General features: G+C 44.1%; 5 protein-coding genes and 1 long non-coding RNA gene across 10 annotated transcripts; 3 read left to right on the forward strand and 3 right to left on the reverse strand.

Moving 5' to 3' along the window:
- Positions 1-1,945: 1,945 nt before the first annotated feature.
- Positions 1,946-3,079, reverse strand: SPZ1 (spermatogenic leucine zipper 1). Its single transcript, XM_014856992.3, has one exon. It carries the CDS (start codon positions 3,074-3,076, stop codon positions 1,946-1,948), a length of 1,131 nt encoding a protein of 376 aa, XP_014712478.3. The 5' UTR covers positions 3,077-3,079.
- A 1,273-nt stretch (positions 3,080-4,352) lies between these two features.
- On the reverse strand, positions 4,353-5,676 carry LOC106841152 (dnaJ homolog subfamily B member 6-like; the record flags this gene model as incomplete). Its single annotated transcript, XM_070518184.1, is given in 2 exon segments — positions 4,353-5,007; positions 5,010-5,676. Coding segments are annotated over 2 exon segments (741 nt in total), but the record flags the coding sequence as incomplete, so codon positions are not given.
- A 31,409-nt stretch (positions 5,677-37,085) lies between these two features.
- SERINC5 (serine incorporator 5) lies at positions 37,086-125,530 on the forward strand. Of its 2 annotated transcripts, XM_014857013.3 has the most exons (12): positions 37,086-37,296; positions 77,758-77,925; positions 95,890-96,068; positions 96,545-96,627; positions 98,247-98,340; positions 103,789-104,000; positions 105,892-105,987; positions 108,417-108,543; positions 114,595-114,661; positions 117,910-117,949; positions 118,882-119,026; positions 120,730-125,530. In XM_014857013.3, exons 1-12 carry the CDS (start codon positions 37,270-37,272, stop codon positions 120,875-120,877), a joined length of 1,386 nt encoding a protein of 461 aa, XP_014712499.1. In that variant the 5' UTR covers positions 37,086-37,269; the 3' UTR covers positions 120,878-125,530. The 2 variants fall into 2 exon arrangements, with proteins under 2 accessions (XP_014712499.1, XP_070373979.1); XM_070517878.1 differs by lacking the exons at positions 37,086-37,296; positions 77,758-77,925 and adding an exon at positions 86,902-87,078.
- Positions 125,531-145,199: 19,669 nt separating this feature from the next.
- LOC123289039 (uncharacterized) lies at positions 145,200-159,075 on the forward strand. Its single transcript, XR_006532763.2, has 3 exons — positions 145,200-145,709; positions 156,792-156,913; positions 157,815-159,075. It is a non-coding gene; the product is annotated as an uncharacterized lncRNA (long non-coding RNA).
- THBS4 (thrombospondin 4) lies at positions 158,968-201,747 on the reverse strand. The gene is made up of 22 exons (XM_014856983.3): positions 201,454-201,747; positions 195,830-196,033; positions 184,624-184,871; positions 182,317-182,425; positions 181,854-181,936; positions 181,253-181,304; positions 180,840-181,042; positions 179,086-179,223; positions 176,495-176,563; positions 174,214-174,366; positions 170,841-170,945; positions 170,135-170,242; positions 169,666-169,825; positions 168,280-168,398; positions 167,371-167,423; positions 164,664-164,857; positions 163,522-163,700; positions 162,804-162,852; positions 162,507-162,703; positions 161,745-161,917; positions 159,681-159,820; positions 158,968-159,183 (listed from the first exon to the last, which is right to left on the reverse strand). The coding sequence occupies exons 1-22, from the start codon at positions 201,698-201,700 to the stop codon at positions 159,122-159,124; spliced, it is 3,045 nt and encodes a 1,014-aa protein (XP_014712469.3). The 5' UTR covers positions 201,701-201,747; the 3' UTR covers positions 158,968-159,121.
- A 47,333-nt stretch (positions 201,748-249,080) lies between these two features.
- MTX3 (metaxin 3) lies at positions 249,081-261,434 on the forward strand. Of its 4 annotated transcripts, none has more exons than XR_006532764.2 (10): positions 249,081-249,201; positions 249,690-249,759; positions 250,146-250,222; positions 251,414-251,506; positions 252,027-252,209; positions 252,356-252,432; positions 253,141-253,298; positions 253,680-253,776; positions 254,549-254,637; positions 257,631-257,679. XR_006532764.2 is itself a non-coding variant. In XM_044777930.2 (10 exons), the coding sequence occupies exons 1-9, from the start codon at positions 249,121-249,123 to the stop codon at positions 254,609-254,611; spliced, it is 849 nt and encodes a 282-aa protein (XP_044633865.1). In that variant the 5' UTR covers positions 249,081-249,120; the 3' UTR covers positions 254,612-254,637; positions 257,631-257,767. The 4 variants fall into 4 exon arrangements, 3 of the variants coding, with proteins under 3 accessions (XP_044633865.1, XP_044633864.1, XP_044633866.1); XM_044777930.2 differs by having other exon boundaries at positions 253,680-253,726; positions 257,631-257,767; XM_044777929.2 differs by lacking the exon at positions 253,680-253,776 and having other exon boundaries at positions 257,631-261,428.
- Positions 261,435-288,358: the final 26,924 nt, after the last annotated feature.

The following is a 288,358-nucleotide window of genomic DNA, read 5'->3' on the forward strand; positions in this document are numbered from 1 at the left end:
TTCAACTGTGTCTGTAGTTGCTCAATGATGCATCTTTATAATGACTGCTTTAAAACCCTAGTCAGATAATTCCAACATCTGTCCTCCCATTGTTGGCATCTGTTAATTGTCTTTTCTCATTTAAGTTGAGATTTTCCTCATTCTTGGAATGAAGAGTGACTTTTCTGTATGTCCTAGACATTTTGGGCATTATGTTATGAGACCCTGGATCTTATTTAAATCTTCTGTTTTAGCAGGTTTCTTCTGATGTTGTGACAGTGGGGGAAGGGTGTAGAAATCTAGGCTATCCATGTGGACTCCACTGAGGGAAGGGGTCGGGGGGAGCACCTTGTTACCATTGGGTGGGGGTGGAACTCCAGGGTCCCCACTTTGCCTTCTCTGCACCACCCCAGAAGATGAGGGGAGGAGTGCTTTGTTACCTCCAGGCAAGGGCTAAAGTCTAGTCTCTCCACTAAGTATTTGCTGATGGGGGCAAGGGTGGAGGCATGGCTTTTTCCATGCGGTTTGACTAGAGTAGGGCACGGGTTTTTTGGTTTTAGTTTTGGTGAGGAAGATTGGCCCTGAGCTAGCATCTGTTGCCAATATTCCTCTTTTTTTTCTCTCCAAAGCCCTCAATAAGTAGTTGTATATCCTAGTTGTAGGTCATTCTAGTTCTTCTATGGGATGATGCCACACCATAGCTTGATGAGTTACGTGTAGGTCCATGCCCAGGATCCGAACCAGTGAACCCCAGGCCGCCAAAGCAGAGCACGTGAAGTTAACCCCTCAGCCATGGGGCTGGGCCCCCAGAGCAGGGCAGTTTTTGTCAAAGGTTTCTGTCTTGCCAGACTGTCCTTTTCCTCATCCTTTGGCAAGAGAAAGCTGGCTTTATGGTGCGGGGGGGGGGGGGGGTATTTTCTGTCTAAACGCATTGGCATTTCTGGATTGTGGGCTCCTCTAAGACTTAGTCCAGGATACATGAGACAAAAAGAAAACCCAGGGAACTCAGGATCATGTTATTCCTTATGTCTCAGGGTCCGAGGCCAATCTGTCTCCTTCTCTCCATCTGTCAGAGTCTTCTCATGCTCATTTTATACATAATGTCCAGGGTTTTTAGCTTACTTAATGGGAGGAATAGGGAGAAATGCATCTGCTCCATCTTTTCTGGAACCAGAAGTTCAGCTGCCCTAACAGAGGTATTGCTTTTTGCCCGGGGTAACTCTAGTGCCCCCACCTGGGGGCATGGGAGGAATTTTTCCAGCACAGAACAAAATCTAGATACTCATCTGTTCTTCTAAACAAGCCAAGGTGTCCTTCCCCCAGGGCCTCTGCTTCCGGGTATACCCACCAGTCCCTAGCAGAGGAGCAGGGAGGAGCATCAGCAAAAGTAGATCCAGGGGATGGAGAGACTTACGAGAAGCGAAAAACTGTTTGCGAGCAGTTTACCAGCATTTCTTTTTTTACTCCAGCGCTCCCCACACTTCAGTGGATAATGGGAAAAGGAAACATGAATTTAAAAAGCAAGCTTTAAAAGTTCACAACTGAAGTTTTATATACTTTTTTCCCCAGAACTTCCCCCCCCCCGAGGTCATCTTTAAATAAAGAAAAAAAAAAAACCTTTCCATCGTTTGATCTGGTTTTTATTTAGATCTTTACTTAATTGGACCTGTAACTTCCTACTTTTGGTTAAAGCATCATAGGATCCCTATCTAATAACTACAAAAGCAAGCATATTGTAAAGATGAAAAATTATGAACTTGATGTTGACACCAATGGTCATTAAAAGCCAAACTTACATAACTACTGAGGGAACGAACAAGGTTGGTGTCAATCTTCTTGTTCTATAGCTGTTTCTCAGTTGAATCAACAGATCTATCGTAGGTTTGATGATTGATCATGCCTGGAATTGGATGTATTATAGTTTTCGGTTTTTAAGAATTGCCTTTTCTTCTACTTTTGATATTTTCTATCTTAGGCTGCTGCCTGGCCTCCTTTTTCCCATAAGAGCTTTTCTTGCAATACGAATATTGAGCCAGTTATTACGAGCTTTTTTATTACGACAAACATCCAGGCTTCTATAGAATTGGTTTCTTTTCTGAAATGCACCCTCCATTGCTTGTATTTTCTGCTTATACATTTCTACCTTCTGGGCTTCTGGTAGCTTCGGTTCTTTCTCCTCCTGTTCACTGTTGATCTGAATTGGCTTCTCTTGCCCAGCTCGCTCTTTCTGACGATGGAGTTCCTTGAGAAGCTCTACTCTCTGCTGTAAGATCTGGCATTCATTCTCCAGCAAAGCTGCAATCAAACGCAATGAATACGTGTCATGCTTCAGTTTCTTCACTTGTTCCTCCAGCTTGTGCTTAGCTGACGCCTCGTTATTTGGTTGCGTTTGGAAATGGATTCTATTATTTGCAAGAGTTTCTCTTATGTCTTCCTGAGATTTCTGGTACAATTTTATTAGTTCACTAAGCTCACTATGTTGCACACTCCAGTGTTCTGCTTCCTGGAGTAACTGCTCCATGTTGTTCCTAAGTTTGATATTTTTTTCTTGAACATGAGGGAATTCATGCTTTGCCTTTTCCTTACTTAGCTGAGTTTCATTCAGGGCTCTTTCTTCTTCTGAACGATTTACCAAATCCCTTGCAAAACCTTGTACTGTATCCTTGGAGTTCTGGTTTTCCAATATCATCTCCTGTTTCTTTGCATTCTGTTCTTTCTCTAGGTCCAAACTACCAAGCAGGTTTTTCAATAGCACTTTGTTCATTTTATCGAGTCCTCTGATTTTTTCTGTAAGCTCTGCCACATCCTCAGAAATATTGGTTTCCTCAAAAGATTCTTTTGCTTCTGTGATCTTCTCTTCACAACTTGTCATATTTTTAACAATATCCTTAATTTCTTTTAGGAGATTTTCAAACTTCTTTGCAGTCTCTTGTTCAGTTGCTTGATGGACCTCACCGTTTAGGGAAGGGAGAGAACCCCAGGAGAGAGGGGGAAGTGATCCGATTTTGAATAAGGCAACAATAATCCTGGGCTCCAGAGACTCTTGAGTGACACCAGCAGTAGGCTTAAGAGTTTTGGAGACGGTGGGCACTTCCATCTCTGCTGAGTTAGTAGGGCTGGTGATCAGGGCACGAGGAAAGCAGAAAACCTTAGAGATTACGGGAAGGGAAGGTGGCGGTCCTAGGTGCAAATGGCTGGAGGATGTGAAACTAAGAGGAAGTCAGAGATCAGAGTTAAGGACTGAAGCTAGAAAGGTGATGTTTAGGTGGAAGGTGACATTTCAGATAGCCTGGGGGAGAGGGGGAGGGAAGAGGGACCAGGAGCTAGGGCTCCATCTCTCCTCTTCCAGGCTTCTGGTATTTATTCTCAGACCCTAGCAACCAGGTCCTTATTCTGTCACGGCACCATTGTGGCCTATCCCCAGCTTCTGTCTCCTTTGTGTCACAATAGAAGCCTCTTAAAGTCCTGCCCAGTGACTCCTGCAACAAAATCAACCTTGAGCTACTTCTACTGCTCACGCCAGAAGGCTCTCTCTTCCTTCCCAGTCCTTCCCCTCCTTACTTGCCTGGGTCTTTATTCATGTCATTCTAACTGTGGTCAGTGACAGTCCTTCCTCATCCCCACCGCCCACGACCCAACCTCCACTGCAGTGTTTTTCCACCCTGTGAGTGCGTGGCTGAGGGACACGCTCCCTGGTGAGGTTCCCCTTTCTTTCACAGCACCTGGAGACTCTACCGTTCCATTCTAAGAGGGATGCTACTGTCTAAGGAAGTTATCCTTACAAAATAGAACCCCAAAGTGCTGCATCTTTTTGTGATTTTAGAGAAATAATGTCAGGAATCACTCTATTCAAAAATATTCTGCTGCAGTCAGAAGAGAATATCTGAATGGTTCTCTAAAAACGCAGTTACAAATTGGGACTTTTCTTGGGTTCAAATACAGGCATCTTTTAAGCCAGGCTGAGTAAGCTTGCTCCCCAATCATTTACATCAAATGATGTAAAACTGTCATCACTACTTTTCACAAGAACTTGTTAAAAGTGGCATAATTTATCTAAAGCATTTGAAACAGCTAAATCTTATAGTGGGTTGTAGAAAACTCACTCAAATTTAAAATCTAGTGTGTCTTCGTCTTTTTCTCCTTAGCAATCAGGACCTCAAGAATATTGAGTTCAACCAAAGAAAACATTCCTTAAGTGAGACTTTCTCTTGGCCTTCAAAATCTTGCTAGCAGGCACTTTACTAACTGGAAGTTTGCTTCCAATCTTAAAGGAAAACTCATACCCTAGTAGGTTTTTTTTTTTTTTTTTTTTTTGCCGGAAAGAATGCACCAAACACATTCGCATTTCTTTTCTTTTTTTTTTTAAGTAAAGGACAAAGATCCAATTTACCAGCTTTACTTTTTTAAACCTAAGCTTAACATTACATATTTAAACAATTGTCGAAACTTACTAAGTTGCCAGCATTCATGCACAACTAGAAAACATCCTCAATTTATATTAAACCAGAAATGTATTACCATTAATGCATTAATATCTTTCACTACTAAATACTGAAAAAAAAATGAAATTATTTTTGTGGAAGATTCATTCTGGCAATGTTAACTTCACAGCAGGCTGACATTATTCGGCTCACGTTTCAAACACAATGGAAAAGCAGGTCCGCGCTGCTGTTAGTGTACGAAAGAGTCACGGCCACCTTGGATTACGTTTAATAAAAAAGCAAAGTGCATACAGAAATTTACAACAATTTTAAAGACAAAAAAAAAAAATGGTCCTATTATTTGGTCCCAACAATAAACTCAAAAGTCTATGACAAATAGGGCTCCTACGAGCTGTGCATGAATACTTTAGACTAGGTACAGTTATACTGAAAGTCGAGTTCGTTTGAAATCTTCAAAAAAAATGTTCCTGTTAATCCTCAAATGGTGCTTGTTATGTTAACATTTCTGTTTGTTACATGCATGCGTTGAACTGCTTGTTATCCAAGCGCAGCAGCTGCTCCTTACCATTTATCGTTAGAGACTTTGGCCATCTTCTTCAACTTCTACTCTGTCTTGACCATTCTCGACAATTCTCTTTGTAGTGATTTTTCTGCCATTAACGATTTTAGTAGAAGTTGATATAGATTTGAAGTTGCCCATCCCACTACCACCAAATGCCGTGGAAGAGAACGAAGTGAGGCCCCCACGACCCAGTGAACCGAAGGAAGTAAATCCTGCATCAAAAGAAGGGAATCCTCCTCCAAAAGATGGAAATCCACTGAAGGCAGAGAAAAACGACCCTGTGCCTCGGTTTCTGCTTCCGCAGGGGCCCCTTCGACTACCAAAAAAGTCTTCAAATGGGTCTTCAAAGAAGTTGAATGAAAACGGGTCCCTTCCACCAAAAAATTCCCTGAAGACGTCATCTGGGTTACAGAATGTGAAGCTAAGCTCAAACGGACTGTCAAAGCGACTTCCACCTCCACCTCCACCGTTTAATCCTTCTTTGCCGTACTTGTCATAGATGTCCCGTTTTTCAGCATCTGATAACACCTCAGACGCCTCAGCTACTTGTTTAAATTTTCTCTCTGCTTCTTCTTTATTCTCAGGATTTTTATCTGGATGCCACTTCAGTGCCAGTTTCCGATATGCCTTTTTAATATCCTCGGCTGAGGCATGTGTCTGCACGCCTAGAACTTCACAGCACTCCACCGTGTTTTAACAGGCTGTTGGAACAAGTCCGAGGACGCGGGGCCGGCGGCGGGACGGCGCGGCGGGAAAGGGCCCGGTCTCCCTCGGCTCCGGCGCGGCGCCGCTGGTGACGGTGACAGTGGCTCCTCGCGCTTTCCTTTCTCCCCTAGTAGGTTTTTTTTTTTTTAGAGAAAAGAAATTTATATACTTTTCTTTCACAGCTACCAGTTCACTTGACTTTAATTTCCCTGAGCCTCATGCTCATCTTCCAGTCAGCTGGGCTCAGAGCCATCGCCTCATGACCGTCCACAGATACAGCAGAGTTGGTCCTTTTTTTTTTGACATGAAGAAGGAGCGCTTTTTCTAATTCACACAGTGATACCATGGAGGCTAGCAATTGTCCTCATGCTTTGATTCCATCTCATAAGGTCCTGTTGATTCGAGGCATCAGTGAGGAAAATTTTTCAATCTCCAGGCCAGGGAAATTTTTTTTTCTGATTTGGTCATTTATTTCTAGTTTATTGCATTGTAATCAGAAAATATAATATTTCTACTTTTTGAAATTGATATTTTCTCTTTGGCCTAGTAAATTATCGGTGTTTATGTATGTTTCACCAATACTTGAAAAGAAAATGTATTTTATATTTTTTTCTTATGCTTGCGGCTTTTAGATGCTTTTGGACGTAAATATGATATTACTTTTGTCTTTGATTGTTATGGAAACTGGTTTGAAGTTAGCTTGGTCAAGATATAAAGAGAACTCTTTTCCTTTCATCAAAAGGGAATTTAAATATTTCCTTCCTGCATACAAATATAATGAATTTCACATAACATTTCTGTTAATTTTACTGAAATCTGAGTTTACTGCGGGTGCTGAAAGAATCCCAGAGTGGTCCTCTCTCCTTTATGACCCACATTCCCAGTGGATAACTAGGGAAGTCAGGCACATTTGGATTGTCTTCTGATTGCTATCTACTAAGTTTCCCATTGCTTAATGACTTTAAAAAAAGAAAAGCAAAAAGCTGTTTCTAAAATTATTAGAGAGAAAAATTGTATACAATTTTCTCTCTTTAAAACCAGTTAGCCTTAACAAAAATATAAATCATATCAAAGGGCACATGATGTCATTATGTCATTTTTGCGATGTTAACCTTGGTCACTTTATTAGGAGATATCTGCTGGATTTATCTGCCGTAAAGCTACTATCTTTTTTTGTAATTAATAAAGATCTTGGGGGAGATATTTTGAGACTATGAAGTTATCCTGTTTCTCCTCAAACTTTTGCTGTACAGTCGACTTTTTAGTATAAGGAGTGGATCTTGCCTGCAACAGTTACTCAGTAGGGATTAAATGATGGTTTTCTATTTCTCTTATTCCTTTTATATTTATTGACTGGAATTATTTTGTAAAGAAGAGCTGTTTTCCTGTATTTACCTATTCATTCATTCATTCAACTATGCATTTATATAAGTAAGAACTCACAGATGTTTGTTTTATTTTGGGGGTTATAATTGAATACCATCACTTATTTTCTTGCTCAAATATATATGAATAATTTTAACATGATAGAAGTTTTTTGGTATAATGAAGTATATTTTTATTTTGTGTAATTGTTCTATAGTTTTGTTTTGTTTTAACCAAAGCATAATAGCTGATTGATGATGACTATTCAAGGGTTAGAGCATATCCACAAGGGATTCTGAAATGCAGGGTGTGATTTTAGACATAATGACCCATGTGGTTGATTTTATATGTAGTACTGCACTTGTATGTAGCCAGTTTAGAGGAGAAATTGTTTGAAAATGTGAAATTTTATTCAAACAAGCAAAATACCGATGCAGCGGGATGCGTCTATGAACGTTTTTCCTCAGCATGTCCTCTTCCCTTTGACCACCAGGTGGTGCTGGGTGCTATTAAAATTACTCACAAACTTTTTTTTTTTTTTATATATAGAACTTTAGAATGAGTGGAACCATGGAGATATTCTGTTAAAATTACTAATAACGCTTTTTTTTTAAAATACAGAACTCCAGAATGAGTGGAACCATGGAGATACTCACATCTACAGTTTTATTTTTTTCAGAGTTTGAGGGGGAAGATTCGAAGTGACTTGCCCAGAATTACAGCTGGTTACGACGAGAGCTGGAATCAGAGCCCCAGCCTTCTGCCTTAGCTTGTTAAAGGCTCTGCGGATCAGGAGGCTGTGGAAGGATCTCTAACATCCGCTCAGTGTTATACAGGAAAGGGTCACGTGGAACAGCAGATTTTCAAAGTTGCTGAGACTGGTTTGTTTCGCAAGGACCTTGGCAGACAAACATATAACGCAAATGGCATTTCCATGACAAAAATGTTCAGACTGGAAACGCTATATAGCAAATGATTCCATTCACAAGACAACCAGAGAAGGTAAAACTGCAGGGACAGAAAGCAGATCAGAGTTTCCCAAGGATTAGAAGAAGAAGGGGTTAACTAGGGAGAGCATAGGGTTCTTTCTTTCTGGCGAGGAAGATTGACCCTGAGCTCACATCCGTTGCCAAACTTCCTCTATTTTGTACGTGGGACGCCACTACGGCATGGCTCAATGAGTGGTGTGTAGGTCGGCACCCAGGATCCAAACCCGCAGACTTAACCACTATGTCACCTGGCTGGCAGCATCATGGGGTATTCTTTAGAGTGATGGAATTAAGCTGTATGGTACCAAAGTGATAGATCCATGACTATGCGTTTGTCAAAACCCATAGAACCCACTTCACAAAGAATTAAGCTGTATGGTACCAAAGTGATAGATCTATGACTATGTGTTTGTCAAAACCCATAGAACCCACTTCACAAAGAGTAAAACATACTGTATGAAAAAATTTAAAAATCAGCCAGGAGGTCAGAGGACACAAGGCATGGAAAGCAGACTGTGACAGTGCCTAATGACTTGCCTCCAAAGAGTTGAGCGTGGAAAGGGGGAATAAAAGTAACTTTTCAGTGGAGAAACCCGGCAAACACCATCTGGGCCCGTTCACATGATCAGCGCTGGGTCATGTCAATGGGATGTACCCTGATGGGGTGAGAATGGGACTGCATCTCTGTTGTCTTCCTCCTCAAAACCCATTACCCCTAGTCTAACCACGAGAAAAAGCATTAGACAAAAACAAATTGAGAGGCATTCTACAAAATACCTGACAAGTACTCCTCAAAACTGTCACATCATCAAAAGCAAGGAAAGTTGGAGAAACAGTCACAGAGCAGAAGACACTGAGGAGACATAATGACTAAAAGTCCTGTGGGATCCTGGATACAACCCTGGAAGAAAAGAAGACGGACGTTGGGGAAAACTGGTGAGATCTGAATGAAGTGGGGTTTGGTCAATAGTCATGCGCCACTGCTGGCTTCTCGGTTGTGACAAGTGTACATAGCAGTGTAGGATGTAAACAACAGGAGAAACTGGATGCGGGGTATACAGGAACTCTCTGAACAAGCTTTGCAACTTTTCTTTAAATCTAAAACTTTATTCTAGAATAAAAAGTTTATTTCAAAAAGTCAAATTCTTTATTTGGCAACACTGAGATACTTGGTAGAGTGTGATTTCAATTAATTGGGAAAGTGAAATTTTTGTGTTACCTAAGAAATTTATGTCTTCATCTCAGCCCTGTGTAATTGAAAAGTAGAGAGTAGATGTCAAAAGGACACAAGAACTAGCTGAAGGAGCTCTCGCTGTCAAATATGGGATGTTGAACCTCAAAATAAATAAAGGTGGGGGCAGGCCCGGTGGCTGAGTGGTTAAGTTCGCGCGCTCAGCTTCAACAGGCCAGGGTCTCACCAGTTCGGATCCTGGATGCGGACATGGCACCACTCATCAGGCCATGTTGAGGTGGCATGCCACATGCCACATCTAGAAGGACCCACAACAGCAAGAACAAAAAAATACAACTATATACTGGGGGGATTGGGGGTGAAAAAGCAGAAAAAAAAGAAGATTGGCAACAGTTGTTAGCTCTGGCGCCAATCTTAAAATCAATCAATAAATAATGATATTAATAGACATTACCAATAGATTAAAATCAGAATCCATGAGTCCATACTAACATCAAGAGATAGATGATGGATAAACGAGGGAGAAGAGAAAACCCTTCTTTACAATAGAATGCCAACTAGTAAACGCAAAAGCAATGATGGGGTCAGAAAATCCCCAGTGGGCAACCACTAGAGTAATCCTTGTTGTAATCACAGATCGTCAATTTATGCTAAAACTAGGGGGTGAAAATTTGATGAGCAACAAGATATTTACATAATCTCAAAGCATCTTTCCAAAGATACTTATTAATAAGCAACAGGAAAAATAATAACTTTATGGTGGGGAAGCCAGGCAGCCACCACCTTAACCAAGTGATTGAAGTCACCGTCACCAGTAGTGGGACAAAGAAAATTTTCTGTGCCTCCAGGATGCACTGAGAAAGACACACCACTTCTGTAATATTCATGACCAAACATGCATAGCTTGAACCTAAACATCAGAAAACAGCAGAAAAACAAAAATGGAGGGACATTCTAGAAAATAGCTAGGCTATGCTCTTCAAAAAACTCAAGATCTTGGAAGCAAAGCAAGATTGAGGATCTGTTTAAAGGGGAATTAAAGAGATATCACAACTAAATGCGATGTGTGATTCTGGACGGGATCCCGAACTGGAAAAGAAAACTGCCTTTAAAAGACATCATTGGGACAACTAAATTCGAATACAGTCTGTCGATTGGAGCCCAGGCATCCCCAGTGGATTTCCATGTATAGCCAAGTTTGAGAACCAGTAGAATCCCTCGTCTGTTTTTCTTTTAATGAATAGATTTATTTATTTTTAATTTATTTGTACATTTTTAAATAAAAATTGTATATATTTAAGGTGTACAACATGGTGATTTGATATACATATACAAAGTGAAATGGTTGCTACAGTCAAACTAATCAACAAATCATCTTCTCACATGTTTTGTGTGTGTGATGAGTACGCCAGAAATCTACTCTTTCAGCATATTTTCAGTGTTCAATACACTATTATTAAGTTTAGACATCATGCCTGTACATCAGATCTCTGGACTTACTGGTTTTCAGTCAGAACTCACTACTTGCTCCATTAGACCAAGCAGTTTCCAACTCCTGCAGACAGTGTCTGAGGATCCCTAGGATACTCTGAAGACAGACAGATTATCAAGATGACATGCTATAAACCTAACACTGACACGCTTTATGGCAATTAATAAGACCAATGATCATGTAACTACATTTAAAGAACTGCAGAAGACTTGAATGATGTAAATAATTAATCTTCCTTCACTATGATGTTTCTTCATCAATTCTGCCTTGTTTCTTTTTTGAGGTATGCTTTTTTGGTAAGGAAGATTGGCCCTGAGCTAACATCTGTTGCCAATCCACTTTTTTTTTTTTCTCCCCAAAGGCCCCCAGTCCACAGCTGTATGGCCTTCTAGTTCTTCTATGTGGGGTGCAGCCGCAGAATGGCTTGATGAGCAGTGTGTAGGTCTGTGCCCAAGATCTGAAATGGCAAACCACAGGCCATCGAAGCGGAGCACATGAACTTGACCATTACTCCACTGGGCCAGTCTCCTGCCTTGTTTCTTAATTTCTAAAGACGAGCTTCTATCTCTAAAGCAAAAAGGGCAAACAATGATGCAGGTCGCTTGTCTCTGGGTGTCAGATTTCAGGTCTCTGGCCTGTTGGGATTGGCATCCCCTCCCTCCTGTCTTGCTTTTCTCCCCTGGGCCCAAGACGCTGGGCCTTTTCACCTCCTGAGAGACCACGCCTTTTCCTGGCTACAGGGCACTGTTTACATATGCTGAAATCTCTCAAAAACAAAAAGAACAGTGCATCCTCACTGGTCCTCCAGCTAGCTAAGGCCCCACCTCTTTGCTCTTTCCAACTGAATGGCTGAATGCTTCATCTGTTTCCTTACTCCCACTCACTCTTCAAACCACTAGAATCTGATTTCTTGCCCCAGCTCTTCAAGAAGTTCCTCAAAGACCTCCTCGCTGAGAAATCCAAAAAGGACAAGTTTACGTTTTTATTGATTAGTGCCCTCAGCTGCATTTTACACTCCTGGCCCTTCTAGACATCCAGATCCAGAATGAAGTGTGAAGTCAGCCTGCCTGAGTTCAAATCCCGGCTCGGCCGTGTACTAGCCCTGCAACCTTGCCCAGTTACCTAACCTCACAGAGCCTCAGTTTCCTCAACTGTTACTTGGGGATTGTGATGATATGTACCCACGAGGCAGGATGTTGTAAGCACAAGCACAGCATCTGGCACTCAGTAAGTGTTCAATGAATTGTGGCTTTTTTTCTTCCATGGCATCAACTTCTCTGATTTTCTGCCTCACTCTTGCCCCTCACTCAGTCCTTTCTATGTGCATGACTTTCTAGATTCCCAGGAATATGCCTCAGCTTTTTAACGCCCCCCCGTTGAACATCTCATTCCCCAGTGTTTCCCTTTAAGGTTTTTGGTCAGCCTTTCATTGGCCACCTCAGGCAGTTGCAGTGTTAAGCAATTGCTGCTAATAGTTCTGATGAATGCCTTGGGGATAGGGCTGTTCTGACACCTGGAGCCCTTAGTGGGTAAACAGAGACAAATCTCGGGCTGGCCCAGTGGCACAGCGGTTAAGTTCATGTGCTCTACTTTGGTGGTCCAGGGTTCACAGGTTCCCATCCTGGGTGCATACCCACACATCACTCATCAAGCCATACTGTGGCGGCATCCTACATACAAAATGGAGGAAGATGGGCACAGATGTTAGCTCAGGGACAATCTTCCTCAAGCAAAAAAAAAAAAAAAAAAAGTAGAGACAAGTCTTGAAAATGGAGCTTTTCAGGAAGCTTCCAGATAGGTCAAATAGTGACGACTCTCTGGGGTGGGGCTTTTTGGGGCACTTCAAACCTATTCTGCCCCCTCTGGTGGCTGCTAGATTGCTGGTTTTCATGGCTACTCAAGCTCTGAGGCTACCGCAGAGCTGGGGACAGGGGGATGGGAGGAGGGCAAATTAAAACACCACAAAGCTCACTGCTCTTACTGAGATCCAGTCATTTTTCTTGAATAAACGCTGTTTGTGTTCTTGCAAACATTTGGTTAATTTCCAGAGTTCTAAAAAGTTGATTTTGACAATTTTTTGCCAGTGATCTTGTTGCTTGCATGGAGGAGTTGGTTTTCAGACTTCCTTGTTCTACATCCTTAATCCAAAACCCCTCACCATCTTCTCCCCTAGCCCCAAACTGCCCTTCCTGCTCGGTTTCTTGTCTCCTTAAATGGTACCCACAGAGTTTCATTAAGCAGAAATCTGGAAATCATCTTTGACTCCTCTCTCTCTTCCTCTCCCTCCCTTCCTGGATCCAATCAAACACCAAATCCCAAGGATTCCACTTCCTAAACCTCTCTCAAGCCCATCTCTTTGTTCTCAGCCCCACTCTCATTGCCAAGCTCCCATGACCATCCTCTCGGCCTTTCATCCCTGCCTCTGCTGGGTTTCCTCCCCCATATCCTCCATACACTGCAGCCATAGGGACCATTTAAAATTGCAGAAGAGTGGAGGACGAGAGTACAGGCTTAGGACTCAAGTTGACGTGGCATCCTAGGTCAACTTTGCTATTTACTAGATCTGGGTCCTTAAGTAAATTACTTTTCCCCTCTGTGCCTCAGTTTCCTCATCTGTAAAACTGAAATAACATTAGTTCTTAGCTCATAGGATATTTACGAGGATCGAGTGAGAAAATCCTAGTAAAGGATATATTACATTACATTGCCTGAAGTGTAGTAAGGGCTCAAAATATCTTAGTGATGTATCATTAGACTAAAGTTCCAACTCTTTAACATGACTTACAGTGTACAATAGCACCTGGCAGGGGTTTACCCTTCCAACATCTTCTCTCTTCACTTCCCCACCTACCCTATCTTGAAGCCATTAGAAATCTCGTTTCCTCCTATATACGAGAACATAGGATGTTCATTCTCAGTCCTCAACTCTCAGCTCTCAACCTTCAAACATGTTGTTCTCTCTGCCTGAAACACCTGCTGTTTCTCCAGCAAACCAAACATGCTCCCGGCTTGGGGCCTCTGCACTGGCTATTCCCTCTGCCTGCGAGGATCTTTCCTAGATCTTGACATCGCTCACTCCCTCTCTCCACTCGCGTCTCTGCCCAGATGTTATCCCCTTAGTGCAGCCTTCCCTGACCACCATGGGTGAAGTGGCGTTCCCATGACTATCCCTTCACCCTGCCTGGGATTAGATCATCAGTTTCTTTATTGACTTACCTGTTTTCTCTGTTAGAATGTAAGCTCTACAAAGGCGAGAATTTCGTCTTGTTCCTTGTTGTATCTCTAACACTCATAAAATCTCTGACTCATGAAAGACACTGAATAAATGCTGGTGGAGTTAATGAATAAGTGTGATATCTTGGTAAGCTTTCCTGGTAAGAGTTACCGATGAAGCTATACCAAGATGCAGATCAGAATTAGATACTATTTTAGATACCTGAAATGACCTCCTAGGGCCATGTGCAGGACCACTGACAGACGCAGTTTCACTTTAACACCTCTGTTCCAGTGAGATAAGAGTAAGAGATTCTGCTTGGATGCAATATCAATAACAGTAGAGGCTTTCACTGGTTTCAAAGGTGGACCAGAGGACCAATCTTGGACTAGCAAATCTCTCTTTGATTTTTCTTATCATTATAGTCTTCCTGGGGTTGATTGGACCTTCCCTGGGTTTTGAAAAATTATTATCTTTTGATACACACATACTAATATCAGCCTTGGCCTAACAGCTGCACCTTCTCACTAGAGCTCGTTCTGTAGTCTGTGCAACCAGCCAGCTGTCGTGACTTTTCTTGTCATGAAGAGAAATCTAGGTTTCATAAGGTCTTTGTTTTCTGTACTTCACCCGCTGCTTCTTGCATTTTCTGCTTGTAAAATTTTACCTACTCTGTAGCTGATATTTCTGCTCTTTCTCTTCCCATTCTTATTCTTGCTGAAACAGCATCTTTGGAAGAACGCTGCCTTTCTGCCCAAGAGTTTATTAAGGATATCAGCTTTCTGAGGCAAAGTTTTGTATTCATTTTCCAGTACAGCTTTGGCTGAAAGCAGTGAGCAAGCTTCAACGTCTGTGTTTTCCAGCCCTTGCCGAGCTAGCATCTCAGCACGCAGCTTGGATTGGACATGCCTTTATCTTTTTCAGCCATCGTTAACAAAGGTTCTTTTCGTGAGCCATCTATCATGTGTTTTTAAACTTCCCAGTCTGGTCACCTGCCAGCTATTTCAGCTGCGCAATGCCATTACTCAAAACTTGAATTTCATTTTCTTTGTGAGCAAGAGCACTCCCTATGTTTTTTGGAAATTTCTGGCGCTTTTTGATGAGCTCTCTGAGCTCGTTTCGATCTTCTGCTCCCTCTTGCAACTGTCCAAGTCGCTTAAGTCCAGAGTATTGTTTTTAACCCTTTGGAATTCAGGTTTTGTCCCTCTATTTAGATTAACTTCATTAAAGGCTCTTTTCACCTCTGAAACTTTGCAAAAGACCTTGTAAAAACTGGTACTATTTCCACTGAGTTCCTGTGTTCTGATTTTTTTTTTTTTTTAAGATTAGTACCTGAGTTAACAAGTGTTGCCAATCTTTTTTTTTTTTTTCCACTTTTTCTCCCAAATCTCCTCAGTACATAGTTATATATTTCAGTTGTGGGTCCTTCTAGTTGTGGCATGTGGGACGCCACCTCATCATGGCCTGATGAGCGGTGCCACGTCCACACGCAGGATCCAAACTGGTGAAATCCTGGGCCGCTGAAGGGGAATGCATGAACTCAGCCACTTGGCCACAGGGCTGGCCCCTGTGTTCTAATATTTTATACTGGGTTTTTACATTCCTGTTCTTGGGGCCTAAAATAACAAGTGGATTTACCACTGGCATTTGATTTCTTCCTTCAGGCTCTGCGATTGCATCTTTAAGCCCACTTCCTCAAAGAGATTCTTATTCTTATTTGTATCTTGGGTTCCTCAAAAATCTTCTTTGTAGCTTTGATGATCTGCTGATAATCTAACAACTCTCTAAGAATTTCTTTTATTCCCTAAGAGGTTTTTAAATTTCTGCACAGCGTGCTGCCAGTCACTTCCTATCTTTTTCTCTTTATGGATAGAAGCATTCTCCCTGAGGAAAATGTCACAGTAATTACTTCCTAGTAAGGGAGTTATGCTTAGAGAGTCCCAAGGCACCTATGGAAAATCAGGCTATGGAGACTGCAGCGGGGGATGGTGCCGTGGCAGAGAGGAGAGAAGGCCGAGGCCAGCAGGCGCCAGAGACAGGAAGGAGCCTGGGCCCGGAACAGGTGGGGATGCACCAGGTGAAGCTGATTCCTCGCAGAACCGGCTAAGAAGAAATGTCCAGGAGAAGGAGAGCTCAGGATCCACTGGTCCTTCCTGCAAGACAATGTCTGGCCCTGGCACCCAGATCTCAATTCCAGAATCAAGGGGGACTAGGCCACCCCAGATCTTATTCCAGCTCTGCTAAAGTCAGACCCTCTCACAGCAGTACAGGTAGCCCAGCAGCACCTGTGCAGGAATGAGAACCAGACACTCCTTCCGGGATGCTTTCCTGCCATCTGCCCCAGGATGGTTGTAATAAATGCACAAATTCACAAGGGGTATGATGTGACTGGTGTCCCCTAAGTCATGCCATCCACAAGCTGCACGGTCAGATATGGTGGCCTTTCCCTCCCGCCCTCTGCAGAATGACCTCGTTCCCCAGAGCGGCCTCGGGTTTCTCTAACTCCCTACTCTAGAATGATCCTAAAAAGAGGCACTGCCTTCCTTCTGGGAATGTCTTCAGTTCCTTTAATCCCATCAGCCTTTGCTCTTCCTCCAGCCCCTCCCATACTCCTGCTTGAGATGGAAGGTAAGTCCCCAAGGTTGTGAGTATCCAAAGAAACCCCCCAAAATTTAAAGGAGATGGTTAACCAGAATAAGAAATTGAGACGAATTTGTTTTTGCTCATGAGAAGAAAATACAAAGCGCATGGGACTGGGCATCGCGAGGCCTGAGCCCCAGTGCCACATGTGCCATTAGCTCAGCCCGGGGATCTTAGGCACTTTACTCCAGGCTTCAGAGATGGCACTGTAAGCTAAGTGGGTTGAGCCAGTTGATCATGAGGACTGCATCCTCGTTCAGCACTCTATGGCTGTCCAGCGGTCAGGGGTTAGTGACCAGAATGAGGGAACAGGGAGGAACCTGGAAACAGGTTCGCTTCTCTTCTGGGATGACAGGACTTGGGAGAAATTGCTTACCTGGGAGGAATGAACCATGTCATAGTCCCTAGACCGAGACGAGCAGCCGGACACTTTCCTGGGGTTTCTTTCATATAAAAATCAAGGCCACTTCTAGCTTCTAAGTTTGCAGATTTTGACCACAGCATGAATGAGTGTTGAAGGTCTTATGTAGAGTCCATTTATCGGTTAAGGAAGTTTCCTTCTATTTGTAGTCTGTCAAGAATGAGTGTTGACTGTTATCAAATGTGTTTTCTACATCAGTTGAAAGGATTATGTGGCTTTCTCCTTAAATCTTTAATCTGGTGAATTACACTGATAGATTTTCAAATATTAAGCCATCTCTGAATTATTTTGGAATCATTCTTTTTAAATATACTATTGGACTTGGATTTGCTTGTGTTTTACTTAGGACATTTCCATCTGTGTCTGTAAACAATGTTTTAAGCGCAAAAGAGAGCTTATTAGCTTATTTAACTAAAAATTCCAGTGGTAATTCCATTTATGTTAATAAGTGGGAATGATTTTTACTTTTCTCTTTTTGTGCTGACCTTGTCTGGTTTGGATGTCAGGGTGACAAAAGTCTCGTAAAATGAGTTGTGTAACTTTCCTTCTTTTCTATTCTCTGAAATCTTTTGTATAAGATGAAGACTAGCTGTCCTTTGAAGTTTTCTTAAACAAACCTCTAAAAATATCAGAGAGAACTTCCCCTTGGGCAGGATGGTGTCTGGAGACCCTGCATGAACTTCCTCGTAAAACAAGACATGCTGGAGTACATTTTTAAAATTTTTTAAATTTTTAATTTTTTTGGTGAGGAAGATTGTCCCTGAGCTAAAATCTGTGCCAGTCTTCCTCTACTTTGTATGTGGGTTGCCACCACAGCATAGCTGATGAGGGTAGGTCTGCACGTGGATCTGAACCCAGGAACCCTGGGCAGCCAAAGCGGAGCACGTGAACTTAACTACTAAGCCATGGGACTGGCCTCTGGAGTAAATTTTTAATAAATTATGTAACTGTATTGCTCAGCTGGCAAAAAAAAAAAAAAAAAAAATCAAAACCGAAAAAGAAAAGAAGGTAGAAATTCAGAGGAAGCAAGAAGTCAGATTCTTCCATCAGGCATCTCCAAATCCTCGTAAACTTGAATTTCAGTTTTGACGGTTAAGTCTCATATGGGAGGAGAGGTGACACAAGCCATTTCAGAGTCTAATAGAAGACCTCTTTATCAAGCCGAGTCTGCAAAATGCTAAGGCCTTTGTATAAGGGTAAAGTAGAAAATAAATGCACGACACTGAAAGGAACAGTAGGAAACTTGCTTATCTTGACCTTGCTGAGCGGAGGGAGGGGAAATAACTTTCTTGAGAATTTAAAATCAATTTCCATTTGGGCACAAGGCTGCCTGGAGGAAAGGTTGTATTTCCCAGTCTTCTTTGCAACTACATGTGGTCGTGTGGCAATATGTTCTGGCCAGTGGAATGTAGGTGGAAGTGATGTTTGTATTTCATTCCGAATTTTTCCATGTAGGTTCATAAGTGAGATTGAATTTTAATGTTCTTTTCTCGTGCTGACCTTGTCTGGTGTGAGAGTTCTTAGAAGGGGAGAAAGGTACCTGGGGAGATGACTCACGGTTGCCCTGGTGCAAGAGTGAGTGAGACGTGGAAGAGGTGTCGCAGAAACAGAATCTTCACGCAAGCAACAGGGATTCTGATTCTCCAAAGGCTCCAGCCCTGGGATCTTCTAAGTTTCAGCCAAGAGAGTGGCCTTGAGAAAGAAAGCCGCAATTAACCATGGAATGTGGAGGGAGATGAAGCAAGTTATTTTTGTCTTCATTCCAAACTAATTGGGAACATTCTGTGGGCTGGAAATGGGAGTTTGGGGTTGAATTACTCAGAAAGGAGGAAAAAATTGTGAGTGAGTCTATGTGTGTGTTTATGAGAGAGGTCCAATACAATTTAAAGATTTCTTGAATGATCTCTTTTCCTGGATGTGCCTGTCAGAGCTCTTATTTCAAATACTAGGCCTGAATTAAACCTAAATCCAGTCTTCCACATCCCTCAGTTCCCCTCCTCCCCTGCCCCGTCCTGCCTCCCCGTGCTCCTCGGAGGAGGCTCACATCCTCTGTGGATCAGTGTCTTGCCCTCGAGCAGGCCGGGCCTCCGCCATCCCACTGCAGGGCCCCAGGCTCAAGGCCAGAGGCTCAAGGCCACAGCTGTAGTGGGTTGCGGAGTCCCCTTGTCTGGAATGTAACTCCTGACTTAAGCCCTTTAGCTCAGTCTCAGCAAAACACACAAGATGCTGTTGTAAACCATTATGATCTCAAGAAAATTACTTGAACAAAAATATGCTGTCAAAACAAAACAAAATGCAAAAGACAAAAGCTTTGTAAAGCCCTTCCAACCCCACTGAAGGCCATGGCTCCAGACACACACTCATTTTCCCATCGCTAGGTTGAATCCTGTGAACAATGTTCTAGATTTTGCTAGTGTACGCCGCATAAAGTTTTAAAAATTATGTACTTCCTCACATATTTCTAGTTTGATAGCTAAAATTTCTCATCAAATTTCATTCTTTTAAATGTATCCAATGGACTCTAAATACTATAGTGATTTTGGTATGAACTGCCATTTGTTTAAAATATACACAAACTCTTCCTTAACAATGAGAAATTTATATCAGTCCTCTTCTCCTTGAACTCACATTTCTGACCCACTTTCCCCCCAGAATTTTATTCTAAGGTAACATGTATTTATGCTTGAAAAGTTTTTTATATCACTTCTCATAATTCTTTGTAACAAAAATGTGTATGTAAGTTGAAATTTTCATTTTGTTTAATTTCCTGTGACCACAAGGCTCTAAGTTTTACAAATTACATTTATTAGTAATGTAAAATTGAAATGTTATACTTATTAAAAGAGCTGTAAAAAAATTATTGAGGGCCCGGCCCAGTGGCGCAGCGGTTAAGTGTACACATTCTGCTTCGGCAGCCCAGGGTTCACTGGTTCGGATCCTGGGTGCAGACATGGCACCGCTTGGCAAGCCATGCTGTGGCAGGCGTCCCACATATAAAGTAGAGGAAGATGGGCACAGATGTTAGCTCAGGGCCAGTCTTCCTCAGCAAAAAGAGGAGGATTGGCAGCAGATGTTAGCTCAGGGCTAATCTTCCTCAAAAAAAAAAAAAAATTATTGACATAGTTTTTTTAACCTTGTGAAATAAATAATTTTACACCGTCTTTCCACCAGCTTGGCTCATATGAATCACCCCTCTGCACAGAGTCAGTATCCTTTCTTCCCATACAACATGTCTCAGGGCATCAAAAGCATTGGTGATGCAGCATTTCTTAAAAAACTGCTCCACTCTGGTCTCAGGGGATTTCTTCTAAGTCGCTGACATCTAGTCTTCAAGTTTTGCGCCTTGCACTGTCTTGTTTTGACCAGAAGGTGTCAGGCAAAGACAACCTTGGCAAGACTGTCACCGGTCAATACAGATGGTGACCTGTATCAGCCTTCAGAAATATTAACACACGGGGTGGAGACGGCAAAGCGCCTCTTAGGATCTAAGGCAGAGTCTTGCAAAGCGGGAGGCAGGAAAGGAGGACTACGTGAAGCTGGCACAGAGGACAGATGGACGTTAGGGATCTGGAAATAGACTCCTGAAAGCTCTCTGTACCTTGTGTACACCTCGGATGATGCACCCAGATTGAAGGCCATGCCCCAGAGGAGCAGTCCTCAAACTCAGGACCCTTTTGCACTCTTAAAGATTGTGGAGGACACCAAAAAACATTTTTTTGAGGTCATCACTCATGTGACCTCCACCAGGAGGAAGAAATGAAGCCTGGCCTGTACTGTGAAAGCCCCGGTGTGTCCCCCTCAGTCACACCCTTCTCTCTCCACCCCAGAGATGAGCACATCCATTGCCTGTCGTCACAGTTTTATTACCATGTATGTGTCTCCAACTGGTTTAGTTTTGCTTATTTTTGAACCTTATACTAATGGCATCATATTGTATGTATTATTATGGACTTCTCCTAGTTGTGGCCATTTTGTGAGATCCATCCATTTTAATATATCTAACTGTTTAATATATCTAGCTGACAACAACATATTTTCATGTAAAATAACTATATTATAAAAACAATTACTGTTTTACCTTTTTAAAAGACTTTTTAACATTTGCTTAATAGAAGACAGCTAGATTCTCATATCTGCTTCTACTTTCAATATGCTGTGATCTATGCTGTTTTGGCTGATGGATGTGAAGAAAATTTGGATCATATAGATACATATTTGGAAAAGGGAGGGCCCCCCAGAAGCCACGAGGGCTCTCAGGGACTCCCAGGGGCCCTCAGACCACATTTTAAGAACTGCTGACCTAGAAAAATATTTGTTCATGTGCTCCAGAAAATACATACAGATCTTATGAGCATGGATTTTTACAGCAGCATTGTTTTTGATAACCAAACACCGGAAATAAGACATACCCGATAAGAATAGAATAAAGAAACAAATTGTAGTCTATTCATACAATGGAATACACATTAGTGAAAACAGCTAGATATATTAAAATGGATGGATCTCACAAAATGGCCACGACTAGGAGAAGTCTATAATAATACATACAATATGATGCCATTAGTATAAGGTTCAAAAATAAGCAAAACTAAACCAGTTGGAGACACATACATGGTAATAAAACTGTGACGACAGGCAATGGATGTGCTCATCTCTGGGGTGGAGAGAGAAGGGTGTGACTGAGTGGGACACACCGGGGCTTTCACAGTACAGGCCAGCCTTCATTTCTTCCTCCTGGTGGAGGTCACATGAGTGATGACCTCATAATTATTCTTCTAAATTGTACGTGTATGCTTACATACTCATTCTGTAGCTATTTTGTATTTCACAATTAAAAATTAAAAATATATTGTATGCAATTACAATTAAAAAAATAATCCAAGAATATGTTTAACAAAAATTGTGCAAAGTCTATGTGGAGAAAATAATTTTAATGAAAGGTAATAAGAAAGACTCAGATAAATGGAAAAATATATACAGTACCCTTGGATAGGAACAGTCATTCTTGTAAAGATGTCAATTCTTCACAAGCTACAGATTCAATGAAATTTTGATAAAAATTCCAACAGGCTTTTCGTGAAACTTTGCAGGGTGGTTCTCAAATTTACATGGAAGTGAAAAAGGGCCAAGAAGAGTTAAGATGCCACTGCAGAAGGTGGTGGGACTCAATCTACCGGGTAGCAAGACTTATTGGAAAGTTACAGAATTTAAAACAGTATATATAGATGCAAAGAGAGACAAACAGATGAAGGGAACGTAATAGAGAGCCCAGGAAACAGATGCAAGATTCATGACTTAGAGAATGTTGCAAATGAATGGGGAAAGAATACTCACCAACAACCAAATATCTGCAAAAGAAATAAAGAAGGGGCTGGCCTGGTGGCGCAGCGGTTACATGCGCACCTTCCGCTTTGGTGGCCCGGGGTTTGAGGTTCAGATCCTGGGTGCGGACATGGCACCACTTGGCAAGCCATGCTGTGGCAGGAGTCCTACATATAAAGTAGAGGAAGATGGGCATGGATGTTAGCTCAGGGCTAATCTTCCTCAAAAAAAAAAAAAAGAAAGAAAGAAAACAATCCCACTCACAATAGCATCAAAAACAATAAAGGGGCTGACCCCATGGCTGAGCAGTTAAGTTGACGCGCTCTGCTTCCTCGGCCCAGGGTTTCACCAGTTTGGATCCTGGGCGTGGACATGGCACTGCTCATCAGGCCATGCTGAGGCAGCACCCCACATGCCACAACTAGAAGGACCCACAACTAAAAATACACAACTATGTACCGGGGGACTTTGGGAGAAAAAGGAAAAAATAAAATCTTTAAAAACAAAACAAAAAACAATAAAAACACTTAGTAATAAATTTAATCAAAGAGGCAAAAAATTTGTACACTGAAACCTATAAGCCTTTGATGATAGAAATTGAAGAAGACACAAATAAATGGATCAGAAGAATTAACGTTGGGGCCGGCCCTGTGGCCGAGTGGTTAAGTTCGTGCGCTCAATTTGGCGGCCTGGGGTTTTGCCACTTCGGATCCTGGGCGCGGACATGGCACTGCTAATCAAGCCATTCTGAGGTGGCATCCCACATGCCACAACAAGAAGGACCCACAACTAAAAATGTGCAACTATGTACCAGAGGGCTTTGGAGAGAAAAAGAAAAAATGAAATCTTTAAAAAAGAAGAATCAATGTTGTTAAATGTCCGTACTACCTAAAGCCATCTGTATATTCAATGTAATCCCTACAAAAATTCCAATGACATTTTTCACAGAAATAGAGCAAACAATCTTAAAATTTGTATGGAGCCTTAAAAGCCCCTGAATAGCCAAAGCAACCTTGAGAAAGAAGAACAAAGCTGGAGACATCACACTTACTGATTTCAAACTATATCATAAAGGTGTAGTAATCAAGACAGTATGGTATTGGAACAAAAACAGACACATAGATCAATGGAATAGGACAGAGGACCCAGAAATAAACCCATGCATATGTGGTTGATTAATCTATGACAAAGGGGGCAAGAATATACAATGGGGAAAAGACTGCCTGTTCAACAAATGGTGCTGGGAAAACTGGATAATCACATGCAGAAGAATGAAATTGGGCCCCTATCTTACATCACTCACAAAAAATAACTCAAAATGGATTAAAGACTTAAACATCAGACCTGAAACTGTAAAACTTCTAAAAGAAAACAGAGGGACAAAGCTCCTTGATATTGGTCTTGGCAACGATTTTTGTATATGACACCAAAAGCACAAGCAACAAAAGCAAAAATAAATAAGTGGAACTACATCAAACTAAAAAGCTTCTACATAGCAAAAGAAACAACTAACAAAATGAAAAGACAGCCTACAGAATGGGAGAAAATATTTGCAAATCATCTATCTGATGAGGGGTTAATGTCTGAAATTTATAAGGAACTCATACAACTCAATAGCAAGAAAACTGCAAACTATCTGATTAAAAAATGGGCAGAGGACTTGAAAAGACATTTTTCCAAAGAAGACATACACATGGCCAACAGGCAAATATAAAGATGTTCCACATCACTAATTATCAGGGAAATGCAAATCAAAATGACACTAAGATACCACCATATGCCTGTTAAAATGGCTATAATCACTAAGACTAAAAATAACAAATGTTGGAGAGGGTGTGGAGAAAAGGGAACCCTCATACACTGCTGGTGGGAATGCAAACTGGTGGAGACGCTAAGGAAAACAGTATGGAGATGCCTCAAAAAACTAAAAATAGAACTACCATATGACCCGGCTATCCCACTACTGGGTATCTACCCAAACAGCTTGAAATCAGCAATCCAAAGGAGCATATACACCCCTATGTTCATTGCAGCACTGTTCACAATACCCAAGACATGGAAACAACCCAAGTGCCCATTGACTGACAATTGGATAAAGAAGATGTGGTGTATATATATACAATGGAATACTATTCAGCCAAACAAAAAGGCAAAATCATCCCATTTGCAACAACATGGATGGACCTGGAGGGAATTATGCTAAGCGAAATAAGCCAGACTGAGACAGACAAACACCAGATGATTTCACTCATATGTGGAATATAAACAAACACATGGGCAAAGAAAACAGTTCAGTGGTTACCAGAGGAAGGGAGTGGGGAGGTGGGCACAGGGGGTGAAGGGGAGCACTTATGTGGTGACAGACAAGAAACAATGTACAATTGATGTAAACTGTCATGAACTGAATAACTGCCGGCTGTAAGGTGAATACATTATGGGGACCTAATGTACAGCATGGCGATTATAGTTAATACTGTATTATATAGAGTAGATTTTTTTTTTTTTTAAGATTTTAGTTTTCCTTTTTCTCCCCAAAGCCCCCTGGTACATAGTTGTGGGTCCTTTTAGTTGTGGCATGTGGGATGCCGCCTCAGCATGGCCTGATGAGTGGTGCCATGTCCTAACCTGCGTGCAAAACCCTGGGCCGTAGAAGCAGAGCATGCAAACTTAACCACTCGGCCACGGGGCAGCCCCAGAGTAGATCTTAAATGTTCTCATCACACACACACAAAAAAAGGTAATTACGTGAGGTGATAGAAGTGTTAACTAACCCTATTGTGGTAATCATTTTGCAATGTATGCATGTATCAAATCATCACATTGTACACCTTAAACTTACACAATGTTATAGTTCAATTATATCTCAATAAAGCTGGGGGGTGGCTGGCCTGGTGGCATAGTGGTTAAGTGCACATGTTCTGCTTTGGTGGCCTGGGGTTCGCTGGTTCGAATCCTGGGTGCGGACATGGCACCGCTTAGCAAGCCACGCTGTGGTAGGTGTCCCACATATAAAATAGAGGAAGATAGGCATGGATGTTAGCTCAGGGCCAGTCTTCCTCAGCAAAAACAGGAAGATTGGCAGATGTTAGCTCAGGGCTAGTCTTCCTCAAAAAAAAAAAAGAAAGCTGGGTGGAAAAGAAGGAAGAATAGAGTAGTTAATGAAGACTTCAGGGACAACTGGTTGGCTATATTAGGGGAAAATTATATGCCTACCTAGAACCATACACAAAAGTAGATTACAAGGCCTGCCCGGTGGTGTAGCTGTTAAGTTTGTACACTTTACTTTGGCAGCCTGGGGTTCACCATTTGGATTCCAGGCGTGGACCTATGCATTGCTTATCAAGCCATGCTGTGGCAGGCATCCCACATATAAAATGGAGGAAGATAGGCACAGATGTTAGCTCAGGGCCAATCTTCCTCAGCAAAAAAAAGGATGATTGGCAGCAGATGTTAGTTGAGGACTAATCTTCCTCCAAAAAAAGGGAAAAAAAAAGCTAAAAAAAAATAAATAAATTACAGAGGATGGGTTAAAGACTCAAAGCAACACTATAAAACAAAAAATATATGGACTGGCCCAGTGGCACAGTGGTTAAGTGCACACATTCCACTTTGGTGGCCCAGGCTTTGCTGGTTCAGATCCCGGGTGCAGATGTCGTACCACTTGGCAAGCCATGCTGTGGCAGGCATCCTATATATAAAGTAGAGGAGGATGGGCACGGATGTTAGTGTAGGGCCAGTCTTCCTCAGCAAAAGCAGGAGGATTGGCAGCAGTTAGCTCAGGGCTAATCTTCCTCAAAAAAAAAAAAAAAAATATGTACAAGGAGAATATCTTTACAATCTCACGTAGGGAAGAGTTTCTTAAATAAGGCAAAAGAATTGATAAATTCAACTACACTAAAATGAAGAATTCTGTTGATCAAAAAACACCACAAAGATAGTAGCCACACACCAGGAGAAGACACACGTAACTGACCAAATCTTCATGATGGGAATAGCAGTAGAAATACAGTGATGATGATAACATAATAGCAAATGTTTGTATAAAACTCACTGTATGTCAGGAACCATTTTAAGCACTTTCCAATCTTTTTTAATACTTGTCATTGTGCTTTCAGTTTTTAAAATCTGGTGGATGTAAAATGGTGTCTTGTGATTTTCATTTTCTGATTACTAAGTCATTTTTTCTTAAGTTTATGGACCATTCCTGTTTCCTCTTCTGCCTTTTCCCCCAAATTTTAAAAAAAGTACATTTTCCTTGACTTATCATCTTCTTAGAAGTTCCTTAAATACTGAAGGGCAGTTTAGGAGAGCTGTTCCATGCGCAGATTCAAGTAGGCGGCCTGGGTTCAGATCCTAGCTTTCCCCACTTACTGCTTGCAGCCAAAGTTGGGCAAGTTGCTTAACTTCTCTGAGCTTCAACTTCTTCATCTACAAAAAAGGGGATATAATAATAGCATCTAGCTCTAACTCATAAGCTCTAGAGATACCACAACCTTCATCCTGCTGGTGGGACTAAAGGTTGGGCAACCACTATGGGAAGAGTTGCCATTACCTAGTAAAGTGCAAACCGCACCACCTAGCAATCCTACCCTCCCCTGAACATGTGCACTGAGACAAAGGGACAGAACGTGCTATCAGGGTCTGGGACCTCACCCAGTTAGAAATCGGACGTTCCTCGGGCTTTGTGATGTCCCCTCTCAAACCAGTGGTTGTCCCTCCCTGCTCTCTCTTTTGTTAATAAAGTCACCCCTGCATATGGCTGAAAATTCAACCCTCAAAGAAGAGTTTGATATTGAAAAGCAGCTTCCTCTCCCTGATTACTCCGCACCGCTGGTCTGCTCCTCAGGGACCTACTGGAATCTCAAACTGTTCCTGTTTTTAGAACTTTGGGTGGTTAAGCTAGCTTGTTTTATGGATACTGGCAGAAAATGAGACTCCTGGGTCAGAGACAAAGGACTTTATTACTCACAGCACAGCAAGCTGCAGGAGTACCACATTCATAAAAGTTCTCCTTGTCATCCAAGGAAGGGACAATGGAGGGGCCCAGCTGGATGCTGCAAACGTCACGGGTTTGCATCACAGCTGAGGAATGCTGAGCTTGGGGAATCCACCTCTTTTTACAAATGCTTTGTCCTGGAAGGAAACATTATTCCACCTCTTCAGGGTTGCTGGCTGTAAGTGCAACCCTGAGAAATGGTCCAAGCAAGGAGCAGTCAGGGCCTGTATTCTGGGCATTCCCAGCAGACGTGTCTGGGGACGCTCTGGGCTCATGGTAGATGGCCTCTCCCAGCACAGACACAGCAGCGTTCTTCACAATAGCAAGACCTGGAAACGACTTGAATGCCCGTCAGCAGTAGAATGGATAAATCAGCTGCAATTAATTCTCACAAGGGGAGATTATACAGCAGTAAAAATCAATGAACTATAACTATGTACGTAAACAGCTTAATTTAAAAAACATAATTTTGAGCCAAAGAAATTACTTACAGGATATATGTATATAATCAGATTTAATTTACAGAACATTCAAAACTGAATACGGAGTTGGTAAAACAATAAAGAAAAGCAAAGGAATGATTAAGACAAAACTGGGGACACATGTTCCCTTTGAAGGGCGAAGAAAGGCATGCACAGGTGTTCCCTTTATTCTTTAAACTGCTGCCGATACGCTTTCAGTAAATGAGCGTTATATTTTACAGTTAAACAATTGTAGGCAGGTGGTCCCAAAGCATACGCTCCTGGGGACTGTTTCAGGGTGGGAACGGTGGGTGGGTTTTCATCCCAGCTCTCTAGTTCTCTGCCTTTGGTCCTTGGCACCCACAATGGATGGCGTTCGCTCCTGGGGCCCCTCCCACGGTGTACCAGGGCGGTACGAAATTTAGGCTCCCCTCCTTTCTCATCCACCCAACAAAACACTTGGGAATACAACTGATGGACAGATAACCTACAACTGCTCAAACTAGTTTTTTAAAGCAAAACACTATGAAATATTGGTATAGTAACTATTAAATGATGAAGCATTGCCATATGTATCAGCACTGATTGTGTGTGTGGTCCCACGTGTGAGGTCAATCTCCTCTTAAAGGAGTTCCCAGACAGAGTCGACCTTGGGATTTGGAAAATCTCACGTTCCTTGGGCCTTTGTGATGGGCCCTCTGAAGCCAGTAGCTGTCCTTCTCTTTTTTAAATAAAGTCACCCCTGCGTATGTCTTAAAATTCAACCATGAAAGAAGAGTTTGATCATGAAAAGCAGCTTCCTCTCCCCCACTCCTCCTCACCATGGCTCCTCAGGGACTTCTTGTGTTTTAATTGACAAGTAGGATTTGTGCATGTTTAAGATGTGCATCTTGGTGTTTTGATATACGTCTACATTGTGAAATGATCACTACAATCAAGCCAATTAACATGTCCATCACCTCACATAGTTATCATTTCCTTTCCTTTTCGCGGTGAGAACACCAGATTTACTCTCAGCAATACAGTCTTTTATGCGACATCTAAAGCACAAGCAACAAAAGCAAAAATAAACGGGTGGGACTACATCAAACTAAAAAGCTTCTGCACAGCAAAAAAAAAAAAAAGAAGAAAGAGAAAGATCAACAGAATGAAAAAGCAACTTATGGCATGGGAGAAAATGTTTGCAAACCACACATCTGGTAAGGGGTTAATATCTAAAATATATAATGAACTCGTACAACTCAGCAGCAAAAAATGCAGTAATTAAATTTAAAAATAGGCAAAGGACCTGAGTAGACATTTTTGCAAAGAAGACATAGAAATGACTAACAGGCACATGAAAAGGTGCTGAACATCACTAATCATCAGGGAAACACAAATCAAAACAACAATGAAGGGCCAGCCGGGTGGCGCTTCTGTTGAGTGCGCACGTTCCACTTCGGCAGCCCAGGGTTCGCCGGTTCGAATCCCCAGTACAGACATGGCACGGCTTGGCAAGCCATGCTGTGGTAGGCGTCCCACATATAAAGTAGAGGAAGATGGGCCTGGATGTTAGCTGAGGGTCAGTCTTCCTCAGCAAAAAGAGGAGGATTGGCAGCAGTTAGCTCAGGCCTAATCTTCCTCAAAAAAAAAAAAAAAAAAAAGACTACAATGAGATATCATCACCTCACATCTGTTAGAATGGCTATTACCAAGAAGATAGGAGATAATAAGTGCTGGTGAGGATGTGGAGAAAGGAGAGCACTTGCGCACTGTTGGTGGGAATGTAAATCGGTATAAGGTTTTCCTAAGGAGACGTTTCAGTAGAGCCTTTTCTCTGCTAAATGGCCAGTCTTGTGCTTTCCCCCTTCTTTCCTTGTCTTTACCCCTTTGCCCTCAAGTCTATAATGTGGCTTTAACTATGTGTTTTCCACTATTTGGTCCCATGTCCCAGCAAAAAGATTTGGTGCCTGGTCCCTGCCTCAGTGGCTCAAGTCAGATACCCCCATTTTGGATTTCATTCTTTGAGTGGGTCAGAAAGGAATATGCCTAAGGCTCCATCTGCTTCTTCAGAAAATGTGTTCAGGTTGTAAAAATAGAAGCCCATTGCTTATCAATAAAGCAAAAGAATGGGAGTGTTTAATCTTGCTTTGAACTTGTAGAATCGGGATGGGGAAAAAAACACAAAAAGAAAATATCCAAAATTGTTGATTGATTGCTTGATGTCAGTTCAATAAATGCATACTTTTTTTTTTTTTAAAGCAGCTGTTCCTAAAGTTCTCATTTGAGTTTCAGATCATTGACTTCCTTCGTTGGGTGTATTCCTCTTCCTTATGCATTTAAGAGAGAAACAGAAATAAAACGGTCTTGAACATTTTCTTACTATCTTCTCAGCCACTTAAAATTCTCTTACTGTTGAATTTAAAATGTTCTTTTGTACCCGAAATCCTATGATGAATAAATAAGCTGGATTGTCTTTCTGTGAAACCTCAGGAAGTTCCTTCTGCTTTTCCATTCTTCACACAACACTGTAAGCATCTCTCAAGTGAAACCCTCACTGAAAGCCTTTTATTGATTTTCTTGAAACTATATGGTTTCACAGGTAGTTAGCTGGCTGTGGTTCTTTTAAAACAAATCGCCTCCAAACAGCATTCACTTTAAAGGATGCATCATAAGACGCGAATTTAAAAGAAACCAACGGGAGTAGTTTCCTCAAATACACATTAAAAAGGTAAGACGACACAAAGTGCTCTGATTTGAAGAACAGGGCTCCCGTCTTGTACTTCCCAGCAGGAAATTAATTAGAAGGGCCAGACCAGGAACACTGAGCAGGGCGCCTGCTCTTTCTTTTGTCTTTTCTTTCCCCTTCTCAACTTCAAGCCTTTCTGAAGGTGTTTACTTGAAATCAGGATATGGAAAGCTTTTTGGATTGAGTTTTAAAACCAAAGAAGTCAGAATAATTTTCCTTGGTATGCTGTTTTCAGAAATCCTTTCTAAAGTTCATAATAAAGTGGGGTAGTGGCTATAATGATTACTTGCCTGATTTACCCAAATATTTATTTCTAAGACAAGAAAATGAAGACTTTCAAAAATCTACTCAGACTATTACATATTTTAATTAAGTTAAAGAGGCAAATCTTCCCTAAACATTCCCACGGAGTTTTTGTAACAGGAAGGTGAACTCAAAATCCGAGCGGACCCGACACAACTCAGAGATGGGACTGGAGGGAAATATACATATATATTCTCTCCGTATATTAAGACTAGGCTCCTAATCCAAGAGGAGTTTTAAAAAATTAATTTGTTCCCAGAGGGTTGAGCAATGCTGAAAAAGTTGAACAACTCCCTACCGTCTTCATTAATTTGGACTTGGGGTTCCCTGGGGTGTTATAAATTGAGTATTCTCCTTTGTATTATCTATACTCAAAGGACTGGCCAAGCAAATCAATAATGTGAAATGGATTAAAGGGAGAATCTTTAAAATACTGAGGCAGAACTCTTAAGGCACCATTCGAGTGCTGAAGAATCACGAGCTTTCCTTACTTACAAAATTACTGATGATAATTACAAAAGATTTCTCCGGTTCCCGAAAGCATCGACCCTAAAAACCTTGAGCAGACCACAAATGTTAGCTTATTTGCAGTCATTACCTGAATTTGGAAAAATAAAAGTACATTTCTTTAAAAATTACTGTCAATAGAAATCAGTGGAATTACATTCAATTTTCTTTCTGCCTTTGGATAAAGGGAGAAAAAGAAAATTATTTTAAGGAGGAGTTATTCCTTCTGTCCAAAGTAAGTGGGAGGCTGAGGAGCAGGAGCAGGGCCACCAGTAGCCATGCAAGCAGCAGCTCCAGCGGCCTGGAGGGACAAGCCAAGCCAGAGGGCTCAGGAGAGTGGAGCACTAATCTTGTTTTCTAGAACTTTTAAGACAAAGAAAAGTGGAAAGGGTGGTAGTGTTAGCTGCACATTGGGTTCTTATTGTCCCCCAAGACAGAAATCAAGAGAGACAGCAAACGGGAGTAGAGAAGTAGAAATTTATTGGCTTGTGCACAAGGGAGGCACAAGGGAGCCAGTGCAAAAAGGAAAGGGGCAGGTGACTGGCTCGTTGGGGAGCGGGATTGTGGTGCTTTTATTAGGCAAATGTTGGGGAGGAGGGCCTTGTCCTGGCATGTATGGGTGGAGCTGTGCTTGCGCCTGCGCTGTCAGCCTGTGCTGTCACGTAGCATGCTACTACAGGGGACACGTATCATTAGCATGCTAGCTCTCCGCCCCTGGGTGTGATTTTTGGTAAGCTAATGGGGCGAGGGTCACTGTCAGTGGACTCCTCGGTGCTAGGGCCCATGGGAAAGCCCAGGAGAGTCCAGAGGCTGTGGAATGTGGGTCCTGGTGGCCTCTATCTGATTCTCCTAGCTTGCTGATGGGTTAGGGACCTTATCTTGTTAGGCCAGGGGCCTTGCAGATGGCCCTGTCTCCTTAGGCTGGTTCCTGTCTCAGCAGCTGAGTCAAAGAGAGGTTTCTACGTGTTGTTTAATTTTGGAGAAATTTGAGCATGTTTGTAGCTTGAGAATGATTCAATAGAAAGCAAGGACTGAAAATGCCTGGAAGAGAGAAAATCGAGGAGACAGGAGGTAATGGAATTAAAGGCAGGATGAGGGCACAACAAAAGGATTCATGTTGTAGGGGAGGAAGACAATTCCTCTGCCCTCTAGGTCCTTCTGGCTGGCCTAAGAATTAAATTGACAGGAGACAGAATAACAGGAGAAAATCAAACAAAGCTTTATAACATGTATACATGGGAGAAACCCAGGAAAACTGGGTAACTCAGCCGGAATGGCTGAGGCTGCCACCTTAAATACTGTCTTCAGCTAAAGACAAAGGAGGATGGGGGGTGGAGGAGGATAGTGGTTTGGGGCTTCAAAGGGGAGGAAGGCAATTCACATGGAAATGGAAAAGCAAATGTTTGGTAGATAGACCTTTGATAAGAATGGGCTTAGCCAGGATCTTCCCCGGTCTACGGAAACCCAGAGTTATCTATGGCGATGGCTTGTCCTAGGGACAGGCCCTTTATCTTAAATTTCTTTTAGGCAGTTGCGGGGGAGGTCAAAGTTCCTTTCAGAGTCTTTTTTCTTAAAAATAATAATCAAGCCAAAGAGACACATTCTGGGGTGGCCAATTCTGACCCCCCCACAGTGTTAAAAAGGAAGATTAGTAATTTTTATTTTAGGTTGGACAGCTCAAGGAAAGTCAGTATAGGGTTAAAGGCAGGGGTTTGGAGTCTCAAAGCTGCTGATGGGCTCACCAAAACAAGGGAGTAAACAAAGAAAGAGGAGCCCGGAAAGCCAGATATCCAACAGAAGAGAGTAGCCAGGGGAGGCCAGGATGGCCGTGGAGCAGGGGCAGCCTGGAGGGAGCCAGATCCCAGCAGTTTGGAGAGTTCTAGGAGAAAGAGAGGGCTCTCGGAAGAAATGAAATTGATAGATTATCTGACATGGTTGATTACCTGGGAAAAAAGAATTATGACAGATGAGAGAGAGAAAGGAGAAAAATCAAGATTAGGTACATAGAAAATCATGCAAGTAAAACATAACACCAAATACTTAATACGTGCTAGGTGCTGTTCTTAGTGCTTTAACGTACATTCATTTATGAATCCTCCTCATCTTCTAGAGGAAGAAACTGACGGGCAGAGAGATGAAGGCACCTCCTGAAAATCACAGAGCTAATAAGTGACCATGCAAAGATCTGATCCCACGTCTAGGTCCAGTGTCCCCACCCCTAAACACGGGAATATCCCCGCTCTTCAGGAGAGGTGGATGGGACCGAAAAACAAAAGGTCGACAAGAAAGAAATGCTATCATTATACACTATGCAGCTATGCAATCAATAATTTTTACTAGCCATAATCTCATAAACGTTGACTTTTAATTCTTTGAAAACTGTGATATAAATTAGATTGGCAAGATAGCAAATGAAAGTGCTCAGTGGGTTAAACTTTCAGCCCACATAGAACACAAAAGATAATACACAATAAGTACAGGCAACAGATCAGGAAATAACAGCATAAGAATATTATTTGAAAATATGGAGGTAAATAGGAAAAACTGATAAAATAATTGGAAGTTATTTGGAAAAAAAACACCAAAAACATTGTGGATATATTAATTTAATAGAAATAAAGGAGAGTAAATAAATAAATAATAAATAAAGGAAATTACCAGGAGTGGAATGGGGGAACTACAAGGTTCTGATTATTTATTTATTTAATTTTTAAAAAAATTTATTTTTTTTGAGGAAGATTAGCCCTGAGCTAACTGCTGCCAATCCTCCTGTTTTTGCTGAGGAAGACTGGCCCTGAGCTAACATTCATGCCCATCTTCCTCCATTTTGTTTGTGGGACGCCTGCCACAGCATGGCTTTGCCAAGCGGTGCCTTGTCCACACCCAGGATCCGAACCGGCGAACCCCAGGCCACCGGAAGTGGAACGTGCGAACTTAACCGCTGCGCCACCAGGACGGCCCAGTTCTGATTATTTTTTGCCTGAGGCCCCAAATTTATAGGTATTCTAAATGAATACTTTCTTGTTAACTTGTAACGGAAATTAATTAAACCTCCACTACTAGATTGAGGTCCCTAGAGACTTTGTAAGCTAAGATTAGGGAAATTTTTTCTTTTATATTTAAAAACCAACAGAACACATCATTAGGATTTTTCAAAGTTGATACAGTTTTAGGGAATTAGAATAACTAATTTTATTTGCTTCTAAGCCATTCTTGAACTGGAAATTAAATTTGTAATGAAGTTTTCTAAATTCATTAACGGTAAAAAAAAAGTGATCCTCTATGATTATGCTTTTTTCTTTCATGTATATCACTGTTGTTTTCAGTTCAGTGAGCAGTGTTTCTAACTCAATGTTTTCTCCTTCCTAAAAAGGAAAAGCCAAAAAAACTTCAAATTCAGGAGGGGAAAAAAAGCAAATTATAAGCTAGTTATTTATAATATGTCATATGTATACATACGTAATTATACTGTATAAAAGGAGCTCATTCAGTTAATTTAAGAAAATTTTTGTGGGGGAAATATTTCACAAGGTCTGCCAAGAGCTACAGTCTTAAGAAAACAGGTCTGTTACTGCTTATTCCTGAAAAATCTGTATCAAAAGAGATGGACTGGAAAACTGCCTACTCGGTAGGGACACGGTACACAACTGTCTTCTTGAAAAAGTCTGTAGAGTACTTAAAATAAAATTAAGGTGCCACTGTTTTATGTTATGTCTGCTGGCATTACCTCTGTTCTTGTTAACTGACCACAGATGCAAAGGATGCTACCAACCAGACCCTGAATAGTAACTGCAAAGCCCTCCAACCAGGAGGGTGGTACCCTTCCAGACCTGGCCACAGTCCTTTGAGATCTTCCAGCAGGGAGCGGGGAATCAGCCTGCATAGATTATTTTTTCAACATCATTTAAACTAGTTTATTAATACCAGTCAGGGCTACTATTTAGTCAGTGCTTACGAAGGCTGGGCCCTGTGCTGCAAGATGTGTAGGGGTGAGTTTATCAATCCTTGGAGAATGTACTGTTAGCCCTGTTTTGCTGATGATAAAACTGAGGCTCAGAGGCCGCCCAGCCAGCTCCTGGTGGAGTTAAAACTTGCCACTTCCTGGCTCCAAGAGCTCAGGCTTCCACTAGGGTTTTCATGTACCTTGGGGCAGAGTCTATAAATTCCAAGGTTAGTAAGACTTGTGTTCTCTTTCTCTGCAAGGTCAACAGTGATATAGTCACAGAACCCTCCCACATTGGCATCGATTTGGCAAAAAGAGCACAGGACTCAGGAGGCGTGGAACCTACAACCTGCTCTGCTTCTCACCCAGTGGTCCCTGGTGATGCTTCTTACCTTCCTGAGCCCTAGTCCCTAAGAGGCGACCAGCCCTGGAGTCCCAGCCCGCTCAAAAGAAGGTCAATTTCACACCTTTTCTTTTCTGGGAAGCTGCCCGGCCGTGGGCAGAAACTCCAGGTGCCCAACTAGTCCCCCTAGGCGAGAAGATGGGCCATGGCGAAGGCCTCCGCCAACAAGGACGCTCACTAGAAAGCTCACTACAGACCCTCTGCCTCTGATGGATCACAGGCCACAACCGAGCAGGTTCCTGGGTGGATCCGATACTGTTTATGCTGTTTTTAAAAACATTTCTTAGCCAACTTCTCATTACTTTCCATGGCTCTGAGTAGGGCCTGCTCCATTATTTCTCTCTCTCTAAACACCGCATCTGAGATTGTGGGAGATTCTGTGCAGCTCATATCCCGAGGACTGGTTCCCACGCGACTCTAGTCTCCAGCTCCTAAACTGCCTTTGCCAAAGGCTCTGTCTAGAAGCGAGTCCAGTTAAACAGACTGCATCCTGCCGGAGGGGTCAGACACGTGGATTCCAATCCCAGTTCTGCTTCTTCAGCTTTGCTGTGAGGCTTTGGGCAAGTTAAAGCAACCTGTCTGGGCTTCAGTTGCCTCACTTCGAAAGCGGTTACAGTAATGTCTGTTTTAAAGAGGAAAGGGCTTGGCGCAAACTTCGCACTAACACAAATTCCCTTACTCTTCTTGGGGAGGCGGCTGTGATGAGACACGGAGAGGGAGAAAAACCAGGGGCGTCCTCTCTGCCTTCTGCATAGAACCAGCAGTTATCCGGGACCATCTTTGTAGTGAGCCGGGAGGGGGGCGGGAAGCAGGGATGCAAACTGAGTCCCTGGGCCGGGATGTGCTCTCTGGCGGGCGGGGACGAGAGGCCGGAATATCCAGGGAAGCGCAGAAAGGGCTCTCCCCGGTCTCCCGAAGAGTCGTGGGAACGTCAGGGCAGGACCGCCCAGCGCCCAGAGTCGGGGAAGCTTGGGCACAGGTGACTTTCTCAGAATTTGGTAAGTTTTCTTGGCAGATGAGGAAGGTACAGGGATTTCGGCAACGGGGGTCCCGTGGATGTCCCAGGTGGCGCGCAGCCGCGGTCCCGCCGCGCCGGCTCGGGGCGGGACACTCGGGACTCCCTCACTGAAGGCTCCAAGCTCTCCTGGGATGGGCAACCAGCTCTTCCGCGGGAGCCGCGGGCCAGCGGGCGGGGGACCGAGCGGCACCGGGCCGGCGCAGGAGCCCGGGCGCACCCGCCGGTGGGCGGACTTGGGAGCACGGCGCCGCACCGGGAAGTGATCGCCGCCACCAGCCGCCTGACGCCAGCGGAAGTGCGAGCCCGCGGCGAGCCTGCTCGGCGGCCGGGCGCCCGGGAAGGGGCGGGCGTGGGGCGGGGCTGCGGCGGCCGCGGCCCCAGGGGGCGGGAGGGGCGGGGCCTCGGCGGCGGGGCGGGGCTTGGCGGCGCCTGTTTGTACCCTGGCCGCGGGGCCTCGGGCTCAGCTGGGGCTGCTCCGCGTCCAGGCGTGAGCCGGAGAGCGAGACGTGCTCGAGGCCTGGGGAAGCCAGGCGGGCCGGAGGGGAGCCGGGAGCGAGGGAGCGCGGCCGGGGTCGTCGGCCGCCGCGATGTCAGCGCGGTGCTGTGCGGGCCAGGTGAGCAGGGCTGGGCGCCGCGCGGGGGCGGCGGATCGGGGACCGGGCCCGGGGCGCAGGCACCCGGGGCTACCCTGGGTGCGCGCCCCAGCTCCTCAGCCCCAAGTAGGGCGGTGGTGGGTCGCTCGGGCTGACCTCGCGCTGCCCTGGTCAGTGCCTCGGGCCTGAGCGTGGCTCTCAACCGTCGGGGAAGCCCTGTGCGGGAAGGGGACACGGGGAAGCCCGAGAGGAGACCCCGAGGTCTTCCCCTCCGGCCTTAGGGACTTAGCCTTGGGTGGGGCGGGCGGGGCTGGGCGGAGGATCCCGACTGCTTCTGAAGCGTGTCGCCGCCCCCCAGGGCGCGAGTGTGGTGCTGAGCTCCGTAGCGCACCCGGCTCTGCCTTCCTGATGAACCTAGGGAAAGGCGTGGGTTTGGGCGACGTCTCCTTTCCCGTGCCCCGAACAAAACTCGGGTCATGTGGCCCAAACAGGTTGCGCATGGCGTTAGCTCTTGTCTTCGAGAGAACGTCTCAAAGCCTGGTTTCCAAACTCCGGTGTTCAGGTCTGGGTGCAGGGAGGACTCAGCCCTGTCTGGACCCAGACACGGTTGCCTCGGCTGCCTCGTAGAGCGCGAGCCTTCCCGTTCCTCCTTCCAGCTGAACTTGCCAAAACCTGTTTTGCACCTCTCGCCTATTAAACTCATGATATCTTAACACACATATGTCCACTTGGGATAGGCGTCTCCTCCCGGTTAGTAGTGCATCAGGGCCGAATTAGGAGGTTTTAACCCTTTAATGCTAATTTCACTCTTTCCTGTAGAGTTAGAAAAAACTAAGTAGGTAAAGTTTTCCGGACTCGAGCTCCCCCCTCCTTATCCATATTGATTATCAACATTTCTTAGAGAGTTTTAATGGTGTGTTTTCTCAAATGAATCTTTGACTCCGCGGGGCATTCAGGTGCGGGATTGTTCTTGCTTCTTAATACATGCAGCCCTGCGACAATCGGGGGCCAGCCCATGAGTGATGCCGGGTTAAGCGTGGGTTTCTGTAACCGGCCGATTATACTGGCAGATGATCGGTCCTCTTTCGAGTAGCCACGTGGAGTCATTGTTTGGTTTTTGAGGTCGAATAGGTACTTGGCATGCATTCAGTCTGGCTTTCTCAGAGATGAGGAAATTGAGGTTTCTGACTTGAAGTGTAATGACTTGCCGTGTTGGACAAGAGGAGAGGATGCTTACCGCCTTACCAGGGCTTCTGAGACCTAGGAACTTTCTGAATCTCAAGAAAACTTTGCAAATCTTTCGTTGTTGTTTATTTCCAATCTGATGCAACACTTTTCATTATGTGGTAGTTACCCTACAGGTATTTAGGGGCATCTGTCTTCCCCTAGTCCCTTGAAAGCCGCCTGAGGCTTTCTGTGACTCCAAGCAGTTAATTTAGAGCTCTGAAAATTATTACCAGGACTCAAGTGGGTACGGGAAAAGAGGTTTTGGCATGGCTGATATTTTGGCAGTATTTAATCACTTGTTTCTAAAATCCCCCTCTCAGGACTTTGGAAAGAACCCAGTCCTGACCGTTCTTCACGGGAAGGTTGACTTCTGCTTTCTTGGGCCTGCTGGAGGCATCTCTGCAGTGGGTCTCGCACAGCTGGGGGTGATGACACTAAGATTTCCTATGCCTGGGGCTGTGAAGTTTACATTTGAAAAGACAGCACCAGCAGAAGCTATCTAAGTCTACAAATCTTTGTTTTTTTTTTTTGAGGAAGATTAGCCCTGAGCTAACATCCGCCACCAATCCTCCTCTTTTTGCTGAGGAAGACTGGCCCTGAGCTAACATCCAGGCCCATCTTCCTATATTCTATATATGGGACACCTGTCACAGCATGGCTTGATAAGCTGTGCGTAGGTCTGCACCCGGGATCCGAAACGGCGAACCCTGGGCTGCCGAAGCAGAACCTGCGAACTTAACCACTGCACCACCGGGCCGGCCCCCCGAATCTTTTTTTTAATTTGAGCACCTATAAACTGTTTTTACTCACAGTACTTCTGACATTAAATGTATGTAGGGTTTTTTACCCCACACCAACCAATTCCTCAGCTCTCTGGACATCAGCCGGGCATACAACAATTCACTTCACTTCTGACATCTATCTGGAGTTGGTATGCCACAGGTCAAAGGCTTAGTGCCACAAGACTCCCCCCACCCCACGCCCCATTTCAGACTCCAATCACAAGTCTCCATGGCCTCCCCTATGGGGGACAAAGACCAAATATATATTTCTGATCATATCACAATATCACAGCTCCTACTATGTGCCAGGAGCTGGAGCTATGGCAGTGAGCCAGACAGACATCATCTCTGCCTTCAGTGGTGGGTCCAGTTGGGGCTGGGGTGGGGGACATTCCATAAGCGTGTCAATAATGACACAGTAAGTACTGGTACTGTAACGAGACTGAGTGGCAGAGTGGCTTTGGGTAGGGTTGCTGGGGAAGCCTGTCTGAGAAGACGCCCCTGGAATTGAGACTGATCAGCAAGAAGAGGCACCCGTATCGAGGTCTGGGTAAGGAGCCTTCCAGGGTGTTCAAAGAACAGAAGGGAGTCCAGGGTGGCTGGAGTGTCACATATGAGGTCGAGAGGCAGCCAGGCCCAGATGTGGGTGGAGACTGTCAACCACTGTTGGGAGTTTGGGTTTTATGCCTGATACAGTGAGAGCTGTGGTTTAACTTCTACTTGGAAGATCTCTCTTGGTGCTGTGGAGGCTCAGCTGTATGAAGGACTAGAGTGGGGGTAGGGAGAGCAGTCAGAGCTGTCCATTCAGAGAGGAGTCCGTTCAGAGAGGCAGTTAAGCCTCCTCTTGTGTGCAGGCAGTGTTCTAGGCTTCAACAGTGAGCAAAAATCCGTCCCTTTGGAGCTTGAGTCCTGGCCATGTGCTGTTGCTGTGGTCCCAGGAGAGAGGAGTAGTGCTTACCGTGGACAGTGCTGGCTTCTGGGCATTCTGTAGAGGCGGAGCAGGACTTGTGCGTGGGGGAGAAGTGGGGTGCGGGAATGGGAGAGATTCTGTTCTTGGCCTGAGCAGCTGGAGAGCTGGTGGTGCCTTGTACTGAGGTGAGGGAGGAGCACATTTGGCGAGGAAAACCCATAGTTTTCTTTTGGCTTTCTTACTTTTCAGACGCCTGTTATAAATTAAATGGAGATGGCAAGTCACCAGTTGGATGTTTAAGTCAGAAGTTGGAGGTTGGAGATAGGAATTTTGAGCACTTTAACTGAGGACAACTGGGAGCCGTGTGTAACGCGGAAGAGAGCCTGTGCTTTGGGCTCAGGTCTGGGTTTCAGCTGGGGAGTCTGCACAGCAAGGGCTGGTGTACTGCACACGTTACTGACCCTCCATCAACCTCAGTCTTCCTCAGCTGTAGGATGGGTGTGACAGTTCCTCCTCCGGTTATTATGAGGATTACATGTGATAATAGAAATGAAGCCTCTAGTCCAGGGTTTGGCACTGAGAAGGAGAAATCTTAGTTTGTTAGTGGCATTACCCATCTGCCTCTGGACGGTCTCCAGGTCATCTTATTTTATTTTTGCATCGACTCGGATATACACTTAGATTTTGCTTAGGCTGTTGGGTAATGGATGCTGATGGAAGCGGAGATTACGGAAGAGTGGCCATTCAATGCCTTCTGGGTACCCCCGCACTGTGGTAGGCCCCTGGGGACTGGGTGAGGAGCAGAGAGCTTCCTTGCTCTCCTGGAACTTAAGGGCTAGTTGGGGGTGGGAGTGTGGAGGAAGATAGCCACAGAAAATGACAGTACATGCTGTCAGAGGTGAAATGAGATGAGCAGTAGAAAAATCTGGACAGCCCTTTCCAGGCAGTTTGAGGATAAGGCTGTTCGGGGAAGTGTAAGTGTTAATGATGATAATAACAGTACTCAAGTTTATTTCATGCCTTCAGTGTCTGTTTTTACCTATGTTATATCTTCATTCATTCTTCACAAGTTGGGCTGGGTAATGTTCTAAATGGCCTCCTTTTGCAGGTGAGGCGACTAAGTACCAAGAAATAAATGAACTGGACTGATGTTACATGGTGGAGCCAGCCTTGAACACTGGTCCACCTGACTCGAGTTGGGGCTCTTAACTGTGAGATTCCTATTCCTTGTTGTTCGTATTACCATATGAATAAATACTGAGTAACTGTTGCTCATTATTGTTGCTCATAATGGACTTAAGGCAGTTTTGAATACACCGCTGTTAGGCTGTCTCGGTAGACATTGGTGGTTGCCAGTAGTTATGGGTGGGTGACGTGTGGCTTCTTCCTCGTAACGTGGTCCAGGTTATGAAGAAAGCAGGCTCTGCCACACACACAGACGTTTATTGGCAGCTGGGCGCAGAGCAGTTGTGCAGCCTGATCTGAGGCTTCACGGAGTTCCAGCTCTCGGACCTCCTTGGCGCACCGACGTGCAGTTTGCGTGCTCAGCTGAGGCAGATGCGACAGCATTGCAGTAGGCAGCACTTGACCAAGACTGTCGAACCAGCAGGACCGTGTGGATGGATCCAGCCCGGTGCCGTTCTCAGGTGAAGAGTCCCTCTCCTTATAGCCAGTTCCTGTCAGGGCATCAATGCCCAGGCTGAGGTGTTTCCAGCAAGATCATGTTACTTGATCGCTGAGATTTTCCTCACTGAAAGCCCATTTCTAATGTCACTTATGTTAATTAACAAAGCCACGAATGCCACCAGGGACTGTCCATTATCAGAGATACCTAAAGCCGGACCTTAGTTAAAGTAGTGAGAGCGGGTTTCATTCAGTAACCACTGACACTAGGGGAAGGAGCCTAGCTCTGTTCTCATTTACATGGAGGTGACTGGGAGCTTTAAAGGGAGAATGAGGGTGTAGGGAGCAGGAGCCAGTGGGGGCCCCAGTAGTCAGAGGAATAAAAGGTCACAACTAGGGTTAGGCCAGCTGTGCGTGCTAGCTTCTGTCCTTCCACACAGACTGGGAGACGGGTCCTGTCGATCCTTTTTTAAAAGATTTTATTTTTCCTTTTTCTTCCCAAAGCCCCCACGGTACACAGTTGTATATTTTTTTTTCAGTTATGGGTCTTTCTAGTTGTGGCATGTGGGATGCTGCCTCAGCATGGCCTGATGAGCAGTGCCATGTCTGTGCCCAGGACCTGAACCGGTGAAACCCTGGGCCACCAAAGCAGAGTGTGTGAACTTAACCACTCAGCCACGAACCGGCTCCCCCTGTCCTTCCTGATGACCGCATTTCAGAGGAATGGCATTTGGGTCCTTGAGAGAGACGCTCCAGAGTTGTAGGAAATAGCGAAACACCTCAGAGGACAGTGGAAGGAGTCACTGTCGTAAGCCCTTTTTAGTAAATACTCTGGGAAAGGGAGGCTGGGGCCCATCTGAGGTGTTGGCTAGAACAAACAGTAAATTTCTTTGACAGACCAGAGCTTTTCCAGACAAGAACTCACAAGGCAAGAGGCGGCTGGGTCATCCCAGGGATGCGGGCTTGGGCTGCTGGAAGCCGTGCTGAAGTTTGGTCGTGCAGGGCTTTGGGCGGGTTTGCCATGTGCCGAGAGTTCCTGTGGTTCTCACCCTTCTGCTGGGTAAGGAAACGTGCAGTCATCTGCGTGAGAGGGAACCGAAGCCCACGGAGGAGACTTAGAGTGTGCCCTCCGATGACATGCCGGCTGGAATGGGGCTTCCTCATCAGGGCATCCGGCCACCTCTAGGTTGTAGCTTAAAGCAGAAACACACACACAGTCCATGAAGACTTCTTTAAAAAGTCACTTACACACATAATTGTAATGATTTCCCTGAAATGTCCTTCCTTCTCCATGAAACCCAAATCTCTGCTTTTGAGGCCGAGCTCAAGAAGCATTTCCTCAGTAATGATCTTCCCCTTGTTCTGAGTGTTCTCTCAGAACTCCCACTTAGCCTGCCCACCCCCTAGCACTGGGTCATCTGACGCACAGGCATTGACTCCTGGTCCCTGTGTGGATGTGCTTCCTCTCTCCTAGACGAGCACGTGCTACCACCTGGCTGAACCCGCTGTTGAGTGCTTTTGGTTACAAAACTCTTCCCCACAGCTCTTTGTTTATAGTGATTGGAAATGTTAGGTGTTCGTATCACGTGTTGCTTCCACCCTTGGAAGGGATCCAGGCACAAAAGTTCACTCTTTCCATGACTGATGCTTTTTAAACAATTTGGGGTATTTATGAAACATGAGGGAAAAATCATACGTTGCCACCCAGAGAGAACTGCATTTTGATATTTTATAAACCAGTCTTTCACATTTACTATTTATGATTTTACTTTGCAAAATTGGGATTATGTTGTAGGTGCTATATTTGACCCCACTATTTTTGCTGAATTGTGGGGTGACCAAGAAAGTTTTTAACATGCACCAGTCACCTCTCTGCAGCCGTGATTGTTTTCTGGGCTTACATTCGGGTGTGGGTCGTCATTTCTCCAGAGGTGTTACATCAAGTTGAATGCATGAAAGTCAGTTAATAGGCTTCTCTGTTAATAGGTTTTTGTGTTTCACTTCCCCAAAGGCTAAAAATGAAGAAAATCCCTAATTATGCCCCCTTCAGATGCCATCGTCAACAATATATTTCAGTCATTTTCAGCATTTTCTTTAACTTTGATCTTTTTCTTTACATTTGCTTGTACAGACACCAGCTGTCTCAGTGGTGTCCTAGTGCCTGTTTTCCTGCTGTGCGGAGGTGCTCATCTCGGTTTCAGTGACATTAAGTTTGAATCCTGTGCTGCTTAGCACTAGTATCGGCTCTTTTATTTTTCTATTCGTTTTTATAAAACACAGGCAGAATGCAGGAAAATGCCCACATAATTGCTCTTCCACGCAATTGCTCTCCCATGCCGACAGAGCTGATGCTTTGCTCATGTTGACCTGTCGGCTGCTGTGCTCATTGGGGAGCTGATACAGGAAGAGCGTTTTGGAGATGTGTTTGTGTAGGTAGCCAGGTTCAGGTTGTTGGAAAGCTGAGTCTGTCACTTACCTTGAGCAGTAAAGAGTGTGAAGGTTGCCATGTTAGGTGGAGAGTTAGGATGAAGGTTGCTGTTTCAGGTTGGTTTTCTTGGGCTGCTTTATAGCTGATCTGGGCGAGCTGACAAATAGCTTTGGGCTGAGGCAGGTCTGGGTGGGATGACCTTGCTGGGAGGGCTGAGGAGGGCCGACCTGTAGGGAGTGGAAGGCAGCCTCTGACTCATCTCTGTGCTGTTGAGATAAAAGCTAACACCCCCATCCCCACTGCTTGTTTCCGCCAGTTCTCTGTATAAATATCACTCTAGATTTCCCACAGAGATTGAATATCTGGGAGTGAGTCAACTCTGAGGCTTGAACATTACTTTTCAGTTTCCCAGGTATTTTAATGTAAATCACCCTTTAGAAGCCTCAGAGAGGGGAGAGCCGAAATGATGGCATCGGCTGATGGCATCGGCTGCTTGCATTTCAGAGCAGTACTGGCCAATTCATCCATGATAGTTTGACGTTAAAAAGGGAGTCCTCATAGAAGATGGTATGTCTGCAGAACTAGCCATTAGACGCAATTCCACTTTGTCCTTTGACTGAGCTGTTTTCAGTATTTATAATTCTAATTGTAAATAAGGATCCTGTGTTCTCTTAGTGTCCTGAGCAGCATTATTAGTGAATTTTCCTTACATGTTGCTGTCGTCAGTTGAATTTAGGGTTGGATGCTGAAAGCAATATCTGTCTAGTTACTAATCTAAACCACCCTGATGGTCCCTGACGATCAGGTTTTCTAAGTAGTCCAAAGTGAATCTTTGCATGCCTGATTAAAATGTATTTTAAAACATTTCCAGTGGGGGTATCCTCTTATTGTGTATTAATTACTTTAATATGTATTAATGATATCTTAATCATTAATGTGTATTAATGGTATTTTAAAAGATTTTTAGCTTGTGTATTAATGATATTTTAAAAGATTTTAGGACATAATCTGGGAGTCAGTGTAGCGTGTGTGTAGGACATTCAAATAGTGGATTGGTTTGATTACATAAAACATCTGTCTGAATGTTAAAGGAAACAGGATTTTACTTTAGGCTTTTCTTCTGTAGTTTGCCTTTTGAGATTAGAGTTGAGCTGATGTGTAAGGAAAACAGCTGTTATGGAAAAACTTAGTTAGAGTGAATTTTGAAACAACTTGTGGGTTTGAAGTAAGTTTATAATATATAGTGATTAGACAGCATTTTTCACTCTCATGAAAACTGTGTAGTCAAAACAAAAGTAGGAAAAACACATGCATACAACCCCTTAAATCTTATTTATGTGAAGATAACCAGGAGACATGGAAAATCAGGCTTCTGTTTGTTTAAGTATCATTTTTATAAACTGGCCAACTGCACTTTGAAACAAAGCCTTCGAGGTCTTTATGGGATTTATTTTCCAATTTTTTGTTCTCCTTTTGTATCTCAGTAGTTTAACGGAGGACTGAGTCTCCTAATGCTCTGATCCTTAGTGTGTGGCTCACCAAAACTGGGGAAGAATTCAGCCTTTTGTTCTTGACTCCATCCATGCTGTTGAACTCCTCCAGTGGCGTTCTCAGAAACAATGGCAGTATTTTGTAACCATAGTAATGAAACTGTTCTCTGTAATAGGATTCGGTAGCAAAATGAATTTTCTTTGGCTTTGGTAGTATTACTGCTAAGGACCCTAGGACATTGTTGATTTATTTCATTTGATGTTTAAAAAAAAAGCTAACCACCCCTGAAGCAATATGTCAAGTGATAAATATTCATTGGGTACCTAGCATGATATAATTCAGAGCGAGTAACTAGGCTGACTTTCATGCTTGGGAATGACTAGTGACTTGATGCTGGATTTCCTTGTGTATAAATAAGATTTCTCCTCAGGCAGAACTTCTTGCAGACCCAGATTGAGGTTTGTGTACCTCAGCTTTGGACCTTTCATGCCTGGGAAAGGGAAGGGAGCAGGAAGTCCCTTGGGGGAGACACTCCCCTGGGAGGAGACGAGCCCACCCAGGGAGCATGTGGAGAGCTGGGTCCCCGGGAAGGGGCTCTGGGGCTTCCGTGCAGCCAGCCCTGCAGCCGCACACGCAGTCGTGTCTGTGTGTTCTGAACACTTTTCCTAGAGGAGGGTCCTTACCGTTTCTCAGTTTCTCAGAGGGATCTTCTGACCTCCAGAAACCAGATGTAGAATGGGAAGGGAAAGGCCAACAATAGAGACATCTCTGCTGAAAAGGCAGACACTCCCTGTAGCAGACAAGGAAAGAAAGAAAATTAAGTGAGGGTACCGGCTCCCTGGAGGGGAAAGAGCCTGGGGGTGAGGGGTGGAGGGTAGGGGGCAGTTTTTGGCTTTGTCACAGGACACCAAGAAGTTAGTAAGAGGGAGATGGGGAATCCTGGGGGGGGGGTTTTTGCAATGTTCATTGCAGCATTATTTACAATAGCCAAGACGTGGAAGCAACCTAAGTGCCCATCAACAGACGAATGGGTAAAGAAGATGTGGTACATATATACAATGGAATACTACTCAGCCGTAAAAAAGAACAAAATCATTCCATTTGCAATAACATGGATGGACCTTGAGGGAATTATGTTAAGTGAAATAAGCGAGATAGAGAAGGACAATCTCTGTGTGACTCCACTCATATGAGGAACTTAAAAATGCAGACAAAGAGAACAGATTAGTGGCTACTGGGGAAAAGATCGGGTGGGGGGTGGGCACAAAGGGTGAAGGGGTGCACTTACAACACGACTGACAAACAATAATGTGCAACTGAAGATTCACAAGATTGTAACCTATCATTAACTCAATAAAAATTCAATTAAAAAAAAGAATCCTGGGGGCGGGGGGTTTGGCAGCCTTGCTTTCTAGGAGCAGAAGCTACAGTGCTGTGGGTTGGGGAGTGCTGGGGAGCTTAGGAACTGAAGCCAGGGAGGGTCGGTTATTATCTTTTAAGACCTGTAGCAATGGACGGGGAGACCAGTAGCTAGTGGGAGATGTGGGTTTCAGTGGAGTGTGGTTTGGTGCTGATTTGAACGGATCGCCGAGGTGGAGGAGGAGCAGGGGACAGCCTGAGCACTTTCGGGGCTGGCTCTTGATGGGTGGTGGAGAAGAGGCTTGGACACCTCCTGTCTCCAGATTGCAGGATGCTGAGTGAAGTTCATTTCCTCCATGTACTGCTGTAATCTGCCAAAATTTAGTCTGGAGGTAGCCTCTATCTCCTTGATTTTCCTCTTCTTCCTCCTTCAACCCTGCCCCCTCTTTTCTGTTTAAGTTGGTTGAATCTAATCCATGGCATTTTATTCTCCTTTGGAAAATTTTGGAGAGGCAAGTCTAGTTCTGGAGAGATCAAGGTTTTGCTATTTGGGTGTTGATTTTTGAGGCAGGTTGTGAAATTGGAAACTTCTGGAAGAGGCTTTAAAAGGCATCCCTTTTAATTCCCCTTCTGAAGCTTAGCTGTCTTTTTTAAATGCCTCTCCTAAGTGTACGTCTGGTGTGTTTGAACCTCTCCAGTGCTGGGGAGCTCACTGCTGTTCCCAGTTCTTAAGTTTTTCTGAGCCTAGGTTTCTTTGTTCATCAAATGGGGGAAATTTGTGTCTTGTCTCCCTTATATGATTGTTGAAAGGGATCAAAACAAGACGATATTAAGACTCCTCGTTATCTGTAAAGTGGTAATGCAGGCGTGTCAGGGTTCACTGCAGGAAACTGAGACCACTCTAGGTATTTTCAGCAGAAGATGTAATGTAGGGAATTGGCTGTTGACGAAATAAAAGAACTAGAGGAACAAGAATCCGGGGGGCACCCTTGAGCTCTTGGATGTAAGAACACACCACTGCAGCAGGAACCTGGGAGTCTGGAAGCCGCAGCTGCCGCCACTGTGACTGCCTCTAGACACCCACGCAGCTGGTGGCTTAACCTAGGAGCCCTGAGTGTGGGGGTTGCATCTGCCTGTCCTGTCCCGGAACCTTGCCTGGCAGCTGACAGGACAGCAGGCGGTTGGCCCCCACCTTGTTTTCACCTTCCAAATGTTGTGAGTGTTGTTGCTACTTGTCAGGACCCTAACAGCAAAGAGTCTGGGAAATGTTTCACTTTCCAGATTCTTCTCTCTGGGAAGACCCATAGAAGAAGGTGGCAATGGAGGCTGCAGGAGACGGCCGTCCATGTGGAGCACAAGCTATGAGGAGTCAGTGTGATAAACTCCACTCTCGTGAGCACCATACTTCCTGCCCATTGTCGCTTGATCGAGGGGGAATGATAACCTCAGAAGTAAGGCCAGTGTTGATGGGGTTGTCTTAGAGGCAGGAAGATGGAAATGTGTGTTGTGTAACTGATTTTCCTCCCTCTGGTCCCTTCACTGCGTGATCCTTTTTCCACACCACCAGCAGATCGTTCCTTCTAGTGAAGTCTGGTTCTAATTGTGTCATCTCCTGCCTGATTTTTCAACACTGATTGGGGTTAATGTAGTAGATTTTCTAAATGCAAGTCCTCTGTAAGAATCTGTTATGGGTTTGTTCCAAGATAACATATTGTAACTGGCAGTTTACTTCATACATGTGCTCTCAGTCATTCCTGATATTAGTAATTTGTGTCCCCCTCACCTTTTTTCTTTTTGGTGAGGAAGATTGGCCCTGAGCTAACACCTGTGGCAGTCTTCCTCTATTTTGTATGTGGGATGCCGCCACAGCATGGCTTGATGAGTGGTGGGGAGGTCCCTGCCTGAGATCCTAACCCGCGAACCCTGGGCTGATGAATTGGAGTGCGAGAACTTAACAACTATGCCACTGGGCCAGCCTCCCATCCCCCCTTTTTAATGACTCTAGCTAGGAGTTTATCTATTTCATTAATCTTGTGACAAAAACAAACTTTTTCATTGTCAGTTGTTTGTTTTCTATTTCATTGATTTCTGCTTTTTATTTCCCTCCTTTTACTGTGACTTTAATCTGCCCTTTTATTGATTTTTAAGGCAGAAGCTTAGACCATTATTTTAAATCTTTCTTTTCTCTAAAATAAGTAAGTAAAGTCATATTTTACATCCCACACATTTTGGTATGTTGTATTTTCATTATCATTTAGTTCAAAATATTTTCTAATTTTCCTTGTAATTTTTTTCTTTCACCTGTGGGTTATTTAGAAGTGTGTTTTTATTTTCCAAATATTTGGGGATTTTCCAGACATATTTTTGCTATTGATTTCTAATTTACTTTTGTGGTGATCATAGAACATATTCTGTATATATTCATTTCTTTTAAACCTATTGTTTTGCGGCCCAGAAATGGTAGATCTTGGTGAATGTTTCATGTGCTCTTGAAAATAACGTATATTCGACAATTATTCGTATAGTTTTCAAGTTGTTTGCTGATGTTGCTCAAATCTTCTCCATCTTTACTGATTTTTGGTGGGGGTGGGGGGGTTCTAATTCTATCAATTACTGGGAAAAGAGCATTAAAGTTTCCAATTATGATTGTGTTTTTGTCTCTTCCTCTCATTAGTTCTGCCAACTTTTGTCAATATATTTTGAAGCTCCATTAGGTGTACACACATTTAAGATTGTTGTATCTCTTTAATGAATTGATCCTTTTATGAAATGATCCTTTTATATCTCTAGTAATGCTCCTATATTTATGATAGAAAACTTGGGAAATACAGAAAAGTATAAAGCAAATAAATATCTTTTGTAATCCCAGAGAACAAACTCTGTTAGTATTCTGTTTTATTTTATTCTAGTATTAAAATAAATAAGACCATTCTCTATGTAGTTTTATATCCTAACTCATTTTACATAACGTTGTGAATATTTTCTCATATCATAAGAATTCTTAAAGCAAACATTTTAATGGCTGTATTACATTTAATTGATCATATCAACTTATTTATTTATTTTTTGAGAAAGATTAGCCTTGAGCTAACATCTGCCACCAATCCTCTTCTTTTTGCTGAGGAAGAGTGGCCCTGAGCTAACATCCGTGCCCGTCTTCCTCTACTTTATATGTGGGACACCTGCCACAGCATAGCTTGCCAAGTGGTGCCATGTCCGCACCCGCTATCTGAACTGGTGAACCCCGGGATGCCAAAGCAGAATGTGAGAACTTAACCACTGCGCCACCGGGTTGCCCCCTGTATTTCTTTTTTTTAAAAAAATTACTGTAAATAACTCATGTAATCTTTCTCTATACCCATGCCTCTTACTTTAGGCTACAGTCTGAAGAAAATAGTCCTGCTATAATGCAACATGAATATGCATTCCTAAAAATCAGTATGCAGAATTGCACAATAAAAAACCACAGGCCTTATAGGAAAAATGGGGTTAGGAGCACAGCATTCCAGAACTTTGTCAGTGAAACATTAAAAAAAAAAAAAGAACCCAGAAAAAAATGATGTTATAATTTTACAAATGTTAAGTAGTTGAGAAATATATAAATATTATGAAAAATTTGTCACTTGACCTTGAAAAAGACCAGAAATTTGTTTGTGGAAGTGGGTGTTGGAAGAGTGGCGGTTGGCGAGTTGTTGTGAAGTGGTGCAAGAAGGGTCGTCTGGAATTGGATGGGATGTTGTGACACTGGACGTGCTTTGGAGCGACTCCTGATGCGTTGAGTGGAGGTCTGTGCATTCGTGGGCGCGGCTCAGTTCTGCTGGGCGCCGTGTTCTGCCTTCAGTTAGTGTTTCTCACAGACAAAAAATGCACGTTCTGTTAGCTCAGATTGTTCCCCAACATGGCAGAGGAGGAAAACGTTTTCCTTGACTCTTCGAGGGTCTCTGGCTGGGACTAAAAATTAAATGGACGAAGACAGATTAACAGGAGAACAGCGTACACATTTATTTAATGTAAGTTTTACGTGACTTGGGAGACCCCATAAGGAATGAAGACCCAAAGCCACAGCAAAACCACCTTGCTTGTATAGTAGGTTGAACAAAGAGAGCCAATGGTGGAAAAGCCACTGAACTCTGTGGGGAGGCGAAAGGAAGATAAGTGATTTGAACGAGGTCTGTTTGTATAGAATTCTCTTGGTCTCAGCTTCTTTCCTTGATAAGAACGTCTTCCTCCTGGTACAGGGAGTTCACTTTTCATGTGGGAGTTTTCTCTCCTGCTTTCAGGAAGAAAAAAGAAAGTCACAGTGCCCTTTTTGCACCTGCGGTTTCTCAAGTGCCTTTAATTCAAAATAATCAATATGCCAAAGCAGCATATTTTGGGGTGAGATGCTCCGAACTCCTTCGATATCAGTCCTCTTAGGACAAATTTGCATGTTCAGAGCAAGTACGCGTAGCAGAACCGACTATGGGGTGATGAGCTCAGCAGCCCTGGGCGTTGCAGACCTCCTTCAGAAAGGCTGACCAGTTCACGCTCCTGTTAGCTGTGTGAGGGCGGAGCTGGCCCCCCGCCTCCCGTTGGACCAGCTCCCAGAAAGTTAGTGCTGGAAGTGGCTGGAAGGGTCTTCTGCTCCTCCTGCCCAATTGTGCTCAGATTTCTAGTCCTATAATAAGCAAACAACTCCAGAGACAGGAACTTCCTCCCTTCCGAACCAGCGCTGCTTCATTTTAGGGAGCTCTGGTTCAGTTCCTCTTCCTGAGGCTGAAAGGACTTGCTCGCCTGGATCTTGGGGCAGGCTGCAGTCGTTTTGTATAGTAGAAGAGGCAGCGTCGAAGGCAGGAATGGACGACGGCTCATGGGCCATAGAGGACCACAGTTGGGCTGATGCTGCGGCTCCTGGTTATGGGACTCCCTGGTGTCCACCCAAACCATAAATGGCACCTTGGGACATGCCGACAAAGGGGAATTGTGCCTCTGGGTAGGAGAAATTTCGGTTAGAAGCCAAACTATTGGAACTTTGAGCACACTCAAATAGATTTTAAGGACAATGGTCAGGCAGTTTGAGGTTAGAACTGTCTTGGGCAGTCGTTGGTTGGCAGCAAGCTAGAGACGGTCTCACTGCTGACCAGGAGGTTTCTGAGGAGAGTGATGCTTGGCACTCCTGGTCGTGCGTTACCATTCTCAGATGGCATATGGACTGTGAGAATCTGGGAAGTCACACTGGTGTTTTGGAGCTAGGAGGATCCTTAAGGGAGTGCATGTCCCCCCTCTCAGGTTACTGAGGAGGAGATAGGCCCCCAGAGGTCAGGGCTTCTTTCCAGTCCAAAGGGCTGATCAGCGCTCAGCAGGGGCTGCCACCTGCCCTCCTGGCCTGTGCCATGCTCCACTGCCCAGGACGCAGTTGACACTTGGTAAATGAAGAGAGAGTGAATGGGTGGATATTGGGCTTTTTCTGAAGACGTCTACTGTCTTTGCAGAGCGGTTCAGCAAAGAGCTCGTGGCTACAGATTTTAAACATAATCTTATGGTTGAAATCTCACACTGGTTTTTTTTACGCTGTATTTTGCTGTAATAAAATCAGTTTAAACCTTTTGTCTCCTCTCTTCTGTCAAACTCCCAAGCAGTTGTTTAAATATTTTTCCAGAAAGATCCGTTCTGTCTGTGGATCATAGGATTTAACAGAAAGCAGTTTTAAGAGTATGCTTTCTTACCAAGTAGGGTAGGTAGTATGTGAAAGTTGCAGGTTGCTGAGTAAGGGCTATTAGGCCATTTAGAAAGAGCTGGTTAACCAATGAGCTGCTCTATGCAAATCGTTATGCCCGGCAGCAGCTTCTGGCTGCAGGCTTTGAAAAGCGTGAAGCAGCAGATTATTTCCTTATGATGGGGGAAGGGGAGGGGAGGGGTAAGCGTTGTCAGGGGATTGCATTTTCTTGGAAGCACAAGGTCCGGCAGAGCTGAGTCTCTGGCTTCTTTTTCCTGCTGTGATGTGGCAGAAAGAAAGCAGGGCTCCGAGCGCTGGAGAACAAGGCTGATGCTCCTTCCCCAGGCCCCTCCTGATGGAGCGCCTGAGGGTATTCCCAGATTATTAGGGAGGCGCCCCCTCTCTTCCACTCAGCAGTGCCCTTCCAGCCCCCCTTCCTGGTGTTTGTAAGACTTTGAGAGTGAAAACAATTAGGTACTGTAAACAAAGTCCAGAGCTCCTGATCAAAAAAGCATGTATTCTATAAGGCTGCTATGAGAAGAGATAAAGAGAAAACCATAACCTCGTTAAGTGAACTGTGGCATTTGGGAGGAGTGATTTCAACTAGTGTGTCCCAGCGGCGGGGCTGTTGGTGTTTTGAGTGGGGCAGTCCTTTCTCTTGAGGGAGCCTGTGCAGAGCTGATCTGTAGCAGGCATGATAACCCCCAGGTGTCAGTAGCTGTCATCAGTCTCTGTGAAAACGCTGCGCCCACCTTTATGACCAGCGACCCACAAGGCCCCAGGGAGATGGGATGACACTGCTCAGATCAGACCCAGGGTCTGGTTTGGGCTTTTCATACAGCTTAGAACTCCTGCGGAACGGACTGAATCCCACTTCCAGTGATGCACAGCTTTAGAGATGAAAAAGGACACAACAAGCAAGGTAGATGACGCTACCGCAGCACCTGGACGTGTATAACATCCATTCACAACCTGACGTGGACATGGCAGTTTCGGATGTAGTTTGCTTCAGTGTCGCTCAGAAGTATCATGTTAAGATTTAGCATTTAAGCAAAGCTAGTTAAATAATGTTATGTGATTAATAGGAAGAGGAAAAGCCTGCTTTGAAGAGAGAGAATTCACTTAGACGTGTTTGTGGTGTGCGTGTTCAGGCTTCTCGGTTGCTCGTCCAGAGGCAGGATAGTTGAGCAGTTAAGAGCTGATTCTGGTGACACACAGCCTGAGTCCAGATGTGGTCTCTGCCCCTTACCAGTGCTGTGTCCTTGATCTGTCCTTTGGTCCGCTCATCTGCAAAATGGGGTGATCACTAAGGTCTTCATAGGGTTTTGCCTGTGGAACAGTAGCTGGCCCAGAGGATGTGTTCATAAATATTCCTTGTTAAGGGGATGCCTGGCAGTACACAGATCGCAAGTTGTGACTAAGCTTCTTTTGGGGTTTGATCCATGCCCTTTATTTACATCAGAATGAACTGTGTATAGCTCTAATATTTAACCATATTAAAGTGGGCTAAAAGTGGGCCCGTAGGAAGTATTATTAAGAGAAAAGATGAATGAACTTTTTAAATAATAATCTTGGAATGGCTTTTCTGATCTTGACAGAAGATACATGAGCCAAATTGATGAATTTGACTATATAAAAATTAGAAACTTGTCCATAGCAAAATATAAACAAAGTCAAAGCACAGATGACACACATTGATTCATAGGACAGAGATCTGTTTTCCTTAATTTACAAAAAGTGTTCCTGTAAGTCAAGAGAAAAGACACAGAATAGAAAAATGGACAAAGTTCAGGGGTAGATAGTTTAGGAAAAAATGCAAAGTACTCAGTCTTACTCATAGTTAAAAAAATAGAATTCAAAATGAAGATATTTTCCATTAATCAGATTGGCAAAGTTTAGAAGAATAGTACCCAGAGTGGACGAGGTGATAGAAAGACCTGCTTTGTGGGTTCATGTTCATTTGTCTTTGGAAGAATATTTAAATTAGCATGATCTCTTTGAATCATAATTAAATAATGTCCATGTTCTTGGATCTAGCAGTTCTCCTGTTTTTTTTGTATTAGAAGTAAACTCAGAAAAAAATAAAAAAAAAGTCACTAGCCTTTCATACAATGGAATACTGTGTTGCCATTAAAAAGAATGAGGTTAAATATGTGTATGCAGAGAGGGAACAGTGTCCAAGATACAGTGTTAACTAGGGGTTAAAGAACGGTATGTGTATGACGAGCTCACATGGTTTTCAAAAGGAAGAGGCACATATGTACTTAAGTATGTAGATGCTTGTACACATATAAAGATTTCTGAGACTTTTTAAGATATACTAGAAACTGTCAACAGTGGTTACTGCAGCGGAGTGAGAACAGGAGTGAGAACAGGAGCTCGACCGTAGGGGATAATGTTGGGGGCATTTGTTTTTCACTTGACACCTTGCTATGCTGTTTGAATTTATCATGAGCGTGTTTTGGTCACTTCCTTTAAAGTCTGCAAGCCTGTTTTGGCAAGCTTTAGGTTTTAGCAAACCTACATGTGTGAATTCAACACGTTGTATAATTGCATTTTCTGCATATTTGTTTGGATATCAAGGAGATGGTGGTGGGGGCTGTGTGTGTGTGACGTATTTAGGAAGTGAATTTAGAGACAACACATTTAACCTATTTTTGCATTAAGACAGGAAGCTGAGATTATCACCTTGCGCAGCTGGCATGGCTATGTGGTGTAATTTATTTTTATCTGTGTTATCCACAATTTACATAACGTAAAAGTAGATTTTTCTTAACCAAAGTGTACTGAGGTGAACAGAACTAGAAAAAAAAAGAGTATGCCACTCATAAGAGTGGGTGCCAAGATTCTAGTTAAACTGTCAAGTCCGTCTTTGTCAGAGTGCCCAGCTGGCTGTGGATTATTAGGAGGTATTGAAAGGGCTGCTTTGGTGCCAGACAAGAAAATTGTTAGAGGAGTGGAAGGCCCAGTACTAAGATTCAGCCATTTCCAATGTGCAGTCTCTGAAGAAAACTACACGGTGAAAGATCCATGAAATAATTTATGTGAACTTTTTACAAAGCGTTTTACAGCCCACCGATAATTTAAGAAATACATAAAACAATTTCAGCTCCTAAGTGCTGGGAATTTGCCCTTGGGGACACTTTATTCCTGTTTAAATTAGCAGGTGTTCAGAAAAAACCTCGTAGTTTTATTTTTATTCTTAAAGTAGGGTTGGAGAAATGCCCAAGCTTTTACTTCTCTGTTGAGCAGAAATGTCCAACCTTTTAAAATTATTTCAGGTTTTCTTTCAGATACTTCCTTATTTATCTAAAAAGGACTATATTAGGTTATTTTTTTAATTAAAGAAATTCTTTGTAAAAATTTAAAAAATAGTTTCATTGAGATAAAGTTTACAAACCGTACAGCTCGGCTGTTTCAAGTGTACACTTCAGTAGTTTTTATATAGTCACAGAATTTTGCCCTGTCACTGCAACCTAATTTTAGGACATTTTTGTTGCCTCTGTGGCCATTAGCAGTCATTTCCAAATTTCCCCCCAGACTTCCTCAGAAGTTCCTGGCAACTGCTAATCTACTTGCTGACTCTGGGTTTGCCTGTTCTGGACATTTCGTATGAATGTGGTCTGTCATGACTGCCGTCTCGCACTTAGCATCTCTTCAGGTTCATCCGTGTTGTAGCGTGCGTCAGTACCTCATTCCCTTTTACGGACTGTGTACCACATTTTATTCATCTGTTTATCAGCTGATCGTTGTTCGGGTTGTTTCCGGTTTTTGACTGTTTTAAATAATGCAGTTATCAATATTTGTGTACGAGTTTTTTTGTGGACATGTCTTCATTTCTCTTGGATACGTATATATCAAGGTGTGGAATTGCTGGATCATACGGTAGCTATGTTTAACCTTTGGAGGAACTGCTGAATCATTTTGCAAAGAGGCTCCTGCATCTTATGTTCCCACCAGCGGTGTGTGAAGCTTCTAATTTCTCCACATCCTCACCAACACTTATTATTGTCTCTTTTTTTTTTATTATAGCCATACTGGTGGATGTGAAGTGGTGTCTCATTTTTTTTTTTTTATAAGATTGGCACCTGAGCTAACGTATGTTGCCAATCTTCTTTTTTTCTTCTTCTTCTCGCCTTAGCCCCCCAGTACATAGTTGTATATTCTAGTTGTAGGTCCTTCTGACTGTGCTATGTGGGACGCCAGCTGAGCATGGCTTGATGAGCGGTGCTAGGTCCGTGCCCAGGATCTGAACTGGTGAAACCCCGGGCTGCTGAAGCAGAGTGTGCGAACTTCATTCTTTTGCATTTGAATATCCAGTTCCAGCACCATTTGTTGAAAATATTGTTCTTTCTCCATTGGGTTATCTTGGCCCACTTGTCAAAAGTTAATTGGCCATAAATGTTAGGGTTTATTTCTGGGCTCTCAATTCTATTAATTTTTTTAATTGACTCTGCGTTGGAGGAATTATTCATCTGGGATTTTGACACACTGGGACTGCCAGTCAGTGGGCTGGAGATTGCAGTTTGGGGACTGGTGACATCATTCTGAGACATTGACTCATCTTTGTGTGATCATGAGATTAAATATTTACAGAGCCTTAATTGTAAGTTACACAGGACTGTAGTAGACGTTGTTAGAGGCATGAGAGATGATTTTGTTTATACAAATCACAAAAAATAAATACTGTGCAGCAGAAACTGGAGCCATCCATATATCACAGTTAAACTGTGCTCCTGAGTAGTGGAATTGTCGAGACTAAAGTACACTTCCTTGTCATAGGGAGCAGTAGCTGGTTCTTTATTTAATATTTTCATTTATTAAGCAATACCTTAATTGGAAAATGAATTCTGATTTGGTTTTCCAAAACAATTATTTTTTAAAAAAGTGCTATTCCCTTTTTCCTTTTCTGCATTCAGTTTGGCAAGGCGGTTAAGAATGCTGGCTTTGAAGTCGCAACTGGATTTGGGCCTTATCCTCACCCCTAATGAGCTGTGACCTTGGGCAGCTTATTTCCCTGAGCCCAAGTTTCTCGTTGCCACAGTGGGGATAATAATAAAAGTAACTGCCTCTCACGTTGGGAGAAATTGTCCATGTGTAATGGAGTCCATCACAGCACTTGGAAGTGAACACTGCATAATGGAACTGTTGCCTTTGTTGTTGTTATTTGTTTAGATAGTTACAAAACTCCCCTCCAACGCCCTTTGGAAATAGTTGGCAAACAGAAACACAGCGGGAATAGCTCTTTGGTCAGACATGAGGTTCAGCTCTTTGGTCAGACGTGAGGTTCAGGTGATGGGACTGAGGATGCTAAAGCTTGCAGGTTCCTGGAGCAGGTTGAGCCCTTGGGTTCCTTGTCCCCTGGGAATTTCCTTGGGCAGTGGGAAGAGAACTGGCAGCCATGGAAGTCTCCCTAAGCATCAGCTCCAGGTTGAGTTTGAGGAAATGAGATACTAGCCGCTTTGGAGCAACTTAGTTTCAGATCCCAGCCTTGTAAACCTCTCAGCTTCCTTTTTGAGGGCACTAAGAATAATATTAGTAGCTAACGTTGTTGTTCTAAGTGCTTTGAATGCAATTCCCATCCTAATAATCCTGTGATATAGGAACTACTCTTTTTTTTTTTATTGAGTTAATGATAGGTTACAGTCTTGTGAAATTTCAGTTGTACATTAATGTTTGTCATTCGTGTTGTAGGTGCACCACTTCACCCTTTGTGCCCACCCCCCACCCCACCTTTCCCCTGGTATCCACTAAAGTGTTCTCTTAGTCCACATTTTTAAATTCCTCATATGAGTGGAGTCATACACAGATTATCCTTCTCTAGCTGGCTTATTTCACTTAACATAATTCCCTCAAGGTCCATCCATGTTATTGCAAATGGAATGATTTTGTTCTGTTTTGCAGCTGAGTAGTATTCCATTGTATATATGTACCACATCTTCTTTATCCATTCATCTGTTGATGGGCACTTAGGTTGCTTCCATGTCTTGTCTATTGTAAATAATGCTGCAACGAACACTGCGGTACATAGGACTTTTGGGACTGCTGACTTCAAGCTCTTTGGATAGATACCCAGTAGTGGAATGGCTGGATCGTATGGTAGTTCTATTTTTAAGTTTTTGAGGAATCTCCGTACTGTTTTCCATAGTGGCTGCACCAGTTTGCATTCCCACCAGCAGTGTGTGAGGGTTCTATAGGAACTACTCTTGTCTCTGTTGTGTACGTGAGGCGACTGAGTAGCAGAGTAGCTAAGTAACCTTGACTGAATACGATGAGCATTTAATACCAGCTCTTGTTGAACACTTATTATCTGCAGGCACATGGGCCAAGCTCTTTACATGGCTGATCTCAAGTGATCCTTGCAGATGTCCATCATCGTAACTTCGATACACGGGAACCGGTCTGTGTGTTTGCATTGCTCCACAGGCCGGGAGGTTCCCATCTATGTTATGGAGCAAGTTTCTGTTATTTACTTTACCCATTCCTCATGTTCACTGAACCCATGAATATTTAATGTCCGTGAGTTCAAATTCTGGTTTTATATTGATCGCTTGTCACTTACTCGACAACTTCCAAGGTTGGTTGCAAAACTATTTTGTTTTATTCAGTTTCTGGAAATAATGATCCCAAGATGTTAAATTAGCAAAAAATTTGGTTTATATATATGTAATGTATTAGGTGATATTTTGAGGGAAAGGGAATTTTCTGAACTTATCTCTAAATTTGCTTTAAGCCTCAGTCTAGTTTTTGTTTTCTGTCTTTTGCCTGTGTGTCTTGTAACAGTTAACTTTCAGGACTTAGGAAGAATCTTTGTATGTGTCTTAGAAAGAGTGGGAGGTATTCTAGTGTTAGCAATGGGAAAAATGTGAATTGTGGGACATTTTAGAACTGGACATTTTGTACAGAATCGTAGTGAACGAGAATGTAGGCAACTTTAAAATTGTTTACTTACTATGATAGTTGAAAGGAGGCGGCTAATGATGAGATGTGGACTGGGTCAGGTTTTGTGCTTGCTACCGGTGCCAAACTTGGTTTTTGCTCTGTTTTATGTTCAGTGTCTGTATATTTAACTGGAATCCAAAATAATTGCTCGAATCTTAGAAATCATCTCTCTCGGGTAGAACATCGTTTTATTCTGAGTGTATGTCAGCATCTCTTCATGGCCCCTGCACTCTAGACACGGCACGTGGAAGTTCGGGGAAGAGGTTTAGGACCTGGCTGATGAGTTGTCATCTCAGGACCCTGTGAAAGTTACTGCGCTTCTGTCCACCTCACTTTTCTCATTTGTGAAAAAATGGAATCGACGTTCTCATTTCCTTTTTCTCTCTTCTCTTCCTGTGTCTTTTGTCTGCTTCTTTGTTTGTCTTTCCATCACTTTTTCAAAGTCAGCATAGCTTATACAGTTTTTTCTGATTTTAAGAGTAGTACGTTTTCACATAACAAAATTAAGTAATACTTTCTCATTTGTGAAAAAATGGCAAAAATACGAATGAAAAAATGGTAAGTGAGTATTTATCTCATGGAGTTGTAAGGATGAACTGAATCTATGTCAAGAACTTAGGACTCCCCCTGGCATCTAGAAAATATACAATACAATTTTACATTATTCAAAATTTATTATTACTGATACTACTGGAACTTATCAGAATGAAGAATGCCTTTCAGAATGATACTGGGATGCCTAAGGCCTTGGCTGTTTCCTCCCAGGAGGCCTTTGCTCGGTGCTGGGTGAGGACAGGTGAGGAAGATTCAGGTCCAGTGGGCTCTTCTGACTGCCTCAGGCCTTACCTGCGTTTACTTGCTTTGGGGTCTCTTGGTCTTTGTTTCTATATGGGAGCAGGTGGAGGAGGCTTCAGAAAAACACTGTACTCCAGGTCTTCTGGAGATGCGGGGATAAAACCAGTCTTTGGAACCCTGATGGGCTTTGCAGTCAGTAGCTCCGGTTTCCTAATCTGCACAATGGGAATTGTGACACTTACATCACAGGGCTCTTTTGAAGATTAAATGAAAGAATGTCTTGAAAACAGCAGAGTGTATGTAGTGCCTTGCTACAGGGAAAGTGTTTAAGACATGTTAGGTAACTATTATTTATAATAAGTACTAGGTAGAAGGATCTCCTGGGTTGCTTAAGACACTCCCGCCTTTAATTTTTGGTGTTTTGCTGACAACACAGCATGTAATTCTCTGCCTTTTTGAATTATGGAACTTGCTGCAAAGTTTGACACTGAGGTAGAGCTGGGGCTCTGGGGCTTTGCTCTGTCTCTGGAGTTTTGCTTGCTTTTCTTGGGTGCACATCCACGCGTGCACATGTACACATGCAAGCGCATATTACACACTTATGTGGAATAAGTGTGTGCTTTCACGGCTGTATGAAGGTTGCAGAGCTGCTGTCTCTGTCTATTCTGGTGTCTCCAGTCTCCTCGCTCTGTCTGCACCATCCAGGTTTTGCTGCTCGTTACTCTCTTCCTTGCAGGGTGCTATGTTAGAGGGACCGGGAATGAGTTCCAAAAGTAATGTAACTTATCCAGGTTTCACATTCATCCCTGTGTTGGGAGTACTGCTACTCTCCCTGCCTACCAGGGAGGGTGGTTATCAGGAGAGAATGAGAGGAATTTAGTGAAGGCGTGATCACAGTGGTAAACTGATAATTCAACATTGTAAAGTAGTGGAAAGAAATGGACTTTGGCACCCGACTGAGGCAGAAATCCCAGTTCTTCAAGTTACTAGGTGTGTCTGTTATTTGATCTGCTTTCTCAGCTATAATAGAGGTTGATGATAACAACATGAGTTATGATGAACGTTAAATTCTGTAATGTATATAACGAATCTAGTAAAGTATATGTTGCACATTTGTACATACTTGTCAGTAGCTGTTGCTTCTGTGACTGTCGGTTCTGCTGCCTATTTTACCTTATTTCTCTACGTTTCCCCAGTTTCTCCCTTGCTTTCTTTGGGAAGACTGGACATTGGCTAAAATGCCTGACCATCAAGCCTCCTTACTTTCTGGTTGGTGAGTGGGAATTTGTGTCATCAAAGGTTAAATCTTCGGGTTTCCATTTATTCCTGACAGTTCCTTTTTTTGTTTTGTTCTTGCTCTGGAATTCTTCATTTCAAGTTATTCTGGATGCCTAAGGGTACCAGAAAGTTAGTTTGTAAGATGAGTTTTAATTTGATTAGAACATTGACTCTTGAACTTGTTGTCAGGATTGGGTACTCTTTGTAAATCATGGTGTTCTTTACTGAGTACCGTGAGAAAGTTAGTGACAGGCACTAGATCCGTTTCCATAGCAGAATATGGTTATTATATACGTTCTATAAAATCCCAAACGTATTTGTTCATAACAAAGCAAGCAAAATACCTTCTGATTCTTAGTTTCCTATGAATATCTGTGATGTGTTCTTTCTGTTTGCCACCTGCCCATGCATAATTGGGAGTAGGCGGTAAAGGCTTAAGGAACATGTGTGAGATTAAAAAATGAAAATTGAGAAAAATGAAGCCATTTTTTGGGTGTGTTTTACAATGTAGGTTTTATTATTATTCAGGTATGGTGAAGCCAACAGATCAAGAGACAACTGCCACTGAAAAGATAGTTTGCTACTCACAGTTCCCAAGAAGAAGGGGTACCCATGCCGTACAGGGCCACTTGGGGAAGCACAGGGGCTGGCAGGAGACAGAAGGAGTGAGGGGAAAGCATGGGTGAAGCTTTTATTATGGCTTCCTTGGGAAAGGCAAGGCAGGGCAGCAAAAGCAGTCTTAGGATTAGCCAGATGGAATAATTTCAGAAGACCCCGGGTATAGGAGTGATCTCTATTTGTCTGGTACCCAGCCCTGGGATGGTTAGAGCAGAGAAATATTACTTCCTGGAGTGTAAGAGCCAGACGGAAGAGGTGGTCCAGAATATGGGCCCCCGGATTGATTGGTTTGCATACAAAAGGCATATTCATCTCTAGGAATTAGCTAGCCCTGGGAGGGGCAGTCCTTCCTGGATCAGCAAGGCCCCAAGCTGCCAGAGCATCAAAAAAATAACTATATTATAGTTTGTTCTTGCAAATTAGGAGAAAACTACCATAATTTAATTTCAGTGATGGGTCCCTTGATCCAGCATGTGGCACAGGAGCAGTAAAAGGAGCAGGGTGTAAGGACTCCTGGGTTGCAGCAGATGAGGTCACAGTTTTGGGTCTGGAGATGAGGTCACGGTTTTGGGTCTGGAGATGAGGTCACAGTTTTGGGTCTGGTCCCATGTGGCCCAGTTTTGCTGTTACAGAGTAAATGTCTGTTTAGGGACCACCATATCGTGAGTTCTCAATTCTCCTTGTAGACACTGAACTTGCTGGTGTTGATGAAAGGTAATGGCTGGAGATAGTGCATCAGCAAAGCTTTGTCCCGTCACTGAGAAATCGTCTTGAGACGGTGGCCCATCCACGGTTGCTTGGTGAGGTGCTTCTTCTTCAAGGAGGACCATACAATAGAAGGTTGCCCCCGTCAAAGCAGTGTCTTAGGGTGAGCCCCAGAGAGTGAGGTTGGGACCATTTTTATTAAAGTTATCCTTGAAACCCATTTTATGATATTTCTTTTCTTCTGATTTGGCCAGGGTTGCTGTCTCGACACTTAAAGTACCCAAGTAAAATGAATTTTATAAATAAAATAGACAGCAAGTCATAGCATATGTGGAAGACAGCAGATTAACTGGGCTTTTTATTTGTTTTGCATCAGAAGATTTCTCTTCTTTGATTCTTCGTGTATTCAAATTTTGTGTAATTTTCTCTTAATTAATTAATTATTTTTTTGCTGAGGAAGATTGGCCCTGAGCTCACATCCCTGCCAGTCTTACTCCACTTTATTTGTGGGACCCTGCCACAGCTTGACTTGATGAGCAGTATGTAGGTTTGTACCTGGGATCCAAACCTGTGAACCCCAGGCTGCTAAATAGGAGTGTGTGAACTTAACCACTACACCACGGGGCTGGCCCCAATTTTCTCTTAATTTAAAAGACATATTGTGATGAAAAAAAATAATAATAAAAAAGACTTATGAAATTCATGCTAATGTTGAAAACCTGGAAAAGCCAGGACACGGTAAAGAAAACAAAGATCCTCTAACGTCACAACTCTGATTAGTATTTTAGTGTATTTACTTTATCTTTTCCGGAGGATGTGTCCATTTGCATTTTTCCCTGTTATTTAAGGGCATCTTGTTCAGGGACTGCCTGCTAGTCTGCATGATTCCTTTATCTTGTTATATTGAAGTGGTGTTTGATCTCACTGGAAACTGGCTTTCGTTGTTTGCCATCAGCGAAGAGCCCTTCTGACTGAAGAGATAGGGAGACCTGCTGTCAGGCGTGTGGAATGTCGTCTTTAGACACGGAACGGTGTGAACACGCCTGTGCCTGCCATTGGGCGTGTCAGGATACTCAGAACCAGAGGCCCTGCCACTGCAGAAAGCAAGCTCTCACCAGAGTTCTCACCTGAGCGGGGTAGGACTTTGGGGAGCTTCTTAAAATGCAGGTTCCAATTCACAATCCGGTCTGGGGTGGGACCTGACAGGCGCCCAGTGACGCCTGGGCTGCTCGCCCGTGAGCCACACCTGGAGCACCGCTGAGTGCTCTCTGCTTTTGCTGTGAGGCAGTCTCTGCTTTTGTTCTGCTCTGGGCTGGGCTGTGTGGGGCCTTCCCCCACTTCCTTTTTCCATCCCTTCATCCAGGCTGCTCAGGACTCCAGCTCTTCTGTTGTCCTGTGTTCACGCCCACATTCCCACCAAACCTGCTCTTCTGCTCACTCCAGCAAGCACTTCAGTTTCCCAGGACTCCCCTTCCCACCACCGCTACCACGTCAGGGTCCAGATAGATATTTTAGTTACTTCCTACTTTATTGCCTGTCCTCCCCTCTCCCTTCCCACTCCCCATCTTCCTGTCTGGGAGCTCAGGTCTAGTGCTGGCTGATTCCTTACTTTCCATGGGGGCTGGGGCTCCCACTTCACAGGTGCTAACTGTCAGCCCTGCCCTGACCCCATCCACGCACCCCCCTGTGGGGGTCCCTCAGCACCACGGCTTTGGCTCTCCCCGGGGTGGCGGCGGGGAGAGGGGGTGGGGGGGGGGGAGGAAGGGCGAGACAGATCCAGAGTCTTTAAAGGAGGCCTCTCCTCAGTCCAGCATCCTCTCCACTAGCTGACTTGAGAAATGCTAGGTTTGACTGAACAAATAGTGATTAAGGTCCATTTCCTGAACTGCCTACCCTCAGGCCTGTTTACCTTGCAGCCCAATAACAGCTCATTTCGTGGGTGTGTCAGCCCAGCTCTGTGCTCCCTTCTGTTTGGTTTTGATGCTGGGGTACAGTTGTTCACAGTCTGGGGCCAATGGAAGAGCTTGATCTTAATGGTTTTAAAAAGCAGAAGGAATACCACTCCTAACGTGAGGAAATGACTTATTTCATTAAAAAGAAGTCCCCAGGGAAACCTCCCTTTAGACTCACCTGCCCTGCTTGGCCACGCAGCCAGTGCCCTGGTGAATAAAAAATAAGGTGAAGGTTGGAGAGGAGGGCTCCTGTATAAGAATAGTTTCATTTCTGTTGGTATTTTTGATAGAAAAAATATGACTCATGGGCTCCTACATTTGGCCCTGGTTCCTTTTGCAAATGTGTTTGAGAGTATTGACAGGAAGCCTCTCAAGTTGCGTGTGTGGGGTAGTTCTCTGCCAGTTGGTGCCCTGGAGGCAGCCTGTGCCTGAGTAACAGCATCCTCGCAGTGCTGCCCAGGTGTTGTTGTGGCTGGCCTCGTCCTGAGGTCCTGGCTCAGAAGAGGGTGGGGATGCTGATAAAATCTACTGGGCAACTGGACAGCACTTCCCTTGAAAAAGGCAATTAACTGCAGCTCTTTGCTGGGGTGGGGGTGGGGCGCATATCTATTGTTTTCCTTCCTCTTCAGGCTGGAAGTGGGGGAAGGAGATGAGTTTTGAGGATGAAAGGAGAAGAGAGCTGGGAAAGGCTTCCTGAAGTTTTGAGGAGCTGATGAATGGTGAGAATGACTGTGAGAAGGTGTTTTCTCAGCTGCAGGAAAACAGCGCAGCTGTTACCTCAGCTCCCAGAGAAAGCTGTTAAACCAAGCTTTCATGTGGCCACCAGGCTTTCATCCAGAAAGAGGGAGTGAGTGAGAGGGGTGAGGGTGACCCTGTGGGAGGGACAGGAGTCCTGCGGTGCCCTGGGAGAAATAGGGGTCTAAGCAAGTGTGGGCCTTTCCCTCGCTCCCCGCTTCCCTGCTCCTGCCCCTAGCGCTGGTGCGTCCAGGTACAGCCTTGCCTTGCTGTCTGACATTTCTGTGTCCAGCTTATCTAATCATTTGTGTGAAAACAAGTTTGAAATGTCCCCTTTGCTTGGGCATTTTGTGAACCCTAAAGAATAGGATTCTGTGAGATCCTGACGGCTCACGATCTCTCAGAGTGTGGTGGGCAGGTTGTTCCTTGCTCAGTGCCGCTGGAGCCTGAGGAACCTTAAAAGAGAGGTGTCTTGTCACAGGCAGTGGGGCAGAGGGTCTTGTGAGTCGTGGTCCCTTTCTGTGGCTTGGGGAGTGGCCAGTAGTTGACCCTGCACGTGGGTTGTGTGTGGGCTGGGGGGAGAGCTTTTCTGCATCTGCTTCTCAGAATGGGGGTGGGAGGTACATCTGGGGGTCAGGCATTTACCAGCCGTCGCCTGGAGCTGTCCAGGAGCATTCCACTTGTGGCCATCCCTGGGTTAACTCATCATGTGGCCCGCCTTTCACTTTAACTGTCGTGATGGAAACCTTTCAAAACATGCTGGATACTTAGACGCTTACTGCCTTCTTACCAGGGTCAACAGAGCATCATTTAAGCCTATTTACGAAGGCGTCATTTAGTTGTTTTGAATGTCTGATAGTTTGTCCTGCTATAGCTACAGAAGTGTCGGGTCCAGAGTCCTTGATTCGCTCGTCCCTCTTCCAGAGCATGGAGTTGTTTGAACCGGTGTGTGTTTTGTTGGTTCACTGATACCCATCACTAGATTTGTCTTTGAGCCAAATCACCTACCCTTTCTGGGCTTCAGATTTCGCATCAGGAACATGAGAGGACTGAACTGGACCAGAGGCTTTCAACCTAGGTGCTGTGACTGTCCCAGTTTGGGTAGAATTTTTGAGATGCTGAGCTTGATGTAAGTCCACTAGAATGTAAGCTTCATGAAGGCGGGACTGTACTACCAGCTCCTAGAACAGCGCCTGGTTGCTAGTAAGCATTCAATAAATATTTGTTGTATGAATACATAAGTGTATTTGTAGTATTGTAGCATATCCATGTATTTTATACGTTGGAGTTGCACATAGAATTTTGTTTGATGGGGAGAAGGGTGCACTGTTAACCCCTAAAACTGCTGGCCCAGCTGAGCTCCTGAGTTCATCCCCACTTGAACTGTGTACGAGTGAAACGAGCTCATTTCTGGTCCCTATCCCAGAGCACACTTGGATCTAGTTGGCTCTGTGGGCTCCGTCACCAGCCTGTGAAGCATTCTGTGGCTTGGCAGGGTTTGGGGATTGGGCTGGCGTACAAGCACCTCTTGGAAACGGCTTGGCAGATTTCTCCATTGTGGCGTAATCTCCATGACACAGTCAGGCAAACTTGGAGGTTTGTCTTTCATTAACGGCTTGTTGATGAAGCTATTGTAAAGTAGAACCAGCAGGATTTTCCCCTTCTTATTTTGATGAGAAGATTTAACTTTGAAAAATGGTTTAAATCTAATGAGCACTTTTCTTCCCATTATTCTACACATTTCCATTTTGAATGTCAAGGTTTCATTTTCTGACACCTTTTTTTCTAGAACTTGCTTAACTCAGCCCTGTTCTGCTGCAGGTGTTTGTGGCTTCAGTAGGTACGAATGAGTGTTCCAATCACCTTGTTTGTTCCTTAGTGGAAACAAAGGTACAAAGACAGCTTTAACTCTCTGGCACATGGCAAGTGCTTTGACACACATGGAAACATGGAACAGCTTTCCCCCCAAGTTGTTAGGATGCTCTCCTGGGTCAGAGCTCAGGAGTTTTATTTCTAAAAGTATTTTCCTCAACACATGCATTTATCATCCGCGTTAGAGCAGAAAATGAAAACATCCTTATAAATCAGTTATTATTTGATCCTCCTCCTCCCAGCTTTTCCTCTTTCTCTGTTGACCTCTGATGGACTGAGGGGTATTTGCATCTCTGTGGAGGAGGGAGATGACGAGAGCAGCTGCCTTTTTCCGAGTGCCCTGTGCTAAGAACTTTTCCTGAATTGTCTCATTTAATCCTCCTAACAACTCTGTGAAGTAGGTATTTTTATTCCCATTTTACAGATGAGGTAATTGAGTCCCAAGGAGGTAAAGCATTGGTCGAAGGCCACATAACCAGGCAGTGTTTGAGCTGGGCTGTGAGCTGGGACAGCCTGACTCCATAGCTCTTGTTCTTAGCCCCTGAATCAGTGGTTCTCAACAGAAGGGGGAGGGCCACTGTCTGAGACATTTCTAATTGTCACCTCTTGTGAGGGAGAGGAGGGCATTGCTTCTGGCATCTAGTGAGTAGAGGCCAGGGATGCTGCTAAAGCTCCTGCAGTGCACAGGACGCCCCCATGGCAAAGAATTATGTGGCCCCAAATGTCATGATGCTGAGTTTAACAAACCCTGCTGTCGATGATCTGCTCCCAGGAATATTTGTTTTCTGTTGAATGGTCAGAGAGAGAGTGGAGTCACTTGACCTTTTAACCTTAAGCCTTATAGATTCTCTCCTCCAACCTACTAAAATTTATCATGTGGTATTTTTTAGGAGGTACCTAAGTGGAGGGTGGTATGATGAGGTGATTCAAAGAATCCACCTGCTGTCTGAGAACAGAGAACTTGATCGCATTCTTTTAGTGCCGACAGTAACCCTAACCCCGTGAGAAAGAGACTCCCACAAGGAGAATAGGTTGGTCCAGGGCCCGTTGTGACCCAGAAGCCGATGGCTGGCTTCCTGTCTGTTCACAGCCCATCCTTAGCCATTTCAGATTCGGTCCTAATGGCCATGGGTGCTAAGTGACCCTTGATGGTGCTTTTCTTGGAGATGCTGTTGATGAAACTCGCACATTCTAGTGTAGTAAAACCTGTGTGAGGAGCTCCTTTCTGACACCCCCGAATCCTCTTGCTGTGGTTGTGGGAATGGTTGTGAAGACCTTGGAGCTTTAAGAGATTCTCTGAACTCAGGAGGGAGAAACTTAAGAAACTGAGATGAAGGAAATACACGAGGTAATTTCTGGGCTGGACAAATGTGTATATAGCATCTTGTTCCACTCCTTGAACTTTTAGGTAGCTGTTTAATTTTTCTCATTTCATTTTTATTTGCTTCAAATTCTACCAAGTAGAGGCTTATTTATATCAATTAAACTCTAAAAAGTATTGTTACTGGACCAAATGTGGGTCCCCTCTTGGGAGTTAAATAAAACTGCACCAGAAGTAGTTGTTTCACAAAGTTGAATTTTTACTTGTGGCATACAGCAAAGAAAAATGGAGACCATAGGGACTAATTTCACAAAGCCATGGCCCCACCCCTCCAGCACAGGGAGGTGGGTGTCTTTATTTGGGGGTAGGAATGAATATTGAAAGAGGAAGTTTCATCACGGTGAGTAGAGGTGGGCAGAAGCTTGCATATGCGTGGTTGGAGATCAGGCTTCTGCATATATCACGTGATGTAAAAATGGCTGCTTCGCCCCTCCTACAGGAGGGAATTTGCAATGTTAATGAGGGCAGGTTACTTTCGTACAGCTCTCTGCCTATCTGTCCTGGTGCCAGTCTTGTGGTTGCTGTCTTGCCCGGTCTGGGCCCGTCTGGTCCCATTCAGAGCACCTGGGTCCAGGGCAGTTGTCGCTTAGAGCTTCTTCCTGGAAGGTACCTGAAAGACGCATAAGCTCAAGGCCCCAGGGTGTTAGATAAAGGAACACCTGCGTCTTTCAAGGAGACAAGAGAGTTAGAGTTTAGGTAGGACACGAGAAGTGGGTTAGGGTCCATGTCTGGTGACAGTATTACAAGAATTAAGGAATTTTTATTTTTTTAATGTGGTAAAAACCAGCAAATTTGCCATCTTAACCATTTTTAAAGGTACAGTACAGTGGGAATTTTCTAGTTTTATGCCTCAATTACAGAGATAGTTCACTCTGCCTGTTTTCTACCAATAACATAGCTGAAGTAGATTTCATTTACTCAGTTGGCTGATTCATTTAACAAATATTTGAGTGTTTACCACCTACGGAATAGAGCAGGAATGTTGTTTTGTTTTCTTCCAAAATAGAAACTTGTAATATTTTGCTAATTATAAGATATGTGCTTATTGAAAAGAGTTCAGAAAATACAGAAAAGCGTAGTCTTACACAGTCCTACAACTCTGTTAACTGCTGTTGACATATTGGTATTTATCCTTCTAGACTGTTTTTTGTTGTTATTGCTGATCTATATCTTGTCATATTTTCACTCCAAGTGCTATCATACTCTATCCTATTGTCCTATTAACTATTTTCAGTTAGTACAGTCTGGACATCTTTCCATGGCAGTAAGTTTTTCTGGATAATCTGTGTAATCATTTCACTGGGTGCATTGTATTCAAGAGTATGGATGTATCATAATTTCAGTGATCAGTACTCTTTCATTAAACATCCGGGTTTCCCTTCTTTCTTCTAAACAACACTTAGATGGCTATTCTTTTGTATATCTTTGTATTCCTGCTTGGTGAGGATAGAAACAAGGTCCCTTGTTTATTGCTGCGTTCCCAGGAATTGCCACTGCGTATAATAGGTGTGTAGCATAATAAATATCACTTGAGTGAGTGAATGGCCTGGTTATTTCCATGGGATTAGGAATAGAGTTTTCTTATATGGGTTAGGTCCTGGAGGGGAGGGGAAGAGCTTGGTGGTTGGGGTGGTTGAACTGGTGGGGGCAGAGCTCTAATAGAGGTCATCCAGGTCCGTTGAGGCCAGAGGGTGCCTGGCCAGAGAGGAAGGGTCACAGAAAGGGAGAGGCTTCTTCGGACCTTTGTGGAATGCTTACTGAACACCCAAGGGCAGCGGAGAAAAGCTGCTTTCTCTCTTGCTTGCTCCTTGCCACGCAGTCGTTTCCCTTCTGTAGGAAACCTCAAAGTTTCAGGCCAATTTCAGGCCAGTGCTATCTGTCCTGTTCACCCTCATTATTCCAGCAGTAAGTCGAGCAGAATGGCAAAGAGTCTACCAGATTTAAATCCTGGCTCTACCACTTAGTGGCTTTCTGACCTTGAGTCCCCCAGCCTCTCTGAGCCTCAGTCACGGCTCTGGAAGTAGGGGTGATATAATAGCTAATAATAATAGTTGTGCCTTGCAGAGAGGACAGTGTAAGAGATTACTAAGTGTTAACTCTTCTTAGCTAGTATTATTATGGATTAAGTAAGCTTTTTAATAGGTTGCTCTGTGTGCTTTTGTATGGGAGAAATCCACTGTAAGCCCCGAACAAACCCACTTTCTAGTGCATGCACACTCTGTGTTGAGTTTTCTGAAACACAATCGTGTGAATTGGGACTGCCTGCAGCTACACTGTTTGTGCAGTAAGATATTCCTTTATTGAGCAGAAGAACTGCGTGTTCTCCTTCTAGCTTTCAAGTCACATCATTCCCTTGCCTGCTACCAAGAAAGGGTAGCATCTGGCACCATGGTGGCAAGAGTTCCTATTTACCCCCACCACTGACTCCCTGTTGCAGTGGAGAAAAAGGTCTGTATAAGCTCAGTGGGAAGCTGTTTCTGAGCTTGGAGCGAGGAGAATGAGCGGCAAAATGTTGGTTGTGGGGTCCAGAATTTAAATGAATATTGCTATCAAAGTGGAGTCCATTGTTCACTACCTTTCTGCTGACCACAGGTGATTCATAGGTAATCCTAACCTCAAAGGAGAAGGAAGGCAAGTGGGCCATGACATTGCATGAGCGGTATTGTATGTTCCAGAAAGACGTGGAAATCTAAATAAAGTGTAGAGAGCATTGTCTACTTTAATAAAAAATTTTGAACCCAATTTAATCTCTTTAATGTTTTTCTTCTGTTTCCTTGATATCATAATCCTCGAGCCTGCCCAGGAACACCTGGGTTCTGCTTCTCACAGCTTCAACAACTTCAGTTTTTGAGGAACTTCCTAGCTGCTGCCCGTTCTCTGCGCCATTTATTAAGGGACAGTATTATAATTATTGTGGTTTACAAAAAAACCTCTCATGTCTTCCCTCAGTTCTGCTAGGTCTCCTGTATTTGCACATCAGGGAAAAGGCCTGGATGAAGGGCGGTGTCAGATTGGAATATTTCCTTTCCTTTTGCAGTTTGGACTTAATTATTCGCCCTGAAGCCAACTTGGCTCTCCAGAGCTCTGGAGGAATAAGTCTTTCTGATGGGTGTTTCCACATTGCTCAGGGATGGACACTCCCAAAAACTAAAGCACCGAAACTAAAGAATGGGACCCACGTTTGGGATGATTCTTGTGACAGAAGTGTCCCATGCACTTCTTTGCCTTCCCCAGTGCCCCGAATGGAACGTGATTCTTTGCGATGCCCGGGCGGACGTCCTGAGTGTGAGTTATCGCACTGCCGTGGGGGCACACCACGTGGAGCGGGGACCACGGAGCAGAGCGATGTTCGTGTTCCTGCGGGGTGCTCGGAGAGCTTCCACTGCCTCCCTTTTAGTTCTCTGTCTGATCGGTTTCTCTCTCTTCTGTCTGGCTTTGGGGGTAACTCAGTGTGCCTGCCTGTCGCAGTTCGTTTTCAACATCTAAGGACTTAGGAAGGTGGGGATGTCAGATCACCTCTTGCAGAGACGACAAGAATGTGGCATGGATGCCACTACGTTGATCGTGCCTTTTCCCTGTGAGACAGTCAGCTTTAGGACGTGCTCCCACACAGCTTTCCCGGCTGCCCCTGCCCTGGATAGGAATGAGTTGAATGGGAGGAGAAACCTAGTTACCTCCCACCCATCATCTACCCTTAGGCTCCTTCAGATTCCGAGGGAGGAAAATCGAGACGGGAGCCGCAGAGAGTTGGCACCCAGGCCTTCTGGTTCTCGGACCTGTGCTCTTGCCATCACTGTCCCTCCTTGTCAGCGTGGGTGCAAGCAAGCCTGGAGGAACTGTGAAAGGCGGGCTTAAGGGACGGAGAGAGGGGCTCTTATGAGTAAGATACATGGTGTGTGTGTGTGCACGCCAATGCTGTGACGCATAGTTGGCTTTCTTCCTAATTCTTTACTATTTCTTATCGGTGGTGTTGCCAGCTGGGAATTTTGGATAATAAAAGAATTATGCTTTTTAATTTAACAAAAGAACAACCTGGAAATTACTACCAGTCCTAGCTCATGTTTCTGTGATCATGTCTTTACATGGGGGAGCGTCAGTCTTTAGAAGAGCTGTCTGTGCTGAGGGAGGACCGGGCGGGACACTGGTGTTTATTGTGGGGGTGTGTGTGTGTGTGTGCGGTCCTTAGCTAGGTGAAGGACAGTGATGCCATCGGGGAGCCCCAGCTCCAGCTAGCGGCTGCCTGGCTGACCCTTTCCTTTAGACTCCGCCCTGGAAGGACAGAGCACCTTCTATTTAGAAAAGCCTTTGCTATTCATGCTGTTGCTTTTTCAAAAGAGGTTAGATGGCGGGCGTGCAGGGCTCTTTGGAATTTTTCCTTTTCCGTATGTTTGGGGCAGAGGAAGGTTGTTCAGAAAGAAAAAAAATCATGTAAGTCAATGCCATATTTGTAAATGCTTTTATATCAATATCTTCAAGCTCATTTTCTCAAATAGTCAGTTTTCTTTTCTTTTTTCTTAATCGTAAGAGTCATGCATGCACATGGTAAAAACCCCAACAGGAGAGCAGAACAGTGAGAAGGAGGTGTCTGCTTTTTGTCTCCACATCTAGGCCCACACTGCAAGGAATCAGTGTTACTGGTCTTTGTGTCTGCACACATACACACCACAGACGGAGATGCCAGATAGAAAATATCAGGGCATACACGGTGTTAGTTTGCTGGGGCTGTCATAACAAAGTACCACAGACCAGTGGCTTAAACAAAGAAATTCAATTTCTCATGGTTCTGGAGACTGGAAGTCTGGGATCGAGGAAGTCTGGGATCGAGGAGTCAGAAGGATTGGTCTCTTTTGAGGCCTCTCTCCTTGGCTTGTTGATGGCCATCTTCTCTGTGTCTTCACATGGTCTTCTTTATCTGCATGTCCATGTCCTGATCTCTTCTTACAAGGACATCAGTCATACTGGATTAGGGCCCAACCCAATGGCCTTCTTTAACTTTAATACCTCTTTAAGGCCCCTATTTCCAAATATAGTCACATTCTAAGATTAGAGAGTTTTCAGGGGGTTAGGACTTCAACATATGAATTTTTGTTGGGCGGGTGTAGGGGAGCACAAATCAGCCCATAACGCCGACTTATTTTTTTTTAAATATATCCTCTTATATGGGTAGTCCATAATTCATTTATTCAGTCCACATGTAGCTGGAGAATAAGACTGTTTCCATGATTTTAACAAACAACCTTATGCCTAAATCTCTGCCCTTGTACAAGTGTACCTGCAGGGTAAACTTCTAGAAGAATTGCAAGCACTGTCATCCAAAGAGAGAGTCTTGGGTTCCTCTTGAATATGTCTTAATTTCTTATTATTATAAGGAAAAGGAGAGCATGCGGTATCTACAAATTAAAGCCTTAACTGCTCCGTGATACAATGCTGGTGTGAGAAATTCAGACTGTAGCACGTAGCTTGTGCACTTGGCCCTGTGGGGTGGGATTGCCAGCCCTTTTGTTTGAGGAGTGTTGCAATTATGATTTTACCGTATATTATTCACTCAACATCTGTTTATTGAGCCACTGATGGGCACTCTTTTGTTCATATGTTGCGTTGTTGTTTCTAAGACTTTATTTTTTAGCACAGTTTGAGGTTCACAGCAACATTGAGAGGGAGGTCCAGAGATTTCTCATATACCCGCTGTCCGTACACATGCACAGCCTCGCTCATTATCCACAACCCCAGCAGAGCAATACATTTGTTACAATTGATGAGCCTGCATTGACACATCATTATCATCCAAAGTCCAAGGTTTGTATTAGAGTTCACTCTTGGTGATGTACATCTTACATTTATTTGTTTTGTATTGCCTGATTTATTCAGTAAAAGGTCTAGGGCCCTTGGAGCCAAAGGTAACAAGATGCAGGCACTTCTCGGCAAGCTTGTGACAGCCCTGGCAGTTAGGCTGACCAGGAGTTGATTTTTTCAGTTTTGAAGGTGAAGATCTGGGGAGTGACATGCTCAGAGTAGTAAAGCCATAAATGGCAGGGCCTTATGTAAACCCATTTTATTCTAAGTTATGCTTTTCCAGAAGGAAGTGGCAAGTCAGCAGGACTGTGAGATTTTCCTGGATGCTAGCATCACATTTCTTTGGATGCTGTTTTGAATTTCCACTTGGTGTGTATGTCAGTGTTTGCTTTAAGTTAGTGCACTTGTACCCTTGGTTATTGGCAGTTTGCTTTGAGAAGTACCTTTGAGGCTAGTGGAGAATGGCTATTGGATTCTAATATTAGACTTGTGTTTTTATATGTGCAAACATCTACACACACACACACACACACACACACGCGCGTATATTTTTTAATGCCATAGCAGTATGTAGAGTTAAAGTGAACAATAAGGAAAGTTTAAAAAATCAGATCCATACAATGATACATGACTGTAATGATAGAAGAGGATTAAACCAGTATGATTTTCTTTTCACATTTTCCATAATCACATCCCTCTGTCACTATTTGTCTGTCTGTAAATGACCAATTAGGCTCACATTGTGTGTGTGTCTGTTCATTTTCCCCTCCACGGAGATAGTAAGTTTAAATGTTGATTCTGCTGTGGGAAAGTTCTATCATGGGAAGCATCAACTGCTCCTAAAATATTTCTTTTTCCAAATAGGATAAATATTTTGTTTATCACAGTTAAATTTGGAATGCAGTTAGACTGGTTATCTAAGACTATAGAGCTTAAAGAGTTAGCAACTAATGAAGGTGGAGGCAGTTGGGAAAGACTTTGGGAGGCAGAGGAGGAGGGAGACAGGGCCTGGAGAAAAGCCAGCTCAGCCAGTGCAGGGGTGAGGGGGCGGGCGGGCGGGGACACGAGCACGCTGTAAAGGAATGTGGCCTGTAAGAACACCACACATGCACAGTGTTAGGACCCACTGGTGTGATCTGTTAGCCCAGCCCAATAGAACAGCTTATCTTCCAAAGCAGTGGCCTAGTCTGGGGAGGCAAGAAGAGTCTTTTGAGGAAAATGGCTTAGAAAACTGAATGTAAGATGGAAAGAGTACATTAGCAAAAATTTTAAGTAATGAGCTAGTACAGAACGTCAAAGGGCTCAAACAGCGGCAGTTTCATGAAGTAGATGAAATAACTTGGAAAATATGTATGTTTTGAAGATCTGTCGTAGCACCATTGTGATTACGACCTGCTGTCTTATACCTGTATACCCATCATCTCGTCTCCTCGTAGCTGATGTTTATAGCGTGGCCTTCTAATTGGTGCTTGTTTTGAAGCCATGCAAAGTCCTGAACTTCCTTCCAAATCATTATCAAGAGATTGAATTTCTAGGTTAGGTTTTATGTAGAGTTAATACATGTAGATTTTGTTGTTATTTGCAGTTTATGGCGATCTCTTTTGTAGAATTCTCTATTTGCTAAGCAGAATTCCTTCCCTAACACCAGGTGGGTCTGATTAGGTTGTCCAAGAGACCACAGCATAAGTATTGTTATATAGTAAAGTATTACTTTCATAAATGAGGAGTCTGAGTCTTAAAAGGGTAAATAACTTGCCCATGCTTCATAGCTGGTAGTTGACAGAGCCAGGCCCCAAACCCAGGCAGACTGTCTTTGAGCCTGAGCTTTTAACAGCGCTGTGTTCTAGTGCCCCATGCTCTCCTAAAGATCTAGTTTCCTTTTAGGGCAGTGAAAACACTCCGTGTGATATTGTGGTGATGGATATATGTCTTTGTATGTTTGTCCAAACCCATTGAATATGCAGCAGCAAATATGAACCCTTAGGTAAACCACAGACTTTAATGTGCCAATAAAAGGATAAAACCATGGATTATGATGTGTCAGTGTAGGTTCATCCTTGGTAAAAAAAAAAATACCATTCTTGATAATGGAGGAGGCTATGCATGTGTAGGAGTAGAGGGTATATGGGAAATTTCTGTGCCTTCTTCTCAATTTTGTTGTGAGATCTAAAACTACTGTGAAAAAAGTAACGTCTTTAAAAACAATTAACACCAGACCCCAAACTGAAAACTTAATCCCTATTTTATTTAATATCCCCAAAGTATGTCCAGTTGCATTGACCAATAAAGCCTAGTCTTGCCGCACTCGTTAGCCTAAGAGTTTACCATGAGGACCTGGCGCTCTGGTCAGCGGTGCGTTTGCAGGAGGCACCTCTTCCCCCTGAGCTTCAGGTTACACACGCCGTGATGTCCTGTGAAAGTGGACAGATGCGAGCCTACCTAGCCTTGCCCATCCCACACGTCCCCACGTGTTCACACAGTGCATTGTTAGGCTCAGGGAGTTTGATATATCTCTTTCTTGGGCCCAACTTCTTGTTTTTTGTGTTTTCCCCACCTCATTTTGTCCTTTTTTAAATTCTCGGCTTCTTTTCTTCTCTTGCTCTTTGCCGATCCCAGAAATCTTTATCTAAGAGTAATGATTATAGTGCTTCAGGCGAACTGTGCCTTTTCTGCTTAATTACTGGGCATCTCCCAAGCGGTGATGCTAATCATTAGAGACGATATCAGGCCAGTTCTGGTGAAAGCTTTATTCACACACTAAACTCTTCGTGCATGTTCAATGGGCAGGTTGCCTTGGAAAAATGGTAGCTTTGAAAGGTCACCTGCAACGGAGGTCTGGGATTAATAGGTTTGTAAAGTCGTGGCTTTAAGAGGATGTTCTGTGTTCCTTTTCTAGCTGGCCTGCTGCTGCGGGCCTGCTGGCTGTGCCCTGTGCTGCGGCTGCTGCCCCAAGTTCCGACAGTCCCGGAGCACCCGCTTCATGTATGCGCTCTACTTCATTCTCGTCGCCCTCCTCTGCTGCGTCATGATGTCCAAAACCATGCCTAAGGAGATGAAGGAGCACGTAAGTGGGCCTCTTTTCAACTCTTCCCATTTCTGATGGTTCAGGAGGGGGTGTGGTGGGGAACAGTCACTTTAGAGGATGGGGTCTGCACACCGCAGTGTGGTTTTGGGTGCACTCGCTCTTTCTCAACCGTCCTGATGCCTCTACAGCGCTTTCCTGCCAAGCAGGCGAACCATTCAATGTCTTGATCTTGAGTAGTGGTACAAATGTGGGCTGGTACTTTTGGTGGAGGATGCTTCTATCAGGGGGTTGTGTGTTTTGTCTTCTCCCTGTTTATGGCTCTTCCTGATTAGATGTGAACAGGTAGTCTTGTCTTGTAGACTTTTGTACTTCTCCCTTGTCATAAGGGTGGCTGCCAGTATCTCAAATAGCAGCTGTTATAAGCACTTAATTTGGCCAATATGGGAAGTACGATAAGGCTTAGGTAATCCCACAGACAGTTAGGAGTGGGCTATGGGGCGATTTTTACTTTTCTGGACATGTCACTTGTAGGGTGGGTGTCTCTACGGTTGAGGGATACACTTTCAGCCATTTCTTGGACAAGGGATGCAGAAGGAGGCCTGGTTTGTGATGCTGATGGAGACACATATAGGGCCCTTTTCTGGAATTTCCCCCTTTTCCCCATAGTAGGCCTCTTGATCAGCCAGATTACAGGGCGGGGGGGAGGGGTGTTGGAGTTTTCGAGGGCGCACAATAAATGGCACCATCCTTTCCTTCCCGGGTTCTGAACAAACTGGCAATAAAGACTACAGCGTCAGCAGGCAGGTGCCAAACATCCCGTTTATCCCTCCTAAAGCTGATGAGACGAGGTAGCTTGTGTCTGCAGGGAAGTGGGCTTCCTCCTGCTGAACCCCAACATGAGCCAGACCTACCCACTTGGGGACCCTCCCCGGGCACCAGTCTCGCTGAGCTGGGCCGCTCTCTGCAGGGGCACAGTTTGTCGGGAAGAGCAGCAGGCGTGCTGCCTGAGGGCCACTCTTGTCGGAGGGGAAAGGAGAGAGGAGAGCCCAGCTATCTAAACCCCACATGCCGTACAGATTGGCCGCTGACCGCTGAGCACTGCGGAGTGAGGAGTGGGAGGGAGGCCAGGGCAGCTCTCCGATGGACCCCTGACAGAGGGGATGACATGGCCAGGAGCAGCTCCCCAGGAAGCGTTCGTTCTCCCTGACCTTAGGCTAAAACTGCAGACTATTTCATACACACTCAAGGGGTTCAAAACAACCATTTTCTTAAAAGCACTTGATACATTCCCATCCATTAGTTGGAGGAGGCCCCTGGAAGTTTTCTGTTGGGTAATGCGTTTATAATTGTGGTTGTACGGTCTGGAATGTGGCGGAACTACTCTTAGACTTTTGAAATTTAGATTCTCCTCTGATTGCTTTAAACGCCAGCTCTCTACTCAGTAGGGCACTGCAGCTATGGGGCATTCGGACTTGGGAGAAATCAAGCTTCTAAACCTGAAGACAAGGTCCAAAGTCTTCCGTGGCATGAAACAAGGTAGAAATTCACAAGTGCCGTGTGGGAGTATGCATGCAGTGCTGTAGAGGTTTGGAGGCAGGGGGCCAAGGTGCGAGGCTGCCTCGTTTGTCTCTGCCAGGTTTCACTCCAGCTCTGTGTTGTTTGCCTCCGGTTCTCTTCCTCTTACCCTCATGTGTTTGTGGTAAGAAGTGTAAGAGGAGGATACTGAAAGGGTAAATTTTAACTCATCTTCTGTAGGTCCACTTAGTCTCCCGTTTGCTGCCTTTGTTTTTCAGGTAATTCATGTTGTGCTTTTTAAATTCAACAGGCACTGGCTTGAGGATCGCTGTGGTTCTGTGGTGGGAGCTCCCAGTGTGTCCTGGCTGTCTGCGGTGCAGTCCCAGCTCTTGAGAAGTTTTCAGTCTCTGTAGAATTAAGTTTTGGATCCAAGAAACAAAGTCTGAAACTATCTGAATATATAGTATCTCTTAGTGGTGAACCCATGGAGACTTTGTTGCTGGAGGCAGAGAGAATTTGGGAGCCACAGGTCTCTATTTTAGGATACGACTTTCATAATAATAATCTTGACATTTGGTTACCATTAAGTCATGCTGCCCCATGAAACCGTCCCTGACTCCAGCCAGTATCTCTGCTTTCCGACTGTTCATAGATCATTGAAGAAACAAATGGAAGATGTGAAGTGGTATTGCTGGGGAAGTCTTCATGGAAGAACGGACTTGCTTGATGATAATAAGTATTTTAAGTGCTAATATTTATTGGGTGATACCATGTGCCAGGTTTTATTCTGAGCATTTTAGCTGTATCATCTCACTTTACCACTTCTGTGCTCACCTGAGCAGTCGGCACTGTCATTATCCCTGCTCTGCAGGCGACGAAACTGAGGCACTGAGTCCTTAAAGTGCCGTGCCCGAGGTCTCCAGCTCTAAGTGGTCGAGCTGGGATTTGCATGCAGGCTGAACGTGCTCTTAGCTACTAGGCCTTGTAGGTAGAGAGAAGAGCAAGGACAAAGCACACGTAGGACAGGGAGAAGATGTGAGTAGGTCAAATGAGCAAATCTCGCAGGAATTTCAGTGCTGAGGTGCGGCGTTGACCGTGGTCTGGTGGCAGGTGGGCAGCTCTTGTAGGTTCTTGGCTGGGAGGCTGTCATGGAAACAGGGAGGCATTTAGGGAGGTGAGCCCTGCAGTGGTGTGTGTGCAGTGTGATTTGGGGTCAGAGCAGAGGGAGGAGTGGGTAACTGACGCCTCACAGAGGCTCCTGTAAATGTGTCTGTGTCTGTTCCCTGAATGGACTGATTTAAAATTGGTTTGGCTGGGCTTCCTGCATAGGGAATGACGTCCCTGTGGGCGAAACCAGTCCTGTTCCATCTTTACGGCCTCACAGGGTCCCGCCAGCTGGTCACAAAGTCAGCTTGTTTCGTGGCCTATAGAATGGAGGCTGACCTCATCCTCAGGCGGTACTTGAGGGTGGGCATTGAAAGGTCCCCTTGTGGGCATGCACACTGGGCTTCTGCCGCAGTCCTCGCCCCCTCTTTGTTGGCCTGTAGACATGTGTGAGGATGTGATGGAAGAGGAGAAGCCCTGTATGCCTCCAGCAGCCCAGAGGGGAGTGTGTAATTGCCTCCCACCCAGCATTCTCGCCTCCATGTGCGATGGCCTTTGGTATGTGGGTTAAGGACGTGAGGGCAGCCCCTTTCCAGTTAGTTTCAGTTTTTCCTTGGTTTCAGGATGCAGCCTGTGTTTAAGTTTGAGCAAGAGGCAACTGCCAAGGAGGTGCTGGGCCAAACTTGGTGCTGTTTGTTTTCACTAGGGAAACTCCTCTTTCCCATGAGAACCACGGCTCAGAGAAAGTTCTACTGTGCTGGCTGAGTAGGGCATGATTTCTGTCTTCTCTTGGAGCATTTTCCCCATCTCAAAATGTAGGAACCGTTTTATTGCAGGTCGTTGCTGTCAATAATCGTGTTATGCAGGCAGGTTAGTCCTGAGATATTTAATGCCTTGAGGATTGAAAATCTGCATTTTAGAATGTAGAATGCCAAAAACACAAAACTAAATGGTTGAGAGATTTGAGCGTCCTGTCCTGCTGCACCAGATCACCCTCTGTGTTCGGAGGCGGATGGTGACACTCGAGGTTCGGGTGCCCTGGGAGTCTACGCGCGCATTTTGGGAGGGAGGAGAAAGGAAGGTTGGTCTTGTTTTCGGTGGAAGAGAGGCCTCTAAAGCCACGCCTGCCTTGGAGAAGGGAGGACAGGTGACCTACGTGGCCCTCGGGCCTTCCTCCCTGCGAACTCCGTGCCAGACCAAGGGAGGAAGGGTCTGAAAGGTTCCTAACCTGGAGCGTCTTAGGGCTGTTTTCTTTGTCCATGTTCCATTGGTCCCTGGGCTGCCCAGATTCCTGGGGATGGGTAGTACGTAGTGCCCGGGGTGGCTGAATCCTTAGCATTTTGTTGTTTCAGAATCAAAACACATCTTGCACTTTGTGGAAGACTGGTTTTTGTGTTGTTGTTGTATGTTTGTTTTAAATTTAAATTTTGAAGAATTACTTCTTACATTGAAAGGAGAGACAACTAAGATGTTTATTTTGATAGCAATCTTTTTTTGTTCCTTCATTTGTTTTAGAAGGCATGATATTTTGTTTGTAATCCTACTTGATCTCTTTTGGGAACGTGTTTTGCTTTACGCACCATTTTCTCCTGCTGAGTTTGGGTCAGTTTTCCTTTGAGTGAGTGAGTGGCGGTGTGGAAGCTGCCTCCTCCTGTGATTGGTTCCTCTTGCCCTGGATGAACAGAATGATAGTGTTGCAGGGTGCGGTGGGCTTCAGAGGAGCATTGGACAAGATCTAACGGGATCCGGACGTGAGTGGGGCTCATAGCTGCAGTTTCCTCAGTGTCATAAAAGCAGCTCCTGAATTCCGTTCTCTCCCTGGACTTGATGAAAGTCAGCCGGTCTGATGGTTAGAGCCTGGCCCCCAGCCCCACCCATTAGCTAGCGCCACACCCCAGAGATTGCAGGAGAGCCTGGGAATCGAGCCTAGGAGTTGTAGATTGGCCTGCAGGCTCTTGTTTGGCCAGCCTGTAGAGATATATATATATGTATTTTAAATTTCAGTTTGGCTGCCTGTAGAAGGGCTAGCATGCTGTAGCTCACCGTGGGCCCCATCACTGGACATTTACTCTTCCTTCTAGCCCCCGAAGAAGGGCGTTTGGATTTGCAGCTCCCAAAATAGCTTAAATCCTTGGAGTTCACAACTTTCTGAAAAGGACGTAAGTGTCCAAATGGGTAGGAGAGCTCTCTTACCCTGCACATTATGGTGGGCAGTATGGAAGTTGCTGAGTGTGCTAGAGTGGTCTGTCCAAATCTACACGCACAGCCCCAGGCTGAGGCCCGAGAAGGCCTTCTCTACCCTAACTAGTCTACCCCTTTACATGCTGGCATCTGGCATTTTTATCCACATGACTATTTAGAAATTGTCCTGATCACTTTGGTCTATTGAACTCAATGGAGCACTCAACTTCAGGATTAATGTGGGGTGGAGGTGGGACTTGCATTGGATCTAAACCAGTTCCTTCTTCCCCAAGTTAAATTTGTCACCTACCCCCATCCCCCTTTTAAAGTCTTAAGTATACATTCTAATCACAGTTTCTGCATTTATCATGAAGTCCAAAATTTGCCAGGGAAAGGGAAAAGGGATATATGTTGAGGCTGCTAAATGTGAGTTTGGGCCCTTTGAACAAAGGTAGCAGGATGGGCTTAAAGGATTTTTCTCTATTTATTCAGAAAAACCTTCTCTCACAACACATTCCCTAGAGGTGATATGTAAAGTTTTTTTGGACTGTATTTCTCAGTCATTTTCACTATTCATTATTGTCGTCATCAGAAGGAGATGCAGAAATGGGAAATTCATGTATATTAGCAGTATTAATCTAAGATTATGTGGAAGTAGATGAAAGTGAAATAGTTGAAGAAGGATTATTTGTAGCCAGTCTAGTCCCAAGGCCACCTCCACATCTTGTTACCCATCACCCAGAACGAAGTGGTCATCTCCTCTTTGCCGGAGCCTTAAACACCGCCCCCTGCCCTTCTCATGTGCCTGCTTCCCCTGGGGCAGCTCATTCATTTGTGGCTTTGGTTATCCTGTATAGGGCACACTTTTCTCAGCACAGCGTGGGGACCCTGACAGATCCAGTGCTGACCACATACTTTCCTCAGACAGGTTATAAAAGCATTGGGTTTCCACTGTGCCTCCGAGTCATCCTGATTCAGCCCCTGATGTCACATTCCAGTGGCCTTATCTAGACTTGGATTCTCCCTGAACGTCCCCAGCTTCACAGACATATTCCCTTCCCCCAGGCTTCTTTCTCCAGGGTGACCTGAGGATGCTGTTTGCTACTAGTATTTCTCCCACGTGATGCCCCATTTCCGAATTCTGGGGTCACCATAGTTAGTGACATAGATGAATACTGAAGCTACTTCCCTTAGAAACAACTCAGCTTTCAAAAGGCTGTTATAATAAGTGCATCCTTCAGTCAGTTCGCAGTGACATTCAGCAGTACTTCCGTGGTGGTTCCTGGAGTTGACAGAGCTTCGATCCAATATGTTTGAGGCTCTGAAATTTGGTAGATGAGCTTCTTCACTTTCTATTTTTAACCTACACTGTTAAGAGGAATATGAAGGGACTAGAGTAAGTGTAGTTTGTAGGAAAGCCCTCCCTGCGCTAGTCACAGGGGATTAAAAAAATACACCAAACAAAGTTACTAGTTTTAAAGGGTCTAGTTAACGAGAGAAGAAAGGGGACAAAGGATGCAGCTCACATTTATGGGAAGCATTCTGCCCTGGGAAGAGCGCGCAAATATCAGGCACTGTTAAGTGTTATACAGAGAAAATAATGATCTCTTTTAAAGTATAATTTGAATAAAACGTTAGGGTTTTTTTAAAGTGGAAGAATCTGGAGTCATAATGCTAACCAACCCTCTCATTTGACAGGTGAGAGAATGTGGCCCGGGGAAGGGAAGTGGCTTGTCCAAGGCAGTGACGTCATTGGAGCTGGGACTAGAACCCAGGACTGTTGGCGGCTTGGCCACCTGGCCAGTGCTGTTCCCGCCTGTGTGACTAGGTGTGCTTGTTGCTCAGAAGTTCATGGAAGTAACAGGGAAAGCCTGAGCAAACTTATCCTTCCTGCTGAGTCCTAGTCTTCTGGAGTCGGTGGTGAGGGAGAAGTATTCTTCTGGAAACAGCATCACCTTGGGCCTTTGGCAGCTTTCTTAGCTTATTCCTATTCCCCGCACTGCTTCCTGTTGAGAAGTCCACAATCTGGGCTCAAGGGACCACTGTTAGTCTGAAGTGGAAAACAGAGGCAACTACAAACCTAGTATTTATTTATTCAGTGGCTTTGCATGTAAAATAGAACCTGCCTTCAAGGTGTGTTTGGTGTAACGATCTTTTTAAAGTAAACATCAGCAATGAGAAATATTCCACTTTGATCTAAAACGCCACGTGGTTTGTCCCCGCACAGAGCGACAGGGTTTCATGCAAAGCTGGAAAGGCTGGCTCTCGTTCTGGTTCGGTGTTTACTGGCTGAATGGAGACCTGTGGACTTGAGACGGCGTGCCCGGTGTTGCTGAAGCGCGCTGAAGCCCTGTAGTGTAGAACTCTCCATGCTTAGTGGCGTTTTATGTTTTTATATTAGAACAGGTGTCGAGTTAGCTAAAAAATGTTGCTGACCCACTTCTTTGATTCTGGAGTATTTTTTTAATCCGGCTGAGACAGAATGCTTTTCAAAAGTTCTCTTTCTGAACAGCAACTGGGTTCATTGTACTGTCGTACCTTGTGTGTGTCGCGTGTATCAGTGAGTATGTTTTTGAGGTTAAAGGTAGATTTGGGTCCTGGAACCTCAAGCCCTTTGTAGAACATGGAGGAAAGCTCTCTCTATGATCTAATCAGAGTGTCCCTGTGGGGAGCAGACAGTGAGGTTGCGCCTCTTAAATCCTCTGTGTCCCCCTCCTCACCAAATTGGGGTGACTCTGGGGACACGTATTTCCAAACAACTTTATCTTTGGTCTAAATTCCATCCAGACATAGCACCATGTGGGAGAAAACAGGAGTCCCTGGAGTGCTCCCACCCCTCGCTCCTCCCAGAGCTCAGGCCTCACCCTCCCGCACGCAAGCGGATGCCAGGAAAACGAGGGTGGGAAGCAGCTTTGTACTCAGGCAGTGATTTGAACTAACGTATACCCTGCTGAGAGTCTTTTTTTGAGTCTGAACCAAAGACAAAGAGGTTTGATCCTTGTCCAGTAATAATGAGTTTGCCAGGAGCCAGAACGCAACAAACAATAGTCATTGTCCTTGGTCTGGAGGATCCGTTACCCGGAAGCTGTTGGGGGGCATCGGATGTTAACAGGATCTCTGTTTTAGGATCGGTCTGCCTGTGGGATCGGGAGAATGAGGAGATGGGGGCACTGAAGTTTTCCTGACCCTTTTTTCTGTCATCATCGAAAGCATGTGTTAAGCAACTGTCCACAGACGGGGCCCGCTCTGCAGATAAGTAGGACAGACGAGAGCTTACAGTTGGAAACAAACAGTTCTGTTCTTATAAAAACGAGGTCAGAGGCAACAGACAAATAAATGGCACGAGACAGAACAAACTAAGGAAGAGTAGCTTCAAAATGCTGGGAGCAGGAACATAAATATTGTGAATTGTTGAGTCTTGATGATACGCTTCTCAGAGTTGAAAGGGTGACCGTGTTACTTGGTTAAGCTGTAATCTGAGTCCATGTTTTAAGTCATGTTATCCTCCCTCCCTCCTTCCTTCCTTCCTTCCTTCCTTCCCACGTAGGTGCCAAGCACCGTGTGAGGTGCTGGGGATGTTGGTAGGAGTAACTTACAGTCGTTGTCCTTAGAGAACTGGGCCTCAGCTGGGGGGAAAGGGAGACCAGTTTGGAAAGTGTGTACAGAAGGAGTCCCCAGCGTTAGACTGCGTGTGCACATGGTGGTTTGAAAGCTAAAAATATGTGAACTCCGTTAGCGACTGTTGGGGACGGTGGTGTCAGCTTAGCTATCTGTCTGCTGACCTTTGGGCTCCCGCGTTAGAGCTCAGGAATGCTTTCTCTCCGTCCCTGTCTGGAGACTGGGAGCTGAGGTGAGGTGGGAGGTTGGTAGAGGGCGTGGAGGGTGTTACAACCCCTGTAAAGCAGGGCTGAGCTTAATCACAGGAGGGTGGGTATTTTGGGGCTATGGTTTTTAAATTTCAGTGAGACTGTTTCTGCAGTCTTCAAATAAGTCTAAAATTATCTTTCGATATGCCAGCTTTCATCAGTGTGGGTTTTATTTTTGGTACCATGGGCTGTGTGTGCATAACAGATGTGAGGACTTTTTTCCATTAGAGCTGTTGAGGGCTTCTGACCCACAGAGAAAAGCGTTGGCACTCAGAGGCGTGTGCTCCCCTAGTCCCACCACCGTTATCTGCAGGCAGATAAACTAAAATACTTAAATTGCTGCTCTAAAAATGACGCATGGGAGATGGACAGTTCACTTACAGCACCAGTTCCATCTGGGGACAGCAGTGAGCTCTGGAGAAGGGGAAGAGAGAGTGGAGGCCAGAAGGCAGGACAGCACGGGGACACTCAGAAGACATCCACTGAGCTGCTCTGCTCTCTGCTCCCCTGGCTTTCCATCTGTAGAGTAAGTTATCACCAGCTGTCATTCGCCTTTGAGATGTTAATTTATACTTCCCCAGTTCAGCACAACTCCTCAGCTCTTCTTCCTGGTGGTCCAGGGGTGAGCGAACTTTCTCCTTAAAGAGCCGGCTGGAAAACACTTTCAGCTTTGGGGTCTGTGTGGTCTTTAGCAACTACTCGCTCTGCCATTTTAGGGCAAAAGCAGCCAAAACAATGTGCCAACAAATGAGTGTGGCTGTGTCCCCATAAAGCTTTATTTACATAAACAGGAGCTAGCTGGGTTTGACCCACAGGCTGCCATTTGCTGATGCCTGTGTTAGACACAGGGGCTCTGTGGGTATCCATCCAGTTATTCCCTCCTTCTCTCTAAAGGGGAAACCTCAATGGCCTGAACTTTGTGCTGAGGGTACTGGAGTTCTTGCTTCAGCTCCACGTCCCTGGGCTGTGAGAACCACATACTGGGTCGACCATGCAAGAATAATGTAGTAATAAATTTAGTGTGACACATTTAACAGGATATATGTCTTATTCTGTGTGACCTTTTGAAATAATGGTAAGTCATTCACAGGTAAAAATAATTAGTGTTCTTTTTATGTAGCCCAACCAGGCATTTTGGTGATCAGGAAGAAGTGAGGATGGAGACAATGAGTGTATGGGTACCCTAGGTCCTCTACTGCTGGAGACCCCCAATTCCAGATCCAGTAAATGGTAAAATGAGAAAGATGCTCGGCCAGGAATCTAAATGTCTGCCATGTCCTGGTCCTCAGTACTAGGATTGGGCAACAAGTCACTAGGGGCTCTCAGAATCTTGAGGTTATGGGTACTGTAGAGTCCCATCTCTTGGGGGATATTAGATTCTCATGTTCCACCTAAGGCAAGAATCGTGAATAGTCAAAATTAGCCATGGAAATGCTTGAAATATCCTTAAGTAGAGCACACATGGTTTTGTGTATACCGCATTTCACTAGAAAGTTAGCTCCTCGTTAACATGGATTTTTTAGACCCATTTTATTCCGTGCTTGTGTCCCTGTAACCTAGAACGATACCTGCACCTGGTAGACATGAATGATCAACGTCTGCAAGAATATACGTTTAACTGTATGATGTAGTGTATAGTATGGAAGAAAGAATGCACATGCAAACTCTAATTTCACTGCGTTTTTAAAAATTATTTACAGAAGGCAGTCATGCTCATGGTCGAATTTGCATAGAATACGTCACCACTGTGTTCCAGGTTCACACATTCAAGAAGAAAGCTGATTTGGGGCTCACTTAGGGTATAAGCACTTCTTCTGTCCGATAAGTGGTCCAAATAGAAAACTTCACCTGTTTAGACACTGAGTCCTCTTGTTATGGAAATGCTAGCATCTCCGTGTTCAGGAGACATCCTTCCGTCGGCCTTGTTCCTCTCAGGGCGGCACCAAGCTCTCCATCAGACCCTGTGTTCTGTGGGAGAGGGTGGGGGGCAATGACCATATTTTCCAACTGAAACAAAGTCCAGACCTCTATAGCTGCGATTTTACATTGTCTCTGGGGTTAGGTGTAGGTTTTTTCTTGACTCAGAGGGCCCTGTTCCCACCCTGCTCCCTTTGATTGCTGGGGCAGTGCTTGTGGGCAAAGACCCTCAGAAACCAGGACTGAGATGCAGACTCTGACGGGGAGGGGCAGCACAGGATTTCCTGGCTGCAAGGTGGGGGCTGTGTGGCTTTGCTGGCAGTTCCCTTTCTCTCTTCTACTCTCCTGTTACCTTCAACCCTAGAGTTTTCAAAAACCCTCACTGGGGAGTATTGGCAGTATCTATGAAAATTTAAAACGTACCAACTTTATGACCCAGTGTTCAACTTCTTGGTATCTGTCCTTCCTAATGCTTTACATGGCTCTGCACAATACAGACGATGTCCATTGTGCGTTATTTATTATAGTGAAAAATCAGACACAACCAAAGAGTCTGCCAGTTAGGTAACAGAAAATAATTATGGTTGGTCTAGACTGTGGAATTCTATATAGTAGTTAAAAAGGCTTCAGATAGATTTATATGTTCAACCTGCAACAATCTGCAAGCCATTGTGAGAGTAGAATAACACAGCAAAAGGTCTAGAAGATAGACGTGCGACCGTGACAGCGGTTACCTCTGGGAAGCAATCAGATTAGAGTTGGGGTAATAATGGTCAAGGCAATTCTGTTTTCTGTATCTTTATCGTAATTTACATTTTCTTTGGCAACAAGAATATAATTATGTATTGCTTGTATAATTGCAAGTAAATGCAATTTAGGAACAATCCTTGGAACTTGGATCCTTTGCAGTTAGATTTCTCGAAAGCACGCGAAGAAGGCTCGCTCGGTTCGCTTTCTGACCCAGATCCCTGACTGTCTCCTCAGCCGTCTGCAGTCCGGCTTCTGCTTCCACCCTGCTCGAGAGAGTATTCTGATCTGTGTCCCAGATGACTCCTTGCTGCCAAATCCAGTTACTTCTCAGGCCTCCACCCATTGGCAGTGTTTGACACCGCTGACCCCTCTGCTTCTTGAAAGCCTCTCCTTCAGCTTCTCTCTGGTTCATCCTTTTCAGTTTCTTTCTTCTTCCCAGCCCCTGGAGGTTTGCATCCCCCAGGGTTCTGAGCTGTGCACGCCTCTGTCTTCCTCCCCTTCTTTCACTGCATTCCTCTCCAGGTGACTTTATTTACTCCCATTGATGCCTCCTTTGCTACCTCTGCGGGTCACTACGAAATCTTGATCTCTAGTCCAGCCATCTTTCTGGAGCGCTGCACACGTAGCCATCAGCCCACACTTCCCCTTGGTACAGGCACTTCCAGTGTAACTGATTGTTAAGTGAATTGCTGCCCCACCACCCCAAAACCACTCTTCCCCTGTGATTCCTATCTGCCACTGGTCTGCCATCGGATCACCTGCCAATCTGGAATCTGAGATCCTAGTCCTGGGTTCCTCTGCCTTTATTCATGGGCCATGTCAAATCAGCAAACAGGACCTATTCATTCCATGGCCCCCAACCCCCACTGCCATTGCCTCCTGAAGGCCTACATCAGTTTTCAGTGGGATTAACTCTTATTTCTCTGTCCAGGTCAGTAACTGGTGGGGTTCTTATTTATACATTCTGCCTGCATGTCACCTAATTCTCTAAACAGGGCTTGACATTAGCTGATTCCTGTTCCCGTTCTGTGGACGAACCCTTCACACCATTGTAATTAGTCAGTCCTCCAGGGGCTGTCTTGTTTGGATTGAAAGCTTATTGTTTAAAGTTGATTTCAGTTGTTTTCTAACTGTCTAATCGTGTTTGTGGCTATTGATCCTGATGAAATGCTCGTGGTGGGAGAGCTGGGAGCATCACCTCCGTCTCTGCATGTGTGCTTCCAAGGTTCTGAGGAGTTACTGTTTGAGGGCATTGAGTTCCTGATTTCAGAGGTGGCAGGGTCAAATAAAACCAGACTCTGGAATTTTAATTCTTCTTGTGGCTTTTAATAATGACACAATGTAGATTTTTCTCTTAAAATATTTAGAAACTCAAACAAAAGAACATCAAGTACTGGTTGTTGTTACGGTTTTTTTTTTTTTTTTTTATAGCCCCCACATCCCAAAAAGGTCCTCAAAGATAATGACTTATCGAGAAATGAGTCTTGGTTGCTTTAGAGGCTGTCTATGAGAGGATGGAAGCCGATTTTTTCGTTTCCTGAGGAAGATTCGCCCTGAGCTACATCTGTTGCCAATCTTCCACTTTTTTGCTTGAGGAAGATTCACCCTGAGCTAACATCTGTGCCAGTGTTCCTCTATTTTGTATGTGGGTTTCCGCCACAGCATGGCCACTGACAAAAGGTGTAGGTCTGTGCTCAGGAATGGAACCCAGGCTGCTGAAGCAGAGGGTACCCAGCTTAACCACTAGGCCACAGGGCGGGCTCCAGAAGCTGATTTTACCATTCCACATTTCACAGCTCCTGTCCATTGGTGAGTGACAGACAGATGACATTGTCGTGGAGCCTGGAATTATTCCACAGAGAAAAATAAATTGTCATAGAAAGTTTGGAAAATATCAGAAAGAGGAGAGGCAGACTGAAAGAGGCTCCTGGTTCTGAAATTCGTTTTTAAGTGAGGGATATTAAAAAAAATCTGTAGATCCGGTTCTTCTAGTTTTTATGCTGTTACTCATGCTGAGCTGCCCAGAGCTTTCTTTGCAGCTTGGTTTCATTCACTGCCCTAGAAATCTGATATAATGAAACTTAAGAAACATTAGCTTTCCTAATAGGCCATTTTCTCACCTCTCAAATAATACTTTAATATTATAGGAGCGGGACTCTCATCTTCCTCCTCTCCATTTCTGTAGGAACCACTCCCACAGTCCATCCTTTATTCCTAAGTTTGCAGCATCTGAGCCCCTGGCCAACTAGACCTGTAAGCGTTTCCATAGCTCTTCTGTTTCTTTATATTTGTTTGCCTGAGATTGGGGGGCATGGCTAGCATCTCTCCTGCGGAGACAAAATTGCTTGGATTTCCTTCTAGCTCCCATCTCTTTGAGCTTAGTACTTGTGTTGAGGTTTTAAAAATGTCTTCCGTGATTTGGGAGTTGATGTATTTCCTTTGGGTGGTGCCCAGGTGTCTGGAAGACAGACAAGTGAGAGCTGTTTTTCGGAACTCAGTTCTTATATAAATGTGCCAGGGAAGGGTTCACCTCATTGCAAGTTACCCTGTATCCTTCCATACGAATCCCTTGGTGAACTGAATAGAGCATCTGCTGAGTTCCAGGATGCTCATTTTCCCCCCATGCTTGTATCAGAATGCCTCACCCAGTCAGTGACACATGTAATTTGCCTGACTCCTTCCCCCAGAAATTCTTTTTGTAAGATAGATAGTACTTTAGAATTAAGGAAGTTTACTTAATGGCTATGCGGACTAGGAACTGTGTGAGCACTTCACGGGGATTAACTGATTCGATCTCTCGGGGCAGCTCGTGGGGTGGGCGGCAGTGTTGTTTCCTTGTACAGAGAAGGAAGTTGAGGCTCGGGGAGGACATGTGATTTGCCCCAGTTAGTGGTGGAGTTGGGGCCGGGAGTCCACGTGACTGTTCTCACTGATAATTTGTGGCTTCGAGTCTGGTTGCCCTGGGGGTTGGGAGGAAGCCCCTTGCCCTCAGCTGTGTACAGATCCAACACGGATGCAGTGTCCTTGGGTGCCCGGAGCCAGACTTCAGGGGCCATACCCTGAGCAGGCCTGTCCCCGTCACCCCACAGTGTGGAATCAGTATGTGATGTATGTTTTCTTTTTTCAAAACTGGATGGAGCTTGGAACAGCAAATATTTGATCAGAGCAAATTCCCCTTGCTGAATCCTGCCAGCTTGTTCAACTCGAAGGTTCTTTGCCTAAAAATATTCACCACTTACTGAAGGCTGAATGACTAAGTCGCCCGCAGAGCATAAAGCAGATCTGTCTGGAGCAGGGGGTGGTTTGCCTACTTGTGTTTTGGTTGAAATATGCAGTGCCACATACTCACCCTTTGAGGAGCCCGAGGGCCTCTGGGAGTAAACAGGGAGGGCTCTATAGCAGCTGATGGGCGGGAGCTCTGATGGGCTGGAGCTCCGATCTGCTGGCATTAGCATTCTCCTTGAAATGCATTCTAGGAGAAGGAGATGAGAGAAGTCCGTTTGGGGTGGGGAGGTGGAGAAGAGCCTGAAGGGCTGGTGTAGATGAAGGGGGTGCTGACAGGCGTGTGTCATAGTGGGGGGTCAGGAATTGGCTTTGCTGATAGAGCAGCAGAGAGAAGGGAGGGAGGAAAAGAGTCAAATGAGTATCATAGAGCAATAAATCCCATGTAAGTACAGCAGCCTAATGAGTGAGGTGGTGTGGGTGCTCCAGGAATACAGTTTTTACAGATTTAAAGCAATGTCACCTCCTTGTTACCCGAACCACTCAATGGGGATAGCTTTGGTTTCCGGTTTGAGGCTCTGAAACGTTCACTTTGTGTGGGGTCTCCCCATTGCTTCAGTATCTGGAGAGGTTAATCCCGTGAGTTTGCTCTCTCACGGTGAAACACAGCTGAAAAGTCAGAGCCCTTCGGAAAGCACTTGCTGACCTCTCAGCCCTTCATAGGGGCCCCTCCTGTATCCTCATATCTGGTCCTAATTGCCGTTCTGAATCAGCTTCCAGACCAGACGTTCTCACTGGGATGCCTAGGGTGCCTCCAACTCTGTAAGTTAAAAACACACTCCTGAGGTGTCTTCCTAGTGCCACACTCTGTCCTCTGCCAACCCTAGTCCCCTCCACCCTGAACAGCAGCGTGTTAAAAGAAGCAAAAGGGAACCCTCCCCATCCTTCACTTGCACGGTTCACTGTGCGCATTCTTGTCATCCGCACCTCCTACCACCTATGACTTCTACCCACAGAATTTCTATTTTTTCTGCCACTGGTTGACCCTCTTCATCCATTACCTGGACTGGTAAACAGTGGCCTTCTAACTTACCCTCCTGCCTCACACCTGTCCCCTTTCCAGTCTGTCCTCTGCTTTGCAGCCACCCCAGCTTAAACAGTTGTTTCTCCTTGCCTACTGACTGGGGGCTGGACTTCTTAGCATGGCATACCTGGCCCTTCCCAACAAGACCCTGCTGCCTTTTGTCCTTCATCTCTTGCCAAGCAATACCTTTTTAGTATAAGTATGTCCCATGCAATATTTAGTCTATGTCCCAAATATTGTATACAACACACTTATACTAAAAAATTAGCCATTGCTTATGCAAAATTTAAATTTTCTTTTTTCTTTTATTTTTTTTACTGAGGAAGATTCACCCTGAGCCAACATCCACTGCCAGTCTTTCTCTTTGTTTTTTTTTTTTGTATGTGAGCTGCCAGCACAGCATGGCCACTGACAGTGGAGCAGTGTAGGTCTCCGCCCAGGAACCAAACCCAGGCTGCCGAAGTGGAGCACGGTGAACCTAACCACTGGCCCACCAGGACTGGCCCCGAAATTTAAATTTAACTAGACATTCTGTATTTATCTGGCAACCCTACACGTGTGTTACTTTGTTTTACAGCCTGGTCAAAAAATATAGTAGTCTCTATGCATTTATATCTTGCTCTGATCTAAAAACATTGCAGTTGCACGACTTGTTGACTGCAAAGTGTTTGACATTTCTTCATGAAATCCTTCGTGTCTGTTCGTGAAAATGGAGCTATGCTTGTACGGTCTCCATAATGATGCATTTTTGCCTGAGACACTACTTTGGAAAGATACGTTTTGTTTTGGAAAAACGTGTCTGAGAGTCAGGCGCAGTAGCTTCAGACTGCAGGTCTCTTCCGAGGGGAGCAAATCCTCATTCAGGAAGACGAAGTCCAGTTAAATTTAGTCTTCCTTTTGTTTATGGAAACCTTAATAGCCCCGGTTATTATTGTTTCTTCAAGATCTTTTCTGGAGAAGGAACTAAACTATCATGCTTCAATTTCACCTCCAGCTTTGTGTGACTTTTGTCCCTGTGATATTTTTGTCTTATGAATAACAGCTATAATGTGATTTTCAACTGGTTTTCTGTTCTGAAGAATGTTCAACTTTGATGTTGATGAGAAACAATTTTTTTTTACCACTGACTAAATCTGTATTTTCTGACATTAATAAAAATGTTCTCCTTATGTAAGATTTTAATTATTCTGATAATGTAAATAGGTTTTACATCAAGATCTAATTGGACTAGAATAAACAATTGTCAGCATTTGTTAGAAGACTAAGATGCGTAAATAAAGAGCTCAGTGGATCAAGAAAAAAACCCAATTAACAGCCAATTCACAGAGAAAACTACAGAGCACCCTAAATTTAAGAAAAGATGTGAACTTTTACTAGTGATGAGGAAGATGGACATTGAAACAAGATAATGTTTGTTATCTTTGAATTGAGTGTTCAGGTTGGGAACGTGAGCAGTCTCAGATATTATTGGTGAGATGTAATTTGGTGCAGTCTTTGAAAGTGTGATTTGACTTTAATTCTTGAAATTTGAAAACGTAGATACTGCTTGACCCATTGATTCCATTTCTGGGTCGGGAGTGTCTGTATAAATCACAACATGTGTGCAGTGAGGCATCCAAGCAGGGTTTATGGAATCAGAGTTCGTAGTAGCAAAAAACAAATACACAAAACAAAAAATCCTCCCAAGGAGCTCAATATGGGAATGCTAGCCAATTTTGATCCAGCCTTACTATAAAATATTACATAGTGGTTAAAGAGAGTGGGTGGGGTTTTATGTATCCATAGGGAGAGATCTCTGTGGCTTACTGTTCATTGGGCAAATAATTGCAGAACAATATATATACTCTTATTTAATAAAGCTGTCTCTCTCTATATATGGTACCATACAGGTGTATGTGTGTGTGTGTGTTGTGTGTAAGGATGGGGGTGTGTATACACACACACATTTATATATGTAAAATAATAAAAACACCCCCCAAAATGTTAACTTTCCTGAGGTGGGGAGTGACATTTTGGGGTGAGAGTGAAGGAAGTCTCTCACTTTTTTCTATATATTTATGCATCTTGGGAAAAATTTATCCGTGTATTACAAGTGTCATTTAAAAAAATCCTGATGCTGGATTTCAGAATTCATTCAGGGAAAGAAAAGGCTGAGTGGTACGTTATGAACACTAGATCTTTTCAAAAGAGTCAGAGTGAATTAAGTCGTCGTGTTTGGAAGGACACTCTACTCTCTTCTCAGCCTTCGTTTCTCTGAGCACGTGGCGCGCCTCCTCGCTGGGTTCTGACCTGTGGGCTGGGGGAACACCATGACAGCCCTTCTTTACCAGTTTTAGCAGATGACTGTTTTCTCTTTTTCCTCAGATCCCTTTTTACGAAGACCTTTGTAAAGGCATTAAAGCTGGAGACACCTGCCAGAATCTGGTGGGGTACTCTGCCGTGTACAGAGTCTGCTTTGGAATGGCCTGTTTCTTCTTCATCTTCTGCCTCCTGACCTTAAAAATCAACAACAGCAAAAGTTGTCGAGCCCATATTCACAACGGGTAAGTCCCGGGTCTTCGTGGGCATACGTCCCCTTTCCTTGGGTTCAGAACAGTATCCAGGACCTCTTCCACTCGTCAGCCCCTCCCTGCTCTTCCTCCAGTTGAAATTAGTGACACTGATTTTAGGGAGGGTGGGACTTGCCACCACCCAGAGGCCTGAGAACTAGAATCCTATTTGTAACACCTGGTACCGTAACGAGACATGAAGTGGAGACAAGAGTTAATTTCTTGTACCAAGATCTCTCCCCAGGTCGTTTCCTCCCCTGCAACAAAATGGTGTTTTGCACAGTCCAAGGCCACGCTGAGTCTGTATAATTAGGAAAAGGCAGTCTCCAGTCACTTAATTACTTCCCCTCGATTTGGAGAGAACACTGCCAGTGGCAGAATCGTGGATTGACATGCTTACCTTCTAAGAGACCTTTTGTCCTTCCTTGAATATCATTTAAATACATTTCCCCCTTTTTGTTTCCTTCCAGCTTTTGGTTCTTCAAACTTCTGCTGTTGGGGGCCATGTGCTCAGGAGCTTTCTTCATTCCAGATCAGGAGACCTTTCTGAATGGTAAAAATGGGGTATTTTGGGTACCTATTTTGTCTTTACCCATTTTGTGAAATTATTCAAAAGCGTAGTCCAGGGTGCGTTTGATATTTTGAATTACTGATTTTCTTATGGCTCAAAAACACATTCCTGGCGCCAGCCCCATGGTGTAGTGGTTGAGTTCAGCCTGCTCCACTTTGGTGGCCTGAGTTCATGGGTTTGGTTCCTAGGTGCAGACCTACTCCACTCATCAGCCATGCTGTGGCGGCAACCCACTTATAAAGTGGGGGAAGATTGGCACAGATATTAGCCCAGGGCTAATCTTCCTCAGCAAAAAAAATTCCTGCCTTACCTGCCCATACTTTATCTACCCCGGGCCCCTCCTTCCCCACACCCTCTTCTGCCTCACCTCCTCCAGGGAGGTGAGAAGGCCTTTGATTAGTCTGTGGGCTGAAGATTGAAATGATGATTTTAAGGTTATTGGCCTGAAAGGAAAATGAGGCACTTAACATTTGTTTGCAAACTGGTTTAGCATGTCAGCCATGAGTGAAGAGGCGGGGGAGACCTTGTTCTCTCTGAGCACTGCCCGGAAGAGCCGGGGACAACAAGTACATGGCCTCTGAGCGGCTCTAAACCTGCGGCAGCTGTCATGGGATCGAAAAGGCATCCTCCAGTCTACTTCTAAACATACCTGATGTGAAACCGTGTCACACAGAGTTATATTCCTTATTGATAGAACCTACCAAAATTGGTTTAATGTGAAGCCTTAAATCAGCCCTTCTTCATATGAACTAGGGAGAAAAAAAGCCTGAATTTCAGCAGTTCCAAACACTGTTCAAACCAAATGGATTCACTTTCCTAATTAAGACAGTAGAACAGTCGCCTTGCGTCAGTCCACAGGGAGCCGTCAGAGTCCCTCTGACAGTCACATGTTGGGGTCCGACCAGTTTTCAGAGTCATACTGGTTTAATCTGTTCCTTAAGGAAGTCATGCCCCAGTCTCATTTTTACCTGAAATGCTGCTTGCTGGTTTTCTATTCCCCACAGACCTACTTTTATGTATTAGAATAATAGATTTAGAGCGGGAAAGGTCTAGTCCAGCTCAGTCACCTTTATATACAGGCTGCAGCCCAGAGATGTGACGTGGCACATCCAAGGTTAGCGCTTTTTTGTAGCAGAGCCAGAAGTAGGATCTGAGTGCCTGGTCCCAAGTCGGAACCTCATTTCCTCACCAGATGTTGGTGGCTCCCTATCCAATAAAATTTGAACCCTTGATTTTTCTGGCAGTGTGTGTTTTTACTTTTAAATTGTGGGTCCTCATTGATTTTGTGAATTACTGCCTCTGTTAAGATATCTGGCAGTGAGAGCATGGAGGTTAAGCTTGGGTGCTCCAGAGCCAGGCTGCCTGTGTTCACGTCCCAGCTGCATCCTTTACTGGCTCCAGGACTTTGTGGATTTACATAGACTCGGTTTTTCTCCTCTGTAAAGTGGGTATAATAGTACCCAACTGATGATCGTGTGGGAATTAAATGTGTTGTAGGTACTGTCAGCATGCAGTAAAAATGAACTGTAGTCATTACTCTCTTTTGAGCTAAACGCTTGGCACAATCACCTCATCTCCTTCTGGATGGTCTTCTTTTGCAGCCTGGCGCTATGTGGGGGCCATCGGAGCCTTCATCTTTATAGGCATCCAGCTCATCCTGCTCGTGGAGTTTGCACATAAATGGAACAAAAACTGGTATGTGCCTTTATGGAAAACTTCCGGTGGACCCACTGCCTGACTCAGAGAAGCCGCCGGTGGAACGGTGTTGATAAAGCTGTGCTCTGATTTGCACTGCAGGGGTCGGCAGCCTGCACACACCAAAAACAGCTTATGCTGGCACCTTGCCTCCGCCCCTGCTCCTGGGACCTCTTCATTCACTCCTCTCCCATACTGTTTTTCTCTCCTTTCTACCTTTCCTTCTTTCACTTCGTTTCTTTTCACTTTTTAGCTCTCTTTTCCCCCACACTCTGTCATTTGGGCTCTAAGTCAATCACTGATGTGACAGCCTCACTCAACCCTATTGCTGGTGCCTTTCGGTGCCAGCTCTCCGGTTGTGGTGGTGGCTGAAAACCTGCATGGGCTTTCTCCCGGGCGCCCAGCCTTAGGAAATTAAAACAAAGTGCTTTGGAGCTGAGGTTCATTTCTGCAAAGAACGTGCCATGGAAGAGTTCTCTACTTTAAAGAAACATTTGTTCCTTCTCACCTGCCTGGGAGTGGAAGGACGCTTTCCTTAGGAAGGTCTGTTGTGCTGCTTTGGAAAGCCCTCCTGACTTTTAAAAATACAGACTGTTTCTCAGTGCCTTGAAAGGAGAATTCACATCCCAGGATAAGTAGGAAATGCCAAACTCTTAAGAGCTGGTTTTATTTCTTGCTGGGCCACACTGAGGAAATGACAGCTAGACAGGGGTCCAGACTCTGTGTGGCTGCAGGCAAAGCCCTTGGCTGCTCTCCGTCTCACTTTACTTACAAAATAGGAATGAAAATAGCTGCCTGTTGTCCCCAGTAAGGCCTTTGTTATTTTGTAGATTTTATAGGCATTAATCTTATTTTATACTGTTTTGGGAAAAAAAATCAGAAAGTACTATACGAATGTGAATTTTTTTTTATCTTGGACAAAACCAAATGTACTGTCCAAATTCTCTCAAAATACTTTTCGTTCTGATTATGTTCCTCAGTTTGGTGGTAGTAGCTTCTGTTTCATTTTGATTTTGTTTTTAAAAAATCAAATCATGGGGGCTGGCCCCGTGGCCGAGTGGTTAAGTTTGCGTGCTCTGCTGCATGCGGCCCAGTGTTTCGTTGGTTCGAATCCTGGGCACGGACATGGCACTGTTCATCAAACCACGCTGAGGCAGCTTCCCACATGCCACAACCAGAAGGACCCACAACGAAGAATATACAACTATGTACTGGGGGGCTTTGGGGAGAAAAAGGAAAAAAAAAAAAATCTTAAAAAAAAATCAAATCATGAGATGCATGAGTGAAAGGATAATGTTAATCATTTTATTATTTGGTAAATATTGGAGTAAGCACCCAAATGCTTACAGCCTATTTTTGAAATGTTTATGGCATGTTGAATAGTCATACAAATAGCACTCCAGATGTGTTTTGGTATTTCTTCAAGTCTTAATCTCTTCAATGACACATTTCAAGGTCTGAGTTATGCTCATGTGTAAAGGATTGCATGCTGTCCTGCTTTTTGAGCCATCCTTGAAACCCCGTGATTTGTGTTTGGGGTCTCCACTAGATCTTATTTTGAGTCAGGGGAGTTTTCCTAAAGAGAAGTCATATAAGACTCTCTTGTATGGGATCTTGTTTTCTCAGTAGTGCAGAAGAAATACCCTCAAAGAGTTAGAAATGCATTTTAATGATATTAATTTAATTATCATTCTTTCTATGATAATTCTTACTGTACTTTCATGTACTTTCTGAATTTTTTATTAGACAAAGTAAATACGTCATCCTAAAATTTTCACAAATATACTTCAAAAAAGAGAAGAACTTCATGGTAAAACGTTAGCATCTTTGATACTGAGTGCCTGATCTGCCCATTTAATGGTCCGTTCTCTTGAGGATACTTGTGTGTCTTCACTCTGACTTTAATGTTTTGATTGATTCTGAAGCCATTTTCTGGGACTAATTTTTGGTGCCAAGTTTTAACAGGCGTTCTGGAAGAGTTTGGTTTCTTTAAAAACTTTCCAGAAACCACTCAGTAAGAATGGCTTAAGAGCTTTGCAACAAATGATGTTGCTGTTGTCTGGGCTTTGAGGCCAAATACCAATGAAATCCCTTTTGTCAGCATGTTCATAGTTGACTTGTCTTCCTAAAGTTAGGACTGAGCTAGGAAGCTCACTAATATTGTTATTTTCGGATAGATTCCTCTAATTTAATAGGTTTTTTTGCTGTGTGTTTTAACAGAGACTTTTGCTTACAAGCTTAGCTAGAAAATACAATAGTCATCTCACTCTTCATGGAACAGCCAAAGTTCTTTTTCTTCCCTTTTCTTAAACATCCTGAGAAGGAGAAAATCCTGAAGGCAGTGGGCTGGAAAGGTGTGGGCCTGGAGACCGGGACGCTGCTTGCTGTTTCACTTTGGGTAAATCACTTGGCCTCTCTGACCTGTTTTCACGCCTGTAAAGTGATGTGGTTGGACTAGATGTTTAATGTGTTTTTTTCTTTCTAGCTCAAATTTTGTGATTTGAAGTGTCACTTCTACATGAAAATTGAAATAAAAAGTAGGTGGTATCCTCAGGTGCTTCTGGTGAGGACCCGTTTTCTAAATGGACTAGATTGTCACCTCATGTTGTTGCTGGGTTTTATTCCCTCCCGACCATCAGCCTAGGCCCGAGCCCGGCCAGCACTCCAGCCTGGTGCCTGCTTCCGGCTGTGTCCGGGCCCTTGCCTCTGCTGCCTGGGCCTTTTCTAATCTCCGTCCAAGGGCTTTCCGTTTAGCATGTATTCTCAATTTTTGGAGTATTGACTGTGTTCCAGACAGTGTGGTGGGCGCTGAGAGTATAAAGATGAATAAGTCACGGCACATATTTGGGGTGTCTGTAAAAACAGGATGTCATCAGGAGGACCAGGCGAATCTGGAGCAGCAGGAACAGCAGCCACGCCGCCCTCATTGCTGCATGAAGTTATTTTTTAACAGTTGACAGTCCTTGCACCAGGCCTGGTTCGTTAAACACCTGTTGTTTGCCAGGCGCTAGACAGGAGAACAGCTGTGGACGCGACTCCGTCCTGCTGGGTGTGTGGAGCTCACTTTCTTCTGCTGGGGGCTGGGGAGACGTGGATAGATAATCAGTTTATAATCAAGCAAAGAAGTAACAGGTTCAATGGTGACAAGAGCTCTGGAGACAAAGAAAGCAGGGTGTGGGGGTTGAAGGCAGAGCAGAGAGGCTTCATGGTAAGGGGCGAGGGCAGGAGGTGGGGGAGAGCTCGAGGCAGGACGGCGCTGTGCCCGTGCCTGGCTTATTGAAGGAGCAGAGGGCTGTGGGCTGTGGCTGGACCCCAGTGGTGAGGGGTGAGTGCAAGAGATGGAATCAGAGATGGTGCTGGGCCAGATCATGCAGGGCTTCTGCCACCGTCCTGTGATATGGAAGGGCATCAGAGGGTCTTGAAACAGGAGGAACGTGACGTATGCGTTAAGTCCAGAAAAGATTAGAGGGAGTCAGAAGTGCGGGTAAGGAGGGAGATAATCCAGGTGAGAGATGACTGTCGCTTGGAGCCGGATGGTAGCGGGAGTCAGACTGTGATTTCCTCTGCAGTTGGAACTGGTAGGGTTTGCTGATGGCGGGGGAGGGGGAGCAGGGGGAGGGAAAGACAGCAACCAAGAGCGGCGGCAGTTCTTCTCTTTGTGTTTGTTCCCTTCCTCTCCCACCAAAGGGAAGAATGCAATTGCCGTTTTCTGGGGTTGGGAAGATGAAGAAAAGCAGATTTGGGGCATGGAAGTGTGAATGTTGGGGAGTTCGTTGGGACCTGCTGAGTGTGACATGCCCATGGGACCCCCAAGTGGAGACCTTGAACAGTTGGGTGACAGGAGTCTGGGGTTGAGGGCAGAGGTTAGGGTTTGAGATTTAGCCTTGGGTATAGAAGCGTAAATTGACTGTAGGAAAGTCCTTCATACGCTCACAGCATAACCCAAAAGACTAGTGAAGAAGCGGTTGGACCCCGCTCGCACATTGTCAGGGCTGTTTACCTTTTTCTGTATAATGCATTCTGTCTGTCATCCATTGCTATTTGGCTTTTGGATTTTTTTTCTTTCTTGAGTCTCATTTTCTCTCATTTTCCCTTTTTGTGCCTTTTGTAGAATAATTCTGTGGTCATTGGAGTGCTGGCTTGGTTTCGGGAATATGATGGTCATTATCATTTTGGCCTTTCCTCCCTATTGTCTTTGTCTCTGGCTGCAGTAACTTTTTCATCATTAAAACATTTTAGCTGGGTTTCTTGAACACTTTCCAGTTTTGTGGAACATTAAGTTGCTTTCTCTGTGAAGCTCTGTGAGAATGTGGTTACAAAGGGCAATTTACTCATGAGGCAGATGACAGTGATTCAGTCCCTGTTCCCTATTGTTGTTCTGTCTCTTCACTTAGCGTTTATAAACACTCTTCTCTTTGTTCTGAACAATTTCTATAGTTAAACCACCACTTGTTTCTCCCATCCTCTTATTAATATTTATATAAACTAGAAAGCACATTAGTCTCTTCTTTAAGATTCTTTATTGTAAATCCCATTAAAATTTTTACTCTCCTTCTGGCTGATTTTATTCTCTCTCTCTCTCTCTCTCTCTCTCTCTCTTTTTTTTTTTTTTTGCTGAGGAAGATTAGCCCTGAGCTAACATTAGTTGCCAGTCTTCCTCTTTTTTTTGCTTGAGGACAATTAACCCACAGCTAACATCTTTGCCAGTCTTCCTCCATTTTGTATGTGGGTTGCCACCACAGCATGGCCACTGACAAGTGGTGTAGGTCTGCGCCTGGGAGCCAAACCCAGGCCGCTGAAGCGGAGCACGTTGAACTTAACCACTAGACCACAGGGCCGGCCCTATTCTCCACTTTTTAAATGTCAACTTTTTCCTTAGTCATACTTGGTGTTGTTTTGGAGAAGGAGTGCTATTACAGATCCTTTTCAGGGCAGAGATAAAAGAGCTGAGGTCAGCCAGGCTTTCTCTGGGGGAAGTTAACGAGAGGATGGGCATCAGCAGGAGCTGCCGGCAGCACTTCCAGTGAGAAGGAGTGGCGGCTCCAGGCTCTGTGTTTATAGGGGAAAACTTGAGAGAACTCCAGCAAAGAGCCACTTTCCAATATGCCCAAAACCTGTCCCAGGCTAATTCACATTCAGACTGGGGAAGCTGGAATAAAGTCTGTGGATATTAATTTAGTTGATGAATACACTTGAGTCAAAAATGGAATTCTTTTAGTGTTTAGAAAAAAATTCTAAGCTTGAAACGAGAAGTTTTAGCATATTTACTTATACCCCCCAGCTTCGATGGAGCATCATCACTGGTAAAGTGACAGGTCTCCTGAAGAACTTGGTTATGGTGGCCTGGGGCCATGCCTTGGGGATGGTAGGTGTTGTCAGAGAAGCTGTGGGGGGCTTCATTGACTTGTCTTCTCTCCCCTCCCTGTCACCCACTTCCTGGAGAAACAGGACTGCAGGCACAGCCAGCAACAAGCTGTGGTACGCCTCTCTGGCCCTGGTGACGCTCGTCATGTACTCCATTGCCGCCGGAGGCTTCATTTTGATGGCAGTGTTTTATACACAGAAAGACGGCTGCGTGGAAAACAAAATTCTCCTGGGGGCGAATGGAGGCCTGTGTCTGCTTATTTCACTGGTAGCCATCTTGCCCTGTGTCCAAAATCGTAAGCACAGTTTTTTCTCTTCTTCCTTATTTATACGTGTCTGAGCAAATCCATTTTTTTTTTTTAAATTATGGTCATTCCCTAGCTTGCTGTGGATGGGTCAGCAATAGGAAAGGTGAGATTCCAGTCTCCTCTTCATATCCCACACTGAATGTGATAGTCAAGCATGCCTCACATCAGGAAAGATCTAAACGTGATGAACTCAATAAATAGGAGATAGACATTGCCATTGTTCAGTCATGTACCATAAGGAGCGTTTAAATGGAAAATGCCCTTAGTGTATATAAACTTCTCTACAATCTCTGTGTAAAACTTGAATGAGAAGTCTCCGGAAGGAGCTGTTTCTGGGCTCAGCTTTCACTCAAAGCCTGTGGCCCAGAAATCAGGGACGGTGTGATCTAGGAGTCAGGAAGCAGGAAATCCAATCCCAGCTCAGCCAGCAGCTGGGCCCATGAGCTAACCTTCCTCAGACCCAGGTCCTTCCTCAGCAAAGCCAACAGAATGCCTGTGAGCCTCACCTTGCTCATGGTGGTTTCAAAGCCAAAAGGAAGAGACGATAGGATTTGAAAGTGCTTTAGAAAGCATAGGTGTAGATTGCCTTTTATAAATGACTTGTGGTATCTGAAGCCGGCATGCCGTCTTTGGTTGTAGAGAGAAATGTCCCTCCCTGGTCCAGTGTAGGTCTCTCACTCCGCAGGGAAATGTGGGTATCTGTAGGTCTTTTGTAGGTGTCTTTCTCTACAGGTGATGAAAATGCACGACATTCAGGTTTCTAGAGAGGAAAAGGAAAATATGGCCAAAAAGGTATAGATCCTTGAATGCTTTCTAAAATGGTGATTTAAAAAGGCTGCTAGTATTGAATAATTTAACAGTTTTTCTGTACTAAAAATTTCAAGTCCATTACTGAAATTGAGAGTAGTATTATCCCAATCCCTTTAATTGGTCAGTTAAGAATTTCCTAAAATGTTATTAGTATTCAGATTAAAATATCCTTTGGGTTAAATCCTAGCTTTTGAAATAGTAATAATATTTTGAAGTATTTCGTTTAATGCCGTTAGTTGCTGAGGTAAATCTTATTCCCATGCCAAAGAGCAACTTTATAAAAGGGTCTATTTCTGTACCTTTATTGATCACTATATAACTTAATAATTTTAATTGTGGAAACAAATTTAACCAGAGGGAAGATGGGGTAAAACTGAATCCTTTCATGTCAGCAGGTGGTTGAAAATTTCACCAAAAAAAGATAAATTCCTTTTATCACATCCTGATTGCTCTCAAGGATCCAAACACTTAGTTTAATTTAAATAGTGTAACATTAAAGCCCTTCTCCCAGTGAATGCCGAGCCCCCTCGCATTCCTCTTGGGCCTGGGCCAACTCTGGTATTCCCAAAGGTTTTAGTCCATTGACAGATAAGAGCTTTTTTCCACTGTCATGGCCTTTAAGTGTCTGATGCCCTTGTGGAATCTGGAATCCATGACCTATGAAATCTGTCATTCACCCCCCTAAGCTTTGTGATCTCACAAATAATGATAGCACATTTTCTTCTGAGATCGTCTGATTTAAGAACTAACGTTCTGAACCTCGGGGGGAACGGGCAGTGTGTTTAAGTACAGCCATAGTTATTATCAAAATAAGCTGTTGGTAGAGAACTTGGCAGAACTTGTCGTCCCTACCATAGCAGTTAGGCTCAGTGTACAGGTCCCTCCCCCTCACGTCTTTTTACTGTCATCTGAGAAACATATTACGTACTCTTCTTTCCTTTGAAGGTGGCGGTCCACGTTTGAGGAATGTCATTTGAGGATGAGGACACCTATTTTTTTTTTTGGTACTGCTTTCTTATCGTTGAAATTTCAAACGCTGTCTTAAAATCTGTCTCTGATCGTTTTCCAGGACAGCCGAACTCTGGCTTACTGCAGTCCGGTCTCATAAGCTGCTACGTCACCTACCTCACCTTCTCAGCTCTGTCCAGCAAACCTGTAGAATTAGGTAAGCCAGCCTTGTGAGGGAGCATGTGCTTGCAATATGAATATTTTCGTTTGTGGAGGAAGAAATATGTCTCTGTGAGGTATTGTTTAACATCAGGGATGCAGTAAATCAAGCTGAGCCTGTGTTTCTCCAGGATGGCGTTGAAGGCTGAGTAATTAATGGTTGGAGGTGCCGGAAGTTGAACCCAAGGCCTCACGCATGCCAAGCACGTGCTCTTGACTGAGCTGCAGCCCCTGGGTTGCAATAAATCAAAACAGAGAGATCTAGACTTTTTCATTAAATAAAGTCCTTAAGGGGGGATATGATCATGAAAATTCCTTCTTTTGAGTCTTCCTGCTGTGAAGGAAAGGCTTGGCCAGCGGTGGGCTGTTGAGATTACCTCGAGGCCTGATCTGCATTTTCCTGCTCTGTGTTTTCAAGGAACATTTGTGTTGTGCTTTGTTTATTTGCTTTTGTTTTCAGCTGGTTATTAATTTACCTTTCTTCAGGTGGCCATTTTTCTGACTGTAATAGAGAATGGAAAGAACATTGGAGCGGGAAGCAGGAGACCGGGTTTGAGCCTGGCTCCACTCTCTGCCGGCACTGTGGCCTTGAATCGCTGTCTTAAATGATGCTTATTTATAGAGACAACAGCATATGCATGAGCTTCAGAGGCAGACTGCCTGCGTTTGTAGCCTGGTTCTGCCACTTGAGTAACTCTACAAAGTTACTTAGCTTTCTTGGCCTAGACACCTCACCTTTAAAATAAGAATTTTAATTATTATTTTAATGGGATAATTAAATAAGATTCCTATTTCATAAAGTGGTTTATTAGGCATTCAGTGTGTGTGTATAGGTATATGGAAATACTGTTCCTGGCACGTAGTGGGTGCTATACAAGGGTTAGCTTTTATTCTTGCAGACCAGTGGCCGTGGGTACTGGAGACTGGAAAAGCGCTGTTATGTTCTAAGGTGGCGACGTATGAGCCCTAGAGCCTTGCCAGTAAAAGACCAAATTTTCTTATTTTAACCTCCAAGCTCGTCGTATTTCATCATGTTTATCACTTTTGTGACATATAAATGTGTACACACACACATATATACACGTAAGTGTATATAAATGTGTGCACGTTTGGGTGCATTTGGTCTTATATAAATCGAGTTAAATAAATGTACTCTTTTCTCTAAACTAGAAACGTGAAGTTTTTCTTTTTTAAATTTAGAAAGTAAATGCAAAGATGATTTTGAAAGCTTTAGCGTATACACATACTTTGTATGGGTCTCGTCTTTCTAGCCGTTTACAGTGCAGAGAGATATAATTGTAGGTCTTATATTAATTATAGTCTATCCTGGATAGAATTTTTTTAAAAAAAGGTCTTTCATGGCTCTGTAGCTTTATTTAAATCTTGTCTCTCTGAGACTTTTATGACTGTTTCTGTACTAATCTCTGGTTTTAATTTAATGGGGTTTTTGTTTACAAGTTGTTTTTTTAATGGCAGGTATCACTTAAAAACAGAAAAAAACTTCTATTTTTAATTTCTGGTGGCACTGCTTAAATAGCAAAGTTCATATTTTGGTCAATTTTTTAAAAAGCATTTTTCATTGGCCTAAGAATAGAGAGTCCCTAACCACAGCCTACACAATTGTGTTTACTGTTTCAAGTGCGAAGACCAATGATAATTTTAGTCCAACTTGAAACACTTAGACCGCACTGGTTTGTAAAATGGTTTCTAGACTGTTATTTTATGTTTCTGTTCTTTATTTTGGGGCACAGTTGGCAATCAGACCTAGCTTGTTTGTTCAAAATTGAAGACTGTGTTAGATAAAAAGTAAAGTACCGCTGATGGTCATGTTACAGAAACCTTGGTTATGGAGCCTCTCAAAGTTTTTTAAAAAAACAGACCATATCTGAGGTTCCCAGGGTGCAGCCTGAAAGATGTGATGACCATCCTGTTACTGACGGTAACACGACTTCTCGTCTGATGGAGGCCGTCAGCTAGACGGCTCTTCTGCTGCTGGTACCTGTTTGGTTTGGAGTAGCCTGGACACTCCTGCAGACAGGACAGATGTGGAGGATGCTCTCAATTGTCTGCACACTACCTCTGTTCAGAGGCTGCCGCATCAGCTGATGGATGGATCCAAGTTTACTCTTCTCTATTGTTTAAATAGTGCTGAAAAAGAGCACAACTCTTAGAAGGTCCTGGAACTGAAGAACCCTTTAGCACTAAGCTGGACTCTGAGGGTCTTGTTCTAAGAGGGTGCTGAGATGGGAGAGGGGTGCTTTGCGATAGCAGCAGTGTAGTCTGAATCGGGTTAGACTGTGGAGTGGATGTTCCCAATGATAAATCTTCACTGTTGTAAGCTACCTGAATTTTCCCAAAATGAATGCATCTGTGAGTTACCACAGCCTTTTCTAACTGACTGTGATCACTTTGTCTTTTCTTTACAAGTTCTAGATGACCGTGGGAAGAACGTTACGATCTGTGTGCCTGACTTTGGTCAGGACCTGTACAGAGATGAAAACTTGGTTACTGGACTGGGTACCACTCTCTTAATTGCGTGCATCTTATATTCATGGTAAGTCTTCGGAGTTACCCGAGGCCGTCTTTGCAGACTTTAAAAGTACAGTAGAAGAATTTAAATAAGTTTCAGCAGCTGTGAGGCAGCAAAACAAATACCATCTGAGGAAGAGGGAAAATAGCCTGAAGTACAAAGGTAGTCTTACCCCCTGAAATCTAGGTGTTGGGACTTCATTTGCCTTACTTGTATTTATATGGGGTAAATAAAATAAATTCCTGGTACGTTGCCACCCTCTGAAAGACAGTTGGATATTACTAGCTTAAAAAGCATTATTGGAGGGCAAAGGAGCACAAAGTGAGGAAGAGATGGTATGAGCCAGAATGTTTTGGCAAGTTTCTAATCCAAGGGAAATACCATTTGTTCTGCTGTTGATGGAAAGAGTACAAAGTCCTACATACAGGGCCGTTTTGTGCTTGGTCCAAGAAAGACAGGAAATGTCCCTTCTAGTTTCTGTAAAACCCACAATGCTGTTAAGGAGGGGAGGCAGCTCCTCCAAAGTACATATGACATTTCAGACGCTTATGATGGGGTCGACGCCACCTTTAAGATGTTTCACAGATTGCTAGAGGGGTAGAAAAGGATAGAAATGGTGAGTTTCTTATTCTGGGTATAGATTTCACTGATAACTAAACTTCCCTTTGACAGTCACCTTTTCATGTTTAGGTTTTCCTTCTGTGTTTTAGATTTTGTGTGTTGTGTTTCAGCGCATAAAAATTTCAACTTGTCGTAGGCACATTATGATCTTCCTTTGGCTAAAACTAAACAATCTTGGTGACGATAGCTTGTATAAATAAAATAAGTTAAGTGTCTTTCTGAGCACGTTGGTGTTTTCTGTTATAGCTTCTGACACCCGCTAAGGCTAGAAAGGGGCCGGCAGACATATGCATCTTAGAGACAGGAGAGCTGAGTTTTATGAAGTACTTGTTCAGAGTCATGCATGAAGCCGTGGACTGCTTGCTGTGTTTAGGTGGTTGTTAGAGTGATTCTCAGTCTCTTTCTGACATAGTGACAGTTTCTCCTTGTTGCAGCAGAAGGGAGCGTCGTGACCAATTTCTGGCCTTCATTTTTACTAATTCCATAATTGTCCGCTGAGTATCTGCTATATACAAAGCAGCGAATGAGATTTGGGCCCAAGTCAATGAATGCTTTCAGCAAACCACCATAAAGGCCCAAATTTTGAATCCTGATTCTCAGGTCTTCTTTCTTGAGTCAGCTTTTCTTTGCTGAATCTGATAATGTTGGGCTTTGGCAGCAATGTGGCTAACGTTATTGGTCACTCAGTTTTTTAATGTATTGGTAGGTAAGAAAAATTGGTAAATCAAGTGAGGAGAAAGTAGGATACTAAATTGCAAATACAGAATATCCCATTTTTAAAATAAAATATAGTTGTGTTTACATATACAGAAAAAAATCTTGGAAGGAGATAAACCAAACTTGTAATAATGGTGGTGTTAGGGATAAATTATTTTTTTTCTCTTGTTCTTCTGTTTTTTCCTTAAAAGATTATTTTTACAGTGAGCTAGGATTTCTTGTTTGTTTTTGTATTATCAGTAAAAAAAAAAGCTATAAAGATAACTTGACAGAATAAAATCATATGTTTTTGTAGTTTGCTGGACTCCTAATAGCACATGGAAAAAATGTTTGCCCCTCAGATAAAACAGAGCTTGGATTTGCTATAAATCCATCAATGGAAAGGTGGCAAAAATTATGCTTGGTAGGCTGATAGAATTGCTATAGATGGCGTTACTTTGCAGCATGGAGTTTTCACTCGATCAGATTTTCGCTGCTGCTTTTGACTGAAAGATGGTAAATAAGACAGTGCCTCTTCCAGAATGTAGAGGTACCCTGGTGGAGGTTGGTATGGTTTAGTCTGATGTTCCCAAATGATAACAATTTTCAAAGCTGACAGATGCTACTTAAACGCTGTCTAAATGCCAACAGCAGACGTTATTGAAGGCTGGTCATTAAACTGCAAAACCGTTGGTGCCCGATGGCACGAGGAGATGGAAAACAGCAGCCGCACTGAGTGGAGAGGAGGAGAGACCAGCTAGCTCGGGGTGTTTGTGTGACACGTGGCCTGAACACACTCCCTGGCCATGGCAGGTGGGTCTTCCCAGGAGTCAGTGACAGGCGTGCCGGGGTCCGCAGGTTGACGGTTGCTGTGATTGTCCACTGCCGCTCCGAGAGGAGTCAGCTCAGAGAGCTTTATAACTGCGCGTCTTGGAGCTCACAGGGAAGGGAGTTCAGGCCTGTAGCAACTTGAAGACTGCTGGAGTGGGAGGCGGCCTGACGAGGAGGTTTCAAATCCTGGCTCCTAGAGTTTACCTCTTCCTCCCAGACTCAGAGGGATGAAAGCTTGGAAGATGTTACAAAAAGAGGCTGGATGGAAACTGTCATTTGAACACGATTGCAGGAATATCTAGAAGTCTTGATAGAAACTGTAGGAAGCCAAAAAGACTGGATAATGTGTACAGTAAACGGGGAAGAAATCACCCATTTTCAATGAAGTCCAAGATGGCCTGGGGCTGACTTTTCTGTAAGGTCACAGAAAGCTCAGTGTGCTATCTTCTCAACCCTCTGGAGTCCTCCCTAAGCACCCCCCAACACACACACATGTATACTTCTTTAGGGGCCTTTCATGATGACCTCCATCCTCAGTTTCTGGTTTTCTGTCCCAAGTCCTGCTCCTGGCACACTCGCTGTGAACATGTTTTACACTTCGCTGTCTCAGCTTGGAAGGAGGGCTTAGCCAAAGCCCACTGCCTGACTTTCCTACTGGGGCCACCCTTGCTCCAGAAGCCCCTTCTACTGCACCCAGGCATTACTGCTGTGAAGAAGCGTCTCAACTTGGACCCCATGCACGAGTTCCCCAAGGGCTCCTTCTATAGGCCGATTCCCCCACAGCCCTTAGGCGTGGATCCTTGCTGTGACAGGCCCCAGCCTCCTCCAGCTATTCCTTAATTCCCTCCTTGGTCTCTGGATTTTGATCGAAATTGTTATTCTGTTGGCTTCAAGTTCAAACTGCCAGCCTGGACAGGATCCAGGAATCAATCAAGTTCAATCCCCTCATTGTACATAAAAGGAAACTGGGGCATGGAGCCTCTTCTGTAGCTCTCTACCCCTAATTTCAGGAAACCTTTCCTCAAGTCTCCTTTGCTGGAGTATTTGGAGAGACAGGTCATTTTTTCCCCCTGGGATGACTTGGAGTAAGGTAGATTCTTCACTGAGGTGGAAAGATAAGCTGGATGACTCACATGTTATATTATTAGGAGGCGCTTGTGCTGAAAAATATTCCCTGGCTACTGCAGTTGTAGCTGTGCGTAGAAGTGTATATTATTTAAGCTGTCTAAGAATTTAAATACAAAATTAGAAAAACGAAGAATCTTTATAAAATGTCAAACAATTTGCTAGTTCAAAATGGGACATTCATAGCAATGTGGCAGACCATGTGAAATAGGTACAAGTTTGGTAAGATGGCATTGGTGAGAAGATTAGCTTAAACTGAGAAAAGTTGGCAAATCAAGGAGAGTATCTATTCTTTTGGTGTTTTCTGGGTCTGCTACTCTTATTTAAGAAAAAAGGGAGGGGGCTGTGTCTTTATTTTGGGATTCCCACCATTCCCTAACCTACCAGCTAGAAACCTTCATGGCTCTGTGTCCCTCAGGGGACATGTTGGAGCCAGCCCCCAGCTCACATAGAACTCTGATCTCCTTTGGGAGCTATGAGTTACCAATTATATGCTACACCAGGGACATAATTGAACTTCACCACACGAAGGCTGGGGACAGTCAAGGGATCTGTCAGGGAGGCAGAATCTGTGGTCTCCAGTGGGAAAGTCTGGACATGGTTTTCCAAGATTTTCTGTAATCTAGGGGAGTTTGGCTGGTTCTAAAAGCAACTGAAGCAGGCACGGAGGGGCCACCTGCATTTCACATCTCTCTGACAGTGTGGAAGAGGTTCTGGGCACCGCAGTGCATCCCGGGTTGGTCGTCACAGAACGTGAGGCACCACTGGTTTTCTGTGAGTAGAGGCCAGAGATAGTACACGTGCTCGGTACATTCAACGTTCTCTGTACGGTGAAGCATTGTCTCAACCAAATGCTGTTGGTGTGCTTCCGCCCCACAGGAAGAACTGGGTTAAAGTCATTCATACCTTAGCTCTGGAAGAGAAGGGATTATGGATGATCCAGGAATTGCTTTATAGCAACTTGTCTTGTGCTGACCAGACAGATGGGTCAGTAACAGCCAGAATGCAGACAGTAAGATTTCCTATGCCTTTTAAGAGCTTGTAAAAATGGTATTTTCTTGGTAATTCCAAGAAGAGTGTTTCGCAGGGCAAGGCCATGACTGAATAAAGACCTTATTTTTCAGAAACATCTACTTGTAGAAGTCACATGTCACTGATGATTAACTGAATATAGATATGTTTAGAGGTAAGAGTGAACACTTCCCCATTCACTGCTCTGTGATGGTGGAGGTGAAATGGCAAAGGTGCCAGGATCAAGTTTGTTTTGCTGAAACCATTTTATTCCAAAGAATTTATAAAGTGAAATATTTATTCTAACTCTTTAAAGAATGATTATCATCTTTCAGATGAAAATTCCAGATACTAATCTCTTCCTAAAATTAAGAATTCCATTTTCCCCCATGGAAAGTATATACTGTATTAAATCATAATTCATATGCACAAAATATAGTGCACTCTTAAATTCAGGAGCAAGGTGTATGTGTTTCTTGGGCGCACAACCCTCAAGAAATGTTTCTGTCATTGCTCTGACTAGGCTCAAAGTTGGGAAGTGGGAGTGGAGTGGGCCTGCATTAGCATCCATCTGTTCACAGCAGAAGTGAAAGTGATGCTTATTGGACTTGAGTGAACCGCAGAAGAAGCAATGTGCTTGGATCCCAGAGGGCCTTTTTGTGAGGAAGGGTTATTATTGTTTATTTACATCTCATTGATCAAAAGGGGAGGAGAATGGGCAGAGGAGGCAGTGTTGCCCCACGTGGTTTATTTGGTTGAAATGAGTTGATTAATTCCTGCCCCTGCACTAGCCAACACCTGCTGCTGCCTCATTGGTCTTTTTCAGAGTCGCCAGTGCTTGGAACAGGGCCTGACACATGGCAGACCTTCAGTAAATATTCGCTAAATGAACCTATACATTTAGTTGGAACTCTAAGTATCGTATGTATTTCTATTTGCTTAAAATGTCCCCCCACCCCTGTTTTTTTGCAGGGAAAAGAAATACCTTTCTTACCCCTGTAAGCCAAATTTTATAGCATTGTACCTCTCTAGGTATGAGGAGTGTGGGGGGAAGAAATTTTTTTAACGTACTGACACCTACTCGGTGTTAAATTTCCCAACAGAAAACCTTGTTCTCCCATAGGCTGATTGCACAGTAAATAACTATAAGCTCTGCTTTTCGGGCCATTGGTTTTTATTGCCATCTCTGGGTTCTTTCATTGCTTTCGTGCGACCAGTCAGAGGGAGGGGAAAGTAAAAGTGAAATCAGAAAATTCTTTTGGCATTTGGGGGAGGAGAGGCAAAAAACAATAGTGAAAGTCAAGATCATAGGACCAAAAGACATCTTATTTCTTTACCTACAAACCTCTCTTTCCATAAAATGATCTAATGCAGTCCATATAAAAGGACATCAACTGTAGAATCTGTCGGCCAGTTTTGGAATAAAGTGGAATATTAAAACAGACTACAGTCGTGTGTTGCTTAACGATGGGGACATGCTCTGAAAGATGTGTCGTTAGGTGATGTTGTCGTTGTGCAAACATCATAGAGCGTACTTACACAAAGCTAGATGGTATAGCCTGCTATACACCTAGGCTATGTGGTACTAATCTTATGGGACCCTGTTGTATATGTGGTCCGTCGTTGACCAAAACTTTACGATGCGGTTCATGACTGTGCTTTTATTTGAGCAGCCAGAACTGTAGGTTACAGTGAGCCTGTCCCTGGAGCACCGGCCAGGCGCCTCTGCCCTTTCTGCCATATGCTATGACACGTTAATATGCTCTGCTGACCTTTTTGTTTGTTTCTTAGTTTGACGTCAACAACAAGAGCCAGTTCTGATGCTCTGCAGGGGCGATATGCAGCTCCTGAACTGGAAGTAAGTTCATTTCCTTTTCTCATCCTGTTCGTCTCAGAAGACCCATTTTTCAGGAAGCCTTTTTATGTTTATTTGCATCTTTATTGATCTGCATTTTATGATCCCATTTTTTTCCTTGGGAAAGGAGAATACAGTTTTTGGACAGAAAAAGAAATGTCCTGTATATACTATGGGATTAAAATGAATCCTGGCTTGTTCCTCCAGCAAAATTGGCCTCTTCTTGTTGGCGTCATGCTGCCCGTCTCCCACCAGAGGCCTGGGTAGCTTTGTCAGCCTTCTCTCTGCTCTTTTCCTCTGTCGTAATGGAATATGTGTGGTTTTTTAAACTTCTCATCCATTCCTCTGTTTTATACCTGTCTGTGCCCTCCATTCATAGCATGACCATGAAGTTATGTGATAGCTGTTCTGAAGGAGGAAAGAAAGATGAAGAAGGGAAGGAACAAGCATTTGTTCTATGCCACACTGCTGAGCATGATATATGCATGGGGTTGTTTAACCATCCGGTCATTGGGTAAAGAATTGTGAACAAAGGGGTGTGGGTCCCAAGAATCAGGGGGGTCAGCAGATGCCTATTGGTCAGCAGATGTCTGTTGTTTTTTCACTTGTGTAAAAGTCTTTTTCTGGGGCCCTCAATGGAACATCCACCAAACGTCCATCAAAAAAGGTCTGATCAGATGGAGGCAGCCAGGAAGAGACCCAGCCTTGACCCCAAGAATGGAAAGAACGGGAGGTTCCACTGAAGCCTAAGACTTAGAGCACTTGCTGTGTGCCAGGCACTCTTCTAAGTGCTACGTATGTGAGTTCTTTGAGTCCTCATAAAAACTCAATGAGGGGTTTTTTTTTCTTTTCTTCTTTTTTTTTTTTTTTTTTGAGGAAGATTAGCCCTGAGCTAACATCCACCACCAACCCTCCTCTTTTTGCTGAGGAAGACTGGCCCTGAGCTAACATCTGTGCCCATCTTCATCTGTTTTTCATGTCGGACGCCTGCCACAGCATGGCCTGATAAGCGGTGCCTAGGGATGCAAATCTGCGGACCCTGGGCCACTGAAGTGGAGCGCGTGAACTTAACCGCTGTGCCACCAGGCTGGCCCCCCCAATGAGGGTTTTATCTCCATTTTACAGAAGGAAAAAATAGAAACATTAAGTCATTTACTCTTTTGATTTGCCAGCATATAAACTGTGCACTGGCTCCAGAGTCTGTTCCTTACCACTGCTGCCCAAGGGCTCAGCTGCTATCTCCTGGCCCTGCTGCCCACCCTGCTTGGCACTGGCCCTGGCTGCATTCTAATCACTTTCCCTGGATGGGAGAGCCCTGCTGTTTGTCTAGAGATGGCACTTTTTTCTGCAGCTGGGTCTCTGGGGATGGTCCTTCCTGCACCTGACCTACAGATAGTGAACCATTATGAAGGGCTCTCAGTCTGCCAGCATCATTCACCAGCTCTTTATGTCACTTAAAAAGGAGAAAACTGGGCTGAGGTTAATAGGTTCCTGCCTATTCTGCAGAAGAGAATGGTCTCCAGAAGGCAGGCGTTTGTTCCCACCACTGACTGGGTGACCACCTGCGGAGGCTGCACTGCTGTGGTTTCAGTGTCCCCACTGTGTACAGAGTTAAAGCTCAAAGAACAGGCAGTCTCTCAGCTAGATTTCAGAGAGGATGTTTTTCTTCTCATTCCAAGGAAAAACGTCCCAGTGTTTCCTTCTGAACTGGAGAGCATGCTGGGCGGAAGTGGGTTTGCTGTCCTCGCATCACGTTTCACAGGATATACCTTCGAAAGCGAGAGTTAGTGGTTTCTTTTGGTAACATGAGCTTCAAAAGAACTAGGACCCCACCACACCATGTCTTTGGGCCTACTGAGTGGATCAGTGAATCTTAGACTGTGTCCTTGATCCAAGATTCCGTCAAGGCCAATCCCTCTATTACAAGTTTCCTTGATGCAAGAGGGAAACAGGGGCTTGGCCTTGAGGTGTATAAATGGGACGAAGCCTCAGGCTCCTGTGTCCTTGTCTCTGGCTCCCTGGAGTAGAAATAGCATCAGCCAGAAAGTGCCGAGGACCCAGCACTTCCCAGACTGTCTTTATACATGTAGTGTTTCTTCTGTTTAACAGAGTCCTTCTGGAGTATGCAGTGACTTTTTATAACCTGTTACTCTTCTAATTTACTTTATTGTTTTGAGTAGGTCAGAATCATGGTACGAAATTTGAAATGTACCAAAGACTCTTCAAAGGAAAGCGTCCCGTCCATCCATGTTTTCGGCCCCCCTGCCTCCATCGAGGCAGCAGTTTAGCAGCCTGATTTTAATAGGAATGAGGCCAGGCCTCCTGCTTCCAGACCCCTTAGCTTTGCCAGGACTGACGCTGGCGGCTCCACCGTCACCTGGATGCTGCATGATGCATGTTGTCTCTTGAGAATCACGGATCTTGGAGTTTCCGTCCTGCATTCTGTCCTAGCCCTGCCACTAAGCTAGTTTTGTGACTTCAGGCCAGTTATTTAACCTGCCTGACCTCAGTTTCCTCAACTGTAAACAGGATAATAGCCCCAGCCTCCTAGGTAGAAGGGGATTGAATAGAGTAGGGAGTAGAGCGGAGCGTCAGGAGTGGGTTTCGTGAGAGCAGGGTCTTGTCTCGCTCGCTCTGTGTTTCAGGTTGAGACGGAGCACAGGATGTGCAGGATATTTATTAGGGATCAACACACATGGAGGGAAGAGGGGGCAAAGAGGAGGCAGCATTGGGTAGCTGCTAAAGTCAAAGGGTGCTGCAGGCTGGACAAGGCCTCCGCTAACCCCATGGGGGCTCCAGAGCAGATAGGACCCGGCAGAGCCGTGCCCGGGGGTCAGTGGCTGGGCCTTTACACCCCTGCTGGGAGCACTCACTCCGTGGGGCTGCCCAGGAAGGGTTTGCTCTAGGGCAAGGTGACTCTGCAGCTGGGGCAAAGCCTGGAGCTGCTGGTCTCCGGCTCTGTCTGCTCCCAGCAATCACGGTAGCTGAGCGAGCGCTCAGAGTGCGCCTGTGAAGGGGATGCAGGTGGCTCCCCTCCCCGTCCGTTGTATTTCCTATTACCAGCACTCGAGCATCTAGGGAGAACAGTTGCTTAGTCAGAACCTTCCGAAGGCATGATGCGTGCAGTTCAGGGCCTGGGACGTAGTTCAGACAGGGGAAGCCTTGGTATGTGGGCGGCTTTCAGAGCCTACTGATGTGGAGAGAAGCAGAGAAGCACAAACCAAACCTGACTGTTGGTTTTGCTTTCCCAGGTAGCTCGGTGTTGCTTTTGCTTCGGCCCCGACGGAGAGGGTAAGTGGAGAGCTTTCCTTCCGTGCATCCGTGCGGCCCTGCAGCCCTGTAGCTCTAGTCTGTAGGCATTTGGGATTCAGACACAAATAGCTGAAGCGGCAAGGGGAAACTTCTATTCCAAAGCCGGTTTTCTGTTTATACACTTTTCACATTCTTCCCCAGCGGTGTCTGGGTTTTGTTTGTTCCTGTTGGTTCTGGCAGGCAAGAATCAGTCTATATTTTGGCTCCAATTTGTTAAATCATACAGTGAGATTTAGGGAAGCAGGAAGTACATTTTTTACAGGAATGATTTGGAAAATACCAAGAGGCCCTGACACCTCATTGTTGGCCTGTTTATTTCCTTCAACTTTCTTCTTGGATTGGAGGATCCCAGGGGCTTGGGTCTCTCAGTTTCTTCTTTTTTTTTTGAGGAAGATTGGCCCTGAGCTAACATCTGTTGCCCATCTTCTTCTTCTTTTTTTTTCCTTTGTCTCCCCAAAGCCCCAGTACATAGTTGTAGGTCATCCTGGTTCCTCTGTGTGAGATGCCACCTCAGTGTAGCCTGTTGAGCAGTGCTAGGTCCATGCCCAGGATGTGAACCGGCGAAACCCCAGGGCCACTGAAGCAGAGCGTGTGAACTTAACCACTCGGCCATGGGGCCGGCCCCCTCTCTCTCACTTTCTTCTGAGCTTAAAATCAGTTTTATTTAAGCTGATCTTCTGCTCTGTTAAAATAAATGTGGCATTAGGTGACTCATCCTGTTAACAAGGTTCTTGGGTGGGTGGGGGTTTTGACTTAGGGCAGAGATGAAAATTGCCTGAGGGCACAAATCGCTTTTGACGTCTTTTCCGTTCAACGGCCCTTGGGCTTGAAATTAGTGAGTGTGGCTTTGCTAACCCTGTCCGTGTGCATGTGTTCACCCATTGAGTGCATGCTGGCTTTGTGGTTCACAGACACTGAAGAGCAGCAGAATGTGAAAGAGGGACCACGGGTCGTTTATGATGAGAAGAAAGGCACCGTCTATAGCTATTCCTACTTCCACTTCGTGTTCTTCTTGGCTTCCCTCTATGTGATGATGACCGTCACCAACTGGTTCAAGTGAGTGGCCCGTTGTCTTAGACGTTTCAAAAGGGTGGTCTTTTAAGACTCCAAGCCAAGTCCTGTTCTTTAAAGTCCTGAGACACAGGTCAGATCTGGAGTCCACTAAACTCCTCTCCTAGTGCTGTTGTCCTCACAACCTTTACAGAAACATGTTTTAACCCTAGAACTTGGCAATGCCTGCTGCCCCTTTAAGAAACTGGAAGGTCGACTCCATATGGGCGGCTTGAAGAGCATAGTAATAGTGATGGAGGAAAACTGGGAATTCTTAAGCAATGGTCTGCTTTTAAGAAAGAGAAAATACCCCATTTTCTACTTTTTTTCGGTCTTTTTCCCCTCCTTGTTTTACACTTTCATTACTACAGTACGAAACATCTATTTTTTTAAGAACTGACTAATATAGAAGTCTGAAAAGTAACAGTAACCCTCTCCCCACCACCCCAGGAACCGCTGCGAACAATTTTGTGTGTACCCTTTCATTCCTTTTCTAGGCGTTTACAAGCCTATGTAATTTTTTTTAACATCAATGCGATTACACATATTTTCCTCCTTGAGGATTTTTTTTTTACCTTGGCGATTCTTGGTGGATCTGACTTCCCTGCCACTACGTAGGAGTTCTTTTTAAATCATAGAGATTCTTTTTGTTTCTTTCTGGATCAGTTTTTGACTGATCCAGAGTTTCTATTGGATCATAATTTTTTATACCTTCGGATATACTTAGGATAGATATTTAGGCTCCTTGGGCTCTTTTATTCGTTCCTTCAGCAAACATTGAGTGGCTCCCTGTGGGCACACTGTTGTGTGTGGCAGGGATTATAATGTAATGGGGGAGAATCAAATCAAGGGCGGTGTGTCAGACAGTGACGAGTATTGGGGAGAAAAATAAAATGAGGAAGAGGAATGAGGAGCAGCCAACGGGGTTGGGGCTGGCAGGGTCAGCGGTTTCAAAGGGGGTGATCAGGGAAGGGTTCACTGAGGAAATTCTTCCCAAGCATCCTCCTGAGGGAGGAAGGGGCAGGGGGTGTTTCTCATGCTTCCCAGGGATACTTTGAGAATTGGTGGAAAATTTTGCCTTGGGAAGCTTAAGAAAGGATAGAGGAAGCTATAGTCAAAAAGGCAAGTGATAATAAATGTTGTTGAGGATGTAGAGACGTTGGAACCCTTACAGTCCTGGTGGGATTGTAAAATGGTGCAGCCACTTTGGGAAACAGTTGGGCAGTTCCTCAAAATGTTAAACGTAGAGTTATGGTGTGATCTGGCACTTCCACTCCTAAGTATATACCCAAAAGAAAAAACGGCAACAACGTTTGTCCACACAAAAACTTGTACACAGATGTTCATAGCAGCATTATTCGTAATCCACAAAAAAGGGCGATCAACCCCAATGTCCATCAACTGATGAATGAATAGACAAAACGTGCTGCAAATGGGAGGGCAGCTAAAGGGTGCAGGATTTCTTTTTGGGGTGATGAGAATGTTCTAAAATTGATTGTGGTGGTGATTACACAAGTCTACTAACATAATAAAGCCATTGACGTGTACACTTCGAAGGGATGTGAATTATATCTGAATTGAGTTGTTAACGAAAAAAGAAAAAAGAAAGGCTGGAGGGGGCAGAGAAGCAAGGAGACTTGGCGGCAAAGACCGTCTCCCCACCTGTTCTCTTCCTGCTCTGACCGTAGCCGGGTCTCTTGTTTCCACAGCTATGAAAGTGCCAACATCGAAACCTTCTTCAGCAGGAGCTGGTCCATCTTCTGGGTCAAGATGGCCTCCTGCTGGATATGTGTGCTGTTATACCTGTGGACGCTGGTCGCGCCCCTCTGCTGTCCCTCTCGGCAGTTCTCCGTGTGAGGCTCTGAGCACCCCCCTTGGTGCAGCAGGCCTGCAGGCCGGAAGTGACGCCTTTGAACAAGTGTCCCAGGCATTCGAGCAGTGACTGGCACTTTGTGAAAAGCTGGCATCCCCTGGCTGGCTCGAATGGGTCTGGAAAAGATCTCAGAAAAGAAATCTCCTAATTAGCTTTTTTGCTTCTGAAATTCGAAAAGAAACTATCAGTTTGTCCCAAAAGAATTGAAAATTTCAACCAAAGTGATTATGAGAGATAATATATTTTGTATGTTTTACACCTAAAAACGGGGATAGTAATCAGGCTAGTGTTTGCCTTCTGCATGTTTGTACCAAAACTTAATTTGGGGCACAACATCTTAGCACAGGGATGAAAAATTTACCTTGTGTGGCCCATCATTCGTATTCTTGGAACAGGAAAATATGCCAAAATCCTGAGCCCTCAGCCCCTGACAGAAAGCAGACCCCACTCCCACCCCTCAGCCTGCAGGCCCCCTGCTCCCGGCTCCCTGGTATTTCTAGGGTACAAGAGGAAACACCTGCTTTGAACTCCACCCTTGTGCTGTTTCCTCCTGGCCCCCAACGTTTCCCTTCAAAGTTGTGATGCTGGGAATCAGACTTCACTCTCTGCCCTGACCCCTCCCAGGGGTCCCGCATCCTTCTTGGGTTCAGCATCTTTGTTATAATGTGAAAAAGCACAATTTGCCGTCACCACCCGTGTGGCCCCTCACTGTATTATCACTACCTGATCCGAGTTACTGCAATAATTATGACTCTTATTTGTCGTGTTATTCACATGATTCTAGAACAATATTCATGTTGTTTTCTTTGCCTCAGCGGCGGAGGGTTGTAGTTCTTACTTGTTTGTGCTATTAATACTAACAATACTTTAGGACCTTACCTGAAAAGCTGCTTCTTGACTGAAGCCTGCTGCACCCCTCTTCCAGTTGTTGAGGTCAGCCCCCCAGTTTCTCTTCCACCTTGTGGCCTAAAAGCAAAAGGACTTTTGTTTTCCAGATCTGTAATTCGACCATGCTGTTCATGTGCATTATGGGTTTTGGGGAGTAGATTTTCTTTTTCTTTCTTTCTTTCTTCTTCTTCTTCTTCTTCTTTTTTCTGGGGGGGGGGGGGGGCAAGATTGGCCCTGAGCTAACATCTGTGCCCATCTTCCTCTATTTTGTATATGGGACGCCTGCCACAGCATGGCTTGATGAGCAGTGCATAGGTCCTCGCCGGGATCTGCACCGGTGAACCCTGGGCCACCAGAGTGGAGAGCACAAACTTAACCACTACGCCACCTGCCAGCCTCTGGGGAGTAGATTTTCTGAAGAGAGGGTCCCAGGCAGCACCTCCAACAGGGCTGACCAGACCAGGCCTATTGTGCAAGTTGGGAAGTGACCACGTATACTTAGAAGAAAAGGTGGCCATAAAAAACATCCACAGAAATCTCTAAAATACACACTTGCGAAGTAACACTCATGAGAGATTTGACTTTACGCACCTGCCCAAGAAGATGTCCATTTTCAGTGTTGATGTTGTCAGTCAGGCAAGTTTTTACTCAGTGGAAAGTCTGTTAGCGACCCCAGTGAGACATGGTGGGGTCACTTCCTTAGTGTTTCACGCAGGGTGGAAAGAGTCGCCTCCAGCTTCCTGGCAGAGAGGGTCTGAGAATGAGAAGACGTGGCCTGTGCTTGCTTTCTGGGCCCTCCTGTTTGAGTTGGGCAGAATCGGGTCCCACCTAAGCTGGGTTCCAGTGTGCCAAAATGCTAGCATGGGAAATTCATCAAATTCTTCACCTCTACTCCTTTGCCCTCCTTCCAGGAAAACAAGGGGGGAAAACAGATACGATGGATGAATTCCTCTAGGAACTGCCTTATTTACAATGTTTGAGATTCAGTTTCAAAAGGCACTCATTATGTGTGCGTGTGAGAGCCTTGTTTTGTAAACTTTATCAAGTTTCTTTTTTTGTAGGCCAGGAGCTCTCTGAGTTCTGTAGGGGAAAGATCATCTGGAGTCACGGATGAGTAGCCTTCCTGTGCAGCCCCTGGTTAGGCCAATGGAAGTGGGAGCACTGTGGGCTGGGTCAGGTGGAAGGAGTGGGGGTGTGGGTCGCAGTGGCTGGTGCAGTGCCACATGGCTCTGGGGACCCTGAGACTGGCTTTAGGAAAGGCCCCGAGAAGAGACAAATCAAGAGCTGGGGTGGTGTCAGTAACTCGTTTCATTATGTCTTCTTCCTGCTGGGGTCTAGCTGGGTCTGACAGCCAGCTATGTGCCTTTAGAACTGGCCCTTACAGCAGTCACAGTCGGGCTGACAAGGCCGTTATGCCTTGGCTGGCCTTCGTTGGGCCCCCTTCCCTTGCAGAAGAGCTCAGGGAAACTTAAAGGAAAGGACGTTGCCAGCGGCAGGGCCCTCGGAGCTTCCTTGCTTAGCCTGCCCAGTCGCCCCACGTTTTCCAGCTGCGTAAGACTTGGTTTGTGGCCTGAAGTTCCCGTCACAGCTTGGTCTGATGCGAGAGGAAGAGGTATGGTCACTCTGATTTTTATTCTCAACTGAAAATTTCAGCAAGTTTATCTGAATGATCGAGAGAGACGTGGATGTCCTCTGAGGACTGAGGGCACATAAATAAGGTGGATTTTCATGATTATTGATTGTAATAAACCATCCTCAGGGAGTGAGTCAGCATTCGTGGGTTTAAAGAACCTACATGTTTGTGCTATCGAGATTTAAGAAACTGGAAACATTGTGCCAATTGCTTTGAGTTGCTGTAATGGTGGTGTTCATCTGATAAACTCACTGAGAGCTTTTAAAATGATAGACCTTTGCTTCCTAGACCTTTTTGTACATGATTTAAAGAATGCATTCCCAGAAGCTGCTGGTCAGACTCCTTTAACCATGAAAGCCTAAAAAGACTTTTTAAAAACTGTATGTGTATATTTCCTCTGTGCCGTTCATACAGTGTGGGAATTTTTGCCCCTCTCGTTTTCCTGAGTAAAAACTCTTAAGTGGGGCCAGGGAGGGTTGCTGTGTACCTAGATGTGTCACCTGACCGGAGGCTTTTCTATCAAAGCCTTTGGAAACCCTCCTTCGTCCTGACTGGGTCGAGTTTTTGTAATCCTGGTTAGTTGATTTGTCTCTGTCTTCACAGTTTTTTGGGAAATGGCTTGAAGGAGTTGTTTGCCAGAGGAGTTTGGAACTCTTTTGTGGAGTAGATGGTCCGTGTGTCTGTGGGGTGACTGGGGCTTCGGGGTTCCGGTGCCCATCAGGAATGGCCAGCAGGGGGGCTCCCACAGCGCCTTGTTTGTTTCTCATCCTCAGAGGATCTTTCATCCTGGATGCCTTCCGTGTAGTACTAATTCCCCCCACCCGCATTGTTACCTCTGCCTTTTTGAGAGTACGTACTTATTTAATGTTGGCCAGTTCCCACCACTGGTGCTCTTTGTCACCCTACAAAGGGTGATTTATTCCAGAGCCTGCATTTCAGCTGTCAGGACTTTTTTCTCCCTTTCCTGCCTGTCTGAATAGCATCTCATTTTGATGTCCACTCGTGTCCCACCCCTCTGGGAAATGAAAGTGGGCTCAACCTACAGCTGCGGAGGGTCTGACCTTGAGCTGAGACCCTGCGCATCCAGAAAGCACTGGGCCCTCCTTAATGAGGGACAGTGTGGCAGCCGCTTGGCTGGCGGAATTCCCTGGGACGTTCTCCTTAATTTGCTAATAGAACTAACTCCCTGCAACTTTGTTCTTAAGGCCACTGTGTTTCCTGCCGTCTTTAATACATTTGTAGAGCCTCAGACATTTTAATCTACTGTTGCATTTCAGGCAGAAAAGGGCTCTCTCCTGTGGGACATGCTTTACAGACCCCAGAGCCGTTCACGCAGGTCTTTAGAACTAACACTAGCCTCTCTAAAGATCTTCCTTTCTGTTTTTTTCCCCTTAGTAAATCATTTGCAGAGGCATTCATTTTGAAGGGGGAAAATATTTGGCTTTTACCAAAGAGGTTTTCTGGTTTTTGTTTTTCTTTAAAAAGCAAAATCTTTTAAGAAAAAACTTAATTGGAGAGGACAGATTAAGAATGCCTATGTCCAAATCCACTTCTGTAAAAGTTTGATCATATTTATGTGAGTAACATAGTGGAAGAATTCTTCAAGGTAATCCTTTGGGGTAAAGGATCCTGGGAAATTCTCTCAGGTAAAGAAAGCTTGCAGCAGATGCGTAATATATGTCTTGAGAGCTATTTATAAGAAGTTTAAGAGGATTATTTTGTTTTCCTTTATTAAAGATTTAAGAGTTTTTTTACTTTGCAAGAAAACTCTACAAAAGTTTTATAGTCATAACTTTGTTAATTTTTTTAACTTTTCTGAAACAATTAGCTGTAGCCAAATTATGTGGTTATGTCTTGCTACTAGAATTTGAAAATGTAGTGTGTGTGGTGAATCTGCTGTTTGAAATTTATGATGGTCTCGAATATGGTTAGAGTTCTGGTAACTTTTTAAATAGTTACTTTTTTCCCTTTAGTCACAAAGGCAACTATGGATTTATATTTGTTTTTTGAGTGCTAATTTTTCTATGAGGCGTCTGAAGTTGACCAGTCTTTTCCTATGTAGAAAACTCAAAACTTGTTAACTCTGTACTTTAATAAAATTGAAAATTGAAAATCACGTTGTTTTTTTTCTGCCTTCTGTTGGGTATCTTTATACTTAATGTCCTTCCAGGTAGTTTTCCAAAGATATTGCCTTCAAATGTCAATCAGCTGTCTCTTAAGTCAGACTCATAGAATTTGTTCTGATTCTTGAGAATGAAAATACAAGACTGAAAACCCAAGCTTTTTGCCTTCTTCCCTCCGAACACCCCCATGGCCTGCTTCCTTCTTCCTGTTCTTAGGCTAGTGACCCACTCTCTGAAATGCGAGAATTAGAGTGAGTCTTGAAAGAAGGTAGTGTAAGTCCTCCAACATGGTTCTTTTTCACGCTGTGGCTATTCAAGGTCTTTTGCATTTCCCTTTAAAGTTTAGAATTAACTTGTCAATTCTCTTGATTGGGATGGCGTTGATTATATAGATCAATTGAGGAAGAATTGACATCATAACAACATTGAGTCTTCTGATCTGTGATTATATTTTTCATTTATATAGATCTTCTTTAATTTCTTTAGTAAAATTGTTGCAGAACCTCTTAATCTCAAGTTCATGTGCCCGATGCATAGTAAGCCAAACCCTGAGACTTTGGTGCTTGGAGATGGAGAAAGGTGTATTGGAATTGGCCAAAATGAGAAAGTGGGAAGTGCGTTCTCTTCAAATTTGCCTAACAAGAGAAGGAGGCAGGGTTTTATAGAGCTAAGGGGTGGCAGGAGGAGATTTGGAGAAATAAAAGGATAATTTTCTTTCTTTCACTCCTGATGAGACTCTGGGCATCTTGGGCAATCTGGCTTCTGGCTTTGATGGCAGCTGGGGGCTGTAATCTGGTGGTCCTTGAAGGCATTCTCTTCCATAAAACAAGCTCATCTATCCTTGTGACCCTTGAGTCAGCCCTCAGGTTAAACAAGAAAGCAGCAAGTTGACAAGATTAACTTCTTTACATAACGAGGTCAAAGGTAATCTTACTGAATATTTACAGTAACCCTCAGGTCCTCAGCTTCAGTATTGTATAATCCTTTTGTTTTTATCAAAATATTTTTATAGGGGCTTTAATCTTGATACTTGTAATCATTTTTATAAGATTAGGTCTCTGATCTTTAAAATTATGTGTATCCTATAAAATTTGCCAACTTAACCATTTTTAAGTGTCCGGTTCAGTTGTGTTAAGTACATTTACATTGTTGTGTAACCAATCTTATAAAACTGGAACCCCATATCCATTATACAACTCCCATTTCCCTCTGCCACCAGCCTCTGGCAATCAGCATTCTACTTTCTGTCTCTATGAATTTGTCATTTGCTCCATTTTTTTGCCCACGGCTTCTTCCTCATAGATGCCGTACTGTCCAGGTCTTCTGGCTTTTGATGGGTCATCCTCCCCACTTGGGCTTTGGAGTTGACCCCTTTTTGTTGTAAATGTTATCCATGGGTTTTTGGTTGTGCTATCTGGTGTTCTGTTTTTATGTGGGATTTCAGTAAGATCCCAAAACTATGCTTCTCCCATTGCTGTCATTTCTTCCATTCACTCTCGAGTTGAACCTGGTGCAGTAAAGCATGCACATACACCATTTATTGGAAACTGCTTTTCAAGGTCATTGGTAGCCTCTGTGGTGATGAATCCATTGTTCTCATCATACTTGACCTATCAGAAGCACTTGACACTATTAACTAAATTGCAAACCTTATTCAGATTTCCCTGGTTTTTAAATACACTCATCTCCACATTTTGAAAGGGATTATCTGTTATGGTTATCCTGTCCCTGTTCACATTGCACTTAAGATCACGGGGAGCAGATAACTTGTCTTTTTTGGTTCTAGACTCTGCCCCCTTAGAGCCACACCCAAGGAACCTCCCCAGAAAGTACCGTCCACAGCTGGACCTGATTTGCTTCTTAGCTCCACCTTCTGGGTCATCCTTTCTTTTCCATAAGAAAAGGCCTGATTTTGCAGCTGGTTAGTTTCATCCTGCTCCCTGCCCATAAAAGATCAGGAGCCCAATGGCTTCAGTTTCAACTCTTGTCTGTTTTAGTGCAAGCTGGTAGCGCTTTTGTCAGTTCACTTCTCTTTAAAACTTTGTGTGTTCTGTGAATCTTGTAATAAAAGGTATCAAGGGTGATCAGAGGGCCGCCCTGGTGGTGCAGTGGTTAAGTTCGCACGTTCCACTTCTTGGCGGCCCCGGGTTTGCTGGTTGGGATCCCAGGTGTGGACATGGCACTCCTTGGCAAAAGCCAGGCTGTGGTTGGCGTCCAACATATAAAGTAGAGGAAGATGGGCATGGATGTTAGCTCAGGGCCAGTCTTCCTCAGCAAAAAGAGGATTGGCAGTAAGTTAGCTAAGGGCTAATCTTCCTCAAAAAAAAAAGAAAAAGGGTGATCAGATATCAAGGGTGGGTGGAGGATTCTTGCTAAGACTGAGCTAGGCAGGCCCAGCAAGGACAGGAGGGATGTGGAAGGCCAAGGTTGAGGCCTAGTCAGGAAGAGGGCTCAGAGGACCCTAACTAAGGTTTGGTCAAGGAGAGGGTCTTTGTCAGAACACACGCATGCTCACACACTCAGAGAAATGTACCCCAGTGTTCACTGTTGTTCTGTCTTCACAGCAGCACACCCACCCTGCTCTTCCCCCTCCATATTTTGGAAACTGTTCATGGTTGTAGCAGGAGCAGCTATGTTCTTTCCATACAACTTCCCCCGTCACGGCTACAGTTAATTGATCCAGGAGTGGACTTTCCATCCAGGTGGACAATCAGCCTCTCTGGAAATTTGGACGTGGAATTGAAAATGCAGCTTGAGTCTGGCTGCTGTCTTGAACTGAGGAGTTGAGAAACTTAACATGTGTTGTTAATGCTGTTTTCGGCATCATGGACACAGGGAAAAGGCCAATGTGTGGGAAGATCGAGGATAAAGCAGATGTGCAGAGGAGCAGTTCTGAAGAGCAGAGGGTGGGGAGACAGAGGATGGACTTCTGGGTTTCCTGTGGTGTCCAGTCCTGGTTCTAATCGATTCTGGAGGCCTAGCTTAGAGTAATAATGACAGCTAATGTTTACTGAGCACGTGATGTGTGCCTGGCGTATTTCCCACGGTGATCCTGTGCCTGTTACTGTTCTAATCCTCATTTTACACGTGAGGAAAAGCAGATTTTTAAAAAACCCTTACTACGTGCAATTGTTCTTACAGAGGTTGCCATCTCTCACCTCTCCCCACCCCCTTTCCCATCTCCTTGTCTCTTCTTTTCCACCCTCACCCCCAGATCTTCCCCTTTAGGTCAGTTTTTCCTTTTCATGTGTAGAGCTTTCTCTTGGCTTCTCTGTTCATAGAACGATTATATCAGTAAGGAATTGCATTTGAGTGACAGGCTGGACCTCAGCGGCTTAAACGCCTGGGATTTGGGTTCTGCATCTCCAGGACAACGTTTACTGTGAATTTCTGGATTTCTTTTGTGGCCTCGAGGGGCTGCTTTGCAGATGCATCCTATCTGTGTTCCAGGCAGAAGACCAAGGAATGGCTGGGGCTCCCTGGAGGGAAGCATGTTGCGTGTTTTAAGGCAGGAAATATGAGGGTCTGGGATATCTTGTTATTGCCAGAAAATAAGAATACTTTCAAAGATCCTTCGATGACAGCTTAAGCTAAGTTATGTCTAGTAATGGATTTTTCTTTTTTTTTTGAGGAAGATTAGCCCTGAGCTAACTGCTGCCAATCCTCCTCTTTTTGCTGAGGAAGACTGGCCCTGAGCTAACATCCGTGCCCACCTTCCTCTACTTTATATGTGGGACGCCTGCCACAGCATGGCTTGCCAAGTGGTGCCATGTCCACACCCAGGATCCGAACCAGCAAATCCCAAGCTGCCAAAGCAGAACATGTGCACTTAACCACTGGGCCACCAGGCCGGCCCCTAGTAATGGATTTTATCTAGAACTAAGTTTTGTAATTGTTATAGTATATTATGTTTATTTTTCTTTCTTTTAAGGTGAGAATATGAGTAAAGAGACTGACGAATTAGACTTAGAATATTAATAAAGATTCACAAGAAAATATAGGTAATTAAGTTTAAAATCACTGTTTAAATATTTAAGTTTAAATGTTTAACATTTATTGGGGCTGGCCCCGTGGCTGAGTGGTTGAGTTCGCCCGCTACGCTTCAGCAGCCCAGGGTTTTGCCGGTTCAGATCCTGGGCGCGGACATGGCACCATTCATCAGGCCATGCTGAGGCGGCGTTCCACATGCCACAACTAGAAGGACCCACAACTAAAAATACACAACTGTGTACCAGGGGGCTTTGAGGAGAAAAAGGAAAAATCTTTAAATGTTTAACATTTAACCATTAAAAATGTTTAAATTTATAAGGTTAAATTTTTTAGATTCAGTGTGTTTTAAATATTTAGAAAGATTTCATCTATAGAAATGTGAGTTGTCTTTGTTGAGTTTCTGAAGAGCTTGAGAAAATCAAATGTATTAAAATTAGATTTTAATTTCAAATTTCTAAAATGTAATTAAAAAAATTTCATAAACATTTGGGTGTACTTTATCAAATTTATAAGCCAATTAGGCACTAATCAAAAACAAAATTGGGGGCCCGGTCCAGTGGAGCAGCAGTTAAGTGCACACGTTCTGGTTTGGTGGCCCAGGGTTTGCCTGTTTGGATCCTGGGTGCAGACCTACGCACTGCTGGTCAAGCCATGCTGTGGCAGGCATCCCATGTATAAAGTAGAGGAAGGTGAGCACGGATGTTAGCTCAGGGCCAATCTTCCTCAGCAAAAAGAGGAGGATTGGCGGCAGATGTTAGCTCAGGGCTAACCTTCATCAAAAAAAAAAACCAAGCAAACAAAAATTGGCTCACAAAATATTAACACAAGGTTAATTGATTTGTAAGTAAAATAACATGAGTTTAAAGGCTTAAAAATTATGTTTTAAGATATAATTTGTGTATAAAATGAAACTCAACTTATTTATTTTAATGCATAAAAGCTCTCTTCAAACATAAGAAAAACTCAGTTGACACTCTGGGTGTGTCAGTCAGTATGGCCTAATTATGCTGTGGTAACAAGCAGCTCCAAAACCTCACTGGTTGCCAGTGACTGAAGTTGAGTTCTTGCTCACATTCCTTGTCAGCTGTGGGCTGTCTGCAGCTCTGCTCTGAGTTGTCGTCGCTCTGGGAGCTGGGCTGATCCAGCAGTCCTTATTCGGGACATCGTTGCGGAAGGAGGGCGGAATATGCCCCTTCGGCAGAAGGATTCTTCTGAGCTGAAGGTAATGGAGAAGAAGAAGACAAGAAAAGTTCTCTGCCCTCCCCCATTTGCCTAAAAGCGGGACATGAATTTACAAAGGTGTACACCCTCCTGCCCTGTCTATCAGGAAGGACAAACGCTGATCCCCGGAGACAACTTTGGATCCTCATCAATGGAGAAGGCACCAACTTAAATCTGCATCACAAACCTTACTCTTGTTACGATGCTGGTCCTGGTCACCTCCCCATAACTGGCCTCCCCCATACCTTTCTTTCATCTTTAGCTGAAGATAGTATTTTAGCTTGAGTTTTAAGCCACTTTGAGAGTTACTCGTTTTTCCCTGGATGTCTCCTATGTATACATGAGGTGTAGAAGGAAGGGGTAGCAAAACATGCCACCCCAGAATATGGCCCTTTGGTATATTGGTTATTCTGAGCTGTGGACACTTGAAAACAGCAAATTCGGGGTGGGAGGGGCTTTCTCTGAACCCCTCTTATCTGCCTACGGACAGAGCCTCCCAAAGGAACTCAGTTGTCATAGATCCCCTCCCCAGGAACTGCATCAACCAGCGAGGACTGACTCATCCCAGGAGAGGAGACTAGAAGTCCACACCACACCCTGACACACTGTCACAAACTATCGCACCTCCCGTCTAGTCTTCTCAAGATCCATTCATCTTTCCTAAAAATCACTTACTCTCCCCTGAGAGGCCTCCATCCCCTGTCCCCTTTTCCTATTAAGATGGTATTTAAGTGAATTTTAAGCTGCTTTGGGGAGTTACTCGTTTTTCCCTGGATATCTCCTTATGTATACATGAGCACACAATGTTAATAAACTTCTGTTTGTTTTTCTCTTGTTAATCTGTCTTTTTTTTACTGGGGTCTCAGCTAAGAACTCAGAAAGGTAGAGGGAAAATTATTTGTCCTCCCTTACAACTTGTCAATAAACTCTGTTCTGTTTTTCTCTTGTTAATCTCTTTTGTTATAGGGACCCCAACCAAGAACTTAGAAGGAAAATTATTTTTCCTCCCCTGTGCTAGTCTCATGGAAGAAAGAGAACATGGCAGAACCACATGGTCACTCCTAAAGCTTATGCTAACATCACTTCTGTTACCATTGCATTGATCAAAGCAAGTCCTATGGCCAGTCTTGAGGTCACCAGGGTGGGGATACATAATCCTCCCACAAGGAGGGCTGCCTCGAGTCACATCCCCGCAGCTGATGCAATGGGCAGGGAGGTGTTATCCTCCTCCAGGGTGGGGCAGCAACTATGTGGGGTGATAATACAATCTACCATAATGGGGGAAGAAGGAGATTTAAAAGAATTCTTATAATTTACTTCTTTCTCCTGTCACGCATGTTGTCAATGTGTCCTAACTTACAGAAGTGAATGTTTCTGGGTGTTGGAATTTTCTTTGAAGCCAGATTAAAATCTTTAAATTAAAACTTTCTTTTGTAGCCAGATTAAAATTTATAAATTTATTTGGACAAAAAAAGGGCAGTGGATAACTAATTTGTTGTGTTTAACACGGGAAAGGTGGTGTGTGTAAAACAGTGTTTTAGGAAGATACACCTCACAACACTGAAGGAAAAATGTACATTGGAGAGCTTGTGTTTTAGGTATATATTCAACCTGTCAGCTTGGAAAGAATGTGGCTGAGAAATGGAATGTGCCTGTTAAACAAATAAATCAGTAAATGATGACTGTTGGTTAGCGGGGTGGAGGGAGCATATTCTCCTGATGGCTTAGAGGCATCTTGTGTTATGAGATGCATTCTTTTGTGGTTCTCTGGCTGATGTCATGAAATTCTGACTTTTGCCACGAGGGAAGATTACGTTTCTCCTTGGCAGGAAGCTCTGTTTAGTGCAGTTGGATCGCACTGCATATTGCCATAGCAAAACTTTTGTGCTTAGTGGACTCTTCATTTGCTCCTGATTTTTCAGTCTGTACCGATCCTACTGATCAACTGTCTTTTTATAATCCAAATTGGATCTCTGCCTAGTTGGTTGTTTTTGTTCCACTTCTACTTGGTGGTCGAGACTAAATCAGATTTTCAGTTTTCCCCCAACCCCACCATTTTGGCTTTTCACTGTATTGAACTGAATTCTCATAATGAAGACCCTAAAGTATTCTTCACTTCCGCTTTGTCCCGTGGAGATAAGAAACCCCACGAGACCACGGTGACAGGTGACTCATAAGCTCCTCTTCACTCAGATCGTCTCTGGACTGAACAAACTTTGGACTAGGATTGCAGGAAGGCTCATGATTCAGCCTTGTGATTCTGCCAAATAAATGGTGATAGAATCAATCCCTCAATCTTTCATCTATTATTTCAAGTAATAACTTTATATCTTGTCTCACCACCCCACCTACCACATGGCCTTTATTTGACCTATGTGATGACATCTCTTGAGTCAGTTTGCTCTTCTCCATCTCCAAGGCCACTGTCTTCATTCACCTTAGCAACCCCAAGGTTACTGCAGCAATTGCCTAACTGGGTCTCCCCATCTACAGATACCCCCCAATCCATTCTCAGCCATGGTGACCTCTCAGGAATATAAATCAAGTCATCTAGGTCACTCCTGTGTGGGAAGCCCCCTTCCATCATACTTATGGCTTTCACGTCCCTTCAGATCTAGTCGTTGTCCCCTCTCTAGTCTACCTCCCAGTACTCCCACTCCAATACACCTCATGTCAACCTTACTATCCTACTGTTCCTCCCAAATGCCCTTCCTTGACAACGAACTCTGTTTCTGCCTGGAACACTCTTCCTTCCCTTATTTCTACCAACCTCCCCAGTTTTCAAGATTCTTTTCGGGTATCATGTTCTCTAGGAAGCATTCCTTTTTTTAATGTTTTTCTTTAGTTTTGGCTGCTTTGAGGATTTTTTTTTTTTTTTTTGCAGGAAAGATTTGCCCTGAGCTAACATCTGTTGCCAGTCTTCCTGTTTTTCTTTTTTTGCCTCCCCAAAGCTCCAGTACATAGTTGTATATCCTACTTGTAGGTTATTCTGATTCTTCTATGTGAGCCACCACCACAGCATGGCAACTGACAGATGAGTGGTGTGGGTTCCATGACTGGGAAGTGAACCCGGGCTGCCGAATCAGTGAGTGCTGAACTTGATCCACTAGGCCATCAGGGCTGGCTCTAGGAAGCATCTCTTAATAGCCCCCTCCTCAGCCTACCCCCTGATCTGATTTATAGATGGAGCATAATACTTTCCACAGCATTGTAATTGTCCATTTATGTGGTAGTGTCCCCCTCTCCATGAGGCCAGAGATTATGGGTTTTTTCCACCATTGTATATCTAGCATCTACCATAATGTTGGGGTATGCAATTGCTGTTTGTTAAATGAATGGATGGATGAGTGTGTTTGCAAGGAAAATCAGTGACTAGACCACAATGGTTAGTGATACTGGGAGGCATTGAGTCTAGCACCATGTAACTACTGTCTCATTGTGCCATCAGGAATGGAGTGAACCCCAATTGGGTTGTGTACCCCTCTACATTTTCTCCAGGAATAGTCCTGGCTCTCCCCACCTCTCCCCTTCACGGGTTACAGGGATGGGCTCCTGATTGCCATGTTCGTAAAGACATGGGGGCTGCCATGCTCAGAGCCACTCCCCATCCAGGTTAGGGGGTTAGGGACTTAGTTGGTGAGTTATTCTAGGGTGGCACTTAACCCAAGGTGGTCCGGTCTATGTCCCTTCCCCTGGAACTTGGAATCAGGACAGAGAGTCCTCTCCCTGCAGGCGACTGGACAAGCGCCATTAATTACAGACCCTGCCCATGGTCATGTTTTCTGCCATATGGACCACAGAAGCCTGTTTGCAACAAGGAAAGATAAAGCTTTCTGAGACAAGATGCAAGATAATGAGAGGACTCTGATGGCTTTTCCAGACTCTGGTTCCAGGATCTTCCTGTGGCCTGGACACTTTCCTGACCTTGCGGTTCCATGAAACACTCCTGAAGCCTTATTTGAAATTTCCCTTTTATTATTGGAATTAGTGTGAATAACTTACATTATTAAAAGCAACTACTGTATCACTTATGTCTCAGAGCCCTGAATCTGCTTGTAAAATAAGTGTGGTGGACATAAATGAAGACTGCCTAAATGAGAACGAGCCACCGCCATTTATCCAGAGCTTGCTGTGCAGCAAGGGAGCCAGCCGTCATCACTTGCGAATGGCAGAGACTCAAAGGCAGGCAGAGGAGGAGGAAAGCTTTCTAGTTAAAGAAAGGGAAGACTGCAATTATTTCCCGGTGGGAGGCTGATGGCCTGAGGAAGCTGTAGGTGGGCTAATTAGAAGCGGGGCATCCCATGTGATGGGTTAGGGGTGCATATTTAGCTTCCTCTGGTTAGTCCTAAATTGGACATGGGGGCAAAAATTAGGGAAGTTGTCATTTATTAATCAAGTCCTGGCCATTTGGAGTTGATTGCTACAAGAGTTATTGTTTGGCTTCCTGGACTAGTTGCTACAAGCTGTGGGTCAGAGTTTTATTTTCAGGGTGGCCGTTGTCCATTTGTGTATGCAGTATCTTAGGGTGATACCTGTGTCTGTCTCCTTTACTGGGAAACTTTCAAGAACTTCAATTCACCTGGTTAAGGGAGTGATATGTGCAGGAACACTTTCTGCTTTTGGAGGGTGTCTTAGGATAAGGGGCACAGAAATCAGGGTATATGCATCAGGCCAGGAGGGTTCTAGGATATGTAATCAGAATAAGCCGCCTGCTCCTTCTGTGCGCCCAGGGCTGGTGGAGAAGCATCTTAGTAGTGAAGGATCCTCCATATTCTCAGCCTTGGAAGTCTGCTGGGAGGTTGAAGGTGAGCACATCAGGCTTTGAAATCGTTTTGCTGAATCCCTCTTTCAGTCTCGGCTTTGGGGCCTGGTGAAATGGGGAGTGGATCGTCTCTGCTTATAGAGCTGCAACTAGTCCCCAGCCTGTGCCGTGTCTCCACCAGTTTTTTTTTTTTTAAGATTTTTTTTATTTTTTCCTTTTTCTCCCCAAAGCCCCCCGGTACATAGTTGTGTATTCTTCGTTGTAGGTTCTTCTAGTTGTGGCATGTGGGACGCTGCCTCAGCGTGGTCTGATGAGCAGTGCCATGTCCGCGCCCAGGATTCGAACTAACGAAACACTGGGCCGCCTGCAGCGGAGCGCGCGAACTCAACCACTCGGCCACGGGGCCAGCCCCTCCACCAGTTCTTAAGTGCATAGGCTAAGGAGCCCCTAATATACAACCGAGCACAAGGAGTGAGCAGATGTAAAGTGAAAAGGGTTCTTAGATCTCATCCAATCTGCTTTCTCCCACCTCCCCACCAAATGTCTGAAAAAATAGTGAGGAAACAGATTTAGCTAATGTATTGGTTTCTATTGCTGCTGTAACGAATTATCACAAACTTAGTGACTAAAAAGAACACTAATTAGTTCACAGTGCTGTAGGTCAGAAGTCTGGGTGGGCTTGACTAGGCTCTACGCTCAGGGTCTCATAAGGCCGGAAATCAAGATGTTGGCTAGACGAGGCTATTATCTGGAGGTTCTGGGCAGAATCTGCTTCTAGTTCTCTCAGATTATTGTCAGAATCCAGTTCTTTGTGGCTTTTGGTCTGAGGTCCCTGTTTCCTTGCTGGCTGCCGGCCAGGAGCTGCCCTCAGTTCCTTAGAGCTGTCTTATGCCTTCTCACATGGCCCCTCTACCTTCAACGCAGCCAGGGCTCATAGATGCTTCCCACACTTGAATCTCTCCCACTTCCCCTTCTGTCTTTTAAAGAGCCATGTGCTTGGGTCAGGCCCACCCAGATAATCTCCATATTTTAAAGTCAATTGGCTTGGAACTTGAATTACCTCTGAAGAATTCCTTCACAGGAGTGCCTACATTCCTGAATTGAACAACCAAGGGACAAGAATCTGAGAGAGGCCGTCTTTAGAATTCAGCCTACCACAGAGAGATCATGGTTTACACTCTAAAGGAGTTTTGAGTGGAATAAAACTCTTGTACCAATTCTGGGTAATGTGTAATTATCATTCGGAGGTGGAGAAAGAGGATGAACATTTCCAGACCACCTATATATTGGTTGTAAAAAATAGATCCCAAAAGTGTTTGGGCTTATTTGCAAAAAAAATCCAAGGCAGGTACTCTGGTTGGTGGGTGGCTTTCCTCTACCCAGTGATTCCGAGACCCAGGCTCCTTCCAGATTTTAGCTCCCCATTTCTGAGGGCCTGTCACCTGCATCCAGTTGGTGGGAGATGAAGGAGAACATGGAGGCGGCGCATCTGTTCCTTCAGCCTCTGTCTAGCACAACCACACGTTGCTTCCGATCATTCCCTTGGTGAGAACTAGTCACACGGCCGTGCCTAAAGGTCAGGGGTGCTTGGAAATACAGTCAAGCTGTGCGTCAATGGAGAGGAGGAAATGGATTGGTGAACAGTAGCAGTCTCTGCTCCAACCTACTGTGGGCTGGCACTTTAGGTAATTCTCATTTAATTAACACCACAACACTGAGAGATATATTACGCCCACTTTACAGCAGAAGAAGCTGAGAGCCAGAGAAGTTAAGCCATTTGCCCGAAGCCCCACAGCTATTCCATGGAGGACCTAAGTTTGGATCTCAATCTCGTTTGACTCCCAAGCTCCTATTCTTTCCAGTCTGACGTGTTGGCTCCTAACTGGCATGTTTGGAGATCAAGCCCCTGTCTGGGGATGGGTTGGATTATAATTTGCTTATTATAGCTGGTTTTCTCCAAGTGAATCAGAATTACCTAAGGGGCTTGTTTGAAATGTTTAATTCCTATCCCCACCCCACTAAAGCTTCATTGAGGCAGTCTGGGTGGGCCCAGGAATCTGCACTGAGTAAGCCCCCTGAGTTATTCAGATGTGCTGGAATGTTTGTAATATGCCAGTGCAGCTGACTCTTCTGGAATAGGGGAAATGATCAGGTGAATCCCCAGTTGTGATCTGGAAAAGTGCCCCTCCCTGGGAATTACGGTTCTGATCTCTTTATGAAATTCTGTGCCTTCTCCAGAGTAGGCACCCCTACAACTGGAATGAGGTTGTGGGGGAGGGATTTCAAAGAATGGCAGCCACAGAGCCGAGAGAGCACAGTCCATGCCTGCCCTAGGAGTCCCCTTCTCTGCCAAGGCCTGGCAGCTGGGCCCTGCAATGCTCAGCGGGAGGGGGGTGGGGGGGGGCCGTAACTGGTGGACCCTCCAATGACGGCCTTCTTCAGATCTCTGGGGAACTTGAACCCAACTTTCCTAACATCTGCAGAATCTCGTGTAATTGATGACATTGGCTGTTTAGGTCACATGTTCAGCCAATTTATCGCCCCATCTTCACTGAGGATGGACTCTTCACAGACTCGTGCTAGATCGACCTGTGAAGGAAGCAAAGAGAGACGGTGCCTGCTCTTAGGAGCTTGCAGCCTAGCAGGTACACCTGCCATTAGTAATGAGAGCTACCATTTACCGAGGGCTTCTGACGTATTGGCTTATTAAAAACAAGCCTGAGGAATTGGCACTGTTGGTCCTTTTACAAAAACTGAGACTCAATGATGTTAAGTAATTCAATCAAAGTGATCTGACCAGTTAGCAGTGATGGAGCTGGTATCCAGGTCAGTCTGATTCTAAAGCCCATGTTCTTAGTTCCCCTGAGAAGTGGGCTGAAAGGTGGCCCCCAAATATGTGCACGTCCTAACCCCCAGAACCTGTGAACGTTACCTTTGCAGATGCAGTGAAGTTAAGTGTCTTGAGATGAGGAGATGATCCTGGATTATCCAGGTGGGTGACAGGTGTCCTTGTAAGAGACACAGAGCAGAAAACAGGCACAGAGGAGAAGGCGATGTGGCGACTAGGCAGAGACTGGAGTGATGCAGCTACAAGCCGAGGGATGCCAAGAGGCGCCAGAAGCTGGAAGAGGCAAGGAACGGACCCCCTCGGCTGCAGAGGGCCGGTAGCACCTTGATTTCAGACTGCTGCCTCCAGAACTGTGACAGAGTAAATTCCCATGTTATCAGACACCAGGTTGTGTTATTTTTTTTAACAGCAGCCGTGGGAAACTAACGTAACCTGTTTGCTTTAAGCAAAAACATCAGGGAGCATGCAGGGCTGAAGGAGTGTTGTGTGCTGATAGAGTGAAAAACCCTGAAAACCAGACAAAACTGAACCTGGGGCGTCAGCTGGCTCTGGAATTGTCAGCATCTGTCCCTTTCTCTTGTTGGCATCAGACTCATGTCATCATCATCATCCTCTTCATCATAGCACCTAATATGTGCCAGGTACCAGGCTCAGCATCAGCACCTTACCTGCCTCACCTCAGTGAAACCTCCCACCGTTCTATGAGGTAGGTACAGTATTAGCCTATTTCTTTTTTTTTTTTTGAGGAAGATTAGCCCCGAGCTAACATCTGCTGCCAATCTTCCTCTTCTTGCTGAGGAAGACTGGCCCTGTGCTAATATCTGTGCCAATCTTCCTCTCCTTTATATGTGGGATGCCTACCACAGTATGGCTTGCCAAGTGGTGCCACGTCTGCACCCGGGATCCGACCCGGTGGAACATGTGCACTTAACTGCTGCGCCACCAGGCCAGCCCGTAGCCTATTTCACAAATGAGGAAACTGAGGCTCAAAGAGGTGATTTCCCATCTGTGGTTGTACAGCATAAGTGACAGAGCAAGGACTGGAACTCAGGTCTGTCTTACCCCCAGTCTTGGCTTTGGCAGTTCCCTACACTGTCTTCCCTTTTAGTTAGTTCTCACGCACAAGCTTAGTCTTTGAGTTAAAGCTCCATCATTTCAGGTGGCCAGAGGCAGAGGGGTGGGATAAGCAATGATCTCCATGAGCCTGAGTCCTCCAGGTGGCGGCATCCCCCTCCAGGCCAAAGCAGGCCTGGTTCCATGGATGTTTGTTAATGAGGAAGTGAGTGGATGGGATGCCAGCTGAGCTCTAGCTCCCTCGGGGCCACTGGAGGTTCCTAGTGATCTGGACTGACTGGGCTGGTCCCACCCTCTGTTCAGTTAGAGGAGGGGAACACAAAGCTAGATTTTCATTTCTACTCCTTTCCAGGAAACTATCAATGTTATAGATGTTAAGGTCCAGGTAAAATATCTTCAGTGCAAGAGGGAATAGAAAGTCTCTGGCCCTGACTCTGACAGGAGAGCCTGGTTTTACAATTTGTAAAGGTGGTTGGCTATAGCTTGCTTTTCTCCAAGGACGGGAGGGACAAGATGAGCGCCAGAGGGGCCAAAGGTAAGGGCCTGATTCTGCTGCAGCAAAGAGGGGGCCATCCGCTCCGCCCCATGCTCGTCATCCGTCACCCCACATTCCCTGCCATGGGTCTCCCAGATGAGGCCAGACTGTTGATGTCTTTTACATTTCTATGGAATTGACTTCTTCTATCCCTGCCAATGTTGAATTAACTTTGTACCCAAATCAAGAATTCCCCTCCTTTCTAGAATTTTCTCTATTTGTCAGCAGAGGCAGGAATCCCACTGAAGGTTTGTTAAAGAGCCATAGAAGAATTCTAGGTGGCCTTGCTTGCAGAAGATAACTGCACTTGAACTCTATTTATATATATATATGTGTTTTTTTTTTTTGAGGAAGATTAGCCCTGAGCTAACATCTGCTGCCAATCCTCCTGTTTTTGCTGAGGAAGACTGGCCCTGAGCTAACATCCATGCCCATCTTCTGCTACTTTATATGTGGGATGCCTACCACAGCATGGCTTGCCAAGCGGTGCCAGGGCCGCACCTGGGATCCAAACTGGCGAAACCCGGGCCGCCGAAGTGGAATGTGCACACTTAACTGCTGCACCACCAGGCCAGCCCCTATCTATATTTTTTATATTATTCTTATGTAGTCTTCAGAGATTCAACTGGGATTGAAATTATATTTACCAAATTTTAGCATACTGGTACCTTAAAAGAAGTAAATGTAAAATAGAAAAATGTATAGCTTTTTATGCAGTAAACAGTAAACTCAGGAAATTTTCATTTATTCAACAAAATTTTGTCGACTGTCTATCAAATTCTAGGAATATAAAACGGAACAAGTCCTGTCCTCAACTTGCTCACAGTCTGTTTGGGAAAACTATTATGAAGCTGTTGAAAATCATGTTTTCGAAGAATTTGGGGAGCCCAATGTAGGACTGCATACCGAGTACACTTAAGCCCATAAAAGATTGGAAGGGTATTGTTCAAAATGTTAAAACAGATTATTTCTGAGTTGTCGGATTGCAGAATTATTTCCTTCTTTATACTTTTCAACATTTTCTAAAATTTCTAAAGTGAGTCACGTGATTTTGATAATTAGGGAGAAAAAGATGTCATTAAAAAACGATTGCACCTGATTAGCTGCAGCCCCCGCTCTCTGTTGCCAGCTGATCCTCGCCTTTGGCAAGAAACAAATTTCATGAGCCCGGAAGCCCTGCCAGGAAAAATGCAATTAACCAGAATGAATCGACCCTGGGGCCTGGCCAGCGCCCGCCGGAGGGAGGGGAGGCTCAGAGAAGCCCCTCTGGAGAGGGGCTGTATTGTTTCTCAGGGACACTCCAAGATTGAGCTGTGCCCACCTTTGGATTCCCAGAGCGCTGACCTAAAGATTAATTGCTGGGCTGGACTGAAAGCTGGATAAACGCTGCCTGGACTCTGGCGCTGCGTGCGCACCTTGAAAAGTGAGGAAACGTGGCTGGGCAGAAGCTCAGGCAGATCTGCACCCCTCTGAGCTGCCAGGGAGAACGTCATACTTCCCTCCAAATGACCATCAGGTTGCTTGACTGGGAGTCCAGGTTTCTGCCAGAATGCATTTGAGACTAAAATCCCCTCCTGCTATACTGTCTAGCGCTTTTCCTCTCGGACCAGTAACATCTGCATCCCCAGGGGGAATGCAGAAGCTCAGGGCCTCAGCTAGATTTGCTGAATAGGAATCTGCATTCCAACAAATCCCCGGGTGACTGGAGAGCGCTGGGTTTGCATAGCACCGCTCAACACACCTCTCAGTTGCTTGAACCTCAGACGGGCTGCAGGGAGCAGCGAGGGGGCCCTGTGGGAAGCCTTGCCTGCAATCAGCGGGGCTGGAAGCAGAAATGGACCTGAGGCCAGGCCAGGCAGCTGGAGAGAGCACTGGTTAGCATCTTACTTCTGCTATTTAGAACAAATGAGGCCGGACACTAGCCTATTCCAGGGCGACCTTCTCTAGGAATGTGGGGGGCTTACTGGGTAATCTCTCTCTGTTCCTCACAGGGTCCCTGGAGCTTAGTAGGAAGCAGAAGGTATTATTTTTATTTTCCAGATGGTTGTATGGGGGTTGGGAGGAGGGAGGTTGGGAGGTTGCCAGCCTGCTGGGAAAGCTCAGAGCCCTCTCCTCGGTCTAATGGTGCCAGCTGGCTCTCGGGCCAGATATGAAGGCTGCGTCCAGGCACACCGTCATTCCAGATCTCCAGAGAGCTGCCAGGTGGGCTGCTGGATCCTCTCGTCACAGCCGAGGCCCTGCAGCAGGGCAGCTCGGGAGTGCAGAGACACAGGGCCACTTTTATTTTTTGAGAGCTGGTGGTGATGGTTTTCAATATGTTAAAAGTCCAGAAATGCCGGAACAGGTTAAAATGTTATAGTTTTAAAAAATATTCATATTTGAAAATATTAATGTTTAAAAACACATACAGTGTGAATAGGATTTACGTTGTATTCGTCTGCTAGGGCTGCCATAACCAAGCACCACAGACTTGCTGGCTTACACAACAGAATCTGTCTCAGTTCTGGAGGCTGGAGGTCTGAGGTCAAGGTGTGTGCAGGGTCGGCAGCTTCTGAGGCATTTCTCCTTGGCTGTGGTTGGCCGTCTGCTCCCCATCTCATCATATAGTCTTCTCTCTGTGTGCCTGTGTCCAGTTGTCCTCTTGTTGTAAGGAAACCAGTAGTATTGGATTAGGGCCCACCCTAATGACCTCATTTTAACTTAATTATTTCTTTAAAGATCCTGTCTCCAAATATAGTTACCTTTTGAAGTCCTGGGGATTAGGAACCTCAACATTTGAACTTTTGGAAGATACAGTTGGGCTCATAACAAACATCATTTGGAAATAACATCGAAAGTCTAGAATAAAGCCCGTTTGTGAATGTAAGGCCCGGGCCCAGGGGCCCTCCTCCTTCCCTCCATCCGGTCTGTGTCCTGGACCCATAAGCCATCCAAGTGGGCAGAGGGAGGTGTCTGATTTTCCCTGTGTTTGTGTGTGGGGTGGAAACATTGTAAAAGGTCTTCCCTCCCCTTTAGCCTACTGTGGCTGCTTGCTGCCCTCCGAACCAGTATTCACTGTGGTCTTTATGTGGATCCCAGCAGATTTCCGCTTTGGTGGGAAAATTTGAGAGCTTGGCTTCAGCCAGTGCTCATGGCTTGGGAGAGCCTCCCCAGGGGCCAGCAGTCTGTTGCCCCCACATTTGGGGCATGCATGGAGGAGGCCTGCCCAACGTGATGTCTTCTGGCCCTGAAGGTATTCCTGAAGTTCCAAATCTCCCGGAAGAACTTCCCTGGGGAATTATTCAGTAATCACAAAGTCAGAACTGCCCAGTGTCCATCTGTGCCTGGGGACCTGCCCCCTCACACGGGCAAATGTCAAGTCTCTCAAGTTTTCCTTCCTCCCTGAGGCCACCTGTTATGGGCTGAATTGTGTCCCCTAAAAAGGATAATGTTGGAGTCCTAACCTGCAGTACATCAGAATATGGCCTTATTGGAGACAGGGGCTTTACAGAGGTGATCAAGTTAAAAGGAGGTTATTAGGGTGAGCCCTAATCCAATAGGACTGGTGTCCTTATGAAAAAGGGGAAATTTGGAACCAGAAATACCCAGAAGGAAGACGATATAAAGAGACACAGGGAGCAGATGGCCATCAACAAGCCAGGAGAGAGGCCTGGAACAGATCATTCCCTCACAGCCCTCAGAAGGAACCTTGGTTTCCAAAACCAATTCTCCAGAACTGTGAGACAATAAACTTCTGACGTTTAAGCCTCCCAGTTTGCAGCACTTTATTAGAGCAGCCCTAGCGAGCTGACGCACCACCTGTGCTAACTCCTCCCCCGCCCGCCTCCCGCCTCTCTCTCCTTCTCTTGTACCCGGCTCACTCTTCATTACACACGGACGTGTGCGAGGCCTTGTGCCATCCCCAAGGGTGTCTTGTCTAATTTACTTATGTGGAAGTCTTGGTTCTCTTCAATGATCATAAGCTTCCTGAGGGTAAGGACCAGGATTATGTTCCTTTTTAAAATTCCGCTGGCCCTTGCTCAGTACTGACCAGAAGATCAATGAAACCGTGTTGATCTGAAGGACTTTCCTCCCTTCCTCTGTGACCATCTGTGACCCCCTCCAGACACATGGGCAACAAGAAGACACCGAAGACCCCACCCCTCAAAGCTCGGGGGACTTTGACGAGGTCCTAGGATCAGGGGGTGAGTGCGTTCCAAATGCAGACTACGTTTCTGCCACGTCGGTGAGACGCGGATCAAAACAAATAAAATTCAGTGATGGAAAAAAAGTTTTTCGCACACCTGAATCTGTGGCTTGAGCTTGGGACCCACTGCAGGAACTTTTATAGAGATTTCATGTCTGATGGAGTTAGAATTAATGTTTCTTAAATACTGACAGCTTCCCTGTCCAGGTCAGCATTTTAAAAGAAAGGAGCAAGTGAGAAAGAGGCAGAAAAGGTGGGGGAGGGTGCTCCAAGGCGGTTTCCACCCAGCCCACAGCCTGTGCCATGGAACCTTCCACCGGCCCAGATGCTCTTTCATAGCTGCTCTCCTGCTGGGGAAGCCCTGGGGGCCTTGTCTGCTGCTGCTTGGGAGGAAGTGTGAGCTGTCTGGGCTCTTGAAACCGCCTGAGCTTCTGCTTTGTGCTGCTTCCCATACGGGAAAGAGCAGGGTTCCTGTTCCACAGCCTGAGAAACCCCACAGGCAGCCCCTGAGTGAGATGTGAGAAGAGAGTGAGGGGTGGAAGGTGGGTGAAGGGGCCAAAAGACACAAAATTCCAGTTATAAAATACATAAGTCACAGTGATGTGATGTCCAGCATGGTGCCTGTAGTTAGTAATACTGAATTGCGTATCTGAAAGTTACTAAGAGAGTGAATCATAAGTTCTCATCACAAGAAAAAAACTTTGTAACTGTGTGTGGTGACAAATGGTAACTAGACAGTGTGGTGATCATTTTGCAATGAATACAATTATCAAATCATTATGTCGTACACCTGAAAAGAATACAATGTTATATGTCAACTAAAAAACTGACCGGGGGAGGTCTGAGGTCCCTCCCGTTTGTGACCAGGGATGCCACGGGCTCTCTGAGCCAAGGTGCGGAGCTCCGTGCACCTGGGACGTGGCCCTGCGGAGGTTCTCAAGCTCCGTGGGGCATCTGGGTCTCTGGGAGAGGCATGTGGAGTCCTGTGGGGTATGGGGGAGGGGGCTCACTCCGGGGTCAGATGACCTCGGTCCACACCCTGGCTTTCCTCCTCATTAGCTGGGTGAACTTGCTTCTTGACTTCTCTCATTTGTCAAACGTGGATATGAAGAGCATTTTCTTTTTCGCTTTGCTGTAAGGCTTTAATGTGATAACCTACGTGAAGCATCTGGCATGTAGGATGTACACAAGAAATCTCCCTGATGATGATGCGCAAAACGTCTAGAGGGGAGATTTTGCATTTGGTAGGATGCTAAGATCCTCGTTAGGGTGTTCCATCAGTAGTTGGAGAAGAGTGTTGTTTTCCTACATATCAACATGTGCTCCTGCCTGGTGACATTTATAGTTTTTGGCTGTCCATCATCTAACCCTCACTTCCTAATGGCACCTGTCACTTTCCCTTTCAGGAACCACACACCTGGGTGGAGTCGTGTGTGGGGCCCCAAAGGGCCAAACCCCAGCTCTGTCCTCAATGGGGGTCGGGCACATGCCTTTGGCTTGGCCAATTCAGCTCTCCTGGAGATGGTCTCTGATCCCTCTCTCTGGACTCCTATTAGGTAGGTACCCAGCCCTCTGGATCAGTCATCTTTTCTCTCCCCTTTTCTGTCTGTTGATTTTGTTCCCTCTACTGGATAGTTTCTCTATTTTATCTTCTAGTGTTTCTGTTGAATTTATTATTTTAGCTATCATAATTTTAACTCCTGAGAGCTCTTGTCTGTTTTCTGATTATTCTTTTTTTTTTCTGCTTTTTCTCCCCAAATGCCCCCAGTGCATAGTTGCATATTTTAATTGTGGGTCCTTCTAGCTGTGGCATGTGGGATGCTGCCTCATCGGGCCTAATGAGCGGTGCCATGTCCACGCCCAGGATCCAAACCAGGGAAACCCTGGACCGCTGAAGCAGAGTGTGAAAACTTAACCACTCGGCTACGGGGCCAGCCCCTGATTATTTTTTTTTAAAGATTGGCCTGAGCTAACATCTGTTGCCAATCTTTTATTTTTTTTCTTCTCCCCAAAACCCCCCAGTACACAGTTGTATCTTCTAGTTGTAGGTCCTTCTTGTTCTGCTGTGTGGGACGCTGCCTCAGCATGGCCTGATGAGCAGTGCTAGGTCCACACCTGGGATCTGAGCCAGCAAAACCCTAAGCTGCCGAAGTGGAGCTCGCAAACTTAACTGCCCGGCCATGGGGCCAGCCCCCAGATTATTCTTTTCCCTCCCTAAATATAACATTCTGTTCTTGTTTCATGGATGCATACCGTCTTAGTCTGTTTGGGTCGCTAGAACAAAATGCCACAGACTGCCTGGCTTACAAACAACAGAAATTGATTGCTTACAGCTCTGGCGGCTGGAAGTCCAGGGTCAAGGCTCTGGCATGGTCCCCTTCTGGGGAGGACCTTCCTGGTTCGTAGCTGATGCCTTCTCTCTGTGTCTTCACTCTGGAGGGTTCTCTCCGGAGCCTTTTTTATAAGAATATTAATCCCGCTGATGAGGGCTCCAGTCTAATGGCCTAATCACCTCCCAAAGGCGCCCCCCTCCTAATACCATCACCTTTGGGGGTTGAGATTTCAACATATGAATCTGGGGGGCGCACAAACATTCAGACTATAGCACGCATCTTTCCTGAAGGGTATTATTTATGGTTTTTTTCTTTTCAGTGTTCCTCTGATCCCTTTAGTCCTCTCTCCCCTCTCTGAGCTGCTTTTACTCTGATAGTTTGCTCTCTCGCCTTTTAGAGTGAGGCACCAAAACACGAATTTGACAGCTCCCTGGGCGTTCCCGCCCTGTTGCCCCACAATGAACAGCAATCACGATGCTGCTTTCTCTGTTCCATCTTCTTCTCTGAATACTTATTATGGCACTTTACATTGTTTGACATGTTCCATTACATTAATGACTGTATTTACTTACAATTTCCCAATTGTTGGGCATTAAGTTTTTCCTTTTTTTTCTCTCCTAGAGGTAAGTTTGCTATAAATATCTTTTCACATATGGCTTTTATTGCCATCTGAATCATTGTCTTGGAATAAATTCTGCTTGTGCAATTGTCAGGTCAGAAGCTGGTGGGCACTTTTGTCGCTCTTCTCTGTGTTGCCAGATTTCTTTCTTTCTTTCTTTCTTTTTTTTTTTTTGAGGAAGATTAGCCCTGAGCTAATATCTGCCGCCAATCCTCCTCTTTTTGCTGAGGAAGACTGGCCCTGAGCTAACATCCGTGCCCATCTTCCTCTACTTTATATGGGGGATGCCCGTCACAGCGTGGCTTGCCAAGCGGTGCCGTGTCTGCACCCGGGATCCGAACTGGTGAACCCTGGGCCGCCGAGAAGGGGAATGTGTGTACTTAACCGCTGCGACACCGGGCTGGTGCCCCAAGCAGATTTCTTTCTAAAGGTGGTGGATTCAGGTCCAATGTCAGCGGCAATAAATGAGTACAACCCTTCAAGCACAGGACTTCCGAGTCTTCCTTGATTGCTCCTAGTTTCAAAAGTACAAAATGGCACTCATTATTGTTCAAATTTGTCTTTCTTTGGTTCCTAGTGAGGTTGGACATTCTTTTGTGTGGAACTGGACAAATTTAGCCTGGAGTGACATAAGGAAGCCTGCCGGATACAGAAAAGCTCCTTAAAGCTCCTTCAAATAGATGCAACAGCCAAATATTCTGTGTTGTTGTGTTGGCAGTGGTTCTTAGCCTGGTGCTGCGGGCTGGTTGGAGGCTCTTCCTGGGGGCTGTTAATTCCTCTGCACGTCCAGCCTGCGCCTCAGGCAGAGAAGGTCTCAGCACCAGAGAACGCTCAGAAACAAGGACTTGCAGGTGCTGGCAGTTTGATGTCCATGAGCGATGAGTGGCGGTATCTGCCACAGTGTTTCTCAGTAGGAATAAAAGTTCCCTTGATGTAAGCAGGGTCAGGTGTGCATTGGGACGCAAGCTGGGTCCCAGTGAGCTCTTTCTGAAGCCTGAGGTTGCCAGGGCCTCTGTATAAAGTTGTTTGGTCTGTGCGCTTCATAAAGGCAGCGGGCCACAGAGGCACAGGGGCTGCTGAAATCTAGCTTCGGTTCTGCTCTAGGCACCATATGGGCCAGAGGCACTCCCAGTAGACCTGGCTTTAAACTCTGAGGGAAGATGAAGCTGTGGAGTCTGGTGAGGGTGAGAGGCAGGTGTCGAGAAGGAGAGCCGGGGCATCTCAAGTCCCAGGATGTGCCTACTTTCCACTGCTGGGTCTTCACCATCAAAACAGGAAGTGGGGGTGGCCTCCCCGGAGACCCCTGGGCTTTTGTCATGTGTGTCCCGTCAGTGTCTCCCTTTGAGTGCTCTGGAGGGGGACAGCCTTCTGGACCTCCCCGGCCTGGCCTGGCTGAGGCGGGTCTCACAGCAGAAGGAGAAGCGTGGGCCTGCGGATCTCCAAACCTGGCCCTAGTCCCGGCTCTGCTCCTAACCGGCTGTGTGACCCTGACAAGTCACAGAGGGGACAGGGCCTCAGTTTCTCCAACTATAAAAAGAGGAGGTCGAAAAAGGAAATCTTAAAAAAAAAATTTATTATGATAAAAAATCTGGTGATTCTATGGTTTTAGATACGTAACTTTATAAACACTTGCTCATCCTCAATCTCTTCTGTATTAGGGAGAATTAAATTCAACTGAGAATAACAGAAAAGCCCCAAATAAGCAGACTATAATTTCTCTCTCATTTTCAAAAAGTCCAGATGTAGAAATTTTAGGGCCAGTGTGTTACTCTGTGGTGTCAATTCTGTCCTGTTCTCTGCTATGACACTTGGATTCCCAAAGTTTCCTCCTCAACCTAAGATGGCTTCGGGTGCTCCAGCCACTACATCCATATTCCAGCGTAGGAGGAAGGAGAGGAGGATGAAGAGGAAACATCAACAGTCTTTAAAAGAAGATTCCCAGAAGCTACCACGAATTTTTGCTTTACATGCGATCGGCCAGAACTTAGTCATATGACCACACTCAGCTGCAAGGAAGTCTGGGAGATATAGTCTTATTCTAGGCATCTACGTTCCAGATAAAACTGTGGGCTCTCTGACTGTGAAAGAAGGGTAGAGCAGATATTGGGAGCCATTGTCCCCACCTTAAATTTCTCCAGGTGCAGGGCTAGCCAAATAAGCCTCTCCCTTTGGCCTCTGCCCCTTGCCGCACAAGCCCAGTATCAGTGACTCCACCTTGCGTCTGCTTCTCTGGCTCTACGGGCAATTTTTGTTTATCAGCCTCAACTTCTACCTCTGGGTCCCAATTTCCCGTTATTTCTTCATTAGGGATGTGGAAAGAGCGTTTCGTTTAGTCTTTTCACTTGTAAGCCCCCAGGTGTCTTTCAGCTGCTGGAGAGAGGTGACCCATATTTCAGGGGAGCCCAAGAGCACGCCCGGGTTCCGTGACTCGGTGAGAGGACTCAGCGTATCGTCGAGCTCACAGCGATGGTTTGTGACAGCAAAGGATACGAAGCAGAAGCAGCAAAGGAAAAGGGGCATGGGGCAAAATCTCGAGGGAACCAGGTGCGGAGCCTCCCAGCTTCCTCTCCTGGAGGGTCACATGGGATGTGTTTCATTCTCTCTGCAAGGAGTTGCAACGACCCGTGTGAAATGCCTACCTGGAAGCTCACTGAACACTCAGTGCCCAGGTTTGTCCTGGAGGTTGGACACGTCAGCGCTCTCTGCCCAGCATGTTCCCAAGTTCCAGGCTCCCAGCAGGACGGCAGGTGCTCAGCATAAACCATGTTGCACCGTTGAGGCCCAGCGAGCTCTTACCAGCTCTGGGAGTGGTGGGAGCCTCCGAAATCCGGTTTCTCAGACACCAGCCAAGGGCCAGCTCTGCCAGCGGGCTTTTCAGGGAGAGCAGGGTCAGGCCTGCTGTGTGAACTCTTTCCTGCACAACTGCTGACTCTCTTCTGTAGGCACAGGATCATGGCAGGTTTGGAGCCAGTGACGCGGCTTTGAATCTTGCCTCTGCCGTTTGTAAAGTAGGTGTCCTTTGGCAAGTCCCTTTACCATTCTGGGCCTCAGTTTCTCCAGTTACAGAAAGGGAATCCTCTTCTCCTCTCCCCCACCCCTCCCCCCGCCCCTTGCAGGGTAGTTGTCAGGATTAGGGGTGATGTGTGCAACGTGTCTGGAAGGCTCTCTAAATGGAGCAATTACTGTTGTTAGTCTTTTTTCCTCCCTGTCTTTGGTCCGATGCCTGGGGCAGGGGTGGTGCCGTACAGCCAAATCAAGGTGGAGTAGGAAAGCGCTGGGTGTCCTGCCCACCTTCTCCATCCTGCTCTCTGTCTGGGGGGCTGGCATGGGTGCTCTCCATCAGTGGCCCCCCTTGCACCTGGCTCTGGTTGGGTTTGAGCAATCGTGTGGGGGAGGTTGAGGTTGGCTGTTAATTTCGTTGGCTTCTCCTGGGGTTTACAGGGTGGCCGTGCTCCTCTCCCCAAGGCTGCAGCTCTGGTGGGCCAGCCCTCACTGCACCCCTACCCTCTGCAGGTGTTAGTGACCACCCTCCCCACTTTCTCTGTCAAGGGTGGCTGGAGGGGTGGGAACAGCTCCCCTCTCTTGTGTGGTTTGGTGGTGCTGGGGAGGAGTGGAGAAGAACGTAGGGAGGGATGCTGCACTCTTTGTCTTTCCATTTCCTGAAACCGCCCCCACTTTCACAACTCGCCCTCAATTAGCCTGTCTGTTTCTTGTGGAACCGGGCTGGGACAAGGCATTAGAACACCTGGGTTAGAGGCCAGGCCTTGCCATCCACTAGCTGTGGGACCAGGACACGTTACTTACCAGGCTGTCAGCCAAGGGGTGGAGTGGACACCCCTCTCTGCACTCCCTGTAGACCTTGCTGAGGGCCTTGGACACGGCAAGTCCAGGGTCCCAGACTCGGTCACCCACAGGGGCCAGGCAGGAGCCGAATGAGCGAAGAGGGGGGCATGGGCATGGGAGGTGCAGGGGACACCGCCCTCTGCAGGGTTCCTGTGCAGGAACGCAGATGGGAGGTCAGAGCTTTCGATTTTTTAAGAGAAGCTGGAAATCCAGGCTTTATGTGAACTCTTCCAAGTTTTCCATGTTTGCTCACCTTAACAAAACAAACAAACAAAAACCCAATGACAATAAAAACACGGCGCAGGCCAAACAGTTTTTGACCCAATCAACTTCTGTCCACCACCTCTCCAGGCCTGGGAAGCTGCCCTCTGCTCCCTGCAAAATTGTGCCTCCTGGTGGCACATTCAGGACGAGGGTCTTCTTGACCCAGCTGAAAGCTCTCAGGATTAAGTAAGCAGAGGTTCTTCCAATAGACAAGCGCCTTATAGTGGAGAGCAAGCAAGGGAACCAGAGATCAGCTTCAAGGTTCATCCAATTCTAAAATAAAGTCCGCTTTTGCAATTATACTCAGTATTAGAATGAAAATGGCTTTCACTCATACAGAGGCTGGACTAAAGGCGACTGGATGTGTGTCCTTTTTGTGTCCCTCACAGTGCCTGGCACATAGTAATTGCTCAATGGGTGTTTGAAGAATGAATGAGTGTGATGAATGGGTGGACGACTGGCTCTTTGCTTGGATTGCAGAGGAGGCTATCATGTGAATTTAGGCTGAGGGACAGGGGAAAAGTCCTCTTAGGCGATTCCTGAAAGACAGCTGAGAGAATGAGACTTCAGTGTTCATTCAGAGCCTAATTCGAAATAATTCAGTTAGGATGTTTTGTGTGAGGTTGTTATTTTTTTTTTTTTAGTCTGTATGTTTTGGTAAATAAGAGTTCTTAAGCACAGCGCTAGGCATAGAGTAAGTGTTTAATAAATTGTGGTTCTTATTTTTTACTTTTAATGATCTTTAAGAGTCATCTTTAGCTAAAAAGGAGCTTGTTCAGAATAGGGCTATTTTTGGAGGATTGCTGCCCCCTAGGGGACGCTATGGAGAAAGACGAGAATGTGAAGCCTCCCGCTATTGGGCTTGGCGCAGTTGGCTTTTCCAACTGGACAAACATTTCATTGAGGGCCCGAGGGCGGGGTACAGAGGGGAACAGCGCACAGTCCTCGTCCCCCGGGAGCTCACAGAAACCACAGGGCTGGAAGGGACTTTCCAGACGTGGGTTCTCAGACCGATGTTCCCACTTAGTTGGACGGCTCTTTTTGTGGACACACACGCTCCCACGGTGACACCCTCTTGTGTTTTATGGTGTATGAATTGGATTTCAGTTAGCAAGTTAAACTCAGGGAGGAGGAGCCTTGTGTGCTAGATCACAGCGTGGATGAAGGATGGAAATGAACCCATCGTTCAGGGTACTTTGAACTGAGGCTGTGACTTCCGGGGGCTCCCCTCCAGAGCAGGGTTGGGACCTGGCTCCACCACCCGCTGGAGCACTCGGCTTGGGGCCATTTGTGAAATTTCTAGGGTGAAGGACATGGTCTGGTCTAAACACAGACGTCTTTTACTTTTAAGAACTAATCCAAACAGTAGGAGCTGAACAACGCAGGTCCAATTTGTAGTGTCTCAAGAAGCTGAGTTGGGGTCCAGCGTTGGGGGTGTGAGTTGGGAGATAAAGCCAAGGCTGTTTGTTTTATTTCTATTTTATTTTTTTTCCATTTATGTCATTTAATCACCCTTACTTCTCTCAGTTGGTATTCTGCTGAACCAATTTAAACTGCTCACTGGTTTCTTTGACACGTTCGTAACCTTCATTCTATTCTGTTCCTTCTTATAGAAACAACACTTGTGCAGGAGTTTTAGACTAGGGAAAGACCTCCCACACCGAGAGGGGAGAGCAAGAGGAGGGGAGGCCAGCCCACAGGGCTTCCTGCAGGCCCACAGGTGAGGGCCGGGAGAGAAAGCCGAGCCGCCCAGGTTCAGACAGATTTGGGGGCCTCAGCTATCGTCTTTCAGCCTCAGGGAGAGGGGGGTGGGTGCTGACCATGGTCGTGTCGGGGGAATCTGAGTGGACAGATGCCCAACCCAGCAACACCGTGGGGCTGAGAAGGCATCCTAGAGCTGCAATCCTGGGAGGAGAGTGGAAACCCAGAGAAAGGCTGAAGGAATGTTTCTCTGGAGTCTGGCAGAATGAGCTCTCCAAATAAAAACAAGTTGAAATTTGGGGATTAAAGTTGGTTTTTCTCATAAACCTGGGTTCAAGGCCTGATTCATGTCCGCTACACTGCTGAGGAGGTGGGTGATGTGAGGAAAATACTTTTCATTCTTTTACGATAAACTGAGGAACAGGCTACAGTTACTTCTCAGTCAGGGTCCAGCCAGAAGAGGTGGGCTTTCATTCTGCAGCCTCATTTACCCCACCCCTCCAGAGAAGTGGACCTGTGTAGGCCTCCTTATAAGGTTTAACATAGGGAGCAAGGAGAGAGAGGTGCTCCCTGCCACATCCCTACTCGGGGCCCCAGGTCGGGGCCAGTGCGGTCGTCGGTCCGTGTGGCTGGCAAACGAGGGGTTTGAGAGCTGCGAGCAGGATTGCCCAGGCCACTCGGCAGTGCTGAGCCAGCTGCTTGGTGACGCCCCAGAGCTTTCCCCATCTGCACAGTGACAGTCCCCACTGTAGAAATGGGCTGTGCTCTAGAACAATTGCCAGCCACTTATTAGGGATTGAGGATGTCTTTCCCCAGGCTCCCTCCAAATAAAATCATCCTGTCAGTGTTGACTGTCCCTGGGCTGGTTTTTGCTGGTTTCGATTTTGCTAATGAGGGCAGCTTTTGTACACAGAAAACACAATTTATGGCTACTTTGGCTTTTAAAATTAGCATTTGATTAATTAAGGATACAAATTCAAAACCTTAAGTTTATAAGTTCAACTTAAAAATCCTATTACTCTACTGCACTCTATAAATACACAAATCTTATTACTCTGTAGCAAAATTTATAATCACTTTTAAGCTCTTGATTAATGTACAGTCCCATTTGCAAACTTTGTTAATTAAATCTCCTTAGGCATTTTAAATTGCATTTGTAAATTTATTAGTCTATAATATATAAAATACCATGCTAATATGTAATATTAAATTTAATATGTTTAAATTTCATTTATAAATTTAATTTTTCTGTCCTTTAACAAAAACTACCAAGGTACTTAAGTAACTCTTTTAAATATACAGATTTATAAATATTGAGAATTATAAGTTATCTTAACCACTTCACTGTTATTTATATATTTAGCCAAATTCTCACATACTTTTTAATTTAAAACACAAGCCTAAAATCAAATACTCAACTATACATTTTTATTTGAAATCACAAGTTGAATTCATTAGATTTTCTAATATGCCAAATTCTCTTAAATATTTCAAGTTCTTTAAATACCACATATTCAATGATAATTCCAAATACCACTCAAAAATATTAGGATGGTGGGTTCAGCATCTCTACGCTGAATTCTAAGTTTTCTCAGGAATGGAAGACATTTACCCTCTAAAGAAACTATACTGTCTCAAGACATTTTGGGGTGAACTTCTCAGTGGACTGAGGTTGTTTATTGATCAAGATTTTGTTTATTATAAAGATTTGGGTAGTGATGTAAGATTTGGAGCTGTTCACTGAGGCGATTTTTCTCATGACTCCGAAGGAAAGGTTGAGCCCTCTTTCATGGTCCTGGTATTCTTAGGGACCCCAAGTGTGTGCCCTCCAAACAGGGGCCCCTCAACCCCACGCCCCTAGATTCATATTATAAATGTCCTGGTTCTCAATTGTCCTCACCTCTAGACAAGTTTCTTATTTTGTTGCATTGAGTATATTCTGAGTTATCTTCCTAGTCTGGGCCATAAAAAGTGCTTACGGATATTTAAATAAGAGGTGGCTGGATTCTGCATCTGTCTTGTTCTCCTTGACTCTAGAGCCCAGGGCCAAAATTAAGCCAAGGACAATTGCCTGTAATAATTCTGAGATATAGGAATAATGACCTGGGAGGGGAGAAGGAAGAGCCTCCTTTCTCTTTCGTGGGTGGAAGCAAAACATACTCCACCCCTCTCTGTGCACCTGCCCCCGTGCCCTGGGGCCTCCTCCTGATGCCCCTCGTGCCTCCTCCTGCCCCAAGAACCCTTCACACATCCTGTGGATTCTACCCAGGCAACTCTTTTCCCCACAGTGCGTGCCTCTTCCCTTTCCCAGTCACACTTCTGGTCCTCTCAGGACCTTGATCTCAGGGAGAGGTCGGAAGGGGAGACTAGGCAGTGGAATGAATTCATCCAAGTTGGTGAGTGAGTGATGGCTCGGACTCCTAGAGGTGTTAACAAGATCCCAATGAGGACCTTACTAACCTGAATGGAACTCTAATAGGAATTTGAGTCACTGTGCTAATGTTGAGTATAAACATTCAAACATCCCAGGCTGGGACCTGTGGGAGAAGGCGCCACACCTGCCAGTCCTTTTCCATAGTGTGTAGCTGCCATCTGGCTGGCCTCTCTCAAGGCCTTCCTGATTTTCACAACTTTTTCCACTTCTCTATTTCTTTTTTTTTAAACTGAATATATTTGACATGTAATATGGTGTAAATTTAAGGTGTACAAGGTGTTAATTTGATACATTTATGATTGCCGTTGTAGCGATATTTAGCACATCTATCACATTCAATAACTATCCTTTCGTTTTTAGTGGTTGGGGTGATTTTTAGCCTCTTAGTAAGTTTGACAATTGTGCAATACTCTTGTCTATATTCATTATACTGTGCGTTAGATCTCTATGACTTATTCACAACTCATTGCAAGTTTGCACCCTTAAACAACGTCGGTCTTATCCCCCTGCTCCCCATCCTCTGGTCACCACCATTTTACTCTCTGCTTTTTATGAATTTGACTTTAGATTCGACATACATGTGATATCACACAGTATTTGTTTTTTTTCTGTCTGGTTTATCTCACTTAACAGAATGCACTCAGGGTTCACCCATGTTGTCACAAATGGCAGGATATCCTCCTTTCTCGTGGCTGAATAATATTCCATTGTATACATACACCACATCTTTTTTATCCATTCATCTGTTGATGGGCATTTAGGTTGTTTCCATTTCTTGGCTATTGTGAATAACACTGTAATAAACATGGGAGTGCAGATATCTCCGTAAAATCCTGTTTTCATTTCCTTTGGATAAATACCCAGAAGTGGAATTGCTGGATCATATAGTAGATCTATTTTTAACTTTTTGAGGAACATCTGTATTGTTTTCCGTCGTGGTTGGACCAATTTGCCTTCCTACCAACAGTGCACAGGGGTTCCCTTTTTACCACGTCCTTGCTAGCACCTGTTATCTCTCGTCATCTTGATAATAGCCATTCTAACAGGTGTGAGGTGCTAGCTCATTATGGTTTTGATTTTAATTTCCCTGTTGCTTAGCGATGTTGAGCATCTTTTCATGTGCCTGTTGGCCCTTTTGTTGTCTTCTTTGGAAAAATGTCTATTTAGTTCTTCTGCCTGTTTTTAAATTGGATTGTTTGTTTTTTCCTTGAGTTGTACGAGTTCTCTATATATTTTGGTTATTAACCCTTATTGAGTATATGGTTTGCAAAATTTTTCTCCCATTCCGTGATTTGTCTTTTCATTTTGTTAATCGCGTCTTTTGCCGTGCAGGAGCTTCTGAGTTTGATGTGGTCCCTTTTGCTGTTTGTGTTTTTGGAATCACATCCCAAACACTATTGCCAGGACCAACGTTGAGGGGCTGCTTCCCTACGTTTTCTTCTAGGAATACTTCTTCACTGCTTAAACAGGAAGTTTCCTGAAAGTTCCAAGATTTCTACACCAGCCTCCAAGATATTGAGGAGGGATGACTAGGAATAAGACAAGAGTGTACCGAGTTCTGTGTTGGTAGGTGTTTGACAGTCAACTTTCTGGAGCCCTGATTTGTAGTGTTTGCCAATATCTGAGGTGTAACTACTTCCCCCATGGCCAATTTCAAACTATCAACAGTTTAACAACTTGCTCACAAAATTCCTAAAAATTGAATGGTTGGCTCTCATGATCTGGTACGCACCGGCCCCAGCACACCACTGGATCTAGCTGTTCTATCTGTTTTCTGTTTGTATATAATAACTTTTGTCTTCCCGACAATGTAATAAGCTCCCTAAAGGATGGAGTCATGTTTTAGATCTCATGTGGGCCATGGTACTAGCATGGTTATGGACACAAAAGTATTGGTTAACTGATGAAACTTTCCTGCAGATATATTGCTTTCTCGGAGCAACTGCACAGCCAGCAGCAGGGAAATGGCGGGGGGCGGGGGGAGAGGAGGTGCGCTCAGGGAGCCTGCCTCCTCTTTCCCGCAGCCCCGCAGTGTAGGGGAGAATTAGGAGCCACACGATGGTTTTGATAAGGAAACCAGGCTCACTGAAAGTCAGATCAAGATACTATAAGAATTCAGCTGAGATTCACATCCAGATCTGATCAACCAACACACTTTCCTCTGGGACGTCAGTGTATTTCACGTGCAGGCTCTGGTATGTACTTCAGTGATTAGAATGAAACCCCTCAGGAAGAGGCACAGACTGCCTAGTAAAGTGGCCAGGACTCTGGAGAAAGGACATTAAAATAGCTCTAAAGGTAGAACACAACTGTGCCACAGAGCCGGGGGGGGGGGGAGGGCCACGTGGGCGAGAGAGAACCTAAGGGCTCAGGAAATAAGCTTTCAGTGAGACACAAAAAGTGAGGAAAAGGGGAAGATTGAGAGACGACGACCTCCAACCCAATAAAACTTGCTTCTCTTTCCCAGGCTTTTTGGAGTTGGAAACGATTTGTAGATGTGGAACCACAGGTGGAAAAAAGCCCATGGCAGCAATATGGCCCAGAAATCCCTGGGCGGCCGCTCCTGAAGCAGGATCCCCCCGGGGAGACAAGGTAGTGCCGTCAGAGGGAACAACGTGTAGACAGGCCTGAGTTCTGTCCACTCACTGAAGACCCGGATGTGGGAGATCGCTCTCCCTGAATTGTGAGCCCACACTCCTGCAGGCTTTCCGTCTCTCACGTTGCTCACACTGTGCCACGGTGCTGTCTGACGACGGAAACTGTGATAAAACTGTGTTCGGAGTGTTTATCCTTTATTTATGATTTAAGATATTTCCAGGAATTATGGAATAGGAGGATATGTTACTACCCAGCAATATTCTTTAAAACAAAATGCTTAGGGAATTTATAAAAATTTGCCTGGATCTTTGCCTTACAAATGGAATGGCAGAAAGGCTAGTGCATCAATTAGGCAAGTTTCCACCCTGTACATACAGCAACGCTACTGACACCACTGGGGTCAGGGCACGTGTGGTGAGCAGCTTTTGAGTCGTAGGAGGGCTTACGTGATCCATCTGCACTACTGACCTCTAGTTAAGATGCGGTCATCCAACTGACCAGCAAACTTCTACTGATAGCTACTATATGCCAGGTACTATGCGACACAGCGGGGATACTGACTGGAGTAAGACACGGCCCTTTATGCTCAACGAGATGACATCCACTAGGGGGAGCGAAATACATACATAAGAGTAATAACTGTGTGGAAGGTGCTGGGATAGTCTGTGTGGAAGGTGTCGGGGGTGGGGGTGGGTATCAGAAAGAAATGGGCAAATCTGGCCCAGGATTGGTCAGGAAAAGTCTTCAGAGGGAAGGTACCCCTGGCACACGTTTCTGAGGCTCCTTACCCAGAATAAGGAGGCTGCAGAGGTGAGCATGGACAGTTAGGCTTCTGTATGATGCTAACTGCAGTGACCGAAGGTGAGACCTTTGGGCTGGGCCTTCTGAGTCACGCACACGCTCCATCTCACACTGACCTGGTCTGAGGAAAAAGATCCCCCTATGAGTTCAACGTGGCTGCCTCGGAGAACAACACACCATCTGAGCCTGAGCCGCACGTAAGTGATGTCTGAGTACCACGGTTTTTAGAAATTATCTCTTCTTTATTGGCACATTCATATAAAAAGTTTGATATATTTGGGCTGGTAAAAGAAAGCCACAGTGTATATAAAGAAGGAAGTTAAAAAATACATGGCTTTAGTGTTTGGAGAAGCAGTTACGGATTGCTTCCTCAGTTTAATTATCCAGGCGATCGAAATTCTGGGTTTGAAACTCTTGAAAGTCCTCTGGGATGGTATCTGCAAACAAGAAGAGGCACAGCGGGGGTTAGTGAGGCTGCTGACACCCTGGAGGCCCGTCCCTCTCTTGCTGTGCGGGCATCCTGTAGGGGTCAGTGTCAGCCTGCCCAGCTGGCCCGGCAGCCACTTTCGACTTCAGGCTGCTCTGCAAATTGTTGGCTTAAAGCCCAGGAGTGCTCATTCACAGGCCTCGAGAAAATTAGCAGGCAGAGCAAATTTTGAGTCTGACTATGTTTGAGCCATATGAAAATAAAGGCTGGCTGTAAATTAAACCTGACTGAATCCTAAACCAAGCAGTTTAATTCCATGGGTCTTGATTTCCTCCTCCATCAAATAGGAAAAGTGAAATCTACCTTTTACTTCGGTGACACAGGGACTATCAGGTTTTAATGCGCATGAGCTTTGGGCTTCTGGGAGGAAAGTGTGCTATAAAAATGAGGTGGCATTATTTGATTAGTTCGAGTAATAATACTTGCAGTAACAAGACTGTACGTTACCATTGCAGCGATACTTGAGGTTGGACCAAATGATGTTTTCCTGGGAGAAGCAGAAGACGCCAAGCCGGCCTCCACGCATGGTGGTGTCGATGGTGACCCCGGAGTCAGCCACCAACTCGGAGCCTTCATAAAATCGTACCCTGCAGACAACACAGCCCGAGCGGGTCTCCGTGAAACTCAAACTGAGGTCAGGGTGAAGTGCCCATCATGAGACCAGGGTCCCACTCCTCAGACATCCGCATCTTTCTCTCCTTCATACTCCATTTGTCACAGACCTGCATGTGCTCCAGCTGTCCCCCTTTCCTGCTAGATTGGAAGCTCCATGAGGTCAGGGACCGTGTGTCCATGTGCTCTATCTTCTGTCTCTCCAAAGGTGTAACACCATGTTGGGCACAGAGTCAAACTTGATGGGAACTTGCTGGGTCGCAATACGACCCAGGACTAAGAGGCTTTGCGACTTCATTGTCTTGTGAGTTACCTTGTCTAGACACCATGCTGAAAAACGGCTCCTCTCCTTAGGTCTGACTGATATCATTTGTTGGAATCTCAGAGCAGAGATTCTCATCAGGAGTGACAGCGTGCCCTCAGCAAGGCTGTAGAAATTTGTGAGGGTATTTATGACTGTCACTGTGGCATTCAGTGACAGAAGCCAGGGATGCTGATGGCTTACAATATCCTGAAGAGAACAATCAAAACTTTTCCTGCATCCCATACACTTCTGGAATGTTCCTCCAGACACTTGGGTAAGTGAAGAGCCTGTGTACAATTATCCAGGCCTAGAAACTAACTTGTTTTCACTTGTGAACATCAAGTACTTATTGCAGTTTTAATATAAAGTGAATTTTCTAGGGTAAATTGAGAAACTGTTGAGTACCTTGTTGTGTTTGAAAATTAAGAGCTGTCCACCATTATAGAAATTCCCATCACTGTTGGCAAGACCACTGCAGTATTTAAGTCACCAAAACCACAGCCTGTGTTAGAATGTCACCCCCACAGTGATTCCAGGTAACGGCGCAAGTGCCTGTCTCACTTTGTGTTCTGGTGTGGTCCTGCCCAAGCGTTTACAAGATTTTGTTATAAATTATTCTCTTTTCTCTATTATATTCTTAGGGATCAGATTGATTTTCTAAAATTATAGGTGCAGGTAGGTTATTTTCTATGATTTCATTTTGGGACAGAAGAGGGTACATTTCAAAATATTTGTTATAAGAAAGAGGTGTTAGGCTTAATCGGGCTGAGAACATGATTATGTTACTGTGAGACAAACACAGAATATTTGACATAATGTCTCAGAGAAGAGCAAAACATGAACTAGCCCTCGTGATTTCCTTTTCTCCACTAGGCTGCTTTCCTGCCCTGGTCAGCGGAAGGCAATCAGTACACCTTCCCAAATGCGCTATGGAGGCTGGCGTGGGCGCTGATCTGTAAGTCTGAGGAATGAGACGGGAAGCACAATACGTAAGTCTGAACTTCAGAGATGTAGTCCTAAGCCATCCTAACTTCTGGGGATAGTTTTTAGCTTTTGTCCTGAAATAGTTCTCTAGGAAAATAGGCAGATGACACTGGCGCACGTGAAGATCAGTTCATGCCGCGTGCATCGTGCCAGGCACTGGGGACCAAGATAAACTAAGACACAGGCGCTGTCCTCACGGAGTTTACAGTCCAGGAGGGAAGACAGACGGGAAGGGAGTCCCTGCGGTGCAGTGGGACATATTCGAATAAGTGATCGTTCAGGGCCCAGAGGGATTGCAGGGGAGGTGTGGATGGAGACTCGGCCCCACGTCCCAGCCCACACCGGTCAGTGTGTCCACGCTCGGGCATCTCTGAGAGCACAGCAGGAGGGATCACCATTCAAGTGCACCAGGCCCCTGGGGCTGAGACCTCCCCCTGTGAAGGTCCTTCCACCCCAGTTTGGCCCTCCTGTCCAGTGGTCAGTCTGAGGTCTCAGAAATCCTGGCATGCCCTTGAGGGTCAGGACTGCTCAGGGCAGCGAGGGCTCTGCGGTGCTGAATGAGCGGGCGCTTTGCTTCAGGTGCCAGGTGAGGAGACGGGCCCTCTGCCTACCTGATGTAGCCCACCTGGGGCCGGTGTTGCAGGAACCAGCGGTAGGATACCTTGTCCTTCCAGCCCACGTTCCTGGAGTCCTTCCACAGCAGCCTCACCTGGTCGCTGGTGTCCCCGGTGTGCCACAGGGAGTTGCGGAGATGCTCCCCTGGACCTGTCTGAGACTTCACGGCCTGGACAATGACACAGGCAAGGCTTTAGAACAGAATGCACAGACCACCCACCCTTCCTGGGTGCCTAGGGTGGTGAATTCTTGGGGACGATCTGGCTGCCTTGGATTCAGACAAAAGCATAACCACTTAAGTGCCATGTCTACTGAGGTGACCCCAACCCATTAGTAATCAGCACTGGCCAATATTCCACTAGCCCGTTCCACATTTTTCCTGCTGTAAATCCATCGTTCCCCACATTTGTCTGATGGGGGCTTGAAGTCTGCCTTTTCTCCCAGCAGGAAGGACAGGCGTAGTCGCTCAGCCTTCAAAGTCAGCCCTCTCAAGGAAACAGACGAGCCCATCTCCAACATGGTGTGCCTGAAGATGTACCCCCAAATCTTTACTCGGGTTGACGTTCTCACCATTAGAGGCACCCAGGGGTTAGAATGTAGCTCGTACGTGGGAATGAAGGCAGGGCCCTGACCTGAACACTAGCACAAATGCATCAACTTCTCGGATGAACTAAATGCCATATGGGAGAAACCAGAATTTAAAAGGAGGGTGAAGATCCTGGAAGGAAGGGAGACGAGTGACTTTAAACCACCAACACCTTAAGCTGAATGCCAGGTTCTGCAACAGCTCGGAACGGGGTGGCCTGCCAATACGTCTGCTCTGTCTGCTTCCACATGACCACGTAGAAGCTGGAGCTGTCTTGGTAACCAAAGATAAAGCCGGCATAATCATCGTCCGTCTGGGTGTTTACGTGGAAGGTCCCCTCAAAGTCAACTCCATTAAAAGCTGTGTACCCTGCAGAGATCAGGATAAGACATTATAAAGGCAGACAAGCCACAGGAACACCTGGAAAGAATGAATTCTACACTAGTGGTAACTGAGGCCCTGGACATACCCACTGCCAGGCCGGGGTCACTGTTCATGGTCTGCACGATCTCCATGCCCTGCAGAGAGAGTTGGAGGAGTTAAGAGCAATCCTAGAGGGCCTGGAGAAAGCTCAAGGACGCCCAGAACCTCAGGCGTCATGGGTGAGTGGTAAGTGATGTCTGACCTCCACGTAAAGATCTCATTATCTGAGGAATTGCTGTACCTGATTATGTGCTCAAAGAAAGGACTAATTTGTTAAAAAAAAAAAAGTTCAAAGCAGAATAGAAATAATTTTGCTGAAATTGTCATTTAAGCTGATCCAATAAACTCTTACTTGGAGAACGTACACTTCTAATGAAGGTGACTTGCTGGGTGATGCTAGAAAGCTTAAGCCTCTCTGTGCCTTCCTCCTTCAGTCACACAGTGACCAGGACACGCAGGAGGCAGTCTCCTAGAGAGATCAGGAGCCTGGCTCTAGGGTCAGACCACCTGGGTCCCAATGCCAGCAATCTCAGCCATCCTCCTGCAGTGCTTCCGTGAGCCACCATTAAAGCTTCATGAGACTCAGTCTCATCATCCATACCACGGGGCTGATGACTGCTTTGTGGTAGGGCTATTGTGAGGAATAAATGCAATGTGGAACAGCACCTGGCTTGCAGTCAGCACCCTCCAAAGTTACCTACTGCCCTCAGAAGGGCCTGTGTTGAGAGGCAAAGCTGAGCTCTTGCCGACCATGTGACACTCACCTGGTTCAGGACCACCCAGTTGGGATCGATCTGGGCGTCGCCTTCAGGGTCCAGGACCACAGTCTGGTAGGCCCTGAAGTCGGTCAGGGTGACCTCCGCGTTCTCTGGGCAGACGTCGATCCAGTCGATGACCTGGTCCTGGTCAAAGTCTGTCTCACAGATGTCTCCCACACCGTCTCCTGAGTGGGGAGGAGGAGGGGAGAGGAGGTTGATCGTACTGACACCCCCACCCAGACCCCACCATTCCTCGACAGAGAAACGGGCTGGGCAAGGAGCGGAAGAGAGCCCAAGCTCCACCTCCAGGGCTCTGGTTTGCACCCTCATTGGGAGAGAAGCCCTAGAATCAGCTGCATCTGAGCTGGCCCTGGGCCCCCACCCCAGAGTCCTTGTGGTGGGTTGGTGAACCCCACTGAATGTGATCAAAAGAACTTCCTGGGGACAGAGTGGAGGGCAACCATTCAAAACTGACCTTACAGGAAACTCTGGGTGTCCTCTGAGGACAGTGGGGTTCACCAACTGGAGGATCCTAAGCCTGACCTTACACAAGCAAAATGTCTCTAGCACTTTCTGGACTATAATGTATATAAAACAGGGGAATTATTGTCACCACAGCATCTCTACGACCGTAATTTCTGGTGGTCCTTAGGCTGAAGCTGGCCCACCGTGTGTTTTGTTCCGCTGACATGATGGTATTAAGATATCTGAATTTGCATAGCTGTGGATGGACATGCCCCACCAGCTCGCCACAGTCCTCAGCTCTCTGCTGCCTCATTTCTGGCTTTGTGCATCCCTTTCCTTATCTGCTTGGCCCCGCAGGCATCTGAGTTTATGGCCCCACCTAAGCCATGTGCTGCTGTGACTCCTGGTGAAAGGAGCAAGCAGGATGGTGGAGCAGCTCTCCAAGCCCCTGGAGCAGGTGCGTGAGGCTGCTTCTCTGCTCCTAGGATCTCATCCTAGGGCCACTCGGAAGCTGCCAAGCAGCTTTTCTCAGACAGAGGTGGAAACCAGTGTCTACCACACGTCTACTGTCCACACAGGCTGTGGCTACTCAGAGAAGCCGGTTCCCTGGGAGAGGTGCGCCACCAGGTGCCTGGCTGAAGGGAGCCCGGGGTCCCACGCAGCCCTGGGCTGTGCCCACTTACTGTTGCTATCCTCCTGGGCTGGGTTGGGGACCAGCCGGCAGTTGTCTGGTCCAGGGGGCACCAGGTCTGGGATGCCGTCATTGTCATCGTCATCATCACACTCGTCACCAATTCCATCCTTGTCAGTGTCCAGCTGGGCACTGTTAATGACAGTGGGGCAGTTGTCTGTACTGTCCTGGTGCCCGTCTCCGTCACTGTGTGAGGAAGGAGAGGTGGTTTGCATCACAGAGGGCAGGAAGAGTCCAGCGCTCAGGAGGGAGAGTTTGGGTTTGGGGTTTTAACCAGGCTTGGTCTAGTATCAAACCCACATGTCCTTAGAGGAGGCTGCCCTCTGGGCTCAGAGACCATTTTCCCCACTTCCTCAACCTGTTTCAAGTAGATCAGGTCCTACGCAGGAAGATAGGGCTGGTTTCCATGATTTTGTGACCAGATGCTCCTATCGGTCCCTGGGACTGATGTGCAAAGGGAACAATGTGAGGGCCAGGGAGTAGACTGCTCGGTGTGAACCCGGGCTCAGCTGCGCACCAGCTTGTGGCCCCAAGCATGATCCTTGACCCCTCAATGGCTCAGTGTCCTCCTCCGTAAAATGGGAACATAACAAAGCCTACTGCATAGGGTTGTTGTGAAGATTGAGTGATTAGAATGGTGCATATTCAATTTTAATAGATGAAAAAGCATTTCTAAGCACCAGGCTCTTAGGAAGCCTTGCAATGTTTTCCTTTCTATTACTCTTCATAATCCCCTGCCAGCGGACCCAAGCAGGATTGGATGTGAGGGCCAGCAGGAGAGTGGCGAAGAGGACAGAGCTGCTGCTTCCCCACAGGTGGGCATGTAGGCTGGGCTCAGGCTTGTAAAGCACTTCTCAGAACCCTCATTCTCTGCCTGCCTGATTTTTCTTCTTTCCAGGTCTAATGGCCACCCGATGATGAGGCTGCCCTGTCCCCAAGGTTTCCCTGAGGTGATGGAGACCGCTTGTGGCTACTGTGGATCAGAGTAGATACTCCCTTCACCTGGCTCTACCCATGGGCTGTGCTGGGCTGGGAACTGCCCCTATGCAGTCTAGGATGGGACGGAGAGGGGTGCCAGGGACCAGTCTATGTCCTTCACGCCATGCTTCCCGGGGTGGGTCCCAGAGAACATGAGGCCAACCTGCACAAGCAGAGACAACACGGCTCAAACAGTGAAATTCCTGGGCATGTAGCAGGGCTGCTTTTGAAATCACAAGCTTGAGCTATTTCCATTAGTGGCCATTCTATACAGGCTTGAAGATTTTTATGCAAAAGCAAGCAGTTCCTGTCCTCCTCGCCAGGGTTCAAGTTTGTGGGAAACGTAGCAGAATGAGTCATTTATTTTAGGCAAATATCTAGCGGCTGGTGGAATAGGATATTTTAGAAATTACTTTGACGGCGATCAGAGTACAGGATGACCTGCAACAGGAAACATTCCTGATGGGCATCATTTAGCGAGGTTGCCACGGCACCAGTTCTGCCTTCCTCTCAAAAATGGAGACATCCTATGTGAGACTCTGTTGTGGACTTGCCTCTCCTCAAGCTGTGGCAACAATATAACACAGCCACCACTTTCTGTAGGTCACCTGAGGGCCAGCACTGGGCCAGGGGCATTCCCTGCAGTATCCTTCATTTTCACTATAACCTGCCAGATGCATTTAATTATCTCTCTGTTGCATGAAGAAATTGAGATTCTGAGAGATTGACAGATGTGTTTAAGTTCACTTGCTGAGCATGTACTTTGCAGCAAGGACACTGAGCACAAGGACGGAGAGGGGACTTTATAGGAGTTGGCCTTGAGCAAGGTTTGGCTTGAGAACCGCTGTCTGCAGGGCAACCTCTCAGAAGAGGTTGAGAAGGGCAAGCTACGTTCCTTCCTTCTTTGCCTTTCAGAATCCCTGCCTCTCATCCTGGCCCACTGCCTCTATAAGGATTCCCTACAGAAATGAAAGGGTGGAGGGGGGGACCGCAGGACCTCTGGGGCAGAGCTGCACACGTCTGTGTTTTTGGTGATGTTCCTACGGCATCTGATCCAGCCGTGTGTCCTAACAAAGGGCTCCATCCATGTGGGGCGAGCAGGGCTGACAACATTCATTTGCATAGAACAATTCCACTCAAATAAAGGAGACTGAAAGAAAAAATCCTAAGGACAATGAAATAACAGTGATCTCTCAGCAAACTGACAGCTTTCTATTTCGGGACAATGGAGAAGGTTTCCTGTGCTGAAAGTAGAATAGTAAAAGAGCGAATACCTGCAGAGTGCTGTCAATGGAATGGAAACTGTAATATGCACTCTTCATAAATTAACTCGGTTAATTTTCACAACAGTCCTATGCGCTACCTTCCGTGTCATTCCCCTTTTACGGATGAGAGAATCGAGGCACAGAGAGATTAGGTAAGTTGCCTAAGGCCGGCTGTTTGTCAGTGAAGGAGCTGGGACTTAAACAGAACTGTGTCACTCCAGAGCCCATCTCTGCAGCGAGATGCTATGCTGCCTGTCTTGTAATAGAATCTCACTTGCTAGAGTGCCTAGTGGCCCCTCCTGATACTGTGACCCCCATGCAGAACTTTCAAGGAGGCAGGGCTGTTGTCCCCTGAGCAGCTCAGTCTACCCAGAGAGATCCCAAAGCATGGTGGCAGCAGAAAGCTCTGAAAGAAAGAGCACATCTGGCCCTGTGCCGCTGGGAGATGTGCCATACCTGTCCTGGTTGGTGTCACAGGAGTCCCCAACCAGGTCGTTATCCACATCAGACTGCAAAGAGAACAGAATGTGTTGTTACTTATCCCTGGGCCTGCATGCACAGAATGTTCCAGAGGAGGCAGACCTGGTCCATCCTCACTGGATCTCTGGAATTGGGGTGATGCAAAACTGCAAAAGGACAACACCATATCAATGTAGGCACAATGCTGAACTTTCACAAAAGGCCTTCCAAAATATCAAGCTCCATGGATGGGCTGCCTACACACCAGACAAGCTGGTTGGGAAGGGCACTGGGGCAGCGTGGCCGCAGGTGGAGATGCGGAACTCTGGCACGGGTCGGAGGGGAGCCAGCCACAGGCATGGGGACGAGGCACTCTGGTGGTGATGTGCTTCTGCATGTTGGAGTGGAGCCGGCATGGGAGTGAGTCACAGAGGGAACAATGACTCCCTCTCTCAGGGCTTAGAAAACCCACGACCCATCACAGCCAATTATCCAGACAGGAAGGAGGAGTGAGAGGGGAACACCACGTCGCTACTGAACTTAATCTGAAACGTCCACACACAGGCTGTGTAGGGGTTTTGGGACTAAACGGTTAATTTCCACATAATATTTTCCTGTCTGCAGAAAAAATTTGTTTTGGGCATCATTAAACTCATATTATTAATGTCACAGGCTATCTACAGCTAGCCTGGGAGATTAGTCCAGAGGGCCTCAGATCTCCTGTAATGTCCTTCCTGTCACCTCTGGGCCTGAAGTCTGCAATTTCACCCCCTCTGCTCTGTTAGGTATGCAGCAACAGCAAAGAACTGAGCCGGCGGGCTGTGCTGTGATTTTAGACATTGGTCTTCAGTGAATCTTTGCGTATGGAATTCAGCCCAGAGACTGCATTCCCTGTATCCTACTAACCTGGTTAGGGTTGCTGACATCAGGACAACTGTCGCAGGCATCCCCCACGCCATCACCATCCTTGTCCTGTTGGTCACGATTGGGAGCTTTGGGGCAGTTGTCCAGAATGTTTTTTATTCCTATGAGAAACAAATGCTTCCTTGAGGCAGGCGAACACCCCAGAGAGGTCTGGGACACAGACTTGTAGGTGCTGTGGCGATCACGCCTGCACACAGGCAGTAGTGGCCTCTGCTGGGGCCACCCTCAGACAGCCACTGTGTTTTTAGCAGTTATCTGGACGTAGCGTCAAAGGATGGGTTCTGGGTGACTTGAAAACGAAGGGTGATCTGAGGCATTTATCCAGTGAGTTATAAGTTGTCCAACACAGCAAGGGCTGTCACTGCAACCAGAGGAGGGGGTCCCGAGGGCTAGGTGGGCCACGCCTGGAGAGGGAGCACCTGTGGGCGTGTGAACTGTGACTGAGACTAAGGGCTCCGGCAGGGGTATGCTGGAGCCGGCCCATTGTGACGCTCTCTTCCCAGCTTCCCCTTCAATCCTGTCGTCTCGCACTGTTAGCTTGAAATCAGCGATGGTGGGAGTGGTAGTTACATCATGGAAACTGGCAAATGCTACAACTCGGAGCTTTTTGTGTATGTTTTGTTGAGCTGGTTTACCAGCACAGCACTGGGGTGGGGAGTGTATTTCTAAAAGGAGTTTCCTTCAAGACGTTGTCATGTGATGTTTTTCAGAAACTATTGGAGCCACCTGCACTTTGATGATAGTCATCTATGTGTTATGGAAGCTATACAGGAACAAATGTCCTTCCTCAAGTCCTGTGAGGCTCCAGGGGGCGCCATGCACACAGACCACAACAGGAGGCCCCTTCAGCAGACCCTGGAGCTGGGTGATGCAGCCGCCCTGCCTCCACAGCCCTTCCCAGAACAGGCAGGGGATGTCCATGTCTGGCAAATGCCTGGTTCTCTGCAGCAGGAGCCCGACTTGGAGGCGGTAGCCTGTGGCCCTGTTCAAGGCCCCTAGTTCAATTCTCCATTTCCAGGACTCTCACGCAGAAAAGGGACGGTGAGGAGTGGGCAAAGGTACAATCTGGAAGACAGATGCCCTACAAAGACACAGCCCTGAAAGACACTGCCTGAAGGGACTCCTACAAGGGTTCTGGCAATGATGTAGAGTTCCAGAAACACCCAGGGTTATTCAAAAGGAGGGTGGGCTGTGGAATCTCCTTCCACAGAAACAAGTGGACCTCAGGTCCCCCAGGCATAGGCTGTGTTGGAACCACCCGGAGCGGGAAGGCCCCCTGAGTCAGTCGGTCCATTCCTGCTCCTAGCAGAGAACAAGGGCAAACAGACAAATGAGTCCCCCCAAAAAAGACAAAGCAAGCAAACCCACCATCGCCATCCATGTCATCATCACAGGCATCCCCTTTTCCATCCCCATCAGTGTCTTTCTGGTCATTATTTAGGACATTCCGGCAGTTGTCACAGGCATCCCCAAAGATATCTTTGTCACTGTTCCTTTGGTCCATGTTGTGAGTCAGGACACAGTTATCCTAAAGGATCAGAAGACTGAACATTTACTCAGACTTTCACTGAATCCCTCCTGTGTGCCCAGCCGTGTGGTGGATGCCGCCCAACCTCCACCCCCATCGTCATGAGTTGTCAGAACTCAGGAGGCCCAAGTTTGTCAGTTTCATATTTTAAACATTTGAGAATCTTAGAATAAAAAGTTGCAGTGCTAAGGGAATGCGTGCATGGAAACTAACATTTGGGATGATGAATATAAACAGTTGACTTCATGGACTTTATTCCATCACCCCTAGTATGTGGCAATTCACAGGCCTTCCCAGCAAAGCAGGTACCTGCTCATTCAGGACCCCATCTCCATCAGCATCCTCATCACAAGCATCTCCAATGCCATCTCTGTCTGCATCTTCTTGGCCAGAATTTGGCACATACTTGCAGTTGTCCTAAGGGGGGGAAACACAGCTCAGAGAGAAATCCACATCTGTCTTTTTGTTTTTTTCAGCATTATAGAGAGATAACTGACAGGTGAAATTGTAAGATATTTAAAGTGTACAATGTGATGATTTGATATACATGTATACTGTGAAAGGATTTCCCCCATCGAGTTGAATAACACATCCATCACCACACATATTATTCCCCCCCCCCCTTTTTGGGGCAGAAAACATTTAAGTTCTACTCTCTTAGCATATTTCAATCACACAATACAGTGTTATCGGCTATAGTCACCATGTTCTACATTAGATCCTCAGACCTTATTCAACCTATAACTGAAAGTTGGTACCCTTTTACCAACTTCTCCCTATTTCCCCGACTCCCATCTACATCTGTCTTAAGCCAAAAACTATTTCTGACCTCGAGACTGACCAAGGCTGCCTGGCTTTGTCGTTGATGACTGTTTTGCTACATTTAGATGCAGCTACTTTAAAAATGCAGTTTTAAATGGAACCCACAGAACCTCTCCCCCAGATAAGATGTGCCCTTGGGAAGCCAAGTGTATGTGTGTTTGTGTGTGTCTTTTTTCCTGCTTGTCCTCCTTACCTTCTTACAGTTCCTGGCAGAGCATGGCAGTTCCTCATCAGGGTAACTGTCGATGTCCACATCCTTTCCACAGATGTATCCATCACCAGCCCAACCAACTCCGCACTGTGAAGGGAAAGCCCATCAGAGGCCTGCGAAGCTGAGCCTGGTGGGAGGCTGGTGGCTAACAAGGGCCTCGCTCCTGTGTGTGCATCCCCAGAGGGAGGGCTCAGAGCCAGAAAGCTTTGTTGGGTAGGATTTTAAAACCATCAGGTTGTTTTTCAACAGTCTAATGGTTCAAAATTCAAAAAATATAAAGGGAGTTATAGTGAAACTCCTTTCCACACCTGTTCCCTCTGCTCAGGCAATCAGGGCGATCTGTTCTCATGTACACTTTCTGAGACACGCTGTGCTTAGTCAAGCAAATGCACAGGCACACTCTCTTTTTTTCCTTTAACACAGTTTGTAGCACACACATACACAGTGGTGCACCTTGATTTTTTTTCACTTTTTATTAAGATTATGATAGTTTACAACGTTGTGAAATTTCAGTTGTACATTACTGTTAGTCTTGTTGTAGGTGCACCACTTCACCCTTTGTGCCCTCCCCCCACCCTGACCTTGATGTTTTTCAATTAACATTGTATCTTGGAGCTCTTTCCATATCACTCCACGTGGATTCATGTCATTCTTTTTGGCCACGGATGTATCATACATAAGGTGTGGTATGCGTCTGCCTCAATTAATTCAACCAGTCCTCTCCTAGTGGATGTGAGGTTTTTAAAATCTTTTTCTATTGCAAACAGTGCTGCCACAAATAATTCTAGTACATTTGTCATTCTGCACATGTACCAGTTTCTTAGTGGGATGGTTCAAAGTGGGATGATTCCTGGTTCAAAGGGTATTTGTATTTGTAATTTTGAGTTATTGTCAAAATGTCCCCCATATTATGGTCAACTGTCTTCTCCCAGTGGAAATGAATGCGTGAATGGGTGGAGTGGCTTATGTGGCACTTTCCTTATCTTCTTGGGCCACAGTCCTATCTCTGAATCTGACAGTCTTCTCGATCAATCTCCACCAAAGGAGGAACTTTCCGAGGTGCTGTACCTCGGTTCATACCCTTTTCTTTTAACAGAAGAAGGTTCTCACAGGCGCAGTGCAGGGTGTGCACGTTCTCTATTCCCTGGAGGGGTGGGCTCTTACCCTACCACCCTCCAGGTGGGCTCTTAACATCAGCCGCTGGGAACAAGCCTTCACTGTCAGCAGAACAGGCATTAAAATAACAGTTATGCCAAACCAGACTCTATAACCATGTTCTCCAATGCCTACACTGATGCTGCAAGGTCATCCTTATCCCATTTTACAAAAAGGGCAACCAGGCTCAGAGTGGTTGAGCCCCTTGCACGAAGTCTCAGAGCTGGGACTTGAACTCAGGCTCGTCCTGGTCACTGTCTTTCGCCATTTCTATTTGGTTGATGCGCACACTGAGCTCCTCCTCTGACATTCTGTACCCTCGTTGGCCTAGTTAAAGGATGGCTGAGAAACCAGAGAAAGGAAGTCATTCCACAAGTGGTGTCCTGGGGATGAGGGGTCCCTGGGAGCTCAGCCCAGGAGGAGGAGGGGTGGCAGAAGAGCAGAAAGAACAGGGGAGAAGGGGGCCTAGAAAATAAAAGAGAACCAGAAAGGCAGGGAGAGGGAAGAGTCTGAGGGGAACAGAGTCAGGGCCAAAGGAAAGGAAACCTTACATGAGTCAATATTAAATTTCCTGACCTCACTAATCAAAATAAGGTGATTTAAGACTGGTGACTTTCCAAGCCGCAGCCTGCCTGTTCTTAATCATCTGCGCTCTCCTTCTGCAACCAGAGATTTAGGAGGCAGGATTCCAAAGGCAGCCCTCCCAAAACTACCCCTATTTCCGCTTAATTGCTTCAGCAGGGCCTTCAGAAGGCCTGGAAGGCTCAGCCGTGGGGTATGGTCCTTGACTCATTTTAATGAAGAAAAAATTCCCTCTAGGAACAAATACATTTTTAATGAGCCATTTTCTGGCAGATTACGTTATTTTAGTAGTCACACCAAGCGTATTAATCCTTTACCATCTGTCGTTGTACCTTATTACAATTCAAAAACATATTAAGAGCCCCATCACCCACCATCCCAGGGAAGTTGTTAATTTGTTCACAGAAAATGAGGATTTAAACATAGATATACACTTGCCTCTCAATGGTAATAAACACGCGCGAGCAACAGGAATGAGGGAAATTGTTGGCTTTTTCCCCCCTCCACCCTAGCTCGCTGCTTCCTCAGGACCTTGTTACAGACTACCTACATTGCTGGAGAGAGCTGACCTCATTACATTTATTTCTTTAACTTAGTTTTGATTCTTCTCATTTTTCCTATTTGAAAAGTGATATGCTCACTGTAGAAAATTTTGCCAGCATAAAGATAAAGAAGTCTAAGTTTGAGATATAAAGAAGAGGGAAAAAGTCTCCCAGAATCCATCCTGCTGCTCGGAGGTTATCAGCATGTAACTGTGAGTCTCAGCCTCTGAAGGGCCACCTGCCAAGGGCCTGGCTCACTGGGAAGGAAGGAGGAGGTGTGCAGCTGAAGATGGCTGATTCATTCGTGCCTAGAATCCCCAGGGACTCAGGAGCCTGGGGTTTGGGAGTGGATGGCAGGAACGAGCCGCCTTCTTTACCAAGGGCCCACTAAACACGCCTGGCGTGAGACCCAATTCAGGCAGTGACTGGCCTGTTCTCGTCCCAAGCCTCCTCCTTCCCATTTTGGCTCCAGGGCTCTGGGAAATGCACAGGAAGAAGAGTGACCACCCACTGAGCTATTCCTGAATCTAGATGGGGGTGGACACAGCATGGCGCCCTCTGCCCTCACCCACTCACCTGCGGGAGACGGGAGGTTTCCCTCTGAGGGTTTATACGACCCACCACCTCTCCAGTGCCACCCACCTCCTGGAGTATTGGGTCAGATTTCGAAAGTGTGAGGCCAATTAGAAATGACAGCAGTACACTAATAAATCATATAAACAAGCGAGGGCAGGAGACGGAAGAGAGGGAAGGAGACTCCTTCACCTCGTGCTGCTCACTTCTCGGGCTTTCCACAGAGGGCGCTTGGGAGCTGGGGCTCCACCACTGAGGTGCCCAAGGGGATGGTGTTGACCCACGGCCAAGAGGGACAGAAAAGGCAACTGATGGTTAGATGGACTTCAGGTTGCTCCCCACAAACTCAATTGATGACCCTGTTCCTATTACATCCTCTGTTTATCTTGACTGAAATGTTTCCATTTTTGAGTGCATTTACCCTGAAGCAAGTAGAAATCAGGGAGGGGTGGTGTTTAAAATGGATGAGGCAAAAATGATAAAGCAAGTAACAAACAACTTACCACGCACGTCACATCCCCCTGCCTCCCTTCGATGCACTGCGCGTTCACGCTGCAAGGATTCAGTTCTGGATTCCTGCAGTTTCTTTCAATTTTGCATCCCCTTGTCTGATCGCCAGTGTACCCTGGTTTACAAGGCCCACAGCGATAAGACCCCTGCAGGGAGCAAGGACAAGACGATGAGCCAGGGGCTTGGAACTGTGAGCAAAGGTACCATGATGGTGTTTATGTTTCTATGTCCTCAGCGATGCCAGGACTAAGGGAGACCCATGCCTGCCTCTCTGCTTCCGTGTACGTCTTATAAGATGGTATGAATGTTGGGGAAGATGCCACCAGATTGGAAGATGCAGCCGTGAAGGAACAGAACTGATGCAGAATAAGGCTAGACAGGGAACCACCATCACTTTGACTTGCCAGCTCTGCTATGGGGGGCGGAGGGGGAAAGGGCTGAAAGTCCCAGTGAGAGGCTTTCCTCTGGGGACAGGGGAGATGGTTGGATTAAAAAGCCAGTTAGAAATTTTCTCTTTTACTGCTCCTTTGGCTTTTTTACAATTGAGAGAAAACGAACAGGTGTACAGAGAAATGTTGGTGATGTTGGTGGCCCTGCACTGAGAATTCTTGATGAGGTGGGCTGCTACGGAAGAAACCTGGCAAATGAGCTGTCAGCCCCATGGCAACGGCACCTCCACAGCCAGGCAGGACTTGTTCTTAAACAGCTTTCCTGAGATAAAATTTACATATCACAGAAGACACTCATGTAACGTGTACAAGTCAGTGATTTTAGTCACTTATGACTCTCAATCGCCAAACCCAAGGATGCCCTTCAATGACCTTTCTGGATCTACCCGCCTCACTGGATTCTCCACTGGTCAGCTGCCTCCTATTCTTGGCTTCTGTTCTTTCTCCTTCGTCTGCTTCGTTTGTGAGGTTCTCTGGAGTTCTACTTTCTAGGCACTTCCACTGTCTCCTTTCCTTCTCCCTGGGTGGCTTTAGTGATTACATTTATGTCAATGTCTCCCATATCTACTTCTGCAGACTAGCTTTGTCCTGGTGAAAAGCTAAGAAGCAATAAATCCCTGTATATTCCTAGGTAGTAAGGCATTGTGGATAAGAACAGAGGCTCTGCAGCCAGACTGGAAGTCTTATGAGATGTGTGGCCTTAGCCTAATTACTTAACTTTTCTGTGCCTCAGTTTCTTCAACTGTAAAATGCGGATAATAATAATGCCCATTGACAGGGTTGCTGCGAGGATTAAAATAAGTGACTTGATCTTTAGAAAATGCTTGTACATACAAGGAAACCAGGAACCTAGAGATTAATACTTTCCCGAGGACATGTGCTAAGTTAGAAGCAGTACACATGGGACCAGTAGATCTTTCCTGACAGTCCACTCTGCTACACCTATCATCTTGGAGCGGCCAATTTTTCAGAAGTGGGCGGCCAGGTCCTTCTTCCTAGTCTGACTTAGTCTGGAGGGTCCACTGAAACCTGCCCACCATGGGTGAGCCTGCTATTATTTGAAATCCTGGTGGCGTGTCTTTCAGCATCACAGTAACATGCAGCCCCTGTGGTGTGACAGTCAACAGATGGATTGTGTGGTTCCCTGACCAGGAAATGAACCCAGACTGCAGCAGTGAGAGTGCCAAATCTTAACCACTAGATCAACAGGGCTGGCTATATTCTGGAATACTGAACTATTAATATAAACTAAGAAGCTCTTCATATTTTTAAAATGCAAGAACAATAATATTTTATTCAATCATTTATCTTAAAAGCCCAACATTGCAACTTTGATAGAAGATAAAGAACAAGTTTGGCATTTATAAAATAATAATTCTTTTTTTTTTTTTGGTGAGGAAGATTGACCCTGGGCTAACATCTGTTGTCAATTCTCCCCTTTTTGCTTGAGGAAGATTGTTGCTGAGCTAATACCTGTACCAATCTCCCTCTATTTTGCATGTGGGATGCTGCCACAGCATGGCTTCATGAGTGGTGTGTAGGTTGGTGCCCAGGATCTGAACCTGCAAACCCCGGGCTCCCTAAGTGGAGTGTGTGAACCTGACCACTATGCTACCAGGCTAGCGCCTATAAAATTATTTTTATATAAAAAATTACTTATAAAATTACTCTTAGACTAAAAACTTTTTCAGCACAAACTTTTATCCTCATTTGCCAGATATATTATGCCCATATGTTGTACATGTTTTGCGGTTATGATTTATAAACATACCCTTGTTTTAATAACTGGTTTGCTTCGATAACAACAGCCATGAGAAACACTTACCAAAGTGTTAACACAGATGGAATTGAGAACGCATGCTCCATTTCGACACTCATCAATATCAGCGCAGACCTAGTGCAGAAAGGTTTAAAGAGACACTCTGTTTAAGGAGAAAGGCAAATAAATTTTGCTTTGTTTTGATATCTTTGTGTGAAGTGAAGATATGGAATTTCAGGTAGACGGTAATTAGAGCATCATTTCAGCCATCTCCCTGTGTTTGTACCCGTCCGTAGTTACCCTAATTCCAAGTGATAGCTGCTTACTTGGTATTTAAAGTTGTTCAGAAAAGACAACTTGTATGATTAACCTGTTCCACAACTTTTTCAGTCAAGAAGGTTCTTCTTTATCCTGCTTGGGACTTAGTGTACTTCTTCTATCTGAGGATTCCTATCTTTCTTCATTTCTGGAAAATTCTCAGCTTCCCTCTGCTCCAATTCTTTCTATTCTTTCTTTGGAACTACAATTAAACAATTAAACAAACACTGGGCTTTCTTATTACTCTCTTCTTTTTTTTTAACTTTTTATTGAGATTATGATAGTTTACAACCTTGTGAAATGTCAGTTGTACATTATTGTTTGTCAGTCATGTAGGTGCACCACTTCACCTTTTGTGCCCACCCCCCAACCCCCATTTCCCCTGGTAACCACTAATCTGTTCTCTTTGTCCACATGTTTAACTTCCACATATGAGTGGAGTCATACATAGTTAATCTCCTCTTTTGACTCTTAATCTCTCATCTATATTTTCCATATCTTTATTTCTCTGTGCTGCATTCTAGATGACTTCCTTAGATCTATCTTCCAATCTCTAAATTCCCTGTTATCTGTCTTGCCCATCTATTGAGTTTTTAATGTCAATGATTATATCTTTCATTGAATAAATTTTACATGGCTATTTTTCAAACTTGCTTACTTTCTTCCCCCGACATTGCCCTGTTCTTTAATTATGGTATCCATTCCTCCCTTTTTCTCTTGATCCTTTTGAACTTGTTTTTTATTGATCATGTTTCCTCATGGTAGCCTCTTCATATAAATTGCCATTTTTGTTGATGAGCATATCCTTGGTGGCCCCACTTTTGCCTGTGGGCGTTTGACTGGCCCTGAGTTTTGGAGTCTCTTCACAAAGTGGCATGGCTTTGACATTAGCCAGGGCCCTGGGGATTTTATTACTCCGTGGCTGGTTTTTGTATTCATTTTTTGGCTTGTGTTTCTGCATTATATGTGTAACTTAGATTTGGAGCTCACAACCGTATGTGGTACAAGCTTGGAGCTTTGGTTTGTTCGGGGCAACCTTCATTTCTGTCAACCATGTTCCAAATCAGAGATACCAAGCTTCCTTGTTGATCTGGGGGCTGGTAAAGTTTTCCCATTTCTTAGTACTGGGTAAGGCAGCCCTTTGAGGCTCCTGGCTTTATTCAGGAGTATAAGGTCTTTCTGAAGGTTCAAGACTACATCTGCTGTACCCACATAGGTGCTAAAGCCCGTTCCCCACTCCTTGGTCCTACACCCAAATCCCACTCCCACAAGCTGCTGTGGCATCAGCTTCCACCCACAGCTCTGGCTTTGAGTTCCCTTTTTGTTTCTAGAATCTGCACATTTTCTTTGATTTCTTCTGATATTAGGGATGCATTAAATTTGTCATTAAATTTTAGCAAGGTGGCTCCCTTCTACTTCAGTTCAGTCTCCCATATTGCTGGCAATCCACCAAGAAGTGCTCCTTCCAGCTTACACAAAGCACCTTCAGTTTCGTCTGTTTTCCTTGGTTTAGTCTTGGAGATTTTGTCATGAGAGGAGAGAGGAAAAACTTTGGGTCATTATCCGAATGGCTTCTTGTCATTCACATGTGTCTAGCTTGCGTCCTTTCTCTAGTTAAAAAAATGATGCCCTCTAGAATCCTTTGATAGGCAGCTAGGAAATAATGAATTCCTGCCCTTCTTCAAAGGTAATAATTTCCCTAAGGTAGTAAAATATATTTATAGACCAACCATTTTTAAGGGCTGAAAACATCAAAAAGAATTTCACAGTCAGTCAGTTAAATAATGACCAGGATATAGTAGGACATTTGGAAATAAACGGAGACTGTCACAAAGTGCTCAAGTACTTTATGGCAATTTATAGCTTATATAAGAAGAAGGGGGGTTTCCCCAGGGGATTATTTCCTCTCTTGAAATCCTCTCATCTCTAAAACAGCTTCTGATCAGCAACAATGGCTCCATAAAAGTGACCTGATTTTTCAAAGCTTTTATTTGTTTCCCTGATTCTCAAGTTATTCTGCAGGACAAAATGCTCGCTGGCGACCAACAATAGAAGCCTGAAATCAAGCGACATATTCAGTATCACCTCATTCACTGTTTTGCTAGTGATACGCAATTATCCCAATTTAACAGCTTGCTCCCTGCTAGACTTCATGAACGTATAAGCCCAGAAATGAGTGGGAAAGCGTCCTAACTCTTTATTGTGCACCATGACATTCCACATGGCATTGGCTGTTCAAGGAGGCAAAGAGTTATACGGGAAGAGATGGGAAACAATCAGAGTTTTTCTGTTGGTAATTAAGATAAAAAATGAATAGGAAGACCATGACATCAGCCCACCTGCTTGTTTGACTTGGCAAAACTGATCCCAACACCCTGCAACACCGGCCCTGAGAAGCCCACTGGGCAGGCGTCACATCTGAAGCCGGGCGCCAAGTTCACGCAGCGCACGCCCGGGTAGCAGGGATGATATTTGCACTGGAGACAAAACAAATTTCAAAGTCTTTAGCCACATGGAGAAAACAGTCTCAAGTTTCACTCATCTATTTGCACATGCTCATTTATTCATTTAACTATCCATTTTTGGGTTGCCAAATGATAAAAGGAAATAGAGCCTTCCAATTCTGTAGTCACCCACGGAATCCCTGACCCACACAGTCTGGGGCTGCCTGTCAGTTACAGAATAAGGGCACAGCCAAGTAGAAGGAGTCCTTCGTGTTAGCCAGTCTACCTCCCGGTGTAAACTGCCTGATATTCTAACTTGGACTTTTAAAATCTCTGTGAAAGGATGGTGCTCCTGGACCACTTGTCAGCTGGCTGTTAGATGAGCCAGAGGGATTACTGAACCAGCCACTCACATGAAAAGACCTCGAGAAGAGAAAGTCAGGGCAGTTGCTTCTTCAGGAGGATGTGGTCCACGGGAGTCTGTGCCTGCCTTTGTGCCCTGTCAAGTCCGTGGCTGTTCCAAGGCTCTCAGAGTCTAGGAGATTGATGCTGATCCTTTTTCTTTAACCACTTCAACTAATGTAAAAAACATGACCACTTCCTGTCCTTTCATAAGGAGGAAAATTCCAGCTCACAGATAAAAACCAGATGCAGTTCTATAAAATATGTGCAGCTGTTTCTTCAATTGAGGGATTATTAGAGACCATCTTAATTGCTTACTACTTGGGGAGATAATCAGCTGAGTGCTACCAGGAGCCTGCAGGAGCTGTGTGTGTGGGCACGGATATGTGAGTTTGCATATGTGTGTAAGCATGTGAATGTGTGTGACCACATATGTGTGTTTGCCTGCATGTGTGTGACCACGTATGTGTGTGAGTGTGTGTGTGAGTCTGCACATGTGTGTGTCAGCATGTGCCTAAGTTCCCTGCATGCACCTCACCCCCTCCATTTCTCCTGCCAGCCTTCCTCTGGCCGGGTGGGAGGGGAAAGGCACATTCTGGTGGCAGCCTTGCTACCTACTACGAACCCTGCTTTGGGATTGGAGTAGTCACTGGCTAACCGTGGTCTTGAAACGGTCTCTTTCAGAAGCTTTGCCAGCCAGCCAAACAGCCTGTAGTTGCTGGATGTGTCTTTCTGGCTCTGTCCCTGGGCACTTCTGGCTACTCACAGGTTATGTACCCTCCTCAACAGGTCTTGTTGGTTTGAGATTCCCTTCTACTCCTCTATTTTAGGAAGCCTGAAGAAATTAGTTGCAACCCTTGAAATATATCCTTACAGATATCTTCCCCCTCCCACATTTGCAAAAGTATAGAAAAATCAAAATTGTAACATAGATTGCTAAAGAGAAATAATCCGTGTTAGAGTATAAAGCTGAATTCTCAGCATTGTAGCAACACGGAGCAGTAGATGAGCTGGAAACAGAGAGAGAGAGATTACAAACACAGCCACAACCACGAGTCACGCCTCCTTCCTCCCGCTGCTCACGCTCACAGTGTCTCATGTCTTCAAAGATTCACAAGGAAGTGATTTTTACGTAGCCTGAGGACAACTCAGGTCATCTCTTGTCATCAGCTTGCCTTCTTTTCCCACAAGCTGCAGGGGATGCAAGATTCTTAGGGAGCCCCCACCCTGTCTAGCCGAACTTTTACCTCATCAACATCAGAACAGGTGACCCCATTTCCCGTGTAGCCCTCGGGACAGGGCCCGCACTGAAAGCCATCTCTGGTGTTGGTACAGCGGACGCCACGGAAACATGGGTTGGAATCACACCGGCGCATTGGGGGTGTCGGAGGTGCTGGGGGTGCGGGGGGCACCAGTGTGTTCGGGGTCGGAGACTGAAAGCTGAGAGGACCTAGAGAAAGACAATAATCCATAGGCTTATTCACCACCAGAAAAACAGCTAATACAAAAGGAAATTTGGTTCCCCGATGAACTTCCCTTCCCTCCGACTCTGTGCCAAAGCTCCAGAAACCACAGCCAAGGCGGCCTCACCCCAGGCCCTTCATCAGTCTGCTTCTGCTCGTCCAACTCCGAAGGAGCCAGTTACTACAAATGCACTCACCGCAAGCCTGGCATTCAGCTATGGTGTTTCGCAAAAACGTTGTTTCCTTGACCTTTAGAAATGAGAAGGGAAAAGAAAAGATGGAAAAGAGTACCTGATATATAATCCAGGAATGAAAGAATCTGTGTGCAGCAATCTATTAAACAGCTGTGGGTTTTTTGATGAGGAAGACTGGCCCTGAGCTAACATCCGTGCCCATCTTCCTCTACTTTATACGTGGGATACCTGCCACAGCATGGCTTGCTAAGTGGTGCGTAGGTCCACACCTGGGATCTGAACCGGTGAACCCCTGGCCTCCGAGGGAAGCATGTGAACTTCACCGTTATGCCACCGGGCTGGCCCCTGCACAGTTCTTAAAGGGAGAGCTAACGTAGGCCCTGACAGCTCTCGCTCTGCTTGGAGCCATGGTCCGTTTATTCCATGCTTGTCCTCCATCTCCGGAGCCCTTGCAGTGGAGCCCCAGGGCGGCAGGCTGCGTGGGGCCACCTGCATTCTGGCTCCAGGTCCACCGCCCTGCTCTGCAGGCCGGCACTCCACCAGCTTGTCACAGAGCTTCTCTGATAAGACTGGGGCTTTTCTGACGGTTTGTCCTCCCTGTTACCTGCTGTCTCAGAAGATCCTTCACCTCTCCCAGGAGCTGGTTTAGTTGTGTCATTTGCCCCAAGAATTGACGATTAAAGTCTCCTGTAGCAATAGCAAAAGGTAAGGAGCATTCAGCCAGTGACAGCCCTCTCTGTGGTGACTCACAAATGACTTCCCAGAGAATCATCATGACAAAAGCCTAGGGTTTAGGAATTTAACTTGGGGTAATTCATCCAATTCACCTAAAAAATAATGATAATGATGGCGCTAGCTAATTAGTTCAAGTTCAGATGAGTTACAAAAATAAAGATGCAATGGAAATATTTCTTTCCCTGGACTTTGGCACAGGAGCATGATTTCTGAGGATACACCCTGTAGGGCTGCTGTGCTGACAGCCCACGTTTCAGTGATGGGACCCAGCCCATCCAGGGGCCTGGGGCTTGTTTTTAATGAAGGTGCACAAACTGTGCAGGAGCTCACACCTGTGCTCGTGGCGGCCAGCGGCTCACTCTGCTGCAGGAAGCAGTCTTGCAGGCTGGCGACCTGGAACAGCGAGCCTCGCACCACCAGCTTCAGCTCTTCCAAGAAGTCCTGGAAGAAACCACATTCATAGCACACATTGCTGACGCTGTTCAGAAGCCAAGGTGTGTACATTCTCACACAAGTTTCGTAACAGAGTAGCCCTGTATATTTGGACCCTGACATCTTACATACTTTTGTGGGTCTGCCTTTCTCCTAAAGCCTGCCAGCCCTGTCCTTTTGACTGACACAAATACGGAAGGAGCCAGTAGCCTAGGAAAATGCTGACATTCAGCTCAGCCTGAGAGTTCATCGAGGTGGCTCTGAGAAGAGCAAAGGCTTTTTCCTTCATGGCAAAGAAGTTATTTTGTGGCACGAGACTCTGAAGACGTGTCTGGAATTTGTTTATGGAGTTTAGACTGTAATAAATAAGACACTGATCCCAATTACAAACACTGTTGTTTTTAGGATGTCTTGGCTCCAGGTTTTAGCAAAATTTCTGATTTCCCTGGGCTATGAGCATGAATAAACAGTCTATTCTAGGATTATTAGGTAGCTGGCATCATATTGTCACATTACTGGTTGATATCGATTATTCACTGTTAGTCACAAAGTCAGTCAGTTTCCTCACCCCTTTATTTTGGAACTTTTAGTCATACCCATTATTATATATACATGACGGAAGAAGTTTACGTTAACTGCCAACGTAAAGTCATCATCTTTATTTTAGAAATGAGCATGCTGAGGATTTTCAGAGGAATCCTACTTTTTAATTTAGCTAAGTTATGTATGCAAGAAGTGCTATGTAACAGATACTGTGCTGGACATCAGACTATAAGCTCTATGGAGGCAGGACCATGACTATTTTGCCCACCACAGTGTCCCTAAGGCCTAGAATGTGCCTCTTTGTTGACTAATTGTCTAAATGAATGAATGACAAGGTGACTATGAAGGTGGAGCACTGTGGTCCCTGCTAATAGTCTAAGAAGGTAGAACTTTTGAGAAAATTCTAAGGAGCATAGTTTCTGATGACCTTGTCCTGGCTGACTCCTGGCTTTTAGAATTGACCTATTTGGTAGTGGACAGTAATTTCTGAAATGGTCAGTGACATAATTTCTGACTGTCATTCTGATTATCTGAGCTAATTTGGGGATTCAGAAATAAAGTTTAGCATCTCTTCCTATTCTTTCTCTTTCTCTCTAAATCTCTCAGCACTAAATACATATACATCTTTCTCTCTCTCTGCAAAAACAAAACAAAAAACCTTGGATTTTAGCTTTCTTTCAATTTCTGCTTGAAAATGCTTCCTATTTTCTAAGCACAAAATTCTTGTATCAGAGCATAGTTTTTATATTATTATCTAAAACTTCTTAGCATTCCTGCTTGTAATGGGAATTATTGCTTACACCCTGTCTCTTCGTAGAAAGGGTTCAGAGCAGCTTGTAACTAAAGCACATATAATAAAATAAAATAGGAATGGAAAATGAGGATTGAGAGAAGACAATGATATTATGAGCTTGTAACAGATGAACAAAGTTACAGATTTTGGCACTGACTTCCACATCAGATAAAATTCAGGAACTACGACCAGTTATAATTAATGGAAAGGACAAAGAATACTAGTTCTTTATAGGAAACAAAGTATTTCCTAGCACAAAACTCTAAAAGAAATTTTTGTGGCAATTTCTACAGAAAGTGCAATGATATAATGAAAAAAATACTATTAACATAGCATAAAACAGAAGACAGAGGTGATGGGACTTATAAGGCCTCATGGAACTAGGTCAGCAATAAGGTCCTTTTTGTTAGGGATGTTCTAATAAGACCTGTGAAGAATGTCGTTCCTAGCGCTTGGCAGTTCCAATCATTCTTTTTTACTTTCATTAAAAAATAATAAATAATAACACTATAGAAAGATTGAAAATAGATCATCCTATTATGCTGGGATAGCTTAATTTTTGCTATTCCTTTCCAACTTTACATTCATATCCAAAAAGTGTCAGCTTATCATCTAAAGCAGAAGATCCCAATTTTGGCCTCACATCAGAATCAGTATTTTTAAAAATCCTGATGCCCAGGTACCATCCCTACAGATTCTGATTCAATTTGTCTGGAGGGTGAGCCCTCTACCAGCAGTTTTTAAAGCTCTGCAGGTGATTCTAATATTCGGCCAGAATTAGACCCTCTCGCGATGTCAGCACCCTCCTCTGCACTCCCTGAACCTCGGCCACCCATCTCTCCTCTTTGGACAATGGTCTGTGGGTTCCTACCTGTGCCTTCCTCTGGAAAGTCCTCAATTCAACGGACTCAGCATTCTGGGAGAGGCCAGAAAAGGCTCTGGGGAGATTGTGAACGGAATCCACTTGCTTGCAGTCCAGGTAGAGATCCACAGAGCCAGCCCCTCGCCGTAAGTTGGTCAGTCTCAGGAGGACCCTGTGCCGCCTGCCATCAGCCAGCTGCAGGTTGTTGAAAGCCACCAGGTGAATCTTTCCATCATTCTTCAGGTAGCGGAGGATGGCTGGAACCAAGCACAGATCGACAAATGATGAGATAAGGGAACAGGGGAGATTCTGAGCTGGACAGCCTCCAGGTCACACAGCTGGGTGGCTGGAAAGAATGCAAGCAAGTTGGAACCATGAATTTCCAACATCTTGTAGGCCAGGCATTGTTCTAAGCACTGGCAAGCCACCCTGTTGCTGAGGATGTTTTGTGCTTATGGAGAGACAGACAATACATAGCAAACGTGAAAATAAACAATATAATTTCAGATAATGATAAGTACAATGAGCCAGCAGAGCCCAACAAAAGTCAACTAAAATCCATCTAAGCTCCTGAGGGCATGAATTCATTAATTCACCAAGCATTTACTGAGCGCTACCATGGGGCTGGGTGCTGTGCTTAGTTTCTTTAAACACTTAAGTTCTACTCATTGCAACCCTATGAAATTGGAACAACTAGTGATGTGGAAAGTGACGCTCAGATAAGTGAAGGAACTTGCTCAAGGACATAGCAAGTGGCAGGACTAGAATTTGAAACTGTGTGTGGTTTATTCCATGACTAAAAGAATGGGCAAGGACAGGCCTTTGTAAGCATCTGTTGAATCAAGGGTAACCTGTCATACTGTCGCTCATATTTATGAGCAACCTATCCTCATATTTAACAAAGCTCAGTTAGAAAACCAAAGGTATCCACGGGTTCAAAAGAAGGACCAGGAGGGAGACCCACCATCTGATTTTGTTTGTTTTTTCTACACAGGTAGCTATCTATTCACAGATGTTATTAAGCTCACTAAATGAAAATTCATTCAAATTCTAAAATTCTGGTTTTCTGCCTTGCTTTTTACTCTATTATTGTCTTGAATATATTGAGCCTTGACCTAAAATCTATGCCTGGATGCTGAACTTTTGGGAGTGAAGCCCATTGGGTGAGGTTTGCTGTAAAGACTAGAGTGATTTGCTTCCAAGAACACCTCCAGGTCCATTTGTAGGTACCACTGCCAAACCCAAGTTCATCACTAGAAACAATCACTTCAGAAATCTTATAACAAACATTTGAGAGAGGGAGGGCTGGCCACTTAAATTATGGTATAATCATAAAACAAAATACTGTGGAACAGTTGCATATTAAAAACACAAAAAGACATTCCAAGTATTTTATGGAGTGAAAAAAAGGTTATGAGTCAGTATAGTTTCAACAGAAAAAAATGTATGTGTGTATGTATATATATGTATATATGCAAATACAGGTAATTAGAAGGAAATATGTCCACATTAATATGGTCATTGATGGGCGCTTGGATGATTGTTTTCCTCCTCTTGCTCATCTTCATTGTCTAATTTTTTGAGAAGAAACATGCATTACTTATATAAGACAAAAAAGTGAAAAAGAAATGAATTACACACATATACCCAGACTGTGCTGCTGTCACTCTGAATGATTCTCAGAAAGTAATTCAGACAATCTTTCCTCAAGTACCTTTCCTGTTGAGTGTAAATGCCAACTTGGTGCTGCCCCACGGAGTAGCCAGCCAGGAATACCTGTTTACATTGCAGTATTGCCAGAGAAAATAATCACCACTGTCAAACTCAGGATGTATTTGAAATATATTAGACTTTCTAGGTTGATTTTCCCATCCCTTCTAAAACCTGTCTAGATTTGCTTTTCCATTTGCCCATGGCTGGTGAGGGCCAGGTGGCATCAGATTCTGTGATGTAGAGAGATGCCAGGAGGAGTCAGGAGATCTTCTCGTTGCCTATGTGGTCACCACCACTTGCTCCCTGAGAGAAGAGAATTGCTAAGACCTGGCAAGGTAGACGGGCTAGAGGCCTTTCTATGATGGTAGTATAACACTATGTTTCCTGAAGTAAAGTATTGGTAAGACTTAAACAAATGTGGTACGAAGAGAAAGAAAATAGTGGGAAGGAAGAAAACAGACATGAGCAGACATTCTTGAGGCATTTTAAATATGGGGTTCAATTGGATTTTTACCCATTTATTCACTACTGTTGAGAATTTACAGTGGTAACCGCATGGCTGGAAACTGGAGGTACATATGGTACCCAAAAGATGGGGAAAATTGAGCTCAAACATACGCACTAATTCAGTTTTTAAAAACTTCTACCTCTTTACTTTTTTGAACAGTTTTGCAAGTACCTGGAGTTTTTCCAGGCCAATAAAAATACCACTTGGACCACCAACTTTCACTTGGTCATAGACACGTATACTCAACATCTCCTTATTCTTGTTACAGCCACAACTACTGTTCTGCACATTAACAATTTAAGTGGATTCCCATAGTGGTTTCAAATAAATACCCTTGGTTTTCCTCCCCAAACTGAGGATTTCTGCGGAATTCAGAGGAAACATATTTTCATGGGCATCTTGCCTGCTTTTAAGAGGCCTTCTCCCAGGGCATGTGGGCCATGATTTATTTTCATAATGGAATCGTGTAAGTTTAATTTTATAAATAGCACCTCTTGGAGTACTTTAATGTAACAGGTACACATTAAATGTTGTGAACATGAACTTTCAATGAATAATTAAATGACTAGATTTAATGAGCTTTTAATATATAAATGAAAAAGTTTAGAGAGTGGCAATTCAACGTCTACTGCAGGCAGCAAAACCTACTTGTGTGTTAATGCCATCATTGAAGGGGATTCTATCCTTCTGCCTTGCTGTGTGTTGCAAGGCAACACTAAAATGACAAATTCCTCATGCTCCTAGATCTTGAGACAACAGCAAGAGGAAAAAAAGGAAAAGAAGAATTATGGAAACTTCCATCTTCACAGTGTCTGTTGGCAGAAAAATTATCAAGTGCTTTGTCATTTACCATTCTTCATACTTGATCCAATAACTCTCATTTCTCTTATGGCTTCCATTTTTCATTTTTCTTTTCTATTGCAGAGTCCTTACTTCAGTGCTTCTCTACTTATTTTATCTTCAGAGCAGTAAGACGACCCCAGAGGGCAGACAGGCACCTGCTTAGGATACTCAACGTTTTCACATCAGTCAGGCCGAGTCTGGAAACAGCCTAGAGTTCCGGCCCGGGAGCCTGCAGCCTGCTGGGTGGGAGTCTCCCTCATCTTCTCCAGAGGTGGAAAATCGGACGGAGAGAAGAGACACAGTGCCCTTCCTCTCTGCTGCCCCCTTTCCCAGTGCTCACCTCACCCTACCTTAGCCCAGCACACACACAGCAGAGGGGGCACAGGGAGGGGCAAATACTACAGAGTGAGTAAGACGGGCATTTCCCCTCCAGAAGGAGCAACAGGGCAGCACCCTAGAAGGAGCCGCCTTCTCCTGGGCCCACCACCCCTCCGCCTGTCTCCCCCCGGGAGCATCACACTCAGGGAAAGTCAGCAGGGACAATTCTTCAGCTGCGGCACACTCAGTTCTCTGGTTCCCTTCTCACTCACCACCAGCTGGAACAAGCGTGCTTGGTGATTTCCACCTGGCTCTCTCGCTGCCCGGAACAAAGAACTCAGGGCACATCTGATTAAAACTGAAGACTGCAGGTCTTCAAATGGCCTTTCTGCCTCTTCTTGGTTCCGTCTCTGGGTTTCTCTGCCAGATTCCTGACTCCCCTTCCTCCTGAAGGTCTCCGTCTGCACAGTTTTTCTGGATGGACAGCTTGAGCTCCTCACGGGACTGTTCTGACCAAGTTATTGCCTTCTCAAAGTCACATGCAAACAAGCGAATGAAATCCTTCAATAGCCCTCTACTGGATCCTAAACAATGTCTAAACTCCTCACCCCAGAACCGGCCCCGCCCTTCCAGACCCTTCTCCCTGACGATGCCCGACCAGGCTGAACGACCTGTCCTACGTTTCCACCTCTCTCTGGCTCTCTTCAGCCTCCTCATCCTTCTCTCTCTGCAGAATGTTCTCCATCGTTCTACTTCCTGCTCCATCATCGCTACACACCTGAAGCCAAGATTCAGCTCGAATGCACTCTACTCCCTGAGGCCTTCCTGCATCCCCATGGGTTGGAAGTTATCTGTCTCATTCAAATTCCCATAACGTGTTCTCTGTGCTTTTCTAGGTGTACTTTTCCAGGACTTGCATTCCAGTCATGGCTCAGATACTGAAAAGCTATGTGACCCTGGGCCTGTTCATTTTGCTAAGTGTCCATTTCTTAAACTATTAAATGGAGTTCATAGAAGCTGCCCTTCAACTCCATTTTGTTTTTTGTGGTGGTCAAATAAGAAAACGCAAAACTGTAAACTGCTATACAAATGTAGGTATTAGTATATTTATTTTTGTTTATTTATTATCTTCTCTATTAGAGCAGAAACTCTTGGGATCAAGAGTCTATTTCTTACTAATTTTACCATACACCATAGCAACTGAGAGCATCAAGCACAACTATTTATTGAATAAAAAATAGATGAAATAGAGTATCCATGTGTCCACTCTGATTTTTTTTAACCCACAATCTTTTATCAAAAGGTGGGGGGCAGTTTCTATTGGTTTGTGCCCATAAATCCTTTCCTTCTAAACCTGCAACTTTGTGTACTTGACAACTGGGAGCTGATTTCATGGCAACATTTCCATGCCTGGGTACCAGCCTGAGACAGGAACCACATCGCCCAGCCTGCTTAAATACCATCTCAGTGACTGGCAGGAGATGAAAAAGCAAACCCAAGCAATGAAGATTTGAAATATTGCTATCTTGGGGAAGGATTTTCAAAAGAGTTTTTGAAAAGTGGACCTGGTAGTCAAAAATATTATGATGTGTTGAATGTCAAAGCAATGAAGCAGAGTGCTGGCTTTAAAGAACTGGAAACGATAATATTTTGTCTGCTTGGGCAAAGGAGTTCCCAGTGACCTAGCCTGGAGGCAGCAGACTAGTGAAGGTAGTCTGGGACTTTCTGCTTTGCTTGGCAAATGGCTTTGCTCTTTGGCACTTTTAAATATATGAGGAAAGCCATTGCTGTCAACCTTTCCTCTTCTTTTTAAATAATTGTACATTTATAAAAAGCCTTCTTGCCATTAATGTCTCTTGCGATGGATATCCTTGTTTGCTTTGCTTATTTATCTTTATGACCTATACACTAGGTCTTCGTAACTTTAGTGCTTTGGAAATATATATAAAAGGTAAATCATCAAATTACATTTCCTGAAAGTACTCTGGGTGACTCCCAGGGGTGTCAAATGCAGTCTGTGTGTTTCCAAATTTTCTTATAGCAGTTTGAACAAATGTAAAGTTTACAGAGTACACACACACACACACACACACACACACACACAGAGCAAAGAAACCACCCAGTGAAAGGAATTGTACAGCAATTAAATGAAACATCTGCAGAAAGCTTTACATTTGGAGAAGTTGAGACTGATCACTGTACACAACTGTCTAGTAGGTGAGAAAGCTGTGAGTTTGCACAGACTCCCAAGGTCGTGTTAGAGAGAGCTGCCGAGCACTTTCCTAAGCGCCCATGGAACCTCTCTAGCCTTAGTACAGCCACAGAATATTAGCATTATAAGTCATCCAGCTTAATATCTCATTTGACAAATCCCTTCAGTAAAAGCACAGCCTCTACCAGCACATTCCAATAACAAGGAACTCATTACTTTGCAGAGAAACCCATTTCACTTTTGGATTGCTCTCCAAGATTTTCCTTTTACAGAGCCAGTATCTGTTTCCTCTGACTTCTACCAACGGGTCCTAATTTTACTCCTCAGAGCTATAGACAGATTTAGTCTTATCCTCAACCCACATGAGATTCTTCAAATTTTTAAGGAAACTTCATCTCTCTTATGTCATCGTCTAGCTCCTTTATTTCTCCAGTTCCTTTAACTTTTTGACCGTTGATGGGGTAGAAAACTGGGTCTGGAGGGGTGGACTGTTGACTCTCCTCAAGGTAATCTCTGACTTGACAGTGCCCCCGTGAAATGTACCCTGGACTAGACACAACATTCTAGATGTGGCCTGGACAATTAAGAGGACAGTGGGACTATTAGGTCCTTTAATCTGGCCACATGTACACATTAACGAAGCCTAAAATTTAAGACGCTTTTTAAAAACAGTTGCATCACTGTATCTGTTCATTCACCCATTCAGCGAACATTTTTGAGCAACTGTCATGCATCAGGCACTGTGCTTCACACTGCCTGGTTCTCGGTGCTGGTGACTAGGTCTCCCACATCCACTACTTCTATAGCTGACTTTCCACTCCGAGATGATGGATTTACATTTATTCTTGTTAAATTTGATCTGCCTGATTGTGACCCATTGTGTCAGCCTGGTAGGACCTGTAAATCTTGAAGACAGCATCCAATATGTTCAACAGTCTTTTTCAGCTTAGTGCCAACTGCAAACATGATAAAACACTCTCTGTGCTTTCATCTAAGTCATGATATGTTGAACAGTTCAATGCCCGAGATAGAGCCTTGTTGAAAACCACTAGACACTTTGCTATAAGGCAACTTATCAACTCCTAACAGTACTATTTATCTAGCTCATGCTTTTCATATTATTCAGACAGGTATAATGAGTGACTTCATGAAATTCTTTCTGAAGTCAAGATACATTATGCTCACAGCATCTTTTTGATTTATCAGCTTAGAAACTTTACTGAAAAAAAAAAGTTTGGCATGACTTACTTTAGTAAATCCACTTATCTTCAAATAATCCCAGATTTCTTTTCCAGGCAATCCCAAAATACACGAATAATAATATAACTCTCTGGGGGTTTGTCCTAAAGTTCGCTAGAGTTCTTTTCATTTTCTGCATATGACCACTTTAAAATTGAGTTTATTCAAGGGCACCTCGTAAGATTGCTGAGAGAGTTAAAAGGGAAAACGAGTGTTGAGCTTTTAGCACAGTCCTGGTACATTGTAAGGGCTCCATAAATATTATTATTAATGTTTGTGGCACTTATTTTTTCCCCTTCATTATTGAGTTGAGAATTCCAATTTTCAAACTCTTCCATCTGTCTCAAGCTGTCTCTCTCCTTAGCCTGCAGGCTTCAGAACCACTGCTCTGAACTATTTGACATCTCCTATCCTTAGGCAAAGGAGCTTGACTGACTCTCTCCAGTCATTACTGCAAACTCTTGGGGTTCTCTTCATTTCCCTAGCACCAAGTTGTTCTTCTGGGGTGATCGAATTAAGACTAAGAAGCAGTTCTACTCATTTCTTTTTCTGAAAGGTGAAGCTTTCATCAAGGCAAGCCGGAGTTCACCAAATCATCATCTTTGGAGGACAGTTGCCTAAATAGTAGATCGATGTCTCTCTCTCTCTCTAAAAATCTGAAATTTTTATTGAGCTGCACAGTCTAAAAAATTTACTATACTTTATATAGTTCAGTTCTTGCAATCAACCTGTGAAGTAGCTGTTATCATCTCCACTTTAGAGATAGTAAATTGAGACTCAGATGATTCAGAGATGTATTCATGGTGACACAGTTGTTAGGATATTTAACTATGACTCAAACTTAGGGTACTAACTGGAAAGTGGCCTCTATGCCAGATACAAGAAAAGCATCAACTATATATTCTATCCTGCCAGATGGTTTCTGTAGAATGCTTACTTATATCAAGATTATATCACCTGCATTACTAATAATATGATAGATCATTTCTATCAGAAATATACCTGTATTTCTTTTATATTTTAATCCAAATGGTCTTCAACATTCATTCATTCAAAAATGAATCTGAATTGTGTACTTCCAGAATTTCCGCAACAGTGTATATCTTCTTTAACAAACAAAGCTACTCTTCTTGGCCGCCATCTATTCTATTCAATCTGTTCATGAGCCACTTCTATGTACAAGGCACTGTGCCAGAGGCTTCAGTAGACACAAAGCTGAGTTACGGGATGCTCAGTCCCTGCCTTGAGGGAGCTTACAACTCACTGGAAAGAAGACCTAGAGGTAATCCAAGTGCAAGAAAAACTAAGCTTAGTGCCTTCCGTAGAGGTACAAAGTCATATAAGGAAAGATGTCAGAAGAGTTTCAGATGGGTCTTGCAAGTGTAGGATTTTGGTGTCTGGAGACAGTGCAGGACATGTATCGGGGGGAGCAGAGGGCAAGAACAAGAGGATGGAGGAGAGAAGATGGAGAAGCATAGGTGGGTTCAGGGACTGGTAGCTGGTCTATCTAGCTGAAGCACAGGCTTCATGGAGGGCTGGAAGGAGGGATGTGGAAAGGCTGGTTGGGGTTCACGCAGTGGAAAGCCCTGAATGCCCAGCAGGGACGTTTCTACCTTATTCAGTTTGGAATGGGGAGCCACTAAAGGTCTCCGGGTCAGCCATAACTTGATCCAAGTTACACTTTGTGAACAGTAATGAGGCAGCCACGGGTAGAAGGACTTGGAGAGTGTGAGAATGGAAGCAGAGCGCTCAGTGGCAAACTCATTCTTGCAGTCTTCATGAGCTACACTTTTGTTTACTATAGGAGCTCATCTAGGCCTACACGACAGATCCTGCTTTTCGATACTCTCCATGTCGTCACCCTCTCCAAAGTCATGACCTTTAATGGAAGGAAGGATGGGTCCTTTTTCCTACTTAGGTGTTTTAAGGCAGTAGAGATGCATCTCGATGTCTTCTTTCACTGCTTTCCTTGCAAACCAACTGAAGTGGAGATCAGCCGAGCCATGCTGGTTGAATAACGACGGGGCTCACCTTCCAGGAAGATGATTCTCCCCCTACCCTCCATACATTACATCAGGCCTGCATGGCCACCACTGAACACCTCAATGGGGAGTCACAACCACATGCCATGTCTTTTCCTTGCACCTGATGGACGCAGTGACTTCTCCTTATTGTTCCAGTCAGAACAGGCTGCTGCTCCTTCCAAGAACTTTCAGCTTCACCCGTGACAGCAAATCTCTGTCCTTTTTCCTAGTGCTCCAGTGAAACTTCTCTATGTCAACTTCTTCAACTCTCCAAACTCTAATACTACTACAAGTTCCTCTTTGTTTTCTGAGAATTTTAATTTCTGGATTCTTTTAGTACTTTTAAAAATATTTTCTAGGAACTTTTTATCTTCTCTAGTAGGTTGGAGGGTGGAAGGATGTTCATCAACCCTTTCATCTTCTCCCCTAACATGGCGATCAGCTGGTATTAACAGCTCATCACATGACTGGTGATTCTTCTAAGGAAATGCACTAACAACCCCCTTACCTACCCACCTACCTGCCCATATATCTAGTGTTACCCCTGCCTATGTAAACAGAAAGAATCCATTTGGGGGGAGTTACTTTCTTATGTTTTCCGGGCGACACAGACTTTCCACAATGGATTCACACATACTGGCCAATTTAGAAATAGAGAGTGAGATTCACTGAGGGCAAAAAGCTAGAAGCAGAGTTTTTCACTGTACAAAGGGCCTTTTAGCCACTAAGCTGAATGAACCAAAAGAAAAAATCTTTTAATGCATCTAAAGTAGAAAGTTTAGCGAGAAGCTACTGATCTTTAGACGAAGCAGGGTGAATTTTACAGACCACAGACTGAGTAGCTGGGTTGTTAGAAGATGAGCAGTTCCTTCAATAGATGTGAGGCAAAATGGGGCTGATTCAAGGCAGACAGATGGGCAAAATTACCTCCCATCAGGGCTGAAGATGTGGCAGAGGAGGCAGGAAGGACTGAACCATCTGCTGAATCATGAACCATGTGCCCAGTCTCCCTTCATTATCTAAAACCTCACCATAGCCCCGGAGAGGCCAGGAGGCACAGACAGAGAAAGCAGACTTGTGAGTGGGGTGGAGGGGTGAAGGAGGATGTTGGAACTTGACATAAAGAGATTTAAAGTCTCATTCCTTCTTGCTTTTAACTCTATAGTCCTATGAAAGCTAAGAATTAGGAAATTCAGCTCTTAACACCTGCAAATACAGGTGTTCAATTGCAGTTAGCATCTAAGAGAGAGTCTGAAGCACTAGAAGCATCTACTTTGTAAAGCAAACTGAAATAAATATAAAATCTAGCCAGAAGGACTGGTCCTCTTATTTTTATTAAAAGCATGAGGCAGCAGGAACACGTATCTGTCACATTCCTCAATAAGCAGGAACAGGTGTTGTCCCCAGGGCATGGGTGGAGGGGAAGAGGATGAAAAAATAGTGACCTTTTCTTTGGGAGTCACTTCTTAGTACTTGTAGTAACTCCCTTTGACAGTGAAACATTTGGTAGCAGAGAGACCAACAGGTGACAAACCTGGGTAAAGCGGCAGGAAACAGGTGGAAGCGAGAGCTGCTCCTTCAGTTCTCCTGACTGAGGTTTACTCTCTCCATCAAGTCCAGGGAGGTGCTCGCAGAGCCAGGAGTCAGCTCTGCTAAGACCCACGCTTCCAAGGGAACAGAAGAACGGTGTGGGTGGCTGCTATGGACTGAACGTTTATGTCCCCTAAAATTCACGTGTTGAAGCCCCAACCCCTAAGGCGATGGTATTAGGAGGTGAGCCTTTAGGAGGTAACTAGGTTTAGATTAGGTCATGAGGGTGAGACTTCCAAGAAAAGGAAGACAGAGAGCTCTCTTTCTCTCCACTGGCAAGCACTGAGGAAAGGCCATGTGAGGACACAGCAAGAAGCTCGCTGTCTACAAGCCAGGACCCGGGCTCTCACCAGGAACCAAAATGCTGGCACCTTGATCTTGGACTTACCAGACTCCGGTACTGTGAGAAATAAATGTCTGCTGTTTCGGCTATCCAGCCTATGGTATTTGTTATAAGAGCCCGAGCTGACCAACACAGCGGCCTAATTGTCCTGGGTCCTTTCCCTTCCAGAACCGGACCCAGAATAACATGAAGATGGAACAATGTCAAAGGTCATTTTGGCCTCAAGCAATTCTTCATTCTTTCTCCCAATGTCAACTCACCCTCCCCGTAGAGGCAAACATGGAATTAGAAGAATTTGCTATTGAAAACTGAGATGAACAGTGGATGAGAATAAAACTGTACAACCGAACTACCTTAAGGAAACTCCGAATCTTGGAACAGAAAAAGAGGATTTTTAAGAAACTGATTTCTTAAAATTTGCTTACCTTTGTTTAATCGTCCCATCACAGTAAATTCAAAATATTTGCTGTTGTCAGTCGAAGAGTAAAGGCCAAAGACGGTGGCTGAGCTCCTGGTCTGCAGCTTGAAGGTGAAGATCACGTACAGCTCGTTCAGGGTGGGGTCTGTCAGGATTGGCTTCAGGACAGCAGGATTCAGCCTCTGGCTGGAGGATGGCAGAAGGTCAAAGACTGGGGAGAATGTGAAGAAAGGGATAATCAGTGAAAGATTTAACTTTGGGGCAAACATGCTTTTTGAGGGGAGACAATTTGACAGTAAGCTATGAAGTAACGTAAACTAATATTGTAATCGTTTTTCCCCATTGCCACACTCACCAGTTTTTCCCCATCACTTGTACAGTGGCTGGACGTTTGAACCAGAAGGAACGTAGCACAATATTCATCATTAGGTTACAGCCTCTAAGAGATTAAAGGTGCAAACCCTGAACTGCCTCTGGCGGAAGAAGTGACTGAAAATGCCCACCACGACAAGCACTCACGGCTTAAAGTACCGGGGAACAAGGGGGAGCATCTAAGTCATTGTTTTCCTTATGTCTTGGGGTCCCTCATGTACCTCCTGGACCAGAGTCAACTGTATTTTCCTGGTCAGTGATAAATGACACAGGGGTTGCAGCAGAAGGCAGGGATGTCGTGGGAAATACAGAGGCAGCAAAAAGATTGGCTACCTCTGTGAGACGTAAGTGTTCCCTTTGTGCATTTACAGTTCTCCGATATTTCTCTGCTAAAAAATCCCAACGTGGAAACAAAACAAAATAACGTGGTTTCTATTTCTTGACTGTAACTTGACTGATAGAGTTGGTTTACAAAAACTAGAACCTGCATTCGTACTTGTATAAGTTGCTTTCGATGAAGCCAGCGGCGCTTTGCTCAAACTTTGTAATATTTATGAAAGCTATGAGAGAGTACGTCCAGGGTTATTTAAAAGGCAAAGGCCAAAGGTGGGTAATACTGACTAGAAGTTACTTAGTATCTCTGGTAGTTACGCAAATATTGTTTGAACAGTTCCGTAGCCTGCAGGGACTTCAGCCTCTACAACTCTCTCTGGGTACAATAATCTGGTTACTAAAGGGCAACAGTATCCAAAATATAAAGAGCTCTTACAAATCAATAAAATAAGCATCCTGATAGAGAAATGGGCAGAGAACATGAAAAAGCAATTTACGGAAAAAGAAGTACAACAGCAAGTAAGTATATATATAAATGTTCATGTGCCTCGCTAATGCTGAAGAAATTGCTAACCTAAACCATAAGGTGTTATTTTCACCATCAAATTGGAAAAACAACAAATATAATAATACCTCACTCTTACTGAGGTTCAGGAAATGGGCACTCATACACCAGTGGGTAAGATTTAAATCAGTGTAAGCATTTTGAAGACATTTTAAAGAACAGTATCAAAGGCCTTAAGACACATATGCCCTTTGACTTAGCAATTCTATGTACAGAAATGTATCCTAAGGAAATAATGGGTAAGATGGTAAATTATTTAGGTACAAAGATATCACCAGCAATGGTAATTCTAGAGTTTCTATTTAGGAAGGAATTATATGAAAATCTAATGGAAAGAGGTGGGGAAACTGAGCTCTGTCATCACAGCACTTCGTTCTGAAAACACAAATGGCTGGTAGCAAAGAAATAGGGACCTGACAGAGAGTAAGGGGATTTTACTCATCCCAAGCCATCCTGTGGCACTGCCATTGTTCAACGAACTGTTATTTATAATATCAAAACACTGGAAACAACTTAAGTGCCCAGTATGAGAGCCCTGATAATACATTTTTCTCCTTCCAAAAAGTGGGAGACTATCTATTAATAAGGGTAATGCAGCTGCATACTTACAGATATGGACAGATGCTCATGATATATGAATTGGAAAAAAGATCACAATACTCTACATATAGATAATCCCAGTTGAAATATACATTTGCATATAAAAAGATTTGAAAGACAAAACAACAAAATGCTAACATAAAGAGTAGCTATCTCAGGCCGGTGGCGCAGCGGTTGTGTGTGCATGTTCTGCTTCCACAGCCTGGGGTTTGCCGGTTCTGATCCCACGTGCGGACATGGCACCGCTTGGCAAGCCATGCTATGGTAGGTGTCCCACATATAAAGTAGAGGAAGACGGGCACGGATGTTAGCTCAGGGCCAGGCTTCCTCAGCAAAAAGAGAAGGACAGGCAGCAGTTAGCTCAGGGCTAATCTTGCTCAAAAAAAAAAAAAAAAGAGTAGCTATCTCTGCGTTGTATAATTATAAATTTTTATTTCCTTTTCTTTTGCTTATCCAATTTTCTATTTTTGTAATAATGAACAAGTATTGCTTTTGTAATAAGAAAAAAATAATTAAAAGTTATAAGACAAACAGGCAAAGACCTAGTTATTCAGGAATGTCTACTCTTTTTAAAAGATAATCTGTCTTCAGACTGAGTCTGTATTCTTGCCTTCACATGTAGCAAGGACTTTACACAATTAGGGAATTGGAGAGAATTGGAAACTTTATATTTCCACCAGTGGGGGCAAAGGGAAATAAAGTAATATGTTTAAAAGTTCCCTTCAGGACAAGAAATCCCCAGAAAAGAGATGTGTGTTTAAGGTATGGGCACTGAATTCAACGCTAAACTCTCAGTATTCCCGATTCCTGCTTTGACTAGGATCACTTCCCTAATTTAGCTCAAGCCAAATGTACCGTATTTCAATCTGTATGGTTCGTCTAATCCGCTGGTTTCTCCCTCAAGAGGCAAAGTTGGGATTAGTTAGTAATGAGTTTGGAGAGTGTTTTGAAAAGGAAATGAGACACTACAGTTTTCTATTAATGTTACTACATTTTAGTAATGGTGCCAGGATCTAAGTGCAACCTTCTAGTGTCAGAGGTGAAATTACTGCTACCAATGAGCCCAACACCACGGTATGAAAATCGAATACATACTAATAAGACTGGCAAGGCAGCCCAGAGAAGAAAGGAGATAAGCAAATGATCCAGGAGAGCTGGTAAATGCAAGACTAATTAACTCAATAAAAGAACCTATCAGAAACTTGACTTCATCAGATAAGCTACAGCACCTAAATTAACCAGATAATTGAGGCAGTCTAGCTTGATTTCTAGTCTCCACAAAAACACCATGAAGTTGTTAGTTCAAATGTCAAGAACTCATGTAACACAAAACGTTATCCCCTTGATTCTAACCTGCCAATAACTTTTGCCATAAGAAAACTTTTGAATTGAGTTAAAAAGCTTCCTTTCTGACACCAAAAGTGAAGGCAACAAAACCAAAAATAAACAAGTGGGGCTACATCAAACTAAAACGCTTCTGCACAGCAAAGGAAACAATCAACAGAGCAAAAAAAGGCAAACTATTTGCAAATCATATTTCTGATAAGGGGTTAATATCCAAAATATATGAAGAACTTACATGACTCAATAGCAAAAAAACAAACAATCCGATTTAAAAATGGGCAAAAGATCTGAACAGACATTCTTCCAAAGAGGACATACAGATGGCTTATAGGTACATGAAAAGGTACTCAGTGTCACTAACCATCAGGGAAATGTAAATCAAAACCACAATGAGATATCACCTCACACCTGTTAGAACAGGTATTATCAAAAAGACAGGAAATGGCAAGTATTAGTGAGGATGTGGAGAAAAGGGAACCCTTGTGCACTGTTGGTGGGAATGTAAATTGGTGCAGCCACTATGGAAAACAGTATGTACGTTCCTTAAAAAAATTAAAAAGAGCATTACCAAATGATCCAGCAATTCCACTTCTGGGTATTTACCTGAAGAAAACGAATACACTAACTTGAAAAGATATATGCACCCCCATGTGCATTGCAGCCTTATTTACAATAACCAAGATATGGAAACAACTTAAGTGTCCATCGATAGATGAATGGATAAAGAAAATGTGCTATATACGTATATATATATATATATATATATATATATATATATATACACCCAATGGAATATCATTCAGCCATAAAAAAGAATGAAATCTTGCCATTTGTGACAACATGGATGGATCCTAAGGGCATTATGCTAAGTGAAACAAGTCAGAGAAGGACAAATACTGTATGATCTCACTTACATGTGGAATCTGAAAACAACAACAAAAACCCAAGTTCATAAATACAGAGAACATATTGGTGGTTGCCAAAGGCAGGGGGTAGGGGTGGGTGAAATGAGTGAAGGGGGGGTGAAAAGGTACAAACTTCCAGTTATAAAATAAATAAGTCCTGGGGATGTAATGTACAGCATGGTGTCTATAGTTAATTATACTGTACTGCATATTTGAAAGTTGCTAAAAGAGTACATCTTAAAAGTTCTCATGACAAGAAAAAATTTGAAACTATGTCTGCTGATGGATGTTAACTAGACATTGTGGTGACCATTTTGCAATGTATACAATCATCGAATCATTATGTTGTACACCTGAAACTAACATACCGTTATATGCCAATTATACTTCAAAAAAATTTTACAAGCTTCCTTTCTTCCCTTCCTAGAAGCAAAGTCACAATAAATAAATATAATAGACTACAGTATTTCAACCCAAACTAAAAACAGTACAGCACCCCCTGAAACCACAATTCTGGTTGTCTGGTCTGGAATCAAAATGAGTTATCTGGTGAAATGCAAAGTTCGAATGGATGATTACCGCCGAGGGAGGGGAAGGGACTTGAGAACGCCCTCCCGGGCATCCTTCACTCTGGCGCTGTGAGAATAACATTTTTACTTCAAGTTGCGTGTCTCTTTCAGCTTTATTTCCTTAGTCAGTAATAAATCAACCCCAGCACCAATTTCAAACAGATGAAGGTCATCACTGGATGACCCTAAGATCTTTTTTTTATATAATTTCTTCCTTTTGGTCTCTACAAAAAATTCTGGTTAAGTGCTTTCTGTCCAACGGCTATTTTCGCACCAACTCACAAAGGGGTTTGAGGATTATCCAGGTGTCTTTCCAAATCACTTATCGAATTTTTACCTCTTCATAGAGAAAGAGCGTTTTCTCAGCCCTTCCTATTCTATTGATCTCGGGAATCAAGAGTTCAAGCCAACTCCCACAGCATGCTTTGGGGGTCCACGCACAGCCGGAGCAGAAACAGGCGAGTGGCCAGGCAAACAGTGACGCTGCGCCGCCTTGGGACGCCCGTCTCAGACTGTCCCGGCGAACTTCGCTCCCGCCGCGACGAAGGATTTAGGGGACAAGGGCGAGGGGAGGGCAGGGCAGGGCGGAGAGCCGCGGGGGACAGAACCCAGATGTGACCCTCTCCAGGCAGGACCTGTTAGAGGTCTGGGGCCGTGTGGTAAGCTTTGAAGTAAAACCCGGGTCTTTGCATAAACTGACGATAAGTTTTGCATCCCCAAACTATTGTTTAGGCAATTGGTCTCATCGCTGGATAATCGAATCTCAGAAAATTCTACACGTACTCTAAGCACCGCCTCCAATCACGATATGCTTTGACTCGGACCCCGCGGGACAGAGAGGGGCCCGCGAGCCCCGGAGCCCCGGGCCGAGCAGCGCGCCGAGCGGGTCCCCGCGCTCGCGATGGGCCCTGACCCGCGGCCCCGCCGGCGGGCGCCCACTTACCGTGCGGGGAGGCCTGCGCGCCGGCGCCCAGCCACGGCTGCAGGGCCAGGTGCAGCAGGAGGAGCGCGGCTCCGCGCGGGGCCCGCATGTCGGCTCTTCCCGCTGCCCGCGCGCGCCCGCCAGCCACGGCCCGGCGGCCCTGCCTCGGGGTCCCGGCTCCCCGGGGCGCGCTGCCGGCGGTCGGCCCGGCGGCGGCGCAGGTGGCGCGGGCGCGGCGTCCGGGCTGCCGTCGGGGGCGCGCTCGCATGGGGCGGCGCGCGGAGCTGGGGGCGCTGGCGGCTGGGCTCGGCGGCCGCCGCCCGCCTCTTTATGGCCTGGCGTGGCCGGCCCGGGCGGGGGAGGGCCGGGGCGGCCCCCTTGGCTGGGATCCCCTTTCGCCGGGAGGAGAGGGGGCGGCCTGAGCGGGAGCGCGGTGGCGGAGAGAAGGGCGCGAATGTGGGGACGCGAAGCAGTCCGTCCCAGCCCCACCCGGTCCCGTGGTGGGCGCGGCGCGGCCCTCGGGCGAGTGGTCTAGGAGGCTGGGAAGAGCGAGGATGGGCAGCAGGGGGCTGGTGAGAAAAGGACTAGGCGAGAGGCACACAGGAGGACCCAGGAGAGATGGAGAGGAAAGGGGCGAAAGGAGGAAGAAAGGACCCTGCCCCGCTAGCTTTGGGCACCATCAGCCCCCCATCTCTTGTACTCGATTTGTTTTCTGAAAAGAACATCGTTTGGACAGGCCTTTAACGCCCGTCTTGGGGTCCCTTCCCAACGAACCCTGAAGGCTCTCCAGGAACGTCCAGCCTCCTAAAAAGTGGTCCAGAGCAACTGGTTTCTTTTACTTCCTAAAGCTTTTCCTCAATACTTCAGATGTTGCATATTTTTCCCATCAAGTTTTGAGGCAGGAACAGTGAACGTTTGAAAGTTTTTGAGTTTTTAATGGAAATAAAACACATCTCAGGGAATCCTTCCGGATAGACCCTTTTTATAGGACAGTGGATTGTGCTTTCTGGAGAATTTTTCAGTCGGCTCTCCAAACACTCCGCCTGCCCACTTCTGTTCCACACTCCCAAAAGATTCCATGTGCAGTTTAAAGTATGGGAGTAGGACCCGAAAGACACGGAAGGAACCTCAGGAATTAGTCTTCCTCCTAGGCAAAGCCCCCGAAAAATAATGTGGAGTAACTAAAGGAAAAAATATTTCGAACAATGGCAAACTTTCTCCTCTGAAACAGTCTTGACTAATGGAGAAGAGCCAACAAAGTATTTCTATCCATATCTTTATGTCTCAAAGAATTTCTTTCAGAGTTTAGGATGCTGTCTGCCACAAGCTGAAAGGTTAACTCGTTATCTTCTTCCCAAATTATGCTGGAATAATCCCTCAGTAGTTATGATGCCCTTTACAGCTAATGACCTGGAGATTTGTGTGCTGCCTTCTGAGTGCTCTTCTATTTGCGATCTGACATAGTTCTAATCCAGGCTTCATTTAGTGCCACTTTACACTAAAGTCACTGTATGGAATGGGTCACCCTGTGTCTACATATGAGAAGAGCACTGAAGAAACAAGGGGAGTACATATTTCTAGCAACGTGACTGTAGACAGTGAGATGGTTAGGCTGGAGAGTCTTCAAGTCTCCAAACTGTGTCCCCAGGAGTGGCCTGGGGCGGAGTGGGCTCCAGGCTCCCAACTGCTGCTTCAAGTAGAATAGTTTTGCTTGTATATGTTTCACCGTGGACTTCAGAGTGAGCAGGACTAAACTGTAAGTTATTTGAAGGCAGAGACTATTTTTTAGTCATCTTTGCTGGGCATCCCCAATCCCCAGCAAATTCTTAGCAAAATAGCTCACACAGTTAGGCGCACAATAAATTTTGGTTGAAACTGGATAACTACTAAGTCTAATGGAGCAATAAAAGACCCAAATGACTCTCTGCTAGGCTAACGGAACTTACATCTAGTTTTGCTTCTAAAGAACCTGTATTTTTACGAGGCCGTTCACTGGGGAATCTAGTCAGCTTTTTCTTCTTGTCTTCAAAATCAAGAGGATATTTGATTACTATAAAATTCATTAAATTGCCTATGAAATCTATGGCAAAGGAGATGAAAGAGTTCATCAGTTTCTTTGCTGTGCCACCTCGTTAAAATATCTGTTGCACTTATCACATTGAATTTTAATTTAATACTGTATTGATTTGTTTGATATTTTCCCAGTATCAGACTGTGAGCTTCTTGGCACTAGCTCGTTTATTTTTGTAGCCCCACTTCCAAGTATAGTGCCCAGCACTTCATAGTGAGTAGCTCATTGAATTGACTTTCCTTCTCTCAGTACTGTAAAGTAGGATTAAAAAGTTGTGATACGTTAGTAATCCACTCATGCTGTAGGTTGCAAAAATGGTTCCAGTTCTTCGCTCTTCTATGTAAATGCCTTTTGCCTTCCCTCTATGACCCTTGGATTTGGCCATGTAGCTTACTTGGACCGTAGGATTTTAGCAAAGGGTCACAAGCAGAAACTTTAAAAGTACTTGTGTGCTTGGGCTTGTGTACTCCTGCCCCTCTGCCTTTGCCATGACAGCATGGCTGTGCTAGCCTGTTGGAGGATGAGGGACGTGGAGAGAGCTGAGTCACCACAGTCACCCTAGGCAAAGCCAGCTGAACAGCTGACGGCTGACTCAGGTGAGTGAGTTCAGGAAAGATCAGCCCAGGTGTCTAGCTGACCCTAGACAAGTGAGCGGTAAGCGTTTAGTTTTGTATGCCATTAAGATTTTGGGGTTATTTGTTATGTCATATTATTGTAGCAATAGATAACTGATATGCTAGGTTTCCTTCCATTTCTAACTGTTGTAATACAGAGGACGACTCCATTTTTGATATTTGCTGAGAGCTTTCAAACTCCGCCACACTGCTCCCCTCCCCTTGGCCCCACATCTGAGTAAGCTCGTAAGAAGTCCTGGGTGCTCCTTCTCTTGGTGCTGGTGGGAAGCTCGGACTGTGCAAGCCCTAGACCGTGCACAGAACCCTCACCCCAGCCTCGCCTGCCAACCAGCATAAAGACCCCAAAGCCATTCTCCCTTCCTACTCTCTCAAGCCATTTTCAGACCAGGTTGGGAGTCCATCCTGCTCTTGCCAGAAAGCCTCATTATGAGAGTAATAAACCTTTTCAAACGTTTTGGCTGACTGTATGGCATCACCATCAATCTCGAAATCCAAACCCAATTTGGGGTGTGGGGATACCCACCCTGCTCCTGCTGGTCTTCAGAAGTGGGGGGAGTTACTCATATTACACACCGTTCTTTGGCACAAATAAGTGGTTTTATACACATTTGTTAAAAGAAATTGGTATAAAGTAATCATTAATTATGTCGTTTTCCATTTCAATTCTTTTTTTTTTCCTTAAAGATTCTTTTATTTTCCTTTTACTCCCCAAAACCCCGCGGTACATAGTTGTGTATTTTTAGTTGTGAGTCCTTCTAGTTGTGGCATGTGGGATGCTGCCTCAGCATGGCTTGATGAGGGGTGCCATGTCTGCGCCCAGAATTTGAACTGGAGAAACCTTGGGCTGCTGAAGCAGAGCGCTCCAACTTAACGACTCGGCCATGGTGCTGGCCCCTCCATATCAATTCTTGAAAGGAATAGAGATGGAAAATGGTGATTAACATTTCGAGATGGTTTAAAGGGAACATGGTTTACATTCTAACGTGTGATGGCATTTACACCACAGTGCTGGGAATCAGACCTCGGGCTGCTGTTTAGTTTAGTGTTAACAACAAAGGAAGGTGCTCGATTAAGTGACAGGAAAATAGCTTCTCTAGAAACTAGTTAGCACAAATGAGGGCCCAGTAGATGAAGCAGGGGGCTTTTGATTAGAGTGCAATTAAAAGTAAAAAACTTTTTTTCAGCATTTAAAAGATATGTTGCTTTAGCAGTTAGGCACTGAAGATTAGTGAAACAAGAAAAGAAATGTGTAAAATCACTCATTTTCCATCTTACTAAGGGTCTAAGTAGACTATTAAAAGACTCTCATTAAGCTTCTTTTTTTTTTTTTTTACTTTTTATTAAGATTATGATAGTTTACAACCTTGTGAAATTTCAGTTGTATGTTATTGTCAGTCATGTTGTAGGTGCACCATTTCACCCTTTGTGCCCTCCCCCCACCCCCCCTTTCCCCTGGTAATCACCAATCAGTTCTCTTTGTCCACATGTTTAACTTCTACCTATGAGTGGAGTCATACAGAGTTCGTCTTTCTCTGTCTGGCTTATTTCACTTAGCATAATACCCTCAAGGTCCATCCATGTTGTTGTGAATGGGATGATTTTATTTTTTTTAATGGCTGAGTAGTATTCCATTGTGTGTGTGTATATATATATATACCATATCTTCTTTATCCAATCATCTGTTGATGGGCACTTAGGTTGCTTTCACATCTTGGCTATTGTGAATAATGCTGCAATGAACGTAGGGGTGCATGGGACTTTTGGAATTGCTGATTTCAAGTTCTTTGGATAGATACCCAGTAGGGGGATGGCTTGGTCATATGGTATTTCTATTTTTAATTTTTTGAGACATCGCCATACTGTTTTCCATAGTGGCTACACCAGTTTGCATTCCCACCAACAGTGTATGAGGGTTCCTTTTTCTCCGCAACCTCTCCAACATTTGTCACTTTTTGTTTTGGTTATTTTTGCCATTCTAACAGGTGTAAGGTGATATCTTAGTGTAGTTTTGATTTGCATTTCCCTGATGATTAGTAATGGTAAGGATCTTTTCATGTGTCTATTGGCCATCCATATATCTTCTTTGGAGAAATGTTTGTTCATGTCCCCTGCCCATTTTTTGATTGGGTTGTTTGATTTTTTGTTGTTGAGCTGTGTGAGTTCTTTATATATTATGGAGATTAACCCTTTGTCAGATATATAACTTATAAATATTTTTTCCCAATTAGTGGGTTGTTTTTTTGTTTCAATGCTGTTTTCCCTTGCCTTGAAGAAACTCTTTAGTCTGATGAAATCCCATTTGTTTATTCTTTCTATTGTTTCCCTCATCCGAGAAGCCATGGTGTCCGAAAATATCCCTTTGATACTGATGTCAAAGAGTGTACTGCCTATATTTTCTTCTACAAGCCTTATGGTTTCAGGTCTTACCTTTATGTCTTTGATCCATTTTGAGTTTATTTTGGTGAATGGTGAAAAAGAATGGTCAATTTTCATTCTTTTACATGTGGCTTTCCAGTTTTCCCAGCACCATTTGTTGAAAAGTCTTTCTTTTCTCCATTGTATGCCCTTAGCTCCTTTGCCAAAGATTAGCTATCCATAGATGTGTGGTTTTATTTCTGGGCTTTCAATTCTGTTCCATTGATCTGTGCACCTGTTTTTGTACCAGTACCATGCTGTTTTGATTACTGTAGCTTTGTAGTATGTTTTGAAGTCAGGGATTGTGATGCCTCCAGCTTTGTTCTTTTTTCTCAGGATTGCTTTAGCAATTCGGGGTCTTTTGTTGCCCCATACGAACTTTAGGATTCTTCATTCTATTTCTGTAAAGAACGTCATTGGGATTCTGATTGGGATAGTGTTGAATCTGTAGATTTCTTTAGGTAGTATGGACATTTTAACTATGTTTATTCTTCCAATCCATGTGCATAGAATGTCTTTCCATCTCTTTATGTCGTGATCAATTTCTTTCAGGAAAGTCTTGTAGTTTTCATTGTATAGGTCTTTCACTTCCTTGGTTAACTTTACCCCAAGGTATTTTATTCTTTTTGTTGAGATTGTGAATGGGATTGTGTTCTTGAGTTCTTTTTCTGCTAGTTCGTTCTTAGAGTATAGAAATGCTACTGATTTATATATGTTGATTTTATACCCTCAACTTTGCTGTAGTTGTTGATTATTTCTAATAGTTTTCCAATGGATTCTTTAGGGTTTTCTATATATAAGATCATGTCATCTGCAAACAGTGAGAGTTTCACTTCTTCATTGCCTATTTGGATTTCTTTTCTTTCTTTTTCCTGCCGAATTTCCTGCCAAAACCTCCAGTATTATGTTGAATAAGAGTGATGAGAGTGGACACCCTTGTCTTGTTCCTGTTCTCAGAGGGATGGCTTTCAGTTTTAGCCCATTGAGTATGATGTTGGCTGTGGGTTTGTCATATATGGCCTTTATTATGTTGAGGTACTTTCCTTCTATACCGATTTTATTGAGAGTTTTTATCATAAATGGATGTTGGATCTTGTCGAATGCTTTCTCTGCATCTATTGAGATGATCGTGTGGTTTTTGTTTCTCATTTTGTTAATGTAGTGTATCACGTTGATTGACTTGCAGATGTTGAACCATCCCTGTGTCCCTGGTATAAATCCCACTTGATCATGCTGTATAATCTTTTTAATGTATTGCTGTATTCGGTTTGCCAAAATTTTGTTGAGGATTTTTGCGTCTATGTTCATCAGTGATATTGGTCTGTAGTTTTCCTTCTTTATATTGTCCTTGTCAGGTTTTGGGATCAGGGTGATGTTGGCTTCATAGAATGTGTTAGGGAGTGCTCTATCTTCCTCAATTTTCTGGAATAGTTTGAGAAGGATAGGTATTAAATCTTCTTTGAATGTTTGGTAGAATTCTCCAAAGAAGCTGCCTGGTCCTGGACTTTTATTTTGGGGTTTTGGATTACTGTTTCACTCTCTTTACTTGTGATTGGACTATTCAGATTCTCTATTTCTTCCTGCTTTAGTTTTGGGAGGTTGCAAGAGTCTAAGAATTTATCCCTGTCTTCTAGGTTGTCCAATTTGTTGGCATATAGTTTTTCATAGTATTCTCTTATGATCTTTTGTATTTCTGTGGTATCCATTGTGATTTCTCCTCTCTCATTTCTAATTTTATTTATTTGAGTCTTCTCTCTTTTTTTCTTAGTGAGCCTGGCTAAGGGTTTGTCAATTTTGTTTATTTTTTCAAAGAACCAACTCTTTGTTTCATTGATCCTTTCTACTGTCTTTTTTGTTTCAATTTCATTTATTTCTGCTCTAATTTTTATTATTTCCTTCCTTCTACTGACTTTGGGCTTTGTTTGTTCTTTTTTTTCTAATTCTGTTAGGTGTCGTTTGAGATTGCTTATCTGAGATTTTTCTTGTTTATCGAGGTAAGCCTGTATAGCAATGAACTTCCCTCTTATGACCACTTTTGCTGCATCCCAAATGAGTTGGTATGGCATGTTTTCATTTTCATTTGTCTCCAGATAATATTCTTCTTTAATTTCTTTAAAATTTATTCTTTCTTTAATTTCTTCAATAATCCATTGTTTGTTCAGTAGCATGTTGTTTAGTCTCCACATTTTTGCCCCTTTCTCAGCTTTATTCTTGTAGTTGATTTCTAGTTTCATAGCATTATGGTTGGAAAAGATGCTTGATATTATTTCAACCCTCTTGAATTTGTTGAGGCTTGCTTTGTTTCCCAAGATATGGGCTATCCTTGAGAATGTTCCATGCACACTTGAGAAGAATGTGTAACTTGCTGTTTTTGGATGGAGTGTTCTATATATATCTGTTAAGTCCATCTGGTCTAGTTTTTCATTTAATTCTATAGTTTCCTTGTTGACTTTCTGTCTGGATAATCTATCCATTGGTGTTACTGGGGTGTTGAGGTCCCCTACTATTATTGTATTGTTGTTGATGTCTCATTTTAGTTTTGTTAATAGTTGCTTTACATACTTTGGTGCTCCTGTGTTGGGTGCATATATATTTATAAGTGTTATACCTTCTTGGTGGAGTGACCCTTTTATCATTATAACCTGCCCCTCTTTGTCTCTCTTTATCTGTTTTGCTTTGAAGTCTACTGTGTCTGATATAAGTATGGTGACACCTGCTTTCTTACGTTCATTGTTAGCTTGGAGTATTGTCTTCCATCCCTTCACTCTGAGTCTGTGTTTGTGTTTGGGGCTGAGGTGTGCTTCCTGGAGGCAGCATATTGTTGGGTCTTGTTCTTTAATCCATCCTGCTGCTCTGTGTCTTTTGATTGGAGAGTTCAATCCATTTACATTTAGAATGATTATCGATATGTGGGGGCCTAATGCTGACATTTTATTGCTTGTTTTCCAGTTCTCTTGCATTTCCTTTGTTTCGCATCCCATGATTTCTGAACTACCAATTCAAGTAGGTAGTTTTCTATATTGGATTTCTTCTTATTTGTAATTTGTGTCTTTATTCTTGTTATTTGTTTAGTGGTTACCATGTGGTTTGTATAAAACATCTCATAGATGAGATAGTCCATTTTCTGATAGCCTCTTATTTCCTTAGATTAAACCGTTCCATCCCTTTACTCTTCCTCTTCTAGGTTGTTATTATCAGATTTTTTTTCTTCCTTCTTGTGTTGTGAGTCTGTGGTTAAAATGACAAGATTATATTTATTCTTGGTATTTCCCTTTCTTTTATCTTTAGAGTTATACTTAGCCTTTGCTAACCTGTTCTGATGGAGAGCTGCAACTTTCTGATTTTGTCTTTCTACTTATCTCCTTTGCTCTTGGTTTTGTAACCCCTTTCCTTTTTTTGTTTTTTCAGGTATGAGGGTCTTCCTGAGCATTTCTTGTAGGGGAGGTCTTGTGGCAACAAACTCCCTTGACTTTTGTTTATCTGGGAAAGTGTTTATTTCTCCATCATATTTGAAGGATATTTTTGCTGGATAGAGTATTCTTGGCTGCAAGTTTTTGTCCTTCAGAGTTTTGAATATATTATTCCACTCTCTTTTAGCCTGTAAGGTATCTGCTGACAGTTTTATGGGAGCTCCTTTGCAGGTTATTTTCTTCTGCCTTGCTGCCCTTAGTATTTTCTCTTTGTCATTGACTTTTGCAACTTCACTACTATATGCCTTGGGGTTGGTCTTTTTACATTGTTAAAGTTTGGAGATCTATTAGTTTCTGTCACATGGAGTTCCATCTCTCTCCCAAGTTTTGGGAAGTTCTCAGGCATTATTTCTTTGAACAGGCTTTCTGCCCCCTTCTCCTCTTCTCCCTCTGGGATGCCTATAATCCTTATGTTGCATTTCCTAATTGAGTCAGATATTTCTCGGAGAGTTTCTTCATTTCTTTTTAGTCTTAGTTCTCTCTCCTCCTCTATCTGCAGCATTTCTATATTCCTATCCTCCAAATTGCTAATTCTGTCTTCCATATTATCGACCCTACTGTTCAGAGAGTCCAGATTTTTCTTATTCTCTTCCATTTGTTCTTCATCACCAACATTTCTGATTGGTTCTTCTTTATAGTATCAAGCTCTTTCGTGACATAGCTCCTGAACTTGTTGAGTTGTCTATCTGTATTCTCTTTTAACTCATTGAATTTTTTAATGATGGCTATTTTGAATTCATTGTCATTTAGGTTATAGATTTAAGTGTCTTTGGGATTGTTTTCTAGGTACTTGTCATTTTCCTTCTGGAGATTTAATATATTTTTTCATACTTCTTGATGGCATGGATTTGTACCTCTGCATTGAGATAGAGTTTAGTTACTTCTTCCACTTGCTTCTACTGGGGAGGGGGTGGGGTGGGGGGCAGCAGCTGTGTAATCTGCATTGACCAGGATCCCTGTCAGCTGTTGCTGACTGGACCTGGGCCCCTCCTCGTGGTCACAGTGGCCCTGTGGGGTCCCTCATCAGCTGTGACAACAATTGCAAGGGGGCCTCGGGTTGCTGGTGCCTACTGTCACAGACCGCCTAGACGCACTCCCTCCTTAGGGTCTGCAGCTGTGTTATGGGCTTTCACAGCAGCCAGGAGCAGGGTCACCTAGACTCACAGCTCTGCTACCATCAGGGCCTGCAAGATCTCACTTGTCCACTATGGGCCACAGCAGAGCTATGGGTATCTACTTCAGTCTGTGGTTAGCTCACCCAGATGTGCTACTTCTGCCCCAGGGCCTTCCAGCCTTGTGATTGCCGGGCGGGGCCTCTCCACTAATGCTGCCTGAGGCTTCCCCTGCAGATGCTGTGGGACCATGGATTTTCCCCATGGACTGCAGAGCAGGCTCACTGTGACTTCAACTGCCCACTCCCACAGTCCCTCTGGGTATTCCTTGCCCCCTCTGGGCCACAGCAGGACTTTGTGTGTTAGAGGTGGCTGGCGGGTTGCTGTGCAGGCCACGCTCCTTTTGCCCCAGGACCTCTCAGTGTTCTGAATGCTGGGTGGGGCCTCTCTGCTAATGCTGAGGAGAGGCTTTCCCTGCGGCTGCTGTGGGACCGTGGATTTTCCCACTGGGGTAAGGAGCAATCATGGGGGCTTAGGTAGGGCTGTAGTCACCTGTTTCCACTGTCGCACTGCTGATGCATGCACACGCCCACCCTTGGTGCCGTGGTGATTCTATGAGTGTGTCAGCTGGTAGAAAGTCGCTTGCAGGTACTAGGCTGTCCGGAGGTTGGAGAGTTTTCACCCATCTCCACCTCTTCCCGGGGAGAAGTCCGTCCACCTTCTGATGTATAGCAGCATGGGTCTCTCAGGTGTCCTGAGATACTGTGTGGGTATCCTTTGTTGACCGATGAATGTCCAACTAGTTGTAGTTCGAAGGGGGAGGGACAAAGAAAACTGCTCACTCCACCATGTTGCTGATGTCACCTCTCTCATTAAGCTTCTTTAATTAATATACTTTCACAATTTGTTGTTAGTGCTGTCGAGTCCATTCCTATTCCTAGTGACCCTGTGTTCAGCAGGGTGGAGCCCTGCCCCATCTTTTTGCTCCATCCACTCCCCTTCTGGCACTCTATCAGATGATGCTCCTCCTCTGCTATTCATGGGATTTTCATGGCCAATGTTTTCGAAAGTGGGTGGCCAGGTCCTTCTTCCTAGTCTGTCTTAGTCTGGAAGCTTCAGTGAAACCTGTCCATCATGGGTGACCCTGCTGGTATTTGAAATAGTGGTGACACAACTTTCAGCATCACAGCAACATGCAGCCACCACTTTATGACAACTGACAGATGGGTGGTGTGGTTCTCTGACTGGGAAAGGAACCCAGGCCACGGTGGTGAGAGCCCTGAATCAACCACTAGACCACCAGTTCATTAAATACTGTGCAAAAATTTCTTGAAACAATAAACAGAAATGCAATTGTGAGGACATTTATTACAATGAATAAGTATGTCCACCCAACTAAAAGTGCAGAGAGAGTTTTGACAACTAGCATTTCTTAAAGTAACTGCTCTCTTTCATTAAACAATACATTAATTCATCCACATGGTGGTCCCTGCAATGTCTAGTGATAACAATGATAATTGTGCCAGGAAAATCCCAGATTTAGTGCCAGATGTCTAAATGTATCTGCTAAGAAAATGTGAGGTGGAGTGCAATGAAATAATAGGATATAAAGCAAACTTGCTAAGTTCTGTTCATTTGAACGTAAGGAGTTTAGAATTTGGGATAATTTGATATGAATTGGATTGAAGTTCCTCTATGGGAAAAAGAGATTTGCAAGCAAATGAATAACATTACTTGAATTCCTTCAGGGCGTTTAACCTAACTGAAAGAACTAACACATGAAGGATTTTAGTAGTTAACTGTCAACAGGAAAATTAGTACTGCTAATTACTAATGAGCCCTAATGAGTTCATGAAGGAGCTGGACCAGATATATGCAGTTTTTTCCAACTCTAAATTCTAAAATTATGTGGGTTTTGTTATCCAATTGTTGACAAAAGTGTTGTGTTAGAAAAAATATTTGCTTATCAGGCATGAAATCTTAAATAGAATTTCTTTGCATTAATGTAATCAATTATCCAACAAATAATTACTATGTGTCCTTTCATTAATTCACTCAAAAAGTATTTATTGACAGTCTTCTAGAATGTGCCCACACTGTGTTAGACGTGGGCCTACAAAGATGAAGGAAATACAGTTCTTGTTTGCCAGCTCTTAGTCTACTCAGACAAACAGATGATATCAGTAACACGATAAGGACTATAATAGACATATTTCCTAAGAAATAAAGAAGTGCTGAGGAGAAAGCAACTTGTAGTTAGAGAGTGTAAGAAAAGGCTTCCTAGAAGAGCTGGCTTTTCATTTGGGTCGTGAAGGACGGGGAAGCATTCTCTATGTGATGACGCAAGCGAAGAACATTGCAGGCAGAGCGAATGCATGTTGTATGCAAGACCACAGAGGGAGAGTCAAGGTGATGTCTGGGCTTCTGACCTGGGCAACTTGGTGGACTGTAGTGCCATTCACTGAGATACGAGGGATAGATGATGATTTGGCTTGGTCATGTTGAGTTTAAGTCACCTTCAAGACATTTAAATGGAGCTGTCCATTAGGCATTTCGTTACAAGGGTCTGTAAGTCAGGAGAGGGGTTTATAGGTGTGGGCATCAGTAATTTATAGATAGCAACTAAAGCCATAGGTGTAGATGAAACTACCTAAGAAGAGCATTTAAGATGAAGAAAGAACGCTGAGCAACACTAACGTTCAGAGACCAGCAGAGAAGGAGAAACCAGCAATAAAGACAGAAAGATGTAGAAGAAAATCAGGAAAGAGCGGTGCTAGGGAGGCATGGTGAATAGTATCAACACTGTGGACACTTCTCTTGCCAAAGAAGATAAGAAGTAAAAACTGTGCTTGGGTTTATCAACACGGAAGTCGTTGGTGACTTTGTTGACAGCAGTTTGACGGAGTAGTGTGGGGGAAAGAAGGGCAGACTATTGCCATTTGAGGAGTGAGGAGCACAGAATAAGAAGTGGAGATAGTAAGGAGAATAATAAAGCTTTCAAGAAGCTTGCCTGTCAAGTGGAAGGTGGAGACGGGGCAGTGACTATGGGGAGAGAAAGACGCATCTTTTGATGTAGATGGAACAGGGCTGCTAGGGAGGGAGTAATTGATATGCAATTGTTCTTAATCAAGGAGCACTGCAAATATAACTAGTATCATGTGGTGGTCTACGACATTTGGTATTTTGTGTTTTCTTCTAATCATTTTTCATTTTATGTGTCACCTCACCCCTCTAACAACATAAGCTTCACAAGAATGAAGGCTGTCTGTGTAAGACAGTAACAGAATTCCCAGGGGTTTGTTCTCTCCTATAACGTGAAGTCCAGAGGCAGAGAGTCGAAGGGGGAGTTCAGTGAATTAACAGTGTTATGCCTCTGGATCAGCTCTTGGACTCCCCTCATGGTTTCAAGATCGCTGCTGCAGCTTCAAACATCATACTTCTGCATGACAGCATCCAAAAGTAGGAAGCAAGGAGAGGGTGAGTCTTCTGCTCTTGTCTTTCTCTCTCTCCCTCTCTTCTTTCTCCAGTGAGGAAAACCTTTCCCAGAAGCATGCAAACAGACTTCTCCTCAGGTCTTATTGTCTGGGAGTGGGTCACAGACATACCCATGTCTTGTCTGCCAGGAAGGGTGGGAAGGTGATGACTGATATTTTCAGCCTCTATTGTGATGGTGGACACACTACCACAGTGGGGAGGTAGGAAGAGGGAGAAGAGAATGGATAACCGACCATGTCAACTTGGTCAGCCACAGGCTCTGCATCTTCCACGTCGTTAGTGCCCACCGGAGTGCTGGGTGCTCACAGGTGGGTCTTTGGCAAATGGTCCTTATTGTCTTGTGAGGTTCATAGTGTGAAAAAACAAACAGGAGAAGCTAGAAGAGAAGTGATGTACGGTAAATCACAGCAGGAGGGAGGGTGTGGGGCAAAAAACAGACGTGGAAAAGTGGACGGGCAAAAACAGACAAAATAACTTCAATTTCAATGGATTTAATGTGAAGAATACACTGAATACACAAAAAGTTCTAGACCAGGAACTGGCCAACTGTGGCCCACAGGCCAAATCTGGCCCACTGCCTGTTTTTGGAGGGGCAGCAAGCTAAGAATAGTTTTTACATTTTTAAATGGTTTGGGGAAAAATGCAAAGAAGATCATTATTTCTGACATGTGAAAATTATGTGAAATTCAAATTTCAAGGTCTATAAATAAGTTTTATTGGAACACAGCCATGTTCACTTGTCTACAGCTGCTTTTGTGGCACGATCACAAAATTGAGTGGTGCAACAGAGTCCGTATGGCCTGCAAAGGCCTCACCTATTTGTTCTCTGGCTCTTTACAGAAAAAGTTGCTGACCCCCGTTCCAGACCATACATTTTCCAGCAATCCTGTCCTTTATACTCGACTTAACTGGTAAGCAGAGGAACGGGTAGTAAGGAAGGGGAAGCAATTATTAGTGGACTCCTGCTACTGGATTCCATTCCTTACTCTGATCTTCTGCTCAGACTTAGGAGTTGAGGGGCACAGGGCACTAGAGTTATATCTTCTTCCTAGTACCAAAAACTAATAAATCTTAAATCTACCACTCCTCTCCTTCCTTCCTCTAGGTATAGTACTTTTCCAGTAGTATTAAAATGGACCAGCTTTGTATCAGTCTCAGGAGAAATGGGAGGGAGTAGGTCGCTGACTTGAAAAAAACTGTCTAATGAAAATGCGATTCCTTTTATGGATCAAGGGAAATGTGAACTGCAAACACAGTTTACTATTCCATTTGAGCATTAAATTTCGTTGGTATATAGCACGTGTTTCATCATACATGTCAGTTAAAAATGAACTTCCAACTTACATAATCCTCAGAAAGATTTCCTTGTGGCATTCTGGCATGTCCCTTCACAAAAGTAATTCTGAGTATGGATATAATTGCTAGTGACGTTGATTATTTTGGCTGCCGCACTTAAAAATTGACCGGGGGAAAGGAAAGTAGATGTGACAATTCCAATAAGGTAAAAATTTTAGTAGAAAACCCAGAAGTAAGCAAAGTAGCAGAGGAATTGGGAACAAGAAGAGAGAAGGGGGGGAGGGAGGAGCTGGGAGGGAAAGGTGAGAGGGCAGCAAAGGGTCCCTCAGGACAAGCTCGGCGGGGCCGGAGATGCCGAGGGCTGATGCCGTTTAAAGTACCTGTTGACTCCCGTGCCCCATTTACTGCCTCAATCTTTCATTATCCCCCGCAACACACTGCCTGGAATGCAAGCGCTCATTTCCAACACCCTCTGAGATGGGCTGGGGCCCTGGGAAAGTCGCCTCTGGGGTCACAGGCTGTGGTGCTCGTCCTCCTAGGACGACTGTTCTTCTTATCATGGTCACAGCAGCAATCTCTCAACATTGTCTGCGTGTCTGACAGCTAAGCAGCCAAAATCAGAGGCCTGCAGGCTGGCCCTAGCACACTCTCTTAGGGTTTTTGCTGTGAGATTATGACAAATTGTTTTCATCTTCATTTGCACAACACAACTTTCTTATACATATGTACTCGTGTGCATATTCATCCGTGCATATGTGTGCACTCATAGGCATAAGTACACTCATCTTTTTCTGTGGAAGAGTACAGTAAGCTGTTATCTCTTAGCAACACGCATAATAGTAACAATCAACTTCAAATATCTCATTCAGGTACAGAGCCCTGTCTTATGTTCAATCCCATTTCATCTTTACAACAATGAGGCGAGATAGATAGGGTGGTTATCATTTCCACTATACCTCGAGAAAACGAAAGGTCAGGGAGGTTGAACAACCTTAACAAGGAAATGCAAGAGCAGGGACTCGAACTCAGGTCCCCAACCCCATGCCCAGCACCCTCCACTCTGCTGCCCTACCTTTGGGAGAATGAATGTCTGATCAATGCAGGAAACTCTGCTTCCTGGGAAGTCTGAGTGAATCGAGGCCACAAGAATGAATTTCTTGCTGTTAATTTTACTTACTTCCTTACTTCCTTCTAATATATTATGTGAAACCAAAAACTCAGTTTCTAGTATTTGCTTTTTCTTTCTCTACACTTTTTAAAGACCATTGCCAAAATACATCATGATCTAGCCCTGTCCTGTGAAGGAATGCTAGGTCTGATCTGCAGAGGTGGCACACTGGTGAGTGAGGCCCGGTTCAGTCACTCACAAGGTCTATGGCCACGGGGCGGTCTATGGCCATGTGGCTGTCCCTGAAGCCCTTGTAGGGGGAGGAGGTGGCATCTCCAATTCCTCACCAGGAAGTGGGAATGACACCCACCTTATGATTGTATGAGAACTAGCTTTAGGATGGTGCCGGGTATATTGTGGCTCTGAACTCACAGTGGTTGTTTATTCCTGGGTTGGGGCCTGAAGCCAACTCCCAGGAGGCATGAATTTGGAGCATTTCTGAGAAGGGCTGGTGAAAAGAGGCAGGGGTAGTGTCTTGGTTAGGAATGCAGCAGGCTCTGCAGCCACACTGCTGGCTTGATCCTGGCTCCAGCACTGTTTGCCCTTGGGAAGCCACTGAATGGCTCTCTTCCTTAGACAGGACTGTCATTTGTAAGATGGAGATGCTAACAGTACCTATTGTAAGGTGAGTGGAGATGCCAATAGCACTTGTTAGGTGAGAGAATAAATATGAACATCTAACCTAGTGCCTGGCACATTGTTGTTTGATCATCATTATCATCTCTCTCTCTCTCTTTTTGATAGGATTCAGGTATTTCCATCTGCAATGGAGTTTGTTAATCTATTATTATCCAGAGCCCAAATGAGAGGAAATGGGAAAGCAGTAGGTTGCCTTGACAATCTTTAAACAAGCACAGCATATTCTCGTAGGGAAGGGGCGCCCAAACCTCTTGTTGCAAAAAAGGGAAGGACAGCAGGACTTAGAGGAAATGTTGATTACCCTGACTACAAGCTGAATTAATGCTTTTGGGTGCCTTGGTAACCTGGGGCAAAAATTGAGCTCTAAAACCAAGACGGAGGCTGTGTTACTAGGTATAGAAACACAGTAATCTCGCTGGAGAGTAACTGTGCGTGTGCAGGAGCCGCTAGATATGTTGGCCAACATACAGATCAGAAAAATAGAGTTTGAGGGGCTGTTTCAGGTCAAGGAAGGTCCCAGGATAAAAATATCCTCCATCCACAATGTGTAATTGACACTGGGGAATAATTATTCTGCTCTAATCAGGGACTGTGGGACATCATGGAATGCTATGATTCTGAGATTTGCTTGTTGCAGAACAGCTAATGTTTGTTTCCTTTACTTTTCTTTCTCTATTTGTCTTTAATAAATATTTCTGTTCACCAGTTGAGGCTGGTGTTCATGCAGCTGAGGAAATTGATGGTAACCTACTCAGCTATCCAGGGGAAGGGTTTCCCCTGATTTTTAAAGGGAGGCTTGAGTTAAGGGAAGTAGGACCTCCTCAGAACAGCTTGGTCCAGCGCATCCTCAGCTCATGACAATAAAAAAGAAAACATGAGATACTGGCTTTAGTATTCTCCTTATACGAGCAAATAAAAAAAACATGAGAAAAGGGATGTATTGCACATCTCAAAAGGGCTATTTCCACTGTTGTTATGAAAGGTATTTATGACTTACTGAGAAGGTGTTCTTTCATAATCTGGTCTCCCTTTATACGTTCTTTTCTGGTACAGAATGTAGAATTATGGCTTTACAATGATTTGAGTAAAAGAGCTTCATAAGTTAGGGGAAAAGATTGGCTTGGTAGAGTACTTTTGCGTGTTCAGACAACTATATTTTCAACTGCGTAGTTGCAAGGTAAATACACTGGATTTAGGTATTAAGGCCAGGGGCTTTTTTATAATGCTACGATAAGAAATATTTTTTTTCGAAGCTTGCTCATGGTTATAACTGCTATTTAAATCTCTACAGGAATTGGAAGAAAAATAATTATGATTTAACTTCTGTGTTTTTTTTTTTTGCTGAGGAAGAATCACCCTGAGCTAACATCCGTGAAAATCTCCCTCTATTTGTTAGTGTGTGTGCCGCCAGGACAGCATGGCTGCCAGCAGAGCAGTGCCAGGTCTGTGCTTGGGAACCGAACTTGGGCTGCCAAAGTAAAGCGCGCTGAACTTAACTGCTAGGCCACCGAGACTGGCCCTCAACTTCTGTTTAAAATGTTCTTGCATAAAGACGTCTGTTTCTAGCAGTCTTATTAATAGAACAGGATACCCTGAATGATCCTCCTAGTAAAAACAATTAAAAATTGGGGGTAGAAAATATTTTAAAAGTTAGATGAATTACTGAGCTGCAAGAAGGCAAGAAATTCATAGAGGCCAAATCTAAAGTTAAAGCATGAATCCTGCAAGGTGAATGAGCAGCAAAGTCAGCTTTTAGCCTGAAACTGTCTATAAACCTGGGATATTAAACTTCTGTTTGACCAGCTTCCTAGGATGAAGGGGTGAAAACAGCGCAGGCCCTCCTAGGGTGGCGAGTCCAGTGGGAGACACTTCCCTTCCCCTCTGTGAAGCTGACACTTGGAGGAGGAGGCATCAGAAACCAGCCTGTTCAGGGGAGAACAAGGAAACTTGCCTGCCTTGGTCCTGGCTCTGGTGGAGTGGAGAAAAATCTCCCCGCTGAGAATTTGTAGCTACTGCTATCCTTCATGTGGCTTTTTGTTTATATTTTTCTGTCTTTTTCCAGAAAGTTTTAAAATTTGAACATTTCAAAACCTGCAGAAAAACTGAGAGAAAAGCATAATGAACAGTTCTCCGAGAATCACCAATTTCTCTCTATAAACCTGTACCTATACCTGTATGTGTGTGTGTGTGTGTGTGTGTCTGTGTCTGTATGTGTAGATAAATATTTGGGGTTTTTGTGTGAAGCAATTGAAACTAAGTTACAAGCACAAGCTACTTTGTCCTTAAACACGTCAGCAGCCACCTCCTGAATAAGAACATCCTCCTGTATGATCATGATATCATCTCGCCTCAGAAAAGTAATGATAATTCCACGATGTCATTTAATATATGACTTGTATTCTCATTTTCTTAGTTGTCTCTCAAATATCTTTTATGACTTAAAAAGATATTGAGAAGCTGATCAAAGTGCATGCAATGTATTTGATTGTTCTGTTTCTACAGTTTCTTTTAATTAAGAAGAGTATCCTGCCTTCTGTGTGTTTGTGTGTGTGTGTGACAATGACTTTTTTGAAGAATTCGGGTCAAATGTCATGTAGAATATGCTATATTCTGGATTTGACTGATTATTTCTCATGATTAGATTCAGGTTAAATTTTTCTGTCAAGAATGCTTCATAGTCGATGTTGCTTCTTGTGGTTTTGTAGTCTCAAATTCATGCTACCGTATGGTGTGAAAAAATATCAATAGAGAACTGGCAGTGCCTCCAGGCAATTGAAGTCAAAGAAAACCCTCTCTGGAGGACACCAACTTTAACCCAGTCCTCAAAAAATTCCTACAGATAATGTTCCAAAGAATATAAGAGCACAATAAAAAAAACTACAGAATATTCAAAGAAATGAGGCACCATAAATGAGAGCCAGCAGAAACAACAGACAGCAGAATCACACTTTCACAGACTTTCAAACTACACAATAAATATATTTAATATGCTTCCAGAAACAAAAGAGAACTCTGAAAATAAGGACAAGAAACAAAAAAAAGTTTAAAAACAAGTATATTTGAAACAGAACTTCTAGAAATGGAAAATATATTGAAATGTAAAACTCTGAGTTAAACAGCAAATTGGACAAAATTAAGAGCTAATTAGTGTAGTGGAAGGTAAATCTAAGGGAATTATACAGAATATAGCTCAGAGAAATGAGATTAAAAGGAAATATGAGAAGAGTAAAGGAGGTTAGAGTGATAAAGTCCACATGTCTAATTAGAATTCTAGAAGGAGACATTAGACAGAAGGGAAAAGAGACACCATTCAAAGAGAGAATGGCTAAGAATTTTTCAGAATTGTTGAAAGACATCAAACCACAGAATCTCCCAAATCCCAAACAGAACAAATAAAAACAAAATCACTCCTAGGCACATCACAGTGAAAGAACACCAAGGTCAAAGAGAGGATCTTAAAAGCAGCCAAAGACGAAAGACAAATCACCTCCAATGAATCAGAATTAGTTACAGCGTTGTGTTCAACAGCATTACTGGAAGCCAGGAAACATAGAATATCTTCTTTAACGTGCTGAGAAAAAAAGAATTATCAGTCCCAAACTCTACAATTAGTGAAAGATCTTTAAGAATAAGGGTAAAATACATTTTAAGACAAATAAAACTAAGCACGGATCCTCACAAAATGAAATTTTAAAGGATATACTTCAGACTCAGAGAAACTGAACTCAGAAGTCTGAAATGCAAGAAGAAATGGTGAGCAAAGACATTTAGAAATAAATAAATTTAAACATTGGTCATATAAAACAGTAACAATGATGTTCAATTTGTAGAATTAAGAAGCAAGATATAACTAAAGTACTGTAAACTATAAAGTTTGGAGGGAAGAAATTTGATATAATCTTACAATGTCCTTGTGTTTTTCAGGAGCAGGCAAAAACGCTGATTAAGCTTAGATTTTATTAAATTCTACAATATTTATGCTAAACTTTGGAAGAACAGACAGAGGATGTATTGCTCAGAAAGTCATAGAAAGAAAAAATTGAACATGGAAGAAAATCCCTCAAAAAAACACATAATTCTTTTGGTTTGCATGTTGCCAAACTATATTGTGGGATTGTGTCATCCGCATCACTGAGTTTTTCTTGTATAAAGATATAAATAAGAAATTTCTTTCAGATATAAGTGACAAGAAATAGCTTTGTTGAGGCTGGCCCTGTGGCCGAGTGGTTGAGTTCATGCACTCTGCTTCAGTGGCCCAAGGTTCACCGGTTTGGACCCTGGCATGGACCTAGGACTGCTCATCAAGCCATGCTGAGGCGGCACCCCACACAGAGGGACTAGAAGAACCTGCAACTAGGATATACAACTATGTACTGAGTGGCTTTGGGGAGAAAAAAAAAGAGGCAGATTGGCAACAGATGTTAGCTCAGGGCCAATCGTCCTCCAAAAAAAAAAAAAAAAAAATAAGACCTTTTGAAAAAAAAAGGAATAGCTTTGTTTATTTTGAAAGATTTTTTTTACTGGGTAATAAGTAATTTTGCATCTATTATATTTTCATTTTTGCTTTTGCTACCCGGAAGTCCAGCCCAAACACTGAGCTCCACTTTAATACTTATGTAGCAAGTACTGTCCTAAAGATAATTCGTCCCTCTCACTTTGATCATCTAATATTTACAGGCATACCTTGGAGATATTGTAGGTCAGTTCCAGACCACTGCAATAAAGTGAATATCGAAATAAAGCGAGTCAACATGAACTTTTTAGTTTCCCAGAATGTATAGAAGTTATGTTTACACTATACTGTAGTCTATTAACTGTGCAATAGCATTATGTTTAAAAAACCAATTTATGTACAATAATTAAAAAATGCTTTATTGCTAAAAAATGCTAACCATCATCTGAACCTTCAGCCAGTTGTAATCTTTTTTGCCGGTGGAGGGTCTTATAAAAAATGCAATATCTGCAAAGTGCAATAAAGCAAAGCACAGTAAGATGAGGTATGCTTGTGTTTTTACTTTTCCTGATCCTGATTTGCATCTGTTCTTCTCATCTGTCTTAAATGCTCTGTGGAACAAATTTGTTGCTACTGTTGTTGAGTTGATTCTGTCTCCTAGAGACCCTGTGCACAGCAGGGCAGAACCTTGCCTGGGCTTTTTGTGCCATCCTCTCACCTTCCGGTGCCACATCAGACAATCCTCCACTGCTATCCACAGAGTTTTCATGGCCACTTTTTCTGGAAGTGGGTGGCTAGGCCCTTCTTCCTAGTCTGTCCTAGTCTGGAAGCTCCACTGAAAGCCATCCACCATGGGTGAGCCTACTGGGACTCAAAATCCTGGTGGCATCACTTTCAGTGTCATAGTAACACGCAGTCACCACAGTACGACAACTGACAAACAGGCAGTGTTGTTTCCTGACCAGGAATGAACGCCGCCTGCAGTGGTGAGAGTGCCGAATCTTAACCACTAGGTTACCAGGGCTGGCGTGGAACAAATTAGGTAGGAATAAATAAATATATGGTTAAATGGACCAATAAATAAAAATAAAATGGTTGAAGCCAATAGAAGATTGAAATGTGATCTTTAGCTTCTTCATTAGTGGCAGCACAGGGAGTGTGCGATGGATTAATCTCTGCTGGAGTCAGTTCCTCCAAGGGTGGGCTTACGAGCAGCTTTTTTACTCTTGGGCTGTTTAGCAGCTGCTGGTGGTGCCACTAAGAAGACAAGCAAAACCTATCAGCAAAGAGAGAAACGAACACTTGCTACCTCACATTGCCAACACTTCACTGACCAACTTTTAGAGCTACTAGTAATTCTAAACATGACAACAGACGTGTATTCATTTCATCATTTATGAGCACAGTTTTGTCTCTCAGATAGAAATTGTACTGGGGAGAGAACCTGTCCTCCTCTGATACAATGCAGCCGATTATGGCAGTTGGATTTGTTATAAGATTTCATCTCACTTGATTCAATTTACGCTAAAAATAACATCCTTTCTCAGAGCAATCCCACTCCAAAAATCAGTGGTGACATTCAAAAGAACACAGAAAATAAAAATGCAATGAAATAAAACAAAATGACATTTTAAGACCACAGTGTAGGTGCTATATGGGAGGAAGGCAACAATGGGGTGACCCCAAGAATCAGGCTGTGAAAGGAAACAGCCTGTGCCAGCTGAGCACATGCAATAGGTCAACCCAGTATGCAGCCACATCTTACAGAGTACAGAGGCTTAACTTTAACATGTCCTGATGAAAGATTTTAACACATTTAAGGAAAGACTGTGTCAGTCAGAAAGGAGATTGGTCAGACATTGAAGTTCGGAAATGGGTGGCATGAGAGGAGTCAGTGAGGCAAAAGTTGGCAGTGGACATGTGAGTGCTGTCCAGGGAAGGGTTGTCCTGGCCCCAAACACAACCCTTCTGGTCCAAGAAGCAGACAGGCTAGATGGCAAAATGGATGCATCGGGTTATAGGCTGACCCCATTAGACATCACCCCTGTCACTTGCCAAGCACTTTCTGTTAAATTGGCTTCCTTGCAGTTTGTTTAAGAATGTGCTTGCCAGGCTGATGCTAATGTCAACCTCGTAGAAGACACCTTGCCTTTTAATGACAATACTCGCAGTCTGCTTGTTATTCTCCAGCCTCCCCCACACGCTGACAAGAGAAGAGTTTCTACCTCTGAGACTGAATCCCCGACCCTGGTCTCTGGCGCTTTCACCGTGGAAAAGAACACTCCCCCTGGGAGCCAGCCTGCCAATCTTGCCTGTGACACCTGGCCTCCCCAGGGACCTTCTCCATGGATGTCAACAATCACAATCCCTTTACTATTGATGAGGATGATGTTCCAGTGACACACATGGTTATCCAGGCATCCTTATCAGAGGGGGAAATGTGCCGGAAAGCACAGGGCTGAGCTCCAGAACATGGATTCCCCCTCCTATGACATCTTGTAGAGGTACCAGCTATCTCCTCGCCGCCCCCAAAGGGTATGGCAGGCTTTAGCCCATTAGCCTGTGCCCTCCTGTCTCCCCAGGGACTGTAGAACTTTGTAGAAGGCCTCTCACTTGTGACCAGGTATACAAGCCCCAGAGGGGCATCACTCGCCCTGGCTGCGCCTGGCCCCTGGATCACCTCAGAGAAGTCCACACCTGAGATAGTCAACTCTTACCTAGCTTTTGCTGCCACCAGCTTGGTACTAAAGAAACGAAAACTTTCCCCATCCCCTAATCGAGTCTTTATTTTAATGCCAAAAGGAAGAAGTATAACGGGGTAACACCTTTTTTTTTTTGCTCCATCTTTTCTCGACTAAATTTGGATAATGTGCTAAGGTTGAGTACTGAATGTTAATTATTTTAAAGGATGTAAAATTTCCATTAAAAGGTTATTTACCAGAATGGTAACATTTCCAAGCTCTTGGGAGTTACATATTTGAACTGGGAAGAAGGGTTAGGGAGACCTTGGCCTTATCTGAATCTGGTGGTGGTGAAATAAAACCGCCATGGGAAGCACCTCACTTATCAAGTACAACCCTCTTCCCTTTTGTCTACACACAGAGAAGTTTCAAAATGGTTAAGATACGTTCCCAGAGAGAGAGGCAATGGCAGACTAGGATAACGACCCGGTGCTCCAGGCTCCTGGTGCAGTGCTCTCTCCTCTTCCTCCCTGAAATATGGTGCCGGAAATGAAGCTCTTTGTTTGACACTTTGGGGCTCCCAGATAATAGAAGTGTACTTCATAGCTCCCTGCCTATTTTCCTCATTCCAGCCCAGTTCAGAGTCTCTTCTCCACTTCCCTCGTACTCCAAATTTCTGTCCCGTGGACTATAATCTGCAAATGTTCATAAATAAATACTAGCAGTGACTCCATGGTATCAATCGTTTTCTTCCTCTCTTACCCCATCCATTGGCCAATACCACATCCTTGAGCTCCAGCACCACTCTTGGTCTCAATATGCCTAAGACTGTTGCTGCTTCCAAGGGTCCTGCTGCATCCACAGAGCACCATTCTGCTTCTTCTAGAGAGACCACCACATCTGCAAGGGACCACTGTGGTGTCTGCTGGTTAGACCATTGTTACAGCTGTTGGGAACCATCTTCACATCTACCAGGTAATGTTGTCACGTCAGTTGGGAACCACAGTCAAGTCTGCTGGGTGCCATGATCACCTCTGGCGGGGACCACCCTCATGTCTGCTGGAAACCATCGTCACATCTGCTGAGTACCACCACTGATGCTTTGGATCCTGTGAAATTCCAAAGCTGGGCAGCATTTTGAAGTGAAGTGTGAGAGATGACCTCTTGCCCAGTTAGGTGGGACATTTATTTAGGAAGTTGTGGTGATGCCAAAGCAACACTACCTTGTACCCCAAAGCCTTAGCAAGTTTTTAATGAAACAGCTCTTTTCATAATTTACTTATAATCCAACCTCTACATGGGGTTTGACTACGAATGCCTGGGAAGCTGGGCCAGGAGGCACAGCTAAGAGCTGGGCACCAAGCTGTATTCAAAACTCTCCTTCTGAGGTTTTCTTACTGGGTCAAGTTGATTGTATTCTTACCTTAGGGTAAATTTCCTCCAAAGAGGCTTATTTATGGGGTAGCTACCATTACAGTTGTCATTTATTGGGCGCTTACTACGTTCTGGGCCCTGTGCCCAGAGCTAATTTTACCTTGCTTAATTCTTACAACAGCCTGGTGAGGCAGATGTTATTTTCTCCCTATTTTACAAAGGAGGAGATGGGGGCTTAGAGAGGACACATGACTTGTCTAAGGCCACACAGCTAATACGTGGCAGAGCTGAGCTTTAAACCCAGATCCGTGGAATTCTGGAGCCTGCTTTCTGAATCGTTATCCCATACTGCCTGAAACAAACACACTTTGGGCGGGCCGTCACATCACCTATCACATGTGCCCGGCTGCTGCTAGACCCCGGGGGTGGATGTGGATACGGCTCAAAGCTGGGTACTTTGTGCAGATAACGCTTTATTCTTAAAATATCAGTTTGCAGGACCTGGCATGACTCCTCCGGAGTTAAGAAATTAAACGCTTTTTTGGGGGAGGGCAGAAACTTGCCCCATTTTGAGGATCCCTATGGCCCTGCTGAATGCAGCTAACAAGTCCCTGTATTTCAGCACTGGGTGTGTGGGAGAGGATGGGGACGCGGGCAGAGCGGAGAGGGGAGGGGGATACTTCAAGGAGCCTATTGGACATTCTAGAAGTCAGACATTTTATGCTCTCATCCTCCCTCTGTTTCGGTCTCCACAGTTTCACTATCATTTTCCTTTTACTGCATCCTGACTCCACTCTCTGTCTTATTCCAAGTGCACAAGAGCATCGGTGGGTTGGCCAGTTCCATGCTATCGAATACCGTCCAGTGCCACTCTTGGTCAGAGTTTTATAACCAGGCTTCTTCAGAGGCTGCTGATCTCCTTGTGTTCAGCCTGCAGATGGTCGCTCTTATGCTAGGTTCCAATCCCTGGGCCAGTCAGTGGCGGGAACTGGTCTGGCTGCTTTGTTCAGAATGGGTAGCAGCACATAAGGTTTTCTTAGTCCCCTTCCTAGGCAGACACCACGGTTATGCTGAAAATCCAAGCGCCACTAACAAGCAGTGATAACTTTGTATTACTGCTATCTGATTTGTGTCGATACAATTACTGCTTTCTTTGTAGAAGCAGAATCATATTCCAGTACATTTTATCCTCTACATTAAATGACTTGCTCTGATATCTGACAGGTCTTAGAAAAGCATCTAATCCCAGAGGTGCACGTAGATAGGGCTCAGAGCAGGGCCCTTCATGGAGATAGCGCTTTACTCAGTTTTCTTTGTGGCGTGGGGTTTGGGGAGCAGATTGGAAGTGTGTTCCTAGGACCTGCAGAGTTCTGGGGAGTCAGCCCCTGGCTCTTTCTAAAATCTAGCTAAGTTTGGTGTAGTCATCACTACTCAAGGGACATCACTGACACGAGAAACCTCTCGGTTGCTCTTGCTCTATTTTTAGCTCTCGTTCTGCCTCTGCGCTTTGTGGGTACCTTCCTCGGTGAAATAGTTTTTGATCTAAAATAGTCAATGAGCTGAACAAACTCGTGCAATGACTTTCCTTCCCTCTGGTGATTGTCCCCCAATATCCTTTCCCCACTTCTTGCTTTTAGTCACAGCTAGGCACATGGCCTCTTAGCTAAAGACCGTATTTCCCAGTCTCTTTTGCAGCTCTGATGGCCATTCTAGACATTCTCGATGATGAGATGTAAGTAGGAGGGGTTTGTGCAACTTCCAGGTCACAGCCTGTCCTGGATGCTGTGCTGTGCTGCCACCTAGCCATCTGGAAGGTTGTTGGCGCCCTCTTTGGGAATTGCCTCAGCCCTCTCATCCAAGGTCATGCCCCCTGCCTGGAGCAGCTCACAGCCAATAAGTGGTCAAAGGATATAAAGGCCCAAATTTCCATTCTAACTCTGAAAGGCCATCTCAGCTTCAGGGCTCCCTACAGGGTCACTTGAAGCCTTGTTGTGACTGTCCTGCAGCCTAACTTCTCCCTCTGCCCAGTCCTGCTTCCTTCCTTTCCCCTACAGGTGTGGATCCCAGGAGTGCTCCCTAACGAAGCTTCTGCACACTAATCCCCATCTCAGAATCTGCTTCCTGGGAAACCCAAACTGCAACGCATCTTTAAAAGAAAGCTATTTGCTCACCTCTCTACCTTTCTACAGGTTGGAACAAGAGGGGGTGGTGGTGAGCGAGCTTTGACCATATGGATGAAGAGAATGCCTTACGGGGTGGAGGAGCAGCAAGACAGAAAGTATGGGGTGACTGAATGACCTCATGGATCAAGCTCCCCATAAACCCTGGACCACTGACCACTTGCATACTTCTAATCTGTTACGTGAGAGAATAATCAACTCTGATCTTATTTGAGGGGCTCTTTGTTTGAGTCTCTATGTTAGAACCACTTAGCCTACACCCTCAGCGTTGGAGAAAGCATCATCAACTCCAGTCAGCTAATATGGGACCTTGTAAACTGAAGTAAGGATTCTGGACTTTATCTTAAGGGCAATGGGCCCTTGCTGCATCTTTAGGTATTGTGTATATTGTTTGTCTAAAGAAAGAACTGTGGACCAGAACTGAGTTGCTTCACCCTTAGAGCAGAATTGCCTTGACATAACTTTAGGAAAATATATTAATAGGGATATTTGTCCTCTAAATTTAGTTAGCATGATTCAATTAAAAGAATTTTATTGCATTATCCCCATGAAACACAAAATTGTAGATTTCAGATTAATAAAGGCAGAATAAGAAGTTCATGTATTCTCTTTGGAATTTTGTTTTAACCACCGTTCTTTTGAGTGTCTCTTTACTGGAAGTAGATTTGGTTTTTCACTCCAATCTGGCAATCATGTAGAACTTGAGTGGAAAATAGGATTATGCTGAAAATTCCTTGGAGGAAGGAATGATTGGTGACTCTCTATACGACCAAAGAACAGTAAATAGAGCCACAAAGACTTGACAGGTTAATCCCTTAAAGACTTCCCCGTAATATGTGCAACCACGTTATTTTCTTGTTTTAGATAGCACACTGAATTCATGTGTTTTCTTGAGGAAAATAAAAGCAACAACACCATAGTAAAATTCCCTGTCAAATTGTTTTCCGAAGATCAAATAGTAAATAGTTTCCCTGCACTGGTTCTCAACGTGTCTCTTGGCAACTTGGTTTTTTCTTTGGACGCACACACACAATTACTCAGCTGGGTGGTCTAGGTTGGAATTTCAATTATTGCTATCCAAATAAAACACTCCTTTTCCAGAAATCAGCAGCTTCTGGACTGACTGCTCTTTCAGAGCCTGGGTGAAGACTGTGCTGGGGACCTGAGCCTTCTCACAAGGACTTTCTACTGCCTTTTTCTCTCAAGGAGGAAACAGAAGCTTCTCTAACAGAGCCTCAGATTGCAAAACATCCCACGTCCACCAGCTCTTTGACCCCTCAGCCATTTCTCATCACTTCTTCATTGATGTCTCTCCCAAAGCACCTTAAAATGAAAACTACACAAAATATGGCTTTTGTCTTCTTTCTTCAAGACTGGACAGGCTGGTTTTCTACCAAAATACATGTGCCACACTAAACTTATACATAAGCTTCTTCTCACAGAACAGTGGTCCCCAACCAGGGATGACATTTCCCCCAAGGGACACCTGGCAACGTCTGGAAACATTTCTGGTTGTCACAACTGGGGGATGCTACTGGCATCTAGTGAGGAGAGGCCAGGGATGCTGCTAAACATCCTACAAGGCACAGGATGGCCCCCACCACAAAGACTTCTCCAGCCCCAGATGCCAGTAGTGCCGAGGTTGGAAACCCTGCCTCAGAAAGATTTGAAATTGTGTTTAATTATTTTCCAAATTAATTGGTTATCATATACTTTGAATTTTATTCAGGAGTAGTGTTTGGAAACGAAATTTGCCCTTTAGGTGATAGTTACTATATTTAGCAAATAAAAATATGGAAAAGCCAAGTTAAATTTCAAGTTTTTACTTATATGAAAAAATTATCCATTATTCATATGAAATGCAAATTTAACTAGGCATCTTGTATTTGATCTGGCAACCTTACCTTAGATGGAGACATTTGCCTTAGTTTTTTACTGGTAGAACCACTTTTGTATCTTAATTTAAACCACTGATTTTAGTTAGAAGATGCTCACTGGTTTTTTTTTTTTTTAAAAAAAGTTATGTTAATGTGGTACATAAACAAACTAATTATCTTTCAGAAGGACCATATTACTATGAACACAGCTTGAGAGTATCTTTAGCTTCTTCTCTGAAAATTATACCAATCTGATTTTTGGTAACATTGCTGTGATGAGATAAGAAATTTTTTTTTCCGTGAAGAAGATTTGTCCCGAGCTAACATCCATTGTTAATCTTCCTCTTTCTTTGCTTGAGGAAGGTTAGCCCTGAGATAACATCTGTGCCAATCCTCCTCTATCTTTTGTATGTGGGATGCCTCCACAGCATGGCTGATGAGTGGAATAGGTCCATGTCCAGGATCTGCGAACCCTGGGCTGCGAAAGTGGAGCATGTGGAACTTTAACCACTTGGCCACTGAGCTAACATCTGCTGCCAATTCTCCTCTTTTTTGCTGAGGAGAACTGGCCCTGAGATAACATCTGTGCCCATCTTCCTCTAATTTATATGTGGGACGCCTGCCACAGCATGGCTTGACAAGTGGTGAGTAGGTCTGCACTTGGGATCCAAACTGGTGAACCCTGGGCCACCGAAGCAGAAAGTGTGAACTTAACTGCTGTGCCACTGAGCCAGCCCCCACCAGGAAACTCTTTTTTTAAACTTTTTATTAAGATTATAATAGTTTACAACCTTGTGAAATTTCAGTTCTATATTATTGTTGGTTATGTTGTAGGTGCACCACTTCACCCTTTGTGCCCTCCCCCCACTCCCCCCCCTTTCCCCTGGTAACCATCAATCAATTCTCTTTGTCTCTGTGTTTAACTTCCACCTATGAGTGGAGTCACACAGAGTTCATCTTTCTCTGTCTGGCTTATTTCACTTAACATAATACCTTCAAGGTCCACCCATGTTGTTGTGAATGGGATGATTTTGTCTTTTTTATGGCTGAGTAGTATTCTATTGTATGTATATATACCATATCTTCTTTATCCAATCATCAGTTGATGGGCATTTAGGTTGCTTCCATGTCTTGGCTATTGTAAATAATGCTGCAATGAACATAGGAGTGCATGGGACTTTTGGAATTGCTGATTTCAAGTTCTTTGGATAGATACCCAGTAGTGGGATGGCTGGGTCATAAGGTATTTCTATTTTTAATTTTTTGAGAAATCTCCATACTGTTTTCCAGGAAACTTTTTTAATGCTCTTCTGCTCTTCTAGGAATGGTCCAAATTCATTCTGGATCTGGGCCCAGTCTGTCTGAAGTTCTTGCCCCAAATACCCAAATCAGGGTCTTTCGTTTTCTTTTCCTGCAGAAGTATCTATTGGTTTCTTCACTCTTAAAATAAAACTAAGTAGTTATGATTTGAGAAGAATATGAAAATTGATACTGATGATCTCAGACAAAATCCAACATCCCATCCACATCACCAGAAGAAAAGTGACAATAAAACCCAGAACAATAATATTCATCTGTCATAAAAATATGCAATATGCGTATGATCCCAGGGCTGGTGTCAGAAGACCTGCATTCTGGTTGAAGTTCTGCCACTGGCTCCCTCTGGGCCTCTCCCTGATTCTCTGGGCTTCAGTTTCATCTGCAGAGAAGCTGGGCCCCTGAAGCAGATGGATCCCCCAAGAGCTGGGTCAATTGACAGGATTTCAGCCTTGCGGTAGAATTTGACTGAGAACCAGGATCTGGGTAGAAGCTGAATCCTGCAGATAGAGCACACGTAGTGGACAGGGGAGGGATGTCTGATCCTTAAGGGGGCTGACCTCGAACACTAGCCCCCCGGCTTCACTGTACAGACTAATTCCAGGAGGCGTAGGATCACCTGCACTCAGCTCTGCTTTTGTTGATTCAGGGCAGCATGAGGACCATCCTTTCAAAGTCCACAGACCTATCGTGGGCATGGCTGGGACAAGTAGGAACTGATACTAAATTTCAAAAAGTTTGAAAAAATTACTAGTGTTAAATTAACGTAGTTCTTTTTAGTCATGTTATTGTATACATCTGTGAAATTCATAAGACAAAATAAGCTTAATTACTCCCTGTTAGTATCAGTCACTTATGGTCAAGTTCATAGGCTATGGAGTCATGGATGAGGGGAACGCCTCCTGGGCTCTGTCCTGTTGTTCAGTGGGCACCATCCACTCTCTCTCCTATCTGAGCCTTCTGGGACTCTGACGTCTTTGGCCTCATATTCTGGAATGTAAGCTCCAGAGAGGAGGAATTTTTGTCTGTTTTTTCCATTTATGCATCCCAAGTACCCAGGAGAGTGCTGGCACATAGTTGGTGCACAGTAAACGTTTACTGAGTGCGTGCCTGGCATGCCTCCTTTATTCTAAGCCAGCTTTTGCCACAGCACTGAGACTCCACCCTTGGCCAGTCCCACTTCAGACGTTTTCAGTCCTGTGGGATCTGCCAGCAGGGCAATGTTGAGGTCCAGGGGGCAACAGTGCCCTATCTGACTGTGAGTGGCAAAGGGTCTGAGGGAAGAGGTCTCGCTCCAAAGAGAACTAGAGCAGAGTAGAGGTGACCAGCCTGGGGAAATGAAACCTTTTGATATTTTATAGCTATGAGAAAGAAAAAAAAAGCTTCCCAAGTCCTTTTCTGGAAACCACTACTCTTCAGGAAAGCTAAAATGCATATAAAACCCTTCACTTTAAAAACAATGCCGCAAACAATCCTTGCGCACGGTGTTCCAGGTTGTTAACATCTCTAACACACATCATCTCTCTGGATCCTTACAATGCCCCACCAGCCAGGCAGAGAGCTCCCTTTTACAGAAAACAGGACTCTGAAGCTTGGGGAAGTGAAGCAAACTGCTCAAGCCAACACGTGCCAGAATCTGGCTCAACCCCAACTCGCTAAAATTCACATCTAGTGCTCATCCCTGCGAGCCAGGCTCTCTCTCTACAAAGTTTAAGCTGCTTTGTGGTTTAGGCATATTAAAATATATTAGGAATGACTTAATTTAGTCACAAAATTGTCATGTCTGGTAAATTAAATTTTTCAGGATAATTAATTCAGATAACTGCAAATTTACTAATTAAATTAACCTTTAACTAAGCTTATTTTTATTACACATGTAACTACAAGCTGCTAAACATTAAGAAATTCATAATTACTTTTTGCCAATATAGGAAAAGCTGGCGAATACTACAGTGAAAAGGAAGACATTTACAATATCTTCTGAATTTCTGGTTAGTAGCATTGAGGCACTAAAATAAGTATTCAGAAAAGGAGCTAAGAAAAAGAACAAGGAAAACTCACCTTGTTTCAAAAGATATCGAGTGGAACTTTTCCACATGAACTTTGTCTAATTACTGTCGTTCCTGAGCTCTTACTATTCTAACTTTTTAAATTGGTTTTTATTTTTCCATTTACCACAGTTGCAGAATGCTAAAAGTTGTACCGTGCCCCAATAGGTACCCAACAGGTAAACACTAATCTTTCATCTCTTTGTTCATTTCTAAATTTTTCTGAATTTCTAAATCAAATGCACAGGCTACAGAGAAGGGGAGACTCTAGAGGTAAGAGCCAAAAAGGGTCGCACCCGATGTCCTGGCTAGGTCTAGCCTGCACGATGTGTCTGCAGGCTTTCAGCTCTGTGTCTCAAGAATGAACCCCGAGAGATGCCCCGTGTCACCAACATCGAAGAGCATTGGCCCGGTGAGAGGCACAGAGTCCCGACTTGCCCAGCCCAGTTGAAGGCAGTGCTGATCCAGCTTGCAGAAGTTGGACAGCATCATTTCCACATCTTAGTCATCACTCTAGAATGGATAATCTAAAACTTTGCCATTTCTCCCTTTGGGAGGAAAAAAAACCTGAAGGCAGCCCTGAATGACACTTTAGAAAACCTGGCTTCTGGATTCAGCTCAGCCGTCGTGGCGAGGGTTTCTTGTGAAAGCTAACTGCCATTTGTAGAAAATCAGGAAGCTGAACGGGAAGATTTTCAAAGTCCTTTTAGCTGTAAAATGTGATTCCCTTTCTCTTCTCCTCTCTGGCTTCACCTGAGTGGTTTAAGGCGCATTAGGAGAGTCTCAGGTACCAATGACGGTCCCTCTACCCTATCGCATATTTCCCTGTGCTCAGCTGCTCTCTACCTTTTAAAGAAACAGACTTGTAGAAGAAAGTCTAAAACCCACAATATATGAAGAGCTTCTCCAGAAGCTCTCACCAATATGTTTCTGATGATAAATACCAGATGCTGTGGAGGAAGATCAACCATGCAGACAAGCTGCATGCAAATTATACAGTAATGACAAGAAAGGGGGCTGGAGGGACATGGGATTTCATTCTAAACTTGACTAAGGCATCTGCTTCTGCCCCCAAAGGGGAGGAGTATAGAGTTGCTTTAGGTTCATTCATACATATATGTTCGTTGTTTTTTCTTTTCTTCTTTAGGGAATTGCATTTGCTGTCCATTTTTTTTCTTCTTTTTTCCTTTGGAAGAACTTCTTCTGTGTCTGGGTTGTAGAGACCAGAATCAGAATGCCACGGGAAGCTGCTTGAGCCTCAGGTGTGGGGAGAAGTGGTCAGAGAGCTTATTCAGTCAGGGCAAGAGCTGAAAGGGAAACTCACTAGCAAACAGCCTGGTGACCTCTAAACTCACCCTTCAAAAAGCTCTCTGGGTTCAAAACCACCCCTTCTCCTCTTTGTCTGTGATTCCCTACTTATTTCTCCTCTTTGTCTCATTCTCTGCCCCTCTGATCTCTTTCTTGCTCCCTCTCTGCTGTCCCTAAATATGGCCTGAATCTCCAATTAGCTTTTTAAAAGCATATGAAATGCCTCAGGCACATATAAAGGCATAAGGAATAATATGACAAACATTCGTTGCTACGACCCAGCTAAGTTCGTTATTGGAAATTATCGAGGCCGCTTCTACATCCCCCTCCTGATAACTCCACTCCCCATTCCCCAGCCCGGGAGTCAGACACAAGACTTGACTCGCTTTTCACTCACCTGTGACAGACTATAATACGGAACTTCCAAGAAACAAACTTGTTCTTGCTGGAAAAAAATTACATTCTTTGTTCTTATGATAAGAATCAGGGCATTTAATTACATTTTTAAAGAGAAGATGAAATGAAGTTTTTCAAATGAACTTTCATTGAAATAGTAGTCCCTCCGCCACCTGCTGCTTGCTCTAGGGGCGTGTACTAGTTAAGCTTCGTGCCACCATCAATCCAATTTTGTTCAGAAGTCTTTTTCTGCATCTGTATAATTTTAATGTTCTTTTGTTTAATTCTCAGCCTTTCCTTTTTTCGCCTTCTGGAGTTTCCTCAACTGTCCTGTATTCCTCTCCTGTCTGGTTACAGGACTCATACCAATGACATTTACTGCTTGAATAATTTATTCTTGAATGTAAAGTGTTCTCTCTGCTTTCTGCTCTGTACTAAGTGATTATAGTTGACTTGCTCTGCATCCTTTCTATTTAAATGATTTGGTGAAAGATGATGAAGACCATTCACATTAGGATGGAGCATGAGGTCACGGAGAGGGGTGTTTTCCAGCCCATCTGAGGCAGTATGACTGTGAAACATGGCAGAGGGCATGGTCCTTGGGCCTCTGCTCCTCTTTGGAAAATGCTAATAGCTTAGGGGCAGCAGAGTCATCCTTAGCAACTGGGCCTCCCCTGACATCCATTGAGGGGGTGTCAGTCCCTGATGCCAGGACTGGGAGAGGCCTCTGCTCCCATCAGGCTCACCCGATGTGCCTTGGTAGAGGTGCCCTTGATGTGAAGGTCTGGTCTCAGATCCACCTCTGTGCCAGGCAGCTACTGAAGGCAGTGGCTGGATGCCCAAAGAGCGGAGTGCTTCTTGTGGAGCACCCACCAAGTGCAAGCCCAGTACTAGATGGTGGTCAGTTTGCTATTTTAATATTAATGACTATTAACAAAAACAAAGAGAGTGCATGGTATAGTGTAAAAGATGAGAATAAAAGATATCTAATCAGTAGGCTCAAAGGTCAAAGAATATTGAAAGTAGAGTTCAAATACTGGCTTTTTCCGGGGGCCGGCCCAGTGGCATAGTGGTTAAGTTCACGTGCTCTGCTTTGGTGGCCAGGGTTCACAGGTTCGGATCCTGGGTGCTGACCTACACACTGCTCATCAAGCCGTGCTGTGGTGGCATCCCACATACAAAATGGAGGAAGATTGGTACTGATGTTAACTTTGCAAAAATCTTCCTCAAGCAAAAAGAGGAAGACTAGCAACAGATGTTAGCTCAGATCCAATCTTCCTCACCAAAAAAAACCCCCCAAAACACTGGCTTTTTCCGAACAATGTTATTTACATATTTTCAAATTGGTATTATTTTCCAAATAATGTTATTTACATATTTTCAAATTGGTATTATTTCTTTTCCTCCTAAACAAATAATATTGTTTACATCTTTGGTAAATATTTCACTTCAAGAATGTCTATGGTTTAGTGTAAAAAGCACAGTTTTTACAGACAAACAGAACTGGGTAAAAATCCTCATGTACTCACTTTTCAGGACAAGATATTTACCCCTGGTGCCTCCAAGTCCAAACTCCTTAGCTTTGGCTACCTAGGCCTCTGACTGTGTCTGTAGTCTTATTTCTCATCGTTATCTATTGCCCACTTTCCCTCCTGAGATGTTCAATTACACATAGTTCTCAGGCAACAACACAGAATTTCTCTACTCCATGTCTATATTGGAGCTGTTTTCTCTGCTGGGAACTCCTCCCTTGTCGGCTGCCTCCAGGGATGCTAGTCTGACACTGCTTCAGCTCCAAGCTCTCTGCAGACGAGTGAACTATCCTTCCCCTAGCATCTCATAGTACATGGAATGTATGCGCATCAGCATGAACCACACAGAATGGATGCTATGTGCTTATCTCCTCCGATGTAAGCCTCTCAGTAACAAGAGCTACCTCTCATTTATGTTGGTATCACTAATGCCAGCATTTCGTAAGCTCAATAAATGTTTGTTGGATTGAAAGGGATATATTTAGAAATGAGTATAATACTATCCCTAGGGTTATTGTGAGGAGGAATTAAAAAATGCTACTGCTAATTCTGTTACTAAACCTTCTCTTAAGGTATTTGCAAAGCACAGAAACAAATACACAGTATATACAAAGAAAATATATATTGACAATCACCTCTAGATGTCGTTTTTGTACTCACAACATTTTCCATAGAAAAATATGTTCAACAGAATTGCAACTATATTTGCCAATTTTAAGGCAACATTTGGCTTATGAAATCCAAATAGAGGGAAGACACTTACGGACCAGATGAGCAGTTTAATTAAGACTCAACTGGTCTCTCTTAATTTTTATAAGTTGTTGGCCATATCTGCAAGTACAAATTGTCTCGAAGAATGAATGTAAAAATACACTATTTTTAAAACAGGTCCACAAACATAATGAATACATCTACACACAAAAAGATTAGAGAGAAGAGAACTTTCTCTTCAAAATGGAGACCCCCTGGGAATATTTCTTTGCCTGGGGAAGCGGCTATAACAATTCCTGCCTCGTCACCCTTCCTCCACCCGCCATTGCACGTGTACATGTTTTGGAGCACTACCCCTGAATGATCTTACTGAGTCACTGCTCCAGAGCGGAAAATACACCCAAGAGAATCCTCTCCGGACTTGCTCATTCTCTTTGCTCATTCCTTTGCTCACTCTCCTTTATCCTGTTGGTCTTCAATATTTAGCTAGTCTTGGATAACTTGGATAAGAATTCAAGGTCACTTAATCATCTATTCCAACAAAGAAGGGAAAAGGCACATAAATTGTGTTTATTCACATAATAGTCTTACTATCACATCCCTAACATGGGGATCAGAGGTGCAGAGTGGAAATCTGTAGTGGCAGTAACAGAGCATGAAGTATTGGGAAGCCAAAGGATGTATATGCCTTGTAGGGGCAAGAGTCAGCAAAAGGAGGAAGGTTCCAGAAGCAGGGAGAAGATGCAGTGGAAAGATAGAATACAAACATCAGAGGAAACTACTATAGGGAGGGGTGGACATTGTGATGAGAAGGAATGGGGAAGTCTGAGACATTGGAAACTGAAGAGGCAATAAAACTTCGGCTCTCTCTTTTTTTTAATATTCTTTTTTTTGAGGAAGATTAGCCCTGAACTAACATCCGCTGCCAATCTTCATCTTTTTTCTGAGGAAGACTGGCCCTGAGCTAATGTCCATGCCCATCTTCCTCTACTTTATATGTGGGATGCCTGCCACAGCATGGCTTGCCAAGTGGTGCGTAGGTCTGCACCCGGGATCCGAATCGGCGAACCCCAGGCTGCCGAAGCAGAACATGCGGATTTAATCACTGCTCTTTTAATAGTTGAACACATTTTCTGTCCTGCCCTCCCAAAGGGAAACTTAAACTATGAACATCTATTATGTGCTTGCTGGATGCTGTGGGAGATATAAGACTTAGCCCCTGAATTTGAAGTGGAAAACCAGGTGCAACTTTCTGTGTGGGCAACCATATGGTGTGAGTAGGTAGAGTAACACAAAATTAGTAATAATTCACAAGTGTTTACACACAGAGACTTTTGTCAAGTAGTCAACATATATTTCATTCTCCCGTGTACCTGCTCAATGTACCTTTTGGCTTGATTTTAAGTTGTTGCCTCAGCACTTTGATGAATATGGGAAGCACAGAGATTTCAAGAGCTTTGTTCAAGAGTGAACAATATACAGGAGAGAAACTGTCCTGTGACAGGATTTCAAACTCACTGGACTCTGTCCTTTCCTCTTCCTAACTCACTTCCCTTACTCAAAATATACACGAATCCCTTTTAGTATGCTAAGATCACATTTAAAACATTAACGTGAGTACTGGTTGACATTTCAAGAGGAGATTCCATAAGGTGGGGTATCAGACCAGAAGTGTCATTTTACACAACTGATCTGATTGTGTATAGATAGAATTTACGTATATAGACTGTTTTTAAAAAACCAGGAGAGTTTGCTGTTTAAAACAATTTACCTATAAAGCAAAGAGTCCCTCCATAGTGAATCCCCACTCACCCAGACGGCAGGGTTCCACAGGCGCAGCTTGTTCGTTCTTCACCATTAATGGTAGCCCACTAATTTGGAAAAGTTAATGCAGCTCCCTAAAGACTTAACAATATCATGAATTGACTTAAGCTCTGGAAGCAACTATTTTATATTCTCATTTTTAAACAGTTCAGAAAGTGGCACTTTATCTATACCTTTTTAAATTACCATCATAAAAAAAGGAGGCATATGAGTTTGACATTTTTTCACCCAATAAATTGGGCTAATTCAATGGAGGAAACATAAAGGAATTTACATACATACATAGATTATATGTAGTACATAAGCATTATATATTACACACATAACCATATGTAATATGATGTATTAAACATAATATAATTAATTATATATAATATTTATATTAATTAAAATATAACTATATTATATATAACATATAGTGTATATCTTTTTATAGGTTCACATTATATGTTATATATACATTATATATGTATGTAAAATATATAATATATAATGTGTATAAACTTCTTTATATTTCCTCCATTGAATTAAATATACACAACATATTTGAATATATATATTCAAACAAAGCATTTTTATACATTGCTTTTTTTTTTTTCTGCTTTATCTTCCCAACCCCCCCATACATAGTTGTATATCTTAGTTGCAGGTCCTTCTAGTTGTGGGATGTGGGATGCCGCCTCAATGCGGCCTGACGAGCGGTGCCATGTCCGTGCCCAGGATCCGAACCCTGGGCCGCCGCAGCGGAGTGCGTGAACTTAACCACTCGGCCACGGAGCCAGCCCCTGCTTTTTTTTCTTAAAGAAAATTTTGAAATGTTTCTTTAGCTAAAATAGAGGATGCTGGATTATTTGTAGGTTATATTGAAGATTCCAGTGATTTCCAAGGTTGACTCAATGTCAGTGGTTTAGAGGAGTTTATCCGGTGCTGAGATCACATCCTGGGGAGCTCCTTAATCCCTGCTGTCCCTCCTTACTCGTTGTCATTGATTATAGAGAGTCATGTGGTCAGCTGAACACAGCTCAGCACCACTTCTGGGAAAACGTTTAACTGTCATGGCCCTGCTGACGAAAAGACGTCCTAAATATGAAGATCCGTGCAGGCAAATGGTCCACATTTTTAGTTGCCGTGTCGTTGAGGGTTCTGGATATTTCGCGTCCTCATTTTTTGCATCATACACTATTATATCACATTTAATTCTTTTTTTAAAAAACTTTCATTTTCAAGTAAGTATAGACTCATAGGAAGTTGCAAAACAAATGTACAGAGAGGTCCTGTATACCCTTCATATTGTTTCTCTCAATGATAACATCTTGCATAACAATAGTACAATACCAAAACCAAGAAATTGACATTGGTACAATCCACAGAGCCTTTTCAGATTCACTAGTTTTGCATGCACTCACTTGCATGTGTGTGTGTGTGTGTCTGTATAGTTCTGCGTAATTTCATCATGTGTGCAGATTCTTGTAACCACCACCACGATCAAGATACAGAACCATTTCATCACTACAAGGCTCTCGAGCTATCCCTTTGTAGCCATACATATCCCATCACCCCCACCCCTAACTTCTGGCAACCACAAATCTGTTTTCCATCTCTTGTTATTTCAAGAATATTATAAAAACGGAATCATACAGTATGTAACCTTTTGAGATTAGTTTTTTTTTCACTCGCATAATTCCCTTGAGATTCATCCAAGTTGTTGTATGGATAGTTCATTCCTTTCTATTGCTGAGTAGTACTCCATGGCAAGGATGTACCACAGTTTGTTTAACCATTCACCTATTGAAGGATATTTGGATTGTTTCTAGTGTTTAGCAATCCTGAGTAAAGCTGCTATGGACATTTGTGTACAGTTTCTTTTCCTTAACGTAAGTTTTCATTTCTCTGAATGAATGTCCAGAATTGCCATTGCTGGGTTGTATGCCAGCACAATAAGGCAATGCGTTTCAGTGAAATGTCTGCTCATGTCTTTTCATCATTTTATTATCGGATTGTTTGTTTATTTTACTGTTGAGTTTTCAGAGTTCTTTACATATTCTAGATAAGAGTCCTTTGCTAGATATGTAGTTTATCCCAGTCTGTATGTTATCTTTTCATCCTGTTCACCAGATCTTTTGCATCTTACATGTGTGCGGTACATTTGTTACAGTTAAAGAACAACCATTGATGCAGCATCATTAAAGTTCATACTTTATTCACATTTCCTGAGATTTTACCTAATCTGTGAACTCCCACCGCAGCAGTGATGGCTCCCACTATCTGACATCCGTTTACTTAATCGTTCAATTCCAGAATACATACATGGGACATCTTGGTTGCTTCCAGTTTTGGGTGATTATAAATAAAGCTGCTGTAAACATTCCTGTGCAGATTTTTGTGTGGATGTAAATGTTAAAGTCAGCTGAGTAAATACTTAGGAGCATAATTGCTAGATTGTAACAGTGCGTTAGTTTCCTAGGGCTGCTGGAACTCATTACCTCAAACTGGTCGCCTAAAACAACAGCAATTTATTCTCTCCGAGTTTGGGAGGTTAGAAGTCTGAAAACAAGGTGTGAACAGGGCCATGTTCCCTCTGAAGACTCGAGGGAAGAACGCTTCCTTGCCTGCTCCCAGCTTCTAGTGGCTGCCAGCAATCCTTGGTATTCCTTGGCTGGTAGGTGGATCACTCCAATTTCTGCCACTGTCTTCACGTGGCCATCCTCTCTCTCTGTGTGTCTGTGTCTCTATGACTCCTTCTCTTTATAAGGACACCAGTCATTAGTTTTGAGGTCCATCCTAGTTCATTATGATCTCATCTTAACTTGATTACATCTGTAAAGTCCCTGTTTTCAAGGTCATATCACAGGTGCTTGGGGTTAAGACTTCAACAAACCTTTTTTTAGGGAAACAATTCAATCCACAACATATGGTAAGACAATGTTTATCTTTGGGAGAAACTGCCAAACTGTCTTGCAAAGTTTTGCATTCCCACCAGCAATGAAGGAGAGTTCATGTTGCTCCACAGCCTTGCGAAACAGTTGGGATTGTCAGTTTTTTGGGTTTTAGTCATTCTAACAGGTACGTAGTGATAACTCATTTTAATTTGTTATTCCCTAACGACAAATGATGCTGAGCGTCTCTTCATGTGCTTATTTCCAACTGTATATCCTCCCTAATGAGGTGTCTGTTCACATCTTTTTCCCGTTTTTAAATTGGGTGTTTGTTTTCTTGTTGAGTTTTAGGAGTTCTTTCTATATTTTGGATACAAGTCCTTTAACAGATTTGTGTTTTGCAAATTTTTTTCCCCCAGTCTGTGGCTTTTCTCTTCATTCTCTTAACAGGATGTGTTGTATTTTCATTATTAAATTGAATGTATTTTTTTCTTTGAGACTTCCTCTTTGACCCATTGATTATTTAAGAATGTGTTGTTTAATTTCCAAGTGTTTGGAGAGTTTACTGTTGTCTTTCTGTTATTGATTTCTAGCTTGATTCTAGTATGATCAAAGAACATATTCTGTATGATTTCATTAAAATTTTTTGTTGAGGTTTGTTTTATAACTCAGGATATGGTCTACCTTGGTGAATGTTCCAGGACCTCTTGGAAAGAATATGTGTTCTGTTGTTGGGTGGAACATTCCATAAATGTCAGTTAGATCCTGTCATTTAACTCCTCTACATCTTTGCTTATTTTCTGTCTAGTAATTCTATCAATTGCTGAAAGCAGGGCATAACTATAAATATAGTTATGGATTTGTCTACTTATTCTTTCACCTCTGTCAGTTTTTGCTTCATGTACTTTGAAGCACTGTTGTTTGGCACACACCTAGGATTGCTGTCTTCTTGGTGGATTGGTCCATCTATCGTTCTGTTATATTCCTCTTGTCCCTAGCAGGGTTTTTTGTTGTTCTGAAGTCCACTTCATCTGATATTAATATGCCAATTCCTACTTTGTTTTGGCTGATCAATGTTTGCATGGTGTGGCTCTTTCCATCCTTTCATCTTCAATCTACCTACATCATTATGTTTAAAGTTTCTGGTAGACAGCATGTACCTGGGCTGTATTGTTTCATTCACTTTGCCAATCTCTGTTTTTTAATTGGTGTATTTAGGCCATTTACATTTAAAGCAATTATTGATTTTGTAGGATTAAGTCTGTCATTTTATTTTTTGTTTTCTATTTGTTCCCTGCTAATCATTCCTCTGTTTCTCTCTCTCTCCCCCTCGTTTTTTTCCTTCTTGTGGGTTACTTGAACATTTCTTAGAATTCTATTTTGACTTATTTAATGTTTTAAAGTATATCACTTTGTACAGTTTTCTTAGTGGTTGCTCTAGGTGTTGCAATATGTGTACATTACTTATCACAGTCTGCTAGTATATGGTGTTTTATTACTTTGAGTGGAGTATAGAAACCCTATTTCCTTTTAGGACCCTCTACCCTCCTTTTAAAATATAATTTTCCTGTTTCTACATAAATTTATAAGTTTGTCAGATGATATTATTTTTGATTCATTTAATTCTCTTTTTTTTCTTTTTTGAGGAAGATTAGCCCTAAGCTGACATCTGCTGCCTATCCTCCTCTTTTTTGCTGAGGAAGACTGGCCCTGAGCTAATATCCATGCCCATGTTCCTCTACTTTATATATGGGACACCTGCGACAGCATGGCTTGACAAGCAGTGCATAGGTCTGCACTTGGGACCCAAACCAGTGAACCCTGGGCCGCCAAAGTGGAACGTGCAAACTTAACCACTCTGCCACCAGGCTGACTCCTCATTTAATTCTTTTTAATGCAAAATACAGACAACAACTTCACTATGCTAGAGGAGCAAAATGAATCCCTTTCAATATATATCACTGCCTGATAGCCTTAATATCAAATGAACAATTGAACCTGGCTCCCCATTTAAACTTCTGGGCAACAAAGTACCATTGGAGAAAGCTACACAACTGTGCTAACTTAGGTAGACTGAAAGATGTCTGAATCCACTGCTGAAGCTATAGATTCCACCTTATTTCAATGTCTGGTGCAATTCCCAGGATCTCCTTCCTCTTCTCCCCATCATCCTCAGGACCAAACTTTAAGGGGTACTAAAACCCAGGTCTCCACATAGGACTTCTAACAGACAGAATTGGTAAAATGTAAATTCATCTTATTATATTCTCTAGCTAACTTCATTTACACTTTTTAAAAGCTGAATAAATATTTAAAGAATATCTGTTTGAAAGGGCACTTAATTATTAGCCAGCCTATGGCTCTTACTTGATTTATCTCCTACATCATAATTTAAATTTGACCTTTGCCACTGTCAGTAATGCTTCTATTCACTTTTTTGCTAACTTCCTGGTACATTCTCTAAATTGTTCTCTCTCTTTTTAAAGCCCCAGTATCTTTCTCTCAGGCTCTTTGATTTGTTTTCTAATGTAACAGGAAAATTTGAAGGCAACTGATTTGAGCTAACTCAGCATCTCATGCTCCCCTTGAAATTTCCTCCAGTGTCAGAGAGAAAGCACGTCTCTCACTTTCAGTGCCAGCTCCACTGCTCAATCTCCTGATCTCAGCCTCTCAACCATTAGGGTGATTCCTAGGAGCCCATGCCTCTTCTTTCTGGAATATTCAGGCTTTTACTCACTAGTAGCTAGTTTTGTCTTCATATATATGGAGATTCACTCTGTTACCTCTTTCAAAAAGTCTTCTGTTCCAGCCTCATTGCTTTCCTTCCTTCGTCTGTCATATTCTTCATATTATACCTGCCTCTATTCCTAATACCATTTTCTTCAGTAATATCTTGCAATTTGATTTTTAACAACCTATTCAATGAAAAATGTTTCATGCAAGGGTTCCAGGTGACTTTCTTCGAACAATAGTTAGCACCATTTCGTCACTTCATTTTCCATAACATTTTGCTTCATTTAATACAATTTATGGGTTCATAAAACCCTTCCTCTTATGATGCCCATGAAACAATAGCATTCCACTTCCCATCCATGACTATGTGAATTCATTAACATTGTATTTAGGCTTTTATTCTTTATTTTTACTTCCTCAATACTACATATCACCATGCCTTCCAATATCACCGATTCCAGTTCTCAAGTTAGCCAATCAATACTCTTCCTGATCAGTCTCCAGCTCATTATCAAATCCAGCATCCATTTATGTCTTCACATTCTTTGCCAAAGTCTTTCCCATCTCTGCCTTGACTCATGTAGCAAAGCCCATGTGGAATGCCTTCCTCTGTGCCAATCTAAATCCAATGTACCCATCCTCCAAGGTCAGCTGAAGTTCTACTTCTTCCATTAGGCCTTTGCCAAGCATTGCAGTACATTTACGCTTCTGTCCAAAACCACATTAGACTTGTGGTCTGCTTGACAAAATGGTACCTCCTAATTATCTCTAGTTACCTCAAATATGTAGGCCTTGTTTTACCAACTATCCCTCTGAAAGCATGAACATAAGGTTTTATTCTCTGACAGCCCAGCAGTGTGTTCGGCATATCGAAATTGCTTAGTGAACTTGTTTAATGGCTTAATACTAAACAAATATTATTGACACAAGTAATGATAGTAATATCATGACACTGACAACTCTACTTTGAGTGAAACAAGGATTTTAAAGACTACTTAGAAGGCCACAGGCAGTATGACATAGTGGTTAAGAGTGTGAGCGCAGACTGTGTGGGTTCAAATCCTGCCTCTACCAACTATTGGCTAGGTGACCTTTGGAAGGTTAATTAACATCTTTCTGTCTAAATTTCCCTCCATGAAAATAGGGGAACATAACAGTACCTAGCTTCTGGGGTCATTATGAAGATCAAATGAGTTATGTCAGATACTTAAAACAATTTCTGGCATGTAGGAATTGCTCCATGAACGTCAACTATTATTAAATGTTCATTACACGTTGAATGGTAGTATCTCAGAGCTAAAAGAGCCTTTGCTTTGTAAATGAATGAGTTGAGGAACAAAGGTAAATGATTGGTTCACGGGCATACGGTCGATCAGAGGCAGAGTCAGGAAACCAGCTCTTCTGACTTCTATTGAGTGTTTGTTTTTTTCCTCCCCAAGGATTCTGTATCTGAACATGGAACTGAATTATAGAAGTTCAGAGTTGAAAGACACATTCAAGTCTCTCTAGTTCAACTTTTCGATAAGGGACCATACTGCAAGCATGATCACCTTCCATCTTTGCTGACAGCACCATTTCACAGATTCTTAAACACTCAGACAAAAAGATCCTAACAGAACTTTAGGCTCCCAAGTTAACAAACACAAGAAGGATAGGAATGGATGCCAAGGTCAGGTCCCCTGAGTTCAGATGACTATTATTAGATGAGGCCATTTTTAATATCTATCTTTTGAAAAATAATATTTATTTCTCAGGGAAAACATTGTCTGGAATACTCATTATAAAGCCACGATTCAAGTCATCCCACACATACGCGAATGTTTTGCAGATAGTATGCTTCCTGCTAGGAGTCTGAAATTATGATTTGATGAACTCTGAACAATACTCTTTAGCAGCCAGAAAAAGGCACAGAGCCAACTACCCATACCAGGCATAATTCCTGAAGGTTTCAGCGTTCTGTATGGTTCTCTGGAACAATATTCAGCCTGGTTGTGCGATCAGCTGTGCTGGTGTTTTAGAATTCAATCTAGCAAATACACACTCTCAAGAGGAATTGCAGCAGCAAAACATTGCTATTCAATAAGCACAAACAAACCCGTGTGTAAGCGTTCTCTCATCAGACGCAAGAGCATGCTGCTCTGTCTCAATTCAATGTTAAGAGATTTAATTTCTCCTTAATGCAAATAACATTGTTGTATGTAACAGCAGCAATATGGGAGAAGGTTAAATTGAGCAATTATATTGCGCATCCACAAAGAATGTGCATCTATTTCCAGCCCCCTCCACTCTACAAACAAGACTCAGAATCCACATTCTCTGTTTATGATTATTTAAAATGCCTGATTTTAGTGTATGGACTCTAAGCTTTATGGTTTGGCATTTTAATCCTCAAACCAAGAAGGTCCCATTACTTGAATCTGAAAGTTGAATTACCTTCTTTATACTGAAGACTGAACAGAGGGCCTCCAATGATCCCACAGAGGATGCATCATTCCTGCTTTGTGCTTCGATAGTATTTTATTTATATCTCTAACTTTACTCATGATAATCTGACTCATTACACCCAGTTAGATGTCTCCTTTGTAGACTATAAACTCCTGAGGATAGAATTCATGTCTTATTTATCTCTGTATTCTCCCAGAGCCTTACAATGTCTTGGACACAGACGCTGCTCAATAAATGTTTGGTATTTAGTTTTAACGGTATATATGTTAAACATTTACCAATTTTAAGTATTATTAATGGATTCCTACCTTTGACATACTTTTTCCTTCCCATTTATGAGAAATCTTGCCTTTGAAATGTGAAAAACTTTAGCAGACTGACACTGTAATTTAGATGGCTACGTAAACAGTAAAGGAGTGCCTAGCAATTAGTTCTTGAATTGTAATTTTATGAAAATTTCCAGAGGATTCTTTTGAGCCCTCAGTTGTTTACAGGGACCCAACCATCTCAGTAGGGCAGAGGAAAAGAAAGAACTCAGAGGAATGACTGGGAGGTATCCCAGAAAGACAACTGTGCCTTCTAGAAAAAAGATCCAGCACTCAGTCCTGACTCCAGGACTCAGAAAGCATGTTAGGATCACAGCATTCCCAAGGCCTTTCTCCTTTAACAGTTTTCCTCAGAAATCGCCAGTTTGATGTTCAAGAAACACTTAATTCATGCCCATTAGGCCCACAGACACTACTTGCTATGTGATTTGTAGCATCCAGCCCAAAATAAAAATGCAGCCCTTGTTCAAAAATTAAGAATTTCAAGACAATCATGGTAGAACATTAAGGCCAGTGTGAGCCCTTCTAAGCACAGGGTGCCATATGACTGCACGGGTCTCAGGTCTATGAAGCCAGTCCTGTTCTGTCTTCAAAGAGCTTCCAGTACAGTGAAAGGCAAAAGACCTGGAAGGGAAAGAAGCTACAATTCAAGTGCGTACATGTGGCTCCAGGAACCCACAAGTTCTTAACTTTGTAAAATTGTCCCCAAGAAAGTGACAGTTAAGTTCATTTTTGAGGGAGGAGTGGCAGAGAAGAAAAATATTAGACTGAAGGAAGGCAGAACTCACTTGACACATTTCAGGAATAGGGTTACTTTTAAGGAGAGTGGAGCAAGTGAACATGAGGGTGACATAATTGAGATTGAGAGTGGAAAGAGGCAGAGGACAAATATATGGAGGAAGGGAATAAACAATTATTGAGTGCCTACTGTATGCCAACTTCTTTCCTCCCATGCCATAATCTTAAACACCCACAACAATCTTGTAAATTAACTGCCATGTCTATTTCACAAATGGGTTAGTTTAGATACAGGGTAGTAATGTTCAAAGGGCTTGGGACACTTCAGGCATGCAATAAATATTTGAGGAATGACTGGCGGGTCTGTCTGACTTCAGGCCCAGGAGGACTCAATTCCAGACCAAGCTGATTTTAAGCGCGCTTTTAACTGCCCCAGGTGTCCTTTCTGCATCTCTCCAGAGCCCACAGATACCCATCCTGCCCCTCCTCGCCCCGCCTCCGCCTTTCCACGTGCCGGAAATTGGGCGGCAAAAGTACTTCCGGGGTAGCAAAGGTCGACCCCGGCAAGATGGCGGCCCCCTTGGAGCTCAGTTGTTGGGGAGGCGGCTGGGGGCTCCCATCGGTACACAGCGAGTCCTTGGTGGTGATGGTGAGGCCGCCTCGCGGGCCAGCGCGCGGGAGAGAAGGGGCGGGGCCGGGGGCGCGAGGCTGGCCGCGCCCGGCCCGGCGGCAGGACGCGGTCCCCCGGGCGCTGGGCCGAGGCTGGCCGCACCGCTGCTCGCTGCACTGCCCCGGGCTCCATCCCGTCGACGAGCCACACAGCCTGGCCTGTGACCCCGCCGAGGCCTGGCGGGAGAGTCACAGCTTCTCCGCTCGGCTCCGAGTCTTCTCAGCCTTGAAAGCTCTCTGGTTGTGGAGAGAAAGCCGCGCCCCTCTCTGCACCCCCGGAGCTTTTGGGGAAAAAGTCCCCGAAAGCTGGGTATCTTGCGCGCGCGTCCCTGGCTAGAGATCCGGGAGGGACGCGGCCCCCGTGTCCGGCGTTTCTGCCTTCGGGGGACCGGGCTGTGAAGGAAAGCTGCTCTGCAGACTTGCATTACGTACTCAGTCTAAAATGTTTCCTTGCAAACTCTGTTTCAGGCGTACGCCAAATTTTCTGGTGCACCCTTGAAAGTCAATGTCATAGATAACACCTGGAGAGGTTCAAGAGGTACAGTGTAAACTTTTAAACACCCCTTTCCGCCGTCTTAAAGACTCCCCCCCCCCCCCCCCCCCCCCGCCCCCGATTTAAAAGTTTGAGGCATATAGCCATGGAATACCTTGGGGTTTTAGTTTCTTCTTACCATGACCTTGGCTGTGTGTTGCTTATAGTTTGATCATTCTGAGTAATACTTCAAAGAACAAGCCAAATCAGTGGAAATTATGAGAAATCACAGTGTTCTCTAAAACTGCTCTTTGTGAAATTGCGAAAAACCAAGATGAGCTTACTCATTTTTTCCCCCTCCAAGTATGCAACTGGTATAGTTTTAGGGTATTGGAATCTCTTCAGAGGAAATAGAAATGTTTCCTTGTATGTAAACTACTTTTTAATTCTAGGCGATGTACCAATTTTGACAACTAAAGACAACATTGTTTCTCAGCCAGCAAAAATACTAAACTTTTTAAGAAAACAGGTGGGTGGTTCCTTTTGAAGAAGTAGATTGTTGATCCCTGCATGTTACTTTTTTAATACATTTTAAGGTTTGGGGGTTTTTTTTAGAGTTCTTTTTTGCCAACTCAGTAGACAGCTGGAGATACCTGAGATTTGATATAAAAATAGACTTGAAAATTACTGCTTAAAATCATGAGTTGTACTGTGATTCAAAAATCATATAGTGAGGTGTAGTCAATTTATATTTTCATGCACTTTGCTTGGATTTTTTGAAGTTTAGATAAAAGCAGATTCTATTTAGTCATCTTCACTATTACAATTGTTGATATGACTGTCAGTTTAGCTACACAGTTGGTAGGCATTTTGTGCTGGGTGTGACTGAATTCTTACCCACCAGCAACTATTTATTTTATTTTTTAAAAGCACTTAACTAATAGTTGCGGTTAACTGTTTCATGAAATAATGTAACTAAAATGTTTGAACATGTAAGACATATAATGTATCTGAAATGTTTAAAATGTAAAGATTTATATAAATGCGAAAGTTATTATTGGTTTTGTCTATTTTTTTTAAGATTTTATTTTGTTTCCTTTTTCTCTCCAAAGCCCCCCAGTACATAGTTGTATATTCTTCGTCGTGGGTCCTTCTAGTTGTGGCATGTGGGATGCTGCCTCAGCGTGGTTTGATGAGCAGTGCCATGTCCGTGCCCAGGATTTGAACCAATGAAACACTGGGCCACCTGCAGCAGAGTGCACGAACTTAACCACTCGGCCACGGGGCCGGCCCTTGTCTATTTTTTTTTTTTTTTAAAGTCCTCTGTCAACAAAATTTAGAATTTTTATAAATTGGAAGGTTTTCTTTTTTCATGGGGAAAAATGCAACCAATTAGAACCTTTTCCTTATTGTTAACAAAAATAATAATACCTTCTATTTATTAAGTTTGTACTACATGCCATGCACTGAACTAGGTCATTAACAGTCATTGAAATAATAGCAGTTAAAAAAATGACCACTAACGTCTGTTGACTTACTGCTGTGCTAGGAACTTTATTTGCGTTAAACAGTATTTGTCATTGAATTTGTATTTCTCTTTTCCCCTTTTAGTATCACGTTTGCCATGTTTGAGGAAGAATAGGAATCCTAATTTATTGAGCTTCACTGTTTTGGGATGCTCTTGACTTCTGAGGTTTTTTGCGTTTATATTTTTTAATAGAAATATAATGCTGATTATGAACTCTCAGCGAGACAAGGAGCAGATACACTGGCTTACATCGCTCTCCTTGAAGAGAAGCTTCTTCCGGCAGTGGTGAGCGCTGGTGAATATTACAGTATTTTAGTCACTTGCTGGAAATGTACTAAGCCTATTTAGAAGAAAACTAATGAAAAAGGCTTAAGACAGGAAATTTTATTTAAGTATTAATCTTGATTCTTTCATGTTACTGTGAAACTAGATTCCATTAGACATTCAACTAGTATGTGAAACAACAAAGTGAAAGATAATGTCATTTTGGAAATAAAAGTTCTTTGTGGAAGATGGGGTTTGTTACTCCATGTATAGAATTGGGCAAACTGTAATTCATTCATTCAACAAATACCTATTGAACACCTGCTGTGTGCCAGGCCTTGTTCTGGGAGCCTGGATATAACAGTCACAAAAACCACATGTGTAAAATCTTGTTTTATCCTTGAGTCTTTCTCACTGGAAAATTTGTATGGTCACTTTATATGAAGGTATTTATGAAAAAAAACTTCCACATGGATTGAGTGATTTTTCTGTTAGTAAAAGAACATCCTTGTAGTGTGTTTTCCCTTTTTTTTTTTTGCAGCTTCACACTTTCTGGGTTGAGAATGACAATTACTTTACTGTGACAAAGCCATGGTTTGCGTCACGAATTCCCTTTCCCTTGAGTTTGATCCTGCCTGGAAGAATGTCTAAGGGAGCACTGAATAGGATTCTCCTGACCAGAGGAGAGCCTCCGCTCTACCACCTCCGGGAAGTGGAAGCGCAGGTATGGTTGGGATGACCTTCAGAGCAAGGGCCCTCCAGAGGAGGGATGAGAGAGATGCCCGAGATGAACTTACCTATAGATACCTGCCTAAAAAGACATTCTAGAGCATCTTTCCTACTGTTGAGATGTAATTTCATCCTTGTTAGATATACAGAGATGCCAAGGAGTGCCTAAATCTTCTGTCACACAGACTGGGGACATCTCAGTTCTTCTTTGGAGATATGTGAGTGCATTCCTTTAAAAATGATTTTGATGTTTTATGTGCATATATTCAATGAGCAGTTATTTAAAGCAAGTTCCCATGTCCCCTCTCACCCCCAAAATGAGTTTTTCACTTGAAGAAAAAGATTTAATAGATTTTTACTGTAGGAAACTTTTTCTTTTGATGGTAATCTAACATTGACTTAATATGCTACATCTGTGAATTGAAAACATCTAGAACTATTCCCACCCTGTCTCCAATCTCTATATAAACTTGAAAGTAAAAATGAATCTTTAAGTTATGACTTAATTTTCTTCTAAATAAGATAAATGGATAGAACATTTTTTAAAAACTAGTAATGGGCTGGCCCTGTGGCCTAGTGGTAGGTTTGGTGTGCTCTACTTCAGGGGCCCTGGCTCAGTTCCCGGGCATGGACCTTTACCACTCATTGGTGGCCATGCTCTGGTGGCAACCTACATACGAAATAGAGGAAGATTGGCACAGATGTTAGCTCAGGGCAAGTCTGCCTCAGCAAAAAAAAAAAAAAACTAGTAATGAGTAAAACTCTATTTGCATCATTTTTGTAAGCTAAAATCAGTTGTAAACCTTTTAAAAGGCTATATTATATCCTTCAGAATTGACAAATATATTTGAGAAAAAAATTTTTTAACATAATCCCAAGTTAATATTTTCTTACATGCATTTAAAAAATCCTTAATTTATTTTTAGGCCTTCTACCCTGGATGCCTACGTGTTCGGTTTTCTTGCACCTCTTTATAAAGTACGCTTTCCTAAAGTTCAGCTACAAGAACATTTGAAACAGCTCTCCAACCTGTGTCGCTTTTGTGATGACATCCTAAACAGTTATTTTAGGCATAGTCTTGGAGGTAAGCTGGCTCCTCTTCAGCTCAGCTTTATCTGCGTAGAATATTTGCATATTCTCCTAGGACTGTATAAGCAAAATTCATTACTTATTAAAGAAGTTTGTGCTTTGTCTTTAAATGCTGGTTTATAGCACCTCAAAAAGTTGCATTTTTCCAACTTTATTTTTGTTTCCCTGTGTTCTTATTTAAATAGAGAAATAGATATTTGCCTTTTGTCTGATCTTCAGAATTTTATACATTTCTTGCTGCTTCTTTTTTAAATATTGCCCCTTTGAAGTGGGTCATTTTCTTCTAAAAGTTAACCACAGGTATTTATTGAGGACCTGCTGAAAGATAGAATTTATCCTAATGCAAATGGGCAATTACTTTAAATGTTGCTTCTAGCATTTTCCTGCGTGAACAGAAATCAGCAGCAGACTGATTTTGGTGAGGTACATGCCCATGATTCCACTCCTTGAAAACTGATTGCATCAGACTGGAGGTATTGTAAATAGAGGGCATCTGTCACTTAGGAGATGATTCTTTGGGAGTGTGGGGCCTTGTGCTTAAGTGATTGGGATACTCAGTTTGTATTGGGAGAAACTGTCCTTTTAAGAAGCAGAAGTTATAAGGACAGCTGGCTTAGGGGCAGTTTATTTTTATGGTGGGTTATGTGTTTTGTATGTTAACGGGTTAGTAGTTTGGGAGTCATCAAATTAAGTAACTTTCAACTTTGCTACTTTGGAGCAGTAGTTAGCAAATCTGACTATAGGACAAATACGAAATCTTGGGTCACATACCAGATTTCCTGAATTAGAATCTCTTAGGGGTAGATCTCAGGAATCTGTATTTTTTTAAGTCCCTCCAAATACTTGGGATGCCTGGTAGGTAGCCCTTTGGGAGTCACTGCCTTAGGAAGCTATCCACACAGTTATGACTGAAGACCTGTTTGGGATGGGTGGGGAGAAGGTGCAGCTGGGATTTGAGAGGGAAGTGAGGACAGCTGTGCTCTTGTACCGATCACTTTGGCTTGCTGCCTAACACACGGCCAACAGCGTCTACTTTGTGGACACGTTGAGTCCTTTGTTTAGGGTTTGGTTTTGAAGCATTACTGTCCCTCTTAGCTGCCTTTGAACCCACGGTGGTTTTTCTCCTTGCCTTTTTTTTGGGGGGGTGCAATTGCGAGGTGGATAGATTCAAAATTCTTTCAATCTAAACAGCTTTCAAGGCTTTCAGCACTTCCTGTCTTTCTGATTTCTGTCCTGGCTTCTTAGGCATCTCTCCTGCTGGACAAGAAACGGTCGATGCCAATCTGCAGAAACTCACCCAGCTTGTAAATAAGGAATCCAACTTGATTGAAAAGGTCAAGTTCCCTTCAATCATTCTATAGTAGTTTAGTATTCTCCTTTCTGCAATTAATATTGTAATTGGGATTATGCATTAACTTTACCCTCTTAGATTTTTGGAAGAGTTTATTTTTTCAGAAAGCTGTTTAAATATACATTTACTGAAGTTTTATATAATAGTGTTTTGAAGCCAGTAGTGGCCTGATTGTTTTGGGGAAAGATCTGATAATGGGATTGGGTTTACTTTTACCACACAATTAGTATTTTTCAAATTAGGAAACCCAAAAGTCTGACTTTAAAAAAAAGAAGAGAAAAAATACTTCTTACTTGTCTGCTTCTGTCTCTGAAGTGTTTCTTGAGATTGTAAGCATCCGTGCTTTTCTTTTGTTGTTAATAGCACTGTAATGTCTTTTCCTTTCTTGCACATAAACGGTTTTATATATTGTCTACAATTTTTCACCAGTGTGGATATTTGGCCACTTTGGGGTGTTCATTTGGTGAGAGAGATATTGAGGAACTGGGTGGAGGAGAGAGCCAATAATAGAAATTTCAAGGGTGATTCTGATAGGAAAAATACAAGAGAGCTATGCATTTCTTTCCTGTCTGATAAACTTGCTTTTTTTCTTATACAAATGAATACTTCACTCTTTCACAAACTAATGGGGCAACGTGGCCAGATAACACTAGCTAGCAGTTTTCGAGGTCTGCGTACTAGGTACTGTGATGTCGGAGCTTTATCTGAGTGATCTCATTTAATCCTCCCAGCAGCTCTACCGATCGCGTGCAGGTACTCGATCATCCCGTTTCACAGATGAGGAGTAGCTTATGTCCCTGCCCAAGGTCATTCAGCTGGCAAGAGGTAGAGAGGGAATCTGAACAGTAGAAATTGGATTCCAGCATGGGCTTTGCAGTTAGTCAGCCATCTAACTCAGGAATGAGATTATGTATCCATTGCCAGTAGTCCTCAGAGCCAAGTTTATAGCTGCCACTCTCTGGAATAACTGTTCTGTTTGTTTTTCTAGTATTTCCTGTGTTGTTAGAACTTGAGAAGTGACTAAAACTGCACAGTACAATTGTAAGAGTTGGTGGTTACGGTTTGAATAAGCTGAATGAAAGCCAAGTTTGTCTTAATTCTTAGCCCAGCCCAGTAAATCTCATGAGAGGAAAAATACTGAGTGTTAAGTATGGATAATGGAAAGATTACTCAGACACCTACCTTCTGGATGAAGGCTATCCAGTACAGTTTTCGTTTTCTGTAGGTGGCAGATTCATGACAGACATGTAAAGGGAACCATGAAATACCTACATATGCAGAAAGTTAAACCAAGAGGCCCTGTCACCACTTTGTGCACTTCCATCTTGGGTTGTCATCGTTATGTGAAAGTTTCCTGACCCTATATCAGGCATCCCCTCCACGCCACCTCCCCCCCCACCCACCCCTTTCATATCTGCTCTTCAGTATGGCTCACTGTTGGCTACAAGACATTGGAGCAACAAATCCTATTGGCTACCACTGTGCACCATTTGGACAGAAAATCTAGAGCTTGTAAAAAGAAAGAGTTATTTTAGAGGAACTTACTTTTTGCAGGAAAAAAGACATTGATTCAAATATTTCACTGGGAATACTTTCTTCCATTGGAAAGTTAAAAGTTAATCTTTATTCTCTGGCTTTCCTATTAATCCTGTGTACCTCTGCTGAAACATTTCCTCTGTGCTTTATGAGAGCATCTTGAGAAGCTAAGGGAGAGTTTTGCTCTGCACATATTCAAAACTAAAAACGCCCGCCCACCAAGTGGGTAATAAGATGCTGTATTTTGTTGGTTTTGGGTCTTTGATGGCAGCTTCTTTCAAGTCTTTTATGAAGTTAAGCTGAGAGTGAGCTCACCGCCAGGGCCTGAATCTCGCACTCTGTTTGTGGGGTGCTCTGGCTAAAGGCAGTTTTCTGAGGTGTGACTCAGTTCTAAATAATCCCATTCCTAGTGTTTCCAGGGATGCTAACGTACTCTTTAGGGAAAGTCTGAAACTCTTGAACATTTTCTCAGTATGCTCCATGTTAACTTGTTTCTCTGGAGCAAATATAGAACTGATCCAATGTTTGGAATGCCTCTGGATTAGGCCTAAAGAATCGAGCCTTCTTTCTGTCTCTTTTCCTGTCTTTCCTTTGTCAAATGCAGTCATGTATTGTTTAGCAACAGGGATATGTTCTAAGAAATGCATCGTTAAGTGATTTCGTTGTGTGAACATCAGAGCATCCTTACACACACCTAGATGGTGCAGCCTACTACACACCTAGGCTCTGTGGTCCTAATCTTACGGGACCACTGTCACATATGCATTCCATTGTTGACTGAAAAGTTGTTACGGGGCATATGACTGTACTCACAGCCTACAAGAGGTGTTCTTTTGGGGTGGAGTACAGGTCGTTTTCATGGAGGCGATGAGGTATCGTTGAAAGAACAATAGTGTCAGACCAGGAAGACCTGGGTTCACATTTCAGCTCTGATGCTAGCTGTGCAACCTAATGCAAGTTCCTTAACCTTTCTTTGCTTTATTTTGTTGCTAATCTGTAAAGTAGAGGATGATTATGTCTGCCTTTTTTTCTTCACAATTGTGTTGGGAAGATCAAATGAGGTATTATACATGAACATACTTTGTAAACTGTGGAGCTTGGTGTAACAGAAGTATTGGTTTTACTTCCTGTGAGAAGACCTCTTAAACCAAGTTGTGCTGTGATTGAGTTCAGTAGAATATTCATTCTGTGGAATTACTATAGTTTTGTGAAGCATCAAGGAGGAGCCATATTGCTTTCGTACATATACTGAGTCAGCTGGTATTTGAGGTATGACATTTAGAATTCTTGAGAGATTATTTGCAAGAAAAAGGTTTCTCCAGCAGTCCTAGAAACATATGGCTCTGTACTCTTCTGGGCTGTAGTTTGGATGGGGAGGCCACAGTCCACGTAAGTGGTGCCACTGCCATTAGTCAGATGTACCTTTTGTACTTTCCACAGATGGATGACAATCTTCGCCAAAGCCCTCAACTCCCTCCTCGGAAACTGCCGACACTTAAGTTGACTCCAGCGGAAGAAGAAAGTAATTCCTTACAAAGGCTGTCACCCTGACAGTCATTGTGCTTTGTGTCCAAAGTCAGATGATTGGTGCAGTAATATTATACTAAGTGTGTGAAGGCAAAAAGGAAATGCCATGAATAGGTACAAGGAAGACTCTAAAACAAAAGAAACTTTTTGTGACATCTATTTTTTTTAATTATGAAGCTTGTCTTTTGGCTTGGCAATACACTTTGCAAAATGAATGCTGACCAAACTTGGGGGAAAGAAGAAAACACATTGTACTGTATATAAAAAAGCCTGCCTTAATCTTGGCAGCTTTTTGCCTTTGGTTCACATGTTGCTGACCAAAAGCTCCATTTCTGTTCTGAATGTGCACTCTCAATTTATTCAAGTTAATTTGTTCATTTAGTTTTCTCAGACCAGTCTGAATACCTAACATGTGGCTCTTTGGCTGAGGCTTTTTTTTTCTGTTTAGAAATCTGATGCCTATTTTAGCTGTTAGGAAAAATATATTATTCTAATATTGTATTTACTTCAATAGAAAAGTCTGTATTTAACTTTAAAAAGCAATGAAGAATGTGCTTTTTAATGATGCTTTCATAAGTCTAATCTTTTGGGGGGTTAGTACCATATATATAAATATTAAAGGTGGTTACTTATAGTATTCTTCTGACTATATGCAGTTCAGTAGAACGTTAGTATTTGCTGATTTGTTCAATATAGGTTAGCAAAGGCTCTTCTAGTTTATTGAGTGAGTGTGGCAGCTTTAGACCTATGTATTTGTAGTACATTTTTAACTCTAGTCATCTCTTTCTCAGATTAACTTCAGGACAACTGAATGTGTTGGTTGTCATTGTTATGCCAGGTTGTAAAGTCTTACTGAAACTTGCCTAATGGTTAGACACTACTTAGGAGGAGCCCACCGCCAGAGCAGTAGAAGTAATACCATGCGTCTGGTCCAGGTTCACCAGACTTGGCTCTGACCAGTGTTCTTTCATAAGAAGCATATCATGCAGTCAAAAGCTTTATGGCAACTAATTATTTTCCGTATAGTTTAACTACAGGTTAAAGATCCAGTGGAATAATCAGAAATAGCAGTAGATTTTATTTTATTTTTTCCTTTTTCTCCCCAAAGCCCCCAGGTACATAGTTGTGTATTCTTAGTTGTGGGTCCTTCTAGTTGTGGTATGTGGGACGCCGCCTCAGCATGGCTCGATGAGCGGTGCCACGTCCGTGCCCAGGATTCAAACTGACGAAACACTGGGCCGCCTGCAGCGGAGTGTGCGAACTTAACTACTCAGCCACGGGGCTGGCCCCTAGCAGTAGATTTTAAAGAATATTTTCTATTTATTGATTGCTCACTGGATTTGCTCAAAGGATTTGCTGTGCAGGTAATTTTACTAAAAATAGAATCTTGTTTATTTTAGTGGCTGAGGTGCTTCCATTGTCGTAAAACCACTTCTGGGATTTTAAAAATATAGGACTATGTTTTTGACAGTGTCTTAAAAGATTACTATGGTGCTCAGCAAATCTTACTGTGTCCTGCAAACCCCCGTATTAGGAGAACAGCTTTGTAGTCAGGTCCTGTGTATTTTGAGCTGAGTGGGGCTCAGCTGTGTTTGACCTGCATCCTCCCCATTTGTTCTGTATTTAGGTAGCTATTTATACAGGAGTCTTTAAGTTACTGTAAATACTTTTTCTTGAAAGTTTTAATTAAATGAGAAACAAAGTAGTCTTCAAAATCTTGTTCATCTCTTTGGACGCATTTAGGGATAGTAATTAATGAGTTTCACGTCACTTCTGCAACAGGCAGGAGAGTGTGTGTGTCTGTTTTGTGTTACTCCTCTGTTAGATTCCAGCAATCTGAAATCCGTGTGCATATTCTCTACTGAAAATCGTGACCACAGGACTTTATCATCCCCTCTGGTTGATGTATATTGGAGAAGGGTGGTTGAGTACTTTAATCAGACATCTGTTTATGCTTTAGTCAGGGTTAGTCATTTTCAATTATGATTTATGTTAAAACTCCCAAAAAAGCGTTTGAAGTTTCTTAAGTTGACAAACACAGGACAATTAAGATTAGTTTCTGGAAAAATAAGAGATCTGTGGGAAAAAGATTTCTGTCAGTCCTAACAGATTCTAAAATCAAATGGTAAATTTTACTTCAGGTTTATCCATGGGCAAAGTCAAAAGATAATACTGGGTTATATGAATTTTACTGTCAGTAAAACTATTGATGTCCATGAGTAAGAAAAATGTGTTTAAATTTTTATAAGAATGTCGGAGATCATGTTCTTAAGGACACACAGACTTCAGGCAATAAGCATACTGTAATGTTTCATGTGTTGAAAGTTTAATCAAAAGACATCATTTTAGAGTAAGAACGATTTGTCCTTTTTTAGTAGAGAGGATGACTGTAAATATGTCTTATTTACTTTTGGTCATTTCTGCTTTCAGCTACCTTTAGCCTTACACTGTATATAGATCATGATGCATCCAGACCGCCTTTCCTAATATGCAACATGTGATTTAGATAAGTAAGAATTTATCTCTTGGGTTACTTAGTTGCACTTTTTTGGTATAAGCCCATGAGATGCTAAGAAGCTATAGCTGAGCACAAACCGCTCCAGGATCAGCCACTCATACAGGAAGCTCTTAGAGAGGAGCAACTTTCCAGCCTGGACGTAGAGCTTGTGATTAGCCTGTCAGGATATGCTTTGGATAAAGTTTGAGTTTGCTGAGATAAATGGTCCACAGTCTTAAACAAACTATTGTGAGCCACTGTCTTTTGGAGGTGGTGATAAAAGGGGCTATGTTTGTGTTTATGTTTGTTGGTAGTATAGGATTAGGAAATTGGTCAGATAATTTCCGTAAGGTAAAGATCCTCCATCAGCAGACTGTCGTCAGTCATCCCTAAGACGGGCCATTCTCGTTCCACTGAAGAAACTGGAAAGAAGGTTGAGGATCCTCGTTCCTTCAGGAGTGGTCGTTTTCCCCTACACAGGCTGGCATTGACAAATCAAATTTCAACTTAGGTATGTTTGTATTTTGGGAGTTCTAGAGGATTGGAGATTGTATATTAAGCCCAGCATTTTGATTTCCATTTGTAATTTCCATTCGTTTACTATTAGCAGATATATTAACATGAAGGAATGGGGAAGCTTATTTCAACCAGAGCTAAGTTAAAATTTTCAGAAGTCTACAAAAACAGAAAAAACTAGACATCCAAAGAGACAGAAATTGGTAACAGTGATAGTAGCTCAGAAAACCAATTTTTTAAGGTAGCTTCATGTGATAAAAGTGGTATTTGAAGTTGGTAGTATGTTTTCTTAGAGCCTCTTCCAAGAATGTACGTTTATCAGACCTCTTAGATTCTTTTGACAGTTTTTCATAAACTGTCAAAAATTTTAACCCTTTTAAAACCAAAATATAAATGCTTAGAGGTGAAGACAAAAAGCTGAGTGATGGATACGTAGGATCTCTACTATTTTTGTAACATCTTGTGAGTCTATAATTACTTCAAAATAAAAGGGTTTTAGAAAGTAAATTCAATAGAGTAAATTTATTATCTACGTAAACTATAATTTAAAATTTAATGCTCCAAATATAGTTTTCAGTATTCATTTCCAGATGAATAAATACATAATATAAATTAAATATAATTTATTTCATTCTTGAGTTTAAAGAAAAAAAACAACTCAGGTTTGTAACAAATGATTATCTAAAGATCTATTTTGCCTTACCAGAAAAGAAAAAAATAACCTAAAAGCAGGAACTCCTTTTTCCTAGGATATAAAAATTCTGTGATTTTATGTTTGCAGTGGTATCTTTTTTTTCCTACGGTACCTGGTTTACTTTTGAGGATAAAATATTTTGAAGAAAGTCCTTCTGTGTCCTCACATGGGAGCCCGCCGTTGCTGTGTGTGTTTTCTCTGACTGCACGGCAGGCCGGGCTATGCACCGGCACCACACCTTAAGACCGGGCGGCATTTTGTTTGACTGACTGCTTTTTGTTTTAAGTTCACAGGGATTTACTAATTGACTTTGTCTTGGTTGGGTTATTTTTATACTTGAAATCCTGAGCAGAGTCCCAGAGTTGAATTTGGGTTGTGATGACGGTGTTCTGTACATGTTGTTGGCATGCAGAATTATCTTTTGCTCTTTTTCTTGTTCAGCTCTGTGGAATTTACATTGACCTTTCAGTGTTTTCATATTTCTCAAACAGATTATTAAGAAGTTTGTTGTTAGTTACATGAACCAAAGGTCAATAATCTTATCATCCTCGAAGGTTTAGTTGAAGTTTCGTTAGAGCTTGAAAAGGCCGATTTTCACAGAGGTGTAAAGGTGAAGTTTTCTCTTTAAGGGTTTGCCAAATAATTCACCCAAAACTCTCGTTGGCATGTAGTGTTTGCTAGGACCCCAGGTTACCTGCCCTACACTTAAAACTGTTGTGATTGAGGAGGAGAAGTATTCTTGGAATCAAAAAGTGTACAAAAACTATTAATTCCAGACGAGGAGGCAAATGATTACTGGTGAGAATGAACATTCTTGAACAGTGATATAAGAAAGGGCAACTCTGGGTTGGATTTTTGTAACTACAGAGGAGAGTGCTATGATAGGAGAGTATTCAGAGCAAAACAAAGCAGTTTCTTTAAAAAAAATACAGGAAAACAAGTCTCTTTGTATCTTCATTATTATTCATTTGGAATTATACTGTAAGATCTTTAAAAACCGTCTTTTAGTTCTTTGGAGAAGCAGTTCCTAAGGTGTATTTTGGCAGAAAAGATTGTTACTGTGTGAATAGGGGGTTCTGTGGCCATCTCAGCGTGGGAAATGCTGGGTTATAGAGTTAAGTTGCTGTGGGCTTTGCAGAACCTTTGATGTGCTGTTGTGTGGTTTCAGTCTCCAGGAAGGGCCTATATTTTATACACCATTTCCCTAATTTGTTTGCATGTGGATTTTTAAAAAAATAAGCGTCTTGTGGGATTTGTGTTCTGAGAAACACACTTAGGGAAATGCTGCCCTAGCATGTTTTTGCTTGTCTGTGCTCATTGCCAGGGTTTCCTATTGTCGGGCGCCCCTCTGGTGAGCGGCGGTCAGATGGAAAGAGACGGATGAGGACTGCCTTGGACCATGATGTTGAGAGAGGGGTGGCTGTGGGTTAGAGAGTTTGCTTTTTTAGGCACTTGTGAGGCCCCTGGTCAGACCACCCCTTTCCATAGCGCTTGGCTTGGACTAGCTGTACAGGGGTGTGACCTGCTGGTTTCAGAGAACTCTGTGGTGCTTAGGTGTCTCTGAGACAAAGGGAACCAACTTGGAGTGCCAGAACAATTTGCGAACCATTTTTGGCTATGCTTTAGTGATGCCAAAAAAGCAATGGGTATTTATAGCACGAAAGTCCCTACAAACTGGTCATTTTATACGTATGTACACACACACACACACACACACACGCAATGTAGAAAGTGTACAGCTGCTTCAGTGACAAAGCAAAGCAGTATGTTTTCAAATTCTATTCTGTTACTGAAGACATGGTCTAAACAAGGATTGTGTGTGTGTGTGTACATTTTTTAGGATGAGGGTTTATAGTTTTCATTAAATTCTCAGCAGTTTCTGTATCCTAAAACACTTAAATCTCCCTAGACCTCCAAATTTCAGAGGACTTAGTATGTTTGATTTCATTTCAAAGTACTAAATCAGATTACTAATCAGACATAAAGATGCTTTTTGTTTGTTTTCTGCAATGTGTCCAGTTGCACATTTGGAACTCCACGCTTCGGCTGTGTATTTGCTAGAAGGCCTGCCTGTGGGTTTTGAGTTGTGGTGTAATGCTGAACATCTAACCATGGGAAAAGCAGTTCGATCTTGATTCTGATTCCTCAGTTTTCCTCATGCAAATTCAGAGAAATGCCTTTTAATCATTTAGTTTACATATCCCAGATCCTTGGAAATCATGCAAAATGAGCTGCCAGACTTTGCGTCAGTCCTCAGCGAGTCATACGCTGTAGAGAAGGTTGTGCTGGCCATTCGTTCTCTGGACCGCTTGCTACTTCTCTTGCAGTGCTGGCATCTTTATTTCTTGGAGAAGGAAGGGTGTACTCAAGCTTTTATGTTAATTGCATAAACATGAACTATTCCTCTTCTGACTCAATGTTTTATTTGTAAAATAGGAAACAATATCTTTCCATTTTTCTATTCATCCTTGAAGTAGAAATTTGAGTTGTTTGTAATGTAACTTTAGCTTTCCGGAAGATTGACAGCAAAGATAAATAAGAAATATATGTGTACACATATTGGTTTTGTTCTGCCAAGCCTATCTTTGAATTATAACATTTTAAACGTCTGTTCTAAGTGTACAAATACTATAGTTTTGTTATAAAGTAAACAATCTTAAAATAAGCAATGTTGGTCATAATTTCAATATTCTAGCCTTGCCTAGTGTGAATATATTTTACTCAGAGACTATGTATAAATACCCAGAAGTGGTGATGATGATCAATGTTGTAAAGAATTTATTCTGATAAATGAGAAACTGGATATAATGTCAAAATAGCTATTTTCACAATAAAATCTCAAATTGCTGAAATGTTTATTAATCCCTGATTTAGAGTTATTTATTCCTTGAGATGGATATTTTCATTGGGAAGCATTTTTGGGTGGTTGAAAATAGTTGTTCAGTGCTGGGACTGAGCAGATGGGAGGTTGTTCCTTTTAAAATGTCTCTTCTTCCTGTGATGCGCTGAGATCACCTGTGGTCCTTCCGCCCCATGCCTGGAGGATAGAGGCTGCTCCCCAGGCCCTGGTGTGTGTGTGACCTCAGCTCAACCAACTTTTCAGTGCTACAGTTGTCTCATCCCTTTGGCTATAGAAGTTTCTTTAAAATTTTCCCTTTTGCCCACCTAGATAGCCCACTGATGTTCCATGTAAGTGAATGGAAGACATACACTGAGAAAAATCATCAGTTTTAGCTAGGGGGGAAATATTCATGTTTTTTGCTGCTTTTTTTGACTGGGTAGGATATACTGGTATAGAGAACCCTGATAGAGCTGTTAACTCACATAAGGGCACGTTCCCTGAGGGGATGAGTGTCTTTTTTAAAAAAATATATTTCGGTTTTTATTTTACTTAATTTTTATTAATTAATTAATTTTGAGGAAGATTGGCCTTAACATCTGTTGCCACTCTTCCTCTTTTTTTCCCCCCGTCTCCCCAAAGCCCCAGTACGTAGTTGTAAGTCATTCTAGTTCTATGTGGAATGCAGCCACAGCATGCCTGATGAGTGGTGTGTGGGTCCACGCCCAGGATCTGAACTGGTGAACCCCTGGCCGCCGAAGTGGAGTGTGCGAACTTAACCAACTTAACCACTCGGCCACTGGGCCAGCCTAGGGGATGAGTGTCTTTGGGATGAGAATTTAGTTTTTTAAATTGAAGTATAATTTACATATAGTAAAATGCATCGATCTTCCAAGTAGAGCTGTTCAGGTATGTATTTCCCTCGCATGAGAAGCCAGCTACATCTTTGTTGATACTTCTGTCCCAAAAGAACACAAACCTTAATTGCGTATGAACTTCGGGTTCCAGATGAAAGGTTCTTGAGTGGAATGAGGTGGTTAGTAACAATCACCTGCTTTCTGCGAGAGCAGGAGAGAAGAGTTGGTATTGCGGTATCACGGAATAATGGAATTCTTTTGAAGAAAGATAGCTATTTGTAGTCACAGAGCTGAGAACCATACAAGAAAGGACTTCAGAAATTTTGGTTCTTAATTGCTCAACTCAGAGGCTTGACTTTGGTCTGGGTCTGTTTGGGGCGCTGAAAAACTCTGGGACGACTGTTTGGGTGTCCTTCAGTGGATGGTCAGCTACGGCAGAAAGAGTGCCCTGTTTTTCCTTTGCCACTGTTAGCAGCTATTGGCAGGAAAACTTTTAAGTTTTGCCATATTGGGATCTTGTCCTAAGTGCATCTCGATCGGAGAAAGATTGAGATAAAGGGGAAGCAGTGAGATCCCTGAGTGCTGCCCATGGGCCTGAGACGACAAGTGCCTACCAGAACAAGAAGGAAATGGTGGTGGAGAAATGGAAGGATTTGTCTTACTCTCCATCATCTTGTAAGTTCCTAGTTGCAGAGCAATGGAGAAACCAGTCCCTTCTTGATCTAACTGACAAGAGCTTCAGGAGAAAGAATGAGAAAACGTGCTCCATTTCTCCAGGTACATTAAGTCAGCCTCCTGGAATGCTTTCGACATCTGTGATGAAGTAATGAAGACAGCTGTGCGTCATCAAAGACATTTCTAATTTTTAACGCAGCCAACTCGAGGCTCCAAAAGTCATCCTTTTCCAAGTGAGAGAGAGGCTATTATATTTATCCTACTTTTTGAATAAGGAAGTGAAAAGAATAGGGTAATTTTAACATATTTATAAATACAATTAAGGATTGGTTTCTCAGATCCTGGTTTGGGGGAGGTGGTCCTTTCAAGAATGCACATTATGAAGTTAAGAAATCTTTTGATGTAGAAGAAAGCATGACACTTTCCAAATATCACGGTTAAGACCAAACAGATTTCAGCTTTATTTAAAATGCAAGAAGCAAACTGACTTATTTGAAGACTGTCAGATTGTGCCTATTCTGATACGCGTTGTCCCAGTTTTCTTCATGAGGGGGAAATTGCCTTTTTCATCGAATGAGCATGATTTACATTCTGTATTACATGTAACATCCAGTTCATAGGGTGACTACTGCTGGAATGATTAGACAAAGGCGGGAAGGGATATAGCACATGTAGAAATTAAGGGGAAAAAGAACCAAAGAGAAAGGAACTCTGGAGACGACGCAGTTGGGGCTCTGGGGGTGAAGATGAACGGGATGTAGAAAGACAATGGATTTTGGAGTTATTAAGCCAGGCTCAACACAATATACCAAACTGGTGATTTTGAGCAAGTTACTTGATTCTTAGTCGGCATTACTGTTTATTGCAATGCAGTAGAATAACTGGATCTGAATGAATGAAGATTTTTGTGTGTTTGTTTTTTTAAATTATTAAAATTTAGAAGATACTAATAGAAAGAGCCCCATCCCACTTCTTATGAATAACCTCTGTTAACATTTTGGTGTCTATTCTTCCAGTCTTTTACTTTCTCTACACACACACACACACACACACACACACACAATCCTGTATATATTGTAATCTCAGTATATACTATAATATTCTTTTTCACTTAAAAATCAGAAAATCTTGGGGCTGGCTCCGTGGCCGAGTGGTTAAGTTTGCGTGCTCCACTGCGGCAGGCCAGGGTTCGGATCCTGGGAGCGGACGTGGCACTGCTCGTCAGGCCACGTTGAGGCAGCGTCCCACATCCCACAACCAGAAGGACCTGCAACTACCATATACAGCTATGTATGGGGGGTTTGGGAAGATAAAGCAAAGCAGAAAAAAAAAATCAGAAAATCTTGTAGGTCGTTACATATTCTACATGATTTGTAAAGGCTCTGTGCAATTTCATCGTATTGATGTAGCATTGTTTACTTCATTCTCTTGTGACGGACGATAAGGTCAGTTCCTCTCGTAAGGGTCCTTGTTACAGATTATTAAATTGTGTCTCAGGAAGACTGCACCACTTTATATTCTCTGCAGCCCTATGTGGGAGAGCCTGAATTACTGCAACCCCACCAGCTTCCTGTGTCCTTTCTCTCTTCACCAGCTGGATAGGTAAAAAATAGTATTTTTTATTTAATATATATTTCTGTGATAACTAGTAAGGTTGAATATTCCCCCATATGTCTATTGTCCATTTGTATTTCTTCTGTAAGTTGTCTATTCATATTCTGCATAAAAGGCAAATTACTTAACTTCTCTGAAACCTTGTTTTCTCACCTGTAAGATGGGGTTTCCATGTGGTCTAAACGGGATAACACATTGCAGATCCAGAATATGGCAGGTGCTCAACAGTTTCATTTCCCTTCATGCTCCTTCCTGGATTAAGGGCTCCTGGAGGCAGAGACTCTTCTCATTATCGTACCCCAGCACCCAGCACAGTGCTTGGAACACAGAAAGGGCTCCCAGAGTTTTGAGGAAGGAGTAGGATTTGGAAATATTTTGTGTATATCAGGAAGAGGAGTGAGACACGTTGAAACCAAGACCCAGTGAATCAGCAGTGAGAAAACTGGTGGGTTCCTCAGAAGCTTACTATTAAAATGGAAGAATCTGTTTCAGTTTCAAAACTCTACTAAGAAACAACGTCTTATAGACTGAAGTGAAATGGCTAAAGGACATTAAATATCTATATTCAAGGCTATAATTAGCCTTGAAAAGTTGAGGGGTTTTTTTTGTAAGCTAAAGAGTATTTTAAGTATACTAGGAAAGATGACTAAAGGAATTAATAATTAAGTTTGTTGTAAAGTGAATAATAACTTAAAAAAATGATTAATCCTCATTGTCACATTTTAGATTTACCTAGACTAGGAGTTAACATGTAATAATAACATAATCGTATTAAAAAATGGTAGTAACACACCAGAGCTGCGGTGGCTCAAATGGAAGGAAGAGAATCGGTGTCAGGTCTTGTTTTATTCAGTATGTCCTGTGATTGTGGGGGAGCGGGAGTCAGTGGTTCGTTAATGAGATTTGCAGATGGCTTTAAATTGAGAGGTGTGGTAAACAGCAGGAATGAGTGAGAAATGATACAAGAGGAGCTGGAAAGATTAGGAACATGGACAGGAAATCAAATGATTCAGCCTGGAGTAATGCAAGCCAATCTGACATCTGGGCCAAATAAGAAGAAATACAGATATGCCCTGAAAGAGACAAACATGGGAAATAGTCATCTCAAGGGAAGTTGAGGGGGCGGGGAACTAGAGGAGAACAAGAGAGGTAGGAAGCACCAACTAGTGATTGTTGAATGCCCACTATGTGCCCAATAGTATGATTTGGTACTTTCCATGTTGATTACTTTTTAATCAAGGTTAAGCAATTGAGTGCTGTATAAGAAATAGAGATTTTTGGGGATTAGTTATGTACAAGAGCTCAGTACTTAATGAAACAAAAGCTCATCCTCCCTCTAGTTGATCCTAATGGTTTTTAGAGCTCCATCAGTATCAAGAGCCTTGGGGAAGTGGCATGGAATCTCCAGAAAAGCTCTAGTGGGAAAGATCATTTGCCGCATCCCCTCCTGGCCACTTCTCATTCAGTAGGTGTTTCTAAGAATGGAGCAGCTTCCTCCAGGCTATCCTAGTTGCTGGACACTCCATGGCGGCTCCACAAGACCTTTGGTGAGTTAGCACAGGAGTCTAGCTGAAAAAAATAAGACGTGTGTCTCATCATGGCTGCCCCGTGAGGTGGTCTGTCCCTTCCAGTCGTGCCCCTCCCCTCTCTCTTCCAGGGTCCTCGTGTAAACCTCTGGTAACATAGAGCTCCCATCCCAGCCCTTTGCTTGATTCCTACTACCCCTTCTCCTTCTCTCTTGCCGGAAAGGTCTAGTGATCATTTGTATTTCCTCTAGATGTCAATAAACTAAATCAGATATATTGGCAATATTGACCTAATTTAGAAATCTTCAACATATTTTTCAATGGAGCCCCTACTTCTCATCTTTTCAGTTATAAGGACTTGAGGAATTGGGCCACAGTGAGGACCCCATGGAAGTGAGGAGGAAGAAGACCAAATTATTCCAAGGAGGACCAACCGTAAGCAGGCGATGCTGACTGTACGCCGTCCACATCCTGAGGAGCAGACCGGAGCACCGGGGCAGAGAACATGTTGAAGGGGAGCTGGAAAAGAGAGGTGTCAAAGACACGTTGCTTGTCGTTCCAGTTCTAGTAAGATACGTTAATGGCTCAGATCGGTAGCTTGAAGCTGATTGTGTCACATGTCCCCGATAATATTTGCCTTGTAACAGGAGCCCCTTGTGGCTAAAAATTCATTTATTCAGCAAGTATTTACTGTGTGCCTCCTATGTTCCAGGCACTGTTCTTGGTACTGAGAATAATACATCACTGAGCAAAATAGAGCTCTCTGTACTGTGGCACTTACATTCTAGTGGGGCGAAAATTAATACCGAACCTAATGGATAAGCAGATTACGTCATACAGGAGAAAGTGATAAGTGCTATGGAAAAAGAGAAAAGTAATGCAGGATAAGGGGACTGGGAGAGCTGTGGTTGGGGGCAAGTGACAGTATTAAATATGGCAGAATAGGCTTCATCATGAAGATGACATTTGAACAAAGACTTGAGAGAAGTGTTGGTTTGGCCTTCCAGGTATCTGACAAAGAACATTCTAGGCATAGTGTACAGGTGGAGCAATGGTCATAAGGTAGGGCTTGTCTGCCATGTATGAGAAACAGCAAGGAGACCAGGTCTCTGGAGCAGAGTGAGCAGGGGGGAAAGTAAGAGATGAGATCAGTGAGCTAAGGGTGGAGCAGATCAGTAAGAGCCTGTAGGCTTTTATAAGCCTTTGGCTTTTACTCTGAGCCAGTTCGAGGTTTTGAGTAAACAAGTGATGTTGCTGCTTACTTTTTAAAGGGATTACTTGAGCTAGGGTGCTAAGGATAGACAAGGGTGTAAGCAGGAAGACAAGTTGAGAGTATATTATAGTAACCTAGCCAAGGGATAGTGGTGGCTCAGATGGGTTAGGATGGTAGCAGTGCAAGTGATAAGAAGAGACTGGATTCTGGATGTATTTTGCAGGTACTGTCAACAAGATTTCTTGACTGACTGGATGTGGGCTGTGAGAGAAAGAGAAGTCAAGGGTGCCTTCAAGGTTTTTGGCATGAGCACTGGATGGATCAAGTTGCCGTCCGCCGAGATGGGGAAGGCTACGAGGAGAACAGCTCTCGAGGGGAGATAAGGGGTTCTGCTTTTGACGTGGTGAATCTGTGACGTCTCAGACATCCAGGGGGAGATGTCAAGGTAGCACTTGGGTAGAGGTAAGCCTGGCGTTGAGGAGATACAAATTGAAGAGTCACCAGGATAAAGATGTTATTTAAAACCATGAGACTGAATGAGATCATCAAGGGTTTAAGTTATAGAGAAAAGAAGAGGACTAAGAACTGAGCCCAGGGACATTCTGAACATGAAGAGGTCATGGAGAGAAGCAGCAAGGAAGGCAGAGACCAATGAAGCAGGAGGAAAGTGTCCTTGAAGCCGAATGAAGAAGGTAGGTCAAGGAAGAGGGAGTGACTGACTGCCGTGAATGCGGCTGATGGGTCTGTAAGGCAGAGACTGAGGCTTGACCATTGGATTTAGCAAAATGGAGGCCATTGGTGACCTTGATGTGCGGTTTCAGTGGAGTGGTGGATAGGAATAGGTTCAAGAGACAGTCAGAGGAGAGGAATTGGGAAGTGTGAGAAGAAAACGAATGATGCGTACGATAATTGTCAACAGCATGACGGGGATGGAAAGATATCTAGGCGTAAAAATGCCTCCCCCTTGGTCCTTGAGCTCCCAGCAAGGAGGCAGCCACTTATTTATTTATGGAGATTTATGTATAGCTGCAAATCAGTTCCGCATATAGCCAGCAGTGATGAGCTAGGTCGTTAGAAAATCTTCCCCATTAACAGAGATCCAAATGGGATTTAGCAGAGTTTGTCAAGGGATTTCTTATTTATTACAAAAATATTGCTGTTTGAAACATTGGCTTTTTCTCATAATGATGAGCTAAATAATTTTCTTTGGTAAATAAGGTCTAGCATATTAATACTTTTATACTTAGTTAAGCCACATGATGCAGAGGCCGAGTCAGTCGCTGGAGTCTTTGCATCTTTCTCTGGGGATTTCAGCTTCTGTGGTTGAGGTAATAGAATTTGTTTCCTCTACCCAGGCTGGGGCCCAGAGAACTGAGCCCAAATGAAGTAAATCTGCATCTTTATTTTCCATTTGAGCTACTTAATGACTTGAGCATTCATCGGGACAGGATGAGAACATATTAGAAAATTAAAGGGTTATCGCTACAGAAAGCATCGATGGTGCTGTGTGAAGCATAGTACATAGTGGTAGGAAAAATGCCGTGTATTAAAGGCACAGACTAGTTTGAGAACAAACCAGAAGCCTTGGTGTCGTCTTCTCCCTCGTCCTCTCTGTGTACTCAGTCACCTAGTCCCATCTGTTCCTCGCCGTGGTCATCTCGCGGCGGAATGCTTCTCCCGCTCTTCCATCCTGGGTCCCTGCTGCGGATACACCAGTGATCTCCCAGCTTCTGTTTTTGCTCCTTTCCAAACTACTCAGATCGAGAGAGATCTTTCTAAAATGCAAAATGATCGTGCTTCACCCCTGCTTGATGCCTTTTAAGGGCTCCTCGTTGTTATCAAGCCTGAGCTTCCTTAACACAGCGTATAAAACATTTCATCCTGTGGTTCACGCTCAGCTATGCCCCATCTTCTGTTATAAGTTATATGGAAGAGCCAGCCACCAAAACCACCTCATCTCCAGATGACCCATGCTTCCTTTTACAGCTTTCGATAAAGAGGCTCCAATCAGTAATCGAAGAAGCCACAAAGTCAATTCAACAAGACTAAACAGAGAATTAGATTTTCAGGCTCCAGTAAAATAGAAATGGAAGGGAGGACCTCTGTTTCAGTGTTCCTTCTATTCAAATTTTACTTGATGTTTCTATTTCCGCTTTTCCAACGCACGCGTATAACAGCACGTAAATCACTTGTTGGTTTCTTCTCTACGCAGCTTTGAGAACTCTCAGGCTCAGGCCTTGGCCCTGTTTTCACACTTTCCACACCCACTTTCCACACCTTCCTGTGTTTGTCTTTCCCATTCCTCGGTCCTTAAATGCTGCCTGTGTTTTGAAGCCTCACAGATTGACATCCCAGGCCCAGGCATCTCTTCTGAGATCAGACTCCTCCCCAAAGGGGATGTCCGAAAGTTCTGCAGCAATCTCAGACTCGTATCTAAAGCTGACCTCTGATCTCCGCTGTGCCAGGATCTCTCCCTCCTCTGGTCTTTCCCATCTCAATAAACGTCCCCTGCACTACTCCATTGCCGAAGTCAGAAACCTGAAAATTTACCCCTTTCTTAGTTTGGAAGAAAACCTACTAATATGCCAGGCAATGTCTGAAATATTTTATGTATAATAACCTGTCTAGTCCTTTTAACAAATCTTTAAGGTAGTTACTACTATCACCCACTTTATAGATGAGGAAACCAAGGCACAGAGAGGTTAAGTAATGGGCCCAAGGCTACACAGCTTACTAATGGTGGAAGTGGGATTTAGACTCAGATGATCTGGCTTCAGAATCCCTGTTTTAAGCTCTACACCAGCCTTTATTCTTGGCCCTTCTCTCTGATTCACCTCTACATCCAACTTATCAGAGGTGCAAACCGTTCCACCTCCAAAAATGTCCGGACTGCACCTGCCTCTCTCCATCTCAGCGGGTGCTGCCCAGGCCCTTGCTGAGACTGCCGTTGTAATTCCCTGGAGATCTTCAGTTCTACTCTCATCCTCCCTGCTTCAGCACACCAGTCATTCTTCCCAAAGAAGCCGCATCTTAGCTTAAATGTAAGTTTTTTCTGAGAAGTACCCCCTGACCCCCGTAGCCAAGTCACATCCCCCAATTATTCTTTCTCATATCGCCCTATTGTTTTCTTTCACAGTGAATTTCATAATTGAGAATTATACCTTGGCGTCTTTGTTTTTTAAAGTAAGCACCATGAGAACAAGTTTTATTTTCCACTCTCTACCTAGTGCCTAGCACAGACCTTAGTAGGCATTTGATAATATTGGTGAGTGGATGGACGGATGATGGGTGACTAATATTGAGTAAGAAGTGACAATGTAATTTTAATTTTATGTGTTATAATGAAAGTACAGTTTCACTTCTCTCTAATGGACTAATGGGAGGAGGCATATGAATTAGTGAAAAATATGCAATGTATGATTCTTAAAATAAAGTGCGGTTTATTGTATCAGTGAAGGACATTGTGTAATTCTAGGAAGCATGCCACCTATTGCTTCCACCCCCACACTTCTACGAGATTCCCTCACTACTCTCACCTGCCACCCATTGCTTCCACTCCTTCCTCAGGGATTCCATCGCTGCCCTCACACCCATAACCCAGCTCAGTGGACCAGGGAGAGAAACTGACCCGAGCAGGCCCAATTCAGAATTTAGAATGAGGAAACAGAAACAGATCTTTAGGGTAACTGCAACCATCCCTCCTTCAAATATTTATTGAGTGTCTAGAATGAACAGACCATCAGGGATAAAATGAACAAGACATGTCTCTCCTTGAAGGCGTTTACAGTTCATCCGAGAAAATAGGCGCGTAAACCTGCCCTTGCTGTTCAACGTGTTAAGTGCTGAGACCTGGGAGGTACCGAGAAGCATGCTGGAGCACACAGGAGACGGACCTTATGCAGTCTTGGGAAGGCGGGGAAAGCTTCCCAGTGGAGGTGTTGTCTTAGCTAAAAGAAAACTTAATAGATCCAGGAGAGAGTAGGGGTGAGGGGAAGGGTATTCTAAGCAGAGGGAACGGAAGATGCAAACACAATGCGTTCAGTCTGGTGTGCATGGACAGGGAGGTGATGCTGAGAGGCGAGTGCCGTCTCCATCGTGAAGGCCCTTGTCAGCCTAGGCAAAGTTTGGACTTTATCCTGAGGGCAGTGAGAGTCCTGAACAAGGCATTTTAACAAAGGAGTGACATGTCCAGATTTGTACTCTGGAAAGATCCGTCTGGTCTCAGTGGGGGGAAAGTATTGGAAGCAGATGTATCAGTTAAGAGATTGGTATAGAAATTCAGGCAAGAAATGGTGATGGCCAGAATAAGGTGGTGACAGTGGGAAGAGACAGAGTGGATGGATAAAGTGATATTTAGGATGGCGATGGGTGAGGGAGAGAGGAATTAAGGAGGGTATCCAGGTTTCAGGCTTAGGCTAGCGGAAGATGTGAGGTGGCCCACTGAGACAGGAGACACGTGATGGAGCTTAAGGGAGAGGTCAGGGCCGGAGACATAGATGTGAGCATTATCTCCAAAGGATTAAGTCAAACCTCTGGGGCAGATAATACCCAGTGAGTTTGTAGACAGTGAGAAAAGAGGAAGTCCACGGATCGAATCCTGAGTAGCTCCACTAGTTAATGTGGGTGTGGAAGACAAGCCTGCAAAAGAATTTGAGAAGTGTCCTGAGAGCCAGGTGGAAACCCAGGGAAACCAACAGATAGGACCCTTTCCGGGAGGGTCTAATGGATGTCAGCACTCTAAGAAAAAGACCAACACAAGGACAGCTTCAAAGGAACTAACTGATGGAGATATCTAACATATGGGAAAATTTCTCTTAATTAAGTAAACATTATTCTTAAACAATCTCATTTACAGTATTCATCCATTTGTCCCTAAGAAAGCCAACGTAAGCTTCCCTGGGGTCCCCTAGCCTCACGCCTAGCAAAGTCTCTAAGAGTGGAGTCTGGGTCCATGAGGGTTTTCTGAATTAGGTTTTCAAATGTTATTACATGTTAGTTCGTGAAGTACACTTGAATGTCAGAGTTGAGGATGTGGAAAAAAGTAGACATAAGGAAAATTTATTTTAAAAATGTTTTTCAACTTTAAGAAAAGCATCTAACAACCCACTAAGTTTAACATTTCATGTGTGTTTATGACCTGTCAAAAACTGCCAGAACTTCACTGGTGAGCAAGAAGAAAAAGACGTGTCTGTTTGTCATCTCTCAGAGCGTCCAACTTCTGAAGGCCACTTTGCAACCAAAAAAGAACTTTCCTTCATCAGCGGACATATGTCGACGAAGAGAGACGTTAGTAATCGGATCCAGGCTGTGTAATGTTCACTAAACAATTAGATGCTCATGCCAGTCCGTAATCGCTTTTTTCCATTTTATTTTCAACAGTTTGAGTGTTCCTAAGAGGCTGGCATGGAATTGGATCTGGTGTTTTAATCAGAATTTTAGTGTATTTTCAGTATTGGTAACGTCTCCCTCCCTCCTACTTACACTGAGCAGTAGACTCTCCTGGGTCTGATTCGTGCTCCTTCTTCTGAATGTTTAGTCAATTTAATATACACAGTGGACATGTTCTGGAAAAAAAATACTAGGCTTCTCAGCAGAGTCATTTTAAAGATTAGGTGTTGTTTAAAAACAAAGCCATACCATTCATCACAATCATAAGGCAGGGAACTCAGTGCTCTGCAATGTTTCATTAGAGCTTTTCTTTAAGGACTCTTGTTTCCATGCCCTGACAAGCACCTACCTTCTCTGAAGATGATTTTGTGACGTTCCTCTGAAATTTGAGGTCCTGGAAAAACTCAACAAAGTTTACTGAATGCTTTCCATTTAAAACCGTTCCACTGAATGATTATTGAAATGGAAAAGAAAGCATAAGATGAAGGCAGTCACGGTCAAGGCTACCTGTTCTTGGGTCCAGGACAGAAGGTCTGAGTCCTGCCAGAGGTTGGGGCCAGAGCATGAACACAGACTTTTCTCTCTTGGGTCAATGCAAGAGGTGCACAGACGGGTGACAGAGGACACAGATCCCAGTCCACAAACTCCAGGTTTAAGAATAATTTGCTTCATTTTCTACAACAACTTGATTCTTATTTATTTGTTTTTTCTGTGAGGAAGATTGGCCTTGAGCTAACATCTGTTTCTAATCTTTCTCTTTTTGCTTGAAGAAGATGGTCGCTGAGCTCACATCTGTGTCAATCTTCCTCTATTTTATGTGGGATGCCGCCATGGTGTGGCTTAACAAGTGGTGCCAGGTGCACGCCTGGCATCTGAACCTGCGAACCCCAGGCCGCTGAAGCAGAGTGGGCGAACTTAACCACTATGCCATCAGGCTGGCCCCAACAACTCGATTCTTAATGCCAAGTTCTTATTTCTCCTGGCTGGCAGGAAAAAAACAAAAAAGAAACAAAAAATGGGGGCCGGCCTGGTGGCGCAGCTGTTAGGTTTCCACTTTCAGCTTCTTGGGGGCCTGGGGTTCACCGGTTCGGATCCCCGGTGCAGACATGGCACTGCTTGGCAAAAGCCATGCTGTGGTAGGCGTCCCTCGTATAAAAAATGGAGGAATATGGGCATGGATGTTAGCTCAGGGCCAGTCTTCCTCAGCAAAAAGAGGAGGATTGGCAGTAGTTAGCTCAGGGCTAATCTTCCTCAAAAAAAAAAAAAAAAAGAAACAAAAAATGCATAACTTCAGTCCTTCCTGGGGTCCAGTTTCCAGAGCTCATGATGTGCCAAGGCCTCTGGGGTGGGGCCTACCTGGTCCTGCTTCTCTGTCTACACAGTTTATCTCTGAGACCGCCTTGCTCTTGCCCGGCCTGCATGGCCCCTGAGGCCCAGCTGCTCTGTGCTGCTGGCCTCGTGGGGCCCCCTCCCACCCCTCCAGCCTGCACCCAGGCATCTCTGCAGAGGTGCTTCTGTGCCATGCTGATGTCACTCTCCCAGGAAGCAGGGCTTGCAGATCCTCCTCTCTGTCACCTCCACCTTCGCCTCCTCCTAGCGGAACAGAATTTCTTTCTAATTTGGGGAAATCACTCCTTTCCTTCCCTGTTTCTTCAGGACAATCTGTCTTTTTTTTTCTTTTTTAAATTGGATCTTCTTCGGCTAAGGGCTTAGGCTTTTTTGTTCCAAAGTCTGGAAGGAAATTCTTTGCCTTGTGCCCTGCTACAAACCTCCCACGGGGAGCACAGAGTCAGCATTATCTGCCTGAATGGGGGGAAGAAAAAGGAAAACAGGGATGCACTCCCAATACATAGATAGATAGCTCAAAATGTTATCCAGCCGGAACACACACCTGCCCTGGCTGCCTCTTCTGAGGCTAGGACACCCAGTGTTCATTAGGAAACACCACCTTACTCCTTCTAGCCACATTTCCCGATTTCCATGGGCCCAGGAGCCTAGGGGTTCATCTACAGACATGTACGCCAAATTACGGGAAGGACCAGGGCTCTGGGAAAAAAACTTCCCTATGCCTGAGGAAGCCCTGGCCCAGTCGCCTGAGCACAGCGCCCGCCATGTGTGCCATTCTGATCCTGCCCTGGGTGCTTGCATGCCCTGGACGGGAGGACTGTAACCCCAGAGCAGGCCCGGGGAAGGGTGCCCCTGGTCTGCATCTTCCCGCCCCTACCATACACAGGCGAAATGGAGCACACAACAGAGCAGGACACAGAAGGCAGAGTGCTGTCCCTTCCAGCTAGTGAGAGGCCTGGGGGTAAGCAGAGACACCAAGGGGCCTATAAGCAGCTGGAGAAAGGAGCGCCGATGGCCCAAAGTCTATTAGAGGTCAGAGGTGGTTTGGCGCCACTCGGGGACTTAGGCAGGTCCACGGAGGTCACAGATCAAGAGGCTGGCCGAGAGGAAGGAGGGAAGTATAAGCAGGAGCGTGAGTTGTGCGCGCTGCAACTTGCAGGGTGTACCGCTACGTGGATTCCAGACACAGAAGGAAGGCTAAGGGAAGAAGTTCTGTCATCGTGCAGGTGGGAACAGGCTGGGCAGTGGCTGTTATTGTAGCAGAATTACGGACAGGCTGTTAAAAACCTTAACAAGGATCTGTAAGCTGGAAGGAGCCAGGGCAGTGACAGACACCCGCATCTGTGTCTCCATGTCAGTATTTTAACCCATGCGCCATAGTGGAACAGGATGAGCCTTTTCCCCACGTGGATCTGGGTTTAAATTCTAGGTCTGTTATTTCTTAGCTATCAAGTGCTTCAGCAAATTGCATGATCTCTTTTCCCTCGTTTGTAAACGGGCATAATAGTTTTGTGAAGTACTAGCATATTACCTGCCGTATAGTAAGGACCAAAAAAATGAAGGTTGCTGCTGTTGTTGTCATTATTATTATTATTATTGCTCTCACCATTATCATCCGATCCTTTGATCTCACTAGCAAGAGACCAGGGCAGGAACCTGGAGGGTGTTAGACTCTCACTGGGCTTTTGCATCTAATAGCCTGCGTTAGACCAGCTAAGAGAAGATAGAGTACAATCAGATGTCCAATGGGGACTGCTGTGAGACTGTGGACAAGTGGTCACTCTTTGTTCACTCATCAGAGTCACATACATGGGTCATCATCATTTCTCTGGGGGTATTGGGACTGAGTCTGCAAAAATGATGGCATTTGCTGAACCTAAGCTGTGAACAGCTGTGCTGGGCTAGAAATAGCTTTTCAAACGATGACTTCCCTTGCCAAGTCAAAGGCACAGCTTGCGGTGGGCTTGGAACCAGAGAAACATCTAATAGGAGAGGTCTCTTTTTCAGGGTGAGACGCAGCAATCTTTCACCTGCAAAACAAGGAGATGGCCAATTTCTAGAACATATTCTTTGGCCTCTTTTCGAACAAAGGGACAAGAAAAGATTCAGGGGAAAGAGAAGCCTCAGTAATTTACTAGGGTGAAACAGTTTCATCAAATCAAAATCCCAGTGGGAACTGTAAGTTATAGAACTTTGAAAGCTTCTGGCTCCCTCATCCTGTGTTGCCTGTGGTCAAGAGCATTTCTGGACGTAATAGCCAAGTCTATGTCCCCAAAACCCAGGCCAACTAAAGAAAGCATTGCATTTGGTGGAAAAGTCATAAAAATAAAGACATTCTAATAAAGTGGTTGGACTCTTTTCCCTACATTTTGACCAGAAAAGGGAGCTATGGAAAGTTTCTGTCACCAGTATGATCTACTTGCCATAAAATCATAAATCAGAGTGCTGGCGATGGAAGGACCTCGGAGCTGTAGCACAGCATCACCTCTGCCCGGAGGCTTGAGCTAATGTATGGCAGCTTCAGAACTGGAACCCAGGGCTCCTCACTCTCGGCCAGGGCCCCAGCCAGCCAGGCAGATGGCCCAGAGGCTGCAAGAGCACACGTGCACACATTTACAAAGAGTACTCTAAGATCACTAACGAAAAGGTGCCATTTAAACACCAATCAATACTTGCAACCGAGGACCAGGATGAGTATGACACTGCATGTTGAATCTAAAGGGACCAGGAAGCCAACAATATGGGCTGCCTCCAACTTCAGATTGTGTTCAAGTCATTTGTTGGGAAACCATATATACTGCCAGATAGAAACAGTGGTCTAAATGGTTAAATTCCCAGGTCAATCTAGAGAAGCTTATTTAATATATAACTTTACCCAAAGTCCCTGACTATTCCTGATGTTCCAGTTGTAACAAGTCACATTTATAAGTCTGTTTCATTCATAGAAAAGCAATTTCTAGGCTCCAGCTGGGAAGGCAGGAACACCCCTCCCCCTTCTTCCCATGGCAGTGGTTTCCCTTCCAGTTACCTGGGGCTCCAGGGCCTTGGAGTCAGGGGAAGAGGCAGCAACTCTCCCCCAGGCCTGAGGACCTTGCTAACTCTCTACCCTGCTGGCGCTCACGCCCGCCGTGGGAGGGTGCTGGTCACTGGCGAAACTTTCACTACTCTCGAGTGAAGCACGGTGTTTAAGGCCAGTGCAGAAAGCTTTCACAAAGCCAAGTGTGTTCAATTTGAAGAACCACCCTTTATTCTTGAGATGACTTTTCTTGCTTTTTGGTGCTGAATTGTCTTTTTGGAAATGATTGTAGTCAATGGTACTTGTTTTCTTAATATTCTTTCCTGGAAAAATGACATATTGGCAATCCTATGTTGTCGGGCCCCAGAAGTGCATTCCAAAATTTGGGGAACTCTAATTCTGAGAACCACTGCTCCACACCTCCCCATTTCTCTGGTGAGTAGGGGACGGCTTTGCTGCTGTGTTCACTCCTCAGGGCTTTGGGAGAGGTGGACCAAAGGTGAGTGGGGGGAGACGGGAATTGGGGGTCCCTAGTCCTTTACGATTGTGCGTGGAAGCTTGTGTCTCATTCATGAATTAAATGTACCAAAGGAGGGTCTGACTGGATTGTTAACTTTCTCTAATGGTTTAGAAGGCAAATTATGGGTGAGCCAAGGGTCGCTCTCTTAAACTTTATTAATTGGGGAATAATTCGAAATGTGTGCTATTTCAGGGCGAGACTAGTCATTCCGTTGGAGCTACTCCCGCACGAGGTGTGTGTGGGGAGAGGGGAGCTGACCAAGCAAATCAAACAGCGTATTTACAGGGAAACATTTAATCCACCTAGGAACAGGATCTTTAAAGTCATGCTAAAACATTAATTTGCATTAAAAACACAAAACATTTTTGAGACAGATTTGGGTAGACCTTGTTTAGCACTGTGTTGTTTGTGTCATTCTGTTCTTGAAACAAAACGAAACAAAAACAAAACCATATTCACATCCTGTTGGGCGCCAGCTCCTTTCTGTGCGCTTGGAAATCTCTCTGCCTGCCTTTTATCCCTCTTCCCTCAGGGACGCTACCTGGGTTCATCCTCATCACCTCCTGCCCTCAGCTTGATTTTCGGACTTCTTCTTCAAACAAAATCTATATGGAAGTCACATTTATAAACAATAGACAGCTGCTTTACTTGGAGCAGGAGCAGGGGCTGGTTCCCGTGGACTCCATCATTGGTTCATTCACTCATTCCATAAATACTAATTGTAAACCACCGGCCTCGTCTATCAGCTTAATTTCCTGATGGGATCTCCTGCCTCCAGTCGGCTGTCTCTACCGTCTCCTGTCCTCCCGGTATTAGAACTAATTTTCTAAAACTCAGATCTGATCTTATCATAACCCTTTTCAGAAACTTTAATCAGTCTCCTCATTGTCCTCTGATTCAGTCTCCTTAGTCCCTTCAAAGTTTGGCTTCAAACCACACTTTCCCCGCTCCCTTCTGTGTGCTGTACCCCGTTCCCAGGAGACGTCCCCAGCGCACCATGACACTCACGTCCACTTGTCTGGGACCCCTGCTCTGTCTGCCTGGACTGCCCTACCTCATCCTCCCCACTGTGATCGAATCCTGCTTTTTAACGTGAATAGCACCTCCTCCCCTCAGCCTGCGTCAGCCTGCCCCACGACCACAGCCCTCCTCCCTCAAACTCTGTGTGGACAGTTAGAAGCCAGGCGTCTGGCTGTCCAGCTGTTGCTGAAGGCAAGCATCTTTTTTTTTTTTTACTCATCTCGATATCTCCAGGATCTACTGTCACCAATGTGCAATTGATTAGGAATAGCACATTGGTTTCATTTCACAGGCCAGTTCCTATTGGTTGGCAATGATTGCCTGGATGCAGTGTTGAGAAAGATACGGTCTCATCAAGGTTCACCGGGAGACTGCCTGATTGCCCACAGTGTCTGCCTGGGCCAGGGTGAAGGGGGACATGCGTCTGTCCTCCTGGCTGTAAATGCACAACTGTTGTTTGCTCGTGAATAAATAAGTGAATATAGTTCTTCAAAATTATGAACTGTAGGCTTTTTAGTAGTTTGGACAATCTTTCCCTTTAGTCCAGAGTGCTTTTGCTGTGGTTCCTTTCCTTAGGTGAAGCGGATCTTTAACCTTGAACTCACATTGATGTCCTAGCGTATCTGGTTCTGTCTCCTGAGCTGGGAGGCAGCCTGTGTGGTGTCCCTTTGTAGGAGGTGGTCTGCAGGAGGGCTTCTGATACTGGCCCTGGGGTAGGTTGGAGAGCTGAGGGGTGTGAGAGGATGCTGGGGGTCTTGACCCCATGGTGTCAGCTGTATCTGAGTCCTTACGGAGAAAAACGCTCTGGACAGCACCTGAAAGAGTTGATCTGTTAAAGGCTCGGTGAGATGTGGGGGTCCGGGTAAGGGTTCTTTAGTACCGGTGGCAGAGCGACACACAGAGTCAGGGAACCGGCTATTGTCCATTTCTGAGAGGAGCTCGCAGGGCTCCGTGCCAGGCAGGGTCCGGGCTGGATGTGGATGAGTGTGTGCACTCCAGCAGGTGCAGCAGGGGACTACCAGTGCCCAGAGGTCGCAGCAAGATGTGTATGAGTGTGTGCATCCCCAGAAGAAGGGGGGTGATTCCTGGAAAAATGGCAGGTGCAGTAGTGGGAAAGGACTTATTTGAGAGCAGGAGTGAGTGGCCTCTGGACGCTGGGAATGGGACAGCCATTTTGAGCAAGTCAGGAGTGGATAAGAGCCTGTGTAACCCAAGTTAGTACTTTTACTTTGACGCCTTTCTTCCTACGTTCTGATGAGATGGGAGGCACAAGTTGGGTCACACAGGCTTTAAGAAGCCAGTTACTGAGAGACAGTAGTCGTTAGGGCTACAGTGTATCCTTCCGTCGCCCTTTCTCAGAGAACTGAATCAATTCATACAGATGTTCTGCATTGGGGACACGTTGACTAGAGGAGCTAGTTATGGGATCCGACCTAACATAGAGAACAGGAGTCCTGGGCCACTCCCGGGTCTCTCCAAGGCCTCTGCTGGGAGCTCAGCAGATTTCAACTTTTCAGGCACTTTGCTCCCTCACTTGGTTTGCAGGAAGTGGATGGGATGAGGATGAGAGCATCATCTCACGGAGGTGATTTCTGGAATGGAATTCATTTGGGGTTCCTTGGTGCAGTAGGGGTGGCCTGTGTTCCAATCCTGTGTGCCTGAGATGGGCATGGCCCACAGCATCTGCTGTGTCACCAGCTAAGAGCTGTTTGACATTCAAGATAATGAAAGCTTCAGAACATCCTGGACGGGTCAGGGCAGGACTAGCACTGCCGTAACCAGTGAGACAGGCTTGCCTTTTGAAGCCCTGTCCGTGGGGCCCTTCCCTGACTTAGCACCAGTGTAATCAGGGTCCTCCTACCTGTCCCGGGGGCAGTGCACCAGCTTCCTCGGTCAGTTTGTCGCAAGCAGAAATCCAGTTCCTCCCCGCAGCTCTGCTTGTTAAACCCTGATCATGAACCATCTGTTCCCAGTGTTTTCCCAGGTTGCAAACTTAACCCAGGGAAGGCGGAGTATTTTGCAAACTCTGCAGCTATTAGTTTCCCTGCTGATCCCACTTCAGGGCAGTGAGATGTTTTTCTAACGGTAAAGTCTCTTTAAGCTCCAGTCATTTAAAATGTCTGATATCAGCAGTGTTCAGAGGAAACATTAAGAGCTGACCCAGCAGAAAAGCCTCTGGAAATCTCTTTGCCTCTGCTGTTATCCTGTTGTCCAATTCTCCTTTCACAAAGAAAGCGTTTAACCTTCAGGAAAGACGGTCTGAAATTCCCTTTGTCTCTTACCAGTGATTTTACCAGATGCGGGTCTTGCCTCCCCCTCTTGCTGAACAGCAGGAGATACAATTTTTATGTGTATCCAAGGGTGCCAAGGAGGGTCCTAGATGTTCTCGGTGTAAATGAAGGACAGCCAGGGCCTGCTCCTCATTCTGGGTTGGGGTGGGGGGCTGCCCCAGGATGCTCTCATCACTGGCCTCATCTGCCTGGCTGCCTCCTGCCATCCTAGGAGAAGCTCCTGGAGGCTTTCTGGGGCTGTGTCAGGGAGGGAATTTGACCACAAACTCTCCGGTGACTCAGGAGATGGAACTGTTTGCATATTTATTGGCCATTTGCACAGTATCGTCTGTATATTACCTGTTCAGATCTTGCCTATTTTTCTACTGCTTTGTGTTTTTCAGAAAGTGTCTCTTGAGCAAGGGTCAGAAAACTACAGCCTGCTGGCTGGCTGACTATTTTTATAAATAATGTTTAATTGGAACACGCCCATTAGCTTATGATGGAATGTCTGTGGCTGCTTTCTGTGCTACTACGGCAGGGTCAAGTAGTGTGACAGTGGATGACGGGTCTAAAATATGTGCTATCTAGCCCTTTGCAGAAAAAGTTTGCTAACCCCTGCCTCAATGGTTTGACTCCTTCTAATAATAAAATAATACAAATTGTAACAACAAGGAGATACCATTTCACCCATCAGATTGTCATACAGCCTAAAGTGGGAAAAATGGGACATACTTACACATACTAACTAAGAGATATGGACAATTACTTTCACTGCAGTATTGTTTGTTGGAATTTTAAAATTGGCTAATTTTTCACCAGGGAAAAAATGGTATTAATTTTTCTATATGCATGCAGTAGAAGACTTTTTTGAGATTTAACATGGTTATAAATCTTCAAAACATGAAGTTGAGGGAAAAAAAGTAATTTGCCAAATGATACATACAACAATAGCACACTATCCACATAAAATTTGAAAACAGGCAACTCAGTCCACTATTGTGGATGAGGATGAGGATCCATGATGAGCTAAAAGAGTCAACAGTCTGATCCAAGCTGGGGGGTGGAGAGCGAGGCTGAGATGACCTTCGTGTGGGTTTACTATCGAGACTGTGTGAGGAAATCATGGCTGTGTGGAGGCGAGAGGACAATCTCTTCCCTGGGCCCTCAAGGATGTGTGCCTGAAGCTCTGGGGTCTCCCAGCCATCATGGAGTGAAGAGGCCTCTGGGCCAGAGGCCCCCTACCTGGAGCCCACTGCCTCTAATACCCTTGTAGGTGGGGGTCAATGTACTGTCCTACAGGAATTTCTTGCTACACCACAGTTACAAAGGCCCACATTTTATTTGCTGAAGTATCAGGCGCCTTCAAGGTTCCAGTTCAATGGCCAGACCATATAGAGGACACATGCATGTAAAATATATAAATACCAAATTCAGGAAAGTAGTTACCTCTGGTGGTGGTGGGGAACAGAAGGGCATCAAGAAGGCATCCTAGCGGCTGCAATGCGTCTGTAACGTCTGTAATGTGATGTGTCAAATGTCTTTATAGCATAGGAAACAAGTGTGATAAAATGTGATGATTTGATTAAGCTGGGAGAGGGCAATGCATTAACCTATAGGGTGGACATGATACTGAACTTCTTCATCTCAAGTTCATGTGCCCGATGTGCAGTAAGCCAATCACTGAGACACCGGTACTTGGAGGTGGACAAAGGTTTTTTCAAATTTGGCCAAAATGAGAAGGTGGGAGGATAGGTTCTCTCAAATCCGCCTTAACAGAAGAAGAAAGCAGGGGGTCTTCATAGGGCTAAGGGGCCTGGGAGGAGGAGTTTTGGAGGAACAAAGGGGAAGCCCCACATGTCTTTCACCCTGGATAAGCCCTTGGGTAACCAGACTTCTTGACATCAGTGGCAGCTGGGGGCTTGTTATCTGGTGGTCATAGTTTCCTTAAAGGCAATCTTTTTCTTCTGCAAAACAAGCTCATAAATCCTTGTGACCCTTGAGTCATCCCTCTGGTTAAACAAGAAAATAGCAAATTAACAAGCTGTAATGATGCCTGGGCTGCGAAGCAAGCATTTGGGCTCAACAAATACATCTAATGGGGACTAAGGTTATTATTTATCTAGGATTTACTTGGGTACTAACTTCTTTTCATCTGTAGCTGTGTTGGGAACAAGGCTGAAGTGTAACCGTGTTCTTATTGAATATTTACAGTTACCCTCAGGTACCTGGCTTCAGAAGGAAGTTGGGGGATAGAGGAGAACCCAGAGCTTCTGGGTAGAAAATGAGAAAAATCTATTTTGAGGGAGAAGAGAATGACCAGAACTGGCACCCAATCTAGGCTGACATGCCTACTGTTCTATACTCAACAAAGACTTCATGAAGGGAGAAATTTGGCACGTTCTTATTGAGCACTACGTGCCAGGCACTGTGAGTGGGATACAGAGATGATAAGACACGGTTCCTGCCTTGAAGGCACTTACAATCTGAGAGAGAGAGAGAGAGTTTACGCCAAGACTCAGCTCCTGCAAAGCAGAATGGAAACAGTAGTGCAATAGAGCATTAGTAAATTGCTGTGGGGAGCCCTAGGGAGAGACCATCAATATGGGGAGAGGAGGAAGGGGGCAGAGAATTCTTGAGCAAGAAGTGTAAGGAGGAGAAACAAGGAAGGGATTCAACCGAGGGAATCCTTAGGGGATTAAGCTAAGGACAGCCTAGGTGAAAAGGATGTGATGTGCTGAGGGGATGGCAAGCACAGCTGGAGCGTGTGTGCGCACGCATGTATGCATGTATAGCGCCGTGTAGAAGAAATTAAGGCCAGATGTAAGAGTTGGGAAGGCTCTGGCTGCCTTTCTAGTTTTGACTTCCTTCCATAGGTGTGGGAAGCTACTAAAGGTTGGAAATGTTGGAAAGGGCAGTGCGACTTGACCTGCCCTAATAAGTATCTCCCAAAATGGGAGGGACAGTGGGAGAGAGGAAGGAGTAAGTAAGAAGAGGAGGCAGAGGCACGTCCAGGAAAGCAATGATGCAAGCCTGCGCTCAGAGAGTGGCTGTGGGAATAGAGAGGCAGGGACACAAGTGAGGATTTTGTGGAGGTGAGAGGAAGGTATTGCTGAAGGTATTGCTCCCCGGACGTGCCAGCCACCGTGGCACCAGAACTTCCACAACAGACGCCCTGGGGCAGAGGGTGAGGGCCGAGTTGTCCTATGTCCCTGGTGCTGAGACAGCATTCTCCTCTACACGTAACCCTCTCGTCCCCCGTCGCAGTCTAGTACAGAGCTGTTTTCTTAGTAGGTGCTCAGTAACTCAGCCCTAAGGAGCAGCAGGGAGATGACTGACTACATCAGAGACACTGAAGAGTCTTCTCAGCTTTTTGGCACCTGAGATGGAGAGAAGACAAGTTTCCAAAGCTGTGGGGCCACCATCACCCAGTCACGGAGGGCAGAGCTCCTGTGTCCTGTGCCTGCCTGGATTAGCACAGACACACAGACAGCCTGGTGGAGAGGGAAGAGCCCAGAGAGGGACTGAGGGCACCTGAGCTCTCTGTCCAGCTCTGGTCCCTTCTGCTGTGTGACTCCAGGCAAGAGCCACTCTGGCGTTCAGTTTTCTCATGAAGTGAGGGGTGGAATCAGATAAATCCTTTGTCAAGGTGCTTTGGTGGCAAGCAACAAAAATTGACTTTAACAAACTTAAGCAAAAACCAGAAATTGAATTGATATCTAGTTCAAATCTAAGAATATCTAGTTGCTCACAGAATTGAAGGGAGGACTGGAGAACCAGGTTTGAATAAGGACAGTAACCAGGACAGCTTCCGGGTCCAGCTGGCAGGATTTCATCAGTGGTCTTGTCAGGTGGTGGTGGTGGCATGCCTCTCAGTGCACAAGCCCTGACAGCCTGCCCCGCCCCATCCTTGTTTCACTCACTAATATTCACAGTCTAACTGGCCTTGCCCCATTGTGTGCCCACCCCTTGGGGAAGGTAGATCAGGGCATAATGACTGACATTTTTTCCAAGCTACATGCTGCAGGCAAAAGGCAGTTCCCTAAAGAAAATTGGGGCATTATAAACCCAAGAAGGTACAATGGATGTTGACTGGCCAAAATTGCTTTTCAAGTGCAAGATTTCCACAGAGTTCTAAAATTCAATATCCTGTAGCATGTGGTGGGGCATGGGGCATGGATGGAACCTCGGAAATGTGGGGCCATAGACCCTCCCCTCTCTCCTGTCCGTTGGAGGGGTGGTGGGTGGTGAGGGGTGGGTAGGAGCGGGTAGAGGGGCCGCAGGAGGAAGGGCCACAGCTTCGGGGATTCTGGGGGCTCTTCCCTGCCTCTCCCAAGGGCACCTTTCTTTAATCAAGGGCTGTGGCCTCCCTGGCAGCTTTGTGAAATTGCTTGCTGGATCCCTCTGCTTCCAAGATCAGAGGATTAGAGTTAATTCCAAAAAATTTATGTGGCGTCCATGCATCTGACAGCCCAGAAAGGCTTGGTTGGGAAAGGGGGCCAAGGAGCTAACGTTTTCAGAGGAGTCTAGGAGATGATCCCCCAGGAAATGTTTTCAAATTCTGGGGGGAAAACATTAAAAAAAAATAACCAAAATTGGAGGCTATGACACATCGACAAATGGAAGCTGAGTTCTCACGAGAACAATCA

This window comes from Equus asinus, chromosome 9, assembly GCF_041296235.1.
Source record: "Equus asinus isolate D_3611 breed Donkey chromosome 9, EquAss-T2T_v2, whole genome shotgun sequence".
In the NCBI taxonomy this organism is placed as follows: Eukaryota; Metazoa; Chordata; class Mammalia; order Perissodactyla; family Equidae; genus Equus; species Equus asinus.

Bases quoted from the DNA above. Each gene is read 5' to 3' on its own strand.
- SPZ1 (XM_014856992.3), bottom strand. From the start codon at position 3,076: ATGGAAGTGCCCACCGTCTCCAAAACTCTTAAGCCTACTGCTGGTGTC.
- THBS4 (XM_014856983.3), bottom strand. From the start codon at position 201,700: ATGCGAGCGCGCCCCCGACGGCAGCCCGGACGCCGCGCCCGCGCCACC. The intron at 176,564-179,085 runs GTGGGCTGATGT...TTTCTGCACTAG, and splicing joins TTGCCAAGTCAAACAAGCAG to GTCTGCGCTGATATTGATGA. The intron at 163,701-164,663 runs GTAAGTGGGCAC...CTCCCCACTCAG, and splicing joins AGCCCAGGAGGATAGCAACA to GAGACGGTGTGGGAGACATC.
- MTX3 (XM_044777929.2), top strand. From the start codon at position 249,121: ATGGCGGCCCCCTTGGAGCTCAGTTGTTGGGGAGGCGGCTGGGGGCTC. The intron at 249,202-249,689 runs GTGAGGCCGCCT...ACTCTGTTTCAG, and splicing joins GCGAGTCCTTGGTGGTGATG to GCGTACGCCAAATTTTCTGG. The intron at 252,210-252,355 runs GTATGGTTGGGA...CATCCTTGTTAG, and splicing joins TCCGGGAAGTGGAAGCGCAG to ATATACAGAGATGCCAAGGA.
- SERINC5 (XM_014857013.3), top strand. From the start codon at position 37,270: ATGTCAGCGCGGTGCTGTGCGGGCCAG. The intron at 96,069-96,544 runs GTAAGTCCCGGG...GTTTCCTTCCAG, and splicing joins CGAGCCCATATTCACAACGG to CTTTTGGTTCTTCAAACTTC. The intron at 119,027-120,729 runs GTGAGTGGCCCG...TTGTTTCCACAG, and splicing joins ACCGTCACCAACTGGTTCAA to CTATGAAAGTGCCAACATCG.